Genomic DNA, 288,358 nt, shown 5'->3' on the forward strand with positions numbered 1-288,358 from the left:
GAGCAGAACAGGATATTATAAGTACTTTTCAATGTCAAAACTTATAGGAAGAACTGTACATATTAAAGGAAACTGCAAAACAGAAAAAGGTCCACAGAGTTTCGACTAACCCAGTCGGCTGAATTAATGTTTGCGCTATACATGCAAATTTCAGTAATTCTGTGTTTAACATGTGGCTAGTTTCAGCCACAAAGTCTACTTGGTTATGGTTAGGAAAGGATCATGCTTTGGCTTAAAACAATAGATCTTCGTGCCATAATCCAACTTGTAAATGCTGGAGTGTCTTGGTAAAAAATAATGGCTTTTGGTGATACAGTCTGCAGTCACTCACAAATGAGAAAAAAATGTGAAAAATGAGAAGGAATTATATTAAAAACCCTTTATTGTAGTGGCTAAGTGATAAAAAAAGCCAATATGTTTTTATAACTCTTATAAACTGCAACTTGGCAGTCTCCTCACCAAGGTGTCATGCCATCTACCATCCCCTCTGCTTCCTGATGACGAAGTCAGCTCATTAGCAATCAGAACCACATAACTTGAGAAATGTTATGATACGTATGAAATGTAAAAAATGTATCATATCTGTGGTTTTCAGAAATGTACAATGCCAACAAATCTTCTGGTGACTGGGCTGTCTACAGTGTATTATCATTAGTTCATTCATCCTCAGCTACTGCATCAATATTATAGACATATGTACCAGACTAGATTTAGCACACCTCCTTTAACAGACCAGTAAGTGCCCAGTCAAGTGCACACTCTTTAGACAGAACCGTAAAAGAACATGCCAACATTATCACAAGCTAAATTGGGTTCAGATATTGCAAGTCAGCACACCAGATGTCAAGTTTAATAAAAAAAAAAAAATTGTGACACCTGATGGTATGAGCCGAACTTGCAGACAAGAAAAGGGTGGAAGCCAGTATTCAAATGAAAGGAAGTGTTCACAGATGTGCATTTACTTTGTTTGCTAACTGCCAATTCGTGACTTACTCTGTTCTTAATTATTGTCTGTAACTGCCAAGCTGGGATACATTTTGGCTGTAATATTGATCCATGTTGAAGCTGGAACAGAGGCAGCATGAACTCCTCTATCAACTTTAATGACTAAAAAAAGATTTTTTAAAGCTGCATTTGGTCATTTCTGACCTTTAGATCACTAGACTCCAAAGCAAACTCTCAGGAACGCAGCTCGCTGTAACATTGGCTCATCAACTTGTTATAGCTGCGTATTGATCCGCAATAAGGCCGGAGAAGCACCACTGATGCAACATGAGCACATATGCAAGAGCCAGAGAGCAACATTGAGCCTCAAACATTTCTGGTCTCCAAACAAGTCTAAATTCACTCTCTTTTGGGGATTTTTCATAAAAGGTCTGATTTATTTGTACCATTCCTGAGACCCCAAAACAATTCCCCCCTCTCTCCACTCCCCTGCTGCTCAGCTTTCATATTACTAATGCTGTTCTTTGCCCAAGTAAACTTGCTTTATCATCTACGCGACATATTTTTGCTGTGCTACAGTGGCTGCAGATAGACCCGGAGTCCCAGATCTGGGACTGTCAACGGTGGGCTGCACAGCCCTCTGATATAGACGCATCAGTATTAAATTGAGACTGTGTCATTACCAGTTAAAAACTCCTTGTAGTCGAAATAACCCTTTGAAACCTGAGCAAACTAGCTTGATTTCTTTTCAAACATGGGAAGAAGGCAGTAAGTAACAAAAAAAGAAATTACCCAAAAATTAACACGTACACACACACACACGACAGCGACAGATAGCTTTTTGAAAACAATTTCCTAAATCTACTATTTTTTTGCAATTTGTGGAACATCTCTTAGCAAGTTGCTCTTTGCCTTTTTTCACGTTTTTGAAAGAAATCAAACCAATTTGCTCAGTGTTCAATGGGTTAAATACTTGTGAAAAGCATATGAAGGCAGCACAAACACAATGATGTCACTCCAGGTTTCAATGGGTTAAATATCAGTCCACTTCTCTGTTTTGGTGCAGTTGATGTCTACACCTGATGTGTACTGTACCAGTGTACACATTAACCATACTCAAATTTCCGACCCAAAAATTGAACAGTGTTTACACTCATCAAACGACCCGCACTTTGGGGTCAAGTGTAGTGAGATCCAGCCTCAGGTCCCTGAGTGAAAGCCCATTTAGTTCTTATCATCCAACATGTCCTGAAAGATCTGTGTCTATAGCTGCCATATCATCTATGACATAACCATTATTCACTTATTTGTAATTGTATTGGTAATTTATTATTGTTGCTTTTTTCTTTTTGCTTGACTATGTGTCTTGATGAATAAATTGTTTAAATGAATAAATAAAAGAAATAGAGAACAGTTAACAGTAATGCCTTAGTGAGCCTGCACAAGCTGACAGATCACATAACTGCACAAATAAAAAAGCTTCAAGAAAAGAATGTCTCTTGTATTATTTATTGAAACTTCAGTGTGTTTGTTTTTTTTTAATATAAGATGCTCCTGTTTGCATGTTTTTTAAATTTACAAGCATCATTGAGTCCTCCTGTGAGCTGCGGTGATGGAGTAACAGTGCAAATAGACCAATCAGTGTTGAAACAATTTCTTCGCAATTTATATGCATCCCGTAGTTTATGTATGCAACAATTAATGTGCTTCATAATTGACAACTAAGATCAGCTAGCCTCCTGCTGTGTTTGAGAAGTTCTGTTTTGAAGCCAGAGTGGATAAATGGTTTTGATACAAACATTTCTGATCTTTCTGATATAATTATCACAGAAAGCAAAGTGTTTACCAGTTTGTTAACATGTCACTCTGAGCACATTAATACTTGATATTTTATTACAAATGCAGTACTTTTTTTCTATGTCAGGCTTCTCAAGAGTCATGAGTTATTTTTTTCCAGGGAGTTCACAGTGCGTGAGCTAATCTGATCATTTGAACTGATCAGTTGAACTGAGCGTGTCCTGAAATGACTAAAATGACAAGTAAGGTCATGTTATTATGGAGCTTTTTACTGGAGACATGATGACAACAGTAAAAAAAAATTGCACCAGTGCAATGTGCAAAAAATTCATGGTGCAGTATGGATTAAGGTGAGCATTATTGTAGACTACCTCGACAGGTAAAAAAAAAGAAAAAAAAAAGCGAAAGCAGTTCTATCTACCTTACATGTTCAGTGTGTGCCATCTACAATGGAAACGTATTTAATAGTAATAATAATAATAATATCCATATCAATATCATCATCATCATTATTCTTATTATTTAGAACCAAGTAATGTAGGAGGGTGAATACATGGATGGACCTATCTAGAGCCACTTTCTTGTTTGTGTGTTCTGGGCTACTCTAGAAACATTGTCACTTCCCTATAATACATCCATGATATAACACTACACAACAAATGAATACAATAAATACGTGGATGTAAACTGGATGACTTTTAATGAGCCTTAAATCCATAGCTCACAGTAAAATGTACTAAAATTTACATCACAGAAAATATCAAGTGCAAACATTGTGAGAGTGTCAGTAAGTGACCGAGTGTGTTGAGGGGCCTTCATTGCCAGGGACACCTTCAACAGAAACAACAGGGAAAATACAATGACGCAGGACTGTAGTCTGCAGTCTACAGTCCACTTGGACGCAAGTAAGACAAGACAGGACAGCTAGCTGAGCGAATAGACGGTATATAAAGACATAATCCTTATTTACAGTCTATAGCTGAGCCTCGTGACTGCACTGGCGCCGCCTCGAACGTGAGCTTGAACGTGCGCAGTGACGAATGACGCACTGCACGTCAGGCGGGGTCGTTTGGGGTTGCCAGGTACCACGACACACATCCTACAGTCACAGCGTGGACATTTCACAGAAACTGTGATAAACGCTTTTACGTTATGTCACTGTGAAATCGGGAGACTAACGGGAGAAATGACCAACTGGGAGCAGGGCAGGAGAAAGGGTTAAAAAAGGGAGACTCCCGCGAAAATCGGGAGTGTTGGTAGGTATTATGATTCCTGCTAACAGATGCCCATAAATCTTACACACTGGACCTTAGTTGCGCCACCCGGCCAGCAAGCTGAGCCACAACAAATAACACCTGCGTTGTGGCCTGATGAACGTGTCCAGCGTAGCCTGAATGCTAAATGCTAAAATATTTTTCGGGTCCTTCAGGTGACTCTTGTGTTCACTCGGGAACTTTTACCTTGAGTTTGTGACAGTAAACTCGGTGACTGCAGAGCGTCTGAAACTTTGAGGAGACGGTGGGCCAGCCTCTCTATAGACTGACATTTTTATTTTGGCCGGCGAGGTGAGCAAACCTAGCAGCCTCTTGCATATTTTACCATGATGTGGCTCGTGGCTGGTGCTAATTTCCAACCCTGGTGGACTGGCCATACACCGAGGATGGAGGAGCAGAGGAGTTCAACCTGCAACAGATGGAGGACTTAACAGGGATTAGGCTGCAGACTACCTTCAGACAGGTAGGTCAAACTTTTCTTCAAAAAGCGTCCACGAACTTTGGCTATGTAGCTATGTGCTCCAAAACTGCGCAGTTTGCTTTAATGTGTGTGTTTGTGGTTGCGGCTGCTGTGGAGTATAATGTTTGAACATGTCCGCACGTTGTCTGCTTCGCTTTGCCGGTTTTATTCAGCTGTGTTTGGTCTCTGCACTCTGATAATGTTTTGCTTTCGTACTCTGCCGGCCATGTTTGTTTGGTTGTCTGAGGCCTGCTGTGAGGCCGCACTGGGACATGTTGCTGTTTTGATACTCAGGCTGTAAAGGGCTGTCTGTTGAAACGGACTCTGTCATTGTTTTGGACCGTAGACTGTTTCTGTAGTGTGATAACTCAACATGTTCATTATCTACTCTTTAGAAGCCTATTGTCCCCCTTCACCTTTTAAAAATATAACTGTATCTTTTACTCAGAGTACTTTTTAAGTGGGCTACTTTTGACTTTTATCTACATACAATGTAATTCTTTCATGGTGCTTGAGTAAAATTTCTTTGAAGTAACATTATTTATTCATGTGAATAACTACCCATCATCCTTAGGGCTGCACAACATGCATAAATAAATACATTTAAAAAATGAAAGAATAATAAATAACAATTTAAAAAAAATAATTGCATATAATATGACAGATATTGTGATTTTAATAGGAGTGGCAATTTTAGTAGAGGTGGCAATTTTTGCGTTTTAATTTTCAAAACGATGATGCTGTAATTTTTGCCAGGGTCTCTACCAAACAAGCTTGTTCCCATTCTTCTGGACTATGATTTTCTTGGACGGGGCTTCTCTCTTGCAACACAGTGCATTGTTTATAATGGTATGTTGTGACTATCTTAACTTTGTTAAACATTTGTTTTCTTTTTTTAAATAGCATGCCCCACAATTTGGATATTGCACTTGGCAGTACTGCATTTTCAATTATATTTTGCTTAATTGTTCCAAGTGCTAAATTGTAGGTGACTGGATTTGCTTGAGTTTTTTGAAGACATTTCACCTCTCATTCGAGCGGCTTCTTCAGTTCAAACACAGTTCAAGTTGCTCAGATGAGGGCTGAAACGTCTCCCAGAATCTCAGGAAAGTCATTTTGCCTACAATATAGCATTTACAATTACCATGACCTGGATGACTGAGATTCTTTACCAGCAGCTCGCTTAAATGTGCAGCTCCGGTTAAGTTAGTCATCTTTGTGAAAGCAATTATTTCATAATACCAGCTCCATGTCATACATAATTACAGGAGGAACAGTAACTGCAACTTTACATTATACGTTACTCTCTACTTGATGTGAATTTGAAAATTACAGGTAGTTAGTGCAGCGGAGAGGAAATGATTGCAGAGTTCTTCCTCAGCTCAGCCAGTAAAAGATTTTTTTGAGCTCAGCGAAAGAAAGAAATGCTGACACAAAGAGGACGTCATCACTTGTGGCTCCCTCACAGTCAGACGCTCTGTAACTTTATTTTTTGCTTGCTGAGCTCTGCTTCAAAACAATAACAATAAGAAATGCAGTTACTATTTACTCATTCTGGACTAGAGGGGCGCTTTAGTTAAAGAGGGCAGCTTGAGTCACAACAGCAACTATTGTCTGCACCTCCCTGCCTGACATCTACCCGTACACACTGGCATCCACCCACACACACACACACACACACACACACACACACACACACACACACACGCTGCTTTACAAACACATGCACAGCAGTCATTGCCCATGCAGCAGGACATACATCAAGACCACCGTGTGGACATCAAAGATCAAATTACACCTCCCAGTATGAGACACATTGATAACCCCGATGTCAGTAGGAATCCAATCAAAATCTAAATTGTGCCCCACTAAAACGGCCCCCTTGATTAGTTCTCCAATAAAATCCATTTCCTGCCCTCGTGCCTATTTTAGGCAGTTTATTTCCCCTGTGGTATCAAGCAATAGGCCCTACCCAGGACTCCCATCTCTGAAGGCCGGGTGTGATGTGTGTCTGTCTGGAGTGCTTTACAGGAGCTTGATGCTTCTGTCCGCCCCCCGACCATTCCCGATGATTATACAAGCCCTACCGTTCGCTCTTCCAATATTCACCGCTGGCTCAACCTTTTGTGTCCACCCTGGGCAGAACGAAATGGGCAGTGCTTTCAGAAAATTGTGCCACTTTTTTGTACCCCTTTTTTATATTACTGTCCTGAATTGTAGAGCTATCTTGCAGAGAGAAATGGCACAAATATCCATCGCGTCTCTCTATCACAGCGCCACGATTCATTCACCTACAAAAAAAGTCTTATCTCCCGATAAGAAGTTTTATATTTCAAACAAGAGCGCAGAAGTCATGTCTGGATCTGTATTACCATTATTACACGCTGCAAGTTTTATATAAATTCAACTGTGGCACTTAAAGTGATATTTCTCTTTTTGCGCGCTTTCATATTTATTACACTTAGCTCTTTGTTATTCCTCCGGTGCCCACATTATGTGTTCCCCAGAGTCTGTATTTGTCATTGATGCTTCTCTTTATTTCTGACTCTATAAACTGCTGTTAAGTACAAATTATGTCTTGAAATTGACCTCAGAGCGCACGATTGATCGTTGAATCAACCTTTCTCTCAAAGTAAAAAGGGAGTCTTTTGCAGTGCCTTTAAAAGAAATAATTAATTGCTGTTTGCAGTGACATGCAGTGTTGATACTTGATGGTATAAGGCAGTTTTCGTTGGCTACAGCATGGAATAAACAGTATACTGAAAGTTGTCAGTGCTACCAGTTACACAGCATCAACTATACTTTTACTTAAAGAAACTCTTTCACTAAAAATGTGTTTTTCTCATGTTTATGCCCCCTGAAATTTCTGACCTGGACTGTACTGACTTGACTGTAAAGTTTATTAGAGATGTGTTTTCACATTCATCTGTGTCTGTGCACTTCCCTGTATCAGAAATCCAAACATACCCTGGCAAATCAAATTAGGGCCATTACTTATATGAAAGCCAATCGCTGTCTAATACAGGAAAATGCATATTGACGGGGGAACAGACTTTGATGCGACACTCGCAAAAACACCTGAGTCCTCTAGCACAAAGGTGTTAACAGTAGAAGTAACAAATAGTTCTTAGTTTCCTGATTAGATTAGTTTTCTGCACCTTTTGAGATTTTTTTTCTTGCAGGAAAATCATGTTTAATAAAATATTTGTGTAATTGTAAGTGTTTTGACTTTAAAACTTGCCCAGAGGCGGACTTTAAAGTAGATTTGTGTGATGTGGAGTACAGTTTTAAGAACTATTTACCAAAGTTCCTGGTTATGGCTGCACACCTTTGCTGCATCACATACCTCTCTGCTCCCCGTCTTTTTTCCAGTTAAAAAAATGCAAATTGCAATAAAAAGGAAAAAGAAATCAAATCTTTAATTAGAGCTTGTGCCTTTTTTTAATAGCTCTGGAAATAGAATTAACGTCATGGTTTAATCGGTTTAATGACTTTTTATGATTTTATGACAATTGCTTATAAACATGATTTTGAACTCATAACATGCAGAAAATGACACATTCATTCTGTTTAAAAGTCTCAGAGTCCAAAGCTGTAAAACATGGTTAGATATGCTGAATTTTCATATGCTGTGTATCTGTATTTAGTGTATTTTTTTATGCCGTGCAACCCTCAAACCAGCTATCTGGGTTTTAAGTAGTGTCAGCAGTTTGAAGGATAACATACATACAAAATACTTTTCTTCATCCAAGTTTTTTTTTTTTTTTGGATGAAGGATTTTTTTTTGCAAAGAGAAAGAATACACACTGTGTTTGTTCATGCATAGACCTTATAACATATAACACATAAACACCTGTAAAGTTACAAACAATGGGAAAGTGAAATCAATATTTTTTTTTAAAAAATCACAGGGGTTATAAAATATGTGATGAAATCAAATTTTAATACCTACATATTATTTAAATCCTGTAAATCCAGTTAACTTTCCCTTGACTGCATAAATTTTACCAAAGAGAAGACATTCACAGTTTCTGCTGAGCGACACCAGATATAGTGTCCTATTGACCCTTACCTCTTTCGAGGAAAGGCAGCAAAGGGTTAAACGCCACTAATCCTCCATCTTCTATAGAGGAGTGATTTATCATTGGACTTGACAAAAGGTGATTTGTTTACTCATAGATCCGCCCCTTTAGATATACATCCTGCTGCCTGCTCCAGATTCAATCTCTCTCCGTCTGCTGAAAGTATGTGACAACTTGACATGTTGACGTGTGGATGTAATTGTGTGTCACGCATATAAAGTTTACTAAAATGGAAATTGACCATCCAGGGATGTTTTACAGCAGAATTACCTAATTTACTGTATTGACATTATTGACCCCTTTACAGGCCGGAGAAGGGATTCTGGTGACCTCAGCCAGTAAACACATTGGAGGAGATCAATACGACAAAGTCAGAGTTCACTCGGCTCCCCCGGCCAGGTTGATTGCAGAATGAACTCCATTAAAAGTTTCCAAGGCCCGAAAGTCAAACATCATTTGGCTCAGACGTCAGAAAGCGTCTGCAGGAAAACCAAAAGACACGCCGGTGCTAATGGAGTTTGTTTTGGGGGCTTTAATTGCAGGTGCAGCGTGCCAATAACTCAAAGAGCTGTGCACAGGGAGAATTTGTTAAAGGGAGCAACTGTGTCTGAGATTAAAGTCAAAGCACTGAACTTCACTAAGCCCTGTCCAAACCGCAGATTTCTGGCCCGGTGACATCTGCGTCACCATTGACAGCTGTCCTCTTAGATCTGTGGCCGTGTCACTGCGGCAGAGCACAAAGCTCCCAGCAAGTCAGCTCCCCACAACTCAGTGTTTAAGTTGTCATCGCCGTCGTGCTCACAGAGAAGTTTTTCGGTGACACCTCTTTATGCGAGGACACCTGCCACAGTCATTACTCTAATTGTCCGTTTTGTCTCGTGAATGAAGGGCACACAGAATGAAATTAGGCACTCGAGTTGCCACCACAGTGTTGATTCGATTCAGTAGTCAGACTTGGGAGGTCTACAGTAATTGCATTCACAAATTGCGCCCCCTCCTCACACCCTGCCATCGCCTCCTGATGAAGGCGGCATTTTCTGGAGCTGTTCCCCCCTCTGCTCTGCTGCCACTCTGTGTATTCTTCCCCCCTTTTTTCCCCACCAGCCACAGCTCCACACACTCCTCATCAGTCACCACTTCCTCCCCTTCTCTGCGACTCCTCCGTCATCCCTTCATCCCTCTGTCTGCAGCCAAGACTCACTTTCCCTGCTATTTACGAAGATAAAGCCATAATGGCTCCCTTTGTGCTACTGACGGCCACTCAGCCGTGGCAGCCCCAGTCAACAGATAAATATTTCTTTTCTCCCTTTTCCTTTATCACGAGCTAGCTTCAATTAGCACGAGTTACAGTTGTTAAATGAAATTCCTCTGTGACCTTTGCCTCCTTTTGACTAATTGAACTTTGTGTGAACGGTTTGTTCTGCGCTGCCAGAGGATGTGTGTGGCGTGAGCTGGTGGGATTCAGGATGGAGGACGTGACATGTTTTGTTTGCGGACTGATAAATGGATGTATAATGCAAGTAGATAAAGGTTTGCAAAGGGGATGGGGCTGGGGCTGGGATGGGTAGGAGTACATTTGAACCCCCTCCCCTGCTTCCCCCAAGCTGTCCAAAGCTTTGACATGTGGGCCGACACTCTGTCCCTCTCTTCGTTTCCCTCCCTCTGTCTCCTTTCTCCCTCCTTCCCTCCCCCTCGTCGGGTAGATAGATATTTTTATTCCTTGGCACCTCCGTGTAGATAGGCCATTGGGCTCCTGTCTGCTGGGGCAGCTGGCTGGGGGTTGGAAAGGGATGAAGGATAAGTAGATTCAATCGGGCGTTGCAAATCAACTTTTCCACCAGCATCCTGGGAAGACCTGATAATACAGGTTTCTAATATCTGACCTGTCTGGCAGAAAAGAGAGAGTGAGAGGCAGGCGGAGGGAGGGAGAGAGAAAAGAGGAGAGCAATGGAAGCAAGAGAGAGCAATGAACACATTGATTTGATGCGGCTAATAGTTCTGCAGTTGATAAGCACACTGGCGCCAGTCACAAAAATGAAAGGCTAGCAACAGAGTGAAATAAATTGGGTCTAGCTTTTTTTCTTTTTTTTTTTTGTCTCACTCCCGTCAGAGTTTTGGACATGTATCACAGGGGTTTGGCAGACAGGGCATCAGCAAGGTTTCCTGTTTGTGTCTCTCCACCTGTCAGCCTTCATCCACTCCCCCAATCTGAATACTGTTATCAGCGCTGTTTCAAAAACTCAAACACATTCGGGGCTGCTTATGCGAGTCAAACTCAGACCTGTGAAGGAGAGAAAACAAGACAGTGGGAGCACAGCAGTGTGAAACATGCAGTATGAGCTGCTGTTGACAATAAGGCAACACAGCGCTGAATGTACTAATGTGTGAGGGACACTCCTTCAAAGTGCGGCTTAATTTACATTAATGCCACATTTTACATCCCTGATTTTTAGGATGTACTACTATACAGCTATTGTATGGTTTTGTGAAATAAGGTTCAGTAAGATACTGAGCTTGTGAAATGATGTTCAAATATCATTTCAAAGGTTGTATGATTTGATATTTGAGATATGAAGTAATTTATTTGAGAATTCATGTTGAGAATATGAAATACATTCATTTTTAAGAAAGACTCTCATTATTTCCAGAGGGCTTCTAATATTTCAGAAACTGAGTCATTATTTTGCAAAATTGTTCTTATTTTCAGAGCCATTATTTTTGAAAAGGTTTCTCATTATTTTGAGTTTCTCATTATTTTACGAAAAGTCATTTTTGAGAAAGTTTCTCAATATTCTGAGATTTTTTTATTTTAAGATAATTCATTAATTTGATTTAGTTTATAATTATTTTGAGAAAATTTCTCATGTTATCAAGTCATTATTATTATTACTTTGAGAACTAATTTCTTTATTTCAGGGTATTAAGTCAATATCTGAAGTTTCTCATTTTTAAAAAAAAATGTTTGTCATTATTTGAGATACATAAATTATTTTATTGTGATAAGTAATAAGTAGTAATAAGTTATTCTTTTGAGATAAGCAAGTCAGTATTTTGAGAATTCCTCTTTGTTCCCAGAAATTTTCTTATTATTTTTCATAAAGTTACAAAGTTACTAAGTTACAAAGATACAAAGTTTTATTTTGAAATTATTCACTTTTTTTTGAGAATGCTTCTGATGAATTTGAAAAACTAGGTTATTATTTTGAGATAAATGCCTCATAATTAACTAACTCAATACCTTGAGAAATTCACTCATTATTTAAGAAAGTTTAAAATGACTTGCAGGATTTATTTTTTTTATTTTTTATTTATTTATTTTTTTTATTATTTTATTTATTTATTTATTTATTTTGTGTACATCCCTGCTGTAAACCTAGTCAAAAAAATTCAAGTTATGTAAATGGTCAAAATTTTATTGACACAAATTTTGGCTTATACATTTTTAACATGTTAAAAGGAATATTTTGTAACTTTATGTTCACAGCTGATAAGTTGTGACCAAACAGACCTGCTTCTCTCTGAGGTGTTTGAGTAAAAACCTGCACGGATCAACCCTGCTGAGACAGACAGGGCCGAGCCTGCTGTGTCTGTCCAGCCTGCGCTCTTTGTGACAGTGCACACACTGCCACTCTGACCTTTCCTGATGCTACCAGGTACGATGGAGCCAATACTGGCGCTAACGAGACAGTGACATAGCTTGACAGCCAAGTGTGCCGCGCAATTATTCCACCGAAGAAAACCGCTTGTCGGCTCGCGTGCGCGTAGGTGAGGCGTGCGCGTGTTTTTTTACAGCCAGGGAGAAAGACTCAGAGTGCATGCTTGTGTCACCAGCTCCTGCAGGTCCCTGTGTAGTCAGTCAACAAAGCTGCATTGTTCTTATTAATGATTGATGTGTCCAAATCTCGGTAGAACTGCCCTGTCAGATCCCACACAGGTGAGTTTCATCAGCATGAACTCGGTCACCTAGAATGCCTCCTGTTCGGGAAGGGGGTTCGCGCCGATCTCAGAATAGCCTGGCCTTGCCTCCTCCCAGGATCGCCTGACGTGACCCATTTATTGACATTGTTGTCAGCTATGCTGGTTGAGTCTTTAGGCCATAAGCAATTTACTTTTTCCCCTCCACTTTATTGAAAAAAAAATCCCCAACCTTGAGCAGAGTGATATGTGGGCTCACTGTATCCACACCTACGCTCAGATTTAGTAGGATGTGAATGGTTATGTCACATGTCAGTATCACTACACACAGAACGATGCAGGTCATCAGAATTCATGTTTTGTTGTGCCTTGCTTGCCATTTACAATTTTTTGTCGGAGGATTATCTCCTAAATAGACGATTAGATTCATCTTCATCTGATTAACAGCAGTTAATTAGCTGGATAAGCTACTGAAGCGCGGCACCGGTGTTGTTCTTCTGGAACATTTCAGATGAGGTGACTTTGAGAATAGTGTCAGTAAATCAATTAAGTCCTCAGTCAATAAATTAAACTGGCAGAAGATAATAAGAAGTACTGTATATATACAGTAGTAGCACCACCTACTCTTGAATTTGACTTTGACAAATTGATTGAATGATTAAATCCATACCTTTTAAACAGATGACAGAATACATACGAGGCCGTATTGTTTATTTGTATTGTTTGTTTCTAAGTTGCCTTTCACTCGATACATTCAAGGTTATTAACGACAGCAATGGATAATTTGTGGTATACATTACTCAACTCAATGTGATTACTGTGAAAGTTACTTGACATGCTGTAAGCAGGATGTCCTTTGTACAGTATCTTGTATCCATAAATTTGATAAGAGAAGAAAACAAAGTATTTTTCACAAATCCCTACAAAGAACGGATGTTCGGATGACAAATCCAAAACACAGATACATTTGACACAAGGCGCGCTTTCTGATCCGTCATGTCATTGCTCCATCAAATTTCACACTGGCTACAAGTTGCGCATAGTTATTACATCAAAGCAAGTGCATAGAGTATTAAAATAATCCAAGTGGGGGAGAGGCGGGCATCAAACATGGAGGAAACTGCAACAGGGAAGTGGGGTCAGGACCTCGTGCTGCTGCCTGGATAATAAAAGAAGGATTTGTGCTCAGAACAAAGGGAGAGAGGTGGAGGACTTGGAAGTGACTGCGACTGAACAACATCCAGCAGTCAGTCAAGCTGCAATGACTAAAATACAATATGTGGCAACACATGATTTTAGGAAAACAACAGTGTTAAATTCTTTATTTTTAACAATACATCTCACAGCACAATTTTGGGGCCCTCGCGAGCGCGGTCGCCACCCATCACCGCCTGCTAAGTGTTGAAAATTATTGTTATCAGTTTGAAGGAATTAAAATCAAATGCAAAATGATCTATTCACTGAAGCCCGTCTCGTCTACTTTGATCTGTATCTCTTTGTGAATTAAGGATAACAATTTTGCTTCACATCAAGCACTTCAATCAGATAGTTAGACACTCTTTGGTGGGAATATGTGCCAACTTCCAAGGGCATAAATCAAAGGAATAAGAGGGAGTTGCTATTCCTTTGTTGCAAAGGCCACTTGGCTCAGATACATCAGTGGCTGAGCTTACTGCAATGCCTCGGAGGACTCGGTGCTCGGCGTTGTTATTGATCTGTCTGTGTAAAGTTTCTGCAGAGTGATTCCGCGTCTAAAGCAGCTATGCATTTTTAAAGGCACGCCGGGTTGCAGACTGGACACGTAACATTTATCTATACCTTAAACCCTAATTATAGCAATTCCACTATTGACAAATTGTCGTTCTGTGAGCTCACCTTGCTCAGTGGCGCGCTCAGACGTCCATTTCTTGATGCTCTTAATTTGTAGTCATGTGTTTGTGATTGATGGAAATTTCAGCCTGTGGATTGGGAGAGTGTTGCAGGACTGATGGGAAGCAGCGGTCACTCTGCGAATTGTTATTTCAAATAGAGCACGCCATGCTCTTAACGTTCCTCCCTCTCCTCTCTCTATAAGGGCGGTATATTCTTAACAGTGATCCATTGTGGTGCCTATGACAAGAAAATAATGTATTTCTACCAGAGTCTATCAGAGAAATGACTTTGGAGGTAGAGGGAAGAGGAGTTAGATCAATATGTTTCAGGCAGCTGTGAGTGTTTTTGAAACTGAATTTCCACCTTCCTTTGAGTTGTTTTGACCTTGATCTCCAAGAAGATATGTCTCTGCTGCTCCCCAGCTTTCACCACTCCGTGATTATCCTGTACACCATGAAAGATAACCTGCGCAGTGAGCTCCACTTTTCCCCGGCCCCCCTCGCGGATGCCCTCGCCATTATCTTGCCAATCCGAAAACAGAACAAAAGATGTCACAGCGCGGCCATAGCACACCTTCATCCCTCGCACACCCCTCATTATTATTATTCCCTTGCTGTCTAACTGTTCTCGGTGATAATTGAATTTAAATGAAGAAAAGGCAAAGGAGAATGTTCTTTTTGTGCTACGTTAACATGCTGTCATTAAAAGTGCCGGTTGTTTTAATGGGCCAGGTCTTAAACGATCAAGACTGTAGAGAAACTGGGGAGAGAGGTGGAAAATAGCAAAGACAACGAGAGAGAGATTAGAAAATTGGATTATAATTAGTTTACTGCAAATTGCTCAGGTTCTGAAGCACTTTATGGCTCGTGGGGATCTTCAAATCTTCCTGTTTGTGCACGGCTCAGGCCCCCATATGTGCATATTCTGTTTTCAGATTAGTTTACAATGACACGCGGGGCCACTACTCGGACCAAAGGAAATGGGCATGAATGCATGATGGGATTTCTGCCAAAATAAACATCCAGCCTTGTCCCCCCAGATGATTGCTCAAAGAGAGGTGCTCGTTGAGGCGTCAGCCCGACAGAAACACATGTTGTGACAGCTCACACGGAGCGATTCGATGCATGCAAAAATCAAATGATATGCCACAGCCAGGGAGCCCTCCCAATGAAAACAAAATCAGGGCATTAGCATGTTTCAGCTGTGCCTCAATCAAGGTTGTCTGTGGTCTCTGGTTTTCATGTCCCTCAGTGGGATTGGAGACAGACAGAGCAACAAAGCAACACCCGTGTGGATATTAAATGGCTTTTTTGAAAGAATTCTCTCCCCGTGCTACAGTATGCGCTCCTTTCAACCTGACTGGTTAGCCAAGCAAAAGGAAACATCTACAGTTCCATATGGTCATGCTGTGCTAAGATACAGGAAAGAGCATTAGTCTGACATGGACTTTGATCGATGCATGTCTCATATTGGCCTCAAGGCTGATGGGCATTGGAATTTAGAGGGTACATCTAGTTTTTCAATTTCAGGAAAATCCGAACAACCAAGATGTACATGCAATAAAAATGTGCACTCGTGATGTAGCTAAGATTGAGCCAAGAAGCGCACAAAAAGGTTGAATTGATTTTTTTAAGACACCTGGAGAGTAAGTTCATACATACCGAATGTTGACATTTTCAGTTTTGTGTGGGCATCATTTCTGGGGACAAATTGGGCAAGTTATACGAGTAATATCAACAGTATCAGCTGTGTCTAGTGGGGTAGTGATGGCAGCTGGAACCCAAAATACATTACATTTTCATTATGACCAGAGCAATGCGGCACATAGTAAGGTGCACTCTTGGTGCACCCCATTTATTCTGAATGAAGAGGTGGCTGCTGCAGTTCAATGACCTCTTATCTGATGGTGTGCCGCTGTCATTGAAGCCATCAGAGTGAAAGGATTAAGCCTGGCTTATATCGATATAAGTCCTGAATGGAGCTAAACACACACACATACACATGCACTTCAGACAAACACACACACACACACACACACACACACACACACACATGCAATATAGCATGTCCTTCTGAAAAACATTAGAAAGGCATATTAGGTCAGAGCTTCTGGGTAGGAAGATATGTTTTCATCTTGCAAGCAGATGAGGAAAAAAGGCAAGTCAATAGAATTCTCTCAAGTAGATATTAAACAAATCAGCCTCGGCCACCGGTCCATCCCTGGATGTCAATAGTACAATGACATCACATTAAATGTGCACCACAGAGCATTTACATCATATGTTGGGAAAGAATTGAGGCGGCGGCTGCCTCGCCGCACTGATGGAGAGGTTAGAGGACTGCTAGTACGCATTGATCACTATTTGCAAGGATGCAAATAACTATTATCCTTCTACAAGTGTGGACACGCATACACATACGGTAGATGTGATGTGTATCGAAGCATCTTCACAGTTGTTTAAGAGACAAAGCGACTGCTCTGTCAATAAACATGTTGCCATGTTTGGACTCTATCGGTTTTTCTTTAGAATACTTGACCTAAATGTCCTTCTTTTGCTTTATTTCCTGTAAACATGAAAATTTGCTTACATCGGGCTTCCTATGAACCTTGTGGGGATTTGTTGCAGCAATCAAGACTTGGTCCATCTGACAATTAGATCTGATGACCTTCAGACTGCGTGCTTCTCAAGCACAATGTAGCCCCTATGCATCACTCCAGCAGCATATCAAACATTTATGTGCCCTGAAATCCTGAAGCTGTTTGAAAGCGGTTACTCAACTGATGATCGGTTTTAATATTCAGTTCAAAACCTGCTTTAATGTTTCACCATTGTCACCTTGTGGCCTGATAACACAAACAGTCCAATGATTAAAACCATATACTGTAATGCCATCTGAAGTAACAGCGATGCCTCTGTGTTGATCTGTTCTGTTTCAGCATGCGTGGTCATAGTTGCGTGAAGACCTGCCTTTGAACCTACCTGCTTTAATGTTCGCTAATGCAGAGTTTCATCAGATAGGACCAAATTACTTCTCTGACATGCATAATGTATTGTTATGTCTTGACACATCTAGCTCAAGATCAAGCAAAATGTAAGAAAAAGGGTCAGCCCTTCCTGCTGATTTCCCACTAACTGTAACCTATTGTGTTCCTATTCGTAAGGCTTCAGTATTTGCGATAGTTAAGTAATTTAAGGGCTTAAAATATTACAATAGGGGTAATCATGCAGCGTTTTGATTTTTAACTTTTACCACCTCCTCTTCACTGGTACTTTATCCTGATTTGCATACATAGGGTAAAAAGTGTGTTCCAGTTAGGGCTGAATGATATGGAGAAAAATCAAATATCACAATATTTTTGTCGAGATACCTCAGTATCGATACTGCAGTGATAATGTGGGGTTGACTGTTGGTGCTTTCATAAAATCTTAACACAATGAGATTTTTGATAAGCAATCATTTGTGATGTTGTTAAGAATGACTAAGGGAAGGTAATTTTTCAAAAAAGTTTCAGGATGTGAGAAAGCCTGAAGTCCACCGGTGTGTCTGTGGATAAACTGATGTGGCCTTCCTCAGGGCAAACGGAATCGCAGTGGTCTTTGTTAACTATAAATCCTATCACAAGGAATTTTTCTCTTCTGCTTTGTTGTGAAGTCAGTTTGTTATATCAATTCAGGCTGACATGGCTTGCTCAAACTTTCAAATGCTCATAAATTTGCAATTCTTCTGTTGGCTAAATCACAGATAGTGAGGTTAGCTCGAAATGCAAAAGTCTGTCAGTGAGCAAGTGATGAAGTTACACCATTGGTCAGTGTTGATCCAACATGGTGTTTCCCTGTTGGCTGTTGTTCTTTTGAATAGGCACGAACAGTCCTGAATTACGCCTTCGGGAGGCTTTTGTTTACAGCTGTTTGACTACTGTTTATTCATTCCAAATCTTTCACACACTACAATTATGGCCAATGGCTGTTCAGCCTCCAAAAGTCATGTGGGGACTGACATGGACCTCTCCAGAAATGTAACCGTGTCGCGATAATGCAGAGTATTAGGCCTACTTGATCATTTTCGGGGCTTTTTCCCTTTATTGACAGGACAGTTTTAAATAGACAGGAAAGATGGGAGAGAGAAGGGGGGATGACATGCAGCAAAGGGCCACGGGCCAGACTCAAACCCCGGCTGCTGCAGAGGCCTCAGCCATATGGGACGCACACTCTACCTGGTGAGCTAGAGGTCACCCCAGGTCTACTTTTTAATGTCTATTTTTGTAAACTGAACACCATTTCCTTGTGTGGAAACAAAACTTTTGTTTATTTTTATGTCAGACATAAGAAACAAATTGCGATGACAGTAAAGCCCCCACAAAACAGTATTTTAATGTTTTTTTAAAATATGTATTTTCATAATTTTTGGGGGGCTGGACTGCAGCAAAGTCCGTGACTTCCTGTTTCAAATGGTTTCATATGCGATTCAGCCATACACTACTTTTCGACCTATTTTTGTTGCAGTGCATTGTGGATCATGTTGCCTGTAGATTTGTGTGAAGTTGTGTAACTCAAATCAGGGTTGCTCATCAGCTCGCCAGTTCAACATTCCTCATTTAACTAATACCAGTCTCAACAAGAGACATATTGACTAAGACAGAACCTCATGGTGTCATAACTAATAACTCAGTGTCTTGATTTACCATCCATAATTCACTCCAGCAAGGCACTTACTGTCTTGGAATAAGTTGGAATATTTAAGCAAACAGATATACGCCTTGTGGCATTTAAATAAGTAATACATCTCCCTCCCAAGTGTTCTCAATTCTGAAAAAACGACTGCAATCCAGTATACAAGTTTGATGCACCGCTCACCAGAATGAGCGTTTTATTTTTCATGCTTTTGCCATCCATTAGCCGTGTTTTTAAACCAGGTTGACACACTTTGAAATACAGTTATTCAGAATGTTGGGAGTCAAATTGAACATTCATTTGCCATGCCGAGATACAGTACGCAACGATGCATATGGATGCAGTGCATCACTGGGTTTGAGTTTCTCTCTCTGCAGAGCAAGTCGGTTCATGGTTAGATGCTGGAAGCATGCAGTTGTGACAACTACTTAGAAAAAGCATATGATAGCATCACTCATGTGTGAAAAGCCTCGCTGCATATCGTGCTTTCTCTGAGAATGCTGTTTCTGAACCATTTACATCGTGGTATAAATTGTTCCATCAGTGTTTAATTCTTACATTTTTAGTCCTCTGACTTTAGCGTAATCATCCATAATCTTAAAGGGATGTTTGCCGATTTTCACCCAGCCTCGTATCGAAACAATGTGAGTAGTATGTGTATGTGTACTTTGGCGAAACTCCTTCAGGTGACATCATTTACATCATTTGAAGGACTTTTGGTGGCTCTCGGGCTGTTGCTCGAACTACTAGCTGTAGTTTCACATTTTTGTGTTGCCCACCACCCGTGCTGCTAAAAGTGCAGACAAAGAGTATGCATCTGAGAGTTACCTAAAATACTAGATCACTGTCTACCATTGTTTCACTCGGACTGGTCCATGTGCAACAACCAGTGGGAGCATCCGATAGGGTGCATGCATTCTGGTAGCTGTAGGTTTCCTACCTCTAGAGCAAAAATATCCTTTTTCCTCTATTTTCTGTGGTCACGTAGCACCAATTTGAAAAGTATGTGCGTTTTTCTGCTGCATAGACGGCCTAGTTTTATGTGAAAGCCTCCTTTATATCAGTGAAATACTTCTTTAAGCAGCGATATTATAGATATGACTCCACAACATGTTCCATTTCACAGACTTCGGCCTAAAAAGGTGCTTAAAGGCAAGGGGCTGGCTGGGTGGGGGCCTCCACCTCCTCGAAGCTCTTAAGTCACACTCCTGCTCCGACCCGCGAGTTACTCACTGAGCTAGCTCCTGCCTCACTTTTTCAAATGCTAATGACGAGCTGCGCTGAAAGCCCCAAATTGGGCCATGCAATTCAGCCTGTGGTGTTTGGTGAGGCCCTGCTCATGTTGGAGACCGTGGTCTTTTCCCCTGCCCCCCCTCCTGGTCTTTTGTGTGCTGCGGTAATAGGCACAGATGTTCCTCTTGCCTCACACAGGGCCACTTTCCCCTAATCGCCACCTTGTATGCGGACGGCTTTCACCTGCCCCAGCAGCTCTCTCCTTTTTTCTCGCTCTCTCTCTCCAATTCTCTTCCACTCAGCCCCTCCCTTTCTACCCTCAGTCTGTGTTTTATTTTCTTTCCCTCACTCCCCAGACCACTGTAGGAAGGCCTTCCTCGATGCCCCCCAAAATTTCAGACGCTACTTCTTGGGGCGTCTGATTGTTTAAACATCAAATTGTGGTGATGGAGAGGCAAGAACGGGGATGGATGGAGGGTGTAAAAAGAGGTTATTTTTTTGTGATTTGGGAACGGGTTAAAAAAGGAGATGGGCGAGCCTCTCCTCGCTCCAGCTGGAGAGAATTTGGAACATAATACCCTTGTAGCAGCTCAGCCAAACCTCAGTGCTGATGGTGCATTTAGGCTGCCTCCCTCTATTGGGCCAGTGGATTGAGGTGCAAGGAGGGAGTTTGGGGGGTGTAGCCAGGCTTAAAAATTGGACCGAAGTGCAGTTTGCTTCATGGCCCCCGTGGTGGAGTGTGATTTACCGTCCTGCTTTCAAACTGAGTGTGGAAATGTGTCAAAATTTGGTCTCTGTGGGGACCTTGCAGAAAAAAATCATATTCCTTTTACTGATGTTTTTCCAGCAAAATAAATGTGATAAGTATCTTAATCACCTTGAAATGAGACCGTGGCAGGTGCCAGTGAAGTGTAATGGCACATTTGCTATGAGTTATGTTCCGATTCAAAGGAGGGAAAAGACACCTTTTTCAGACGGTCGTATTACATCACATTTTCTTTCCACTTTCCGTCTGTCTCATTCTCACTCTTTGTGACAACTGTTGGAGGCCTCACAAATATCTAGGCTTCACTCTTCAAAGGTGTGGGCTTATTTTCACAGCTTAATAGTACTGCCTGTATTTATAGTACAGTATAATATGTGCCATATCATAGTGTCCATGATAATAGGGGTATCATTTTTAATACAGTATAAAAAATCATATCGTTATAATGGAATTATTTCGACAAGGGATGGACAGATTATCAGCCTTATCAAATTTGACTTTGTAAAACCTTAGAGAGCTATTTTTATTTATTTGTTTTTTATTTAAGTTTTCTTTGACTTTATTATTTATTATTATTACTAGGAACATGCTAAAGGCATTTAAACAAAGTTTTGTGTTGGAGTTTTTTGTTTGGCAACTGGCAACTGTAGATGTATTATTTTTGATTAGTTTTATTTTGTTGAAATAAATATATTTAATGTGGAATCTGAATCTTACTCTCACTGTTAACAAAGTGACGAACTGGGAGATGATTTTTGTTCAGTTTTTAGTGAATATTTGAAGGTGAACTACATTTATGTTGACATGTACAACTATAACACTTATTTTGTTGCAGGCGTATGCTCTTGAAATTAATAAAACATCTTTTTATTATTGTCATATTGTTGAGAATATTGTTATTGCAAAAATACACTGAAATATAGTGATATTATTTTATGGCCATATTGCCCACCTCTAGTACAGTATGTGCGCTACATTAAAAAACGGTTGTTATCCTCAGTCTTGAGAGAGAAGCCCGGTTTGGTAGATGATTGGAGCATTAATGCAGCTGAACAGCCGAGGATTAGATCAATGGATTCTCTTTGGTGGCTCAGTGAGTATCGTCTTCATACTGTATTGCTGTTAGGGAGAAAGGCTTCTAAGAAACGCCAGTCGGAGGCCAAATAATTGATCATTACTGTGCATGGCAATATAGCAGCAGAAGCAAGATATTTTAAGATCAGTTTCTGTCTTCCAACAGATATTCATTCAGTGCAATATTCAGCCTGTGTCAAGTTGAAGAAGTGATGATTGCTTAGAGAGGAGAGTGAGAGTCTTATTATTTTTGTTGTGATGTTGCGCGCGGTGCATCTGACACGTTTGTGATGTATCCTGACAGCTTTATGGTTCGGCAGAGACCTCTTTATTGCGTGTCTTCGCTGAGTGCATCATACAGTAATCATAACTTAACCACGACCTTGCCCCAGCTTGGGTGGGAAAAGGAAGCTGTAGCATCGCTTATGATGCAACACAAGAAGAGATAAGAGCTCGTGGAGGTCATTGATTCGCACAGACTCAGAGCCTCTTTGCTTTTCTCTCAACCAAAGCCCAAAACAAACATCAACTGAGGACTTTCAACTTGCTCGATTTAATCTGAAATCAGTGTTTATCACCAGACGTATTGAAACCAAGTTGCGCTGTTTAACCCAGTGCTACCGCACTCCCACCTAAAGGGCATCTGACAAACAATGTGAGCTTTACCTAAGTTGATGCACTTACAATATTCAGCAGCTCCCACACACACAAACACACACACATACACACATGTGCTATGCCCAGCACATTCAGCGCAGTGTGATTATTCAGCCTTTCGTCAGCTGTTTGATTGCCTCTCTCAAAGGGCAAAGCCCTGCAGTAGCTTGCATGCAGGATAATTAGTGTTGTGATTGTACTCAATAACCACGGGTGCCTGTCTGCAAGAACCCATAGGCCACTTTGGTCAGTTTTGACTTGATGCACACCAAAGGAACTTGCGCTCACTGAGCCAATCAAGCGAATTATTGCAGGTTACAAGGGTTTTGATGATATATTTATGCAGCATATGTAGGACAAGACTGCTGATTCTGTTACAGCAACAACAGCCGCACCTTCCATCTGCTGAATGGTCTGATTCATATTCTGCGGAGGCCTGAAAACTTCCAAAGGTTGTAATACAAAACGTTGTCATCTGATCACTTTTCACGCGTTCAGTTAATTAGATTTACCTCGCTCTCGTACAGCGTTTCCGTTTAATTGCAGCTCATTATTTCGGATTGGATTTCATAAACGGGATTGTTGATGTAATTTGTGAGTTTTTCAGAAAACGCTGCCTCCTGTGTGCATTTAAGCATCTCGTCTCTGCCTGTAGCTACTTTGACCAAACAGCTTCGCTGCACACAAGATGTGTGTCAATATTTGACCATGTTTCCCCAGAAGGGAAAAAAAATCTTTTCTTCTTCGTCTTCTTTTTTCTGCTCTTCTTTCATCTTTCCTTTTCCTTCTCTTCTTCTCCTTCCTTTTTTCTTTCTTCTAACTTCCCTTTGCTGCTCTCCTTTTTTGTTCCTTATTTTCTTCCTCCTCTTCTTCTCCTTCATCTTCTTTCTTTTACTTCACTGTCTTCATCCTCTATGTCTTTGTCTTCTTCTTTTTGTCCTTTGTCTTCTCCACTGTCCTCTTTCTTCTTTCTTTTTCTCTTTTGTCATCTTCGTCTTTCGTCTTTTTCTTCTTTTTCTTTTCCTTTGTCGTTGTCTTCTTTTCTTCTTCTTTGTCTTCTTTCTTCCATCTTTTTTCTTCCTTCTTTCTTTTTCTTCTGGCTTCTTCGCATTGTTCATCTTTTCTTTTGTCTTCATCTTCTACTCCTTTGTCCTCCCCTTTTTCTCCTCTGTCTTCTTCTTCTCCTTCTTTTTCACCTTCTTCTTTCGTCTATCTTTTTTCTTTATAATCCTCCTTTTCTTCTTTGTTGTATTTTTCTTCTTCATCTTATTCTTCTCATTTGTCATTGTCTTTATTCCTTTTTTCTTCCTTTAGTCTTTCTTTTTCTTCCTCTTTGCACTTTTCTTTCTTTTTCCTTCTTCTGCCTTTTTTCTATTTCAAAAAGATTGTTAAATAGTGATATATTTTTACTATGTTGAATCATGAATCATTTTAGTGATAGTTTTTAGTGATAGTTATTCATAAAAGTATTATCAATATTCAGGACATTTTAAAATGCTTATCAGCAGAAAAGGCAGAGAGCACTGGACTGAATCACTTATCTAAAACATAATACAATGCATCATCTTCTTGAAGTTTGTATGTTTTTTTGTCTCTCAGAAAGGAATGTGAAAACTGTGTGATGTGTCCACTCTGCTTCACAGGGACAAATTTGCATTGTGTGATTAGGTGATCGACATATTTCTCTGACATCCTTGTGTCAGACAGCACATTTGCAAAGTCTTTGCAGGCCGTAATGAATATTGAGTGTTCTATCTCTTTTGCCTTCCAATTAATGAATAGATGTTGGTAATTATTTGACCAATGCCTCTCTCTCATGACATGTCCCATATCCATCACTAAGTTAAAAATAAATTAAAATCAATACAGCCGGCAGACTCTTAGGACAGTGTCAGTGCTTCCTATGGAGGGACCCATGCAGGTCTGAATAACAACTATTGATCCTCCTTGAGGAATATTCTCTTTTATCACCTCCCCTCCTCTACATGCGCACACATGCACACGAGCACCCACACAAGATAAGTGTTTCTTTTCCCTTTTTTCTCATAGTTACGCACATTGGCAGCCACCGACAAAACCTCATCTTGTTTGTTCTTATCGCCCCGTCCTGCGATAAAGAAAGCAAAAAGATCGCAAAGTCGAAAACAAAAAAAAAGGCAGAGCAGTTGCCGATAAAACACCGGCAACGGTTGTGATTTATATTTCAAACGACTCCCTATCCCGTCCCTCTGCCTCCGTCCCCTGTGTGGTAGGTGGCCATTGTGTAAACAGCTTCTTGAAAAACAAATGGCTTCCTAAATCGTTGTAAAGAGCTGTGGCAGCTCGATGCGACGGGAGGCCCGGGGAGAGAGGGGACGGGAGATAACGTGTGTCAGCAAACATTGACTGGGCTTTATCACAATGAGGTTTCTGTGTTGGAGGAGCTAAGAGGCTGGCCAACTAATCGTCCTCAGCAGAGAGCGCACATTCCTACAGGTCAGGGCTCAGGGTTGGATGTGTTTGTGTGTATATGTGTGCTGAAGGACTTTTGGTATGTTTATGCTCGAGACGATTTGGCGACTCAGAGGAAAAAGCTGCAATTTTGTCAGTTTTTTTTCTCCTCCACTCCCCCCTCCTGTCTCTACACCGTCGGCTAACTTTGTACACTGTGACCTACGATAAGCCCGATGGAAAAGCGGTGTTTGCAGTTATGACTGCGATGACTATTTGTTTACCCTTATCTAAACTGTGTGATAAATCACACACGAGAAGTAACATCTGGTGCGTAAGGAGTTGAAGAGGAGAGGAGGGCTGTGTGTGTGTTTTTTTTCTCTTTTAGCGGAGGGGTCACTCTCAGCTGCCGGGTTGAGGGAGAGAGTTTACTGCTCAAGGACAGACCAGGGAATTAAGTTTCACACAAGCATGAAGGGGTTTACTCTCTTAACAAATGACATCCGAGGAGAAAGGCACACTAAAAGCACTCAGGGTGATTCCGCTTCAGCTGTGAGGTTAGCCTCGAGGCATCTTTTCATCTCGGTTCATGACTCGGGGAGTTTTGCCCCCTCGTGTCTCTTTAAGTGTTTTCTGCTCTGTTCTTCCAGGGCACCAGTTCTCAACTGTTTCATACCTCAGTGCAATAACACCGCCTCAGTCTCCCTGCTGGTCCACCAAGATCCACTCAGCTGCAGTTACCAATCCTCGCCAACAGATGTCAGCCTTTCCAGTTAATTTCCTCTAAAATGTTGCTTTGGGGAGAGAAAAAATTCAAATCAGCAGCCCTCAAACACTGCACTGAGATTTGGAATCAGGCGGATCCTTAAAAAGTCTTAAAAGGCTTTGAATCCAGTAATCCAAAAATAAGGCCTTAATTGGCATTGAAATGTCTGAAATCAATCTTTCAAAAGTCTTTAAAAAGCACAGACGTGGCTTGATGACTCTTTTCTTTCAGACATTGCATTTCAAAAGCTCAAAATAATGGGTAACTTAATTTTTTTTTTTAGAAATGTACTAATATTAATTATTTGCATAAACATCACCAAAGAGTCATCTTTTATGTTACAATAAATATTTTAATATTATTTTACTTTTCAAATATTAATTGTAACAAAAAACGTGACTCGTAAGTAACCTGTAGTAATTGATTTTGGTACATGGTTGTTTACTTTTTTGTTTTTTTTGTTAACTTTTTTTGTTTGTTCTTCCATCAGTATTGGCAATTGTAAAACTCAAGTGACACCAAAAGTCTTAAATCCCACTTGCCTTCAGTTGTAGGAACCCTGAATTAGCAATGCAGAAGACATGCTGGTCCAAGATTTACTTTGATATACATCATGTATGTTAATATAATTCTTTATTGATCCCCACAAGGGAAAGTCTCCTTTTGCCTCGCCCCTCTGGGGAGGTCAGAGTGCGGGGTCGGTTGCAGCGACCCCCCCACCCCCCACCCCCAGCCCTTCATGTCACCCGGAGCTGGTGGGGACCCAGTGTCTTGTTCAATGACACTTCATCAGGGTGAATTCATCCTGACATGGGGGTCTGAACTCTGGTCATGTGACTGAAAATAGCCCAGAGATTATGCCACCTTTCCATCCCAGATATTAGGAATTAAAAAAAGGGGGTCAACACCGTCCTATCCTTAAAAAAAATGTGCTATTGACTCTCTGTGTTGCATAAAGACAACCGTTTAATCCTGTTTAGCCGTCGGGCCTGTGATAACTTCTGGGGAATCGCTGCTACCCTTATCGTATTTATCCAGTGATGACAGATTAGTGGGCGTTAAATGCACTTCACATACAGTAGACATCGCCTCGGATTGGTACAGCTGAGTTTCAGGCGAGGGAGGGAGGGCCCCAGACGCAGAGTATCTTTTTTTTTTTTGTCAAAAAAAAAGATGAATGAAAATCCACTCTCCGAGCCGAGCTGCATACTGGAACAAGATAATTCCTGGCAATAAGTCTCAAAGTGAGCGCTGTAATAATTTACCAGCAATGCACACACAGATAGATGTGGTGTACTCTGTGAGTGCTGCATACAGTTTGTAATATTACCCTTTTTGATGGAGAAATACATCCTTTACCATGCGCATATTTCAGGGGGGTTTTGCATGGCAGCTGTTGGTTTTGCATGCTGCGGGGGTTTAAAAGGTTCCAGCACTGAGCTCTGTGCTTGCTGTTCAATTACTATGAAAAAAAGCTGTTAGGATAATGCTCATACACACACACACACACACACACACTAAGTAGCTGTGTGAGTGGGGTGAGTCTGTTCCTTCCAGGCAAGGGCTTGTCTGAGAATCTTGGAGGCAGGCAGGAAGGCACAAGGTGGAGACCTCTTCAGATCTGGCTGCTATTAACAGTCTTGTGATCTGCTCATGTTTACCTACTCTCACAACGCTGGTACTCGGGGCTGTGTGGAGCATGGGACGCGGGGCCCGGCCTCTTTGATGTGAAGTTGATCCCTCAGACTATGCTCTTGGTAATTGCACCTCTCTCTCTCCCCCTCTCTCTCTCTGTCTCTCTCTCTTTCTCTGACCCCCCCCTACCTTCTCTCTTTGCTTTTTTCCCCATTTTCTCTCTCACCGAGATGAGACTTGGAGGATGCAGATGGAGAGCTTTTAATGTGATTGTGCGCCTCTTTACATGTGTGCTCTGATCTGAACCAAAAGTAAAATTAATACAGCATTTCTAAGGTATTTTTTTGCAGTTTATTTAGAAAAAACTTCTAAGATGTAAATGCAGTCTGAGGGATTTTGACGCGAGAGGGCTTATTGCTACTCAGTCTCCCTCTCTTTTTACTCTCTGCCGTAGAGCTTTAAAAAAATCATGTCTTTCCTCCATAATTCACTCTACCAGATTTAGATTATCATAATTGAAAAGTGGAAGCAAAGCAACGTGAACAGACGGAGCATAAAATGTCCATGTTAAGCACCAGATGACAAAAAATGCCATTTGTTTGTGCACTCACTGTCTGTCGATAAAGTAGCCGTAATGACACTTGATTTGAATTAGTTTTTTTTTTTTTCCCAGGCGTGTTTACTCCATCCACTGTCACTGGCGTGTGCTGTGTTCAGTGGCGTGCGGTGTGGAACACCTGTGTGTTGTTGTAATTACTTTGATTATACCTACTATGGGGTATTACAGCAGTCTGGAGAGAGGGTCCAATTTAACCTGCAGTGAATTTCAATTCTAACTGGAAACGAGAGGAAAAAATTGCTTTCTGGAATACTTGATCAGTGGAGAGATATTCATATGGTAACATGCTGCGTTTGTGTGTGTGTGTGTGTGTGTGTGTTAATATAATAAGCAACAGGGATACATATTGGACTGTGAAGTTCAAGGTTTGTACTTTCCCTTTGCTTTTGATCAGTTCGCCGTGATGGGTATTGGTCTGCATCCAGACATATGACAGTCCGGGGGGCCTCATCGGTGAAGCCTGCTCTCCCAAAAGATGCCAGGTGCCTGATTCGGAACAAATGCTCACAAACAGAAACACAAACACACCAGAGGGACCCCTTGTGTGTGCTTGTGCGCGCACACATATGTGTGTATTCCTCCCTTTGACGAGGAGAAGGGCGAGGATGGCAGGTATCGAACTGCGTTGAAGTAGAACGAGCAGCCATGGGCATCTCCCGGTTCATGACGCTAGTCAGAAAACTGACAAACCAAAGCTGCTTTTTATTCTGCAGCTACAATGTAAATGGAGCTCCCTCCTGTCCCTCATGCAATCACCCCAGACCCACTAACTGTACAGACAGTGCTTTGGATCCCCTCTCTCTTTTCTGTCTGTCTACAGCAGTTTTTGTATACATGTCTTTCTCCCTGTCTCTCTCTCTCTGTCTCTGCTCTGCTCCCCCTTGTCTAGTTAGAGGGCAGATATACCTTTCTTGCCAGACAGGAGCAACCTATACTTTATCACTGCCACATATGGGGAAAGGTATTTTCTCCCAAAGGGAAAACTGGCATGCAATTATAATGTTCTAGCTGCCCCAAACATCCTTCAGAAAATATATAGCATCCTGTTTTTGACTTACATGAGTTTATGATCTCCTACATGGCACCGCAGTGTTGCACGTCTACTCTGGGTGTTTCCCTTTACGTCTCTTTATGGTTGATTTACTCAAGCGGGTGAAGCACTAAGGCTATTTGAATTGACCTGCATGTTTTTTTTTCCACCAGCTGTGAAAAGTTTTAGACAAAATCTGCTTCACAGTGACAGTCAGAATAAATTCCCATTTCACCCTAGCAGCCTGTTCAGTTCAGCTCAGAAAAGTTGTAGATGGTAACAATAGAAGCGCTCCTTAGCATACCCATTTTTCGTCACGCCTCTGTTGGGGTACCTAGCACACTGACCCGGTATGAAAAGGTGGAGCTAGAAACACAGTCCGTTGTGGCTGGTATTAGAGCTCATGTAACAGCTGTTCATATGATGACAAGTGTTTTAAACATTAGTAAACTGTAATTATAAAGTGAAAGTGTTTTGCAGCCTCTAGCAGCAGCTGTAGAGTAAAAAAAAAAGGAAGTAATTTTCTGTGCCAACTGCAAGCAACTTAAAAGGTGGAACATTTGCTTGTAGTTACTCAAGTCATGAGATGATGACATGAATCCATCAACACAGCTTAAATTTCAGTATGACAACTTTGACCATTGAATTTGTTTTTATTGTCTCTTGGATGAAATACACTTTAGTGTTGAGTGGATCTTAAAAAATATATTTAATTTCAACCAAATTATGGGAACTGCATTTATTCTTTTTCCTCACTTGGAGAAAAACGTGTCAGAGCGTCGTTCCTGTGCGCTCCAGCAGCGATAAACCCCTGCAGTTTCCTGAGAAGGACTCAAAGCACGAACCCGTTTTTTTTTTTTTTTTTTAAAGTCCATTAAGACAGACTCACTTGCGCCAGTTCTTTTTTGTTTTGAAAATGTCTGCATGCAATCCTGTTCTGTGGACAATAAATGAGGTACAGTGGTTTCTCTGTGTCACCAGTGAAGAGGAAGTACAGCGAGAGCTGGAAGGAGCAGTGGATAAAATAACCCCGTCTGCTGTTTAAGAGAACGGTGCGGTGGAAATGCTAATTTAAGGCCATTTCTAGAATTTCAAGACATTAGTAGCTTAGCTAGGACCTTTGTTGGGGAATCCTCTACTGACATTTTTTTGATAAATGAGCTTTATTTTGATGCTGTTTTATGCACTCTGACACCTTATATGTACTACAAGTACAAAAACAATTCCCAGTGTGAATCACTTATTTTTACCGTGAATTAGAAAATGATTAGGGGGGCCACCCGGCACCTCATCGGGGGCCAGATTTGGCCCACAGGCCGTAAGTTGAGTATCACTGCTGTAGGGATTACTTTTGGTTTGGTGAAAGTTTTTGGTGGAAACACAGCGTAAGTGCTTTTTTTTTAGGATAAGATGGATTGAAAACAGCTCTTGCACTACTTCTAAACAACATTGCCTTTACGTTTATGTGTGTTTTATCCATAAATATTCTTACAGAGATAGTGCAAACACACCTGTGATTAGTTTTAGTAAAGTGTGGACAAATAAATTGAACAAGTAAATGCACAAAATTGCAGATGACAGCACTTCGAGATGTCTGGAAGCAGTTTCTAAACACCGCACAGTGCTGCAGTGTTGCCCGTCATACTAACCGTCTCTCCGCCGTCAGAGTGGTAAAGTGGGACAGATGTTGAGGGTTAGAGAGGCCCCAGTGGGATATTGAGAATGATGGTTTGGCAGGGAGTGCGGGACAATAAAAAGTGGAGACGGGGAGGCCAGGGGTTCTCCTTTCACTACACCTGACCCGATCCTGCCCCAGGACCTGTTCAGCTTCATCTGGAATGAAAGAAAGGTGCCCATTGTCAACTAATTTGCATTTACATTCGGAACAAGGATTCCCCCAAATATGCCTCGTGAGAATGAAGAGAGACTGGTGTAGCCGAGGAGGAGAGTGGGTTTCAAACATTAAAGAGGTGCTCGCGTGGAATAACATCCCCTAGAAGGATGGGAGTGGAGAGCTTCAAAGTGCGAAGACATAAAAGTGCATTCTGAAGTGTCCACTTATCAATTCCCGATTCATTGAGGGATTGGATCAATAACTGTCCTCCTGAATTTCAGGACAAGCCTTTGAAGTGAGCAGTGGGGTTACAGTGGGCTGCTCAGACTTTATGAAGCGAGTATCAAACTTCACAGGTTTTTATATTCCCAGCAGTCCTCCTAACATATCTAATAAATGCAACATCAGTTACCTCGCTGTGGATGTCTCAGTTCGAGTTTCAAATTTCAATATATACATAGTAATAGAAATGTGCACTCTAGGTTTTACTGATGTATAACTTTTTCTTTTTGTGAATAAAAAAGTGTTTCTTTGGAGGAAAGGCACTGTTTTGTCAGATTGGTATTCAAGTTGTCGCCGGATGCTGCATAATTGTAGGCTGCAGCTGCCAGCGCACAGCAGACCTTCCATTGGTTTTACATTTTATGAGAGTTTACATACGCTATGTTTCTTCAAGTGGAAAATTGTTTTCTGCATGATGCCAACAGGTGGACTCATTAGAGAGTCAACATAATCATGGCAATCATTCCTCTCTGCAATTAGAAATATTGATCATTTACATATTATCCCAAGCCACAGTTGGGTTTATTGTTTCACTCAGTCAAGTTTCTAAAACCAAACATCCGTAGTACACAGCAATCAGGACTGGTGCTGTAGACATGGACTGTTGTTAGTCTTAGAATTAAGATTTGAACATAAAAAAGGATTTTATGTCTTTGAAAATATGTTTTAGGATTGTTTTCTCCCAAAGAAATAATCCAAATAAAAACTGTGTATCTTGTCTATGGATAGAGACAATGCAGCTGATTTTTTTTCATGATATTTTTCAATGGTTTGAGCATTATACAGTAGAGCCAGGTTGATTTCTGGTTTTGCCAGTCCAAACCAGTGTATGGCTTCATGCAAACCAGTTAAACCTGTTTTATTGGGGTAAGAGGTGGAAATCTCACTTTCACTACAGCTTAAAACCAAATCTATCTGAATGGCAAGAAACTGTACCATTAAATGTAAAAAAATCTTACGCAATACAAGTGGGAACATTCTAATGTCATAATTAAGTCAAGTTATTAATTAAGTTATTTCTGTTCTTGAGTTGATCAATTGGCTTTAAAAATCTTGATTTGAAAATGTTTTACATCCGTTCACCATGTTTCTAAGCAACAAAGAACCACATCACTGCAATATTTTATATAATATACTTTTAACTTCCCGTCTGCATCGCAAGTAGTAATATTTGTAACTATGTCGGGGACACTTTGCATTTTAGTAAAAATGTGACTTTCTTTTACAATAACAAACAAACAATTTTAAGCAATACTGGTCATAGCCAGGCTGATTACATCAGTGTGCCCAGATCGGCTATGTTTAAAGTACACAGTCAGTGCGAACGTAGCTATTGTCAGGAAAAGATCATATTTTGGCTTGAAAAACACAGTTTGGTGCCACAATTGCTGCTATGAATTTTGTTGTTTGTTGGTTTCGAGCAGTGGTCTGCTGCTTGGCAGCTGTCTTGCCTTGGTGTCACACCATCCAACACCCCCTCCACTTCTCAATGACAAAGTCAGCTCATAAACATGTCATCAGAACTCTAAATCATAAAATGTATTTAACGTGCAAATATCACGTATCTGTGGCTGAAACAAACAATGCCAACAGTTTCCTTGGCCACTGAGCTGACATCCAATAAGAAGGATAACCGCCTGTGAAATTCTTTTATCCTGTGCACACTTTTCAGTTGGTTGATTATAGTCTACATCGAGTACGAATACATTTTTCAGAAATTAGTCATTTACTAAAGAAAAAAAAGCTTTTAATGTGCATTCTTGATACTAGTGCATGTTCAGTAAAATGGTAGTTTGTATCTACAACATGGCTCAGTGTAAGATAACCAGGTCTAACGTGAACTGTTCTGTTAAGTGCAATTGTTGTGGTCTGGACAGCCAAGGGTCGATTTTCCATGTCTACTTCCACCGTTTCTGTATCCCAAACCCAAACAGCTTGCAGATGTTGACCAAGGCTAAAGGTTGGCTTGGGGCATTTTAGTTCACCGCACTTTGTTGTCTACCTCTCACTTTGTGAGCCAAACCTCTCCGGCCCGGCCTCCCAGGTCAACCACAACATCGACTTGCTCCCAGCTTGTCAACGTGTCAGGGTGCATGCAGGCGTGCTGGAAGAGGATGGAAGAGCCAAGGCGGGGGGAGAGAAAGACACATGAAAGGTTTGCATGTTGTGAAGATGGTGGTTGGAGATGGCCCTCTAAAACATTGTTCACATTATGCTCTGCCTAAAGAAAAAAAGGCAGTCCAGTGGAAATGAAATGACCCCTCTGGACCTGCTGTCATGTGACATCTCTGTTTTCCAAGCCTGCGATCCAAACAATATGTAGCTCAAACCTCTTCCTGCAGCATGAGTCACATTTCCCCCTTTAATTTATTTTTGTTTATTGCCCTGTATTCAAAACGAATTAATTACTGTGCTATACATACTTGACAGCTATGGATCATCTTGTAAATGCTCCCACAGCAGCTATGCGAAGCCTGCGTTTTACTGCAGCCCTTGTTTAATCTCTACATGTTTTAGCAGACACGTTAAAACTGTTCTCACAACAAGTGCTGTCATTCTGCCTCAACTGAAAAACATTTTCAGCGTCACATCACATTAGATCAGCCAGCCAAAAGAGACACCGCACATTAAAAACATTCCTTTTTTAACTCTTCTCTTCTCGTGGGCTGAAGCAGGGATTTGAATCATGTAGCATGTAAAGAGGATTTTCACCACAGGGAAACAAATCAGCCTGTCTTAAACAGGTATGTTTAAACTTGTGCTATAATGAGTCCCGGCCTCTCATTTACACTACAGTCACACGCAGCACTGACAGATGTTGCCCTGGCCAGTAGGGACAGATGCACTGGTGGACGTAACCAACGTGTCCCCTGTTTCCACACAGTTTAAGTCACTGTCCAAACAGGATTAGTGCCAGCTTCCAAGTGTCAAAGCAATTACAACAATGACATCAGCACGGTTTGGGGGTTATGGCTGATAGAGTGTAAATGTCTGCAGAGATGAACGCCTACCAGCGCTCAGTTGTCACCGCCTACTCTCCAGTTCCATCTGCTCCTATTTCTGATGCGTCACATTTTTTTCCCCCCTGACAAAAGATGCACTGGTCCATCAGAGTCATGGAGTTGGGGCTGCTGGGGTTGATTATAGATGACCGTTGGTCATCCACAACCCCTATTCAGTGCTTTATTTCCAGAATTGCAAATGTTTTTATATGCTGTGAACAGTGGTCTTATCTGATACAGGAGACAAATAGACACTTCAACAAATTATGTGCGATGCAATCAAACCTTTGCAGTATTTAGAGTATAGCTTAACAGTGATAAAATGGTCAAGAAATAATGAAAAAATAGCCTTGTTGCTTTTAATTTTTAATTCCGAGGAGGAATAAAATAACAATTATAAACTTAAACATGGTTTGGGCCTGTTTGATATGGAGAAAATCAGGTATCACAATATTTTTGACCAAATACCTTAATAACGATATTGTGACAATATTGTAGGGTTGACTATTGGTGCTTTCACAAAATATTTACACAGTTAGATATTTGATAAATAATAATCAGTTATGTGGATAAAATGACTAAGTGGGGAAGAAAAAACGGCCAAATATGGTCACCTCTGGCTCCAAAAAAACAGTATGATGATGGATGATATGCCAAACTTGAGGCCTCAAAATGAGAGTCCACAAACCAACAGATCAGGTTAAGGCAAATAAAAGAACAGCTAGAACAATAAGTTAAAAGGAAATTCATTACTTTACTGTAATGCAGCCTTAAGAACCATAGATGGTATAAATAATGGTTGAAGCTAGTGTGATATCAATCCACTGGTGTGTGGACTGCTGTTTTGAAGACTTGATTTCAGCATTTCAGCCTTCACCATCTTGGTTGTTTGGAGCCATATTTGGACTTTTGGAGCTGTGGAGGGTGGATCTGATTTATAGACTGTATCACAGACAGCCTGACACTTAACTTTAAATATACTTAATTTTAAGCCTTGGTGAAATGTAAACAGGTGACCAACACCCTTTTTTGCACCAGGCTGTAAACATGTTTATTTCTGCTGTAAAGTTGGGCATTTCAACATGGAGGTCAGTGAGGATGTACTCGCTTCTTGAGCCTGCCTCAAGTGGCCATTGAAGGAACTGCATTTTTTGGCACTTCTGCATTGGCTTCATTTTTCAGCCTTGGAGGTTGCTGCTTGTTTAAAAGCAGGAAAAGACAGCACTTGCTCTATAACAGTGTCCAAAATCTAAGATGATATCTAGTCTCATATCATGATATAATATCAATATATTCCCCAGTGCTGACATGGTGCATATCCAGCAATGATTTACACTCACATACTGCTATAGATCTACAGTATGTAATGCTACCAGGAACTGCAGAATATGCCTTTTTTCCCCCTATGTTAATCTAACATACTTGAACGTTCCTTGATATATTCTGTGGGGGAAGTAAGTTCATCACTCGATGAAAAATGAATAGATGAAAAAATTTACCTTGAGTGTCCTGGACAAATACATCCATAAGCCACTTACGTAGATAAGCTAAGTGGCAAACCGTACTCACTCCTTTTAATATGCCTCACTGGTGCTCAGAGAAAGAGGGAAAGCAGTACAGATATGACGTACCCTCTTGCTCCCCCTCATTAATCTTAATAAAACAATTGACCCCTGAATAGCTTATTCCTGCCCTGGACCATTAGGCTGCATGACCGAGGCTTTAAATATTAAGCAGGCTTTGAAAAATTTGATAAAATGTTTAGTAAATGGCATAAGGCACGGTGCACTCATGGGCTTTTTTTCTCTTACCCTTGTGTTGTAAATGATAGATATGTTTTTATTAGACAGAATGCTGTTTTAAGCAGCATTGTGGCATTGATATTTGCCTTCAGCTTGCATGATTTAAGACGACAGATACGTGCAAGCTCGTCCGGCTTTTACCTCCTCTGCCTTTCACTACTAACCACTCTGACATAATTTAGCAGTGGATTTTCATGATTTAAAAAGGCAGTGACCATGCGAGCTTCACTCAGTGGATACTATACGCCATTTCTCATGTGTGTAACACTGCACTATTTTTGCCCCTTTGCCCCCTCAGACTGCGGCGATGGAGCACAGTACACCACACAATATACAGTAATTTGTCTCTGATTAAAATTTCTGCTGAGCTTTGAAGCCCATACTGGTGTTCTGTGCTGAAGTGGTCTTCCTCGTCTGGTAAAAATTGAAAGCCTTTTCATCTCAGAGGGCTTAAGGGGTCAAAGGAACACCAAATAACCCTCCCTGGTGTGTTTCTTTCTTTTTTTTCCCCCTCGAAGCTCGTAACAAACTGCACCTTTGTCGGACGCGGCCTCTGTCAGGCCGGGGCTGGGGGGGACTGCCCTCGGGTTCAGGCTTTGGAGACCCTGTCAGCTTCAAAATGGGGCCTGCTTTATTTCACCCTCTGACCCTAGGTCCAAAAAGAGCCACGCAGGAAAAACAGAGAGATATATGATACATCAAGGCCTAGTGAAACTCCACGGCTGGGAAATGAGGAAGCTGCAAACTGCAGAGTGAGCAGAAAATGAAGGAGCTTATTGTAGGGGGGGCTTTAACACCACAATTCCTATTGCGGGTGAATCAAGGTTGCTACATTGTGAGATTGAAGCCCAGAAGTTTTGCCTTTTGATAAGTATTTTACTGCAGTGTTTTGATGCAACATATCTACTCTGTAAATAACCTGATGTGAGAGTGAGGTCTGTCACAGGCTTTGCATTTAATTCGCACCTTTCCTACTTTCAATCATTTACAAATAAATAAATAGATAACACTGAAACAGAAATGAGGTAAAGTCATTAAACACACTGTGGAACTGAGTGGGGTCCAATTTTCTTTAAGTGTAAATTTAAAGATAATGAAGTGCAACATTTGATCAGAGCTACAAAAAAAGAGAATACTTGTTTGCAGCTGAATTGAGATTGACAAAACCATTACATGTAAGATTTTCTATTGTGTGGGAGAAATAAAAATCCATAGATAAATTCTCAAGTTTGATGCATCTGCATTAAATGAATGAAATTGATTGACTTGGAGATGTTGCTGCATAGCCAATCAATCTAAAGAGGGACAACGCAGGGGGCGTCCATGGGGGTGCATAGAGGAAGGGCCTCCTATTGTTTTGGGGCCCGATGTCAGCCCAGTCCTTGACCTTGAGTTGGGGGGTCGGGGGGGTGTTCAGGCCTCTGCACTCAGGCCTGGGTGAGAATACTGGGACGAGGGCTCAGATGCTCAATATGGGAGAGCCGGGCTTTCAAGCCTCAGGGTCACGGGGTCAGCATCAATGCTCAGGAGTATTAATGAGTGACCTTCGGAAAATGGTGGAGGAGGATGGAGGGATGGAGGGAGTAGGTGAAAAAAAATGAAGGAAGGGGTGGGCGGGGTGAGTGGCAGAGAGAAAACTGTAAAGCCCTGAGAGAATGGAGGCTGAGACCTGTTTCTCCAAGATAACAGAGATTGGCCTATGAAAATGCATCCATCACAAGGCCACTAAGCCGGAGCCTTCTTTTGTGTGTCCATGTCGCCTGAGAGCGAGGGCGAGGGGGTGGGGTGGGGTGGGGGCAGGAGGATGGATTGGGGAGTGGGAGGGAGGGGGGTCAATCTGTGGAGATGGAAACAGGGGTAAGGGGAGGGGATGATGGGGGGAGAGAAAGGGTAAGGGAGGGAAGGGTCGCGCAGGCCAGCTTGGCGTGGACAAGTGAAGTGGGAACGCTCCATTGCTTATTCAACAGGGAGCAGATCTCTAAGACGATAGAGGCCCACCTATCTTTTATCTTTTGCGGGGGGTTCGTTGAGCAGCAGCCAACGCACAGGAGATTTCTAATTTTGGCAGCGTGCTCTTTGCGCATTCGGACCGCTCTGTCACAAACCGCTCAGCTGAGGCTGGAGCAAGGTAGTGAGGAAGAGCTATTGCTGTGATGCTCTTAAAGGTTAAAGGCGCGGGTACTTCTCTTTCAATAAGAGTGTGTTCTGAAGAAAATATTGACATCAAGTGCATGTAGCAATTAACCTGCTTTTATCCTTGCCTTTTAGTTAATTCTTTTTTATTTGAGGTAGGGATGTCGGGGGTTAACTGTTAATCGGTTAGCCACCAAGAATATTGGCTATGCATGACGATCTATAGGTTAATTTATCTAGGTTTCAGTTTACTGCACTGTGCACCACCCAGGTCTGGTGGGAGCTTGTTAACATTAGCTGCACCGCTTATTCTGTGATTTCTGATAGTAATGCCATCTGGACCCATCAGCATCACCATGGAAACAGTGTACCCACCCTCTGGTCTCCCCCCTGGTTACCCTGGTGAGTAAGCGGCTCAGTTTTGAGTTGCAATCCCCGTTTAGTATTGTTAACTATGTTTTCACTGTTAGCTCCGTTAGCACTATTAGCACTGTCTGCGCAGATAGTGGTGCTAACATAGTTTACATTGCTAATGGAGGTTTGGCAACTCAAAAGGAAGCTGCTTACGGTTGCAGTACCAGCAGTAATCACAAACAGCAGCGCCTCGAGCTAGCTTCCACCAAACCAGGGTGGCACGCACTTTTTGTTCAATCAATAAATTTCAAATTGCACCTGTTTGCCAGTGTTGTACAATTTATATTCCTACTCCTACTCTAACCTGAGATTTATTTTTTGGGAGAGTATATGAGTACTCTATAAAAATCTAATATCAGTACTCAAATATGAATATTACTGAAAATGCCAATCCGTAATGTTAATGTGGCTAGCTGTATGTCAGTCAGCAAAGCAAAAAAAAAAAAAAAAAAGAATAAAATCTCACCACATCAAGGCCTAAATGAATAGAGTTTTTAAATGCAGCACTAAAATTCACAGAGTTAGTGGAGCACGGGACTAAAAGATAAGGCCCCTTGTCTTTCATGTCATTTTGAGTTTTAAAACCCCCCAAAATTAAACAGTTAGTTACAGGTCTGCGATCTATCAAAAGCAGAATTTACCAAAACTGGCATCCTTATTAAAAGGCAACTCCTAAAGCAGTGGTTCTGACTTTATTTCAAATGATTTATTTTTCTGCCTCTATTATAGTAAACCTTGAACTACACACCTTCCTCTCCTCTTTTATGTTTTGTCTTTAAGGTGCACTGATTGCGTCTTTCACTTTACAGCGGTGAGCTCTCCATTCAGAGTACAGTGCATCTCCATCTCCTTTTTACATCACAGATCAATGCTATCTGCAGGAGTGCCGGAACAGGATTGCCTGCTTTATACCGACTCGTGTTTTCCTCCCGTCACCTGCTGCGCTCTCCCGAATTTCCAAGAAGACATTCTCCCTCCCCTCCATGTCACTGCGTATTCACTTCCTGATGTGAAGTGCAGGTTGACACAGATGAGCAACAGACGAGAGATAGATTGTGCAGAGGAGGGAGGGTGGGGCGGTGAGCTCTGTGCTGGCGCTGATGACTTCTATTTTGCATTAGAAGTGGCACATTGACGCATTCAAATTAATGTGACTGCCTACAACTTTTCGCTTTTTTCTATCTCTGTCTCTTCTTTACCCTGAGGCTTTTTAATTTTCACCGGTCCCTCCGTCCATCCTGGAGACAGATGCACCATAGGCATTTTAAAGCTCTGTAATGTATACATTATTCATATCACTCCACAAAAGGTGCTCATTAAACCATACATGGCCAATGGAGTAGGCAGCTATAGATTGAAAGTGTTGCCCGTATCACAAATGTCACAGTGGATTGACAGAGAAAGAGGAGAGCGTTGCTGGGGGTTTGATTTGAAGATGGCTTTGATTTAACTCCAAGGTTATTTGCATCCGTCTGTCTACATCCCCCATCTTTTCAGTTCACTTTCTAGTGTTTTATAGCACTATGGATACTAGGATGTACATTTTATTTGCAGAAATACATTTACTGAGGATTGTTAGATATAAATGTGTGTTTTTACAGAGCAATAAGATATTGCATGGAGGAGCAGATCCACACAGAGCAGGAGGTTGATGTATGTATGTATGCATGAACCCTATATGCAGTAATTCAACATCAAATGCATCTTTAAATCTGTGCAAACCCCAGCAGTGTTAGTCACAACACAAACAAGCTGCCACGGAGGGCCCTTTGGGTAAGACCTGCACGCTTTCCTTTTTCTAAGGCCGGGGTCTCAGCAGATCATTCATCCCTTAATAATACAACACTTAACCCTCCTGTATTGTCCATAAAAAGCCGGGCGGGCAGGTACAGTAAGCTGGTGGGACTAACAAAAGCTTGGCGGCGAGCTGAGAAAAACATCCACACAGGGAAATGAGCTGTCATTACAGTAGCAAGGCAACACTCAGGCACTTCTCTGTATGCGCTCATCTCTTCTGCTCGCTACCCCCAAGGTCCTCTTCCACTCATAAATACATAATTACGCCCACCGCCCGCCATGATGATTTCTGTTTTCATCAGCTGTCAGAAATGACCTGAATTACCCATCACTGTTTGACCCAAATGCAGCCGTCAGATATGTTAATCACAGCTTACATAACCACTCAGCCCTCTTTCCACCGACTTAAACTCTGTGTACGCGTGTGCCTGAAACCCCTTTAAATAGCACCTGTCACCAACAGAACAAAATACAGAAAATAAAAGAGATTTCAAAACTCTGAGATGAGGTGTTTTGCATCCATAAATTAACCTTGACTTTGACGTGTCTCGGCAGGAGGCGTGCTGAGCTGTACCTTTTTAATGTTTAACATGACAGAGAAGACAGGAAAACAGTAAAGGCTGATGTCCCTGAAAGCTATGACCTGAACTTATCCAATATGCAGAGTGAGGAGGAGGAAAACAAGATAAATGTTATGTTGACGACTTTTTTTATTCTTATCTGCCTTTCAAGAAATATTTTGACAGAGGTAATTAAATATGTATTTATGTAGAGATTGTCAAAGTGGTATTAAAAGGATGTAAACAATTCTGATTCAGTGAATTTCAACTTATTCTACCGAAGCTTTCCTAACACAAAGAGTTTGACAAAAACAATTCTGCCTTTGAAGACTCCTTTGGACGGCTGCAGCCTTACGTGAAAGACCCACTGAAGGATTTGTTCGCTTCCGTTGCTTCCATTTGTCTCCTGATGTTTCTTGTCGTGTCTCACACCCCACCATAACCTTACCCTGAGTGTTTTAAAGTCAAGTGTGTTTGACATTTTACTGTTTGAACTCATGTAGCCGGGCACAGGAAGGCTGCTGTCTTAAGACAAAACATGGCCGAGGTCACAGTGGGATTTGTAGGTACAACCCTACACACTGATGGCATTAATATTTCCTTGTAGCGCATTTATAGAACTAATCTTAACTCTAGCCATGAGAATTTACATCAATATATTATGACAAAATTATGTGCCTTTTTAAAGTCCACATGAATTCATAGCCGGCGGATATTTGCATTATGTGTAAGATGTTTGCATAGAGTAACTAACTAATCATTTTGTAAAAAAATATAGCACATAACATTATCTCACTCTTCTATCTGATGTATGCAGTTGTAATTAGACACAGAATTATATCAGCTAATTGCGAGTAATATACAAGTAAGAATATTTGCTGTCAGCGCAAAAGCGTCACAGCAACAAGTTGCAGAAAAGACCTCTTTTTTTTGCAATGTTATCTCATTAGCGGTAATTATAACAGATATCATCTTGTATTATTGTGTGAACCAAAATACCCCGAAGCTAAAGTCCTTCCCCCAGCCCAACGCCTGTTTCCACATAACGCTGGATAGGTTTCTCTCTGCCATCTTTTCTTTGCATAAACAGTGCCTGCAGTCAGAGTCTGCTCTGATCAAAGGGACAAATCTATCCAGGAGCAATCAGGTTGCTGCGCTAGCCGGGGCTGCTGACAACTCCAGGCTCTTTGATCAGAAATACATCATCTTCAGCAGGCTGCCTGCCTGGATGCCTTTGTCTGGGGCCAGGAAATAGGGGAAGTGATAGCTCCCTCTTGGTGCTCTTCTTCGCTGCTACGCCTTTTGGCAGGCAAGATGAAAGCTACCCCAATTATAAGTGAAAATACCCCCAATGAACTGAGCTGAGCTTCTGGGGTGCTGCTAGAGCCACCGCCCCCCACTATATCATCACTAAATCTCTATACAATGTCTATGCATGATGGTACAAAAAGATATTGTCAATTTCTCTTTTCTCTTCCCGTGCCTTTCTCTGTGAAATGAGACTTTGGTTGAGATAGTGTGCCAGTGCAATTGAGGTCACATCCAAAAGCATCGGTCTCCCTCCTCCCAATTTAGTAACTGCAGTTCTAATAACATGGTCTTGTCTGCAAGGAAAAAGAAAAGTGAATGTCTGGGCCTCTAAGCGCACCTCCTTCGCTCCCCTCCCCTGCTTTCAACCCCTTGACTGTGAGCTAAAACGATTTTTTTTTTCTTCCACCCGCCTTCAAGAGGTGGAACAGGAGATGTTGAATGATGGACAGGTGTGCAGGCATTGTGCCGTTCTGCTCTGCACTGAAGGAGATCATTGATTTGCATTACAGTCCCACACATAAAACACAACCTCTCGACACACACACACACACACACACACACACACACACACACAGACACAGACACACACACACACACACACACACACACATAAGCGCACCCCCATCCACGTCTTACTGTTCCACCCCTATGACTGCACCGCCTCCCACATGGCAGCCCACACCCAGGCTCCTAATCAAGAAGCGCATGTTTATCTCACTTCCTGTCTTTTATAGGGGTGGAGTGTTATCTCCGGCTTCTGCTACCACCTCACCTGGGCTGACCTGAGAGGGAAAGCTATCACACCTCAACACAGGCTTTACAAGCCCGCTCAGATGATGTCAAAACCATACGTTACCTTGCGGAGAACACACATCTGGATGTATTAAATGAGGGGTAATGCAGGAGACTTAACCTTTCTTGCTGTCACGCTTGGCTCATATCTTGGCTCAAACAAATCAAACCAATTTTACTTAGAATAGATTAACAGTTTTTTGTCCTGTTCTTGAAGTACACAGAAAAAAAAGCAACAACACCCAGGGAAGCCGGTGCTGCTTAAAAATGTAATCCCCTGCGTCAGCGGCCTCAGGAGCATATCAGGTGTCTTTAAGCTCATCCACCTGTCAGTGAGCTCTTCCAGCAATTACACATCTGTCAAGTGTCACCTATCTCAGCTCTTACTGACAAGGGTTATGTCAAGCAGTCAGCCATTACGGCGGCCCAAATGGAGTCTGCATTGTTTAGAGCCAGCAGGAAGTGACTGTGGCATGGAAGAGTGAACAGGGTCTCCATAGTGTGACTGGGAAGCCAAGCTAACAGTTAGTTTTGGAGATGGAGAGAAAGAAGGGGGGGCTGGTGTCCAGATCTCTTTTCTTGCGTCTGCTCATATTTCTCTGAGCTGGAATGGCAGCAAGAGTGTTTTTTGTTCGCTACAGCGAGCCTTGAGACTCATCCAGGCTGGTTAAATCTTTGCCCAGGGCAACGGCTTTTATATGCATGAGCTTGATTTGACCTGTCTCCAGGCTGTGATAAGGTTATGCAAAAGAGAAAATCAGGCAGAATATTAAATATGATATCAGGTTTACCCTTACCCTGTGCTTTAATAGTGTCTAACAGTTTTATTATTGGTTTGAAATTTTTACTGTGTGTTTTTTATAGTGTTAATTTTCATTTGTAGAGTTTATTTTGCCCTGTGGTGGAGGAAAGACACCTTTTAGTAAGAGGAAGATAGTTCATCATAGTTAGTTGTTAATGACAAACTTAAAACAGTAGTTAAAGGGCACCTGTTATGCTTATCCTTATATTCTGTGAGATACATAATGTTACAATTCAAATAAGTTTCAAAGTTTCAAATAAATCAGTAAATGTTTGTAAAAGTAAGCCCTGTGAGCAAAAATCTCAGGCCTCAGACTGTTCTCAACACTCTGTTTTCTGATGTCAGATTGTGATAGATTTTTTTATATGATCATCTGTTTCAAGCACACTGCTGCAGTGTTTACATGATGTAGCCTACTCTGCTACATGTAGCTACATGCTAACGTCAGGGTAACCTTTAATCTTGGTTGGCAATGTTGTTATTTTCTTCTCTATTTCAGAATAGATTTTTGCTGAAACATGTCCAGCTGTGAAGACTTTGGTTTAGAAGATATTATTGGTGATTGTTTTAGGTACAAATTGCTGCTATTCTCCGACAGTCATTCCCACAGCTACAGTGATGGTGCAGAGACACGGCAGACCCAGAAACGCAGACCAATCAGAGGCTTTTTCGAATAGGGAATACAGTTATATCAGCAAAACCCATATGAGAAAAAGAAGTGCAAGTTTGCAATGGGTGCAATCATGTATACACTTGCATCCAAATGTATCCCATTTTTGCCAGTTGGTATCAATAATTAATAAGCTTTCTTTTGGCTCATGATGAATCTTCCTGCCAAAATCTTCATTGCAACCTAAAAAATGTTTTTTGAACATTAAACCATGTTCACATGTTATTGGAAACCCAAGATACAAGTATGAGCTTGAAAATGAGCTTCATATAGGTCCCCTTTAAAGCAATAGTTTGACATTTTGGGAGATATGGTTTATTATTTACCCCCCAGAGGTAAATAATAAAATAAGCATCCAATATATTGCATTGGCTTGGGCTGAAGTCTGACCTGCCGCCCTTTGCTGCATGTCACTCCCCCTCTCTCCCACCTTTTCTGTCTTTCTTGAGCTGTGCTATAATTAAAGGCAAAAAATAAAAAATAATGATAATAAAAAATAATATCTTTCTTCCAGTACAAAAAAGCTCCCTTATCAATACATACTTTTCCTCTGATGTATGTTCAATCTGTACCAAAAAATACCACCATCAAAGTGTAAAAACAACAAGTTGCTTCTTCAGGGTGTTGCTCTATTTCTTGGCTGAGAACAGTAAGCTCCTTCTGCAGCAAGTAAGTGAATAAGCATCAAAAGCTGAACTATTCACTTGAGACTAGAATCACGCGTTCCTCTCCAAAATTACTTAAAATGAAGAACATCACTGATTGTAGTTTCAAAGCCCTAAAACACTGTTAAATGTTGGCAACATTGCATACTGTTGTGCATAAGATTGCCACACAGTTTTTTTTAAGGTCTTCAAAAACAACCTCTGGACACCTCTCAGCCCTGTTGAATATTTCAGTGCATATTACAGGCTGAGAGGATCATCAGATCGTGTCTCGCCGCTGTGGCCTGTTGTAATGGCTGTTAACACCCCCCGTTTTTCTTGCTTTCTCAACTGAATTTTGTATCACAGGTGCTATACTCAGTGTGAAAAGCTTGCAAAGTAAAAGAAAGAACGATTGAATCTGGGTCACTTTAATGCTCTCGTCCGTCACACCGCTACATCTCCTCAGGCCTGAGACGCAAGGCACATTGTCAAGTATTAATGAAGGAAACGTCCCTCTAGGGCTGGTGTTTGTCAAACCAAATTACATACATTCAGTTGGAAAGGTGAGGATTAATCTTTCAAATCCCTTCTGGATGTGTAGGATGCACACTGGAAATAACCCCCGTGACGCTGACGCGAATTGGCTGAGCAGAAGCATTGTGCTGTTATGGTATACACACTGCACACGGCGCGATGCCAGTAAACTAGTGAATATGCTGACAGCAATACAGTAACTTCCATAGCAGCTGGTAAACATGCACACACTTAAGCAAAAACTGGGACAGAATATATTCCAGCGGTATGCCAGCGACTGTTTGGTGTTTTCATGATTGTATTTTCTATCACCAGTCAGAATTATTCATTCGATGAAAAGCCAAAAATGGAAAACACAGAGAGACGAACATAACGGAGTAGCAATACTAAGTTTGAGGGAGGGTTTAAAAAAATGTCTAGGCTGTCTTGCCTAGGTGGTCATACAGCTGTGATCCGTTGTCAAAGCCTAAAAGACATGCAAATCTTTCTTTCATATTTATTATAATCATATGACAAAAAAATGCATGGAAAAATACTCATGTAAAACTACCAGACAAACAAATAAGCAAAAAAAAAAAAAAAACTCCTGCACAGCCAAGCGTATGTCAATAGCTGTATTTTTTTCTGGCACAAATGTCCTTTTTCTCAAACCGCTTTGCAGTGATGGTTGAAGCTTTTGTCCCACGTGGCGGTTTTATTTGGATGCGCAGAGAGAAAAAAATAATTCTCAGTCAATTAAATGCCATTGATAATACAGAGAAGGGCTGCTGTGAGAAACGAAAGCAATCCACATCCTCGCTCATTTATAGCGAGGATTTGGTCTACCATGGGAAAGAAGCACTGGAGGTGGATCTGCAGAATTCCCCCCTCCATCTCTCCTGCTAGTGTCTTGCTGAGATTTAAATAAGCCTAAAGATTACTTGAGGGCCTTTAAATGCAAATTTTGGTGAGTGTGCAAAGCCCCTCCTGTAAACCGCAGCCTTATCATTTGCCTCTCAGATTAGGGCCTGTCTGAGATGGGAAGCTGGCTCCAGGCCCCCCAATAAGCTGCAGGCCAGGGGCCACTCCAGAGAGAGATGGATGGAGAACGAAGGGGCTTGCTACGGATATGTGTGCCAAGGTCACTGGTGGCTGCACTCACAATAATCAGCAAGTATCAAGAGACTTGCATCTGGGGGGTTGCTTATCTCGCTGTGTGTCTCTGCATGCATGTGTTTGTGTGTTTGTACTTCAAACACAACTGCAGCTCAGTCACAAGGGCTCTGAGCCAGGATCTTTGACAGATTAGGCAATAATCAATTAACAAATTAAGAAAAAGTAAGCATAACTGCCTTGTATCCCATGCATTATAAAACACTTTGGTGCACAGCTAGAGCGATTGGCCCAGTGTCCCGTACTTTTTGTCGGGGAGGGGGATAACAGATGTTGGAAATGTCTTTGATAGGTATATTGGCTCTGAGGAAAATCCAAGAGTATTTATGGTTGGAAACATGAAAGGGTCCTGGCTTGTGGATGCATTTATATTTGAATGGCACCAACTTCATTACTTAATGATTTGAAAAGGCTGTTAGGGAGTTGAGCCGGAGCCAACGAACCCATGACCCTGCTGAGTCAATGTGCTAAACAGACACAGGCTCTGCTTCAGGCAGCTACACTTCTCACACCATAGAAATATGACATGCGAGTATGGAAAAAGGAGGATACATTAGACTAGACTAAAATACACCAGCTTGTGCAAGAATTAAATATAACCAGAGTTTGTTAAAGTGGCTATATCCAACATTTTTATTATAATGATTGATCAAAAGACAATTTGTAATGTGAGAGGGGTTGCTGGTAGTGACAAACTCACAGGGCATTATTACCAGCTCCACAGCTCCCCTCAGTTTTCCAGCACTTTTGGAATCTACCAGCTCTCTGTTTTTGTAACCCTACCGGCCCAGCATGAAACGGCACACACACGAAGTTAGGCACTGACTGAATGTGTTTGGCAGCCTGAGACAGCTTTTTGAAATTGTTTTTGGTGCGAGTGAAGCGTTTTGCTGGCTGTTTTTGTGTTGCTGAGTGCCTCTCATTTTTCCACTATATGCAACTTGTGTTTTTGCAGGAGTGCCCTGAATGTGAGCACTCAACGTCACTGCCGTTTTTCTTACTGTCCTATTGGACAAATTAAGAGGCGGGCCTTCTGTGGTAGTGATAACAACAAGTGGCAGTGAACATATCATGGTTTGTGTTAGGCTACCCTTAGCTCACTTTAAACTTTGTCCTGAGCAATCTGCAACACATATCTGTACTAATTGTAACCTGAAATACTTTGTACTGTTTTACCAACCATTAATAGACCTGACGATTGACAGCAGATTGTCAAACTGTCACAGACTCATCCCAAAATAAGCCTTGAATCAGTCATCATCCAAGAGAAGCTACTTGACCAGCTGGTGGTACTCTTCATGACTTCTCCTCTTCCTCAAGGTCTGGGTGCCAACAGGGATTTCTGTTTCCCCGTGTGCCTTAGAAACTAGCTCATGAACATTTGGCAAGAAAAGTGTCAGCAATTTCTCTCAGCAGTTAGTGGAGACAAAAAAACAGTGCTACAAGCAGACCAAATATTGTACTTTTTAGAGTTGGCAACAACCACAACTGTCTTGAGCCCCTTTCCCACTGCACAAAAAACCCACCAACACCCGCTAACATCCGGCCTTTGTATGTAACGGGAAGGGTTATAATCGGCCTTCACACCAGGGTTAAATGACGTGGTTATGGAAATGCAACACCTGGACGAATGCGCTTATTTTAGCCCCTGTACTGGCATGATGCACTAGCATGCTGATGCAAAGTTCTGTTAGTCGCTGTTCATGCAGGGCTTTAACATTGTTTTAGATAAGTCTAAAAGAGAGACTGAACAAGTAAGAGGTAACCTCCGTAAGAGTTTCACTGGCCTCCATGCTGCTTTACACTGTCCACTAAAACCTGTTCCGGCCCCCCGTTTGTGACTTTGAATGTGACAGACCAGTTGGACCCCCCCAAAAAAAAAACCCAAACAAGCATGCTTTGGGGCGTCCTCTAGCTCACCTGCTAGAGTGTGCGCCCCATGTGCTGAGGCCTTTGCAGCGGCCCAGGTTCGATTCCAACCTGTGGCCTTTTGCTGCGTGTCATTCCCCCTCTCTCTCCCACATTTCCTGTCATTCTACAGCTGTCCTATCAATAAAGGTAAAAATCCCCCCAAAAAATAATCTTAAAAAAAGAAAGGCATGCTCATCTGTTGCAGAGCTGAGTACACAGATCTAATCTTCAGGCAATGTGAAAGGAGCCTTTAGCCTTTTTTTTAGTGGCTTTTTACTGCATACATGCAATCATTTTGGTGGAAAGGGGGTATTGGAGAATTTACTTTAAAAATTCTCCCTAAAACACATTAGAAGAGAGGAAAATAACCTAATTTGAGACTATGATGTATTGACTTTATATTTTCAGGGAGTTTTCCTGTTCACTTCAGTATAGACTATGTAGTGCAGTTTTCTTGGAGCCAGAATCCACCAGTCATTACATGAACTGCAGCTCAAGGCAATTCTGCATTGGCTTCAGTGGTGAACCGTAATGGTTACTGCTTGCTGCTGAGCACTATGAGGCAAGCAGTTATGTTGCTCAAGGGCACTACCATAGTAGCTATTTGGGAGCATGCATTTACTCTCTCTGCTCTGATGTCTCTAGCTTGGCTCTTCAGTGCCTCCACTTTTCAAACCACTATAGCTACCACTAAAACTCTGCAAAGCTATCCATTTTGCTCCATATCAGACTATCTGAAGCACTGAGGTCACTGAACTGCACCACCATCCTTCAGCGTGTGCGTGTACGGTAAAGCACATTATGTCACTCCAGCGTTTGATTTTTCAGCCTCGCTGTAGCCTACATTCTATGCATCTGGCACAGTGTGTAGGCACAGCTGGTGTCAACAAGGACCTCTGCTGTCAAAAAGCACCGAACGCAGGTCAAGGTCATGGAGGGAAAAGTTAGTGATGTTGGGAGGACGGGTGGTGGCAGTCCTGACTGATGTTGTGGTTGACTGCTCGATCTCTCGTACCCACCTCCCCCTAACAAACACACACACACAAGAACCCCTTTCATCCCTTTTTTCTTTACTACGTCCCCTTGTCATACAGCGTCCCCTCCTCCCTTCCAGGTGCTCAGAAACGATGTGGATGAGGTCGAGGACATGAGGAGCCCACCGGAGAGAGAACAGATGTCACATGCCTCTTGCACCACACTCAGGGATGTGTGTGTGTGTGTGTGTGTGTGTGTGTGTGTGTGTGTGTTCTGTGCTGTGACAGGTAGCGTGTCGTGGTTGAAAGGTAAAGCCAGGCCCTACTCCCAGAAGGAAACGGAATGAAATGGGGGCGATAAGGGGGGAAGGGGCACCGGGATAAAAAGAAATGCATGAAAACATTTCCTGGATGTCGACATCTTGTTGTCTGGTGTTTGGTGTGAACTTTACAAAAGGCTGTCAGTTGAAACGGACACTCCTCGTATGTGGGATGTTTTCAAACTGAGCTCTGAAAATAAGTCCCCAATAATCAATAAATAAACTAGAAAATGTGCGTTTGATATAAATCACGTCCTAGAAAGAGCTGAAGTGAATTACAGAGACAACCATCTCAGGGTGGGAAGTCATTTACTGCTGTTACAGCTGACAAGACGGGGTCTTTTGTCATGGCAGCATGCATGCTTTCATTTATCATTCATGGGTCATATTGTTCTAGATTGGTGATTAGACTTTTAGCAGATTCAGAGCTACATTAATGGCCCAAACATATGCACGTACACAAGTATCCACACCGATTATAGGTTACCTTTTTAAAAAATTCAATGCGTGAGCCCTGCATTTGCCATCTTGCTGTATTAGTTAGTTCGTGATCAAGATAGCTTTACTTTTGTTGTAATTACACCCCCCCACACACACACACACACACATGTGGCTCGCTAAACGTAAACTCACCTGTGAATTAAGTCATTAGAAATCACACTGATAACAGACCTGCCATGTCCACCTACCACACGGAAAGTGATCGCTGCGTCCCCTGTGATACCTCCCTCTGTGATAATGTACGTATTCATTATTCAACATGGCCTGTCAGATTAACAGAATATTCGGCAGATTAGCTGGTTAGCCGTCTGGTGGTCTTGTCTTTTATCCGGCGACTAGAGTGCCCCTGACTAAGCACATCATAATGGCAGCAGCAGTCCCAGGTGGTGTGCAGTGCAGGAGGAGACCTACTTTTGATCTGATTTTGAGTTTCTGAAAGGTTTGGATGGATTAACGCTGTCTCTATATGTTTGCATTAGACATTGACTGATCGTAACTACACATGTATGTGTATGAATATTTACATGTCATGTTTGGCCACAAGGGAAAAGGGATTTATCCTTCAGTTGGAGTCAGAGGTATCTGTGAGCCAACATCTCCTATACCTTCCAGGTACTGACGCTTATGTATAAATCGGGAGAGCTTAAGCGTTCAAAGCCACCTTCATGCGCTGGCCGCTGAGTCCTGCATGATAAGCAGGCATCTTTCGCCTCTCTGTTGGATGATGAAGACATCACAACTGAACGGGGCTGTGTCCTAGAAATGCATGCTGTGTATGTGTTAAACGCATGCATGTGTGTTTGTGAATGTATTTATTCAAGTGTGTTTGTGTGTCCTAACCAAGCTGTTTAATCTGAGCCAGCCATTGAGGTTAGCATGGGTTTGGCAGCTTTTCATCTTTCGTTTGAAGGTGACATCACTCTGAGGATTCTCTTGAGTGTGCACGCTGTGTGTGTGTGTGTGTGTATATGTGTGTGTGTGTGTGTGTGTGTGCATTATGTGAGTGAAGCTATAGGATGTGTATATGTTGCACATGTGCTGACAATTATCAGTCAGTTTCCACAGGGAAACCAGTGGGCAGGATGGAAAGTGTATTTGAACCTACATTACATAAGTCTACAATCAGCGGGTATGGTAGTGATTCAAACTATGGTAAACATGTTGGCAAGAACTAATCAGGGGATCTTTCATCTTCTAGTGTTGCAGTTTATTCATCATTTTGGCACAGCATGTATGTTAAGATCTAGAGGGGCTGTGACGGGGTATAACGTGTGTGTGTGTGTGTGAGAGAGAGAGAGAGAGAAAGAGAGAGAGATTGAAGGTGCACAAACGTGTCTACTCCCATAAATAATTAACATCACCCATTTTACAGCAGCTTTACAGTCCACTTTTTTTTTTTTGTTTGTTTTTTTTTTTACCAGAGCAGATGAGGCGAGATCCTCACCAACCCACTTATTCCAACAATAAGGTTAGAATCATTCATTTGTGGAGCGGATTTCAACGGACAGCCCTTTATTAATGTTTAGCAAGTGAATTGCCTCAATCTTAAGTTACCATTCACACTGAATGGATCGCTGATTTGGCCTCTGGTCTGGGACCAGTGTAACCCTCCTCTCAGTTCCATTTGTCGGGCCCCATGAGTGTTTACAATTGCCTTCCGTTGTAAAAAAGGTCTGACTCTCCCCGCGGTTGACTTTTGTTAACTATGAGGTACCATGTCCCTGTTCTGTATATAAGAGCAAAGCAGCCAAAAAAGCACCGCGGGGGCATCGTAAAAGAGCCTCACAGGATATTGAAATAATGACCACTGTTTGCGAAAAAACAGGATAGCCCAGCTCAAATCATTTCCTCATGTATTTGTCCAGGGCGATCATAAAATCTTCCGAGAACACTCAAAGTTGTCTGCGGTCTGCTAATCCAATATGGAACGGGGCACATAGAAAAGAAACATTGCCTCTAACTACCTAGTTATCTGGCAGAGTCTGCCAAGCAGCTCGACTCTGTTCTGATTTTTGGCCTATCAGTCTGGAGAGTGAGGGAACAGGCAGTGAATTAATGGTCAGGAGATTTATTTGTTTGGTGTAATAAGGACTGTAAAACAGTAAGAGCTCTGTGCAGCCTTGCAGGCCCCCTGCCCCGTGGGTACAATCAAATGTTGCCAGTAAATCAATAGAGCTGGAAGAGGTTTTTATAACCCGAGTTTAACACCAGGCTCTAAGTGCTCCAGGTGGCAGGTCATTTGTTCATTATCCCAACTTATCACAATAAACAATGGCAACTCTGATTGGACTACTCTGCTACCACGAGAGGGAAAAATTGGAGAGGCAGAAGACAAAAATCTCAGGTGGGCAAGGGAGGGCTAATAAGGAAGGCAGAGAGTGGGCAGGAGACAGGGGAGAAGCACAAGATTAACCACCGTAATTACGTACAGGAGCACAGAGGAGGACTGGGACAGTACGAGTAACAGATAGCACGAGGGCTCTACAAGCTGTCAGCCTGTACCGATGGCTCCTCTGATGCCTGCGTTATAATCGTGCCTTACCTCTTGGTGCCACCAACAGGCCTTTTGATATTGTAAAAACAGGGCAGCCTGTCTTTCTTTGGGAGCGAGACTGAGGTGGTACATACATAGATAGATAAATATTTATTTATTTCGAATATGTAAAACAAACAAACATAAAAGATAAAAATTAAACAAAAATGCAATGACTAAAATGGGTGATAACCTCAATGAATAGATTCAAATAAGAAACAAGAAATTACTTCTCACATGTTAGAAAAGGAGGAGGAAGTCTAAACATATTATTTCCCACTGTCTCGCTGTAAAAAGAAAGAAAGGGGGTTGTGCAAAGAAACAATGTATTGGCATAGAGTGGTCGTGTAAGAAAATGCACACACAACAGCTCATAATGATATATATATTAGCGCCCCACAAATAACGTTACATTCTTCAGGTACAATTGCATAATTAATGTAACTTTACAGAAGTTAGATTTATGGTTAGGAAAAAAAATATGGTGAGGACGTACCCTAAAATGACTCAAAGTTCATGCGGTTCTGAACAAGCATCTCAAGGGGTAAATGTCCCATCTGATTTGTATATGAGATTGCTAGGGACTACTTCCTTGTTTACTCTCTTCAGCGCTTTGCTCACATGATCGCAGCATTTCAAAATATGTGAGATATGTGCGAATTTGGGTGCCTTACTTTTCGTGGAAAAATGTGCAGTTTTGTGAGAGCAGCCTGAAAGAAACCAAACCACCAGGAAAAGCGCCAGGCTTTAAAGCTAATTTTACGGAGTGACTAGAAGTGGAATTACATTGTCTGTGTCAGTCACATGATGCCATAGGGCCCAAAAAGACTTTTTCCCATCGACTTACAATTTGAAAGAGATATCTATGAATCCCTTTCAGCACTTTTCAGCTTTGAAACCCCATGAAATGACTTGCTTTACTATCTGTATTCAATCCATGTCGTCTGATAATATTTAAGAGCCACTAGAATAAATTATTTTTATCCCCATTCAAGTAGGCAGAACACGAAACTGTGACTTAGCCGTTTGGCCGTGCTTGGCCACCGTAAGCCTCTTCTGCGCTTCCTCTATGGGCTCTGTGGGCATCTGAGCTACTTTCATAGGAATGAATGGGGCCAAACCTTGAATGCTGTGTCCAGTTCTCTTAGTAGATCCATAACACAAACAAGATGAACTGCTTCAATCTTTTTGTGGCCTCTTTAAACGTGTCTCAAGCTGGTCCTGAATTATATTGCAAAAGTGAATGAGAAGTATCTAACAGTACCATATGACAGCAGATCATTAAAACCAGTAGTGTTTAAATCACCATCACCACAGAGATACAGTTCAGGTACATGCATCATTTGTGCTTAAATACTCATAAAAAAAGTGGGATTTAAACATGATGCTCGTGCAGGAGGTAGAGCAGTAAAATAGGCCTACATGCTGTTTGCAGATGGCTCTACCCGAAGGACCTTACAGTAATGCGAGTGCATTTTTGTGACCCCACTGGGAATTGAACTCCTAACCTATGACAACCACATGCTTTATCAACTAGACTACACATGGTTCTGCACCTTGTAAAGGTGGGCAGTTTGTTTGCAAAAGACACAGCATATAGGAACCACATGGATTATCATCGCCATACGGCACAGTGCAAAATTACTCCAATCTTAGTTATTCAAATTTTGTGTGCTTAATTTATGACTCCTGTACAGGAGCGTGGCAGCTGGAGTTTGTAATTATACAACACACTCTTTCTACTCCGCTGCCGACACACTACTGCATAATTTACATGTCTATTAGCTCATCAATTACAGTGTAATTACTCAGATGCACAACTAGCTTTTTACCATATTATGAAGCAAGTCATCAAATGGATAAGTGAACAAACAAACAAACAAGGCGAAGAAGATGGAGCAAACAAAGAGATGTAAATTGAAAGGCTGGATTTTCAGTATGTGACAAGAGGTCACCCCAGTTCGCCCAGCATTGTTTTCCTTCTTCCTCCTCTCTTTCAGTCTGAGAGGGCCTTATCCGCGGCTTATCATCTGCATTTGTTTACCCCTGATTCCACTGTTCTGCAAACCATCTCATGATTCATTACTGTGATTAATAAGCCTATCATGTGAAACAAAAATACTGTGGCGTTGCATCTCAAGACTCATTGTCTCTCCCATAAGCTTTTTTCAGGGATGCATAATCTAGCAGCATGAATCTGTCCCTGCTTCTCTCTCTCTTTCTCTCTCTTGATGCTCTCACTGTCCCTCTCTGTCACTTTTTGATGAATTAATGACAGAGTGATTTTAGAAATGCATTATGCAGGACTAGAATTGCTTTGTAATGGAAACAAACAGAGACAGTGGTGTAGGTCGGAGTGGCAAATCTATTGACCATCAGCAGCACCTCATCCAGTATGCATTACTTATAGGGAATAGATTTGTTTTTGTGCTTTGAATACTAAAACTGCAGCCAACACTTGATGCTTTAAGTGTTGATGAGCCCTTTGCATTTTGGCAGTATGGTTTGGATTAAGGATGTCAACAGTTATCTGTCAATTAGTTAACCGTTGGGAATATTTTTGACCGGTTATGCATGTAGGTCTATAGGTTAATTCTGCTACTGCTACATGTTCTCATTGTTAACTTGGCAACTTTCTTGCTAAATTTAGTGATTCTCTTGCTCCCCTCAGCATTTTTTATTTCTAAAAAGCGACAAAATTGTTGACAAATTCTGTGACTTATTCAGATCATCAGGGAAAAATGTAGAAATATATTTAAATGTAGCGGCAAGTCAAATTCAGTGAAGTTGTAAAATTCTTCCATTATCTCAAATGAATGCATGATCGTGTTACCAATATGGAAATGAGCTGAGTGACTTTAAGGAGCTAGTGCTAGCTACTTTCATTGGAAAAGAGTTTACTGGTGTTGACATAGTGGTAATTGTTAACGGTGGGCAGTGGGCTTTATGTTTCTGCGCGTTAACATGGCTGGCTTACAGTAGATAAAATAAAAGGCAAGACATTTAATTCACCATCTCAAAATGGATAGTGATTTGAAAGTGAGTGCTAAACTCAAACAGTGGAATGCATGAATAAATGGAAAGGCCTCTTAATGACATTTTGTGTTTTTTTTCTTTTTCCTCAAAATAAAGTGGTTAATCACCAGCTAATCACTACTGTTGGACTACTGAAAGCAAAATTAAATGAAACTGACCCTATATTGAATTTTTGTCGTAATAATGTTGAATGGATGAAACACAGGGCTCTCTGGGAGCTTCAAACTGGACTGGCGTGTGTTTGGGGTTATGCTGGGAACACATTTTCTTTGTATTTGTGATTGGTGTCAGTATCAAACAGTGTGGCTCTTAAATGTCAATGGAAATAACTTGGATGAACCATCAATAACTTGTGGAATAACAGTGGATGAAGTTAAAAGAAATGAATAGCAGTGATCCCATCATCCATTCACTCGGATCGCAGCCTCGATCAAAGACTGTTCTGCAGCTCTCCCTTGCTGCACAGTCATTCTTTATCAAATTGTCTGCCTCATACACAGACAAGACTGTCTAGACTCAGTTTGTACAGAAGGTATCTTTGAAATATGTACTTTTAATAAACAAAAGGCCTTATTTCTTTGCAACTTTGAACTTACATTGAGCCCAGAAGAGCACATTCAGCATTCAGTGCATGCTGTTGTTTTGGCTGCTGCAGGTCATAGCTGTGTTACATCTGGGGAAGTTAGCCTTGGTAATGGACTCCAGAAGGGGTCTGGGACTTAAACAGTGATGAGCAATGGAAACTGTGGTCAGCGAGAGAGCAGCTGTAACCCTCTAACAGGCGTGGACAAGATGGGAGGAAGGAAACAGCCAAACGTTCAGAGGCCCAGCAATGGGTCTATTTTAGGAGAAGGCTGGAGGGAGAGGTGGAGGAGGAGGAGGATGGGGTGGTGGGGGGGAATCCAGCAGAGCAGCAGTTGAGCAGCAGCACATGTGGGTATGCTGCGGGCTGACTGTTGAAGAAGCAGTGAGAGCTCAGCAGGAGAACAAGAGGGTTGGAGATGAATTGCTTGTACAGAGGCACTGTTAACTCCAAAAACTAGTTTTTAATGTTGGGTGTGCCCTGAGAGTTTGTGTAAAGGGTAAGCGGAGCTACACAAGTACAGCCCTGGAAAAAGATATGTGGCAAGCCACTGTTGCATAATCCTCCAGAGAGATATGGTTAGAAACTAGCAAAGGCAAGGAAGCTATAAAGAGGCAGAGAGAGAGTAGCCTGCTGCTTTTTTTGTCATTAAGGTCTGTCCTGAGTGCTCTCTCAGGTTCTCTCCTCTCCTTTTCACCTTTGACCCCAGAATGATCCTCGATTAATGCCATTTGTTAAGCACAACAGATTCTTTGTGAACATGCAGGAGAAATAGCTCAAGTATTGATATGTATATTAGCTCCCATGGGTCTCCGCAGTTGAACAATTCTTATTGACGAGTATTTGCTGCCATCAAAAGTTATTGCCTAAATAATTGATCTAGTTGATCAGGCTTAAAGGAAATCAACAAAACGACTGGTTTAATAGGTGAAGATGTTACTTGGGAATCAATACTGATTATAACTCAAAAAGGGGGCCGCACTGTTATTGCGAGGTCATCTTCTAGATGGCCTTAGCTATTTACATTTTAATCTGTCTTTTATTTGTGTTTAGAGTTCCAGAGATTCTTGCCATAAGGCTGAAATCCCCTCGTCTGGCTTATGTCTTCACAAAGTAAATAAATGATTCGGTCCCCTCGCCAGTCGGGTTAGAATGTCAAAGGTCACGGGGTCAGAGCTGCGAGCAGACAAATTAGGTTTGAGGACACCATACGCTCAGTTCCCCCTCTATTTGATTACCCATGTGCCCTACAACATGGACAAACAACACAAGCACAGCTCAGTGGTGAGTTGGAAATTTGAAGGTGAACATACAAGCATCGTAATTCAGTCACCTTCAACATCTAACAGTAAACTTTTCAGCAGAGCAGTCCTGCTTTGATTGAGACCTCATGCGGCTCAAACAAATGCTTGAAGAAAAGCAACCGTGTTTAGATGGTGAGGTAAAACACTTGGCAGCGCGCAGCGTCTCAATGGGAGAAAAGAGTTCTACGTGTCTGTTATTGTCGAAAACTTCGGACTTCTCCTGTGCAATCTGTCATTTGTTTTCAGGGCAGGAGACAACCCACCGGGAATGGATCTCCTTTCAAACATTAAAGCGTCCGAGGCAGTTGAAGTAAACAAATTAGACTTGGTGGTTCAGATGGCTCAAATGACAATATTTCTCAATAATTGGAAATGGTAAAGAACGCCTTTGATATGTTGGAGGCTTCACCATGTCTAGAAAGCAGTACGAAGGGAAGCCTGCGGTTTCGCTCCACAATCTCAGTCTCATTATAAACCTTCACAGCGATACACTTTTATAATGCTGCGTTTGGCTGAATAAACAGTTATGATTTGGCACAAAACAGACACTGTGGACGCCTGGCTTCAGCGAGCTGCCAGCCTCTCTGTGTACACGATGGAAAGCAGGGAGCCGAGGAGCCTCTCCGGTGGAAATTATGAATATAAAGTCATGCATTATAGATTTGCAGGTGAATTTATTTATTCTCCTGCAAAAGTCGGAAATGTAAGCCAGCCAAATCAATGTGGGAGAGTTCATCTCTGTCCACCTAATCATTTGCTAATGGCTACTATCAATTTGCTGCCCACGGCTCCTGCATCCAACACTGTTGCAATTAAAGTCAACAAGCACATACTGTACTGTCGACTAAAGGTGCTTTAGCGTGGGGATTCCAGGTTAATGTATTGATTATCTTCTGCATGGTAAATTGGATTTATTCCACATCATCAGTCTTGTTTATTTATTTATAATCACACTGCAATTTATCAAAAATGAAAGATTTCCTATCCTGCTGATGGCTGAGAGCGTTAGCTGTCAGAGTAATCAAATGTATTGTTTCATTTTGAAGTATAACACCCTTCTTTTGATTTATGCACCAAAGGCAGTTGAACAATAAAGCAAATCTCAGGAAATGGGACCCATAAAAAAAAGACAAAGTGAATCCTGAAAGAAAGAATAACAGACCTAAATGTGCAGTGCTGTGGGAATGCAACACTGGACATAGCTTGTATGTCACACAGACTTAACAACAGCTTGCACTTTTTGAACATGTTACTTATTTATTTATCTGCTCACCAGCCAGCCCTGCACCCACATTCTTGTGCTTCTGCCAGCATCGACAAATACTACACAATACAAAGGGAATGCTTGCTTTTGGAGAATTATTATTTATTCATGATGCCCTGGAGTCTTCCTGTCCATTCCAGACATTGTTTTAGTGTTCCTGTCACTGTTTCTCTCACTGTTTTTGTACAGACAGTGACACTGGTCTAACTACATCTCTAGATCACAAAAAAGAAGAGGTAGTGCTAGTTGTGTATGGTGTGTTTTTGCACCAGTGTGTGTGTGCATACATTACTGACACATACCGTATAGTGGTGTCTGCCTGCATTAGTGTATAGTCTTTTGTTTTGGCAATGAATTTCTCCAACAGGAATCCATATCATTAACATTCAAGAGAAAAAACCTGAACAGCCTTTTTGCATTTGTTATCCAGGTCAACTCTGAGAAATATCCATAATGCATAAGACAAACAGCTGCTTATTTTTTGATATTATTTATATTCTCAATGTATTATGGTTGTGTCTTTGATGCTGGAAGTGATCGCAGACTTCCTAAGTCCCAAGTTCAGGAGTCCTGTGAGCATAACACAGTGTGTGGAGGTCCACAAAGAAAGCTCTCCACCTTCGGCATTGATGTACACTAATGTACTCCACCTCCCCTTGGGTAGACCTGTCTGGATCATCTCATCAGAATCCCATACATCTATCTATTCTGTCCTTACGCCAGTGTGAGGCTGCATGGGTGTTATAAAATGGTCTTAGCGGAGAGAGGCTTTTTTGATTGCTGCTAGCCAGCAAGGCGGCTATTCACCATAATATAATATTCCCCCCGTAGTCGGCACTTTACAACCTGTCTTACACTGACAAGCGTGCATCACCCTGTGGGGTCAGTGGGGTCTCCCATCACTGTCCAACCACCTAGTCTGACTGACGCAAATCCTATAGAATTGCCCGCTTTGAACGCTAGCGTGCGTCCCCTCTTGACACTTCTAGCACGTCTGCAGATCTCTCGTAACAGTATCACCTATAGAATCAATCTCACTGCTATATTTGAGGCCTGTGGAAGCCATTGATCAGCGCTTTGATGTCACGGCCTTTCATAAATTGCGACCTTTTTAGTATTGGCATGCCCTGTCACTACCAGAGATGGTCTTGCTCACAAGTTCTCCAGTGGACACCATGAGAGAGTGGGAGTCTGAGGAAAAGTGGTGTCACAGGTGTCAATGCAGCTGCTCCCTATTGACATTTAGGCTCCTCTGGAGCTCTGAAATGAAATAGGAGATGACAAGACTCTGACTTTGATCCTGATCCTATATCTTATTCCAGAAATATGTAACTGGGGCCCTCTAGGAGAATTCAATTTCTTTATTAAGAAATAAAAAATGCAATCCTGCGGTGGATTTTTAAGTAAGGAAATACAATATTGAATTTTTGTCGTTATCTGTTATGCCAATATTCTCAGACTTAACTTGGCCTATTGCAGATGCCAATAGCAATATATGCACATATGTTTTTCCACCTAATTGCAGAGAGCATTGAGTGTCTCCTATAGTGGAAATGACATATTATGTCTGCTCTTATTGTGATGGCCCACTGGTGGCAGATGCAGACATAAAATACAGTGCTTTTCAAAATCTACATTCAATGGGCAAAATAAGAAAGCGACTTTAACTGCAGTTACATGTTAACTATGCCATAGTTATTCTTATGTAACAAATAATTTTAAAAAAATGCAAATTCATCACACTTAAACAGGCTTGGATGATGCTCTCCCTAAGACATATCTGACAATAGCCAAAACCAAGGCTAATTTGACCTACTTCAGCTAATGAAGCTGTATAATTAAAGCCTCTTCTTATTGGCCTGTCATATCAGCAGAAAGGTATATTTTGGGCTGATGCCAATATTTTAAAGCAGTTGCCTGCCGAAACTTGCTGATATTATAGTGCATCCCTATTTTGTAGGGAGCGTGACGATAAAAGATTGTGTTATTCAAAAATGATTGCCATATATTTAAAAAGAGATGTCCAACAGGCCGCATTATATGTTTTATGTGCTTGTGGGCCTTTTCCAGTGATACTAGGTCATCTTGTGCTATTCCTTCCTCTCCGAAGCTCTAAGCAGAATTGGTTTCCAGGAGAAGGCAGCAGTCAGAAGTGCTTTAGCTTGTTAAAATTGACCATAAACAGCTCATTGTTTTAAGAGGGCCAGACATGGTCATTTGATACCGGCACTAGACTGGCTTCTCGCCCCTTAGCTATCCTGTTATTTCACTCTAGTAGTACACATGGGGTTCTACAGATGAAATATTGCCAGTATAAGGCGAGTGCACACTGCTTGGGAAAGGATGTGTATAGAGTGTTCTTTTACACTAGGGGAAATTTTAACAGCTCAGACTCAAAACTCATAGTGGATGTTAGTGTTACAGTGCATTATAACAGCTTTATTTTGCTTTCATGTACAAGGATGTAAGGTGTGTCAAAAATATTTTTTCTCTATTTGCATTTTCTTTGAAATTGTGCTGGTTAAACAAATGAACTTAAAGCTGAATGTGGCAAAAACAGGAAAATGAAAACTAAAATGAACATTTATTATATAAAAAAAAAATGAGTTGTTTGTTTGGATGAATGCGAAAAAAAATATCTGTGAAGATAAAAGAGATGGTGCTCTCAGTACCTACCTGTCTCTTTCCACAGTGCTGTCCCTCCACAGCCCCCCTCTCTCTGTTTCTCTCTTTCATATTCAGCCCATCATCGGTGCGCCTGACGGCAGTCTGATGTGTTCTCAGCGTGCTCCTTTACATGCACATGTCAGCGCAGTTGAATGAGTCACCCGAACTGACAGCAGATGGTGCTCTTTGGGTACGAGAGGCCTGATCCAGCCGCTCAGCCCACTCTCCATGCAATCTATCATCATTCTCCTTCTCTGTCTTCTCCCCCAAGACCACTGAGGGGACTTTGGACCACCATCCTCTGTGCCATCATTTACCTTTGAGCAGGGGAATGTCAGCCCGCTCAGCCTTGGGCTTTTTATCCAGGGAGCTGGCGGCAGCTAGTCGACGTGCAGTTTAGACAGGGATCCATGGGGCACTTCTTAATGATGTGGTTCAGTGATAAACCTGGGAAGACTGACTGACTGAAAATTGTCTCGGTGTGGTAGGAGAAGCGAAAAAAGAGGCACATTGTAGAGACTGCTTGAGGAAAGCATAGTGTGAGGGTAACTGAAGTTCAATGCTTTAAACTTTCAAACTTGTCTCTGTCTCCAAATGTTTGTGTTATAAAGTGTATGAAGGATGGCTTTCCAGCAGCAGGGACATCATTTCAACAAACTCTAAAGTGCTGTAGGCTAACAACAAGAACATTGTGAAATAAGGAAGCTCTATCGATTAGCATACATTAAATGAAGACACATTTTACTCAGAGGGTGTCTGTGATGTTATATAAAAGCTATAATGAATTCATTTGGGAACCCGATACAGACGGTGTATAGGATTTAGTTGTTCACTAGCTCTCTGACCCATTTCTGCAATGCAAATGTTTTAATATGCCAGAGTGTTGCTAGGAGCCAATCAGGTATATTGCAGTGATTAGATTAAAATCCGATTTTTTCTGTCAACTCAGCAAAGCTGTATCGGTAGTCAATTAAGATCTGTCATAATGTGATGGAGGACAGTTTGAAATGATCCCCTGCTCTGCTAAATGTATGACAGACTAGTACTAAAAGGGTCACTCCCGTGACCTTGATTCACCAGAGGCTTTAAATACACAATCTGCTGGTTTCAGCATATGCAATATTTCTCGTAGTCTCCAAGTGAAACGTCAATGAAGTGTGTCTGCAGGCGCCTGTGCAGACAGTTCCTTATACATTTCCCATTTTCCCACACAATAGAAATCAATGCACAAGTAATTCACATATTCATTAAGAAAATCTGTCCACAGTTCTTAACCTATTTGTGAATTAGCTGACAAATTATTCCCTTTCACATTAGTGCTTTGACTGAGCGGCAGGCAGTGGGATTCAGACTTAGACACTTTTTTCTTCACTTGGTTAATAGTCCTACTTAATACTCATCAATCATAGCAGTCAAAAGATATTGATTGCCGGCTAGATTAAATCAGAGTTATTCCACTGCGATGGCTATTACAAAGTACAGCTATTACAGTGAAATAGTTCTTGATTTACTATGAGAGAGGATCTGCTGCCTTGTTGTAGTGTGTCGTATTGAGCTGTGTGGGTGTTTGTGTATGCGAGTGTGTGGTGAAGTGTGTGTATATGTGTGTAGTTCAATCTAGCTGATTCCATCTTTATGCAGTGTTTTGGAATACATTTTCTTTTACCACAGCATGTATCTGCATTTCCATTCGCCACCTGGAGCTTTATTACAAAGTAACTTTGCATAAGAATCAACTTTGACTACTTTGTTTTGTGAATGCAAGTTTATTATTCAGGGACCACATGAGGTGGATATTGCACTGTATGACTACATCTTTGCAGAATGCGGATGACCCATGAGTGTGTGTCAGAGTTGAGGTCATCAGAAATACGCATTGTTGCATTACTAAGAGAGCCCTAACACCTGTGATTCTTTGGTAATATCTGAACTGAACTGAACTGAACTAAATTTCAGGAATTCTGTTATGCTGTTAAATTATATAGGCTAGTTGAAATTTATGTCAGCATGAGAATTAAGGAATTGCTCACTGAGATCCTTTGTTTTTCTTATTTTACAGTTAATGTTACAGTAATTATCTGGTGTGCGTAGACTGATACCGGCACAGTGAACATGTTGAGTTACACAACAATCCTGTTTAATTTATTTATCTGTTCATGTGATCCATCAAATAGGTTTGTTATCCTTTAAAATACAAATAAACAGCTTCAAAAATTGAAGGAGTGCTTTGACGTTAAGAAACATTTACTCTGAACAGGATTTGTCAAGTTAAGGAAAGACTTAATTGTAAAGAACCTTTTCATTCAGATATCTTGAGGTGAGAGTTTAAGGGACTCCCTTAAAAATGGCCATGCCAGTTGTTCCCTCACCAAAATTTCACCTAAAATTGGAGCGGAATTTAAGCCCCTTCCCGACAAGCTTTGCCAAAATGTTTAGTACCAATGAATGCTTTAGCTTGTCAAATTTCAAAAGATAGTCTTACCTTTTTACCAGCTCGAATGAAATGAGCGCTTTAGCCTGTTAAAGTCAGTAGTGTCGGGGCAGCCTTTAGCTCATCTGGTAGAGTGTGTGACTCATATAGGCTGACACTTTATAATAGATGTTGCTGCTGTGACATCACCCATTGGTTTGTTGACAGCTGATCTAAAGCCTATAGTTTCCACACTATGAGTCGCATTCACACACACATTCATATACTTGTAGCCAAGGCTATCGTACAGTGTGCCACCTGCTACTCAGTCCAGCATTCATACACAGTCACATACTGGCGATGTAGCCATCAGGAGCAATTTGGGTTTCAGTATCTTGCCCAAGGATACTTCGACATGTTGGCTGGAGGAACTTGGGGATTGAACTGATTAGTTGACAACCCTCTCTACCTCCTGAGCCACAGCTCAGCTATAGTAGTATATACTATAGTAAACAAATAAATCGACACTTTGTGCTAGGAGACAATACTATTCTCCATCTGCTGTACTCTGCTCTTTGCCACAGTGGCAGTATGGACCCACGCTCTGTTGGACATGTACTGTCTGCCCCATTTGACCTCTGTTGGCTCCATCACCAGGGAGTTATGAAAGCCCTGTGAGTGGCGGGCCTGTTCTCCGCTGCAGTTGTGTGCGCTAAAACGCCTTCAGACAGGTGCTGCAGAGTGTGCCTCAGTGCACCGAAACAGCTGGGGCCGATGATCAGTGCTCACTGGAGATGACATCACCTGACAAGTGTTCATCTGACTCATCTCCCGCTCTCTGGCTTCATCTCAGGCCTCTGACACATGCTTCACCTCAGAGGCACTCGTACAGGAAAAAAGAAGGGCTGGACAGAGCAGGGGCTGGGCCGTGGCTGCAGGCGCTAAGTTCAGTCATGCTGTTGTACGATATGCCAAGAGCATGTAAAAAGGAGGTGAGGTAAGAGGGCAGAGGCAGGTGATGCAGTCTCACTCATCATCACACTTTGACAGGTGCGATGCTTTGCTTCAGTGCACCAATAGCCCTTTAATAACTCAAAGAAGAATGCTGCACTCAATGTATCATATATTAGGGCAGTTAGAAAAGAAATAAGCCGGACACAAAGGGCAATTAAACTAGAGGAGTCAAGAGTAGGAACAAGGCTATTCCACTTTAGTGTGTAGGGTTGTGAATCAGGGAAGGTCCATCCCTGCCTAGGACATAAAACAGTGATCTCTTTAATTACCCAGCATAAAATCCACAGTATAATATTCTCACCCCAGTATTATACAGGACTGGAGTCGTATGATTCTCTGGAGGTGACTGTCTCATGCTGTGGCAAGGGGAAAGATGAGGGTAATGTAAATGGATGGGCTCTTTTGTAGGTTGCTGTAAAAAGCAATCAATTAATTTGGTAATTTATACATTTCAGTAGAAGGTGAACTGGATGGAATATGTGAATTGCCATTAAAGTGTCCAGGACATCATTCTTAACTTTAGATGGCTTTGCATGCGCAGTGTCGGCTGAAGGTGCTCTGCATTTACACATTAGTAGCTGCACTACATCACTGTAGTACCTCTGTGTGATAAATAATGGCTTCCAAAGTGAAATGAAAGAATGCTACATTCAACTACTCTATAATTTCAACACACTCTGCCTATTTTGAAGAATAAATTGATCATTGCAGCTCCAGTTAAGTTAGGTATATTATTATATTTTCAGGGTGTCTGCAGGTGTTAAATTCATGAATTAAATTCATTTTTTTTATATAAATATAGGGCTTTAAAGGTCATTAAATTGTAGAGATTCTTCAATATATTGGCAGATATTCACCTTGTTTACTGCCTTCGGCCTATTGGCTAAGGAGATGATATTCACAGATGGCAGTGGCCGATGAGTATCTGTTGTGTGACATCAAGTTTTGGGCAGGCTAGAAAGCAGGGCTCGAAACTAACAGTGTCCCATTGTCCTGAGGACAATAGAAAATGTGTTTGGGACAAACAAAGATCTAGTTAACATTAGTTGTTAGCGCCCCATGGTTGTAACTAACAGTTAATGGAGCTTACATTGAGTTGCATTATGAGGTGTTCAAGGTCTAGGTTGTAAAAATGAGTATTGAGGGAGTAAATTATAAAATTCTGATGATGTGTTTAAATGCAATCTTGTAAAATTTAGTTTTGGCGAGAAGCTTAAATAAATAGAGCTGTTTGAAGGAGAAATTTTATTATGTTTTCACAACAACATAAAATAGATATTAGAGAGGGAATTATTATTATATATATATATATATATATATATATATATATATATATATATACACAGTAAAGGGGCTTTTTAATGCCATTTTAAATAAGTTTGTCATGTAAAAAGTTATAGTAAAGGTTATTTCATAAACTTGTAAGGTTAAATTTTCAAAGAGTGTAATGATGGGCTCTATGACTTGACAGCAGTTGAATTACTTACACCACAGTTGCAAGAAAGATTTGGTTTTTTGGGGGCACAAAAGGGAAAATAAATAACAACATAAACAAAAAAATAAAAATAAAACAACAGCAACTAAAAAACACCATTATTGACTATTTTCTATTTTCAGTTACCCTTTTTTCAATTAATTTCTGTCCAAATGAGTGAAGCACTTCTGCATTAATGTCCACATTGGTGATGGTAATTCTGTCTTTTTACTATACTTGCACTTACCTGTTGGCCGATTTACATTGCCTCACTGTAATAACCATATTTCTACAGCTTACCTCTGCACAGGACCACATGTGCACCACTTGCCTGCAATACTTGAATAAAATGTCCAAAATTATCTTGAAAAGGTCTTTAAAATCATTAAATGTGAGTGTCTGATAACCCAAAGACACCCTGTATATCCGGATATAAACTGTGCACAGGCAGTATGATGATTTTTACAGTAATCAGTAATCATCATCTCGATAAAGACGATCCCTCAGAAAGACATAGTGGAGGAGTTATTATTGCATTGCTTCCTCAGCCTCTCTGTTCCGTAGCGTATCTGATAAGTGCATGCTGGTGCCGCGCGAACAGCATTACATCATCCCGCTCCTTCCCGGCAAAGTGAGCCGTGGCACGATGAGATCAGAGCCCCCTTGTTATCCCAGTAGCAGAGCAGACTGCTGCAGGACCTAAAGGATCCTCTCCTTGCAGTCAGGGAAATATGTGAGACGTTGTTTGTCTGCAGCCCACACAACCCCAAAAAACAGAGCACGGCTCAGGTTCATCCACAGGTGAAGCCTCTATTTCAGGTGCAGAGCAGAGCAAATCTGTAGAGGGCTTTAAATACACGCGCATACAAACAGATAGGCGAGAATATACACAGACGCTTGGAAACTTGCAAATCCCCCCAAAAACACCCCATGGTGTTTGCTGTGTGATCACAGAGCATACAAATCATTTTCTACATCAAAGACTCCTTGTAACTTAGAGAGCTTATTCAGTTTAAATCTTTTTATATCTTTGTGAATTACTCCCAAACACAAATCCAGACAGAGCAGTTTATTTATGCTTAGATCCACTTTGTTGTCTAACACAAACAGATTTTAGCCTCATAGCTGGCTCCTAATGAAGATTTAGCTATATCAGATGTATGTTAGTCTGCGCTCTGGTCTGTGTCCTTCCCCTCTGGGTCACCAAGTGCTCAGCTGCCATTTGGGATTCAGGCATATGAAGATGAATGGACAGATGATGTGATTCTTGTGGACCTAGGTGACTCCTGCCCCGGCTACGGTTACACAGTCTCCACCCTCCGACTGTCCTCCCTACACCCCGTCTCCCATTCTGGTTATCCTGTCTGTGACACGGTAATGATGACAAAGACTAACCAGTAAACAGCAGCATCCAGCACCACAGAGGAGCCTTTTATGGTGCAATGAAAGTGAGGGATGAAGCATGGTTGTCATCCAGGGGAGCGCCAGCAAATCACAGCACAACAGTCAGGCGGTGGAGTGGAGATGACCGCGGCGGCGCTGGCATTGAGTTGAGCTGTTTGTCAACAATCAGTCTATCTGTCAGCGTAATGCAGCGCAACAAATTAGCTCTGCCACCAGGCTCTGTCCGTGGCCAAGTGCTGGGGGAAAAAAAAAACTGTGTCACGGCTGCTGGGAGCCGACAGCCTGCTCACATACCGTAATATGACTTGGTCTTACCAGTGAGGGACTGATTCTGCTTTTGAGTGGTGTCAGGTTTATAGTTTGAACAAGTTTTCCACTTAGAGGTGCGACATAATACCTCAATAAGGTAAACGTAATGTGCATAAATTTGTTTTGTCTGGCATTTTTTACCTTTATATCCATAAACTCAGTTAGTTGGGGGTTCACAAAAAAAGATGTCAAAAGGAAATGTACTGTGAGGCTTTGTTGACACCAACTTAATCATCAGGATACCGGCAGGTGCATTTTCATACCCTGACTAATATGCTTAATTAGTGATGGTTTATTGCTAAAATTACCACAGAAACAACATTTGCACAAACTGCAAAGCCCGCCAGTAAACCAGATACAGATATTAGCATTAGGGCTTGACGTTGACACTTCCTCCAGACACTGTAATCTGTGTCTGAGCAAGTGGAATACCTCATGTAGTTTTCCGATCATGCAGGTAAAAAAAAAAAAGTGCTGTCTAACTGTAATGTAACACATTATCTGAAAATAAACTACGTACTTTATCCCAAAGCTTTTCCAGCTTAGCTACATGCGTTTGTCTCAACACAAAGCGTTGATCAGGACTGACACGCTGAAAAATCTGACGTACTGGACTCTATAGTTTTCAACTCTGAGATGACAATGTTATACACAACAAAACAATACTAACACTAAATATCGCTGGAATACTGCATGCAAGGCTTCTGGTTATTTATTTTTTTTGCCCAGAAGCTAATGTTAGTCATTCCAACAAAAGCTCTGTTGCAATCATATCCCTTTTGGATCATTGTAATTGACCCTTGAATTGCTGTGTCTTTCTGGGAACTTTCTACTATATCAGACACTTAATGTCTTCTGTGATTATTTAATCATTTTCCTGTTTTTAAAACAGTTAATGTTGTTAGCCGCTTTTTCACTGTGTGTTCAAGGCAGGAACATCACGCAATTATGCCACCTCGCAGTTGTTGAAGGTACAAACACAGAATGGGGGGACGGTATAGTCTCACCTTAAGCTACCATTGAGACAGAAACAGTGCCGAAATGGTGTGCGTATAAACAAGACAGCCGGTAGGACAGGTGTGACATTTTGGTGATGTGTTTTGTGTGTGATCTGCCACTGGGATTTAAAAAGCAACTAACAGAGGTAAGCAGCCAAATCATAGAATAACAGCAGCCACAAACATCCGCTAATTGGGAGAACAATTTGCGGATGTTTCAGGAGCTCATTACCCTCTGAGCATATGACAAGATCAGCTGCCATATAATGGAGATGGTAAATGATTGTGATTGACATGTTATACCATTGTCGATGTCATAGGAGAGGCAGACACTGTTGTGTTAAAAGTCACGCCCGCCGCATCACACTGTCTAAAATCCCTCATTGAAGAAAGTTCATGCCACTGTCGTTTGGTTCTGTGTAAAAAAGCAACAGAGGAATGTAGAGGGGATTTAGTTGTGGCCCTATAATGTGATCTCTGTGTAAAAAGGGCTGTTGTTAGCTTTCTTACAGCCATCCATGATGCCTGTCATAGGTTGTGACTGATCTGATTGTCAGCCAATCACATGTTGTGTTTCAGACTGTGCAAGTGTTGCTCAAGTTAAAATTGTCCCAGCAATATAATTATTACCTGTCAATCTTATGTTTTCTATCTTATTTATTCTAAGTACCCACATCCCTTAATCCCTGCAAGGCATTTCAGTAAATTAATTGTTCTGTGTTACAAAACATATGTATGATATTGAAATCCCTACATGCACTTTTTGCTGTGGCCACCACATCTGACACTAAGCCCCCTGAACCAATGCAAACTGTGTCTCTGTTTATATGCTGATCATCTGATGCTTTAGACTTGTTGATCTTTTTAGAAACACTCTGCAAAGTGGATAAATTAAAAAATGCAGCCTGACAGCTTGCGGATAACCAAATGTTTTTTTTTTTTTTTTCTTTCACGCCACAGTTGCCCATGCACTGATGCCTACTTTTCCCTTTTGTCGCTCGTCCCATGCCAAGTTTCAGCAGCTGTGACAACACAGGGACCAGAGACTTAAAGAGATATATTGTTAAACACAAACCCGTCACGCATGCTGCCATTCAAACACTCCCTCTAACTTGATTAACATGTTGCCAGCACTCTGACGAGGACAACTTGCATACTTCTCTGTTGTGCACAGGGACCAAAGGGCAGTATAATGACCTCATGCAAACTGCCAGGCATGTGCACACTGTGCTTAACACTGTGCATGTATGCACACTTGAACACACACACACACACACACACACACACACACACACACACACACACACACACACACACACACACACACACACTGTTTTCTTCTTCATGTGCATGAAATCAGTGCTCAGACACTGTGGCCACGCTTGCAGTTGTCCCTTTTCACTGCTTTTACCATTGTTGAGTAAAGCGCCATTGTGAGCCCAAAAAGGATTAGAAAGCAGGGAATAAAGAGCAAGCTGCACACATTTTCAAACTCCTTTAAGAAGCTGCCCACAGTGATACAATACACTATTGCAAGTACACAATGTGAGCGGGAGCTTTAGGGGGGAGATGTAATCCCTCAGGTCACCAGTTACACATGGTAAGACATTCTTAAACACACACACACTCAACCCTGTGTTTTGTAGCGCGGATGTGTGTGATTAAATCTGTATTGTCAAGTGCGGGGTGGCACATAGTTATCAATATTAATCATCAGGAGAGCATATGGTCCTCAATCACTGCTTGATTAATCAATATATTGACATTATCACACCTGCGCAAGATAAATCACCCATGAACATGAGCTTGTTGTGCAGTTCATTCAATATACATGAGAGAATCATTCAAGAGGTAACATCCCCGCAGTACAGCTGAGGACGGCCTGAAGGTGATGCAGCATGCAGGAGGTGTGTGTGTGCATTTTACCGGCCAGCAGACGCATGCACTGGCGGAGACACACATGCTGCACAGGAGACGGCATGTGGAAACGCATGTTCCATTCTGATGACATCATCGTCTTGGCTAGGTAGCAGGGGCATTTTCCATAGGCTGTCCTCTGTTGCTGTGGAGAGACCTGCACCAATCCCCTCCCCTTTATCCTTAATGTATACAACACCGGCTCCATGAATGATCTGTGACATCACTTCACTGGGCCGATCCAAAGACAACATTATGCAACCTCCACCCCACCCCCCACCCTCTCACAAGCCCCCTCTTTCAACTTTCAGATCACCTGATGCGAGGTGTTTAGGGCTATTTGTCGCATCCTGTGTGAGCAGAATAGTGAGCGGGCCTCATGACGCTCTGATATGACATGTGACAGCCCCCCATCATCTGAGGGTGTTTATGTTAACTAAGCTTTTCCATTTAACTCAGTCTCTCAGTCCTGGCTTGCACATATAATAAAGGTGTTCCACATGTCAATTTGTTTGGGGATCTTAAGCATGATACAGTAAACATTGAATGCGGCGGCCCGGAGAGGAATTGACCAGCTTTGTATACAGTCTGTGATTTAACACTGAGCAGAGCTCAGAGGAAAAGCCGGGCAAAGAACTGCTGACAACACTGTCCATTACTCTCTGCAGTCCATGCACAGTACATGAAGTGTGCATGCTATAAATCCTTGGCTGTTTTGCTCGATACCCATACCTGACACCAGCTGAAGATCTATACCTGTCTTGAAATGTCTCTCTACCCCCCCCTTTGTCTCAATAGCCATGTCCCTTGGTAGACATTTAAAGAGGCGTGGGCAGCTAAAGCATTCTTTCTCCAGGGCTTTCGGAGAAGAAAGAGTTCAAGAGGTCAGAGATATGTGTTATTTTCCCACCGGTGCAACTCTCAGGATGTGTCAGAGCTGCGTGTCAGGGAATGACAGCGAAAAGAAAGACGGCAGGAGAGGTAGATCTGGCAGACAAAGGCCAGACTTCACAGAGAAAGCTTGAGATCAATGAATTGGCAGGGTAGGCACCCTGTGTTTGTGCGCACACACACACGTACACACTCCCAACAAACACACAGTGCTGCAGTTTGATGCTAAAATTGACCTATCTGGAGCCCGTCAGAAAAACTTGAGCAAGACGTACAGACAAACACATGAACAGACGGACGGAAATGAAACACTTCCACCTCTATACCTCGCTGTGTACATTCAGGGTGCAACTCAACAGTCCCCCTCCAAAAGCTTGTCATCTTGACGAATGGATCTGGCTAACTGTCAATTAAAATGAAATCCCATCTGTGGAGTGGAATGAGGAGGACACGTTCAGTGAAAAACACACAAGCACACACTACAGTTATGGAGACCAGTCGAAGCTCCTGCCCAGAGATAGGGGTTGATCCACACGCTGGGCTTCATATGGGCAATACATCAAACAGACAACATTATCACTGACTACACCTCTGAAAACTTCAACATGATTAATTATAATTAATTAGTGAAATGCAACGTGTTGGCTAATTTATCATATTTGCATTATTCAAAATCCATCATCAAAATGTAGCCAACAGCAGGCGCTTCTATGTTGTGTTTTGTTTTGGTTTTTTTTATTATTTTGCAACATAGTGCTAAATCAGCACATTGCAATTTGTGCATTTTCACTCGCTCCCAAGAGATGACTCCAGACAGTCGTTCGTAAACAATTTAGTTTCAGCCTTTGTGGAATTCCATCTTTGAACAAATGAATCTGTTTTTGGCGTGTGTGTGTGTGTGTGTGTGTGTGTGTGTGTGTGTGTGTGTGTGTGTGTGTGTGTGTGTGTGTGTGTGTGTGTGTGTGTGTGTGTGTGTCTGCTAATTCATTTTAAAGCACATTTGTCAGTATTGATCACTGATTGACATCTTGTAACCTTGCTGAATAAGGTGCTCTGTGCTGTTTGATAAAGTAAAGCATTTACATGTCTCAGACAGTATTTCTGATTAATTTGTTTTATAAAAAAAGGTGAACCAAACAAAAGGTGCTTAGTATTCTTAAAGCTTTCTGTCAGGTTCATAAAAACCTGCAGCCGGCTGCACTAAACACCAGGGTTTTCCTTGAAGTGCATGTTTAGGTTTCCTTAAATTGGAATGATTGAAAAAACACCCTTAAGTCTTATCTCTAAGTTTTCCTCAAAATGTTCTCTTAAGCGTTCTCTTAAGGTTTCTCTGTATCTTGGGCTTATGAATAAGGAAGTTAGTAAAATAGATCTTTGCGACCAAAGTAAGGAATATAACTTCAGGCACTTCTGACTCTAAATTAACTGCACAGTGGCCAAGTTTATGGCACTCAGCAATCTCAGAGGCCAAAAAAATGAAGCTAATTTTAACAGTCATCTCAACTGTATAGGGCGTGAATTTTTTTGTTATGCATATGATCACTTCAGGCTCACAATAACCAACAGTGATCGCCGAAATGCTCCAATGATCCAGTATTTAATCAGTCTATGGTTTATGGCGATAAATTAATAACACAAAATCATTCTGAGAAGAGTGTTTTGTGACTGGACAACCCAGTGGATACAGTTAAAGAGGAGAAATTGAATAGACACTCTATAGAGCTGACCCATAGACTCAGCAGTCCCCAGTGACAGTGATTTGTCCGACAGTCTAGAGCTGGATCGCTACTCTTTCTTCCAGCCTCTTTGCAGTTAATATCTGCTCTATGGTTTTATGCTATGGCATCTTTCCAGTTATATTTCCTTCCACATTCATTTGTTTCCTCTTTGCAGATCAGATTAACTTTTTAGTTTGTTTGTTTTATTCCTCCAGAAATATGATATAACCTCCTCTGAACAATTTGTATTGTACTATTTTCTTCTGCAATTTTTTTTTCTAACCATTTGTAGGCTAGCTTTGTGAGATGTTAACTGCTGTCACAAACACGAGTGCATGCATGCACATTCTGCGAAAACTAGCATTTTACCACAATAAAATCTCTTTCAATGCAGTAAATGCCTTCAGCAAAGAAACACTTGCGCAATTTTGTGAAATCGGCTTAGATTTTGGATATTGTATTATCATAGGTGTTGTCTTTCCCTGGCTTTAAAGGGTGTATTACCTTACTAGACTTTTCTTGCTGATCTTTTATTTGTCTTTTCCCCCTCATTATATACACATTAGGGATGATTATTTATTAAAATGTAATTCTGTAAATATTTGTGTTAAAGCACCAAAAGTCAACCCTACAATATCGGCGCAATATCGATATCAAAGTATTTGGTCCAAAAAAATTGTGATATTTGATTTTCTCCATATCACCCAGCCATACTTGTAAGCTGTTTTAATTGTTCTGTTTAAAATGGACCTAAATGACAATCATACATTACTAATGACTGCAGCTGGGATTCCAGCCAATCCCGTTTATGCAAAATCATCACTATATGATTGAGACCAAAAGTGGTGGTGAAAGTCAGTATGCAAGCCTCATTACCCCAATTAATGGCAATTCTTATTGCATAAGCAAAACTCATCTGAGGGTAGAAGTCAATACCTTTGTCATGGTTATGATAATGGCCTTAAATGCTCATCTGTAGTGATACGCACAGGGAGAACTTTGGAGCTTGACACTGAAGGACATCAATGCTGCAATATAGGTAATTAAAATGAGTGCATCTCGGCCATTGCAATTAAACAGGGAAAAGTGTGTCAGGGCCTGTGTATGATTTGTGTCATTAATTTTCATTACCAAGTGTTTATTAACCTTTTTATCTTGCGTAGTCCTGATGCTAGTCCGCTCTGTGTATATCACCTCTGCGGTTGTGTGTGTGTGTGTATGCGTTTGTGTGTCTCCTGGTATTTTTCACCGCCTACAGAATGTTTCGATCATGGGAAATTTCATGTGCGGTCCAGGGAACTGTAAATGTTCATGTTTTTAATACACAGAGCATTCATCAACGGCAGGAAACTGCGCAGCATTAGCAGGCGGTCCAATGAAGGAAATATTATGGCTCGTAATTAAATTTGAAATTAAGTGATATTTCATCTCTTCTCATTAATTAGAAAAGAGGTCTTCTGTGATATAATTATTTATTTCCAGCAGTAGGAGAGGACAATCATAATCCTCTCATGTCAGGTGTTATTGAACAGCAGGTGAGGTGGCGGTGTGGATACATCTGAGACCTATTTGTAGCTCTTTGCTGGTTTCTCCTCTTCTCCTGTCTTGTTCAAGTGATGTTCTTGAGCTCAAGGCCAGCTGTTTTGGGGTATTAGCAAATGTCAAGCGGATAACGTCAAAGGCGAGATCTTGATTCAGTCGACTACAGGACAAAAACACAATGGAAGGGGATCTGTATGATGGCATGTGCATTAATCAGGCTATAATGATATTACACCACTTCCTTTTTGTGCATTGGGGGGAAAAATGTTGCTTAACGGTGATCACTATCAAAGCTTAAAGCAGCAATCCCTTTTAAAGATGCATGGAGGTATGGATAGAGGCTGGTGAGGGATTAAGAACACAATCTCTCATTCCGGCTCCATACATTCTTGGTAATGTCAAGAGGGGATCTGGAGAATAAATACCTTTGCCCAGATACATGGATACCAATGCCACCCCAGTCACCTGGCCTTAACTTTGATCAGTAATTTTCAAGTAACGAGATTTCTCTGATTTCATTAAATAGTCATTTCGCACCTGGAAGCCCAAGGCTTTGCCGAGAGATCAATGATCTAATCACGTTACCGTTAAGCCAATTGGCTTGAAAGTCCTTTGTGATATCCCTTTACTGTTTTAATGACTTAGTTCAGATTAAACAGGTTTTAGGAGCCAGGGATTAAGGGACACATCCATTGAGGTGGAAAAAGCTTTTTCTGATGCATAATTTATTGCAAAGAAAGGGAAAGGATTAACAAGGGGCATGTGCCCGCCACTCAAAACCCACCGGTCAGTGATTAGAAGAGAGGCCTCGGGACAGCAGAGACATCACTAGCATTAAAAAAAAAAAGTTCTTCTTTTGTAGTTAAAATAAGATGCAACATTAAAGCTACAGTTTCTCTTTAAACATAACTTTGTGTTATATTAGCTGTGACTGTCATTATATCCTGATGGTAGTACATGAAATAGATGACATTTGAAAAAAATCACCTTCTTCCTCCTTTAAAGAAGAACGCCTAAACAAAAACAACCAATCAGAGCAGAGCAGTCTCTGTAAAGTACTGCTAGTCAGCTGCAGTCAAACTGTCAAGGCATAGTATAGTATAGTATAGTATAGTATAGTATAGTATAGTATAGTATAGTGTTAAGCTCTAAATCATGGGTAGTGATTGTTTTTGGCTCAGCTGTTGGCCAACTGGTGCTGGCGGGCTCACAAACGTCCTTATTTTAAAGCTACTGTATTTAAGTATACAGTTTGACGACAGTTCATGAGCTGCTTTAGAGACTCCTTGGCTCTGATTGGTTGTTTTTGTTCAGGTGTGTTGAAATTGTGCACATGCCATTAGGAGCACTACAAGGAGGCAGAGAAACATTTTTTTTTTTCACAAATTATCTGTTTCGTGTACTACAGTCAGGATATAGTAACTGTTTCATCAAATACGACAAAAGAAGCTATTTTTTATATAAGTTAACAGCTACAGCTTGAAGTGTTTCAGAGCTACTGTTAGCCACTGTTGGTTCATGACTCATCACTTCCTCTTCTCAAAGCAGCACGGGATCTCTTCAAACCCTTAATGAGTCAACATCATTAACCAGCAACCCCTAAACAATGATTTACTAACCAGACACAGTAGTGGGTGATGATTGCCTGACTCAGTGAGAGATCCACAACATCTAATTTGCACAATTAGTGTTTTATTAGTCACGTACCTAACTTACCTGACGGTTGCCTAAGGTGTAGCAATTAATATGGAAATAGCCTGCTTTATAACATCCTGCTTTTTTTTTAGTGCTGCGTTCAAGGCAAAAACTGAATAATCCAGACATTGTTACAGAAATAAACCACATGATTTTACTGTTCAAGAAAGCTGCAACTTATCTAGCGTCCGTTCAGTCATAGAAATGTCTCATATGTCATGATTGTTGCATTTCTCCTGCAGATAGTGTGTGCTTGTTGGCCTGCTTGCAACATGTGTTTCTTCAAACTACCTCATGTATGGTTGGCACTGAGAAAACATGTAAATAAACATAATAAAACGCTGCAGAGTCACATCTGCCAGTGAAAAGGAATAGCTCAGCTGGCACGAGCCCCACTCCCGTAGCTTTGCAAAGGTTCTAAAAAGTTAATTATGAATTGGAGACATGTGGTTGAACACTTTCCAAACATATTTTGTCTCTCGCTGCCACGCTCCTCTCCTCCCTGATTTTTCTGGCGGTTGCTTTATCCTCCTACCAAAAACTGTCTTTTTATTTTCTTCTTCCAGCCCTGTTTTATTTCTTTACTGCAGTAATCTTCCTCAGGCTCCTCAATTATGTGTCCATGGGCAGGAAGAGCCATTTGCTCTTGCTTGAATACCGTGAACGGCGCTTCAAAAACACATTACCAAACACAATTAGAGCAGACAATGCTTCTATAACATGCAAGGCCACTAACTCACAGCCCTGTAAACACATATTTACTTTTAAATGAAGTTTATTCTGTCTCCGCTGACTGGGATATGTTTTCTATCTCTGTCGTAAAATGCATTTGTTTTCCTCTTAAGCGTCATTTTTAATGTATGTTATTGGCTAGAGTGGGAGTGTTGGGGAATGGAGGTTTATGAAATAAGATGCAAAAAAAAGAAACTATAGCACCCCTCTGGTCTGATGTTTAACAGAGCGTTTTTCATACACTTGCTGTTTGTAGATGAACTGCCATTCTGTTGGCCTGAGGATACCAAAGCTGAGTTTTTTGTCTGTTTTTTTTATTGGTTCACCTGGTGCCTATAAAAGCCACTGGTAGGCTGTTACTGTGTCAGTGACAAACGGCTGATTCACCATGCACTGACTAATCCAATGCAACCGAGAGCGGGTGTGTGTGTGTGTGTGTGTGTGTGTGTGTGTGTGTGAGAGAGAGAGAGAGAGAGAGAGAGAGAGAGAGAGAGAGAGAGAGAGAGAGAGAGAGAGAGAGAGAGAGAGAGAGAGAGAGAGAGAGAGAGAGAGAGAGAAGGCCTGAGAGCTTCATCTCCTTCAGACACCCTTCTCCAGTAAAACACTCCAAACACAGCCCCGGGCTGTGCAGGAAGTGAGGATTATGAGTATACACACTGATATTCTTTTCGCTTTGTCTAGAAGTGTGGGAGAGCTGAAGCAAGGAGTGGAAGTGAGACATGATTATGAAAGGAGTGGCAGACTAATTGCACATGTTAAATCTTTAAGTCTTTTGTTATTTCTGACGGAGAGATGGCAGGTTCACATATCATGACAAAAAATACAGCTCATATAAAGGAGAGTACAATGTTAAGACAAAGATATTTGGGTTTGTTTGTTCGGGAAAAGACATTTTTCATACAAACTAGTTATTTTACTTATAGTTACTTTGCAGAAAAGAGTCAGCTGCTTGAGGGGATAAAACCAAAGGCTTGTTTAAGGTGCTATAACGACATTCAGAACATTAATATAGCAGCAAAACTATTTGCTATAGATTTAGTGGAGTATTGGCGAGCAGAAATTGAAGTCACGCTCCCTCTGTATATGTTTTAATCCAAGCTTCTCTCTTCTTCATAATAGACGGTCTGGCAGTGCAGACATGTTAGTGCATTTTAGTTGACGTGTATATCCTCCCTGCGTCTGCCACTGATAACAGGACGTCTTTACAGAAGTATAGCCTCCACCCCGAACATTTCACATGTTTCGCTCAGAACTGCCCATGGCACTGTTCACACAGTTAGGACTGTCTGTGAAGTTAGCATTGCTAGGCACCTTCTCAGCTGCCTCCGTGTTGAACCGTGTGCAGACGACCTGAATCAAACTCAACCCTTGATACACTCTGAATGTTGCACAGAGCTCTTTTAATGTTAACAGTATGAATTGGCCACTGTGGAGGTGAGAGAAATTATTCTGGTATAAACTAATGACTGTTTTGCACTGTACGAGAGCAACACCTGTATGCATGGTAGCTGCATATGCAAAATATAGCCTGCATATTAAAACACAGATTTATAATACCCAATTTAATAATGCAGCTGATTTTTTTTCTCAACAAAAAGTTCTAGGTTTTGCCAACTAAAACTCAAATTACTAAAATATGACTAAAGTAATTATGGCCAGTTATGGCAAATGGCGAAGTCTAAAAAGTCATCCACACTAAGAACCGTAACTATAACAATAACATGGCTATTTTTGCATAACTTATTACACACACACACACACACACACACACACACACATATTTATATATATATATAATTTTAGGCTACAAAAAACATATTGTTACCTGAAAACAGTCTTTGGTGCTGATTGGGTCTTTGAAGTTTGCATTGTCCTTAATGATGTCCTCTTTGACAATCACCCGGAAAGGTAACCATCAAATAGATGTTGATTCATTTCCTTTTTTATCCATGCAACATACAACAGTAACAGGCCATTAATATCTATTTTGCTATGCTGCCAACTCTGCTGGAGTGTGCAGCACATGCTCGGCGCCACTGTTTATAGAATGTTATTTTTCATCAGTGTAAGAAGCTGACACCATTGTCAGTATAACACTACTTATAGTTATCATTCTTGGTGTGGGCAGTCCTTAAGACTTCATTTGAAATAAAGTGCCAAAATTAACTCTAGTTTAGGAATGTAAACAACAAGCGAGTTATTTGAGAAAAAAGTGAATATTCCTGTTAAAACCTAATGAGTACTAAAAGGCATAACACATCAGATGCAGTATACTGGGTGTAAATGTAATTCAAGCTGCTTACTCTCTGCAAACCACGTCTGTTCCCAGTAAAAACATAATTAGTAAAGGCCGGGCTTAATCCACCTCAGGGAACATAGCCCAGGATGTACCATTAATGGAGGCATTTTTGCTGCAGAGCACACCTGCTAATTCCATGTTATATAGTATGAGCGATTGTCAAACTGCATTATCACACCTGTCTGAAGAGCAACGTACAATAGATGTGTAAGACGCCGCACATTGCCTTCTGTCTGAGCATGTGAGCGCTTCAGCTTATCATGATTAATTATCACATCCAAACGTCCAAATGTCAGTGTTGACTCTGAGAAACAAATATGAGTATGTCTTAGTAGTGCGACAGAGTTTGACTCACGCAGTGAAGTTATTAATCTGTTCTCCCCAACTCATCTCATTGTCCCCTGTATAATGACAGTCTGCGTTAATTGTGACTGTTTATAAAATGGAGCCCGACGCTGGAGCCAAGCTGCGCTAATCTCATCATCCTCGTTTTCTTTCTCTGCACCACTAGGTCTGAAAATCAACTATTGATGTTCCTTATTACATTAGGTGAGCTGCTTGATGGCAACACACAGCTGCAGGCCGTTTGTATGGATATCCTATTGATCTGATTTACATATATAGAGAGTTTGTTGTTTGTTGCTGAGCAGACACTGTGTGTTTGGATGTGAACTATTGAAAATGTGACATTCTCTGTCACTTTGAAGAGCTTTTTTTTTTCTTAATACAACCTGTGACAAAAGATTTATAATAAAAGTAAACTGAGTAAACTATAAATATCCAAACTGAATATACAAGAACTCTAAACATCCCTGCAGACTGATAGGCTCACATATTATTCTCAACATTTTCAGTGTTTGTGTGAACTTTTGTCGTTTCTTTTATTTTAATCTTTCAAAATTTTCCCTGTATGTTTTTTTTCTCTCTTTTTTATTTAGTGTAAAGACATAGAAGCAACATTTTCTGTATTGCATCTCAAATGTGTTGACAAGGCCAGTAAATCAAACATATCAAACATAAGCCGAGAAAGTGAGAAATAAAGAACGGTTTGCATGTGAAGTTCTCATTTACCACTTAAGCTGAAAAGCATTCAAGCGTTCAGCCTGTGCTGGTGCAACACTTAAGTCAGTAAAATACTGCAGAATATACTGTATAGACACTTTTAGGAGCATATTTAACTTTGCATTAGTTTGCTGCTGTGATCTGGTGCTAGTTGTAAACGATGCTGCCCTAATTTCATGGCTTTCCGGGGCGAGCGGAGGAATCCTGCCTCATTTGTCTCTAATTTGTTCCCAGTGCACATATGAGAAGGGTTATAAATACATTAGTCCTCTCCATAGCGCAGCGCGCTGGGGGGCCGCCGGGCAATCAAGCAGCTCGCTGTACGTATAGTGCTGCTTTTTACCCAGTCCAACAGTGGCAGCATGGAGATGGGACAGCATGTACCATCTACCTCATGCAGTGATTGTGAGCAGGTTGCGCCGTCCCAGAGGCGGCCTGCCTGCGCTGTGCATTAAAGCCTAGAGCGCTGGACAGATCGGATGCGAGCCGGTGCAATAAAGGGAACTGTGGGCCATGCAGATACAAAACTACTCATATCTCTCATTCCCCTGATGTAATCCACCGGTGGTTTGAGTCAGTGGTGCGGAAACATCAATTAAAACATGACGATTATCACTAAATTTGTCATTAGCCCTGAGGAGGAAGCAGCCACGGCCAGAATTTCTGTCTTTTCTCTTACAGACTCACACAGAGTATTGCCTGTGGGACTTTGCAGAGCGAGAGATAGGTCCTAACTTGTTCTCCACTTGGGAGAAAATCAAATCCTGGTGCATTTTCATCAGCTGTCAGTGTCAGACTGATATTTCTGCCGGGCTGGGCAGGAAATTAGGCTATTAAGCTTTTCACAAGGCCCTCATCATTTTGCCTGCTTTCCTACAGATGTTCTATCAAAGTAAGTCATTGTAACCATCTATCTTTCTCATGGCTAACTACCTTCTTTCAGTAGACCCAAAATGCTCGTCTTTTCTCCCCTGTCTCTTTTGTTTTTTCTTCTCTCACTCTCTTTCTCCCTGTCTCTCGCTTTCCTCTGATATCTCGGCTTAATTTGCGCCTGCTTTGAGTTCAAGCGCAAAATCAATTCCAGGGAGGTCAGCCGGGGTCAGTGGCCAGGCCAGAGCCAGAGCAAAGTGGATTACTGATTATCATGCAAGCAACATGGATTCCATATTGGGACATCCGCGACCTAGATATCACATCTGTATTATACACTGAGAACCAATCACAAGGTTTGAAATGTGGAAAAGAAGTGGGAGCTACTGTAGCATAGAAAACACATTCATTCACATGATTCAAACCTTATTTTCAGCCCAAGAAATGGGTGTTGCAGTAATGTTTTTCATTCCAATAAGAAGTAGGAGGTAGAGGTATGAATTCCCAGTGCTTGTTTCAGAAGAAGAATGATGATGGCTTTTTTTTTCTTTTTCATTTGGAGACAATGCTCAAAACAAAATGTGAGTCTATAAATTCACCGTGTTATCAAATATTATGGAATAATAGGTTCTGGGACTATGATTGTAACTCTCAGAGAATACTGTCACCACACTTTCACACACCCTGCCATTGAATGTGACACTGGAGACAAAGATTATCACACAGTCAACACATAGTTAATCACATAGAGTACTTAAATGTGCGAAGCTGTTGGACAGTGATGACAGGCTGTGTGGAAGCAGATGTCACTATTTGAATCAGTATAGCATTTTTGAAGAACATAATTTTTGATCATAGCCATTTGCAAAACTAAAAATCACTCAAAGAGATGTGCTGAGAATAATACTTTGACTTGTCGATGGAGGAAAAGAGACTACAAGTTATGTACACGTGCAGTTGTAAATCTTGCATACACATTCTTTCCAAAAGGCAGTGAACAAAGCGCTTTCTTCTCACTTTTAAAGCCATAGTTTAACATTTTGGAAAATGCACTAATCCACTTTCTGGCAGAGAGTTAAATGAGAAGATTGATACCACTCTCATCTGTAGGGTAGGGTTAGCTTAGAATAGGTGGATACTGTATGATTGTAGCCCAAGGGTTTCCCAAACATTTATTTATTCAAGGCAGCCTGCCGGGATCAAAGCATCTGCTGCTTCTAGTTGATTTTATATTTTTCTGTGCACCACACTAATGGAGCACAGAACATACTCCAGGCACAAACGGAGCAGCAGAACATCAGGCACACTGAAAGAGAAACTGAATTTATAAATGTGATGGATGTGAAACTTTGTAGCTGAGTAGCTGCCCATCTCATCCATCAATCTGATCCGATCAGCTCTGACCAGATCTCAAAGATCAGTTATCCACCCATGACTCAAACTTCTCAAACTGCTGCTGAGGAAAAAAATGAACTCATAAAGTTCTGAAAAAAATTTTAACTCAGAAAAGGGGAAGCTTGCTTAAATTAGGTGTGACCCTAAAATGAGTCTTGTGTTGCAAAAATTTAGTCACAAATGGGCTCCAATTTAGAGTGTATGCCCAGCTTTAGCTTAGCATGAAGACTAGAAACAAGTGGAAACAGCTAGCTTTGCTCTGTCCAAAAGAAAAGCCTACATTTCTAGTCGGAAGACAAATCACACTTAAGACATTAATAGGATTTTGGATATGTGCAAATATTGCAACACCCACCCTATTAACAAGGTGGTGGAAGGAATGAAAGAGCGAGACTGTGTCCTCATGGTCGAATAAGTTAAATACAAAATAAGATTGACAAAATAAATGACACATTAGGGCATGTTAGTCAGGGTATGCACAGCTGCATGTAGGTCAGAATATTAGTGGAATATTCATTTTTATTAGCTATGTAAACAGCTTAGTATGGATAGTCTTTTTTGGGATAAATGCAAAAAACTGAACTGTGAATGTCGTCATTAATTGTGCTGGAATGCTACTTTTTCAGTTCAGTTATCCTGGACACAGCACAGTTTTCCACGAAATATGAACCACTGAATATGAGACTTGCATTATTTAGACAGGTCCTCTCCATGGACAGTCTCTTTCCCCTCTAATGTCATCAGACATTGAAGAGATTTGATTGGGAGATACGTTTGACATCAAGCCACCCAAGCATCAACAGCGGACGTGTTTGTTTATGTAGATTATGACATTCTGTGGGCTGATTTATGAGTTTATGAGGGGAGAGAGCACACATGATGAAATGTCAATTGGAAGATTTACACACATTCACATGCCCATCATTTCTACTATTTCTCAGAAGCCCTGACACGCTGACTCCAGCGCTGTGTTGCTCGAGCTCCATGTGCTTTCATACAGTCTGTTTTGTAGGCCACACACTGGATAATTGATTTGCTCGCTTTTTATTTTTAGATTTGAATGACATTCCAGGGAATTTTTCCAATTGTCATGATCTCATTTGTACTTCCTCCTTTGCTTGCCGAGATGTCGATGGGGGATCTAGAGGTACCACAGCATTTCAAAAAGGGGGGCACATTACGCAGCACTTTTATCCAAGCTTGATGGAACAGCTGCTGCTCCTTGGTTTCTTTTTCTCTTTATCTCCTTCTACCCCCCTCCTGTCAGAAACCCTCTCAACTAATCTATCATCCTCTCTCTCTACTTAAACTTGACTTTACTGTTGGAAGGCAAAGGTAGAATGAAAGGGAAATAGGATCTCATTATTTCAGACCCACCGCTCACTCTGCTCATGATTGATCGTTATCAAAAAAAAGCCCATTTGGAAGCAAGTGATTTCTGCTTTAGAAGAGAAAGAATACATAGGTCTATTTAAAAAATCATATTCAAAGTCCTCACAGAATAAAGGAGGGCGTACTTTTGCTCTGTGCAGGTGGTGTGATGGAAATGATCAATCTTTCACTATGCACATAAAACAGGCTTTTGAATAAAGCTAGTTATTGTTTTTTATGAATGTTTAAAAAGTCACTGCAGTAGGAGCAATACTCAATTTAGAGTTAAACTGTGCGTCATCTGTGGGTAGTATATATTTCTTGCAGCACATGAAAACAATGTTATATAGACGAAAAAGGGCAGTCCTCTAAAATAATTTTATCTTTCTCATTATAGGAAGTCTAATTCTCGTAAACCAATACATTCTTTCAGAGTTCAGTACAATAATGCATTTTACAGAAAAATGGCTGTTGGTAAAAACTCAGTAATTTCTATTTCGATAACTTGCACAATCTGGAGGCAATGGGACAAGATTTTGGTATCGGAAGGTCCAGAGGAAGGTCCACTTTCATGAGCCGAGCAGTGTGCAGGATCTTCTTTCTTCTCAAGACTCATGTGAGATTTTACAACACATCTGCATCTGAGATAGTGAGACTTGCAAATGTTTGATTGTTTTCCCAAAATATTGGCCGTTGCCCCCAGAGACTTTATTGTCATGAGGCCGATAGCTGATGGATTCTGAGGAAGGGCAAACTCAGGGTTTTACCACAAAAGCCACTGTGTGCCACTGCTCACAACATCAAACCACGTTACAAAATGTTCAACTTAATTTGGACTATTTGTGTTACACTGACCACCAGCCCAATACCCGAGGGACTTAGGTTCATATTGGACTTCACCTCATCCCCTGGCCGTGGTGAATGGGCATGTAGAGTATCTTACAGACCTGTGATCAATGTTTTTACTAACTGTAACCACTCAGGCTGTTCTCCTGCACTGTTTGTACGTATATTTGCGAAAAGTAATAGACCACAATTTATATCCAACACATGTGATCATGAGCCAGTAATTCATGTACAGCCCACATAATCGTCAAGGCTGCAATGCAATGACAGGAGACAAGAAGGAAGTAGTATAAAGAGCAAAAGTACGCTTAAGGAGGCAGGCTGGGGTGGTGGATGGGTCAAGCAAACACAGGACTTTTCCCCAAGAGGCCAGTATTCAGAACCCTGTAAAACACATTGAACTTAAAGATATTTTAAGGTATATTTTAAGCATGTTTCTTCTAAACCAAACCTATTTGACTTTACTTTCCTAAACTTAAACACGTCCAACCATGTTTCTTTCCCTAAACCTAATATATGTTTTGGTGATATATTATAGGTATCGTTGTATGAGGATACGTTAAAACACTTTACCCCAATCAAGGGTTTTGATTGCTCACCCCTAACCCTTATATAACTTTAAAACAGTTAATTTGCCATTTTCATGCAATTTTTCCAATATTTACTATACAGCAGTTGCTAGTTGTTAGATAGAAAGAATGACTTTTAAACATTGGTATTGGGTCTGAAGAAATATAATGATTGAATCAGTAATCAGTCATTTTTCAGGATTGCTCAAAATCCATGCCCCTCTCTGGTAATATGGTTAGACCAACCAAGGAGCTGTAAAAACTGAGGTGAGCTTTATTTGATTCAGCATTTATCATGTCAAAAGATGTTAAATTGAGCTTTTTCACTTTTTGTTCTGTAATCTCAATGTGATATTACTCATACACGCCTCCGAGTACTAAAGTTGAAAGTACTTTCTTGTTTCTCAGTATATTATTGCCAATGTGGGTAGCACTCAAAATAAAATCTGCTCTTTCATCATTAGTTCCCGCAGCGATGGTGCCAAAAGATGCAAAGCAAGGCAGGGAAAAGTTGGCTGTTAAGAAGAAATGTCGTTTTTCCCAGACAGTCTGAACTGAACCGTGACCTCTGTTTCTCCCTTAAAGCAAGTACAGTGAATCCAGAACAATGTGTTCCCAAACTGTATAAAACATCAAAGCAGGGAAGACACTGATGACAACAAAAGACAAAAGGCCATGTGAAAGAGCGGTTTTATAAGCCACTCTGTGCTGTCTTACCTGTCAGATGGGGTTTGGGGGGTCCTGGCCTGTCTGCCAGTAGAAATGAAACGCCATTAGGGAGCATGCCTTTTGGGAACAGTTTCAAACTACACAATAGGAAGGTTAGACATACATTTTTACTCTGCGCTGAGTACCTATCTGTGTGCACTGACAAACAAGTTAGCAGTTTTGATGATAGTATGATTACACAGTAGTTGGGCAACTTTAATTGCCTAAATCCCAAGTTGTTTAAGGATCACTGCCAACTGCAGCTGCATGCCGCAACTTCCACTGATATATCCCCAAAAGTGGTTGAGGGAAATTATTAAATGATCCATGGAAATGGAGCCCATGAAATCCAGAACATAAGTAGCCTCCGGCACGCCACACACTTGCTGACCTCACACCCCGCACCGCACCCCAGACGCCGCACGCGTATGCTCATTCATGTACGACGTGTGCCTTTGCTGCAGCTTAATTTGAGTTCCCTCAGACTGAGCGCAACGGCAGACTGCTCCAGAGAGGGAGAGTGACGTACCCAGGTGACTGCTCGCCAGTTTAGGAGAAGTTCAAACCACTCTGGGAGGGCATTTACATGCGCTCAGCACATCTTTATCCCACAGGCCAGAATTTACAAATAGATTTCAAATTAGAGCCTCTGCTTTAATTTTCTAATGCAGTGACCCATTCTGCAGCAGTGTAATAGCAGGTCCCAGTGTGACAATTAAAATAAATCACGTCTGAACAGAATTCGCCATATGTATTCATGCCTCATCAGTAACTGAATTGACATAAATGATTTATCCCAGAGAACTTAAATACCAATGCCCATACCACGTAGGGCTACCGCCCTGCAAGCGCTCAAGTTCTACATGCTTGTCGACAGCCCCGCTGTGAATAATGAAATTGACTTGTGGAAGATGAATGAATGGATGTGGAAAGATAGACAATGGTGGTTTTCTGAGCAGTCTTAAACACATGAGACTTACCAAGAATAGAGAACCAGCAAAATGCTTGCAGATGCAGCCTGTTTTATTTTACCTAGATGTTTTGTTTATGTCCATATATATATATATATATATATATATATATATATATATATATATATATATATATATATATATATATATATAGTACACACATACATAGGGAATTTTCTTCAAATTTGGCACAAATGTTCACTTGGACTCAATGATGAGTTGATTAGATTTTGGTGTTTAAAGGTCAACATCACTATAACCTTCCATCCGTCTCATTTTGGCAGACATAATATCAGAAGATGGCCTTAAGTTCCCTCAAATTTGGCACAAACGTCCACTTGGAACCAAGAATGAATTGATCAGCATCTCGTGGTCAAAGGGCAAAGGTCAAGGTCACGGTGACCTGATAAGACATGTTTTTGGCCATAACTCAAGAACTCTGGGTTTTCACCTTGAAACTGTGCTGATTGTACAGATCTGTTTTTGAAGCATCCATTTTTTTTCTATGGATAAAAACATTAAGTACAACTTGACTGGTGCGCAGAGTCAAGTTTCTCCATATTTTGTAGAAAATATACCTTTCGTAGAAGTGGTTACTCAAACTGTAAGCTCGTTATCAAACTGAATATTACCAGTCAGACAAAGAACTTCTTATTCAATGGCTCTGAAAGGAGTAACAGTGAGCAGAGCAGCCTATCACCAATTAAGCACCGACATAATGAATAGCCCATATTTGAGCCTTACTAGGCTGTATAAAAAAAAAAGGTGCAATACCATGGGCTATCTTCACTTTTTATTAAAAATGACAGCAACAGTATGTAGAAACGTCCTTTGATTAAAGTGGGGGAGCGCACTTTGAGCTCTAAATATCATTATGCTCTCGGTTGAACCTACTTACACTGTTTTAGTCACAGGACCCCCACCAGCCATTAAAATAATGTGAATATGTTGCCCACTGTGTATAACCAGTCACCTTCCTCCTGATTTGGACATCCTCATCCTCACGTGCCGCTTCACCCTCATCAGCTTTACTTTCTCTGCTTTTGATTAATCCTGTCTCATTTGAGATTTTGAAACTATCAATGGGAATTATTCAAATCCCAGAGGTATGAAATAGCTATGAGGAGGCTGTGGAAGACACTCATTAACCCCAAATGGAGAGGAGCCCACAGTAAATCTCGATGAATTCTCTCCGTCATAGAAATCTGATTAGTTACGGTGGCTGTACTTAATCCCAGTTGAAGGTAGAAGTTAATTTTGTCCGGTGTATATGCAGTAATTCAAGATATGAAAAAAAGAATTATGTTGTGTGCAACTGCTTTTAAAGTGTATATTACTGGGAGTTTTGTAATAATGCGTGGTGCAGGGACTCTGGTATATATATTTATGAAAACAGAGGATTTAAAACCCTGGCAAAATAGAATTTATTGCAAGAAGGAGAAGAAATATTAAGTCATCAGCCAACTCTGTGACAGTTTGTTACGACTGAATGAATCCAATAGCCCGAGATTTGAACCAATAACAGGATGCACTTGTATGGATTTAATCACTGGATTGTAGTGGCTTGTTTTCAGAGGCCTCTGCAGATTGCATTGTTCTATTGATCATCCCATTGTAGTTAGTTCTGCACTTCCATCCTCAGAGGCATGTCTTTATCCTTTCCAAAGTAATGGAGGATTTTTGCATGAAGTCATGAAATGCACCACGGAGGCCAGCTGAAGAGATCAGAATTCCGCCTTATAAACCAAAACTAGACATTCTTCCCTGGAGGGACTTGTTTTAGCTGTAGCACCACATCCAAATTGGATCAACAGCTGCTGTATATGATTCCATAATTTGAGGCATAATATGTTCCATTAATGCCAGAGCACTCACAGGCATTAGAGAGACAGTTGATGCAAACCTCTCAGGATGTGCTCTGCTTATTCTCTGCCTTATTTCCCCGAAACATGGCACAGACTGGTGCCGCTGCCATTCTCCTACATGCAGATGTCAATTATGGAGAGGTGGCAGACAGTGGTGAGCTGTGCACATCTGCCGGTGGGTGATGTCTCCCCCAGCACCGTGCAAGCCAATGAAGCATAAATCTCAACCATCAGTTGGCAAGCTTCACCTTAACAATAATGTCTGCAAGACGCTGCCAGACCCAAAAGCCTATCTGCTATGCACCAGTTTTCACAATTAAGAGCAGCTGAGGAAAATATAATTAGCTGGATTAATTTTTCTTTCTAATTTCTTTTTTCCTTTCTTTCTAGCATTCTCACTTTCATTCCTTTCTTTGTTTCTTTTCTTTCATTCCTTCATTCATGATTTGTTCATTCTTTTTCATTAATTTTCTGTTTCTTTCTTCTTTTCTATTTCCTTTGCTTTCTTTCTTATTATTTTGTTTCATTCTTTTATTCATTAATTCTTTCATTTTTTCGTTCTTTCATTTATTATTTTTTGTTCGTTTGTTCTTTCTCTGTTTTTGTCTTTCATGATTTCTCTCTTTTTCTTTCATTCAATTCTTGCTTTCGTTCTTTTGTTTATCAGTTCTTTCCATTGTTCACTTTTTCTTTAATTCTTTAAATCTATTTCTTTATTTCTTTACTTCGTTTATTCTTTCCTTCATTCCTTCTTTTTTCTCTCAAGTCTTTCTTTAACTCTTTGTCTTTTTTCCTTCTTTCTTTCGTACTTTCTTTCTTTTCTTCTTACTATTTTTTTCCTTCTCTCCTCCTTCTTTCTTGGGAAAACACTATTATTTTTTTTCATCCTTTGTCCTTCATGGGTCACATGACCTGCAGGGTATATGGGGCATGTCTGTATGTCTTGCGTGTTTGTGAGGGGGGGGTTCTTCCTCATCACACCCAGACCTCTGCTGCCTGCTGCGTTATTAGGCAAATACAGTACATTAGGGACAGACCAGCTCCACCACTGTTGTCATCGAGAACATCTAGTTATCACATCTCCCGCTCAACCACCTGCTGAGTTCACAGAGCTATCAGCATCCCCCGTGACCCGCTTGTGTCTCTGTATGTCTCTGCTGGAGACCTTGGATATGTTAAACACCCCCATACGGCTGAGACCAAGTTTTCTACACGCAACATCTCCCTCAGAAAATAGTTTGCTCAGAACGCTCATTTGCACCAACACATGTACACACATACACACGCAAACAAACTTTAATTCGAACATTGTTGTGAACATGGCCTACCTCCAGTGCATGCACCAGAGTGACTCTATTTGTGCTATACTGTGTGAGAAGCTGTTTGTCACCGACAACATGGTTGTTTCCAAAAGCATCGGGCTTTAAGTGTGTGGATTACAGCGGTATACATTTGTATAATGCCTGTGATAATGGGATAAAGCAGCTTCCATGGGAGAAATCTGTATGGAGAATGGATTACTCCAAAGCTCTGCCTATGGGACGTTGAACCCAGGAGTTATCACAAGCAGTCAGCATCTCAAGTGGGTGCATCGCCTCAGAAAAGTGTTCTGATGCCGCATTTCATGTCCGCGTTCTATTCTCTGGAGAGAAAACACGAGATGGGGAGGCCGCGGTCGTGTATGTTTTAGTTGGTAATTACCATAGGAGCACTCGAAAGGATGAGATATACTAGTTCCATTTCAAATTTGCATTTGCTTTACATTAGGAGTGTGCACACGGCCTGCATTTATTTATTGTTCTCTCGCCCATGATACAGGAACTCACTGAACTAGTTTGTATGTTTCTCTTGATAGCCATTATGGAGGAAAATTAGCATTTCCATGCATACAAAAGCAATTACCGTCAATTTATACACATTTCATAGAAACATGTCCCCAATTAGAGGGCCATTTCAGGGGACTGATAAGACGAGCAGCTCTCACATTGAACATCTGAGGTCTGGACAGACGGTGCGTCCTGCTTTCCCCCTGATCCCTATCTCTGTCCACAACTCCGCCGTTATGAGGAGTTCAGTATGCAGCTCTCACCCGTTTCAAGCACAGCTAATTTCACCCTTAATAAGGCTGCGGCGGCGGTGGAAAACAAATGTTGCTCTGCTGATAGTGATGCTTTGATATTACAGCCACTGGATAGTCATGCAGGCCGGAAGTCTTTATTGTCTACATCAAAGACAGCTTTTTATGTGCCTCATGTGTTTGTAATAAAGTTCCTAGTGGATCTTAACAAGATTTAATATAACATGAAATGTAAAACTGCACATTCTCTAATTCCTTTATTGACTCTTAATGGTTTTATGCGGGTACGCTCGTGTGCCCTTCCCCAGTATGTCCTGTCGCCATTTACATGAGGCAGAGAAATCTCAGATGACATCTCCAAATCTGTCCATTCATTAGCCCAAACAGGCTTATCTGCTTAAAGACTTTGGCTAAGACCCCGTTCTCACTGAGGAATGACTCACCTCCATATTGCCTCACTAACAGCAACAATTACGTCACCCCCGTTATTGGCTGTTGGAGATTATGGAGTTATTTGTGCAAATCCTCTTTTTACATGATATCAAATGCTCTGGCAGAGGGCTGTGCACCAGCAAAGACGGAGACAATCAGCCTGCCGAGGCTCTTGAGGAACCTTGGTGATTCGAGGAGTTCACCTATTATTAATATGAGAGAGGGAGGAGGAGAAGGTGGTGGAAGGAGAGGATGACGATGAGATTGATACCGAGCATGCTGACATCAGCCGGGCTTAGGTCAACAGTGAAAGATTTGGAGGACAAACGAGCATAAAGGCAAACGATGACATCGAGGGCTGTAATTCACTTAGAATGATCAGTTGATTCAGATTTGGCTTTTCAATACAAATATTTGACCATTTGTTCCTTTTTTCCTCAAAGACCTTTGAAGTTTGAGCAGAGTTCAGTGGGACATTTGGGGTGACATTGACATTAATGTACTGTTGTAGACAACATTTTTTCCAGACACTAGATATCAAACAAAAACCAGAGACTGTAACTATTAAGCTGCTTTGAGCTGTAAATTCATCACTTCTAAGCAGAAGGCAGAAGATCGTGATATTACGAAGGCTGAGCGGACAAAGCCTCTTTTTCTCCGGTTAACTGCTCGACTTGTAGGAATCTCAGTGGACTGAAGGGTCTTTGACTGATGATTCAAACCTCTGACTTTCAAGGAGCAGCCTAAATGATATCTTTTAAGAGCAGGGACCGGTTTAAGTTTTTACATTCAGTGCAACAGATGAATGCTAAGGAATCATATAGTTCTCAATTTTGGGAAATATATTTGCCTTCTTGCTGAGAGCTATATGAACCACCCTCATATCTGTACAATAAATATGAAGCAACAGTCTGGAAATGTTTAGATTAGCTTAGCATAAAGCAGAGAGAAACAGCAAGCCCCGCTCTGGGGGGCTTGCTGTTGAAGTAAAATCTGAAGTAAAATCCCACCAGCACCTCTAAAGCTCAAACGCATTTAGTCGAGAGTTTAGTACTTGATGTTCTTGTGTGATTGATGTTACTTGAGTATTTCCATTTAATGCTGCTTTATATACTCCACTACATTTTGGAAGCAAACATTAAACTTTTTAGTTTCTAGTTACTTTGCAGATTCAGATTATCAATGCAACATATACGGCGACAAATTAATGATGATGTGTTGTTATGGATTACCTGTCGTCAGTATATAAAAGTCAGCAAAATTAGCTTCACCTTTATTAGCTGCAAAATTAAGCCCACAGCTCCACAGCTCAAAAAAACCTACTAGACTCACCAACATCTGGCTTTTGTATTTAATGAGAAATGTTACAATCTGCATTCACTTTTGGGACAAATAACTCTGAAGGAGTCTCCGGTATTTATACGCTCCAGCTCCTATCAGCTCCAGTGGGCAGATGATTACAGGATTTCCACTTCTACCAATAAAAACATTGTATTCTGCCTATTTATTCCATCTAAAATAATACATGTAACAACAACAAGTTGTGGTTTTACTGGTGGCACAGCAACTCTCTGGATGATGTTGTCACTGTGAGTTTGCCAGGCAACCTGCAGAAACTGTTTCCAAGGACATACTGTAACTCTCCACAACGTGTTGTTTTTACATTAAGTTTTTTCCAGAAATTAAAAATATAATGTATAATGTGCTGGTAGTACGATATCTTTCAGGCTTGCGTTTCGCTTTTTTTCAGTCTTTGTGCTCAGCTTAGCTAACCGGCTGCTCATCCACGTCACTGCTGATAATATCAAACTAACCCAGCCACATGTATAAGTATGCAGAAAGAAGCAGAATAAAATAGATAAAGAAAATACTATTACAGATAATCTTATCTGCTCCGTAGTGTATGTATCTTGGACTGTTACAGCTACTGTATTGCAGTTGGGATCTCCTGATTCTGCCATTTATTTATTTGGGAGCCATATATACTTGGGGAGGAATGGCACAGGATTGTGAACTCAATCACAGCGCGAGGGGATGTCAGTGCACAGGGCGCTCCCCGTGAATCACACACTGAAAGGCTATCACCCAAACCTCCAAGGTCCACTGCCAACTCATCAGTCATCGCCGACCAGACCAGGCCACAGACTGATCAGCCATGCACACGCTCTGGTCACTGGGGACACTCACAAACTCAGCCCCTCCCTCCCTCTCCCCTATATCCATACCAATATCCATACTCTCCACTGAAACCATAGCATAACATATTCCAAGGTCTGAGTGTGACTTTGCCTCTCAAAATACTGTCACTCTGCCTAGATTGTGTGTGAACCTGAAGGCCACGGAGGCTTGTTCTGTCACACCGGCTGCTCTTTCTAGATGAATTTTCATACTTTTATTTATAGCTGTAATGTTTTTAGGTAGCGGTTATAGAGTACTTCTCTGTTAGTCATACATAGAGCCTTAAATTATACAGTCAAATATGAATTTCATGAGAACGTACGTTGCACAGTCGTAGTATTTTTATTTTGGTGTTGATTTTATGTTTTTATTTACTTTTACATAGTTTGATTCACTTTCGAGTGCGACACTTACTCGTCTTAACATAATTTTTGAACTAATGTTGTAATCTAACTGTTAATTCATACTTGCCAAGCTTCACTGGGATGAACGCCCACAAAATACTGAAATAATAGAATAAATACTTGTTACTACCCTTTGCTTTTATTTTGAATAATGATAGGTATTGTGTATACCATGCTAGCACTCATTACACACCGGATGGAAGAGAAATGTTCCCATTCTTTCCTTTAACATCTTATGAGTAGGGCTCCAGGATATATCTTTTCAGCATCAACATTGTGAAATGGGCATGTGCAGTAGTGACATTGTAGGATGTGTGAAATCAAGTAAGGCACATGAACACAAATATTTTATGTTGCAACTTTTTGCAATTTTTGATACGAAAGAAAAACAATGTTCTTATTTCCCATGATGTTATTGGAAGTGAGACTCTCTTGCATGTGTGTTGCATGTATGTGTTGCTTGTGTGTGTGTGTGTGTGTGTGTGTGTGTGTGTGTGTGTGTGTGTGTGTGTGTGTGTGTGTGTGTGTGTGTTGAAAAGTACCACCAGTGCCACAGACACAGTGAAGCTCATGCTTTTCTGGTGCTACAGTATTCAGCAGAAAGTGTAGATAGGCTCATATTCCACAATAACTGTAAAAAAGGACATGTTTTGTCTTAGCTTCAGAGGAGAATTAAGCATCCATTTAATGCAAAGTAATCGCAACGTCTCTATAACACTCTTCACCGCATAGTTGCCAAACTGTGAAAGCTAGTTAGCCACGAGCCAGGCTTAGGCTATTTGAGTTAGCTTAAGGAAACCAGGTGTCTCCCAACTACGTTTCTCAGGCACCGGGCTGAAAAGGTAATGTTAACGCTCAAGTTATTTTGAGATATTTTTATTGGCTGATAAACAGGCAAAGCAAACGCCACTTTTAGCCGACCACAACCTGAAAATGAGTGAGGAAGAGTAACGGGGTAAAACACTAGGGAGCACCCTTATTTTTGGATAATCAACATGCATTATTAATATGACATGTTTAATCATTGACTTTAGCTGGGATTAGAGGAGTGTTATATGAGTACAATGGTGTCATCGTGAGTCAACTAGTATATTAATTTACTTAATTTCACCTTCCAAAATCAATTCAGAAGATGGTTCACACTAAAAAAAGGTCTTAATTATTTCCTAATAGTGTGATTCAAGTCATCTGGTTAAAATTCCTGAATTTTTTTCATATCACAGGAAAAAAATGAAGCGCAATGTCGTTTTTTTACTATATCGTGCAGCCCTATTTATGTAAGTGCTTATCCTAAAGTACTGCAAAGGTTGAGTGAAGTTATGTCATTAATTTAAGTAATATGACATGAACTGCAGTACTGGACAAGTGAAAATATTGTCCTGTGGGTTGCGCAAGACAAAAAGTCACAAGATCACCAAAGTCATTATGATTCATCCTCTGGGGATTCTGAATGTCTGCACCAACTTTCATGGCAATCCATCCAGTTGTCCAGATCTTAGAGCTGCAGACTGATATTCCCCAGATACTGTAGCAAGAAAAAAACACACTGTGTGTTTTAAACAGCGTTTGTACGACATGATGTGGGCGACGAGGTACGAAGAAAACATGCATAAATGAGGGACAAGAGCTGCGCGGGACATGAGGGATAATACAAATTTGCATGATTACATGGACAGATGAGTGATTTACCTGCGCTTATGTCTGACAGCCATTTTAGATGAAGGGGGTTTGAGTGGCATCTGATCCTGTATTCTTTAACTGTAGCTCCTGAACGAAGCACGCATCAAATGCTGTAATTGATGCATGACCGTGAGGAGGTGCGAGATACAGGGAGTGATGTTTATCTAGCAAATTTTTACCACTGGGACACAGATGCATTACCGGATGTGCAACTAGGTTGAACCAAGAAAACTTGGCGATTCAAAATACTTTGCTTTTAAAGTCCTATCTCCCTAGTTCACTTGCTCTCTGGCTTTTTCAAGCTGGCTGCACATGTGCACGTTATACTCTTCTGCCGTGCACATCTCTCATACTTGGCACACTCATGCCTACCCCGAGCCACATTAGAAAACAGATATGACAATTTCACACATATAGCGTTATCCTTTGCCTCACTCCGATTCACCTGTGGCCAGGCAATCTTCCTCAAGTAAGCACAATAATAAGTAATTACCATAATGTTTGAATAAAAAAAAGAGAAGAAAAAAAACTTTGAATGGAAGCAGGAGTTGGTAGGAGAGGGGTGGGTGCGTTGTGGCGGGGAGGAGAAATATTTGATTAATCTTCTTAACACGTTTCATGTGCAGATTCTTTGAGTTAATTTCAAGGACCATGCCTAAAGGAGATTACCTCCCCATGCTCCTGCACATTTGCTCATGAGTGATTTTGTTTATTCATGTTTTATATTATAATGCTCCTCCTGCCGTCTGCAGCCACAGAACCAACGGCAAAAATGCAATTTATTTCCCGCTCTGCACACGATGGAGACAGCTGATAATGTCACCAGGAAATATGAAGACTGCTGGGACGGGACCAAACAGCCTACTATTTATGTATGGAATATAAATAAAATATTTTGTGTGGGTTCTCTTAACCCCCACACACACACGCTCTCTCTGCCAAAAAAAAGTTGCTCCGCTTAGTGTCATTGAATTTTTTTTTTTTAACACTTAAGGCAATGTGTGTGTTTGTGTGTGTGTGTGTGTGTGTGTATTTCTGTATATTGTGATTTCAAATTGCATATTAGTCATCTGTCAGTAGATCAGCGTGCATCTACAATAACATGGATCATTACGGAGAGTCGTATAAAAGGTCAAAGATGCGTTCAAGTTCTCCGAGGTTGCAGATTATGCTTCTGCTCAGTCGCCAATCACACTTATCATCAACAGCTTATGGTAAGCTCATCCCAGCCTGGGGTGTGTGCCTCCCTCATATGAAAACCCATCTACAGTATGTTGTCATGACATATATGACACGGCCCACTCATATTTCATCGGTGCGACTCAGTTATGAACATGCATCAAAGTCTCCTTCATCACTCCCGCTAATATGGATTTATCTGCTCCGCTGGCAGTGATGGGACGGCTGACGTAACTGTTTACAGTGACTCCTTTACTCCCTCCCGATGAGGAGGACGATGATGACGACCGACGCTCTCTGCCCGGCAGACGGCCGGGGTGGCAGGATTTATGGCCCGCTGTGCCCATCCTCGGAACAAAACGCATTGTCTCCGGGTAGATCGTTCAGCCTGTCCTTGCTTTATTGATCTCGCTCCTCACAAGTTCACAACTTCCGCGTTCCTCGTGCATCGCCTGACAGAAGAGAGATTTAGTGGAGGGATGAGGTCAGATAGAGGAAGAGAGATGGAGAGAAAGGAGGGAGGGCGAAGTGAAGGAGAGTCAGAGGAAATGGGAGAAGGAGGGGAAATAAAGAGGGGCTGCGAGAGGAAGGGATCAGGAAAGGAGTTGGAAATAGAGGGAGGAAGAAGGAGAGAGTTACTTCCTCTGGGAGGACGCAGCTCTAGGCCAGGTCAGGGAAGATTGATACTTGTGAGTGTGTAGAGGCCTGCAGAATTAGCCCCTGGTACAGTGGAAATCCACTGGTAAACACAGCCAGCAGCTCTCAAAGGTGTTCCCATCAATCTCAGTGTACGACATACACACGCACACACACACACGCACACGCGTCTCTAAGTGTTTGACTCACTGAAGTGGTCAGCGAACAGCCGTTCTGCTGTGCTGTACAGTAAAGACAAACACTCACTGACTTCAACACTTGTTCCATCATCTTTTCACCTACTGATTTTGCTTTTAGCGCTTTTTGAACCAACAGAGACGCCACCCTAAAGCTTCTGTGCCATGTACAAGATGTGTGTGAACGTGTTGACAGGCTGAGGTATAGTGCGCCCCAACCATTCGTCTCTTTGTGATCCTTTGCAGTCTTTCAAATCCCCTTGCAGACATGACTTTGAATGACCTCCTCCCCCGTCTCTTCTCTTTTTTGAGTGCTTTGGCCTTTTTTCCCCAGAGTCCATGAGATTACATTAGAGACAGCGACTCTGTACTGTTCACAAAGCCCACAGGGAGTGTGAAGAAGGCAAGGGAGGGAACTTGCATAAGGCTGAGCCAAACTCGCAACCCAGCAGCCCAGAGGGAGGACAGAGCCAAGGCTCTATAATGTTTATGTCAACCCTTGTACAGCCTAATTGGCTCGGCAATCATGGAACATGAACTGTTTGTGTGTGCGTGTCATGTGGGTCGGTGGGTGGGTCTCCATGAGAGTATGCTCTGTGTATTTATATAATGTACTGTACATTTGTTCTCTGTATGTATACACTACTCATTGTTAATGACTTGTCTGGTGCTTCATTCACCAATACGCTGTCGGAACATTCATTAGCAGCGCATAAGGAGCCGCTCGGCAGCGTAGCCCCTTATCTTTTGAACTCAGACGCTGTGATAAGGATTTCAGAATGACTAAAGATCAGAGTGCAACTCCATTCAATTACTTCTCTGCCATTTGAAAAAGCAGACAGACTTCCAAGTGGAGCCAGAGAGCCTGAAATGTGAATCGGCATGCCATCCTTTTCAAAAGGAGAGAGAGAAAGGAGGAAAAAAAGTTAGGGATATCTTATTGAAGTAGCGAACAGGAAAATAAAATGAAATGCCGCTGTGTGCTGTGCCGTCAGCATACAGAGCCTTTGATAATCAGACTTTTTATTCTTTTACTGAAGTTTGTGAATGCAGAGTACACACAGAGCAGCACACATGGGAGAGGAGCAGCGAGATTTTAGGCTGCGTGATCCAAAAATGAAATGGGTCATCAAATTACCCCTGTGATTGTGTGTACCTGCCCAATTATGATTGATCTTTGCAAGAGAAAACAAAGTGGTGTATTTTATTTGCATGTTAAAAGATGCTCTCCCTCTCTCTCTCTTTCCCTCTCTCTCAGCACCATAATTATCTCAAATGTGAAATGCTATTTAGGTATTCATAATTTATTTCTGTGTGGGGAGGACACAATAGACAAGCGTGCAACGCTCTGCCAAGCCCCAGATTTTTTTTTTTTTTTTTTTAGTTAATTGAAAATCTCATTTGCATGAGGAGAAAATCAAACACTCATTTCCATACATGAGATTATAAAAAGATAACTGCTAGTGTTTGTTGTTCCATATTTGATCTGAGCATTTCCACCTAATTGCTAAATGCTGCAAATAGGGCTAGAGTGTAACCTCCAAACTAATGTTCACAAGGCGACTGGATGTTATGTTTCGGTTCAGATGCCTCACTTGTGTTTTCTATCTGTTTTCCAAACTTTGTATGTGCAATGAGGCGGACGTATGGTTTTTTTGTTTTGTTTTGTTTGTTTGTTAGAGGCCCCCGTGATTCCATATCAGAAACACAGAGAATGCATAGCTGCGTAGCTGGGTATCCGCCAACTTCATAAACAGCAATGCCAGCCCAGCTGGATGTTGCGCATGCATAGAGCGGACTGTAGCAGTCAGAGCCAGTGATCCTCTATGATTTGTGTGTGAGAGATCAGAGGTGTCCTGTTTCACCCCTAACAAACAACCCCATGTATTCTAACTCTCTCTCCCTCTCTCACTAACACACACACACACACACACACATACACAAACACAACTCTGTCTATTCCACCCGGACTCCATTACAGACCCGGCCTCAGCCTCTGTTCCCTACTTGAAGCTCATTAATGCAGCCTCCGACTTGGGCGGACACCAGGAGATTTCCAACCCCTCCTCCTCCTTCCCTTCCTTCTTTTTCTTCCTTTTCCCCCAAAAAAAACATGATTACTAGGATTTATTTTGAACCCAACGTCAAAACCAGCCTGAGCACTGCTGGGCACGACTTAGTGCAACTCTGACGCATTCCAGTCTTACACATTATGAATCAGCAGGGGTTAATTTTGGATGAAACCATAAACAGTAGTCCAATGAGGGTTTTTTTTTACTAAATATGACCTGTGGGGATTTGCTGTTGCTCCAGCATGTTGCCCAATTACTCTGTAGAAAAAATGGTCGTCTTATTTTCTATCTGATTCATTTTGTTTGTCTCTGCGTGTTAATTGCTCTCCATCTCCTCCCCACAATGAATCTGTGTTGAATGTTTACAGTTTTGAATTTATCCACACCCGGTATGCTAGTTGGCGCCTCTGGAGTGCCTCAAAAGTCGTGTCACCTATTAAGTGCATTCAACTCCTCTGTGTGCGGCGTGTCATCTGCGTGCTGACAGGGTTAGGAAGTTGTAAACATTCATGTCTTTGCTGCTAATGATTATGTTACGATCTTCATGGGTTACTTGTTGAGGATACGGAAACGTAAACCCTGTGGTTTTCTCGCACAGGTGATGATGAGGTGATAAGGGTTGTGTTGTGTTTTTTCCCTGCTGAGGTGAATAATGTAGCTGTGGCGTTGTGTATGAATTCATACTGTTTTTTTACTTCATTATTATTTTTTTCTTTTCCAGAGCTAAATCCCAGCATGAATGGCCTTGATTTGTAAACACATCTGCATCCATGCACGCTTTGTACACAGCCACACCGCCACAGCTGCACATGTGACGACCTCTATTCAATAGCTGGGAAAGGACAACTGTCAAATTAAATGACATAAGGTATATTTTATTTCTCAGCGCGTCTGACCTAAGCATTTTGCCTCAGAAATATGTGCTATGTATTTTCATCTAGGGCTCTGGCGCAGGTAATTGAAAAGCATTGCTCAGTGTAGCGTATGCACTCAGACATGCGATGAGGCCACCATTACGGTTCAGCATGGCCTGGAGGGATGAGGGGATGGAGGGATGGAAGGGCCGCGTGCCATGATAGAAATTTTAGATTAACTGGGACCCTCACACTACTCTCAATGTCAATGGGTAAACTGGAACTAACTGTGTATGAGGCATCTGGAATCTCAAAAACACAAATACGCTAGGTTTTGATGGCAAAATGCAGTGATTTTAATTATTACTATTATGTATTATTGTTGTTGTTATTATTATTTAAAGTTAAGGGTGGATGATAAATCGAATATACTCAATGAATCGCAGCTTGTTCCATGTGGGATATATAAAATTACTATATCGCAAACATCTGGTATAGAGTGTAAGGTGATTTTTAAGGTGTACACACACACACACACTCTTCTGCCCATCCAGAACAGTACTTTATTTAACTTTATTATAGCAGTGCTTTTTCAACTGTATTATGACAGTACTTTTTAACTTTATTAAAATAATTTAACTTTTTTAACTGTAGTTCATGTAATCGTTTTGTCTACAGTAGTTTAGAGGAGTTTTAAAATATGGAGTTATGCATAGTATATCGCGATGTAGCCTAAAAGTATCCAACATGTTCTCATCCCAAGTCGTCTCATGTTGCCACTTTGCATTGGACCTCTGTGTCTACATATTGCGCTCATGGTATCCTTCTGCGTCGTCTGTTGACTTTTCAGGATGGCATTTCTGTGATGTCAACAAACTCACATGGTGGGATGATGCTGCATGTGTTTATGTTTATACAACACAAGCATGTGGCAACCAACGCATGCAAAAGCATGTTCTGACACAGATGGTTAGGATTAGGCAACAAGTGCATTGATGGTTAGGGTTAAGCAATAGCGCAGTTGGTTCAGGGAAGCTTGTAGCTCAGTGAGTAGAGCGTCCGCCCCATGTAGGAGTCCTTTGCAGCTGCCCGGGTTAGACTCGGGCCTGCTCTTTGCTGCATGTCATCCCCATTCTCTCTCCCCCTTTCCTGTCACTCTCTGACTTTACTGTAATAAAGGCAAGAAATGCCAAAACAAATTATCTTGAAAAGAAAAGGGCAGGTGGTCAGGTGTAGAAAAACAAACAAAACATTACATTCACATGGGAAGCGAACACCAGACTCCCGCATGAAAGTCTGGGGTTTATGTACGTGCAGTGGCCGGTGCCTTTTGGCCGTGTGGCGGCATATAACAACACTACGAATTAATCTGCTGGGCTGCGTTCTCAGCTGACGCCATCCAGATTCATATCATGAGGACGTGAAAAGTGGCTTTCGGTGTCAGGATCTTACTTCAAAAGCACTGTAGAAGCAGCGGCATTTGACATCTTCGTAATGAGAAAGAGCTGAAATATCACGATTTTTGTTTTTACGCCATATCGTGCAGCTCTATTTGAGGTTAACAATTTAACCTTTGTGAAATGGAAATGGAAGTGTATACATGCACCACTTAAGACCTTCAATCTTAAATCACAAATTTTTACCTGTTTTTTCCTCCTTTTTATGGCCTTTACAGGGAGTGCGCAGTAAATGGGGAGGGAGCGTGAATACTCAGTGCCTCATGTAATAAGCATATAATTAAACTCCTCTGACAATTACATCATGCATTATCAGCCTAAGCCAGATCCATTACTCCTCTCGATCAATGGCTCGGCCACAATAGGCCTCCTACTCTGACCACACCAGGGACTGGCGGCCAGGCAGCTGCAGGCTTCTTCGCTGTATTGCAGGACCAGTAAGTGCTGTTAGTGACATCCAACACCAAGGGTTTGAATGCGTAGAGGGAGGAGGGCCGGCTACTTAACGCAAGGTAAAGGAAAAAAGGAAATGGGAATTAGTCGTGATGAGGACAGCGAGGAAGGAGGTGGTGCAGCTACTTGCTGAGGCTCTGGAGTGTACTGATGAGTCATGGTAGAGTGAATTAAGAGCGTGGTCCTTTTTTCTTCTGCAGCATCAGAGATTGCTATCTTTAATAATGAAATCCTCAAAGATTACCGAGGTCGAGCAAAGGCTAGTCCAGTGTGCTGAGTTGCATAATGATTATGAATTAAACATCACAGGAAGTTCTAGCCAAGCATGCAAGCTCACAGAGATACATTTAAACTCAGGGTACATCAACAATTCAGATATAGAATATTTTAAAGTTGGCTCTTTCATACTGTAAAGACTGCGTGAGTAATGGATTCAGGGTGAGAGAAAGGGAATAAAGTTGCACCTCAAAGTCAGGCAGAGTCGAGCACTTTCCTTCAACAGATCATCAGCTATTATCACGTATTCAATGGCATCATTGGCAGGAAGAACTGAGGAGAGCGACCACATGCATGCCATCTGCCAATGTGATGTGAGAAGGGTAGGAGATTATAATTTTGATCAGTCTGCCAAATCCCTTCTGCCTGTCAGAGTGGTCTGAGAGGAGCAACCACAGGCCCTGCGAATAGATTAAATCAGCCCAACCTCTTTCTGGCTCCATCTGCTTTCCCCTTCTTTCACTTGCTTTCTCTCACCCTTACCCTGTATTCATCTATTCCCCCACTCATCCATCCATTTCATCTTTTTTTTCCCCTCCTTCCTCCTATACTCTCCTGCTCCTTTTCACCAAAAAAATTATTATATTACACATCCAGGGAACATCCATTAGCTCGGAACATGCTCTTTCTTCTCCTCCGTCTCTTCTTCCTCTCCTTCCAGGAATTGGCTAAGGCAATGTTATTTCAGATTATACAGTTGTTAAAGCTCATTTTAAGCTAACAACGGGACATCAAAAGCGGTGAACCCTGCACAGAGGGAGAGGAGGAGGTGTTGATGGAGTTTCTGGGCAGGTGAGAAATGGAGAGGGGCTGTGAAGAAAAGACCTGATCAGATGGAAGGGGGAGATTAGAGAGGGAATTATTAATGGGGCCAGGGCCCTTTGGAGCAGGAGATTTGTTTGGAGGAGGATGCAAAACTGCATGCGAGATAATCGAGAAGGGGAAAAAAAAGATTTTCTCTTCTTTAGCACAATGTGTAATGGGAAGATATGCGGATCTGGACACAAAGTATTGATGTTACTCTTTCCTTGGAATCATTTTAATCAAAGAATACAATATGAGGGAGCCATGAGATTATAAAAGTACTAAACTGATAAATGTAATGCTGTGATAAGTTGCATTGTGCAGCCTATGCTAGAAATGGGCCGGAACAAAAGCACTGCCCTTCTCTGGAATATATGTTGCTTTTTTTTTTTTTTACTCTGTATGCTTTCCAGGAGCAAGCAGGTCACCCCAAAGGGAGCTTGAGTGATTGATGCCCTGGTGTCGTGCTGATTGACTTCATGGTTGCATACCCTGGAAGAAGGGATGATGTACAGATGAGGTGCACTCTGGCGGGGCAATCACAGCCGCCCAGGACATACTTCATTTCTAGGGCTCCCCCCTCTCTCCCCACGGATCGGCCCTTCATCCACCCACACACCTTGCAGGTTGAGAGGGCTAAAGGCAGGGCGGGTTCTCAGCGTAAACTGTGACCCCTGCGTGAACACACTTGTTTTGCTTTTGTGTTTGATGGGGAATTTAGGGGTCAGTTGGTCTTGAACCGTTCTCTCCCTGGAGGTCAATGTGACCATTGTGTTCTGACATGGAAAGGGTTGCAGACTGGGGAGTTACCTGTGGTGTCTGTCTGTCATTCAGTTCTAATGTGGGTGTAAGGGTCGTATATATTGTATGAACTGAAATGCACCTCTGCTGTGATTCCAGAACATTGGCTTTCCCATTTTTATGCCTCAAAACCATTGCCAGAGGCATTATGTTTTTGGGGATGTCCCTCCTATTCTTGTGAACGTGATATCTCATGATCACCACAAAGGATTTTCTTCAGATTTGGCACAAACGTCTATTTGGACTGAATGATGAACTGATTAGGTTTTGGTGATCATAGGTCAAAAGTCCCTGTGACCTTGTCTTTATTATTCTTGTGAATGTAATATCTTAAGGACATCTTTAGGCCTTTTTTTCAAAGTTGGCACAAACGTCACTTGGTGTCAACTATGAACTGATTAGATTTAGGTGGTCAAAGGTAAAGGTCACTTTGACCTTGCGTCAGTCTCATTCTTGTGAACAGGATATCGCTTGAATACCCTAAGGGAATTTCTACAAATTTGGCACAAATGCCCACCTGGACTTAACAATTAGTCCAGAGATGCCTTTAGGGACTTTCCTTAAAGTTGGCACAAACATCCACTTAGACTCAATGAACTGATTAAAATTTGGCAGTCAATGTCAGTGTGACTTCACAAAACATGTTTGGCTGTAAGTCAATTTATCTGGTTATTATGACAACATTTCATAAAAAAGGCTAATAGGATATGATAAAAAGTGAAGACATTTGCAAAAGGCCAAAGGTCAACTTTACTTATACATCATAATGTTCTACAAAAACACTTTTCTGGCCTTACTCAGCATATCTCAGGAATAGAAGGGGAGACATATATTGAATGGATGACATTAATCTTGAAACTGTGCTGATTGTATAGATCTTATGTGCTGCCGGGGGGAAAGATGTGTGGGAAGCATCCATGTTTTCACAGACATGGATGTAAACTATAAGTGCGACTTGACTGGTGTGTAAAGGCATGCAACTGCAAGGTGGTTAATTCTAGTTCTTCATTTGTGCTGTAATCTTTGGAGACTATTTGCTTTATAATGCACTTTGAGAGTAAAATCCTTTAAAGAATACATTATTAGATGTACACTTTAGAAATAACAAGCACTCTGGCTGTATCTTAAACATAAAGTACCCTGTGCACTACGCAGGCCTGGTACTGTATTTATATTGGGGTTTCACATGATGAGAACCAGATGGAGTGTGTCAAAGATAAAAGGGAAGGAAGTATGAAGTATGACTAAGGTTATAATGATGGGGAGCCAAGACCCAGGAGACCAAATACACATTTCTCTCTCTCTCCCTCCTGTGCTCTGTTTTGCATTTGCTCTTTTTTTTTTTTTTTTTACTGACTGGTCTCTGGATGTTTGCTTATTTAGCCTCAGACCAGATTCACACCAGATCAATCTGTGGTACCGCAGAAGAATAACTCCCCTCCAGCAATTATTGGTGCGTGTGGCGGAGATGGGAAAAAGCTGTAGGAAGGGAAATCTTAAGTGGCCGAGTGGCGGCTGGTAGTGAAACCAGACTAATATCAGGCTTGGTGTTCACTTCTTCAGCCAGTATCGATCTACCATAATGTATGTTTAGCTGATCCTGTTCTGAACTCCTCTCAGTAAACAGGCCGCAGTCAATACTGTCACACCACGTTTGACTAACACCTCTGTGCCAAGCCAACAACCAGCACCTCACTGCCTTGCACTGCATGTCAAATGAAGCGAGGTGGAGCAAGACTTGCCTCGAAAAAACAGCCAATATCTACTTAAAACCATCCGGCATTAAAGTACACCAGTGTGGCGAAGGCTGCGGCAGCGGTGCTAATGGGCAACAGAGTCCCAAACTGTCATGTAGCTGTGTTGTTTGTGTCATCTCCGAGAGCCAGCCCCCCATGTGCACCTGCTGCTGGTGGGGTTCATTATGGATTTCTCTAATGGCTTTTAGAGTTTTAATAGCAGGGCCTTGCATGGAGCGGGTAATGAATAACTAGATGTCGTCCCTGTGCCTAATGAGAGTGCCCACTGTTTCTTCGAGACACAAGGAAGAGTTAAGCATGGCAGGCAGCTCCCTGAATCTGTCTTTATTTATTCATTTGTACGTATTTGTTTGTGTGATGGATTATTTGTGTGACTGTCTCATTTTGGGAGGAAACACACACAAAACTTATCATCTTGTTGACTTGGTAAATCCTTTTTTTTTTTTTTGAGATTTTCAGTGTATTTGGGTTTGCATTGTTTTCTATTGTAAGCAGAAGATTCGTAGCTCCCTGTAACAGCCAATATTCATCCCTCACAATAGAAAATAAGCCAGGAAACATTAGGGGGAGGTGGGGGAGACAACAGGGGAGGGTGATGGGATTGCACACCTGTGGTCCTAATGAGGACAGCTGCTCTATCATCAGTCATATCCACTAACTTAGTTTTCAGCTTCCCATTTCTTTTGCTCTAACTTTTCGGAAATGAAGTAGAGAAAAATACAATAATCAGTGAATTTGAATTAATAACTATGAAGTGGCCGTCCAACCTGTAATCTAACTTGTCAAAGGAATGCAGAGCTGTGTCTAAATAGTCATATGCTGCACTGATGTTCAAATATTTTTTAAAAAACTTCCTTTGCATTGTCTGTCATTTTATACTGATTGCAATCTCGGAGCCCATCGGCTTTCGTCTGATGACGATAAAGCCTCTTTGGGTGAGGGTCAATATTTTGGGCTGGTGTAACCAGCAGATATCCAAGACTTATTTTGTGCAAGGGTTATTTCTAATCTCTATTAACAGATACCTGCTTATACATGTGTTAAACAGCCTAATATTAAGTTAAATCTCATCAGGCGATAGCCAATGGTTTCCAATATTGCAATTCAGCATATTCGTTTCGCCTTACCAAACGGACCGTTAACCTGCCATTCAAATGTCGCTTGTCAATACCACTCAGACCACAGAGAGACACAAAATATACCAAAATCTTGTGGGGGACATGTTATGGACTTATGTAATTAAATTAGAAAAAATAAATGTAGTTGTTATATGTGTAATTCAGTTACATTTACAAAAGTAATTGATTATAAAGGAGTTACATCTGAATAATATTATTTTCAGTAAAAAGCATGTGTGTACAATATGGCATTAATTCAGTTGCTTTGCATGTTTTCCTTTGGCATATATTTGGACAGTGTGGGTCATACAAAGCTGTTGGGACAAATGTGAGTGCAGCACCAGCATTAAGGTAGGATGGCTTATGACGAGCTGTCTTTACGTCCAGACAAGCTCCATTAATTTGGCAGTGCGCAGTCAAATTTATGAGCATCGTTCTTATTGGTCTTCTTTTCGAATTTGTCTTTCTTCTGCCAAACAAATCAATGCACTTTGCTTGGGTCCAAGGTATGGGATTTAGGGGAGATATATTGGTGGATTTTGTATTTAATATTTATAACTATGTTTTCTTTGTTATATAGTTCCCTAAAAATAACAATCATGTTGCACTGTGTTTCTACAGAATAGATAAACCAAACACTAGCTCTAGATAGGGCTGTTCACGTCTTTTTGTCATCCACTGTAGCAAGCAGCCCCTCCGTGATGAGAGTATCAGAAAAAACAGACTATTTAATGTGAAACTGCTTTATTCAGTGTCTTCCCCTTAAATCTTAGACACTATTCCTTTAAGCCTGAGACTCCCATGTCTGCAACAGGCCGACCACACCAAGGCCATGTTGTCAAACAAGAAAACCATTCAGCGCTAGAAATTCAACAATATTTTCCTTCTAAAACCAGAAAATGCCCCAGACATCACTGTACAGTGTAAAGCTTGTTTACCAGCAGTGAAAATGCAGTCATTGAAATGCTTGATGTCAAACACCTACAGGCTAAGTTACGAAACTGCACTAAGTCACATAAGAAAAAAGTGAAAAAAAAGTAATCAAATGTAACAAGTTGAACTACTTTGGTTGAAGTGATTAAAATAGTTACAATACTTGTTACGGTTTTAACAGAGTAACTAGTAATCTGTAACCTTTTACTTTTTAAAAGTAACCTCCCCAACACTGTTCATACATCCCATAGGTATGTATGCCGTTGTGTCGGTTGAGTGTCTGTTTGGTCAGATAGTAAAAATAGGAGTTTACCTTTTACAACCCCAATCAATATGACCTCTAGAAAACACATTGGCATAATCAATCACTCGGTCACATGTTTTAAAATTCCGTCTTTCAGCAGCAGGTGACAGCATAGATTACCATTAACACCATTCATTCAGATACCTGTGCACCTCCGCTTCGTACGGGGCATTACTTTTTGAAATGTTTGATGGAAAAAAAAAGAGAGCGGAGCGACGACTCTGCTCGTCAAGCACTTTTTTTGATGAATCACTGTTATGTCTGTGGTGTTGTCTCTGTGCGGAATGAGCCGGTTCGATATTCTCGCTCTGTCTCCTCTGAAGCAATAGACAGCTGTCTGTTCTCACAAATTGACTGCAGGTGCTGATGTAATGAAAGCACAGTCGCTCTGGCTTCTGAGGAGAACAGGAGCAGAATTACGCCGAAGCAAAGGTCATATGCAGAAGTGATATAATGTGCACAGCTCAGATGAATACTGCATGCCAAATGCATAAAATTATAAGAGGTTTTACTCCTCTCAGGAAGAATGCTGTTGGGGGAAATTTAAAGTAAGTGAGTTAACGCCATTTTCCCTTATTGATTGCCTTTACCGAATCTGCACCAATCACAGCAGAAGAGATGGAAAGAGAGGAAAGGCACTTACAGAGGAGTTTATGGCTAAAATTGAGTTGTTGCAAAATACCTAAAATCCATCTGTATGCACTTTAATGATGGGAAATACAGAAGTCAGGCCGTTATGTCCAAGGTGAAACGCCTACTCCTGCATAATGCATCGGCTCTGCTCTTGGTTTGGCAACAATCGCTCCTATAAATATCGACCCCATACTATTCTAATACACTGTAATGAATGAGAATAAGGCGTCCTTCGAAGTGCCTACTCTGAGACGGACCCTCCACATTAACTAACATGTGACATATAGTGGTATGGGCATGTTGTCCCCTGTACAGCATGTGCACTTTGTCACAAGAGTTTTGAAATCAATCAGCCCGTGTGAGTTATTCACAGTCCAACATCAAAAAGGCATTACTTATCTAAGGCTTTTAATTTCCAATCCATCTGTCAAGCCGGTTGAAATATGGAATCTCATTACTTTGAACAAGTGGGGAGGGGGACAACATAAATCATTTTATTTTCATCTTACCCTGACAGAGTCTGTTTAGAACTGGACCCAGGGAGAAATGGCAGAGAAAGTGAGGAGTTGGAGAGTGAAAGTGACAATCAGAAAAAGAGAGAGAGAGATCTAAAGTGACACCTGGGGGGACACAGAGAGAGGGAGAAGAAATTACAGCATTTTTTATATCTGTCTTCTCCAACCCCTGCAAAAGTATGATGAGATGATTCAAGAAATATCTAGTTCAACCTGCAAATAGCAAGTTATTTTTTTGAAAATGTATTGAAGAATATGAATCCAATAAGTGGGGTGTTTGACATAATTGAGCCACTTTTCAATTCTCATTATTATCCTCTGTATTCTTTGAATTCAAGGAAACAGAGTCCAGGGAATAAGCAAACATGTCTTAAAGATATTGTCAGACTTCGGCAGATTTAGTGGCATCCAGCGGTGAGCATTGCAGATTGCAACCAGTGTAAACTTCTCCCAGTTAGTAATTCCCACAGTGTTCATTCTTCAGGACGTTTTTACCAGGAGCTATATAATCTGTAGAGGTCTCTCCCTCTCCTAAACAAAGGGACCAGGAGATTTAAACTGATAGAAACTCTGAATTAAGCAGTGTCATTTTACATGTCAGTATTGCTTCACTCTTTGGCATGTCGGAGAGGGGCCACTTGCCCAGCACCTGCTAATATGTGCTCACCTTTTTTCTCCGATAAGTTAGCGTGTGCTCACCTCAGCTGTGATCCATATGCTCAGGAGATTTTAACCATTAACCAAATTATCTGCAGAGGTGACTTCAAACAATCAGACCTGGTGACTAAAACTGGTAAAAAAAAGAAAAAAGAAATTCTAAGGTAAGAAAATCACAAGGATTCTTATTTCCAGGTGATTATACACTAAAGAAAACAGACTTTTGTATTATATATTACATTTCTGCCAATATATCCCTCTAAATTCTATGCATTGGATATTTAAAGAACATAAAGATAAAGGGAGAATAATGTGAACGGGCCAGTATTTATCAAGACATGTAGTCATTTATATACCCTATATGGATTTTGTTCTTTTCGTTTATTCATTATTATTATTATTATTTTGAAAACATTCCTTTTTTCTTTTCTTTTGTGTGTCTTTTTTCCCTGATGAATTCTTTACAATCTGTGTTTTTTTTTGTTAACTATGTCAAACAATAAAAACGCTGTTAATAAAAAACACATATTTTGTCATACAGCACAGCAATATTCCTGCTCTGAGAGGCTCAGAGGGCCACTTTTTGACTAATTATTCACGTCACCCTGGGAGGGATTGAGACACAAATTGAGTGTAGTGCCCCTTTAAATCCATCACTGTACCATAGTCTAATAATTCATGTCTATTATAGACCCTCTAAATTATTAATTGGCCAAGATAATGAAAATATGCTAATTAGAGAATTGCTATCGAAAAAGAATGCATAACACTCCTCAGCCATCATAATTAGGATAAGTAATTATTTAAGCATTACTTTGTGAAGTTGAGTTATTAGGGCCTGTCAGGTTTTTGTAAAAGATCAGAACACCAAACTGTGTTTGATTGAAGGCGGCATTTTTGATGGCTCATTTTAAGGAAATACAGTCCCGACAGGTTTCTGAATGTTTGACTGAACCTTGTAAAAAAATATTGCCTACGAGGAAAATCCATAATGCTGTCACAGGCAAGAATGCAGAGACGTTATGTCTATGTGGGCAAACAGAATTGAGCCCTGTCGTCCTGTACAGGCTCTGGTAGTATAGATTTTTTTTAAGATTATTTGAAACACAGCCCAAAGAGTGAAACAGCACTTGTTCCCAAACTGTCGCCCTTCACTCAGCTGCTTCTGATTAAGCAAAGGAAACCCTTCAATCCCTCTCCCTCAGTTCGCTCTTTTTTCTTCTTTCTTTTTCTTCGTGTTTCTTTCACGATGGGGCCACTGAGCCATTTCCAACAGAGAACTATTCTGAAAGTTTATCAACAGCTCCTAGTCAATCCGTTCCTCCTTCTTTGTGCTCTCTTCTCCGGGGTCCCTTTCCTTCTTCCTCCCCCTCGGGGCCCGCTAGAAAGGAGAGCTCTGTCATGGCCCTGTGGAGAGAAAATGGCGGAATTCATCCCATGCTGTGTCAGTGATAACACTCCCGAGCGTGACACATCCCGCCTCAGATTACAAGCAGAGGATTCATTCCTTACATTCTCCTTGTCACCTCGCCTTCAATGCCGGCATTAAGCAATTTGCCATAGAATAATGGGCTCTATCAAGGAAGAGGCCCTGCCTGGAAAAGACTGGCTGTTTGTGCAGCCATCATGTTACAGGAATGACATTCAATGTTGCTAGCATGCATAGGGTTTGTAAACAGAAATGTATACGCCAATGCACGCACCAGGGCCGATAAAACAAAGCATGTCACATTGAACATACATCCACACACAGCCCTGCTATTGTAATCACTTCCTAGAGTGAGAAACAGAGCATGGACTCTATATCCAAAATCGGCAATAGATAACATGGCAGCCTTGGCCTCAAATGCGATTCTATAAGTGACCCAGATTACAATAAATGACACTAACTATGAGTTATCAGCTGATCTGTGAACCCCCCGCCGGATGCACTGCAGTAGCTGTAGCCAGAGAGAGAATAGTGCTGACTAATGTCTCTCTCTGTGTGCCTGGCTGGTGCCAGAGCTGATGTAACTCTGCCAGGAAGCAGTCTGTTAACAGATATTGGAGTCGCAGCAATTGCCAGCCAAGACTGAGTCACTCGATTCTTCAATGGGCTTTTTTTTTTTTTTTTTTTACATTCAAGATCCACTGTATGAAGATAAAATTTCCAGTCACCATCTAATGAATGATGTCATTTGTAAGATAGCATGTGGTATGTCATATATCTCAATGAAGGCGGCATATACGTAACATGAGTCTTACATGATGGGTTCGCCGATTCAGTGAGAGATCAACAGAGCTGCTGCTTCTTTTAACAAGATAGACTTTGAAAGACCTTTATAAGAAAAGACAAAAACATGCTGCATTCAACAACAGCTTCCAGTAATATGGCGGCACTGTTTGGAAGGTCTGCAAAGAAGTCACTTGACTGACAGACTTTCTATATATTTTTTATTGTTTGTCGTTGGCATGGTTGCAAGGTTGGCAATGATTGTTAGTAAACATCATACTTGCTGTACACCAACATGTTATAGCATTGTCACTCTGAGCATTTATCTAAATGCAGCCTCACAGAGCCACTAGCATGACTGTAAACTCTTACGCACATTTAGAAGAAAACAGCCCTACTTAAATCTGATCCTTGTGTACAGGGATCCTCAAAATCAACTGAAAACGCTGTAGTATGGATGTCAGTCCAGTAGTTGGCGGTGTAACTTTGTGATTACACACCAAAGAACACCAAGCGCATGCGAGTATTGCGGCCATGATGGCACCGTTCCCACAGGATCTGCACATTGCCAGTTTACATGGCGACAGAAGAGGTTGTGTTTTTAAAAGATCACACTCTGGAAACCGGTTTCAAAAGTTTGCGTTTTCAGTCCCCCAAAACATAGTTGTCATGCGAACAAAAGGCCAACAAAAGTTTAACGTTCCATTGCTCTGTAAGTGGCTTCTCAATCTGATTAATTTGTCCACCCAGGACTCCAATATTGACAATGAGCAAATTATGCTGATGAAATAAAGTAAATTGAATGTTCAGGAAGTGCTACCTGTTGGTAAGACTAAACCAAACCATGCCATATTGTATCCTAGCTCGATACTTATAGCTACTACATCATTCAGCCTCCTCTCATCCTTCCAGACAACCAGTTCAAGCTTCATAATGAAGCAATTCACACTTTTATTTCTTGTTCCATTCCTTTCATTTTAATACCAGCACCACTTGCCACCTTCCTTTCCTGCTACAGCACTCTGCTTAACAACGATGACCCTCGCTGACCTCGACACAACCTCACCGTCTTTCTCTGAGTAGCTAATGGCCAGCAGGCCTCATCTCTCTATTGACCCTTTGCCCATACTGAGGTGAATTATGGCACCTGAGCGGTGGTCTAATGCGGCGGGTCCTGACACGGAGACATCAGTCCAGAAGGGCCGGCCCAGGCAGACTAATGATGCGGACATTGGTAAATGACTGGCAATGGTGGAGAGACGGAGACAGACAGGGAGAGAGAGAGAGCAAGAGGGGTTATTAGGGCTGATTGCCTCATCATCGTGTAGGGAAAACAGGCAGAGAGGAGTTCATTTCTCCAGGGTTACTTTGTTTCTGCCTGACTTCATCCCAGGCACTGATCAATGAATTGATTATGGACTTGATATGAGAGCTGATTGCGATTCTGGCAGATACCAATACTGCTGCTGACTAGCTGATGTAAGTCTTTTTGAAGTAATGTCTCACCTTATCCATTATTCTCATTTTGTTTGCACTGCGCAGATAAAGTGTCGCCCGAGAAAGGTCTTTGAAGGACAGTTTTAACAGGTCCGGTCGTGTTTTTAATTTGAAAGAAATTAGATTTTGCATCACGCTCTCTGAAGGCAAATAGTGTTTGTTTGTGTGTGTTTATTGGCTGCACAGGTCCCTCTGTCTCAATCACAGGCTGGTGTAGATTCCCTGCAGGGTAGACTGCATACACAACATGCTTTCCCTCTGGAGTCTGGACACATTCTGCCTCCTGCTGTCAGGTTGAGCAGACCCACCTCCCTTCACCTTCACCCCCCCATCCCTCTCCTCTTTCCTCCTTCTCCCTTCACCCCCTCTTTTCCCTGGCCTGAGACACAGAGGACGTGCGATGACAGAGGTGTCAGCACGGGTCACGGTGATCCTCTCCTGCCGTTTTGTTCCCACTGGTCCGGGAGTCGATACATTCCTCCCCGTTCTTGGTCCCCATCAATCTGCTCTCTGTGTTCTCAGGATCCACATTCCTGCCCATCAAGAGCTCCCACTGTCCGGCCGTACAGGAGTCTGGTTACACCGGGCTACTATCGGAGAGAAGCCTGTGTGAATGTTTCGCGCGCTAATCCTTCATCTATTCTTCCAGTCATCCAGATTAGTCATTGTGTGTGTAACTGTCTCTCTTTTTCTCTCCCTACTTATCTGTTGCCCCTTTCTGGTTAGTGTGTGTCTCGCTGTCTCATGCCCTTCCTCACAGTCTCTATACCTACCAGGCCGAGCTTAATCTTCAACATATATGTACTCCATAGGTGTCGTGTAGTCAAGGTTCAAAATGACTACTTGCCAGGGGCTAAATCGCAGTAATATTTGTCTTCTGAGGATAAATCAATAAAGGTCACTTAACACGCTCCTCTGTAACTTTTTCCACACAACACTGCCGATCTTCCAAATCTATTGCAGCATTATCGTTTTTATAATTTAAAACACTGCTTTCATCACAAGACTTTAGCAGCAAAACAAGGGTACACATGTTGTTACCTGAAAGCTGTAAAAGATTGCAGTATAGGATAAAACGTGTACAAGACATCTACCCATCTATGACCTCAGATTCTGTTCAGGGTCACAGCTGCTTCATTGAGCTTATCCCAGCATGCATTAGAGCAGATGTACTAAAGTTGCCAATCTCTCACAGGATTCACATATAGACAGACAAACAAATTCGCACTTATATTCACACCTACGGGCAATTTAGAGTTTCCACTTCACCTAACCTGGATGTCTTTGGACAGGCTGTTTGCACAGCTTCCACTGTGAAACCCTGAGAGGAGCTAACTCGACGAGGGTGGTCGACAGAAGGACACTGTGCTCTCTGTTTGATATGTTCTCTGTATCAAATAGGCTGTTGATTAGCTTCCTGCTTTGCTGGATCCATAGATGAACAGAGCTTCTGCGTGTGAACCCTTATGTTTCCTCCACTGTATGGATGTTAAATAATTTAATATAACTTACAAATCAACATCACATGACTAAGTAAATATTTATTGTAAGTAAATGACTCAACTTGTTGAGCCAATTCTTTTATAAATATACATTTATCAGTGTTTTTTTATTTATTTATTTTTTTTAATAGCAGTGGGCAGGCTTTGAGTTTGCATGCCATTGACTCACTCTGCAATGCTTAATGAAATGCACGGTTTAGATTCGTTGAGTGGCATCATGTGTGATGATGTAACACATGCAGTTGTGTTGTCCTCAATGCTATGCAGGTTAAAGTAGAAATGCTTTGTCAAAAGTAATAATTCCCAATTATTGATATGGGTATAAATCACAAGTTTCATCATGATAGGATATTATATTAATTCTTTTTACAACAATATATTTGCTGATATCACAAAGTATGCTACAATATTATTTCAGTTTGATTCGATTCAGGGGCTTGTGAACCATATGAGACAATATCAGTAAATATTCTCATTGTCTTTTTCTTCACTGCTTACGGTTATCTGCCTGGCGCTAGGCTGCTAGCATTATTTAAATGTTAGGGAAAGATGTGAGCTTGGACGGAAGTGGTTACATCGACGTGCCATGGGGATTTTAACTTTAAAGGTGTGTTTGAAAGTTGTCAATATATATCACTTTGCATCATTAATATTAGATTGTTAATCATTCAACCAATACATAGATCCAGCTGGATGGGTTGTTACAACCATAATCATTTATAGGTTAGAGGTCTTTGTTAGCAAATAGTCTCTTATAATAGGGACTTTGCAAAAACTAATTCAGTGTTGTCTCTTTATTTCTGTATGTTATTATATGGAGATTGTATTTGCTACCGTCAGTCTTGCCAGACATGGAGAGGGATGGCAAATCAATAAGAGGTTATGTTAAAGATGTTGTTTATAGTAACAGACACACAGAGAATAATCACTATATACATCAATCATACAATTCCCTTCTCCTTTATGAGGTGTAACAAGTTTGGCAACTTAATTGATTCGGTTCGGTCTTATCAAAACTTTGGTTCGAGCCATGGAGTGCAGCCGTTTTGAGCTTAAATGCTCTGATAAATCCACTTTGCACTACCTTTTCAGCACCATACTGCCTAGAGACAAAGTTAGCAACTAGCAGGTGGATATAGTGCAGCGTTTAGCAGTTAACGGGCTAAATATTTTCCAGAAAAGTTGGTGGAGACCAAAAACAGAGGTAAAAGGAGAGTAGATATTTGACTTCCATTCATCTGGTGGCCAGAAACACGTATCCAAATGAAAGTTAAATATGACCACATTATCTACAATAACAATATAAGTTGAACTGTCAGAGGAAGTTGTTGAACTTGTCGCCCTCAGCACTAACTTTTCATACTTCACAAAGTTATTGTTGGGAAAACACTGTACTCTGCATTACTATATAAGTGCAGTTACACCTAATGTGACAGCGTTGTATTTTCAGCATAACAATATTTTTCCAAGTTCAGTGATTTTGAACCGCCTAGTTTCAGCAGGAGGCAGTGAACATGTTTTATGCATAGATAGAGTCTACATGTCTGCAGCTGTCCTAAAGTTTTATTTAACTTCCATTCTTTTTTGCTCCGAGTCTTTCCAATATTACAGCCTTGCACAGTATCTCCTCGCTCCGGGCAATATTAGCGACAGTCTGACAGACGGTATTAAACAAGAAAGCTAAAATCCGATTCTTTCCTCCCCATGAGTGTTCACTTTGCTAAAGTTCTCATTACCTGAGGGAGACAAGGGGCGAGAGAAGTCTCATTTTAGCAAGATTTCAGAAGCCAGGTACCCAGACCTTATATCTTTATATTCAATGCTTCAGATGCAATCTCCTCCACACCCTCTTCTCTTGGTTATGAAGTAACCCCTGCCAAACACATTGGCTTTTCTCCCTTGGCTAATCTCACATCATCACATCAGGCCTGTTGTATTGATTTCTGGGGAAAGTAGTCCTAAATTGCTCTTCCTTTGTCAATCTGAGGCTTGTTACCAGGCAACAGGATGACCCCCGTCCTTCCCTTCTGCACTCCCCTAAAAACACACACACACACACACATGCTCAATTACACTCTTGACACAGTGCCAAAAATGCAATTGGAGAGTATGTGCCCCTTCTTATGTGAGATATGAAACTGTGCTGGTGACAAATATGTTTCAGCACATGCAAACACCAAATTAATGTTTTTTATTAAAGGTATAAAATTACTAAAAAAAAAACTCTTGCGTAAAACCCTTTTCCTTCTGATTTGTGTTTAATCCCGTGAAGCCTGAACCATGAAATATGAGAATTCACATTTTTTTAAACTGATGTGTTTATGGTGTAAAACATATTTTGAATTTTTTTTTTACATATGTGCAAATCATTTTGTGTCATATTTGATACATCAGGCTTTATGGTGATTAATTGATCACAAAACATGTCTTTAAAAAAATCAAACAAAAAAAAAAAACCCCAAACAAATATATCAGTTTTTTTTTTCAATTGGATCACTTATAGGAACCTTTTTGCCACGTTTACAGTACATTGTGTTTGGCAAAAAAACCCAAGTTTTTGTCCGTATTTAGACAAAGAGAGACTTTATATTTCCCTCAGCAGACATTATCAGAAAAACCATCCACCCTCTGAATAGCCAAGGCTTTACTTTGGAACTGTAAAGTTTCATTAGGTTGTGATTAACTCAGAGGTTACAATAGTTCATTTTCTACAGTGTGGTCAAGATTGAATACAACAAGTTTTTCAGGGAAGTATTTTTAATATGGATGACATGGAGGTCACAGAAAGTTGTGTATCAAATATGATACAAATTGTGTTATAGAGTTTAAGAGACATTTCACTAGAAAACATCAGCAGTAACATCAGCTAAAGCAGTGCGATTAGAATACCCAAAACATGCATGGCCTCCTAATTTTGATTTAGAACGTGTTGCAGCGACTTTGTGGCATTTTGATGAATGATGAGAATAATGTGGGATTTTCACTTAGAAACAGTGTAGTGTGTGTAATGATTTAATAGCGCGAATGCTGCGCTGGAGGCCATTTGGTTAAATATTGTGTTTCACATTAAAAGCGACGACTGTCAAGCCAAATTCCTGACAAGAATTTCAGCAAAGATAAATTGTCGCCGGCTTCTTGATAGATTGGCCAAATATTCAGATACAATTATTCAAATACAATTCTTCATATTAATCACATTTGGACAACGCTCCTCTACTCTCAGCGCTCATTTTTCATTTGTAACTGCTCAAACCCCTTCAATCAAAGTGGGAATAATTTCTCTCCAATTCGAATATTCAATCTGGAATACACCACATAGATGCGCACACTGGAGCAGACATACATTCACAATCTCAAAGGGGTGGAACAGCATCGGTAGCTCAGGGGGGGGATTAAATTGTGGACCACCTGCTTCTGTCACCTGGGACATATTTTACATGATTGAGCCAAATGCTTGAGATTGGACACACATGACAACATTCAGGGAGCCGAGCCGGATAAGACTGCGCATTTTTTGGCAAAAAATGTGTGCAATATTTGTGTCTTCTTTATGCCTTTTACGCCAATAAGTTATTCCAAACAAACAGACAAGTGATGGATAGGGATTGAGGTTTTAATGAGAAAAAGACAGACAGAAGCGGAAATGAAACACTGGTTGCCCATACAAATTACTGTAATAACCATATCTACATTAAAGCTTTGTAATAACTTATACAGCATTGCTTTATTGAGGTGGGGAGGGGGAGAAAAAAAGAAAATAAATGCCTATCTGCAGTGTTTCTGAATTAATATCTCATTATGGTTCCGCATCATCATTTTTTGGTCTCATTTTAAAAAGGCAGGGGATTACACACTAATTACATATTGCATGGTGGGGAATGTCTTCACTGGTGATGAATAAAAGTCCAACTGCTCATGGGGAAGCGTTCTATCCCACCGAAGGGGGAAATGCCGCTTCTTATCAATCAAGTTTGCTTCACAGTAAAGAGGATAATGAATCGGAGTAAGACCTCTTGATCCCCGTCATCTCTGTTTATTTGTCACTATCTCAAGCTTCTTGTTAGTCATTTTATGTTAAAAAAACATCCCTTAGGAGCTAAGATATACCAGTGTGAATGATATTCCCATATCACGGGTTTCCATCATAATTTGGTCAAACTTGAAACAAATTTCCTCCCTGTGTTCATTAAAAGATTTCTGTATTCATACACATTCACTCACTCCTTCATGTCACAAGGGTTTTATCTCCCTTCCCCTGCACGAATAAAAAAAAAAGAAATCCCTCGCCATCACATCCTTCCACTGATGAAATTGGCTCCTTTTAGAAATGAATCCAAATGTGACTGTGTGTGTGTGTGCGCGCATGTGTGTGTGTGTGCCTGCATCGCAGGGAGGCTGCAGTGATCGCCTCGGGCTGCACTCCTCTGTATGTATCTGATCCAGGCCTAATGAAGCTGAAAGCCTGGCAGTTGTGAGGAGCATCTGCAGAGCCACAGAGTGATGGGCATCTCATTCTGCCGCCGTGTCCCAGGGGGGCCACACACATCTGAGGACCCTGCCTGCTGTTTGCACGGTGACTCGGTGCCCCTGTGTACCCGCGCTGCAGAAGGTCATGCCACATATGCTGTGGATGCCATCTGGAAGGTGTGCTTGACTGCTACAGAGGCCTCTTGTGCTACCCTGGACTGGTGATATAACAGGCTCAGAGGCTGACCAAATACATGTTTTTGGAAAATTAAACCAAGTTTTTTTTTTTTAAACGTTATTTGTTTACACAGATTCCTCCACATGTGATCCAACGTGAATAATCACATTGATCCTAGTGGCTATCTGTATTCACTGTCTTATCGCAGACAGATATCACTATAGAAACAGGGACACCTTAAGAGGAGAAAGTAATCTTATTTACATTACAGTTGATGTAATGTTAACTAGAGCTGTACCAGACTCAGAATTATGCCAGTCAAATCAGATGTGGCTGTGCCATACGAATATTTGATAATTTGTTTTGTTTTTTTTGTGTAAAGTTTGAATGGGCTCCGTGGGACATTCACTGTGACAGTGGCATTCAGGTCACATAGTAAACAAGCTAACAACGGGTCATAAATGTGCATCTTTTTCCATCACTAGATATCAATCAAAAGCCAGAGCCTGTATCATAGTTAGTTGCTGCAAACTGTAAATTCACCACTTCTAAGCAGAATGGCATTCCTCTCCCCTCCTCTGTGCTGCTGCCTGCATGTCTGCAACTCCCTGTACCAAAGAGTAGCATGAAAGTCAGAGTGGCAAGTGACCATGTTTGGATGAGAGGCTGACGCTGTGGACGAGGGAGTGGTGGATCTGACTCACAGCCTGTGGTGATGCCTTGCACACAGTGTGTCATTCAAGCGCCTCTGTGTAACTTTAAGCTTTAATCAAAAGTAAATGGGTGAGTGATTAAAAAGAATCCACCCCTTGTACAGTTGTCTTGAACACTGAAATTAGATACAGAGATCAAAACTGTTTTTAGGCTGTAAACACTTTTATTTCTGCTGTAAAGTTGGACATGTTAACGTAGGGAACTGTGGGGATTGACATTCTTTTGGAGTCAGCCTCAAGTGGCCATTCAGTGAACTGCAGTTTCTGGCACTTCTGCAGTGGCTTCATTTTTCAGCCTCAGTGGTTGCTGCTTGTTTTTGATCCTCTTTTGTGGCACAACAGCAACGTCAGTTGTGGTCTCTCTCTGTTGGTTTTTTTTCTCCCTTTTCTCCTCTTTTTTTTAATAGGCTTATTCATTACACAATATTGCAGTTTTTGCTCTTATTCTAAATATGACGGTATTCCTACTAAGCTGTTTACATGGCTAATGAAAATGAATATTCCACTAATACATCTAGTTACGTGCAACCATGCATACTCCGATTAAACTGCCTTAACATGTGATTTATCACGTCAGAGTATGGAAAAGTTTGTTGCTTGTACAGTTTGCCTGCTTTGCATTAAAACATGACTTTTCTCAATGTTATCCACCAGCAGTGGACCTCCCTCTTTTATTCCTTTTTTACCAAATTCTGGAAAGGTCAGATTTTTGATATTTGTGCTTTTCCAAAAACCTGTTGATATCCAAGTCTTTCATAAAGTTCAAAAGTTGGCATGTTTGTCCTTACAACCAGAAATGTGGGCTTTTCCTTTGAACATGTATCTCTCCCCCATTTCTGCAAAATGTTGGCTAGTTTGCGTACAATGTATCCATGACAAAGCTAACTGTAAACAGAGAAGAGGCCATGTGTTGCAAACTGTGGTTAAAACAAGAACAATTGAGACAATTGATCTGAATGTGCTGCAAAAATGTCCCAAGACTGCTACTAAACCCAAAAATACTGACATATTCCATGTCTTATTTGTAAAATGCTTTGTTTGAAAAAATAATGCCATATTCAGAAAAATAGAGGAATATTACCATGCATGTAAACGTAGCCACAGACACTTTCCAATTTCCACAATCTGGAGGTGATTAAATTACAAGCATTAATATGGCAAGTGAGTCCAATGCAACAGGGTCTGAACCGCTTTACCCCCATACATCTAAATATAGATTTAATACCAGTGGCTGTTTTTTTCATCAGTGGCCAGAAATGCTTACAGTGCAATCTGCAGCTCCCTCTCGTTCTCTTGCTGTGCATATAAACATCAAAATACTTGTCTCCTCTTTCTCTGTCTCTCTCTGTAATGAGTAGAGCGGGGAAGAATGAATGTCTGACCATTTGCTTTTCGAGCTACATTAACCACAGAGCCAAGAAGAGATGCTCCTTGGCAGATTTCATAACAGTGGTGTAATAAAAAAGGGACCTCTAACCAGTAGTGTACTGCAGCGGAGGCATTTAGGCAAAATGACTAACTGATAGGCCTCTCCTTTCTTGGCTTTTCTCACTACTCTACCTCGACTAAAGCTTCATTTTCTGGCAACTCTACAGTGGTCCTTTGTTGCTCATCTGTATCGCCGTAATAATGAGCACTCGTGTTTCCAGATAGGTGAGAGAGAGGACAGATGTATCAAGAAACGGGAGAGATCTTTATAGTCAGATGTTGGCATGTTATTGGATGAGAGAGGGAAGGCTGCCTCGACTAAACCGACAGGCGTCACCCGGGACAAGCGGTGATGTGTTCGCTCCATCCTGACACGCTGCAAACATCTTGCTGTGAATGCTGTGCCAGGAAGCTTTAACATCAGTGTGTTGCTCACTCAATTCTCGTGTCAATTAGTTTAGATTACCTCATAGGAAATCAAATTACCGCCCTGATGTGAAGGTATTATTTATCAAAATTTGCACACTTGCAACACAGTGAATTCATAATAGATCTGGTGAAAACTGCCTCGTGTCTCCTTTCAAACCGCCGTATTCCTGTGGTCTCTCTGCTTAGTCTGCAGACAGCCGGTGGTTCTGTTTGTCTCTGTGCAGCTTCCATAGGGTATATTGAGTGTGTCTGACCCACTGTCTTTTATGGAACGTCTTCCAGTGGTTCCTAATTACCTTTGGTTTTATGGTCAGACCTGTGTCAGTCCCCCGCTCAATTTGTTTCTGTGAAATATGGCTTGGCCTTGGGTTCAAGTAGGGGAGAAAACACAGCGCATTGATTAATCAAGGCACGCAGGTTCAACCTCTGTTCTCCGAGAAGTCAATTCAATGACATGTTTTCACCTGGGGCACATTCCAGAAGTCTGAAGTTGCTTCCTCCCCTTAATTAATTTCCTTATATCTTTCCTTCATCTCTCTACCTCTCTTCTCCCCTTTCCTTGAAGTACCTCATTATACTGAAGAATCTTTATTCAAAAAAAATTAAAAAAGTAAATTATGCAAGCGGACAAATTGTGAATGCTTTGCTTGTCCTTGCAGTGGCAGTGTATGCAGTGTGAGCAAGAGAGGACACAAGGAAAGAGATTTGAGACTCGCCCCAGAACTGCAGGACAGATGATGTTTCAGTGCAGTCTGGAAGTGGTGCCCTGAGAGGACGGCAGAGCATTGTTATATGCGGTAAGCAGACAGTAAACACAATATGTTTTGCTATAGATGTGGAAATTACAGGCCTGGTTGACTTTTACTGTCTTATGCTAACCACTTAACTGCTTTGCATTGTTGTTGCACACAAAAATGGTATTGCTTTACAACCTAAAGTGTCACACACTTTACTGTTATTCTGAAAAACAAAAGAAACAGGCTGCAGGAAGGACATTTTACTTTGTAACTTTCTGTGTGTGATTTGAGAGCACAGAGTATAATGATCAAATGAAAATAAAACTGATACGCTCCATGCATTGGTAACAACAACCAAATGATATGGAGAGAGTTCATAGAATTTAAAAGTGAAAACATTTGGGGGAGCAATTTTACCCTGCAAGGTTATCTAAATGCCTTCGATGTCTCCTCAGTTTGGTTTATTAGGGAAGTATCTAGCTTACCATGAGCAGTGAGACAATTACAAAGACAATTTCACGGGGAGGGTTTCTATAATCATCAATGCATGCTGGGAGCCCATATCAGAGTAAGTTTCATTTGGACTGAAGAGAATTCGTTTCGTAGCTTATAACTCACAATGCAGCCATTAAGCAACTGCACTCAATCAGAGATTTTGAAAAGAGAGAAATAAAGTGAGAATGAAAATGTGAAAACAACATGCAAATTAAAGCTTTTGAGCTCAAGTAAATGAGCGACTTAAATGATTTATCCAGTGCATATTAAGTGCTGCCTTTTAAGTATGCATTTTTGAGTCTCCGGACCTAATACAAAAACCAAATCCGTAATACTTATTAAATATTTCTTCCAGAACAACCACAGAGCAATATACCGTAATCCATGCAAAAGAGAATGTCACAAATGTTTGTTAAAGGAATACTTCAACCCCTAAAATGAAATTTTTTATATCAATTACTCACTCTGTTACCTTACATTTGTAAGGAAGAAAGTAGAAACAAGAAAGACAGAAAACATTGTTTTTCTCACCTGCCACGACGATGAATGAAGTATCCAAAAACAGAAAAAATGCACAATGAATTTAAGTCATAGGGGTCCATGTTTAACATTAGTATAACTTTATCAAAACATCTATGAAAAACTCTCGCTCTGCAAAATCCCTGCTTTTGTGTGTGTGTGTGTGTTTGTGTGTGTGTGTGTGTGTGTGTATGTTAGAGACAGACACATACACAAACAAACAAAATGCTGAAGCGAGTCTCATGTCTCATATATTCGATTTATTGCCCACCCCTAGCAGTTTTCTTCACAAATTCAACATACATGGGGTGAATAATTGATACACAAATCATAATTTCTTGGGTTAAATATTCCTTTAACTCCACGTTCTAAACTTTACTTAAAGTGAGCACAGTTCTGCATCAAGAGAGGCTAAGCAGGTTTTTTTTGAGTGACGGTTCAGAGAGAAACTGGAGTTGGCCGACACCGGGCCAGTTACAGTAATCCCCATTATGCATGCTTACATCAGGCTGCAGTGTTGTTTTGATGAAAACATAACAAGTCATAATGAATGGAAATGAATGTATGTTTGTGGGATCAAAATAGCACATAATTACACTATTACCCCTGACGATACAGGTATGCCCCCCATCTAACACCACAAACATCAAGGTCTCTCCAGCAAATATTTCCTTGAGGTTAGTTTGTAAACAAATTAAATTCATTAAAGGGGGATGACTGGAGGTAAACACCAACATGCTTGCGTGTTGCTTGTAGTCCACATAGGCCATGAATTTTCCCTGCTGCGGTAAATATAATGCAATTCAAGACAACACCAATGGACTTAACGCGTAGCAGGTGATCTTACATTAAAGCTAGATGATGCATAGTACTGATTATCATCGGTTTAAATGAGGATGCATTTCCCCTAAGCTTAGAGTTTATTGTGTTTAGAATATCACTGCGTTAATGATGGTTTATGATGAATGAGTTTGTGCCATGCCTTGATGGACATGGCTATTAGGGCTAAAAGGAGATGGGACCCACACCCACAGGAGCCACAGCAATTAGTTTCAGCCAGATCAGAGGGTGCTGGCATAATGACCTGTTTCTGGCAGCTTATTCTATTCCTGATCTCTAATCATGGACGCCAATGGCATCTTTCTCTGTCTCTCTCTATTTCTCTCTGCCTCTCCCTCCTGGTCTGAGGATAGGAATTAATGAAATAATAAAGACTAATGCGAATGTCGCGGGCCGAGTGACCACTCACACGTGGCTCTCTTGCTTTAGCGAGTACAATTACACAGTAAGTTTGATCGGTGGTGATAGACAAAACAGCAGGGGCTCATAAATATGGATGGAGAGTCTGAGAAAATAAATTAACAGGGCCTGGCCTCTCGGCTGCCCCACTTAGACTGTCAATTACGGACCTGACAGGAGCCTTGTGAAAGAGCCACACAAGGATGACACACACACACACACGCACGCACGCACGCACGCACGCACACACACACACACACACACACACACACACACACACACACACACACACACACACACAGAGTCATTAAACTGTGCATTTGAGACCATTCTGAAGCCATACAGCAGTCACCTGCTTCATTATCAGCAGACAGAGTTCATGCTTTATGACATGTATCAAGAGCTTACAGTTATTGAGTAGTGTCAGCCGCTGCACCAAATCCAATGCTGGGGTTGATTCAGGAAAAAAAGTGACAGAAATACTCATTTTCCCATAATGTAAGATTTTTATATATTTTTTTTAAACTTAAAGCATATTTCTCGCTTGTTTCGATGAGCCAGGGGCAAAAATAAAACCTGCATTTTTAAACAGGTACAGTGAGGAGCGTTGCACCTTTTTTGAACAGGGTCACTGTTTTTACATGTTTTATTTTGCCTCTATTTAAATGTGACAGTGAATTAAATTATGTATGCTGAGAAGATGAACACATTACAAGAGGGCAAAGAGTGGAAGGACAAACAGGCAGGAATTCAAGTCCCATTTGGACCACGCCTGTGCGCGTGTCTTCTGTATTCATGTTCTGTGTGAAAGGGTCAGCCCTGCAGTTTTGATACTAGCAATAAGTCACCCTCTGACCTAAAAAGGCTGGCCTAAAGCCAATTTACGGGGACTTGCAGAAAGAACAAGCATACATTGGTCAATATATCAATATAATTTGATGTGTTAATGCAGTTTAGTTGCTCATGTTTATTTAAATGATGTGGGTTGTTATTTGCGACTGCTTTATATCATTAAGTCTATGATATACGTTTATTTACTGCGTCTATGGAGCCATGCATTTTGTGTGTGCATGTTTCTCCATATTAAAATGGTTAGACAGAAGTGGCAGGGGTCACGGTTGGGGGTGTAAAGAAGCAGGCTAGGAGGAGTGATATAGATATTGATTTTTTCTTAAAGACCCTGATGTTCCACAAATATCAGCTGCCATAATAATCTAAAAGCAATAACATTTCTCTTGCCAACATTCCTTTTTTTATAAGGAGCCAGAATGTCTGCGTGGATTATCCTCGACCTGCACTGATAGGAGAGGTTTGGGGTTACAGGGTGCAGCCCGTCTCAAAACATAGTTCCACTTTTGATGGAATATCCAAGCTCTCATTTACCTCAGGGGTCGAAGTCGGATTCTGTTGACAATGTCCAAGGAAAGAAAACACAGCCGTTAGCTACTACAAGTAAGAAAATAATTTGCTTCTAAGCGTTTGAATAATGAATCTCACGTTACCTGTGAGGATTTTGGGCTCTGAATAAGCAGTCAGGTGCGTGAACAAACCAGCCACCAGAGCATTACACAGCACGCAAAGCAAATGCATATCGACTCTTGGCATCGAACAGATGGTAACTTTTAATTTTCTTCAGAATACCTAGGTGGCCGTGTAAGTTAAGGAAGAAAAAGATTTTTTTTTTTTAAATCTATTAATAGTATGCACATTTAAAAGATGATTTGTTTTAACAACAGTGTGTAAAGAAAGTATAAGAGGAGAGATTTGGCCTGACAAAAGTAGAAGAGAGGTGAGTTTTTACTTCTTATGGAGAAAGAAAATGTTCTGTTTTCTTTGCTACTTGGAATGTCAGTTGCAGTTAGTTTTGGTTTCCCTGACAGACATTAACTACCAACTAACTGGTCAGTTTTTAAGAAAAAAAAAAAAGCGAAATGACAGGATATACAAAAAGCACTTTTCCTTCAGCTTGGCACTCCATTGACTCACTGAGCTTTAGCGCCGCATTTCAAAGCACTATCCATTCCGAGGTGGTGAAATTTGAAGTTTTGCGATGTAAATGTCTGAAGTTTTATTTTCTGTTGGCTTTGCTGACACATGCAGAAACATAGTGCCCGATGCCCACCCTCCAGGTTACCTGTTAGCATTAGTCTTGGCCACTCTGCACTGTGCACCAAGCTGACGGTTGGCTCTCAATTGGGCCAACGGTGAGTGTCTGTTGCCCTAGTCTCTGTGGTGCGTCCCATGTTGTTGGCCCTGGTTGGCTTCCTTTCACCGATTCAGCATGAATCATGAATCAGCATAAGTCAGTGTCGGAGACAGTGGAGCCCATTGGTGAATGAAATCAGTCTGATTAGTGTTTCTGCTCAGCATACAAGAAGAGAAACAAAAGTGTGTAAAGTAAAAAAAGAGGAGTGAGATTGAAATACTCTGGTTTATGAGGTTTTTCTTTTTTTTCTTTGGCCATTGAGCTCCTCAGCAGAAACGTTCCTGATGGTTTGTGGTACTGGTTGATGGTGTGTGGTGAATATACTTTGTTTCTGCAATACTGGATTTCGTTCTTTATGTGCTACCTGGTTAACTAGTGCCGTGACAGTCTTCAGGTTTGCCCTTTTGAATGATGAGGACACTCTGCAGCCGTCTGCTCGTATGGAGAGTTATTTCCTCCCATGCACGCGCAGAACATTCCTGCTAGTTGATTGTCAGTTGTAGCCATTGCAATGTGTTCATGTGAAACTTTTTGGCTGAGACACAGGCAACGTGAGACAACAACACATTATTCGGCTTCATCGCCGCTAGTTCTTTGAAGTCGGTTTGGTGTGTCTGGGCCTTAAGTCTTACTTAGCAAGACCTATATCCACAGCACTAGAGAAGTGTCTGGAAGCAAGCTTTATAGTTCTTCTACTGTGGGAAAATGTTCTTGTTTGTTTGTATTTATTAAAACCAGTCGCAGTTGTCTTGGGTGGGGCCAAGCCCAGGATGCAGCAACTCGCCCATGCAACAGTCGCCATGGCTGTTACCTTCCTTTATCAATGAGATGATCAGACAAAAATTTGAAAAATTTGATCTCACCTTCAAATGGCATTTTCTGTGCAAATATTGAATTATTCTCTTGCCTTTCTTCTTCTTCTCTGCACTGTAAAATGTATGTCATTAGTTATTCACTAATATTAATTAATAATACAATAATTAAATCAAGAATTTCCACTCATAGACAAACATGCTCCTGTATTTGTTCCAGCAGAGGGTCACACAGTAGAACCAATGCTTAGTATTGCTGTTGTGACAAACTGGAATCAATTGAAAAGCCCCAAACATAAACTTCAACCCGAAATGGTGTTGGAGGCAGATTCAGACATGTGCCTCACAGCAAGTGAAGTGATTTCAGTTTAGTCTGGGTGCATTCTGTGATCAGCAGACAGTTTCTGTGTTGGTCTTTGTTGTCACCGAGGGGAGAGAGATCAGCGCCTGCCAATAGAAATGAAAGCATTAGAGATGGATTGAAAAGCTGCGACGCTCTGCCAATTCTCCATGATCATTAACTCATTGACAATTTTGTCAGCAAATTATGCGTAGTCTGCGTCAGGTTTCCAGGCAATTTCCTTGTGAGCCATCAACTTGTTTACCCACCAGTTAAAGCAGTTCAAACACACTGTGAGGGGAAATCTTTATGCTTTGGTTGCTACATTACTGAGAACTGTCCATACCTTTACACGCATTTACACTTTTATCTTGTATTGTGAGTCCACTAAAGGTCTTGGAAAAAAGATTGCTGAAGTCCATATTGGATACTGAGGACTATTAGTCTGGAAGACAGCGATGTTGACGATGCGCCGTATTGATTGTGCCACCTAGAATAAGTTGCCATAACAGGATCATATTGATCAGAATCATTGATGGTATACAGTATGTTTCACTGCCCTGTGGACAAATTCAATTATATTGATGAAAGCACATTGAGAGGATCAAGTGTATACCTATACCATACTGCATGAAGGAGGGATGGAAGAATGCAATACAGCCGATTAATTAAGTTAAGTTACACACATACACACACACACCAGTGTAGATTGCCTGCACACAAGTGGTGGCTTACAGCAGTGTTTACCAAGATTTTTTTTTTTTTAAGGAACCCCTTTTCTCTCATTGAGTAAACTGACGACCCCCCTGACTCACCTATGAACTGGATCTCTTTTTCTCTTGTGGGAACATTTTGTACAATTATCTGTGTAGATACTTATGTATGTATGTATGTATATATATGAACAATTGTCATTCCTGACCATTGGCCATTTTTCTACAGGCTTGTCAGTTTTTATCTGCGTATTTTTCTCATGCAGGATTAGGCTGTTTAGTAGAGAGTGAAGGCTATAGGTCAGTAGTTTCCTGTCAGGTCTTCACCATGCCCTTAACCTGTAAGATTTTTTTAAATGTAATATATTCAATAATAATCTAACCCAGGGGTCTTCAACATTTTTCTGGCCAAGCACCCTTTAGTTAAAAGAGAGACAGAGCGGGGACTTCCTACTATATATATTCTTTAAAATTAAGTTGTATATTAAACTGGGCCAACAATACCATGTAGGTTGGCCTTAAGTGTTTTATATAAACATACTTTTTTATGTTGCATACATCGTACATGGTGCTAATGAAATAATAATTTTAGATAAATTTGTATATTTATATATTTTATGGTTAAACGTACATGTGGAGGGCACCGAGAAATCTTACGCTTATCTATATGAGTAGATGGCTACCTAATATATCTAAAATCCACTTTTACAACGAAAAGTTGTTGCAAAATCAAAATATGTTAGAATAGGTCAATGTGTATTTTCAGACAGATTTTAATTTATGAAAAAAAAGAACTTGAACAAAAAATAATGCCAAGCAATAATTTGGTGGTCCCCCTGCAGTAACTCTTATGACCCTCTCGGGGCCATGTACCATTGTTAAACAGGATCAAAACTTTAATACTTATTAATTTAATTATCTTCTCCAATATGAATCAAAAGCTGAGATGTAGTCTCTCTGCATATATGTATATATATATATATATATATCCAAAAAGGTTTTTGTACTCCCCTTAAAATTAAAAAGGCCTTGTGAAAATTTGGCGACCCCAAATTGTGGTCGAGGTTGGGAACCTGTGGCTTAGAAGACTAACATTTTAAAAAAAAAAAATTTTAAAGAGATGCAAACCACATGAATGTACTATAAATCTGCTGCATGTTCTTAATGTCCCCTTATGACTTCTACATATATTTGAGGAATTATTTCTGTGTCTGCAAAAGAAACAGAGAGCATGCAAATTTAAATAACTACAAAAGCTCCAGCGTGTGTTTGAATGGATGGGCAGATGGACAGATTTTAGTAGCTGTAACTAAAGGATAGATTAGTGCTTAATCTTGTTGTAGGGTTTCTTCTTTCACTCAGAATCATTCCAGGAAACAAGAGCAGATTTGAAATCCATCCAAATCTAATTAAAACACTCGGTACAAAGGACTGTGCTTTTTTGACAGTTTGATTGGAGGGATGAGAGGCATGGTGAGGGAGGGCCTATACTGTAACCATTTCACAGGAGGCTCCATGCCGTGTTGTTCTTTGGAGGGGGTGCCTTTTGTTGTTACTGGAGACAGATAGGCATTCCTGATAAATGTGAAAATGTGTCAAAACTCAGGAGGGAAGCCGGGAAAGTACCAGAGGTAAATTTGGCCTACTTGGGCATCATTACAGCTATTGTGTGACTGTCAGTAAGTTCACCCACATTGTACTGTAGTTTTTGCTGATGCAGTACCTGCTCAGTAAATTACATTTTCTTTAGTGTTGCTATGCAGTCTACTTTTGTCTATTTTTTTTAAATCAAGTGAAAAAAAAATCTCTTTTATGTTCTTTTTTTTTTTTAAAGGTCCAGTGTGTAAGATTTAGGGGGATTTAGTGGCATATAGCAGAGAGGATTGCAGATTTCAACCAGCTAATTTTAAAATTAACTTCTCCCAGTTAGAATACCTTTAGTGTTCTTTGTTCAGGAAGTTTTTAGAACTTAATTATTCGCAGAGGTCTATTCCTTTCAGTTTCATGTTGTTTTTTTAAAAAAAAATCTGTGTTTTCCTGACACTGAATGCCACAGACGGGCTTCTGACAACAGTGATGGCCCTGTCTTGAGCTAGTGTCTGGTTTGTCCATTCTGGGCTACTGTAGAAACATGGCGTTAAACCATGGCGATCTCCATAAATGAGGACTGCTCCCTTTGTAGATATAAATGTCTCATTCTGAGCTTACAAAAACACAACAATTATTATTTTCAGGTGATTATACGCTAAAGAAAATATTCTCATATTCGATTTCTGCTAATATATCCCCCTAAGTCCTACACACCGGACAGTTTTCTTTGTTTGTTTGTTTGTTTGTTTCACTTTTTAAGAATCTTTTAAAAAATAAAACCTTAGCACAGCATCTGACGCAACCACTGTTGAACTGCAGACTCCTAAATAACTGGGCATGAAGCCACAAGGCAATATGAGAGAGCGGCTAGCTTCACATGGACAGGACTTCACATGCTGTCTGACCACAGGCAAATCAATATTTCTTTACAGGCCTGGGAGACTCTGAGGGCTTGCTTAACGCCCTAACAACATGCTTTAGAGCGCTGTCTGTCCCGTAAACCTATCGGATCTCTGCAATCTCCAACTCTGCCTGGCGACAGGCCCTCCCAGGCCCCCGCTCATACTTCACTGTCTGGCCCCTGCAGTCCCAGCCCTTGCAACCCCCTGTCCCAGTCCCAGCAACCTCTCGCTCCCTAGCCTCTACAGCAGCAACAGCAGTGCTGTTAGCATTGTTAATGGCTATTGTTATGAATGAGGACCTCTGCTCCTCTCTCTTCATTGGCAGGCCCCGGGCACGCAGATGGATAGGCTGCTACTTCTTCTCTGCTATCAGGACAGCCCAGACGCTGGGCCCGGGACTGGCGGAACAAAGTAGGAGGAATGATGCCCCAGTGGGGAGAAAAGGGCGAGAGGGACCAGAAAGGCGGAGGGGAAAGGGATGAGGGAGGACAGTCAAGGGAAGAGGGCGACAGGGAGGGAAAAAAAGCAGAATAGGAGGGGGCAAGAGACAAGGGTGAGGGAGCAAGGGAGCAATAGAAGGGAGCAGGTCTCTCCTCCCCTGAATAAATTTGGAGCCCCATTGTAAGGCGTGTAAGAGAGGAGTGTGTCTGCTGTCTGTGGCAGAGGCCTATATTCTTAGCAGCCTGTGGAGAAGAAAAGAGGAGGGGTGAGGGGCACACACTGCCCCGTTACTGGCCCCCTGCCGTACCCCCTCCTAACCCCCCCTCCAGCACCCCTGCCTGGTGATGAATGGTGGTACTTGCTGAAAGTGAAGCCTGCTGGTGAGCCTTGGCTCAGGCTGGGCGGCTGGGGGAGACTGCTTGGAAGATCATGGGGACAAACTCAGCAAAAGGCTGCCCTTCAGGCCCAAATACTTCACCAAGATGGCAAGGCCCACTGTTGGCACACAACCACAGAAACGGGTAACAGAATGAAAAAAAACAAAACAAAAAAAAGAGCTGGAACCTAAACTCAAGCCCAAAGAGAGTCTCTTGCTTCCACCATAAAGGGAATCATAATCATAATCAAATCCACGAAGGCACATTTTGGTTTTGTTCGTTCTCCAACACTGTTTGAGTGCAGAATCCTGGCAGTGAAAATGCACTTGCAATAAACAGCAACTGTAACCATATGCATGTATGTGGTGAATTAGTGCTCCAGTTGACAAAGCTTGTATATCAGCGATACTCAATTTACAGCCCGCGGGCGAAATCTGGTCCCCATAACGATGCCGGATTACTCCCCAACCATTTTTTAATCCACAATAAAAATGAAGTGATTCAGACTGGGAATCAGTTTTGTGCTTTCAGTATACAGAAGGTGCCAGAGTTATCAAAAAAGTGCCACGCACCCCCTGACAGAGGTCCTAGCTAAGCCCCTAATGTCCTAAAATCTTAGAAACATCCTGAAATCCTGGAAATGCCCTAAATTCCTGTAAACTTCCTAAAGTCCTAGAAATGTCCGAAAATCAGAGAAACCTCCCAAAATCCTAGAATTTTCTAAAATCCTTGAAACAACCTAAAATCCTAGAAATGTCCTAAAGTCCGAGAAACATCTTAAAATCCTAGAAATGTGTATGGGCCTGCTGCGACTGGCCCCAGACCTCCTGTTTTACAGAAGGGGCCACCAGGCAAAGCAAGTTAAGTATCTCTGCTGTATATTCTTCTAATGCTGTAGTGGGACAACTCCTCTTCTCTATTGATTCTGAGCTCACCTCCATAAATTAGTTATTGTGGTCAAGAATGTTAGCTGAGACATTTACTATAACCGCAAAAAAATGGAAAATACTAATTGCTCTCTCATATAATAAATGCTGCTATTTGCTGACGACATCACAAAAGATGCTGTTCTCTAGATATGAGATTAGATTTTTTTTTCAGTCGCTGTACACACAAAAAAAAATCCATGTCAGACAACACTGTTTTCCTGCAATCTCTCTAATGAGTGGTGTGTTTGGTCCTTGCTGCACACTTCCTCCTCACTCTGCCTCATTTTCTCTCTCTGTCACACACCAAATAAAAAAGTAGATCCTCCTCTAAAGCTTGCTGTATTAGAGAAAGAGAAGGAGCGATGGAGAGAAAAGAAGGAGGAGAGATGGAGGGAGCCTGGGGGCTGGCCTCTGTCCCGGTTCCCCCAGCCTCTCTGGATCCAAGCCATCTGCCACAGCTGCTGCCTGGCTTTAACTGCCACTCTAATTGACAATGAACCCAGAGCCCTGTGATAATTGTGGCTGCTTGGTGACTTGGGCAGGTAATGCCTCCCTTTCAGGATTTATCAGGCCCCATCTGTTCCTCATAGTGCTATATGTGGCAGAAAAGGCCCCCTGCCCAACCATCAGCACTCACCACTACTTCATCCCCTTCCTCCTCCTCCTTTAGTGCACCATCCCCTTTTCTCCCCCCCTTTTCTCTCTGTCGCTCCATCCATCCATCCCCCCCCAGCCCTGCTTTTTCTTCATGTGCGTTGTCATAGCCAACCAATATCCTGCTCCCTAACGGCTCTTCCGTCTCCTCCTCCAGTTGCTGAGCAAATATTGGGCTTTTTTTGTGTGTGAAAGGATGCTTATTAGAGAGCAGCTCCCCGGCCTCAGGGGTGGCCACACCCACCAGAGGGCACAGCTCTGAGGCTACGATTGTTTGTTCAATCATTAACTAAAAATAAAAGACTCCTTGCGGTTGCCTGAAACTCCCCCTTTTCCTCTGTTGTGTGGTGTGAGATGAGTGTGTCAGGAACAACTGGTGTGGGCGGCGAAGGGGGGGTGGGCATAACCTCCCACCCCTACCACACCACCCCTGCTCTGCTGATCACGTAGTGCCCATCTTTCTCACATGTGGGAACGATTGAAATCTCTGCAGTGTTAGCAGGTGTTGTGTCCAATGGTGTTTGATTATTGCAATGCTCAATCTTGATCAAGTCTGCTTTACCAGCCGACCCCCACGTTCTGGACTGTCACTGTCAACAACGTTGCACATTTAGCATGTCAGAAATTGTAATGCTGATAAATTGATATATAATTCTTGTATCATTCTTTATGTAAATAATTGACAAATCCAGTATGGGGTGCTCAGTGCAAACAAGGACCGCAGAACTTCCAAGCATTCAAGTTTGGCATTTTTCTTTAGCCTGTTGACAGCTGTCAGTGTAGATCACAGAACAACAACGTTTTTTTAAACTTGTGTGCCTGCGTGCTTTATTAAACTTTACCTACTTTTATATTTCTACCTCTCTATATTCGGATGTTTTTGAGGGTCCGTGAATAGAGCACAGACGGAACTGGTCATGAGTTCTTTTTTTTCTCAGCAGCAGTTTTAGGAGTTCGAGTTGTGGGGTGAATAATTGCTGCATAGAGCTGATCAAATCGATGGATGAGAGGAGCAGCTAGTGCTGTGGAATAGTTCATTTTTATTTTCACTGCGCCAGGCATTCTACTTGCTCCGTCTGTGCCCAGAGTATGGTCTGCGCTCAGAGTGTGGTGCAAAGAACAACAGTGTATTCTTTGTTTATATAATCTTTGAATATATGCTAGGGATGGGAATCACCAGAGGCTCAACGATACGATATTATCACGATACATAAGCCAAAATACAATATCATTAGAATTTTAAATGTGTTCCGATATGCTGAGTATTGCGCTAAACTTTTTTTGCAATATATTGCAATTTATTGTTACCTTTTAGATAACTTATTATGTAATAAGATAACATTTCAGTTTGTTCATCTCAAACCGTCCTTTTATTGCAGCAAAATGTATCTAGTGGATCGATTTTATTATTCTAAATTTAGTTCAAATTGAATTTTAGTTTAATTTAAAAAATCAGTGATATTAATAATTTATATAATAAAAAAGTGATTCTTGGTGTCCTTGTGATGACGCGATAACCACACAAAAATAACGCATGAATATCAACACCCTCACCCACACTCCTAGTATATGAACTGTCCACCTCTAAAAATATAAAATCAGTGCACGTTCCTGCAGATGTTTCAATCGTGGCAGGCTGCCACAAATGCATGTGTGGGAAACCTTGGCTGTTCTTCAGATGCTTTGGGGAATGATTTTGACAACAGGTTGTCCTCACATTGACATCAAAGTTTTGATTGTCTCTCTGACTCCAAAATAAGCGAAAAGATATGGTCCCAGATATAGTATCATCCGTTGATGCAGACAGGAAGCACGCACCACTATGGGCACAGGAGGCCGTGCCAAATGCTTTTTTCTATTGCCAGATTAATGTCAGATACTGGCAGATAACTGGAAAATATGTCAGCTTTACTTTCCAGAAATGGACAGATCTTGGCCATGTGCTGCCTAATTGTGGGCAGTGTTTTCCCATCTGTTAGGAGTAGATATAATTTTGAGACAGAGTGATCAGATATGGTACGCATTTACCATCGTCATTCTAAATGGACAATATGTATTTATTTATTTATAGCTATGGTTGGGAGCTGTTCATAGGTTGTGCACTACTACAGCTCATTTGGGTGAGAGCCACGGTGTGTTTTGTTGCCAGAAAAAGACAGAATGCTTCAGTGGTTTCTGATCAGCACAGAAATCAAGTCTTAGCTGTTCATGGAATTATTTTCCCAATTCGCAGCAGGAGAATTTTTTTTTTCTTCACTTAATTGTTGTATGTTGCTTAAATTAACGGTAATTGTGTTTCATGGAATAACACAGATTCAAGCATCCTTCCCTGTTTGTAAACTATGCATAGAAAACATGTTTTACAAACCATTAAGCTCACAAATTTATTCACACAAATAAAACCAGCCATCTGTAATTTAGCATTATTTCAGTGCATTAGGAACAGAACATTTAACTCAGCCATAATTTTGGGCTTTGAATTAGAGCTTGGATGAGAAGGCACTCTAAACAGGAGTGCCGTGTGGACACAGGATATCACACAAGAGTGGGAAAATGTCATGTGGAGAGTTTATGAATATGAAACAGGGTTACAATTGAGACACCGAAAAGCATCCTCTGTAGCTGACATTCTATCATTTAACTCGTTGGTTGGAGAGGAATTGATATTTGAATATGGATGTGATATAAAAGCTGCTGTAATAGTGTGAGCATCCTAGAAGCTGCACATGCGAATGGGAATAATGGAATCCACTTTTTTTGCCAAGATTATGACACGAAATTGCTTCATTCGCTGACATTTATTTGAGACCTCGGACCTGATTTACCTGTGCATCCCTTTCTAATACCTCATCACTTCCAGAGCAGATTTCAGGATTTCAAGTGCAAGGACATCTGTGGGCCTTAAAAGCCTCCACCCACCAGATTCAGCAAGCATGTGATAGCGAAACAGCTTGATTTCTCTCTCTACACACTCACAAACATACACACGGACACACGCTCACTCACAAATGCATCCTGCTGACAACCCACCACTCCTAATCCCTCCTCATCATGGCTGCCTGAGCCCTCAGGGTTCCAGTCATTTGGTGCGAATCTACCACAGGATACTGATGCTGCTGTGTTGCCTGCTCAGGTGCAGGTGTGTTAGTGTGCAATCGTGTGTGTGTGTGTCAGTTCAGGTTGTATTTGCATGATTTGAAACAGGAATAAGCTGGCTAAATAGCGTACTAACCTTCAGAGTTCTCACCTGCAACCTAATCTTAATGGTCAACAAAATGGAATAATTGCCTCCGATGGTTCATTGATTTTTTTAGAATCATCAACGACTGAGCGGTTCATAAATATTGGGTAAGGAACATGCAGAAAGCAGGGCTGTACCTTCGAGACGTCTGTTCATTCTGACACAGCATTTATGCAGCATTTATGGTGGAAGAAGTATAAGTTCTACTACTTAAGTAGAAGTACTAGTGCTACACAGTGAAAATACTCTGTTACATTGCATTTAAAATGTTACTCAAGTAAAAGTAGGAATAGCCAATGTACTTAAAGTATTAAAAGTGAAAGTAATCTATGCAGGAAAATCTCAAAAATTAAATAAAGTCGAATAGAAATAGAAATAAACACAAAAGAAGAAAATGATTTAAATGTTTATCAAGATAGTTAGCAATTAATTTTCTTTCAGTTGGCTAATTTATTGATCAAGGAATCAATTTAGAGTAAAAATGAATTACCTGACAGACTGATGAATGCAACGCAGCTCTATTTATGTTTTTCTTTCTATGTAAAAGGTCTGACGGCATGTTTAGCCAGCAAACACTTTACATTACTTATTCGTCTCCATGTATTACCCTGTTTTCATCGCGGTAATGCTTCATGAGTATATTACACAAGATCGGATGGTGAAAAAACACTCAAAATCATCTTTGCTGCCACTTCTGCTGTGGGGAATTCATCTATCCATGAAGAGATGCATTTCCTTGCATTGAACACAAGGGGCTTGCTCCATATAGCCTATATGCCAATGGAAATAAAGATACAAAACAAAACTGTGGAAATGAGCTTTTAGCACATATGTGAGGCTAAAATTATTTTTGGATCAGCTTTTACCATCCATTCAGCTGCTGCTTTAATATTAAGCTCTAGTTGTAAACTGCATAGCTCATAACCTACTGTATATCCTCACAACATTATGTTGTTAATCCATTATGACTGTAATAAACACCATGCGAGTTGGAGTGCCGCTTCATATACTTTAAAACCGAGGCTTGTGTAGCTGCGGTAAGGTCGGGTTTACCCACACTTTATTTTACCACCACAGCCCTGGTCATAGACACAGTTTCACACACACATATTTAATGGATATGTATATATTTTTAAATCCCATAAAGCACTTATGCTCTGTACGGCAAGAATCTGTATGATGGCTTTGAATAAAGCATATTATGTGTTGGGTAAGCCTAATTAAACACACACACACACACATAAAAGAAAACTAGCTCTCCAAGCTCTCTGACTCACATTATAAGCGAGGACAAAGGCAATGACATGATCTTAATCAAAATGACAAGAACATTAAAAATGTAGCATTGCTCAACACAGGCAAAGATAAGAATCGATTTGGGCTGCTGATGATGGTTATCACCATTAATTATTGAATTAGTTCTCCATTATCATATAAGTGCACTGCTGCATCCTTCAGGGAAGGGACAGGAACATGCATCTCTCTGCTAATGTACAATTTGAGTTCTCCTTTAATATTCTGCATATTGCCCTCAAGCTGAATTCACACTTACAAGTTCGACATGTAAACAGAACATACTCTTTGTATGTTTATGTCTTGGAGTATCTATCTGGCTGTGTTGTTCTCCCTCTTCCCATTTGTCTTTATCTCTCTGAGAAACGTGCCGGTGGATTGGACGCGAGCAGTGTGATAGCACACATCTCTAGCTCTCCCCTGTAATAACTACTCAAGTCCCGTGTGTTGTGAGCCTGTGATCCTGCGAGCCCACGGCCCATCAGAAACACCATGTCCCTCTAGGTGCATTAATCCGACAGGCAGGGCTCGGCGCTGAGGGCTGAGGCCTAGCTATCTGCCGTCTTGGCCTCCCAGGATGGCCCTGCTTAGGCAGAGGAGCTCCCCACTGACCCTCAGGCTACAGGGGCGCTGAGATTAGCAGCTTTGTAACTTTGTATCTGTCACAGGCCAGTGCTGTGGGGATGGACGGGCCTGGATTAGCGCAGGGGAGAGGAGGGCTATTCTACATTTCACACACAGCTAAGAGGGGATTCAGGATTCTGGTCACTGCCTACTGGGAGATGGGGTGTAGATGAGAGTTTTGGGAGGTATTGCATGCATGTGTATGTGTGTGGGTCTGTTTTAGGATGTTTGAAGTAGAATTAAAATGAAGATTAAAAAGTTAATCCCAAAGCTTGGGAGATATACTGTATGGGCATGATGATCTTAATTCACCAGGGGAGATGTCCTCTCATATGAAACCCAGGTGCACAGCATAATATTCAAGCTTTTTTGTGGTTACAGAAACTCCTCATTGATTTTACACAAAAGATACATAAGTAATACATGCAAGACTTTGTAAACTCTTGGTAAACATCTGGGTCAAAGTCATAAACTGTATAGAAAGATAACTGATCCATCTCCACCTCCTCCCATTGTACAAAAATTGTAAAAAAAAAGTGTCCTGCAGGTGTTGTCATTTGAAGCAAGAGTCTTCGCAGTAGTGACAGTGGCGCCCCCAGAATTTTTTTGTAGGAGTGGCCAGATGGGGCCACTAAAAATGTTGGGGTGGCACACCAAAACTCAAAGCCATAACTGATTTCAGGGATTCAGTTATGCTGTTGAAGTATATAGGCCAGTTGAAAGTATGGAGAGTTAAGAAATAACATAATGATATGCGTCAGTTTCTTATTTTACAGCTAACATTACTAATTACATGATATGTGTAGACTAATAATGGTACAATTAACACTGTGAGTTGCACAGCAATCCTGTTTTCTTTAAATAACTAATGTACAGCTTCAGATTGAAAGATTACATTGATTTTAAGAAACAAAATATTCAATAGGTTATGGGTGTCTTGTGGGAACCCATAGAACCCATTGTCATTCAGATATTTTGAGTTGAGAGTTCAAGAGAAAACAAAGTGGTAGTTGTTCCCTTGCCAAAATTTAGCCTAAAGTTTGAGCATTATTTGACCTCAATTCCAACTAGCTATGTCCACATGGATGGAAACAATGGATGTCTTAGCTTGTCCAATATACCACCATCAGGCTAGTTTAAAAAAAGGATAGCTCTACAGCCTCTAACAGAAAGTAATATTGTTCTCCAATTATTTTTTTCCAGGTGGGAGCAAGTGGGGCACCAGCAGCTGTATCATATCCCCCCTGAGACCACCTTGAGGACGCCACCGCCAGCACCTGTCCAACCCAACTGCAAGCAACACATCTGATTGCGAGGACACCTCTTGACACCCACTGCTGTAAGTCATTACATCACACTCCCTCTTTAAAGCATCAAATAAGTAATTAACACCAAATTCATTGGAAAAATGAGTACTTAAACACATATCAGCGCCGTAAACCATCTTTGGGTAAAATTTATTTGACATGTACTTTGTTTTTATTAGTTTGGCCCATGTCCCATCTGCTAACATAGAGTGGGCGTGGTTTTTGACCTTCACTGCAGCCAGCAGATTGAGATAGTTTTGCTTCCCTTTTGATGATCTGTATTGTCGAACATCTATAGTCATTGGCCAAATCCATGTTCATCACATCGTTGTAATAGCTTTAACTAAATGCTGTAAAGATCCAAAGCTAATACAGAAGGTCCTCACAGAATTACCTCACACTAGTTTTTGTGTATGGAAATGTTCTCATTCAGTGAGTTACAATGGGCCAGCAGCAAATAAAATGGTAATCAGATACTCAATCATCCTAAACAATACACAGTCGACACTAAATATGAAGATGGCTGTATAGTTCACATGAATAGCAGCCCTGCAGGTTCTAGGTGTCACTGATAGTAGAGCATTGTGAAGGTCCATTACCATATGTTGTGGCTATTGTCATTAGCCTGCTATTTGTCGGTCAGGGGACCCTGACACAGAGAGAAGGAGCGCTCATTTATCATAAACATACAACGGAGATGCAGGGCGTTCACAAAGAAACCTCGCGTCTCTGCATTAATATTCATTGCTTCATTGGAATTTTGTTGATATCAACAATACTTTTCTCTTCCTTCCTGTTTCTCTCAGTTTCACTCAAAGAACTCTTACCTGCTCAGGGCTTTCCCTGTAATTTTTCTATTAGGGTAAGTCTTTTTTTCTATTTAGTGTCATTCTTCTCCACTTTGCATAATGGTGTCAAGGTTAATAGCTTTAGTAGCAGTGCTTACATTGCATATTCCCAAATTCCCATGCTCTACCAGCGCAAGACGATCACTCATTCTTCAAAAGGCAGCGTCTGAGCAAACATGCTACATTTAAGCTTGACTGTTACACATTATTAAGTTTAAACACAGTCCTTCACATTTCCAGTTATGTCATTCATGCAGATTCTTAAAAGTATCTGTCTGAGTCAGTGTGAGCAACTGTCACAGATGGGAGGACGGGCAGATAAAACCACCTTTCAGGCGACTTGGCTTAGCCTCGCTAAATGGCTTCCGACAGCCAAATTCATCAGTGGCTCATCTGTGATGTTTACACTGTTTAATTGTTTGACAGTTCCTGTTTATGCTGTGTCACTTCCAATCCTCTCTGCCTCCATTAAACGAGCAAAGCTTTCCTTCGATAAATGAACAACGTTTGGAATTTGCCATCAGCCGCGTGGCTGGATGTGATCAAACAAAATGTGGCTGTCCAGCTTCCTGCAGGCGTCACTCTCATATCCTGGAACTGAGACGAGGTCAATCAACACTTAAGGCAGTATTTGTGCGGAAGGGTGTGCACGTGCGTGTATGTGTGTGCATGTATATTCATGTGTGTGTGTGTGTGTGTGTGTGTGTGAGTCAATTCCCCTGCAGCCGCTTGGTCTTTTTTACCAGACACCTCAAAGTGGGAGGCCTGATCGAGAATCAGTTGAGCCTTTGAAGTGTGTTATAAATAAGATGGTTAAGGGGACCTGCATGGGCAGTGATCCTGGATCGCTACTCTAAGAAGCTTGATATGTACGGGTCATTGACTTAAGATGACTTATTAGCACACACACGCTGCAGGTAATGGAGGCGTAGTTATACAAGCTTGCACTTTGCATGCCATGACTATTCAACCTTCAACAACTCCTATATAACCAAGAACGGTGGGCTCAGGGGAAAGAACGAGTGAGCGAGACGGAGAGAGCAAAAACAGACTGCCAGGGGGTAGAAAGAGAGTTGGTGGAGAGAGTCAGAGAGACGGAGAGAGAGAGCACGGCTGCAAAGATGAAAGACAATGCAATCAATAAGATATATAAGATAACAAATAATGCCCTGGGTATCTCATTAATCGTAACATAGGCTTATTATGCTGAGCACAGGTTTATAAAGCTGGGTCACTTTGGCTCTCTTTATTGAAATATCAGCAAAGGTGAGAGGAGGTAAAACACTACTGAGACTAAAACTTGCTGGAGCTTCAGCAGAATATGTGACAGAAGGTCACCCACTCACCAGCAGAGCGAGGGGCCTGTTGTTTGCTGTTGCTCCCTCACACACACAGGGCCATTTTTCAGCCTCCGCAGTGGCGACAGCCGTTGCCGAAGGCGTTATGTTTTTTGGTTGTCCGTCTATCCCGTTCTTGTGAACTCAATATCTTAAAAACGCCTTGGGAGATTTTCTTCAAATTTGGCACAAATGTCCACTTGCACTCAACGCTAAACTGAGTCAATTTTGGCGGTCATAGGTTAAGGTTCAAGGTCATTGTGACCTCATCTGTTTTATTCTTGTGAACTCAATATCTTAAGAACGCCTTGAGAGAATGTCTTCAAATTTGGTACGAACATCAACTTGGATTCAATGATGAACTGATTGAATTTTGGTGGTCATAGGTTAAAGTTCAAGGTGACTGTGATCTCAGCTGTTTCATTCCTGTAAACAAAACAAACAAAACCTTCACTTACACTTGACGATGAAATAATTAGAATTTGGTGGTCAAAGGTCACTGTGACCTTGTGTCTGTCTCGTTTTCGTGAACGTAATATCTCAAGATGGCTTTGGGGGACTTTCGTCTTATTTGACACCAATGTCCACCCGGACTCCACAATGAACTAATTAAATTTGGATGGTCAATTCAAAAGTCACTGTGACCTCACAAAACATGTGTTTTGCCATAACTCATGAAATCACATTCTTATTATCGCAAAGTTCATACCATTGTCTAAAACAATATGATGATGAAGTGACGATATTTTATATGCATAAAGTCAAATTACTGTCAACAGCATATCTCAAGAACAGAGAGGAAAACGTTTGGTCAGATACTTAATTGGTGACAATAATCTTGGGTGCCCACCTTGAAACTGTGCTAATTGTATACATTTTGTGTGCTGCTGGGTTGAAGGTGTGTGTGAAACATTAATGTTTTCACAGACATGGATGTAAACTGTAAGTGCAACTTGACTGGTCTGTTGAGTCACACAACCCTGAAGCAGTAATTCTAGTTTTCCAAGGCGAGAATTTAAGATGCCGTTTCATTTCAGAACATGTTTAAATGCTAATACCACATTTTAAAAATACGCAAACCATCCAGAACAATGTGGCCTGTGAAAACAATTTGTTGTTGCATATCATGTTGTGTGTGCTTGTGTGAGTTGCGGTGTGTTATTGTAGACACTGTGATGACATTGGACCCTCCGTCATTCTTCCCTTCATGCGTACAAGGAAGAAAATGATAGCTTATCCCTCGATGCCCTTGAAGGCAAGGTGTCTCTGCATAGTGTATCCATCACAATCAACACCAGATCATTTATATTAAATGCTGCCTTCTTTTTTTTTTCTTTTTAAAGCTACACCCCGTAATATGTCGCTCCGAATGGAGGGTGAATTTAAACAGAGCAATAAACAGTGATCGTCGCTCACAACTTGTCCTTCTAATTTACAGCCGGGAGCTGGGCATTGGGCTAAGGAGAGAGGAAGGTTGGGCGTCCAGATGCATAATGACCTGCACATTTCCACCTGATCTCTATTCTCTAGGTGCCAAGGCTTCCTACCATAAAGGTGCATAAAATCCATTAGCAGGGACCACAGTTTACAAAGAGTAATATTGTAATTTCCATAAATGCAATGTCTATTGGTCTTTCCATTAATCTTGATGACATTTTAGCATGATAATTTATTTATATATATGTATACACATCACCACTTTTAATAGCAAAATTAATAAAATGAGCTGTTATTAGCATAAAGTATGGGCTGTAGTTGTGATTGGGATTACAGTCCCTTGGTAGCTGGGTCAACACCTAGCTTAATCCTCATTTTAAATTGGCTAAGTATGCTGTCAACTCGGAAACCCTGTGGCTGGAACGCACTCTGCTCATCACAACTTGCATTTCTTCCTGATTTGAGTTCAGTTTTTTTCTAACTTATTACTGTGCTAGGGTTTATTATTTGATTGTTTTTGTATATTTTCTTCCTTTCATCTTATCTAAATGTTTGCAAGTGGGTATAAATAACTCAAGCACATGTACGATAATGAATCACCAAGATGACAACAGGGTCCCAAATTCAGAGAAAGCCCTGTCTCAAACAAGGAGGGAAAAAAGTGTGCTCGTGATGTATCTGCATTGCAAAGCATTTTGGATTAAATGCATTCCACACTATTACCAAGCACATTTATGCATGTGAGCCCAGGAGCAGCTTAGCGGCTGCAAGCATGACATCACCTTGTAGAGCAATGCTGATTCACACACATTCTATTGCAGTTGTCTCCCTCCACAAATCGCTAAATCTTCACAAATGTCACCAGTGCAGAGTGCCAAATGGCTTTCCCCTTTACATTAGTCTAACTGCAGACAGAGAGAAATGTTACCTTCATCAGACACTGATCAGTGAGTTCCACAACATTGCCCCTAAACGTATCCGTGCATGTATATATGGAACCCTTTTTGTTTTCAAGAATTGGAAATTTTCCATCCCTGAATTTTCATATGACTAATGGCATATTGTTTTCGGACTTACAAAGACGGATATGGTGCGAGCAATGCCAGCGCATAAATAGGTGAGCGGGACGTGGTTCATTAATAAACTAACCCTCGCATTTTTCTTTGTGCATGTGATAGGTTGCTGTTGGTTTTATCATGGGATTTGCTGCTTGAACTAGCAAATAGCAAATGCTGTTATAGCTTCAGACTGCTGTATAATTGATTGAGACCTGGGCCCTGTCGTTTCTGGATGGCAGCAGACATGAGCTGTATGCAGGATAATGCAAAGGGGCTGCTGGCTTTGACCCGTGGCCCCTGGCAAGGCGCAGCTCACCTATAAAAATTTCCATGGATGATTAATAAAGGAATCATGTCAGCTTATTAGGGCTCAATTCAGCAGCCAGTGGAGGGGTGTGAGCACGCATGTTAAGAGCTATCCAAAATAGGAGCCCCTGGAATAGCGTAGTGACTTGGATATGACTTATGTGTACACACACACACAGACACACACAAACGCGTATAACCAATCTGAATCTGGTCCAGCCTCCCATACCATTTCACTGAGCACTGAAATGCTTGAATGAAGATGGATAGGATTTCCTGGAATGTAATCCGGAGGAGGCTGCTGGTCTTTGCCGGACCTCATCTTGGTTTCTGTGTATGCTGCTGTCACTTACTCACCCAGCCAGCTAGTGGTGGATCTAAATGTGATGGGCTTTACGTGCCCTTGATCCACCTACAAAGGGAAATAACCATGGATGCTGAATATGAGACGGACAATTCATGGTCATGCCTTTGGGATGTCCAAAGTCAAGGTCTTGGTCACTTTGGCCCGCCTTGCTGGTCCCCTACCCAACTCAGCTGATCAATATGTCATAGAGCATGGCCCAATCAAAGTGAAATACTCTGGACACGCCTCCTAATAACATATTTGCAGCCATAAATGTAAAGATTAACGATAACAAATGACCAAGCCAGCCTTATGTATGCCCTGACACTCTCTCAATGCATGAAATTTCAGGCTAGCCGCTGCTTGTCTTCAGGTTCATTACCTCCACACAGAGGCATGGGGGGGTTTCAATCATACCACCCCAAAATATAACCCCCATCGAGCACCAAAATACACTCACGCACACACACACACACATACACACACACAACCTCCTCCTCTTATAATGAAAACATAGGTTAGGCACACATTAATCAATGCAGACACCAAGTTCTATGAAATCTAAATGGGGTAAACATCCCCTGAGCATTCATTACCATTTTGTGTCAGGCTACAGAAATAAGATAAAAAATAGAAGAAGAAATACATTAGTATATTGATTTCAGTACTGTTTTTTATAGGTGTCAGCCCATACAAGAAATGTGCTGTACGCAAAACCTTGTGATCCCATGCATTATAAAAATACTCCTGACTTTGGAGTTACCATTATAAGAGTATATAGGAGTAAAACAGGCCATTTAGTGTAAGTCCATAAATGCAAATTGTGACAAGGCGTAGATATAATGTGAATGTAGGTTACAAGCAGATCGTAAATATTGACACAGTAAAGTGTAATACGTGTGAAAATAGAGCCTTGTAAAAGCAGGGGTTGTGACCCTGATTGTAAAAGGAAAATAGGACTACAAAAGTGCAAATTCTGTCCCATAATAAATGGTACAACCCTTGTCCTTTAGAATATTTTATTGTAGAATCGCTCATTTTCACACTTGGTTGTATTGACAAATAGAAATATTAGTGGCTAATTGTCAAAGTAGCAATTGCCCATTTTCTCAGCATCTACCTCTATATTAATATGGAAGTAGTTTACTCCATCTCTTGTCTCTTTTTAAGATATTCCCCACTCTTGACTGTTGCTGTAGGGCAGTGGTAAGTCATAGCAAGACATGCAGATATTAGAATTGCAACAGTCTCAGAACAGGGGCTGACTCGGGGGGGGGGAAGACAAAGGGGGATGGATTGACATGCACAGGCTCTCAGTGCTGTTGGCCTACAACTGAAGAGCCCTTAACCGAATGAGAGGGCTGGTCTGGATGGCATCCACGGGCCTCTGTGGGCCTCAGCAGGCCAGGAGCTGGATGAAAGCATGCTATGATGTATCCACAGGCTCACAGGGTTGAGAACATCTGGGGTCTAAAACAGGATCCCATCCTGACTCATCTTGTCTTAAAGGAGAAAAAAAACTATTGTAGATTTAAAAGGGTATTGTGTGTGTGTGTGTGTGTGTGTGTGTGTGTGTGTGTGTGTCTGTATGTGTGTATGTCTGTATGTGTGTATTTGAGTGTGTCAGACATAGATAAAGGACATAGCAACTGTAATGTCACCCACTGGTTTGTGGACTCATGGTTTTAAACCTGGAATTTGGCATTTTGCCGTTGCTATCTTATATTTTTGGAGCTAGAAGTGACAATATTTGGGCAGTAGGGTGGAGCTGTAGATCTGGAGCTGAGATGCTTCATTATGCCAGCTTTGCTTTTTTATACAGAACCAAACAGTGCCAGCACAATGCTGCTCCAGCGTGTGATTTAAGATAGCATGCTGGAGTTCTGGAAACAGAAGAGGCATGATGGGCCTGATGTGTCTGCCTAGTGTGACATATGACGTGTGTCGGCCAGTACTGTCAGTAACAAGGGCATAAACATGGAAATAACAATCATTTAAGGTCCCTGTTGTATGGCAGTTGATTTCAACCTCTGCTTGGAGGGTAAGGAGCTGCAGGATTTTATTGTCTCCCTAATTTGTTTTCGGTCACTGTTCTTCTTCGAGTTAGTCATTAACTGCCAGCAGCTTCTTTTTAAATCTCCCAGTGGTGGGTTGCACATATAACACGTCGTTAAAACATCACACCTGACCCGTCCCACCACGTTAGTTACATAAAAAATCACCTCTGTACAGTGATCGAGAATGTTGATATTAGCTATAGAGACCAAAACTCTTGTACCAGGTTGTAAGCATGTTTATTTCTGCTGTGAAGTTGGGCATTTTAATATGGAGGTCTATGGAGATTGACTTTAAAGGCCAGCCTCCAGTTACAATTAGAGGAACTGCAGTTTTCTCCACTTCATTTTTTAGTCCTTGCGCACTGGTAAAGGAACCAGTATACTGGGAGAACACATGCATGTACAGTATTTGGTACCTGTCAATTGTTGCTGATCTTAATGTAGCCATGAATCCAATGCAAATCTTGTATTTTCCTGCATAACAAAGTTAATCCTGCTCTGTTGACATTATCAGTGATATGGCCACGTCTCAGAAGAGAGATTCAGACCAATAAATAAACATCAGCTGAGACACAGATAAAGTGGTTATCACCGCCGCCTGCAGCCATGATGAGCCTACGTGAGAGACAGTACCAGTTGCCCTTTACTGTGGTGCAAATTACATGCAGAAGTGGCATGTCAGACATGTGTGACTGTTGGCCTATGAATACATAGGCAGTAATCAACATTGTTTAAAATGCTCATTTGCATATGCATGCATCATTAATTCTATGCAAATGAGGCAGTGGGGACTGCACTAGTGTGACTCTCCTTGTAACCCAATAGTATAGCTGTCAGAGGAAGGTTACAAAGGGAGGCAAAGTCATTAGTTTGTAACAGTCCTTCCATATAGATTCAGTCCTCCTCTTGATGATTAATGAAGAAGATGAGCCAAAGTAACTTTTCAGTGATGCATGCTCCTTTCTCTGCTTTGCTGTGTCGCAATGTTGCACGTACATTGATACGCACAACAAGGATCCTCTGGAGGATTAACAATGAGAGGCTGTCTGTGGGCATTTGTGCCATAAATGCATCCCACCGTTATGGAAGACCTGGGTTCAATCCATGGTAATGTTTCCTTTTTTTCAATTATGCATGCACTACTTAAGGAGCATAATTTATAAGTGATTATTTATTTTCCTTGCGTGATCCAGAGCGAACTTCTTGAGTTGACCTGATTTGCTTTAGACTGTGATTTATATGCAACACATAGAGTGGACGCAGCATCTTAAATATTCCATCTCATTTTTTTGTTGCCACGATCATGAAAGAAGCAGTGCAAGCATTCACAATGGATGGAAATGCCACCGAGACACTGGAACACTTTCAATAAAAAATCTGAAGAACCTCCTAAGTGTTCGGTTCAAGTTGAGGCCAAAATGTTCTCATACTTCACCAGGGTTGGTAAAAGATGGTACTCTCCCTGAACTTGGTATGCATAATGCAGGAGAGATGTTCTAATAACAAAAATACAGCATCAATAATGTATCGTGAGAATGGTCTCAAACAAACTGCTCTCACACCTACTACTTCGCCACTGTCTCCTTTCTGCTCCGTAATGAGTCAGTCTGGCAGTAGGAGGAAAAAAAGGTGGCTTCAGCAAATATAGATGAGAATGACACCTTCTGGAGTTTGAGAAGTTGAAGAGGCATCTAATAACCCCCCTCCCCTCCGCCATGTATCCCTTTAGCTGATGCGATGCTTCCGGAGGGGCCTAAGAAGACACACGATGACAGCCATGCTCAGAGGAAGATGGTAACAAGATGTGATGCATAACACATGAGAGAGGCTGGGGTGTCATTACAGAGGGATGAGCAGGCTTCATCAAGCACATCACAAATACATTTTAGATGACACCTCCACTTGTGATGCGCTTACTTCAGAGAAAATAACATTTATTACCCTGTTATGTTTATTGGAAATATGCAGATGTATATAGAAGACAGCTGCAGAGGACCCGGGGTGTAGATGAATTACTGAATTCCCATTTGTTTTACATAAACTTTTTCTATTACTTCAAAAATACTTTTCTCTTTGTTTCATTTTTCCTTCCACCGAATATTGGATATTAGTATTCTGATGCTGATAGACTGTCCCTTTTCACTGCTGTGCTCAGAATAAATTTGATATGCCTGAGTGCCTGCAGTAGACTTTGTTTGGCTTCCAAAAAGCGGTTGTTATAGACTCAATAAACATCCAAGCCTCGCATTCTCCCCCCTTTTTTTCTCCAGTGAGAGGGCATCCCAAAAACTGTCATGATTGCTTTGGAAAAGAGCCTATGAAAAGTTATGCAAATTAACCGTTTAGTCGGATGCTCCTCCCAGTGACATAAGGCTTCGGCCAAAACATGAAATCCTTGCTAAGTCAATGGGAATCATGTGTTTTCAATTTTGAAGCTGAGGAGTTTTTTTCTTTTTTAATTCCTGGCAGACCCAATTATATCGGGGCATTTCTGGGAAGGTTCACAGAACAATATTGGTGGTTAGATACATTAGGGTCAACCATGAAGATGGTTCATTATGGTACAAAATGTGCTGAGTTTACCATCTAATACATTTACATAAGACCAGTGAGTTACAGCTGGGTCAGAACATATTTTAACACGGGTTTTGAAACATTATTGGGCCATGTTTGTGTTTGTCAGAGGTGGGAACAACTTGTTACTTGTTTTGCAAGTCAAAAGTCTAAAATCTTTGCACTGAAGTCCCAAGTCAAAATTAGCAAGTCCCAAGTCAAGTTCCTGGTTAAGACTGACAAGTCTCAAGTTAAGTTCCAAGTCAACATTGACAAGTCCCAAGTTTGGACCCAAGTCAACATTGACAAGTCCCAAGTTTAGACCCAAGTCAACATTGACAAGTCTCAAGTCATGTCCCAAGTTAAACCGATAAATCCAAGTTAAGTCCTAAGTCAAGATTGACAAGTCCCAGTCACATCCCAAGTGAAGATTGACAAGGATCAAATTAATTACCAAATCAAGTCTCCAGTCATCATTGACAAGTTGCAAGTCAAGTCCCAAGTCTGGATTGACAAGTCCCAAGTCAAGTCTTAAGTCAAGATTGATAAGTCCCAAGTTCTGTCCCAAGTCCTAAACTTTGAGATTTGAGTCCAAAACAAGTGCGCGCTTCACCTAATATTTTATCATTTTAACATCACAGTCATAATATACTAGATATACAAACAAATCGCATGTGTGTGTTAAGACGAGTTTGTTGGAAGATGTTGTATCCCCATCTGTATTTTTTGGAAACTGCTATTTGTTTTTTGTTGACCACTGCATAGTTTTTGTATGCAAAGAAATTATCTTTGGCATTATTTTTTCCAACCAGCATTTACTAGTGTCATGGTAGCTCTTCATAGTTCTCTCCTGAAATTTGATTGGATGCTGTTGGATTGTTTTTTTAAAAAAGTGTATCTGGGGAATTAAATCATCGACTTGCTGGGAATGAATAGCATTAATGTTGGTTGACTCAGGAAATGAGGGGAAATGGAGTGATTCTTGGCAAACTTTAAATGACACACTTTAATCTTTGGGCTTGAGTCTAAAGTAATTACATTTTTTGACTCCAATCCAAGTCATGTGACCTGAGTCCTGATGAATGTACATCTGTAGTACATCTTTAAACAGCTTTTGAAACAATGACTGAACATGTTTGTGTTTGTCCAACTCAGTGTCTAGAATTTGCTGTTAATTATTCAGATGCAACTTTACTAAAGCCATGCTTCCCACAAAAGAAGTTTTTATTTTAGAATCTCACAGACCTGTGCGTCTACAATTTCTTAAGCATTGCTTGAGAGTAGCCTATTTTTGTATTTCCTGTATTCCAGTTCCAGTATTCCCCTGGTGAAATCTCCATGGCTTCCCAGTAGTGTGCAGGGATGATGCAGGGAAACAAAATCTGCTGAGCTATTAAAAGTTTTTATATAAAGTGAGAGAAGGGGGGGCAATTCTGGTTTCCTCTACTCGCCTGTTAGCTAATAAAAATGCTTACATACAATGAGAGAAATACACAAGAGCAATCAATATTTTATGTAACAACTCAGGCTGGGCCTGCAGGAGTGAAAGGGGAGGAGATGAAAAATAGATTGCATTAATCCAGTGTGGTGATTTACAACAATTATGTCATCCATCTGAAAGGCAGAGAGAGACAAAGAGGGAGAGAAGGAATAAATAATTTGGGGCTTCCACCTCTGTTTATGTGGTCATGAGTAAGAACGGCAGTGCCACCCAGATCCTACATCCTCGGGCTAAAAAAAAAAAAAAACAAGAGGCGGGGTTTAGAGAGAAGAGACAGAATGAGAAAGTGCCACCTAATATGAATTCAGCAAGCCCTGCCTCGACTCAGACCCCTTCCCCTGTCCCAACCCGACGCTCTGTGGTGCTCCACCACACTCCGCACCATGTCACCATCCACATTCTCCTTCTCTGCTCAATGTTCCATGACAACAAGGTGAGACGGACAGCAGAGGTTAGGCTGAACAGCTGCTTCCTGGGTTGGAAATTCCAGGCATTGAGGGCCATCTGTCTATATGTTCACTGATGTATATGGGAGCCATCTATCAGGCTGCGAGCCCTGCAGCTGCTGGGGCCGTCACAGCCCAGTCTGCCATCCGCCCGCACGCCTGCCTGCCTGCCTGCCTGCCTGCTTGCCTGCCTGCTTGCTTGGCTGGCTTCTCCCAGCCTCAGCCCCAATACAATGAGAGCTCCTTCTTCACTTTGTGTCACACAGAATGGGCTGATTTGATTAAGTCCTGGGCTCTCATTATGTTAGGTAGGGGTGTAGAATTTCAATGATAATCCATAATGCATGACCGGGGGTTTTGTTGCCATGGCGACATAAATTCAAGGTTACCAGCTCAGACGCATAATTGGGTGCGCATTGAGCGCTGAAGAGGTGCTGTTAAAATTCCCCTCATGAAAGTGGAGCATCAATCATGCTGTCGCAGATTGCAAAGTACTCATAATCAGATGAAATGCTTGGCAGAGAGAAAACGTCACAACAGGACAGGGCTTCCTGCTCTTTGAAAACTAATCTTGCATTTGAGAATGGACTGTGAAACAACTTAACATATTTTTGTTTTTGTTTTTTTCCTAAGAGCCTCCTCTTTGGCTTTTTTCAGGCTGTTTTTTTTTGTACAGTAAGTTGGTCTCAGTTCATTTGGCCCTTATCTTGCTCTCCCAGGCAGGAATATACCCTCAGTCTGAACAGCTCCCCCCAAATGATGGAAATCAATTCTCACAAGAGATCAGGACCTCTATGACATGCAGAGCCTCCAGCTCGAGGCTCATCAGACCCATTTGAACGGCAGACAAAAGCAAAAGATTTCTGCCCCTTGTGCCTTCTCCTGAAATCCCATTGAAAATCTGCTCATGCCTTCTCCAATCTGCGCCACAGTTCTTTTATTGATGCCCTTTTTGTGGGGGTGGAGGGGATCGACAGGGGGATGTGCTCGCTTGGAGGCGTGTGCGGGACGGGAATGGTGTCGGTCCCCTGGATAAAACCATCTCTTTTTTCCTCTCCCTCCTCCCCTTTTACTTCTACTTCTGGCATCAGTTACAAGAAAAAAAAATCGAAGAACTGATGAGTGGCTTGAGGCTACTTGTTAGTTGGAGGAAAGTTTCTTTTTTTAACCATTGGAAAGATTGTTAGGAATAGAAGTAAAAGTTTTGTAAGGCCAGGTTGTCAATACAATGCGATGTGCACTAACTGCAGTGCTGTAAGAAGTATTCAGAAAAAGTACGAATACCGTCCTGTAAAAATACTCTGTTACAAATAAAAGTTCCGCATTGAAAATGTTACTTCAGTAAAAGTAAGTAGGTATAATCAGGAAATATGTAAGTAAAGTATTAAAAGTAAGAGAACCCAATGCTGACAAATCTAAATAAAAAAAGAATGAAAAGAAAAACACCCAACAACCTCAAAATTATTTACGAGGAGATTTGATTATTATTTTTTGTAGAAAATACCACAAAAGGAAATAACTTAAATGTTATTAATTAATTGGCAATTAGTTCTGTGATCAACTGACTGATCAAACAACGAATCATTGCAGCTGTACTTATATAAAGTGCTTGATAATTTAAGTTACAAAACATCATATTTTCTAAGCTCCTCTTACCTTTTTTTAATGCAAAAAAATCTTAATTTGTAAAGTAACTAAAGCTTTCAGATAAATGTAATAAAATAAAAAGTACAATATTTCCCTCTAGAATGTAGTGGATTGAAATATAAGTGGCATGAAAAGAAAATACTCAAGTAAAGAACCAGTACCTAAAATTCACAGTTAAGTGCAGTACTTGAGTAAATATGTTACATTGTTACATTGCACCACTGACTAACTGCCTGTCTGTAAGCTGGCAGGTCATCCCATTTCAATCTCTATCCTGAAATACCCCCCGTCCATCAATACAGCCCCACTATAATTCTCCGATGGTTAATAACCATAAATCAAATGAGATTCATAAACCATTAAGATGGTGCTTATTATCTCTTACACTAGGTAGTTCAGATATTCATAGCCTGGAGGTACGCGCCTTCAAACCAATAATCTGCTCCATCTATGCAATATTTCCCTCTTTTTATCACATGAATTATGCTTTGTGTCATAATTTACCTGAACATTTCTCATCACAAGAGTCATAAGCTCTGCAGAATTCATTTTCACTGCTTGTACACCACGCCGCCATACACTACCTCAACCCCTTTTTTTCTGGAGTCACTTCCTCCTCGTTGATAGGCAGAGTTACAAGGTCAGACATCAGTCGCAGAATCCAGTTCATAGGATATGTCCCCCGATTCATCCTTTTTGGATTCGGAAAGTACGGTGCCTATCTTTAGGACAGGTACATGAAAAATTGATGTGGTTTACTTTAACTCAAGTGAAAGTCTATTCTTTTCAAAAGGAGACAACAAACACATAAGGGAGTTTCAGCAGTGCTCAAGCGTCAAATTAAGGCCCTACAAGAAGACATCCGTGTATGCCAGTCACGGCTCACCTTCAAAGGCCCCGTGTACAACTATAGAAGCCATTTTGTTTGAGAGTACAAAGGAAAACAGGTTATTAAGAGGAAGGCTTTAAAAAATGGAGAGACAGACATTCCTTTTCAAGTCCAATTTCCCCCTGCTACTGTATTTGCCACCTATCATCCCGATGAGCGCGTTGCTTTAAAGCGACTCAACAGGGTTCCTGCTGAAGATCTGAATCAAGTTTTTAATGAGCCTCCGTCATTCTCGCGCTGCTGTCACAGGTGTAGATCTGCTGATGCTGAAGCTCTGTGGGACTTAACATGGGGCCTTACCCAGTCAATTAAGGAGTATAAGCTATTCACACAAGAACACGCACCGTAACTATGCACTATGTAGCTTTGTTTTCCCCGTGTCACTCCCTTCTCTCTTGAAATCAGCGGCTTGTAGATGACAACACCAGGGCCTCTCACCGAGGGGATTGCACTCGAATTTTAATCAGACAGATATAACTTTCTCTAATTTATTAGTCAGAACCATGACCTTAGGCTACATCCACACGAATATGTTTTCATTTTAAAACCATGGTTGTCAGCATTAACGCGTGGATCCCATTGCGATTAAAGACCGTACATAATGCATTTTTTTGCTGGCTGACATTACTGTTTTTAAGAGGCTGTGCTGGGCTGGGTTTTAAAGCAAGAGTGATTATACAGGAATCGTATAAAACTCAAAGACGTAAGGAGTCCAGTAGTACCAACCATGTCATGCTAGCTTCTCAGGAAGTGGGATAAATAACACTCCAAACACTCCAAACAACAACTCATTTGTGTGATGGAAAATTGGCATAGACACATTCCTGTAACCTCTGACCTCAAGTGGGTACCCATGAGTCTCCCTTTACAGACATGCCCACTTTAGTCCCATGTAGTTTTTTTTGCTGTCATATGATTCCTAATCAAAATAATCTGGTAAGAATTGATTTATTGATTTGATTTTCTCTTGTCAATATGGACTTCCTAACTGTTTTGCAATGCAGAATCATGGAATTGAAAACTTGTGATTTAATTAATTATTGCAATTCTGCAATTCATTGCCATTAAAAAAAATATATATATATTTGACAGCCCTATTCAAAACGCATATCTTTTGCTATATTTACACATATCATCCACCTTAATATGATGTGAACCCTTAAAAAGGAGACTTTTGAATATGCTACTGTCTAGGCTTTGGCAGTATATACATTTTCATACCTTTATGCCTTCCTGAAATTTCACGGAACCCAAAAAATGTAAGAAAAGTAATATTCTCCCACCAGATTTCCTTTTTAAACGGAGAAATACAACTGTATCCCTTTTAAATTAAGCTCTCACTCCATCATTAAAGAGAGACAAGGCTTAACTGCCTTGTTAACTTATCCTAAAACACACTTTGTCCAAACTTGACAGAAACAAAATAAAATTCACCCAAACTATCTTGGTTAGTCTGGTTAGGAATCTAGTTAGTAAGTCCACTGTCCCAACAATCACCAGCTTAGATAAAAAACATGCCCTTATTCCCCACAGTTGCTTTCTGCCGTTGCTGGCCGCCGGCTGTTAACAGTCCTGTAACTTTTCCCTCCACCACTAGGTGTCACAGTGTCTTTCAGCTCAGCTGCCTGTTCCACTAGTAGAGACCGGAGACTGAGCTCAGATGGTGCGTGCTGTAAACTACATAGACTGAGTTTAATCGAAAGAGGAACGCCTGCATTTATGACAGGTTTTTTTTTAAATGTAACCAATGGCAATGAGCAACTTAAAGGAAAGAAATTAACCAAAAGCCAAAAATTATAAAATGTATGAAAAATGTACCTAACAATTAAGAGAAGAAAAAAAAAGTTTAAAAAATAAAATAAAATAAAAGCAAATAAACAAACAAGGAAACTGCCTGGAATAGGGTGCTTACAAAATAGTTATAATTCTTTGAAATATTTTCAAATATATGATTATGATGCTTTATAAATAGTTTTTGTACATATTTCCCTAGTTTTTTAAAAAATGATTTTCCAACCCCAGTAATTTCTTGCAATTTGCAAAACAGTTTTTGCCAAGGTACCCAGGTTTCAAAGGTTTAATATGTTGCCATATTTGCTTTGCAACACCACCCAGTTTATGTTGTTATGTTATGTTATGTTAGTGTATGATCTGATGCTTTTTGGATGCTTCTGACTGCCTTATACTCATATTACTTTCAGTAACAGTTCCACCTTGCCGTCAGCCCAAGCAAAGAAATATCTGGTCCTACTTTCCACCATTGCATTTCTTCATCCATTTTATTTTCTGTAATTATTCAGTCAACAGCAGAGTCAATCTGCTTCTGGTTCACAGCAATACAAGCTCGCCCAGTGTACGTGAGGAGTAAGGTGATGACAAAGATTAATTCTAAAGCCATACGAAAAGGCTTGTGTGTATGGAGATTGTTTATATTTTGATATGTCATTTTTAAATAAAAACATATTAGTGTGGATGCTCGTGTTACGAAAGTTGTCAATTATCATACGGTGTACATTTGCTTATTTATGATTTTGGGGGGAAAAAATCAACTAAACAGAGAAACTCACCTTTATGTTAGAAAGAAAAATGGTTTCAAGTCTTAATTATAGTGATAAAACATTTGTTCAGCCGAAAGTAATCCTTCTGTTTTAATTCCTTTAAGTGTCATTCTGACTGATAATAATATTAATTCCATAATACCATGATACCGCAATATTTTCTAGGACCGTTATTGTACCTTGAAAATCTCACACAGTTGCAACCCTCCTGGATGTAGTCAAAAGGCACAATTCACCTGATTTCCAGCTGTTCTGTGGCCCTTGCTTCACGTCTCCCTGTTGATTCTAGAATTAATTCCTTATGCGTACAGTGCAACTGCCCAACTTTATCATAACTTTGTATTTAATCAGGGATTGACCTTTTGCATTAGATTGTTGGTCTTTGGGATTTGGGGATTTTTTTTAGCAGTCCAGGGATCTCTCCTCCGTGTGTGTGCATGTGTGTGTTTATGAGCTAGACGGAGAGAGAGGGTGTGTGAGAGAGAAAAGGAAGCCTGTAATTCCCTGTCCTCCACATGAACCCTTGATACTGTCCCATATGTTAAATTCACCCATTTCACTTGTCAGAGGGCTGATGTGTGGCTTGTATGGAGAACAAACATGTGTTCCAAATGTGTGTCAGCGATGCTATGGAGTGACCTGACCCCAGCATATATTTATGTGCATGCGCTGTACCATGTTTTATTCTGAATCTAAGCAATATGTAACCAGACTGACAACACAGAGTGGACTCGAGGCTACCCACGCAGAAACAAAATAAAAAAAACAACAGAGGTGCGGGTGCAGAATTAGAAGCAAAGGAGGAAGGAAGCAGAAAGAGGGTGAGAGGAGGGAGGGTGAGGGCCAGAACAGAAGAAATGTATTGGTCAAGCACACAGAGTGTCAACAAAGCGGTGTAAAGACTTGTCACTCTTGGTCACTGCGCTCACTGCTCGGCGACTGGAGAGGAATGCGCTGGTCATTCATGCCCCCAGAATAGGCAGTGCTCCTTTGCCCCTTCCTCCCTGTGCACCACCATTGTATCAGCGAGAACATTGTTCAGGAGATTCCTTTGTCCCTTTAGATTTTTGGAGGTCCCTTTTCAGGACATCCACCGAGACCCCCTGCGCAGTCAGGCCAGAGCTGCTCCCTAAACAGCTGTCTGGGATCAAGTTGAAGTCACTATAAGCTGGCTCCCATTTGAGCCAATGCATTACAGATGTTTATCCTTCAGAATTAGACTGCTGGCTAGCTAGCTGCAGAGAGGATGATAATGCAGACTTCTATGGTCAAGTTATATGTATTTCCGTATTGGGGTCTTAAACCAGGCTGACCCCTGGTAAAGATTTCTCTGTTCAGCCCCTTTCCAATGTGATTGAATTCAGCCCCAGCTTAGGGGCCTTAATAAGCCCTTCCCAATGCTCCACCGAGCAGATCTCCAATGCACAAACTGTGGCCTCCCCCCATTGTAATGTTTACAAGGTCAAGGTTGCAGGGTCAGTGTTTCTGGCTTAGTTAAATTGGCATGCTCTTTTTTTGGTAATGGATTACCGACTTGGTGATGGCTTGATGCTTAGTGTCACTTTTATCAAGGGCAGGAGAATAATATGGGGACAAGCTAAGGATTTAGGGCCAAATGCAGACAATTGAAGCATCTCAATAGATATCGAACGCACTGTGGTGGGGATTTGCATAACCTGGTCGGAGGCAGATAGGATAGAAAACACTCTCTTGGACCTGACAGTCTGAAGGATCATTTGAGTGATTTATGCAGGAAATTGTATTTGCGAAGCAAGGGAGATAATTTAATAAAGCAAGGCCTGGCCTAGTCCTCAAGAACAGGGGGCTCTTTGCTGAAAAATGATATAGCCTCCTGTCTGAGGGGATGGCAGATAACGAAGGCCAATATTTACTGTGGATTTGTGCTCCTTCTATTTCCTGTCTTAGTCTTACTATTATCTTGCCTAGTTTCCTGAAATGAGCAAACATATTATATGCATACACATAAATGTTTAATATATGCAAATGTAACCTGTTTCATTTCCTTTATGCAAATGGTGTATCATTATTATTAGCAAAAATGACGAGAATATCAGTGAATCACAAGGCGGCTTTAACTACAGTGGTGAGTAATCACGCTATTACAGAAAGGAAAGAAAGCACCAAGAATCCAGATAAGTTCATGTACGTTGGGCTCATAACATCAATCCTTGACGGATAATTAGGTCCTTTATTTAAAACGTTTCTTTTTTTAAAAGCAGGGTGGCAAGGGACATGTCCTGCAAACACAATCCAGTAACAAGACAGTCCCATCAAGGGAGATGAGCTGAATTGTGTTGAGGGTGCTGACCTTTGTTCATATGGCAGCATAAAAATAAATGAAATGGACAGAGCCTTGACTGGACTCCTAAGTGGAGTGCCCCGAGACCTTGCCTTTATTGCATGTAAACAAGTGTGAAGAGCCACATAAATACATGTCCTCAGTCCTATTACTGATATATTTGCACTAAGTACACTGCTGCACTTCATTTGTGTGCGTCTGAGCAGCAACCTTGCCCCTGCATCAGCCCACCACATGCATGCATCCGTACATATAGGGCCCTTCCTGATATTGTAAGTATGGAGAGAGAGTTGGCCCCGCTTAATGTTGCATGTCAGCAGAGTAAGGGTCTCTCGCGCTCCTTCTGCAGTGGGTCTGTTAATGTTTAGAGTCAGGAGGCCCAGGGGACTCTAAATCCCTCGGACACAAAGAGCCTCTGTGTGCCGGCGAGGTCACATCTGCCCAATGACTCTGTGTGCATATAGGGAGCACTCTATGGGCCATCAGAGGGGCCTGCTGCAACTGCCCCACTTCCATAATACTACTCTGTGTGCACAGCGCTGGCCAGTGGGCTTGATAGAGCTTGACATTTCACCACACGCACATTAAACTCTGTCACGTCATCCCGTTCTCTCCTACATGCTAGGAGAAATGTAGGAGAAATGTAGCATCATAAAAAGCCAAATGGTGGCGAGGCGCTGGGGCAGAAACATAAAATTAGTGTTTTGGTCATAATGTTGCATTGATATGAGTGACAGTAAAGGATCACACCATTACAGTGTCATTGGTAGCATTAAACAAGTGTCCACAGACGATTATCTTAATGAAAGAATTTCATTTCAACCCACTCTATTGGTCTTATCGTTTCCTGAAAGGCACCCCACCTCTTTAGCTGACATACAGAGTCATGGAGAATGGAGAACAAGGAGAATGGTGCACATTTGGTTTGACATTATGTCTTTCAATAACAGATGTTTACTCAATAGCTCACATTCAGGGCTCCTTCCCTTAATGAAGGTCCTTAAAGGTGAAAGGGAAGCTTTAGAAGTAACGCTCGACTCAACGTCATTTTTTATTAAGATTAAAAAAGAAGAAAAAAACGCACCAAAAGGACTCGTTGTTGTTTATCAGGTCTCCTCACCCAGCACTGGTATAATAACACACCTTTGAAGTGATTAGCATTGCTATTGACATGGTAAACAGTGATTAAAAATATATGCCTTTTAATGGGCCCCAGCCTTGCCAATCAGATAGTGTGCAGGCCAGTCAGCGGTGCAATAAATCATTAGGTCTGGCCAGTGGAAACCAGGGCTATCCACTGAATCCAGGGTAGACTCGATATGGAGATATCAATGAAAGCCTTTGTTTTGTCCACCGCAGCAAATTAGACACGCCAGTGTGCTCAGTTAATGTACACACTGCAATCTTCCCTGACCTATACAGGCTGAATTTAGCACTTGGGATTTCTCATAAAGCAGAAGTTTCATTCCAGTTGGCTACACAGAGTGAATGTGGCCCAGATGATAGGATGGCTCGAAAGGCCATCAGCTGGAATGAGAATAATCTGTTCAATGAGACAGCAGTGTTGTCACACAGCAACTGAAATAACACCGAGTTCAGCACATTTAGAGTGAGCTAGCTTGTATTTAACCAGCTGTAAACATTGCTCAAAAACATTAAAAAGGAAAAACTTTCAGTCTGGTTGACCTTTGACCGTGTTTATATTGCTCTGGATAAAACTCTGAAACAGGGATGGCCTGTAAAATGTAATCCGCCTGCGCCAATGAGCACTCTGGGGACAAAGTGTAGGGGACCTTTTAGGAGGTGACAATGACAGGAGAGGTTGGATGGGGTCAGGCTGGTTTGATACCATCCTATTGAGGCCTTAATTGCTCATAGAGAGGCTATAGGGGCCTTCTGTGCATCCACTGTGAAAGGACTGAGCCAGGCAAGGTAATTTATGACTGGCAGGGTGAAGTTACAGGGGGAGCGTCCCCTTAAAAGCGAGGTATGCATGCCTGGTCCCTCTCCTGAGCTCGAGTGGCTCAATAGATGGCAATTGAGCTACTTGGGAGGTGGACTTTGTGGTCTCTTTCTCTCTCTCGCTCTCTCATTCTTTCTGTCTTTTCTCTAAGTCTCTCTCTAACTCTGCTCTCCCATGTCCTAGATCAGCCCATCTGGGTGTGCTGCAGCAGGATATCAATCTTAATGAAGCTGCCAGGCCAGTGTCGTATCAACTTTAGACTACAGGCCTTGATAAGCATACCAATTCTCTGTAACAATACCCAGGGTAATAACCAGGACAATAAGGTCTCACAAAGGATGGAGTGTGGAGACATCTGAATTTTATGGGTGCCGTGTGTGTGAGAGAGAGAGAAAGAGTGTGTGTGTGTGTGTGTGTGTGTGTGTGTGTGTGTGTGTGTGTGTGTGTGTGTGCGCGTGTGTGTGCATGTGTGTGTAAGAAAGAGAGAGACAGAGAGAGAGAGAGAGTGGCCTTATAAATTGTCTGTCAATGTATGTGTGTGTGCAGCAGAAGCATGTGTTTCAACTGAACATGAACATACATGGTTCATGTGGATAATACAAAGTGTGAAAAGGTCTGACTCATTCAAATCATATGTCAGATTCACACTTAAGCAAGACCACATATGAAGAGCAGAGTCATTCAGTACAGTTTGGTATCAAGAGAGTTTTAGCCATGCCTCACTCAGATTTTAAAGCCGTTTAAACTTTGTTGCATAAGCCACAGGTCACTCCCAGAATATCCTCCAGTGCACTAAAGCTATTAGGCTTCCCTCATCATTCAGCTTCCCAGTCATGTCTCTGAGATGAGTCAAATGTTGTGTTTACAGTACAGTTTTATCTCCACAGCCAGATAGGTCTGGAGTGGGGAACGTGGGCGCCTGCCTGCTGGCTGCTTCTGGTTTGGAGGGCGTTGGAGGACAATGTGTGACTGTATGTCTGTTTGTATCTGGGGGGTTTGGTCACATGAGGCCAAGATGAACGCCTGTGGTCTTTAATTTATTGTGGTGGGTTTATGTGGCTGTGACTATCGCACACATTAGCAACATTACTCTGCTTTCATCTGCAGCATTTCTCGTGGATTAAAATGAGAAGGGGAAAGAAAGATGCTAACCACAAACTTATTTAGGAGGGACAGAGGGAGGGGGGGGATTTCCACTTCCTCGCAAGGGCAGGCAGACATGTGGTTGGACGTTTGATGTCAGCCTCAAGGAATTTGTTTGCACAAATAGCTCAGACTCTATTGATGTAACTCAGCTTTGCTGACTTGTCTTTCATCACCTTATTGGTATCATCAGATCATTGTTTGAATTCAGAGAAAAAAAAAAGGTGCTAAAAAAGTAGTTCAGTTTTGGTAAATTTTGCTTTTCAGAGCCTGGCATCCATTAGCCAGCAAGTAACCAGTTATTTTTTTAAATGAAAATGCAAAATGACATGAAATATGAGAGGCCTGTCCTTTTGGTTAGTCATTTTATTGACTCAGCTTGAGCTTTAGCACTGCATTTCAAAGCGCTATCCATTGAGAGGTTGTGAATTTTTAATGGTTTGTGAAGTAAATGTCTTGCCCATTATTTTATTTTCTGTTTACTTTGTTGACAGACCGCCAGCTAGGTGTCAACATGATGAAATTATAGTGCCCACTGCCCACCCTCTGATCTCCACTGGTTAGCTCATGTTAGCCTTTACTGCACACCAGTCAGGTCAGGTGGGAGCTAAGTTACTTAGCTGTGCTACTCATTCGTAATTGTGGTGGCGGAGCAACATTGATACCAAATGGTGGCCACCCTCCGGTCTCCTCTGAGGTAACCCCATTGAGAAAGCGGCTTCATTTTAAGACACACGTACCCCTTTAGCATTGTTAACTATGTTAGTATTACAAGCTGTGCTGACACAGCTAACAGTGCCAACAGATTGATGCTAAAGGAAGTTTTGAGCCAATTACTCACCAAAGGGTGAGAACAGTGTCTTCACAGCAACGCTGTTGGATCAGGATGCTTTTACTAGTGATAATAACCAAATGAGCGGTGCCACTAGCGAGCTCCAACCCAACCTAGCGGGTGTGCAATGCTGAGCGACCAAGGCTAGACAGCGAGTGGAGGGTGGAGGGTGGGCAGTGGGAACTATAAGTTTACGCATGTTAAGGTGGCTCGCCGGCTCTCTGTCTCCCGCCAGATACAGGTGGTGTGCAGTGCAGTAAACTTAAGAGAAGCAGAATTAACTTATAGATTGATATGCATAACTGTTCAAAAATATTTTTGGTGATTACCTGGATATCCGTTGTCATCCCTTGTGCTAAATCTGATTGTGACCATGTTTTCCTCTTCCATTTATATTAGCATCGAGAAATGTGCCTGCAAATAATCCACATTGCATTAGAGGTGAACACGAAGACAGTCCTTTTGGTTTATTGTGGATAGATTAAAAAGATAAATCCTACAGAGAGGAGACAGAGGGGGGTCATCCAGGAGCTTTAACAGACCAAGAAATGTGATGATGCCTCTTGATTCATCCCTTAGATAAGAGCTATAGAACCGACAGACGAAGCTCGGTTGTCACAGGTGGAGTTTTGAATGGCAGGTCCATTCTCTGCTGTGAAGGCTTTTCTGTTCAAGTTCAAAAAAGCTAATTAAAGGAGACTATGGACTAGGCAGCAGGATGTTTCTCATTACAGTCACATACTACAGAATAGGCCCTAACCTGAACTTCTACAGGTTAAACATACGCTGGTAACAAATCACTAGCACAACCTTGGAGACTCATGGATCTTCTTCCTCATCTGTTTGACACTGATAAAGAAACAATAAACACATCCATTCGATACGCTTACAGAAGCAATTCACACATTTATATGATCAATTGGAAGATGAGTAACACGGGGAGAGCATTTCATTCGGCGCGTACTGAATCTGTGAGATCAGCTGTTGCAATCCACAGTGCGGACAGTCTGGCTCAGCTGGACATATGAGATATTTATAGATCCAGGTTCCCTGTGGATTGGTTGTCTGGTTGGTTGTTTCTTATTGATCGGATTTTCAGGAAACAAACACACCACAGGTCAGACGTCCAAGCACACCTTGGGAATGTGGGATGTGGGGTGGCGGAGATGGCCTTAAAACACAATCACAATATTTCAGGGTGTTTTGCAATAACAATATTCTTGACAATATCACCGCTGTCAGAGGAGCCACTGACTCCATTTACTCTGAATGGTGGTTCGCTTAAAGACATTTTAGCGAACCACCAAAAACATTCAGGACACTCAGGCTGAGCGATGCCAATGATTCTACTCCAGTGAAGTTGCTCGAAACTTAACCCCCCCATCATGGAGCCAGTATTAGTTTCACTTTAAGCCATGGTTGTGTTGCCGTGTGTATCGGTATAATGTTAGTACATCAGCAAGCAGGACTATTGCCAATATCACAATATGAATATCATATTAAGAATTATATCATAACGAATGATAAGATATGGCACACCCCTAGTATGCAGGTAGGGCAAGTGGCAGAGGGGAAATAGCAGCAGCACATGGTTACATTATATTTGATTTAGATTCAGTGTTCGGTGCTCCGGGGGCCAGAGGGCTGACATTCAAATTAGGGTTTGGAAGCAGAGATTTAATACTAGATAAATTACAGCCCTCTGAGCAGCTGAATGTCCTGCACATTGCTCTTCTTGTTTCTCTCTTTTGTTCCCACTCATCTCTGGGGGCACATCTTCCAATGTGGGTGTAAGGTGGCACCATGTTGCATTTTAATTTCTCTTGTTTTTAGGCAGCAGACCCCATCACAGTCAATGCCCCAAATAATAACGCTTTATTGGTGCACACGGCGTGGCTTGCTGATGCTACTCAGCCATTAAGATGAGGTAGAGACAGAGAAAGAGAGAAAGAAAGGCCCCGGTGCCCCCGCTGCTATAATTTAGGGCACTCTTATCCATGCCATCAGCTCGGATTGTAATTCAAGAAGCAACAGTGTGGAGGGCCTGGTCCTTTTTTATGCACAGCCATTATTGGGGTGGTGAGATACAGTAGTGGCTTTTAGCACAGGAGAGGCCAGACATAGATGGGTCGTCCAAGTGTTTTACAATTGAATGTGCTAAACCGCTGCCACCATGCAGCCACACAGGCAGCCAAGGATGGGCCCCGATTCAGGTCTTTCTCTCCCCCTCCTGCTGTCCTCTGCTCTGGGCCTCAGTGATGGGCAGAGAGGACCGGGCTGTTATCCCCTCTGGTAATTACCACCATTAAAGCTAATCCTGGTCCAATTCAGGCTGCTTTTGTTTTGAGCTTTATCTCTTCAGCGCTGGAGAGTTTCTCCTTTCAGAGGAGCACACAAAGACACAGTTTTTAGAGTTGGTAATTATCTGTTTTATCCCCTCTGCTGGGAATAGGATGAAAAATACTCGAGATGGACAGGAGCATATCTGCTCTCTCTTTCCCTCACACCGCCTCTATCCATCTCCTACACTCTCTCAATCTCACCTCTTTCGTCCCTTTTTTTTTCATTTAGGATGACAAAAAATATAATTGTTAAATTCTGCGCTGGATGTTATTGAGAGATTAACGAGGTTGAGCGTGAATTTATCAATCTCTGTGACAACACTGCGATAAATGTAATTATATTCGGTACTTATTAGCACGATGGTAATGCTGGCCCCTAATTTTCCGCTGTAATTGCGGCTCTATTTTTACGAGGTGTTAACTGCTATTAATCACATTGATGATTCAGTAAATGTAGCGCAAAGATTTCCATTCAATTCCATTTCCTCTGACCTATCTCTCGGCAGATCTGTCTCTTATCAAAGGAATAAAAGATCATTGTTACATAAAAGAGGAGAGAGAGAAAGAGGGAGCTCTTTCCATGCAGAACCCGTTTTAATGGATTTCTTTTTCATCCCCTCCTCCCCAAATCAAACTCAATGTCATAATTTTCAATTTGCCAGTTTTCACTGCCACTGATTTTTTCCCCTTTTTTATTTTATGAGCTGGCAAATTGTCAACTGTCAAAGTTAAAGTGGCATCCTGCAGTTAGAAATAGACTGGTTCTGGGTGAAGAATAATATCTGACTGATGAATGTTCTGTATGTGTGTGTGTATGATGGACGGGCTGTTACGCTAATCAGTGTGAGTATTGTGATACCATGTCTTGTGCGCCGTGTTAATGCCGGTAACAGTATTCCACCCATCATACTAGTTGGCTATCACACATACACACACACACACACACACTGGCCTCCTACCCCTATATGAGAGGACTGGCTGCCTGTGCACATCTTTAATAAGCACCATCTGACTACTAGAATCAACAACAGAGTCGGTGTGATAGGCAGCATGAATCCAAATGCCCTTGTTATATCCAGCAGCACACTCCGCCAGCTTTCCTCCAGCATGTCACCACTTTGTTTCAGTTGCCCACTCACAGCTCGTCTTCACTCCAGATGGCGCTTCACTTCCTGGTCCCGGGCCTGCTGTGCTGGGACCTTCTCTGATTGGCCGGCACACCTGCTCCCCCGCTGGCCGAGAGCTGATTGACAGGTGCCTTCCCCAAACAGAGGCCCTGCTGCTGCTGACATTCTGTCGTTGAGTGACAGCCCCCACGGAGTCGGGCTCCCCGCAGATGATTCTGGGCATGACATCATTAGTTTCTCTCTATCAAACAGCTGTTCCTGATTCCTGGTGTTCATAAAATCAGGCATCTGATTCTACAGAGTGTAAATAACATAAATAAGGCTTTGCATGTGGCGCACAAGTCAGAACTAGTTGAATGCGTTGCATGATTTTTGAAATGGTAAATTAAGTCTCAAGACATAACCTTATCCATTTGAAATAAATTAAAAGAACGAAGCAACACATTTATTTCCATCTATTTTCATTGTAGTGCTAACATGGGAAATCCTCCACATAATGCTTTAGTCAAAGGTTAAACTAAACTAAATGACCAGAACAATTCAGTATTACATGCTGTTGATATTTTTCCACCTTACTTGAAGAGTAAGTAATAAAACAACCTAAGTCTTAACGCCCATACATACTCAGATGTTGCAAGCCGACTTTTGCGTCATCTCTCGATGTCTATGTCGTGGCCAGAAAGTTGCATATGAACACACTGCAAAGACTACAGCCAACAGCTTACTAGCACATACATCCTGCATGTGCTTGTTGTGACTTTTGTGCAGCGACCTCTCGAAAGTGACTCACGAACATGCCAAGTTTCTTAAAAAACACATTTTATTTTGAAGTAGCATGAATTTTCTGCACACAGCTTTTATTTTGAAGTGCTGTTTCTGTTTATTCTTGCAATATGTTATATTTCTTTGTGTTTTAAGCCAACATTTTGTTTACATTTTGTGAAATTAATCCGAATATATGGTAATATGGTTTATCCATAGTGTGGCCCTTGAAAGAATGACTAAGGAGAAATCTGGGCCCTGTGGCTGGGAAATGTGTCTGCTGAAGAGCTCAGTGGTTGAAAAAACAGACTATCTACCTAATATGAAAAAGTTTTTTTCGATCTCATGCGCTCTTGACTTTAGTTGTTTGTTTTCATTTCTCTTCTTGTGCGCTGACAAAAATTACACCACAAAAATTAGTGAAGCTGACTCTCAGTGATGGGCCGACATTAAACGGCAGCCGATCGACAGCTTGGTGTGTCAGGGCTCTTGCATAGATGAGAAGTTCTTTAATTGTTCAGGAAAAAAAGCCATCTGCTATTCCAAGATAAGTGGGCAAACTCAAAGTCTTATGTAGCCTATGTTTTTTGCATTTCAAGAACATCCCAAAAAACAACCCCCAAACTAACTGTGGTCTGAGCACCTATTTATTGCAGAGCTACTGTAATATGTTACATGGCATTACGTTGTACAGGGCCTTCTGTTTTCCTGGTCACTGTGCGTATATATAGCTCAAAGCTTCTGTCAGGTTGTTCTTTCCCCTGTAGAGAAGGAATAAGGGAATGCCACCTGTGCTGACAGCGTCGGCTGACAAGGCTGAGTGACAGGAAGAGGGCTAAGTGGTCAGACCATTGGAGGGCTGTGGCAGCACGGACCTAAAGCCTCGGCCAGATGGTAGGCTTCAGGTGTGTGTGTGTGTGTGTGTGTGTGTGTGTGTGTGTGTGTGTGTGTGTGTGTGTGTGTGTGTGTGTGGCACAGGGATCTCTAGAAAGGAAGGAAAGCAGACATCAGTGTCGGTGTATCTCGGAGGAGCAGTCTACACAGGTAGCTAATGGATACGCTGCCTCAGACACCCGAGGGCATCCTCGGGCAATGCACTGGCACAGCGCCAGCAGGAATCAAACTTGTCATCATTCAGGCCACAGGCAGAGGTAGGCATAAGGAGAGTGTTTAGTTTTTTATCTTATTTTATTATTTTGGGATTTTTTTCAAGGTCTGGTCGGAAGCAGAGATGGTGTGGGTGCTGTCCCTTTCCTGGACGGAGAGAAATAGATAATAGATAAATAAATAAATTTGGGATTTTTTTTCAGGCATCATCCACTTCAGGCAATCCCTACAACAGCCCTGAAAACACAAATTATTCCAATTTACAGGGCCAGCCTCGAGCACTGGTGTCTGTTTTGCAAGCAAACCGAGGCCAATCCGGTGTGTCTAATTATTGAATCCATTTTGACAAGAGGACACTTTATTTTATGTTGTTGTCACCTCATTGCAGACAACTTGTGACCACAAGGCATTTGAATTGTTATGGTGTTAGTGTATTTTTTTCCCGCACTTCTCTAAACCTGATTATAAAGTATGTTTCTTATTCTGCCGAGATTAGCCATCTGGCTGTGGGATGCACGGAGGGAATCTCTCTTGCTTGTTAGTGACTGGCTTTCACAGCTCTCCCTCTGCTGAGTTTAAAGCTTGCTGAGTGACACCGCTGCCCACTCACACAGACAAAAATACCCCGCTAACTGGATGGCATATGTGAGACATTCACCACAGGGTACAGCTCTGTGTGTGCCTGTGTGAGTACAACAGAAAGACAGACTATGGGTGAATGAAAAAGAGAGACAGAGAAAACAGAAAAGTGTCTTTTTTTTTTTTTTTAACTTTCCGTAGACTAATACCTTGTCAATTTGAGAGTGGGAATTAACTTACATGTGAAGGAAACTTGGCTGATGGCGTTGTTAGATAAACTGAACCCCCAAGTGAAAGTCCAGGACATCTTTCCCTCAGAGGGCTATGTGGGAAAGTGTGAATATTTGTCCAAAACGTGGCGCTGAAAGCTGTGAGTTGCGAGCACATGTGGGAAAGGTGGGCTGAAATATGTTGGACAAATTGGACTTTGTCAGCTGTGCCTGCTAAGTCCTTCAGATGGATCTAATTGAACCTGACGTGGCTTTACTTCTGTGGCTTCCTCTCTGGCTCGGCCTCTATTTGTCTTCTCACTCATGTTATAGTCGTTAGCCATGTTCGTCTCATTGTCCTGCTGTGCTGCTAAAACATGCCGCCGCTTAATAAAGCCTTCATTGTGAGTGATACAGTAGCACCTCTATGATCGAAAATAAATTGTCTTTTTTGCTGGAAAGTGTGAAGCTCCGCTGGAAAGTGTGAAATCTCCACAAATACTTGTGGAATTAGCTAAGCCAATTTAATGCCACAATGAAGAATTCATTTGGCTGTCATCATATTTTGAGTCTTTTTTGTGCTATGTTCCTGGAGCAGGGAAATTTCATTTTTTTTCCTCTTGCCAATCAGAAATCCAAACACAGACTTGTTCTTTCTCAGGAGTGTGCAAAAACCTAAATTCATACAGATTCAGAATTCACACACAGAAAAACTTATGAAAAAAACTCCTCAGCTGCCTCACCTTATATCAAAAAAAGGCATTATTTAAAAGGGGACATCACCAGAATTAAGAATTCCAATATGTCATTTCCGTGGTCTTGGAAAGTTCAATCAATATTTGTGAACATGAGCTAGTCTTTTTCAAAGCCAGAAACTAGAGAAGTAAGTCTAAAATTAGTGATGTTATAGGGTATAAAGTCTAGAGCTGCTAAATTTGTGGACCAAAAGAATGTTTTCTTGTTAGACCCAGATGAACTTTATTCTATTTTAGTGTACTTAGTTCTGAATTAAAAATGTACCGAAATAATACCAAACAACAATCTCTCCCAGGTAGATAACTGACGGTTGAGGGGATATGTGAAATCCTGTACTGTAACATTCAAAGATATTCGGTTAAACATGGTGGTCCAACCTCTCTGATGTTTTTACTGTGCTTATGTTATGTATTGTGTGGCTTTAGCGTCTTTGATTAACCAAATCTACCAGCAAGGAAGCCAAGAAATATGCTGCTGTGGATTGGGGCTGCAGCAAAATAGATTTTCGCCACCTAAAAAAGTCGGTGTCAGTGTACACTATATTTGGAATATTCTCTTTGTGTTATCTTACACACTAACCAATTGAGGTAGCAGCTCCCATATTCTGTGAAGTAAAATTACTGTTTTTGTCAGTTGACTCTGGTAGCTTTGAGATAATGACTTAAGTCTTAAGTTAAGCAGTAAAAATATTCTAGTGTTTTCTCAACGCAGTTTCATTTTATGTACATAACGCTGTGGTTTTCTACCCGGATGTAATTATAAACAAACATTGTGATTCAGTCTATTCGGTGCTATGTGTCATCTGTAACATCTTTCCCAAGTCTTGCCAGTGTAGCGTCTGTAGACTTTTTACCCAATCACATCACAGATTTGAGTTTTAGCACTGTAATTTTTGAATTTGGGAGAGAGTTGTTTATGTATACATATATTTTCAGACTGTTTTAGACCCAGGGTTTCTATGGTAATGGTGTTACACAATCAGAGTTTCCAAGTCTGGAAAAGTCAGTCAATAATCAGTAAACATCATTGAACGTTTTGGAAAAGACACAGGATTTTGTTGTGTAATGAAATTCTCAGTTATTTCTTATGGATAACCTTCCATATAATGTAAAAATAATAAAGTTATTTTCTGTAGCGCTTGATATCCCATAGCTTACACTTACACTTGTATGTTTTGATGTAAATGTTACAGTTCTCTGTTTTATCTTTTCCTTTGTGTTCACTAGCAAGTTAAAATTATATTTGAATAGAGCTTGAATCTGATATGTTTTTAAAAAAAAAACACTGGGCAAGTGAGGCAAGAAAATAATTTGTCATTATGAATCCTGGAAAAGTCATGGAAAAGTTTTGAAATTTTGTCCAGGAAAAGGTTTGGGAACCCTGTAGACCATAGGAATAACATGTATGAATTTTTGAAAATGGGTGTAGTTCCCCTCAAAAGATATTTTCGAGTAAATCATAATGATAGCAAACTTGTAGAGGGGAAACAGCTTTCAACAGGGGGCGCCACACAGTAAATCCAGAGTGAAGCTCCTGTCCAGCACAGTTAAGGGAGGAAATGCTCACAGGAGGCAGCTGGTTTATTCAAACACACACACTCAGACCCCCGCACACACCAGCCATTCAGTGCCCGCTAAGAGTTAAAAACAAGTCACCTCTCTGACATTTACGCAGGGCTGCTGCTTCTTTTCAGATGCACTGTGGGATATGACAATACCCGCGGCAGGGGAGGTATTGAAAGGACTTCTGGGGAGACAGGAAGCCTCCACTAGCATGGTGCACCTGGACTACCTAAACAACCAGCACAAAAAGACCCACTTGATTGAGTGAATGTGGGAGGACAATGAGCACAATAAAATAAATGGAGTGGTGAAACAATGCCAAATGATGTCACCTGGCAGTCAACTGGACCCCTGCCACAGCGCTGGTTTGCTTGGCCCATGCTGCCTGTTACAAGTCACTTACTCTGTACCTTGTTTATGCTCCAATTTCCCCCCACTACAGTGTACCATTTTCCAAATCTAGATTTTCGCTCTTTTTTTTCTCCCCCCGGCTGAAAAGGCACAGTGAGTGAATAGGCTTTAATTCTTGCTGTTTGGATGGCTTACCAATGCAATTTTTTAAAACACACTTCACAGATACTACTGGTGCCATCAAAGACCCCCAGAGGAACATTAGCATAGAGGAGTGTTTATACTTTGCATTGATAGTCCATTTACTCTGGCAAACATCAAAGAGCAGAATATCAGCTTTGTTGAATGCCATTTACTCTGGCATGAGATGTTTTGATGAAACAAGCTGGATTTCTATGCCTCTTGTCTGCTGACAGAGAACTGTGGCAAAATTAGAAGGGCAATGGCTACAAAACAACATAATCAAATAAATAAAAAGGAAGTTGACGTCCTTGGCTGATAAGGATTCAATTTTTCCATTAGAAAGAAAATAATCCATGTTGGAGAAAGAGCTTAAAGGTCCTGTATTTTCAAAAGTCAGATTTCCATGTCTTTTTTTTAGGTTTGACTTAGACAAATTACATTTTAGTATCAAATTGCTCAATCCATTACGAAATTCAAATGGTCTGTTGACTTTGTTGTGGCCGTATAGAATGATCTCTGCGAAAAAGGGGCTACTGTTTCATAGGGTTGTAAAGATCCATCAATCTGGATCAAAATATCGATTAAATGAGCAACAATCACATGTCATCGATGCAAAGTGTAAACGTCAATCCACATAATCCTCTTAGATGCGCTTTTATTTTGAAATCCTGCGTCACCGTCACACAGCCTCAGGCAGATGATGGCGAACAGCCGAGAGAAAGACGATGAGGAGAACACTATTTTCTCGGGAATAAATCATTGTGGAAATGTTGGGTTTTTTTGAGAAACTCAGGGTCAACAGAAAGAGTATATGTCATATGTAAATAATAGCCGTACTCAGGAAACACGATGTATATGCCGGGCATCTCACTTCGCTAACTTATTGCTAACATTACATTAGCTGCTCAGTTTCAACAGTGTTTGGAAATTCATCCACGCTGTTCTGGAGATGCAGTGAATATAATACATGTAAATTGGTTAAGTTATGAGCTAAGCTCATTTATGCAATGTAAAATTCCATAGGCTTATGCTAACAACTTTTGTTAAAAGATCTTGTTAATTCACATTTTTAGGATGTTGGGAGTTTGTCCTCAAGTCAGACAGCTCTAAAGTTTTAGGAAAGAGATCATGCTCTGAGGTAAATTGAAATCCTTTTTTTGTTTTTTGGAAAGCATTCCCTAACAAAATGAACCAGTTTTAATTATTTCCAGTTATTTAGATGTTGCTTTTGTCTTTTCTGGCCAAAAGCAAAAACAGGGGATGGCAGCTTCCTCTGTTACAGACTATAATATTGACTCATATGAATTGCAGGCCCCTAAATCGAATCGTAATCGTATCTTGGCAGAGTTTGTGATATCAGCAAATATCCTATCATTGTCCAAAGTATGAATGAAACCATTTATTTGCACCACCCCAAATGCTGTTACTACCTCCTCCGCCGGCTTAAAGGGAGCACCATTCTGTCCCCCTATTCTACGATTGTAGGGAGTTTGCTCGCTCTCTTTTTCATCTCTAGCTGGACAGAAACATGGTGATGACAAGTATGATTTAGATTTTTGCTATGTTATATTTCAGTGTTGTGGTGGGAGCAGAAGTCCTGTTTTTGTGGCTTTATTTCTGTTAGGTTCACTTGTTTCAGTGTTTTAGGTTAGAGGGAAGAGCCCAGATCCCATGACCCTTTGTGGGTTGGTCTGGGTGTCTTCTTTTCTTTTTGATCATTTTGGCCGGACCAACAGTCTTTTATAATAAAACGTTAATTTCCCTTTATCCTGACCCTGTGGTTATGTTGGACCTCTTTGTCTAGGGTTTGTAACACCTTATACACAGAACAGCAAGGCACCATAAGGATTCAATACTCCTGTTTTGAACAGGCAACTTAAAAAAAACTACTGACCAAACAGAGCATACTGGACCTAATGGGGAGGGGGGCTTAAAGAGATGGGTGCTAAAATAGAGCATTTTAGACAGAAGGGGAATATATTCAGTCAGACAGTATGAGAAAAATAATGTGTTTTTATACATTAAAGCAAGTAAACATGTTCTGGTAGAAATACAAAATACAAATATGAACCTGAAAATTAGTATAATATGAGACCATTAAAATAAACCATATAATAAAGAACATTATTCTTAGCCAACACTGACTAACATATGCCAACACCATACTAACACACTAATCCTCATGCAGCTGCTAATCACTGCAGCCACATTCTCAGCACTTAGCTGTTCTCCGTCCAGGTTGGCTGATTTGATGAGTATCAGATAGCCCAGACCTAAGCTTCCTGTGTTGCCTCTCCATTTGGTTCCCATTTAACCTGTCTCACAGCCAATAAAAGACCTAGTCAATTACAACAAACCGGGAACTTCATATGCAGGAAATAGGCCAATTACATTAAACCCAGAGAGCTCCTGCAGCCGGTGAGCGAGGGGTTAAAAGGAAAAAAAAGAAAAAACGATATATGTAAAGAGGCAGGGAGTCAAGCGGGAACGGCAGCAGTTTTGGGTTTCAATCTGCCAGTTAATCTTCAAACAGCAAGCTGGCAGTGTGCTGGTCACTGATAAAGGCCCTGGTCTGTCATCACACAGCCTCACCTCCAGTCACTCAGCCCTCCTGTCAGGACGTCATCTGGAATCTGGGAAACAGCTAAGGGCAAGGAGAGAAAGGCCACAGAGAGACGGCGGGTGGAGGGGGAAGATCTGGTGTTTGTGTGTTTGCATGCATGCGTCCGCTCAGCTCTCTCTCTGTCTGTGCTGTTTGTGTCTACGCCAGCCTGCCTGTCTGTATATAAATGCACTGTTTTTGCTCGCACATGTCTGTGGCACGACCCCTGTCCAGAGACCCCCTCCCTCCTGCCTCCCCCCCTCGCCTTCCCCCCCGGCACGCACACACTCACACATATACATACCCACGGCTCGGGACTGAGTCGTAAAATCAAACGCTGATTGTGTGATCATGGGTAATTGTGTGAGGAGAGCCCATAAAATCTAAAAAGAGGGTGTATTAGTGTTTTGTGGCTGTGTTTTATGGGAAGGTGCGCTTTTACGTCTGGGGATGGCTGTGCTGAAAGGTGAGAAGGGGAGGTATCAAAGAGCTGACTTTGTTGTTTAAAGGCAGTCCCCCTGAGGTAGACTGCTGCTGAAAGACAATGTTTACTGCCTGCTGATTGACACTGTAAAGGCACCCAGACGGCACTGAAGAACTAATTGGATATGGCAGAAAGAGTCACCCGTCTTGATGTCTGTAGAACTTCATTATTAAATTTGACACCAGATGATTTAAGGTTCACACATCTGATTTGGAGAACTTAATTCATTCGGCAAACATTATTCAAAACATGAATTGCTGCGATAATTGTACTGACTGACACCTTTAAAGATGCTTAATTTCTCCTTAATAGTGCTGTTAAATGAAAAAAAAGCTGTTTTTCTACACTTTGCCTCTCTAGCAATGGACTAATATTGCTTTATTTCTCACAGTTGTACTGTCATATTGAAGTCACATGATCTTTATAAATCAGGACAGTGGCGGTCCAAGTACATTCAGTGCCTTGGGCAAGCTTCACATGTCCCCCCATCACCGCCACCCAAAAAATATTATCATCTTATATCTTTATTTTATCTATAATGAAGAAGAGCCACAGTTAATGAGGATAAATACAAATAAACAATGTTGCAAACAATCAATAATACATAACAAACAATAAAAGACTATGGTACAGTCAAATTAGCTTTTTTCTACTTTGCCCTGGGTAACTTTTGCCCTTTTATTTTCTCTCACTGCGATGCTCTCCTCATAAACTTTACTTCTTCATACCTATCTGTTGCTCTTGCATGTTCTGACTGTAAAGATCACTCACAAATAAAGACATTAAGTTGAACTGCATTGCTAGAATTAGAGGTGGTACCCCTATTACAGACCGATCATAAGCATTACATCTTTGGGTATTTTTTGCCCCGTGTTTGTTTACCTCATGTTTTGGTACTGATACCCTTTTCCTTCAAAATTGGCAAGTGTTAAGTGCATTTTTAACCACGGGAAAAAACTATGTGTGAGCTGTCTACACAACTTTGCACCAGAGGTGTTATCTTTTTGCTTTTTTTAAACGGTGTGTCATGTTTGATGACACAAATGTGGTGGAAAACAGCTCAGTAAACAGTTGAAAGCACCATGAAGGCTAGTGGAAATGTTACGATGGTTACTCGTTCAGTCTTACTCAGTCTCTCTTTCCAACTCAGCGCCCAAATGTTTGAAACGATGTGTGGCCACTGCTTTAGCAGAGATGGATGGTATATTCTAGTGGCCTGTGATTGCATCATACTGGCAAAGGCACTCAAATTAGTATATCTACCTGGGTGCTGTACTTCCATCACTGCTCATGAAAGCAAATCAGAGCTGGATCTGATAAATAACCATGACTACTGCAGAGTCATTTGACCTGAGAGTGATTGCTGATTGTAACTTTTCCCAGTAAATACAAAATCCAGATGTTACCGAGTGTTAGTTGTTTTTTTTTTTGTAAAGGGGCTCTATAGGGAGATTCACCATGGTATGATGAATCAATAGATTATCTATCACAGTTCTTGGTATTCCGCAGCATTTAATGTATTTTTTGTAAATAAGAGCTACAAAACCAAAGACTCTATGTCAGAGGTGAAAAGCACTAAATACTTATTTATAGCTTCTGTGTGTGTGAATAATAATACAAAATGATTACTTCTTCTTCTAATTATTACACCTAATAATTATGTTTTTGTATCTTTCTCCCTGTAATTTTCCTTTCATAAGTACCTGAATGGATGCTTTTATGTCGGTAGCTTGCTGCTTATACATGTAGCCCATTTGCATTCAGTCAAGATTAGTTGCTTATCCTTGCTCTGTGACCTCCAGTGTAAACATTAATTGTGTGATACTTTTAGTACCGATCAGGTATGAGCTCTTCAAAACATGGTACAGCATGTAGAAATGATTTATTTACTCAAACCAAGGTTGCTCAGTGTGTGTTCTCTTTGTAATCTCTTGCTGTACATATACAAATGGACCATTGGCAGGGGGTGGGATAAAGGCTGATTTACTGTATAAGGTCTTGATGTGAAGCCATGCTACCATCAGAAAGAATGACTGACCTAGGACTTTGAATATTGAGAGCTGTTCGAGTGTTCACAGAGTCTGTATGCATGTGTACATCTGAGTAAAGATTTATATTCATGCTCTGCTCTAGCTTTTAAGGTCATACATTGAGACACTAAATGTGTTTTTTTAAAGAGGAAAAATGCTTTGATTGTGCATCCAGTGATTCTGGATCTTGCACACAATAACTTGTAATATATTTTTGTTTTTTGTGTGTGTGTGTGTGTGTGTGTGTGTGTGTGTGTGTGTGTGTGTGTGTGTGTATGGGTGTGTAATTCTTTAGACAGATTCTATTTCCCTCATAAGGCCATGATCAGACAGAGCGCGTTTTGCAGCATGCTGCTTTTTTTTATAACAATTGCTCAGCAAACACCAAATCACTGGTCTTTAGCTTAACTGTTACTTTGCTGTAAAGTAAACTCAAATATCTGTGCCTTATAATCTTTATAAAAATGGACAGGTGGAGGGCAGTAAAAAAATCTTCATTTACAGTAGGTAGCTGTGTTCAGTCTCTTAAGCTCATTTCCCACTGCTCAAAAAGCCACTAACATTTGCTAACATCTGGCTTTTGTATACAATGGGAAAGGCAACAATCTGCTTCCACAAATGACTCTGGGGGAGTCACAGGTATTTATCACCTCCAGCGATGATCGGCAGTGATGGAAATAGAACACCCAGTTTAATGTGCAAATTTTAGCCCCTTTACCGGTGAGATGCAATGATGTGTCACCAAAAAACAGCATCTCTCTCCGTGTAAGCAGCACTCAAACATCGTTCCAAATTATTTTGCATCGTTTTGAGTTTAACTGAAAGAAGAAAGAGATATAAAAAAAAATTAGTAACTACGTAAACTTTTCACTGGCCTCCATGCTGCCTACAACTCTTTACTAACCTGTTTTTTGGCTTGTCTGTGACATTGACTGTGAAACAATAGCAATAGCATGTGTTCTATAGTGGACCACCTGCAAAAACCAAAAAACCAAATAGGCATGTCTGTCTGCTGCAGATCCGTGTACACTGCTCTGGTCTACTGACAATGGGGAAGGACTCTATAGCCCGTTTTTAACAGCTCTTCCTGTGTTTACAATGCCCGTGTACACATACTAATTTTGGTAGAAAAGGAGTATTACTCTTGTTATGAATAAAATCTAAGGCCCACTCCTGAGATTATTTAGCAACTCCAGATCAATCCATATCAATTTCAGGCATACAATAACAATTTCTGTTTATGCCCCACCCACTCCCCCGTCAGGCCACATCCAAGTCTCATTAAACCCCGCCCACTTTGAGTGATGGATACGATGTAGATATTTTAGTTTGTTGAGCAGATACAGATAATAGTGTACTCCAGTGATACTCAATTTACAGCCCGCGGGCCAAATCTGGCCCCTGATAGGAGCCAGGTGCTCCCTATCCATTTTCTAATGTACTATATAAATTAAGTGTTTTACACAAAGAATGGTCCCAGTGTCCCAAAATCCTAGAAATGTCCTAAAACCCTGCAAATGTCTTAAAATCCTTCAGACATTTATGGGGCTGCTGCAACTGGCCCCTGGCCTCTTGCCACTTTACAAAAGTAAGTAAGTGAGTATCCCTGGTGTCCTCACTGATCCCTTCAAACCATGTACACCACTACTTCCTTCCATCGCCACCACAGAGGGCCCGCCTCTCAGTTATTCTGATTGTACAATGAGAAAAAATTGTCATAATGATGCTTTTACCACCCAGAGTAGGTTTTTTTTTTTAACTCGAGGTGATTAGAGAGATACTGCAAAAACATGAGGCGCACAGCAATGCAAAAAGCAACAAGCAAAATGCTTCACTGTCATTGCAAACCATTACAAAAAGCCACCCCAGGCTGCTAAAACACACTTTGTATGATCCAGGCCTTAATATACAGAAATACTCTTCTATGTGCCCATGTGTACCTTGTCTGCCTTCCTAAATCACAGACTGTGATCTGAAATAAGCTCCAAGATTACCCTGAAACCTTGAGTCCAGGCCCATGTCAAATCATTGGCATAACTAGACACAAACAAATCTCTTGTCATTTCCCTGTGCTGTTCTGCCTGCAGCGCAGACCTGCGGTTCACTTTCTGATTAGTTCACTTTATGGCAGTGCATTCAGACAACGTCCTGTGATGTCCTTTTTTTTCTCCCTTCCTCTGTAAGCTCCTAGATCATTTCCAGGCTCCGCATCCAATAATATTTGGTCGAGCATGCATACAGGCTGGCATAGTGAGGTGAGTCAGTCAGTCAATCTTTCATTAGGCTTCAGGTGAACAAGGTCACACGCCACTCCTTCACAGCCCAAGACAAGAAGCACATCTGCAATAAGGCTATAGGGTTGATGCTTGGAATGATAATGCCTTCTTCTTCTCTTATTTCTAGTCTCTCTTTTCCTTCTCCCTCCCCTGCTTTCTATCTGTCCGTCTCTTCCTCCGTCGATCTATCTCCTCTCATCAGGAGGCTACCGTGGAATAGGGCAGCAGCATTGTGTGGGAGGTGATTACGTGTGATCTGCCGACTCAGTCTTGACCTTTTCCATGTTATCCCTCAGATTGAAACCAACACTCGTGGACTTGCCTCCTCCCATGCTTCTGCTCTGTTCATGTTACTTTTTTTTGCTGTTTGCTTTAATGTTTCACACATATATCGCAGAGAAGGGACTTCTGATCACATGCTTGCAGTAATTGCTCTGCTCCAGTAAAATTCCATAGCAGGTTTTCTGTTTTCTCTGTGTGTGAATGCAAGTGTCTGTATGCGTGATTTTAGCCACTTAAGACTAAAATTACAGGTGTGACCATTTTGAGTGGACTATACAATAAATATATGATCTTAAATTGTAGGCTTATGCTATGGGGGGCCCAATTGGTTTTAAGTGTAATCAACACATAATGTTCAAATTATATACAGCAACACCAGCTACTAGAACAGACCTATGGATTTACTTTTAGTGTGAAAACAGCAAAGCAGCATTTATAGAACAAGAGCGAAGACAGAGTCATTCTGAATTTGAGGTTGTTAGCATAATTTGGATGGTTTGTTCAATTTTAACTGCAAAGTCCATTGTTCTTTGTGCCGCTCCACCATCCGAAGCAAATGAGCCCAACTTGTGTGCAATTTACTCTGTTGTCACGTAGAGATGGCGAACATACCTCTCTCTCTCCCTCTCTCTCTCTCTCTTTCTGTGAGCTTTGCTGTCGCAGCAGTTGCTGTCAGTTTGAGCGGTGCCTGCCCCCAAATATAATAGGGTTTTCTTGACTGCCTCCCCAGGGATTGACTGGCGGTGAAGAATTCACCATGGCTCATTTGGAGCATTGCAGGGACGGGCTTCATAAAAACTAGCTCCTCCATGTCTCCAGGCGGTTCTGTGGCATTCCAAAGAAGGTGTTAGTTTCACTGATAATGCTTTCATGGATAGACAGCACTTGGGTTTACCATGTTGTCCAATGTCTCAGGCTCTGTCTGTGGCGCATGATGTCACACAGCTCAAAAATAAGTCGGTGGCGTCTTGGTGTATGCTGGCTCAAAAAACTGTACGTCATGTAAATGAGGTGTCTACTGAAACCGCTGTACATCTCAAGCATTGATGAATGACTGCCTCTGCTGTCATGCTTTCCACTAATGCAACAAAAGTGATGATCAATTTGAAAACAATACTTACATGCCCATATGTAGATTGAAATAGTCAACTCTTATACATACTGGGTATCATAAAATCCATTCTTGTTTTGATTTCAGTGCAAGTGATGGAGGGGTGCAATCCAAGTCCTTAAGATCAGCTGAAGATGATATGACATTTAAGCAGTCTGCATTAGATGGAAGAAGTGGGTATCTTTCAAAGTTATGGCCTTTTTGTTGCCTAAAACCCATGTCATGTGTCCTAGACATTGTTTCCTTGTTGACCTGCAGTGGATTTTAAAAGACTGTAACTTTGGCTTCAGCTCAACTTAAGCATGCACTTTTACACGTTTCTTTATTTTCTGTCATATATAGGCTATATATAATGTTACAATGTCAGATGGTCGTATTAAATTTAAGATTTAAAGATTTAAATAATGAGGAAAACAGATGTAGATGTAACAGTAATCCTTGTGAGTAAAAACCTCAGATTTCAGACCGTTCTCACTCTGTTTCCAGCATTTTTTTTCTTTGGAGATGAGCTGACGTCAGCTCATGATAGATTTCTTTTTTGTGGTCATCTGCTCCAAGAGTGTCACTGCAAGTGTTAACATTACATAAACATGTAACCACATGCTAACATCAGGGAAACCTGTAATCTTGGTTGCTGATGTTGTTAATTTCCCCCAAATTTCGGATCAAATTCCTGCTGGAACATTCTAGAGTTCAGAAGTTTGTCTAATATACTCACAGCTGGTTATCCACTATTTTCTGTTGCAGTCATTCTCCGGCTGCAGTGACGCTGCAGAGACACTGGGATGTTGAAGACCCAGAAACACTGACCAATCAGAGCTGACTGGGCCTTTTCAGGAGGTGGCCTTAAAGTGACAGGCACTAAAACAGAGCCTTCTCAGACAGAGGGTGAGTACAGATGTTTCAGCGCTGACAAAATGACCAAAAGTGGTTTTTTTTAACCCTAGAAGCTTATGAACATGTCCCTGTAGAAACCAAAATGCAAGTACGAACCTGAAAATGTACATAATAGGTCCCATTTAAGGAAATATTTCATGATGGCCTTTGTGTACAGTAGAATAAATTACAATGACCAAAAACAGTTTAAATGTACCTAAAAAGACGGGCTTGAAAAAATGCTAACCTAACCTTTATGTGTTCTTTTTTGCAAATAAATGTTATGATAAACTGTTAAATCACTTCAAATATACTGCACAGTGTATTTGTATTGGGTTTATCAGCGCTCCACATACCTCGTGTCTCACCTGGTGCAATATTCATCAACGGCCCACTTTCACAATTTCAAACCCACATGTTCAGGCACACAATATGAACCACACACACACTCACACACACACCCCTTAACCACAGGCCAGTATCTGTGGTATGAGGGGTTCTTGTTGCTAGACAGCTGCATGCCTTGGCCTCTTCACAGCGGTCGACTGAGCTCCGAGGAGCTTGACAAAGAGGCTTAAAGTCCTCCCTAAGTCTCCAGCCCCTAGGTCGTCTGCATACCCCGAGCCCAGCTCTGGAAAAGGCCTGAATGCGAGTTTAGCAGCTATGGTTACACCCCGGCAGACCCCTGCCGCCGCTCTCGCTTGCATTACCATTTTTTCCCTGGGCTGCTTCAGTCTTATAGCCCAGCAACAGGTTCCTCCGGTGCTCTCCTCTTATTTCATAACATGATGAAAGAACTGACAGACATACTGCTGCTACTGAGGGACTCTAGCTTTCCTCCTGCGTGTATGTGTGAGTGTGTATGAGCATGTACATCTGTATTTTGTTCTCGTACAGACAGTGGCACAGTCATGTTCTTTGACAGCGATTTGAATCTGCATTTTTTTGTTTGTTTTGTTTTGCTCTGCTGGAGTTTTCTTTGGTGCAAAGGAAGAGCAGCTTGCTGCGAGGTGTGTCTCTCAGCCCACTTACCTGCTATACTGCGAGTGCTTGTGCTGTGCCACAGCCTCGGTGAGGAGGCTCGAGAGTCTATTGTGATATGGACAATAAATCAACACCCATATCCACCTTGTGTGGGGGCATAGACACAGCAGGGTGGATGAGGGTGCAGACTTGTAGACCCACACTATAAATGTACCACATATAAAGGCAGGAGGACAAATGCAGAGGCAATGAGAAACTACTGCAGGCATTCAGTTAATGAGGGAGGTATGTGTATATGTGCATGTGTGCATGTGTGTGTGTGTGTGTGTGTGTGTGTGTGTGTGTGTGTGTGTGTGTGTGTGTGTGTGTGTGTGCGCGTGTGTGTGTGTGTGTGTGTGTGTGTGTGTGTGTGTGTGCATGTGTTCTATAGTGGACCAGTTTATACCTGTGAGTGTGTGCGTGTGTGGGAGGCGGTATTCAATGTCGGCAGCTGGAAGTACTCAAGCTGCTGTTGCTGCAGAGAGAGAGAGAGAGAGGGAAAGAGAGAGAGAGAGAGGGAAAGAGAGAGAGAGAGAGAGAGAGAGGGAAAGGGAAAGACAGAGAGAGAATGAAAGAGAAGAGACGCCTGCACAAGAAAGAGAGGCTAAGAGAGGTACCAGCACAGGCTCCCTCTTTACAGGGGCTGAGCTCTTGCAGAGTGAAAGCCCCTATAGAAAGAAAGCAGGGTCATCTCAACAGTGCAGCAGCCTCGCACACACAAACACACACTTGCTTGCACACACACACACACACACGCTGGAGCAGAACAACACCAGGGCCAGTGTGAGTGCAGCGAGTGCACAGCAGTCCTCCTCAGGAAGCGGGCCTTGTTTAGACTTACAGCTATGTGCAAAGAATAATAAGGACCAGGACAATGTTGGTACAGACATGCAACACTCCCCCGTCAGCCTTTTATGTCTGCAGAATCTCCCTCTTCACTCGGACAGATACTCCCTTTGTGCGATATTGTAGATGAAAGAGGATTAGGCATACCTATGTTATGGTCAGTGCCGAGGCTCCCACCCGGCGATGCCAAAACAGTCAGATGAAAGATCTCATGGTTTTTTTAAACTCACTGCAGGTATTTTGCCATGCTCCTTCTGGAAGTTATTCAAGTCTATATCCTTTCTTCCTCCCTCTTTTCAGACCTTGTCGTCTTTTTTTCCCCTTTCCTTTTTTTTTCTCTAGAAAGGTAATGAAGGGGAACCGAGTTTCTCGGCTTAGGAGTGCCAAGGCTGTGATTTTCACTGTGAAGTGTTAAAAGTTACAGTGCACAGCTGAACTTGTATATTCAAGCATTTGGCAGAGTTACAGCTTCCCAGCTAAGCCACATGTTTCAAAGTTTCAAAGTTAACAGCAAAATGAACAGGTGTCTCAGACAAGGTTTCTGTTCTTGGAAATATCTGTTTGCGTATGCGCTTTTGTGCTGATTCTCTTCTCTCCGTCACATTAAAACAGGTCAGTCAGGCTCAGGTCCCCCACTTTTTTTCTTCTTCTTTTTAACACAGATCTTCACTGTAATGGACACCTCTAGTTTTGTGGGGGGGAAATACAGTCCTGTACTTTGTGCTTCACTCTGACAGGAAAATCAGTGAATCAACCCGGCGATTTCAGTGGGTCATTCTGCAAGATTCTGTTACCTTTCAACAAGCAGAGCGGGCCCCCAGGCAGAGGCCTGGGAGAGGTCGGGGAAATATAGGGAGACAGAGAGAAAAGAGTGTAGAAAGAAGACCAAAAAAGAGATGGGTAGTTTTTGATCAAGTTTGAAAAAGGAAGTAACAAGGCAGGCTAGCGCTTTGAAAAGAGAAACTCAGAATGCGGTGGCGCGAGAGGAAAGATCTTGAGAGAGTGAGGGTGTGAGAGTACTCAACTCAGTGGAAATCCTCAATTCATACCGTGTTCCAATCAAAGTCCATTGACCTGGCAGGCCTGTGACAAATTATCTCAGCAGCTCTACATATGACTCAATCAGCGTGGCGGATAGCTTTCTGATGAGCAATAGGTCTCCTCGTATATCAGCCAAATCACCCCCTGATGACTGCATCAACACGCAGCCTACACAGCTCTGAGTGGAGCGGAGAGCTTGAAATCAACTCTTACAAAGGTTACCTGTTGTCTAAAGAGCACCTTTAGACTTGCGACGCACTTCATTCTTTTGCCACATCTCAACAACAGGTACTTAGGCGCGCAGTGTTCAAAACGTGAACTTGACAATGTGACGTCTTTCAAGATGAGCAATGCACCTTCGAACTGATTAGCAAGGATAGTCAAAGCCTGTGGTTTATCTAAACAAGAAGGTGTATAATCGAGACAATTAGAATTAGAATGTATACATCACAGAAAAAAATTAAATGGCGGCTAAAGCATAACCAAGAATTTCTTTCTTAACACATTAGAAAATACTTGTTGAAGATGTGAAATGACTGGAAACTGTGCAGCACTGCATTGTGAAGTTAGATCAAATCAAGTAACTGCAAGCGAGCTAGGCAGCTGATTTGGGCTAAAACGACTGAAAGGTGCGTCACTAATGGTTATTCTGCTTGGACTTTAATTGTCGCATTTAACAATCTTGTGAATTCATGTATTTATCAGACTGAAAGAGCTAGCAGGACTTGTAAAACATAGCAAACTCGCATTTCACACATACAGGGGGCGAACTGAACGACACTAAGATATGATACAATAATGATACAAGCTCAATGTTAGCAGTAACCGTAACGTAGGTCCAGGTCCTTTAGCAGACACGACCCCAGCTTTTAGTGCAGAACTTACTGCTCATTTTTTCAAAATTTTGAAACCTAATTTTATATAGCCTACATGGTGATTTAAATATGGCTGGGTGGTTATTATCACATTTTTCCACGATGTGGCAGACTCATTACACTTTTTTTTTTTTTTACCTGGACTTTAAGCTGTAGAAAGAATTATTATCTGCAAAAAACAGAAAACAATTCACCTCCTCCTCTATAAGCACAGCGACCACATACTGGCTGGTAAGACATAGTGGCTGCGAGGTTTAGTTTGAGCCTCTGTTAGCTGTCCATTACATAATGTCTAGATTGAATGGATATTGGATGCCACCACATCAAGCAGAGTCCCATCTGCTGCTGCAGGGTAGGTGCACAGCAATCACACATGAGAGACAAGACAGAGGACACCTGATATGCCGCCATAGCCAAGTGGATGGATTTACTCTCTAGAAGCCAACAGACCTAGCAGAGCTCTGAGCCATGAGTAGTGAACATCTAAAGGCACACCTCTCCTCTTGTAATTGAAAGTGCACTCACTAGCAGAGCAGCAAGAATGTGTATATATATATATATATATATATATATATATATATATATATATATATATATATCTTGCTTGAGAGATTCTCCCGGGAGGGTGTCTACGGGGCGTTTCATTTTAAGTTGCTATCTGTCACATGAGCAAACTAATCAGAGAGACAGATGAAAGGTGGGGGGGCAGAGGCGGGGTCAGCTACTCAGTGATGGCTTCCTCTGATGGCTGGGTGACCCCTCACCTCTGCCAGAGGATCCTGGGTAAGGGATTAGCCATGGGCGATGACTCAACCCAAGCTGCACATTGGGTCTGCATGCTTTAAATTTTATACAAATGATCTTTTTGTTTGCTTCATAAAATTGTTTAAGGGTAACCTCAGTATTGTTCAACCTGGACCCTATTTCCCCATGTTTTTGTGTGTAAGTGACTACAGGAAACATTTGCCCGCTTCATTGCCTTTTTGGAGGAAGTCAACACCAAACTTGACTCTAACATCTGACATCCACGGAAGAATTGGACTAAAGTGGCATAAATGTTTTTCATTTAATCCAATAATTTTATAATCATATAACATACTTCATTGAAAGTTGACAAAAACAAAATACAATGCATGAAAAAAATGCCTCTGTTTGTCTTTACACTGTTTCAGCAATCACCAACTCTGGTTTGGTTGACGTAAACCCTGAATTCAGCCACTTAGAAATGAAAAAACATTCTGGCTCAATACACGCTAAAATTACTGTTTATATAAATGGAGTCTGGTGGCATTGGCAATAGCAATTTCAGGGTGGTTTCTGGTCAAACAAAAAGGATCTTACTCTGAAACAAAAAGGTCTGTCTCAGTAGGGATCCTTTCCATAATATTGTCACACTCATAACAACAACCTGAGCTTGGCAGGGGCAAACAAACACTTTTAGTGGATGTTGTGGAGGGTGCATTATTGCCCTTAGTAGATACATTGCAGCCTGTTTTTGCAGCTGCTGCCTGCAGCTCTCTTGCTCAATACTGGACTTATTTCAAAACATTTTGTTTCCATTAGTCACATAGACACAAAAATGTGAGAAAATAAGTTCCTGTTGAAAATTTCCAAGCTTACCCTTTAAAATTGTGCCCTTACAAGCAATTACACGTTTGGTCTTTTACTTTTAGTGCAGTTGAAGATCAAGACAGTGGATTTTGTGTTTTTAAAAAAGGGGGAAAAGAGTCTCCAGACATTTTCTTGTTTCCCAACTTGTTTGGTGTTATGACTATTCCATCTGCCTTCAAAGCTGGGATCTAGTCATCCATTTATTATATTTATAATTGGACGTGTTGCATAAACCAGATTCCTGTGCTCAATGGTGCCTTTCATGAAACACTAATCAGACCAGACGCCACCAGACAACAGCTATATTTACTTGTATCATGTTAGAACAAGCCCCACTTGAAACAAACTACTCTTACATTTTGGATTAGATGTCTGCGTACGGCAGCAAACAACAACAGCCCAGGTCAGGAGGTTCAGCACCACGATCAGTTTACTGTCACAGCAGCCGTCTCCGCATTACTGGTCAAATGAACCACCTTATTTATACAGCTACAGCTCTGCGGCAGAGGAGTTGTAAAAAGTTAAAAGAAACCCCCCCACTGAACCAAAAGCGAGTTTTCACTGCCTTTTTTCTCTGCGTGTAAGCAGTATGAACCTAATGCTCAGCGGAGAGGACATTAGACTGTTTATGGTTTATTAATTGTTTCTGAGGGAGTGGCAGTCCAAGCGTGACCTGCTGTTAACTACCATATAAAACATCCACATGTTCACAACATCTGGGGGCTTCTAAGTAAACAATACAGTGAAATATACTTTCAACATATAACAGTGTTTTGGCTCAAGCAGAAGGCACGTCTGCCTCTGCAGCTGCTCGGCCTTTTTAACTCCCTTAGTCGTGTCGGCACATGTCCACTGTCAGGGAGCAGTGCCAAAACCGACCACTGTGTTCAATTATATTTCAGTAATTGTGTATGATACACATTAATCAAATCTAATAATCAGTTTTCAGCGGCATATGGTTAGCAGGGCTGCGCTGTCAAGTGGAGAATATGTGCAAAATACCGCAGTGTGCGAGTAAGTGTTCTGAAGTTAAAAAATGCATTAAGTTAAAATGTCATAATCAAGTTCATAATTACCATAAATATAATTTCAATGCCAGCTGAGATGCAAACCAGCGTCATAAATAGTTGGATGAGATGTGTGTGTGTGTGTGGCATAAAACACAGAGGAGGAATTAAAATCTGATGTCATTAAAGTCTGGCAGAGTATCACATTATTTACATGATGTAACCTTCCTCTGCCAGGACGTGTCACTCAGGGCTCCATCTGCTGTGAGTGCAGCATAGAGCGTTGCTGTGTGTGTGTGGACACCAAGGTACTGCAGCAGGGCTCTAATACATGACCTAAGTGATGGCCTAAAGCTGTCAGCCCCTTCCTGTGGGAAGAGGAGGACAGATAAACAACTGATTATCTGTTCCAGTCACCCACAAATACTACTGACAATACCTCGCTGCCAAAAGAAGCTGGTCCAAGTGTGACAGGAGGAACATGTGAGTCAGGGGAGGGCTGCGATGCTATACATCTTATTCTTTGTAAAAGCAAAGCAGAGCGGGTTTTGTTAACAATAGATTTCAACATGGTAAATATATTAAAGCAGTCGGCACAGGTTGTATGAATTTAACCCCCCCTTAACATTTCCATTAAACTGATTTATAATTTCAAAGGATGGAGGTCCTTTTTTTTTCTTGCAACCAGGAACAAGTTAAGTCCAGAGGCATTTATGAATTGATTGAGACTTCATCTGTCGGGGCTTTGATGTTTTCCTCATTCTTTTGCATTATTCTTTCATCCCGCTTTCCTTTTTTTAGACCGTCAGCATTAAAGTAATACTTTGCCGATTTTCAACCAGCTTTGTGTCAAGGTAATGTGGGTAGTGTGTGTACATGAACTGTGGTGAACTTCCCTCCATCTAACTGGTGCCTAGAGTTTCGCTGGCTCTCGGGCTTTTGCTTGAACTACTGATTGTACTTCCACATTTTCGTGTGGCCCGCCACCCATGATGCCAACATGTACACAAAGAGTAGAGAAGTGAATCAAGTGACGCCCCCAACTCTACCACTTTCATCAGTCAAATTAAACAGTACTGCCTATTTCTAGCCTAAAATGTTTTCGGACACATATTTTAGTGCCCTGATTAGCTGTAAAAGGGAGAGTTTGTGAACAGGAAGTGGTTGCCATACTATTTCCTGAATTATAACAACAAAATTATAAACAAAAGCTGAAAAAAAACTGAGATCAAAAAGTAAAATTAAGCAGTGCTTATCACATATAAACCAACAGTCTGTAACTGCATTGCCATTGCCTATTTCTTGTCTCAAGTGTAGTGGTGTAATGTAGCCAAGTAATAACACTTCATTATAGTACTTAAGTATTTTTTTGGGGGGGGTATCTGTACTTAACTTGACTTTTTATATTTCTTTAACTTATACTCCACTATATTTCCTGAATTAAATATATACTTTACTACTGCATAACATTTCTCCAAAGCATTTTAGTTACTACAAAATAGAGAAGTAAGGGAAGGGGACGGACGTTTTTCTTCATGTGTATTATACACTTCATTTTTAAGGTGGTGTATGTTATGAATGTACATCAAAATTACGACCACCTGCTTTTTTTAAAATCGGATGTACTTGTACTTTTACTTTCAATAGTTACTTTTAATATGATAAAATTATTTTTGGTACTTAAGTTCAGTAAATATCAGATACTTTAAGACTTTCAAGTAAAGTAATATTCTAATATGAATTTAGCTCATACCAAAGTCATTTTCTGGTAAGAAATCTGTACTTTTAATGATGAGATAAGAATGTTACCAGCCGGCTGCCATTGTGTCAAACGCACGAGTTTCCATTACTTCACATGCAAGCAGGAGCGTTTATGGTGTGGTGTGGTGTGGCGCAGTGCATTCTGGTCATTGTAGGTTTTCTAACTGTTGTGCAAAAGCAAATGCCCCAGCCCTTTTCTTGTTTTCACTAGTCATGTAGCACCAATTTCAAAACTATTTGTGACTTTAAGCTGCATAGACAGCCTAGTTTTATGAAAAGACCATCTTTCTTGCAGAGACATACTTCTTGAAGTGGGTTCATGAATGGGCTTCTTTATTGAGAACACCTGTGCAGCAGTTAAAATAAGCAGACCTATCTAATCCTTCTACCATCCCGTGTCTATCTTTGAGCTTCTTGTGTTCCAATATAATCAAACAGGAAGGCGCACGTTTCCTGTCTTTGACCCATATGGACTGGAAGGTAACCATCAATATCCACACACACAATTGAAACTTTTGCTTTTCATCTTCCCCTTGCTGTCTCCTGCTTACTCACACTCTCTCATTTCTCTCTGTCTTTGTGAGGTATGTAACTGTGTGCTCACTTTCAAGAAAAAAAAAGGTAACAAAGTTTGCTTGAGCTTTGAGCTTTCCCTTGATCTGAATACAAAGCTCCAAGGTTCATGTTGGTTCAAGTTTGGTTTCTACTGCTGCTCAAAGAGCTAATTGTGTTCAGTAACATCACAGTGTGACATGATGACTGACTAATGCATTAGCCATAGTCGTGTTTGATAGAGACGCAAACACGCGCACAGAATGCCCAGCGACGCTCATAAAACACACCTCACCGCCTTGTGATGTAGCTATGGGAGCCTTGTCATGGCTGCTCACTTGTTATGATGGTGGTCGGTGTCACGGCTGGTTCACATGTTGTTTTGATCCCTGCTGTCAGAGCCCAGTGAGCTCACGCAGACACAGCTGGCTTGGGTGGAGCCGCGAGGGGTACACAAGGAGTTGAAGGACATGGATCCTTGCCAACGCATTTCATACATAGCGCATATCTTCCAAGTGCAGCTGAGAATTAGAGGCAGGGGACCCTCGCCCCTCGCTGCCCACCCTACCATCTGCCCGCCTGGGGCTGGGGGCTCTGTGGCTTAGCTTGTATATTACCAGGCATGACAGCCCTGCCCTCAATCAACCTCTTATACACACACATACACCTTCTCTTCTCTTCCTCCTCGCAATTTTAATGACAGGAGTATGTTAGTGTGAAACTTGCTTCTCCTTAATGTCAGTGTAAATGAGAGATTACTGGCCTTTAACATCAGTAAGACGGGGGACATTATTTTCCTCCCACCGTCTAATTTGGTTCTTGCTCGGAGGGGACTGCAAGGCCAGCAAAGGTTAGGTCTCTGCAACAGTGTGTGTGTGTGTGTGTCGAATGTGTGTCAGTGTGTGGCTGAGCATCTCAGCGGAGGTTACAGGTCTCTGAGTGGATATAATTAGAAACTTCCGTGCAGCTTTTTTAGAAAAATAGTCCGCTTCCCCTTGCTTGTTTTCCTTTCACCATTTATCTCTCTTCTCTGGTGACACGATCCGGGAGTTAACCGCCTTGTCCATCTCTGTCTCAACCTGCCCCCGTTTTTCTCCGCTGGTGTAAATCTCACATCCTGTTCCCCATCAGCCAAATAAAACAGCAGGACTGGATAAAACACATGGAGGGGAATCCCTAGAATCAGCACGCATGAAGCTTCACAGAGCCGCTTTGGACTGACGGCTGGTTAGAGGAGAGAAATGTTTGGACGATTGATACAAGAAATAGATGAAACAGGCGTCTGGTGGTTTTCTGGTAGTGATTTAATTACTTAAACTAATCATCAAAGAACGTCAAACAGCATAGAACAGATTGTAGGAAATAATTTGGCACTACTTTTTGCTTAAATTAGCCATTTCCTCAGGTCATGCGTCTGAAGTTGAGTAGTATTTTGGGAGTAGTCAATTCTGTATATCATCACTCCAATCTCTGAGATGTAAAGATACTGTATTTCGGGTCACTCCTGCCGACATGAAAGCACCCATACATTTAGAAATGACAGTTATTAGTAGAAAGCTGTTGGCAGATAACTAAGAGAGAATTCTCTGGTGCCTTTCATCCTCCTACCGTCTGCTATAAATAATGGCAGGTTTCTAAGGATAGGCTGAGTGACTCATACACCTTCTCCTTGCTGCCACTGGCCTGTTTCTTCTCCAATAGCTGTCATAGAGGGCTTAAGGGGCCAGTATACTTAGTCAGTGCTGCTTGTCTGATGGTCGAATAGCTTTGGAAAGCCCCTTTCCCCACAGCTTTCTGACGCCAGATTAGGAAGGTCTGTGTCCGAATGTTTCTGTACCTTTTCTGAATCTGACATTCACACCCACTTCATACCGTGATTAGCCAGCTGTGTGGAGGTGGGAAAGGAATGAGGGATTGAACTTCTCTCTCTATTTTTTGTTTTTCTTTTTTAGTTCTTGCAAAAAATGTATATATAGCTTCATATCGGGCCTCATGCAGGAAGCAATATACAAACACATTTTCTGTTAATTTTATAGATTTTTTTCACAATTTGTTATAATTTTGTCAATACCAATTGATTTCTGGGTTTCACCACATTTTTTTGTATTTAGTTTTACTCTTTTCTTAGGCATGAGAAAATTTTACAAGTGGTCAAATCGCTACCAGATAAGACAAATACATATGATGGTCCCAGTCCAAAAATTGGTTTCCAACCAAGGAAACACAAGTTTGTTATTAATATGAATGAATGTCATGCAATCATATTTATATCATTTTGTTTTAGAGTAATTATAATACTTGTATTTTTTTGTTTTTTTGTGGATTATTATTATAATTATTATTTGTGGATCACCAATATGCTACTATACTTTGTCCACCGACCCCAATTACTGTATTTTCTGTTACGGTGCATCCCTCTGCAGACTAGTGATTCAATGGAACTAAGTTCATTTACTCAAGAGCTAAACTACAAATTTAACTGCCTACTTTAACTTTACTTAAGTATTTTGCTCTCATGCTTCTTTCTACTTTTTCTCTGTGACACTTGTAACACAATGTGGAATATTGTACTTTTTACTTCACTATGTTGATTTAATAACTTAAGTTACTAGTTACTTTACAAATGACGATTTACACACAAACCATATAAATATACAAAAGCAGCTAAAATGATTAGTTGATTATTGAGAAAATTGACAACCACTTTGATAACCATTTAAGTCACTTTTCATGCAAAAAATGTTTGATGATTCCAGCTTTTTAAAATGTGAAGACTTCCAGCATTTCCTTTTATTTTATTTTATTTGGGTTAATTAGAATGATTTTTTTTTTTTTTTGGGGGGGGGGGGTACTTTTAGTCATGATACTTAAATACATTTTCCTGCTTACATACCTTTACTTGAGTAACATTTTCAATGTTGGGCTTTTACTTGTGTCAGAGTATTTTACAGGTACTTTTGCAGTAGTAAAGTATCTAAATAATTCCTGTACCACTACTGCAAATAGGGCATTTACAACAAATGTTTTGCCATTGTTGGATTTTTTTCCTGTAATGCCAGCACTGGCAGTCACAAATCATGTTTACTTTAAGTTTATTTAACAGTATGTCGATTTTACGACTGCAGAACGTCTTGTGTCAGCCTTTTTTTTTCGTGGGACTTCTCTAATTCTTGGGCACATGGAAAGTGTTTGCACATGGAAAAACACCTGCCCTTATAGTGTTTAGAGGGCGTTACCTATGCTAACAGGTGATTCATGGTGAAGTGGGATTCATCTATCAGCACACCTGGGTATGAGCAGATTTGGACGATTAAGAAAGTTTGGTGTATCTGGAGCTGGCTTTTTAGGTCCATTGTTTCATATAGCCCGAGCCTGCAGTAGCAGGCTGCAGTAACTACAGAGCAACAGTTAGCTCATGACACTGGCTGGTGTTAAAGATCCCAGCTGATCCATATACAGAGGAGACAGGATGTCTTCTCTCCTCTCCCCTCACTTTGTATTGCACTTTAATACAGCTAATTAAACATTTTAATCAAGGATAGCACTGTATTGATCTCAATCCGTGCTAAGGGGGTTTTAGTGTTAACTATACCACTCTGATTATTCCTGCACCACTAGAGCTGTCACTCACCCTCCCAATGATCCCATCAACTCTCCCTCCTGCCACTGTCAAGACAGAGGACCAGTAAAAACAATGAATTGAAGTCATCCCCGACTTATAATTAATCTCTTGTCGACTTCTATTGACTCCTCCACTCTTTGATTAAATAATTACCTAAGTGCCATAAGCCTCCATGATTGAGTCATAATCCTGAATAAGCTGTAACCAACTATGGTCACCTCCTTCGCTACGATTAGCTCATCATTTGCTTGGCTGCCAGAGCAATCCCCCCCCCCCCATCTGCTGTGCTCCGGTTCTGGGACAACAGTTTTGGGTTTCAATGTTTACGAAGCCTGGTTACAGCTCTTCATTTTACTTCTGGTACAGTTAAACTCATGAAGTGTGTGCAGGTACTACACACACGTGTGCACACATATGCCCCTGTATGCAAATGCATTCACACGCATGTCTGCACATTCTGACAAGTGCAGTTTCTCACATTATACTACTGCTCAAACGGCACACACACTTCCCTTCACACAAGCACTGTAAGCACATGCGTGTCTACCCACCTGCCCACCCAGCACTCCCACATCTCACACATAAACAGCCTGGCATCTGTCACAGGGGGGTCACACGTACACACACACACGCACAGGCGCAAATACAAACACACCCAGACACACACAGTCCTGTTGTCTGCACCGAGCATACCCTTTTGACCCTTTGACAGGTACACGGAGGATCTCAAAGTGAGAGGAGAAGCCTCAGAGCAGGACTACAAGTCAGAGACGTGCCCTCTCCATAGGTAGCTGTCGAACTCCTCAGGGCTCCAGGGGATGGCGGTGCCTCTCCCAGGAAGCTATAACTCTCCTCTCAGGAAGTGAGGTGTGTCTAGAGCGTTATCTACATCTGTCTGGGAGAGGAGCATGAGGACAAGAGGTCAGACAAGAATGGGACCACTTATATCATGTTTTATGTATGACGTGTGGCATGTGTTTGAATATTTACATGTGTCTGAAGGTGATGCAAATATAGAGAAAAAAAGGGAGGAAGTTCAGAGAAGTGTGCTTCCTTTGTCAACAAAGACTTTCTGTAAACACTTGAGCATGATGCAATTCCAGTGCCAAACCAGTAACAGCCACAAGTGCATATCATCTATTGATCAGAGCTCCACCTGCATATATATTACGGCTTTAAAAATCACTGATCAAGTCCCCATAGTCTGTTTAAACACGATCCAAAAAGTGATTTCTTACTCGGTCTGACTTGATAAACAGATTTTATGGAATATTTGTTGTCCTATTCCATCTGATCACAGCTGTGACCTTCAAATGTGATTTCAACACTTTCCTCCTTTCCCATTCCTGATGGTTTCTCAAATTCCCTCCGGTCCTAGGTATGTTGAACGACCCCTGAAATAACACGTTTGAAGAATATAAATGATCAGCCCCCACAAAGTCGAGTTGAAAGCTTTGGGGGTGATCCTTGTGAACTCTTCGAACACTCCCAGGCATATAATTAAAAGGTAGTTTCTAATTTCTATGAGAGTAAATTAGCGCCTCAGCTTCATTGTTAAATCATGGCTGGTGGCACGTAGCCTGGGGAGATGGATTGAATGGATCAGAGAGGGTTGGACAGTCACTGGATAATTTTGACAATGGGGTTCTGGGGTATCATCCATCACTCAAGAGCTTACATGAAAGTTTTGACAGGTAGAGGTCATGGCAATGTGGCAGGAGCCAACAGAGATGGATGCCTTTAATTTGGGTAATGAAGAGTTAACCATCTTGGGAGAGCAAGAGGAGCGTTAAATGGGAGAGCCATCCGCCATTAAAAGAAAGTCTTATTTAATTCCTCCAACCCTAATGAAAGACATCGGAACACAATCCTTGATTGACAATGAGGCCCCGGCTGTAATTCCCTGCAGACAGTTCACTTAAGTTCCCTCCCTTGTTAATCTCAAATATAATGAATTGCAAAACTAAGGTTAAATGTGGCAGCGTGAATTCATTATCACTAATACATTAGACCATAAGATGATTTACAGTGCGGTCTCTCTCTTATTTTCATTAACGGTGAATAGCTTTGATTTAGCCGAGATTACGCTGGCCTGTTCGTCCTCACCATCAATCTCAACAGCTTGGTCATTGTCCTCCTTCATATCTGACCTCTTCACTCGAGAATGGAGCAAAGAATAAAAATATGTAGGAGCAGACAGCCCGGTGAAAAAAATTATTATTCTGCTTTTTAGTGAGTACAAGACCTCACTTTATCGCTTCCTCGGAAATTATATTCATCCTGAGCTGTCATTCAACTTCATCCTTGACCCTGGTCTTATTGTTGAAGGCTTAATGGTAGTGCTTTCGCCCAAGATAACAGTTAATGCTCCACTGTCTACCAGCAAAGGCCTGCAAAGACTATCTTACACTAAAACACCAGGGACCCTATCTGCATACTGAGCTGATAGCTATATGGACATTCCAAATGCATGTTCCCCCTATCATTCATTAACCAAAAGAAAGGTATCTGAAATGCATGTTTCTTTGCAAATACGTCAGTTGCAGTGTGTGTTGAGCATGGCATAACAGTGCGGGCAGTCTGTGACATCATGTCAATTCACATTAATGCTCAGAGGAATGTCATACATAAATCAGCCTATTAAGTTTATGCACCCGCTAGCAACATGGCGTCTGCCCAATTTGTCTCACTGAAGATTGTGTATTTGCTTTCACTTCCTGTATCACCATTTAAATCCTTGTGGTATGTGTGCATGTGTCTGATGTGTGAATGCTGCCATGTACTCAAATCCACACGACTGTTACGCATGAACGGGACAAATTGTAACAGTGCACTCTAAGTAGAAGCTGCAGCAGCCACGGTGAGTGACAGGAAGGTTATGGGCGCCTAATGACAGGGTTTTAAAGCTATAGCTACTGCTAATTGGGGTGATGTGTCCATCCCGTGTCCCCCCAAGACATGTCTCGCTAACAGGGATTAGCCATGATTAAGGTACTGGTCTTCCTAGTGCTTTAAGACCTTTCACAGTATTTATCCGCAATGGTCAGATTACTCCAGTGATGGACAGATAGGGATCATCAGGGTCGTGATATATCTAGACAGTTAGTTTGAAGGGTATTATAGCCACCTTCGATGGTGTGGCTTTGAACGTTAACATACCACCAGACGTGATGTGAGGTGCTGCACTATAGGCTGCAGACAGAGAGCCGATGTAATATTTATGCAATCAGCTTGTTATATAAAAGTAGTTCAAAAATAATGCCTCAGGATATTTTTCACATTCCTTGTTGAAAGAAAACGGGGAGGCAGTTCTTACACAAAGCACATTTACAGCGTGTAAAAATCATTATGCTCTGTTGGCAAACAATTTAGTCTAGTATCACACTAAGTACGCTATAATAGCTCTCCACAATTAACAAGACACTAATTATGTGTTGCTTCCTCTACAGGTTTATCTGGAACACAATGCTCTATGAGCTGGACCTTTACTTTTCAAATACTTTCATGGTAGAACTGCAGTATGTCTTAATGCTGATATGACAACACAAAAGCAACTCTATGACAATTGTTGCACTGATTTTAGGGGAATTAAAACCTGTGATTTAGAAAATACTGTAGAAATTACTTCATTGTGGAGTTACACTTAAGTGCTTTTCAGATGCTAGAGGGTTTTTTTGCATTGGGAATAAGGTTTAACTAGTAACATTAGAGCTTGTACCATGACATACATGTTAAAATTTTAATATTCACATACTACTGCTAGTTGTCTATTAGTGTATTTCTTTACATTTATATTTTTACACACTTTACATACTCAGCACATTATACATTGGCCTATTGACATACCAGTACTAATTGTTTACTATTACTGTATTTTTAATCTAGTTGTTGTATTTTTACATACCTTGTGCTGGTACTTATTTCTATTTGTTGTAATTCTTTATGCTGGCATCGGAGCGACTATAACAAACCACATTTTTCCCCCGGGGATCTGATTCTGACCGGTCCTTTCGTTCACTCCCTTGGTGTGAGCCATGAGTTTGCTACAGTCACAACAATATGTGAGATATTTTGGCTTCGTTTGTGTACAGTGGAAGTAAGGATGTGTTATTCATCTTTATATAGTCATTGAGAGATTCAGAGAGTTTGTGCTGTGTTACCATAGAGTATGTGTGTGTGCTACTGAGTTAGCTGCTAACGAGAGTCTGTCACTGTGCAGCAGCTCATTCTTTGACTCCAGGGGTGTGTATGTTGCTGTGCTGGTGAGCCACTAATGAGAGTCTGTTGCTGCACTGGCAGCTTGTTTCATTCAGCTCAGGGTTTGTGTGTGCTTTGTACTACCGAGTTAACTGCTAACGAGAGACTGTCGTTTCTCAGCAGCTTGATCTTTGTTGAGCAGACAAAGCTCCAGCATCTCAGAACAGACAATACTGCTCTTTTTGTTTTTTTCCATTTTAAAACCTAATTTTATATTCTTGGCATATTTTTAAAAATTCAAATTTGGCAGGTTGGTTAATTACACAGAATTCTGTGGTGTGACAAATCCACTTATTTATTTGGCTGTACCTGGACTTTAAAAAGTAAGTTTCCACCTATAAGTCACAGACCTGAACTCACAGCACCGAATCACTATAAAAGGACATACAGTGAACCATATAAAGAAATAAAAAGGAATATTTATTGAATGTAGATTTTTATGGGTACTTTTAAGCAGGAGAGCTGCACGGCACCAACAGTGAGTCTCTTAGGTCATTACAGTATTAAAGACTGCCATGACCACAGTGAACACATTTCCAACAAAAACACATTCACTTTTAAACTATTTCTGTTAGTTAGGGTTTGAAATGATCAAAACTGCTGAGCCTTATTCCCTTTTCCTTGTTAGCCCGTTCCAGAGGAACCTCTCATGTGTTTTCATTTGTGAAGGCAGCTGTGAATTTAAAGGGAGCAGGAAACTCTACCTTGTTAAAATGAATTGTCATGTATGCTTGACAGACACTTATAATGAGATTAGTGTGGGGAGGTATCAAAGAGGAAATGTTGGAAATAAGAGAAGAGCTAATCCGCTCACACTTTTATGACTAAATTTGTTCTTTCCGTGGCTTCTCGAAACTTTGCTTTCCTGTTCATTATCCGAATTGTCTTACAGCTCACATCTTGTAATCCTGAGCTCCTCTATTCACACTGGAACTCAGTTTAAAAAGACCTCACGGGACCTGAATAATAAATAGGAGATTTTGTGTTGACGATACCAGATTTGTATTAATGTCTTATAAAGCCTGTTAGATTTTTTTTTCAAAGAGGTAGATTAATTCCGCACATTAACATAATCAGTAAAGAAAATCATACACACATATTTACATAATCAGTGTCTAATCACAGCGCTATATCTAACTAAAGCTATGAGGCTGTAACACATAGAACAATAATACTTGACTTGAAGCGCTGAATATTTTTACAATAATCTACAACTTCCGAAATCCAGATGTTAAAAAACACCTAATGCCTACCATACACTGATAGACTCTTGGGACTTCTTAAAGACTAAAGGCTTTTTACACACAATATGTTTCAAATGAAAAGTGTACATGATGTATATAGACTTAAATATTCCAGATTTATTTTTTCTAATTTGTATTTTTGTAATATTTTCAGCCTTTTTTTGCACTCAGTCATTTTTTTTCTCTCTTACTTCTGATTCTTGAGCTGCTGTAATGTGTGAATTTCCCTGGTGTGATATTAAAAATAAAGTCTTATCTTATGTAAAGTCTGACACCCTCTCACATCTAAAGACAATGTGCCTTTTTTTAGTGGAGATCTAGACTAGATTCCTTTGGAGGTTATTTCCCATCCTGCTTACTCGCTGGAGTGTTTTTGGAAAAGGGTATTTTTCAGCTGGCAAATATTCGCTCCTGACAGCTGTCCTAACAGTTGTGCTAACTGGGGAAATCAGCAAAGGAGTAACTTAGTAGCAATGATAGCTGAAATAAAGTGATGTGAACACAGTAAACACGGAGGCTCCGTGCTCAGGATGAACTAAGACAGCAGCACTTTATTATTTTACAAACTATCAGGGCAGCACATTACCGCTTCTCGCTTTCCATTGTTCACTTTCACAATAAAAGACTGAAATTATTCAGAGCATTTTGCTGAGAAGCAACTCAACAAAATACATTATAGAAGTCAGAAATATGTATGTTCAGAACTTAACATGTAGTCCTTTGGCCTCGTTTTCTAATTTTCTTCTTTTTTGACTGGAAGAGCTCCACATGCTCACAGACCAGCCACAATACTTGCCCTCCATTCCTGGTTCAATGCTGATAAGTTTTTGTGACACAGCATCATTTCTTGCTCAAATTAAAAAAAATCAACTGATGTAAACATGCAAATAGCAAGAAGTTTTGCATCTTTGCATTGACTTAGTATGTAATAGTAGTAATAAACACTAACATCACATTCAGTGTAAACACATCATTACGTGCAAAAACACAAAACTGCAGAAACAGAAGATTAGAGACAGCATGTGGTGACTGTATTCTTATCAGTTCGGCATCAACATCCATAAAAATAAAATGCACTTACAAACAAATTTTACATTTTAGATTTTGTCGCCTTAACTTGCTACCAGCCTTCGTCTGTCAGCCGAGCTACTTTAGAAGAAGACTTTTTCTCACTAGAATAGGTGCCAACTTATACGCCAAACTGACCAAACTCTTGTTCACTTTTGTTTGTTTGTTGCTTCTTGTTTGGTGCTCGAGAAAGCTCACATATTCTTCACTATTTGCACGAGCCAAGACAAAACTGACTGAGACATGTTTTTGTTTTGTTTTTTCATTTCAGAAGAGCAAGATGTGAAAAAGACTGAGCTGTTTGACCATCTTACACCAAACGATCAAGATCCTGGGATTATGCACCAACTGAGGTAAAACTCTCGTGATTTTTTTTTTCTCATATTGGAAATTTGTCTGAGACAGTAAAATCACTTGAAAAGTTGTTTGGTGTTTGGCTGGCATAAGAGATCAGAGTCTGATGAAAGCATCGAGCTTCGCCACACCTGAGTTAGTCTGTGACTGTGATTTGACACACTCATTACCAAACCTTCTATTATTGATTTCTAGATAGTTGTTAAACACTCTCCCATGCACACAGCTTAGCCTTTCCATATCCCTGAGTCTCCTCCAATGACCTTTACTGTTAAGATAGAGATAGCTCTCAGCGCATACAGAGGGTTGTGGAGGATTTGCAAAGGAGGACATTTATGAAAATCTTTCTTGAAGCCTGTCTAAGAAATCCTTAAGAGACATGAAGGAAAGGGCAGTGAGTCAGTGTATGGAGAGGACATACTGAGGCTCTGATATGGATGGGATGCTGGGGAAAATACCAGTCTATATGTGCATATGTAATGCAAAGTAAAAAGGAAGTCACCAGAGTCTATTGAAGTTTTTTCCTTTTCTGTGGCGCCATTGGTCTCTCCAGACATACACTCGCAACATAAATACCTTTGAGGGAAAAACTTTACTTGCAATTCAGCTGGCATATAAAGGTTGATATTGAAATGACCTTCTCTGTAGACTGTTGTTGGTATTTAAAGGAGTTCAAATGTACATACAAGACAATACTTTCTCTAATATTAGCCAGTTCTGTTTTTTATGTCAAAATGAATGAATGGATGTGATGAATGAGTGTGGAAAATTGGCAAAAGGCTGCTTTGAGAATGGTGTGATCACCAGAGTTGGCCCCAGAACTGGAAAAAAACTGTTTTCATTCTTGCCCACATGATTATGATTGTGTTTACAAAGTTGCACAGTGTTTACTTGTTGTTTTTTATCATCGTGCAGGGATAGCAGTCCTTTACATCTTTTTACACTCACTGGTTTTTGACTGAGGAAAGCTGTTGAGGGTAGATTCTAATTTTGCTTCAGTTTTAGGTGGTTATTTGTCACTCTATGTGGTTTGAGGGATTGATTTTCTCCCTCCCGCTACATTGATGAAAGCCCTCCTCGGGGTTCCTCTGGGAATTCATCTTGTGCTGATAACTTTGAGCTATCTTATCTGGTCACTGTTCAAACAAGAGTGAATGCTCAGATTTGCTTCAGGTGTTTGTCTCCGCATGGGTTCCATTTCTTCTTGTTTTTGTTTTCAAGGTTAAAGACTGATTGATAGTGGCTGATTATTTTCGCAATGCTGTTTTTGCCTGACCATGTCAGAGCTTGTGACTAAATCCCTTTCATTCAACTGCAGAAAAAGTAATACACAAGGGATGACTGACAAGCATGCCATAGTATTCTTCCATTCATTTGTATAATATAGACTCTTGGTGTTACATTTAGTTTCAGTTAAAGGATAAAACCTGCTCTTAGGGAAAATTGCATGCCTCTGGTTTTTCTGTAACATAATAACATGTCATATGTTAATGGCAATAAAATAAGTGTGATCATGCCAAGAGCTTAATGTGTGATGGGCACACTAGATCCTGAGTTAGGTCGCACAATCATTATTTTACTTTAAGACAGTTTACAGTAATTAATTAACCTGAAATATCAATAAAACAAGAATAAGGAGGCCATTAAGAGTAAAATAAAACTAACAATCCCTGACGTTAAGTCTTGGTTACCCTACCTGCTAATTAAAAAAACTTAAAGACCTAGCACAATGCTTCCTGGTATCTGTCCACAGGGCATGGGCTCTCAATTTGACATGCTGCTTTGAACTGTCACATTCAGCTGGTGTTGCAAAGATCATAAACTAGTAAAACTTCACAGCACAGGATGTGACTAAGGGTGACTTAAGGGCCAGTTAAAGTAGAAAAGAAGGGGTTTGCAGGCAGGCTGTTCTCGTGCACTGTTCTTATGTATACATAGGAAAAGTAATGCACCACAATTCATACACAAAGCATGTAATCATAAACCAGTAAGTCCTCTAAATACCATATAATCAGCAAGACTGTTGGTAGAGTTAGAATGAAGTAGCAGGAAGACCAAAAGTCTGTGTAAGGATGAAGGTTGCGGTCATGGATGGGTCAAACCAGCATAGGACTTTCCCCAGGAGACTGGTGTTGTTGTCCTGTTTGAAACCAACTGAACAGCTATTTTAAGGTACGTTGCTGCCATGTTTCTTTTCCTTAATTTAAGCCACATAACTCTACATTAAGTACGTAACATCATTTGTCAGATGCTAATTCGTTAGGTATCATATGAAACAATATATGAGAACACATTGTTGCAGGACGTGTTGACCGACCATGTTTAAATTTACGCTTTTTTTACTCTGATCCAAATGGCCACACTTGTGAAATGGAAGCTATCATAAAGAGGGGGGAGACACAGTATTGTTTAAATATGGGGATAACTATACAGATTTTAAGATCAGGTCTCTTGGGAGACATTCATTGTGTTGTTCTAGGCACAATAAAACTGACAGAAATAGTTGCACCAAGAAAGAAAAATAAGTCAGATTGTGGGTTGTGAACATGAAACTGATAATTAAAACTATTACAAAAGGTATGTTTCATTTTTGTTAAAGAGATGGGACTCAAATGTTAGTGCTGGGCTATTGGACATTCAAAATGAGACAAGAGAAGAGCTGATTAATAACTAATTTCATTAAGCTAGGATGGCAAGAATAGCTGTGTTTGTGTTTTGATTTTTTTTCTAATGCCATGTGAGTGGTATGAGATTGGAGCACTAATGGTGAACGCCGGTAAACCGTCAGCACCACAATTCTTTGCTAACTTGCAAAACACTCACACTGAAGCAGGATTAGCTGCTAGCATGATTTTTGAGCTGTAATTTGGCAGTAAATTAGCAGCTGTTTGTGTCAGACTGTGGATATTGGAGCTGTGGCCAACCGGACTTTACATCTGTTGATCCCCACAGGACTCCACTCAGATCCGCACTGTCTAGTGAAGGTTTATGTTTTGATTGCTGATTGACAGGCAGGTACGAGACTTGAGATTTGTACTGTATGTAAACAATTCAGCTGAGTTTTCTCTGACTGAGCTGACAGTCCAGTTTCAGTCACAGACTCTATGACAGGACATAAATTTAAACCTCCCAACTAATGTTGCAGATTTAAAAAGATTTGAGGATGGAGAGGTTAAAAGATAAAGTTTACAGTTAACCTGGGTGCAAATCGTACTGATCTCAAATGTGGCGTTTATGGTCTCAAGACTAAAATCATTAAGGATAAAAAACTAATAAGCATTTTAATTTAAAGACAGACTAAATCTAAAAGAACTGCCAAAAGTAATAACAGTGGGAGAAGAGAGTTTCTGAAGCTATTTGACCATCTGACAAGCAGTTTTAATGGAGTATTCTTGCCCTTTAAGCACAGCAGAGGCCCCTCACTGGTCTGTGCACAGAGTGGCCTGTAGTCAACACTATCTTATCTCTTTAGTGGGCAAGTCTGAGCTGGTCGACAGGAAGGCAGAGCCTCATGGCTTCAGTGGGAACCGTCCCGGACTTCTTAGAAATCTGCTGAGTGAAACATGATAAACAGATCTATTTCTATAAGATAGATAGTGTTTCTGGCTATATCTCTGATTACAACAACTACATTTTATTGATGTATATACACACTCCACCACCAAAAAGTACTGCAACTGTAAACAATGTCCTCATTTTGTATTTAGGCTGTAATGATGTATAGTTTTTATCTGGCTTGTATGACCACGGTAGTGATAACTTTACGTTGGACTGACACACATTATGTTTTATAATATTATGGATGTAACTTTCCCTTGCCCTCTCCACAGTCTCTCCACCCGTGTGTGTGTGAGTGCAAGACCTGACCTGCAGCCATACAATCCATCAGCATTAGTCCTACACAGTCTCCAGACTAAACACACTCTCATTACAGTGGCTGTGAGCGCCTGGAGGGTTCTTCCTCCACACAAGTTTATTAACACAAGCTACAGTGTACAATAGAAAACTAGGTACACTGGACTCTTACAGTAAACACCGCTTCACTGCTGTTGGTATATAATTAAAGGATTTAAATGGCCAGAGCTTATGGGGAATGACATGGCAATATGATTACTGTAGAACATACTGTACTGTGAAAGCCTGAGTTGCTCTAGGATGATGTCATCTCCTTCAGGCCATTGTGGATTCCCATTACTTTGTGGGGCAGCATCTGCACAGTTTAGAGAGAGAGAGAGAGAAGTAAGACAGGAAACTCTTCACGCTTTTGTATAAAATTCAAACAGTTGTCACCTGTGTAAAGACTGTTTATGTGTAGCCAGCTAATAAAATGTCTCATTGTCATATCTCACGATCCTCAGTGCAATAATTGCCCAAGTGACAAAGTATTCAGTTACAAACTTACTTGAGTCCTGCACCCACGCTGGTCCTCTTGTCTCACATAGGCTACACTCTAAGTTTATAGTCCCCCTCGGGGTTTAATGCATGCTGGAGTTGGGGGGGGGTAATTCATTGGAGAAGTTGTTAAAGTTGGTTGTATTGTCAGTGGTGGAAGACGTGTTCAGAGAAAGTAGTATTATCAGGTAAATGTACTTTAAGGCATATTTTGAAGTGGGGTTGTATGGGGTACTTATCCACAATTGGTGTATAACATGCAATAGATCATTTGGAGACATGGGTAGGGGTGTTGACACAAAATCAAAGCAATGTACTGCTGTGGATGGCAGGTAGCAGCAAAACTTATTTTGGCCACCTTAAAAAAGTCCCACCTCAAAAAAGATCTCAAACAATTTAAGTGTGCACTACATTGAGAGTATTTTCACAGCTTTCTATCAGACAACCCCAACAGTCAGAGCCACCAGACTCCATTACCAAAAACAGTATTTTTTCTAGCTGAACACGGGAGCTTCTGGTCTATCCCTGTTTATATCATTTCGGTATTTTGTGTGATTGTGTGACTTTGGCTTATCAGAACTAATCAAAGTCAATCAATAACACAAACAAAATACCTGTTTAAGGCAGCAGTAGACAAGCAACACTTGTGTTCAGTGATGTTAAATCACTGTTTTTCTCAAAGTAGTCAGGCTTCGAGGGGAGTGATATAAAGGCTTCATTTCACGTTGGACATCACTGTTTGACATTAAGATAAGATAAGATAAGATAAAACTTTATTGATCCTACACTGGGGAAATTCACTTGTCACAGCAGCTCAAGCAGTACAGATAGGAAGGAGCAAGTGACAGTAGGATACTTATAAAATTAAGCTAAGAAATAGAAAATGTGTATGTACCTATCAGAATTTATAAATATACAAATATACCAACTATAAAATATAAAGTACTAAATGGGCAGGGCTATACACAAAAGACTATTTACAGAATATACACCTTCCACTTGTACATATATATGAGAGAGATATAGATATATGGGCATATACGAGGGGCGGCGCTCCTGCAACCAGCTGCCACTCTTGCGGCACCATCAAGGTGAAGCAGAGAAAATATTCTGAATATAGTGTACACTTGTTTTTTTCAGGTAAGACTATTTTATGTGGCTAAAATACATTTAGTTGTTGTCCACAGCAGTACATAGTTTAGCTCCTGTGTTGGACTCCGGCCTGCTTCTCCAAACTGGGAGAGTTCTGACTGACATTTTTTTATTGGATTATTATTATTACAACATTCTAAAGCAGCATGTAATGTTGCTTAATACTTAATACAGTGCTTGAATGGACTAAACTCCCAGTTGTGTTTTTGTAAGTTGAGGACTGTTGCAAGTACAGGAGTACACTGGGCACCAGCTTCACGCCTCTGATTGTATTTGTGTGTCTGCATGACAAACATTCCAGCATAGTACTCAAGCATCAGCTGTTTACATTCGCGACAAGATACTCCAGTCTCAAGTATCCGCTAAGCATCAGACCTTGAGAGACAGAGGCCACATCAAGGAGGTCAACAAACAACCTGACACCCTGGAGATACATTTGCATTGAGTCGAGAATGTAAAGCAACAACGGGGGCATAAAAAAAGGCCTCGCAGGCAACAAACACTTAAGTGGCAAAACAACAACCTCCAAACTGCTGTGAAATCCTCCTTATTGTCAAAGCTCTTCTTATCTCGGGAGAGAGAGGAAGAGAGCGTGATCTCTGTGGAATGAGGCTGGAGCGACAGGCGGGCCAGCGAAACAAATTCTGGGCCAGCTGACATGGCTCATTTTAGTATCAACTCAGGAGTCAAGACAACGAAGGGTTGCAAAATAGAGCTTACAGAGTATAAATCTTCAGATTCATGAGCTGATATTGGGTTTCAGAGGACTTAGTCTGTATGTTGAAGACGTAACACTGTAAAATCTGACAAGTTGATCTTGAAAATCAATTGCCTTGGAAAAGAAAAGTAAATATAACCATTAATCCTACAGTAATTTATGGTTACTTTATATGTAAATGTTAAGCTAACTTAAAATTTAGCTGGATGTATTTCATTTTGTGAAGTTGTCAAAACTTAAAAACAACAATTAAAATGACCTTGTTCTTTTTAAGTATTAGCATCTTCATTAAAACAAGTTAGTCTGGCTTAACTTGATCATGACAAAGAGGATTTTGCCAATGATGAAGTTAGGAGATCTGTGAGTTCTGTTTTGTGAACATGTTTAAGAAAATACAAATATGTTTAACTAGTTTGCAACCAGCAGAATACAGATACTATATAGCGCAATAAACTTGGTTTACTGAATTTGCTAAAACTTGGAAAGATTGATTTATTTATAATTGTCAGAGTTAAGTTGCAACAACGTTGCAAAATTAAGTAGATATGACCACATTTTAATCAAACTTAGCAATTAAGTTAACATAAATTAAGACTAATAGCTATATCTACTTACATTTTTCAAGGCAATCAGTTTCTTAGATTTTTTTAAAGTTAAATCAACACGTCAGCTTTTACAGTAAGTGGTGCTTTACCTTATACTACAAGCAAACTGCTGGGACTCGTCAAATAAATTCAGTGCGAGGCACTAGATTACCATGAAGTGACTCCACTATATGGGCAAGAAAAACACCCAATTCACTGCAATAAACACTCTGACCTGAGGACACAGGATACTCAAGATTGTGTCTATCAAGTGAAAAGTTCATTTGCCTTTTTTTATGCGCAACCAAAACAACCCCCTTTTCCTCACCACCCACTTTTAGCCCCCGCACCCCCTCCCACCCCACTTCAGCCATTGTGAAGCCATCAGATAGTGGCTTCCAGAAGTCCACACCTGTCTCGGGGCTATGCAGAGGAGATGGATCCATGCATTTTGAGCATCAGATAGCCTCTAGCCAGGGTTAGTATTGATCTAACGCTTCACTGGCCCTTTGTGAGAGCAGCAGCTGCTTTGGGGGGCTTTTAGATAAGCAATGCAAAGGGAATTGTTTCTCCTGAAACCCTCTTTCAGTGTTCGTACATGAAAACCACCGCTTAATTCAACACTCCATCGCTCTGGAGTAAAATGTCCTCTCCCCTGACACGAAAAAAGCAGCAAATAAGCATTAAAACATCTGCCTTTGGGGTATTGGAAAGTGTTTGGTATTAGAAATCACACAGTAATAATGCAGCTCTCTGGATTTTCACTGTTTAATCATATGTAATCTCTAGAGTAAGACTGAAAATGACAAAACAACATGTTTCAGTATCCTGCAACTCTCTCTCTCTCGCCTCGACTCTGATCAGTGAATGAGGCAGTTGGGGTTGTGTGGGAGGGGAGAGGGAGGGGAGAGGGGGAATATTACTGCTGCATCTGTGTGAGGCAGACATGGTGATGAGACCCTCCCTGAGATGACTCATAGGCTGTATGGGCTGACACCAGCACCTCATTCACAGCCAATAATGAGCCATGCTAATGAGCAGGACAGCCACCCTGCATGCTCATCATTAAGCGGTCTTGTGATTCATGTCCAGTATGAAACCATCAAATGAAGAGATAAGGCTGGAGCAGGCTAGATATGTATAAACAAGGGGCGAATTGCAAAAGAAGTATCATAATGCAGGTAACTATCATTTTGATACACCTGATCGATATATTTTGTGTTATTTTATGAAGGAATAAGCCTCCTTTCCCTTCTTATTTGGCTCTCATTTTCCATGGTGGAATATCAGACTTTCATGTGCTGTATACATTGACAATTTCCTAGAATTCAAGACATATACAGAGCAAATAAGTGCTTGCAAAATCTTAATATATATGGCACCATCTTATCAGTTCATTTGAAATAACCTCTCTCCACATCTGCACTGATCAGAAGATCAAATACCACTCAAATGAATCCATCAGGGAAAAAACCCCAGCCTGACAGTAAAACATGCATGTGCATGCGCCAACCTCCTGAGACTGCTGCTCCGACACATATATCTGATAAGGCTTAATCAGCACAGGGTGGTCATGATAAAGCATTTCAGCCCTATCTCTGTCTGAGAGAGAGAGAGAGACAGGCAGGGGGTTGCCTCTCTGCTCCGAGAGGTTGGAAAAGGCAAGAGCCCCTCTGTCGCTCAGCGTCTCTCTCCCTCAAACCGCCTTCAGTCTCCTTAGCCTTCGTCTTTTCCCCCGTGTGCCCCTTTTTCTCTTTCTTTTCTCCCTGCTATCCTCTCTCTGCCTTTCCAGCCGCTTCTCTCTCTGTATCAGTAGAGACACTTCTTAAGCCCCAGCTGGGGAAAATACGGTGTCTTGGTGGGGGGAGGGTTTCAAAAGGGTAAGTGATTGCCCTCTAGGGGACGAAGCAGAGAGAAAAAAGCAGGATGCCTTATCGCCCCAGCCTCCAATAGCGCTGCTGGCTACCACCCAGAGCCAGGGGGAGGAAGGAGGGTGGAGGGGGTTGCAGGAGACGCCAGCTATAGATGCTGCACTGCCTCTTGACACAGCAAACTCAGCAGGGAGCCTTCTATCCATGCCTGGCTGTATGGGGCTGCACTGCCAAATGTTGCCATCTGAATGAGTGTTATTGCTTTGCTTGCATGCTTTAGACTGTGCTACATGAGCATTAATCCAGATGGATAAGAAATCATAGCATGTGTTTCTGCTTTGGGATCCTGGGTTTTTATTGTTGCTTTTTATAGGGATCTGTTATTACAATTATATACACTGATATAAATTCTTATCAGTACGGGGCTATGTGATGCTGCAGATGTGTTTTGGGTGCTCAAACACCACAAACAAGATCTCTAGAGCAGAGTGTGCTACTGACCTATTTCCTTCATTCAAATGCAGACATGGAAACTAACAGGGGGAAAAAAAGCGAAAAAAGCAAAAGAAAAAAATGTGATATCACTTTTCCACTTTGAGAAATCTCTGAAATACACGAGGTTGTACTAAAAGTCAATGATCGAGTCTTCCTCTAAAGCCATTACCAGCTGCTGTGATGCATCCTTCTACAGCAGGCAGCGACGCATCCACGCGCCTGCAACAGTGTCCAAGCGCCACCTTCAGTATCCAACCTGAGGGAGGAAAAAAGCAAATAATCGCATAGCCTGAATCTTTTCCTCCAGACACATCTGTAAAGAGTGGCTGTCTGTCTGGAGAATAACCTCTTCTTTGACACATTTTCTCTCTTTAGTTTTAAAATAAGGGACCTCATGTGCGCTTTGGAGCGTGGATGCGCGTCTCAGGAGCGCAGAGTGCTAACTGTGTGTTTAATATGCCTGTCTCGCCCGGCGTGTTGCCCCAGACACTGTGTACCACAAATCCCCACCTCCACTCCAATGAGAGCTCGGGAGGGAGGAATAAAAAGGGTTAAGGGGAGTCTTGGATGGAGTCTGCGGGGCGGAGTGGAAGGGACCTGATTGGATGGTTGCGCGTGACGCAGGGGACATGAAAAAGCTGATAACTAGTTAAGAAGGCAGTTTGTAACTCTGGAAAAAGAGTGCAGAGCTTGAGACTTACGCAGTGGACGTGGACGCAAAACACAAGAGCCGAGGCGTCTTGGGGCACAGAGAGGAGGGCTGATAGACACTGTGCGTCCGGACACAAAGTGACTTGTTGGAAAAACGGAGGACAATGGTGCAGCACACAGACAACAGCGAGACGGACGGGAGCATGTCCAGGGAGGCTACGGATTCTGAGGAGAGTGAATTTATGGCATGCAGCCCCGTGCCGATAAACCCGGACTGGTGCAAGACGGCCACCGGTCACATCAAGAGACCCATGAATGCCTTTATGGTGTGGTCCAAAATCGAGAGGAGAAAGATCATGGAGCAGTCACCGGACATGCACAACGCGGAGATTTCAAAGCGCCTGGGGAAGAGGTGGAAGATGCTCAAGGACAGCGAAAAGATCCCGTTCATCCGAGAAGCCGAGAGGCTGCGGCTAAAACACATGGCCGACTACCCCGACTACAAGTACAGACCGAAGAAAAAACCAAAGCTCGACAGTTCAAAATCATCAGCACCGTCTCCGGAGAAGTGCGCTAAAATTGCAAAGACTCCCAGCAAGAAGTGTTCAAAGATAAAGACTAAGAGCGCATCCAAGTCCTCGCACGGTTACAACGAGGACTGTGTGTTTCCCAGCTTAAAAGTTACAAAGACTGTGAAAAGTGAGCTCACCGACGAGGACGACGACGACGAGTACGAAGAGGACTACCGGATGGGGATTAAGGCGGCGGGGGACGAGGAGCGCCTGAGGCCGTACAATGTAGCCAAAGTTCCCGCGAGCCCAACTTTGAGCTCCTCGGCCGAGTCCGAGGGCACGAGCATGTACGAAGAAGTGCGGAGCAACAACAGACTGTTTTACAATATCAAAAACATTACCAAGCAGAGCACATTGCACGCTGCTTCTGTCTCACCAGCATCCTCCAGGTCGGTCTCCACATCCTCCTCCTCCTCCAGCAGCAGCAGCTCCTCTTCCGGCGAGGACGCGGACGATTTGCTGTTTGACTTTAGTTTAAATTTCGCCCCCAGCGCTCCAGGCTCGGAGCTGGGCAACCCCAATTCAGGAAACCTCTCCCTGTCTCTTGTGGATAAGGACCTGGACTCGTTCAGTGAGGGCAGCCTGGGCTCTCACTTTGAATTCCCAGACTATTGCACGCCAGAACTCAGTGAGATGATTGCCGGGGACTGGCTGGAGGCGAACTTTTCCGACCTGGTCTTCACATACTGAGAATTGAGAAAAAAAGTTCCTCTAGTAATAACAGAGAAGGGAGAAAGTAAATTATATATGTGTCCTGGTCAAGTTGTCCCTAGCCCTGCCTCCTGTGGGTTTTCTGAAGGGTCCTCGTGGAGGGAGGTGGAGGACCAGGAGGTGAGGTTTGAGGAATGAGATGCTTATGAAGCTGGTAGCAAAAAAAAAAAAAAAGTCTGCAGACGTTTTTTTTCTGGCAGCATGACAGGGTTTTATGGATTTTTTCCCCCCAAGTAGGTCTGCATTTACTTTTCAGCTTAAACGGACCACAAAAGGGAAAAATAACGTGAACTTCTATGCATCTTATCCTCTTAAAAACATTAAAAAACTGCAGGGAGCTGATACGGACTGTGGACTGACTCAAAGCAAATCTGTGAACTGACAATTGTTCAGGATGTTACTTTACAACGGTTTATGTAATTTCTAAATGCCGCAAATGTTTGTTTCTTTTGTAACTGATTCAGTTTACCTCCTGGTTTTGGTAAATTAAGCAGCCTAAACCTCTGCAGAATACAGGTGTGGAGGAAAACATTTTGATACATAACAGACCTCATCTTTTTAAAAGAAAAGTAAGATATTTTCAGGCATATTTTTGTACAGTTAAAAGGGAATGTTCTTACTGTGCTTTCAGTGAGTTTCAGGCACTTCTTCCCTTTATCATTTGTTTTTAGCATGCAAGGGAGTCCTGGTTTTAAGGATTAAGTTAAATTAAAACTTGCATCAAAAATGCCTTGTGATTTCAAACTAGGTTTTGTACAGTTGTAGAGCAGATTTGTTGAGTATTTGTAGACGATACAATGGCATCATGGGGAACACATACCTCAGAGCTGGAACTAGTTTCAAGATTGTATATGTACTGTAATATAGTAAAGTTAGGAGTTTATGTATATCATACTCGTGATATGTGGATGGGTCCCAATCGCAGGTGTGAAACTGGATTTTGGTATTTTTTATGGCACATACTGTTTTTCCCCCCTCTCATTTTTTTGTGCAATATATACTCTTAAGATTCAGACCATCAACAATTGTAGCAAGTGATGGAAAAACAGACTTGTGCACTGTCAACATCATTTCATGTTATGATGCTGAAGCCTGTCCGGGCAGAAAAATAAACAAATCAGCTGGAACTGATACAAAACAATATAATATGGCCTCATGGTGTGATGCATACTATATCAACACAATTTGAATGTAATTTGACACATAACAGGCATATCTGACACAAAATCTGAATCTGAAAAATTAGGGAAAGTACGAGTTCTGCAGAAGGGCATAGTCTGATACAAGTACGTGGTGGTCTGGCATTAGTTTAACAAGCAAGCAAAAAAGAACATTCCATAGTCCTGTTTCATGAAATGAAACTTTATTTTAAAACTGAAGACTGCCTTCTTTTTTTAAAACATTAACCATAAACCTGTATTTTTTATTTCTTGCACTTAAAAAAAAGCAGATATTGTTTATTTTTATGTGGGTCTTACATATGAAGTCTGTTTGATAAAAAGGTTTTGGAATATGACCTAATTATATGCCAAGACGTTTTGTTGGAAGTTCTAGGCAGTAGTTACTTCACATTCCAAGTGTGAATCTGTCTTTGACTCATCTTTTAATAAATAAGTACCTACCACCTTCGACTGTCCTTTCAGTTTGTGAATATATGTACACAGATGTGTTATTTGTTGCGTTTGCAAAAAAAAAAGGATGTGATAACAGAATGATGCCTATTTTGTATGTAGGCGGATACTCTGAAATGGATGGGCTCAAACTAACATGTGAATTCACATTTAATAAAAAGGAAAAAAAAGGAAACTTTTAAACTGCAGTGTCGGGGTGCTTTACTGTCGCTTTCTTTCACAACACCTCCCCCCTTTTAAAACGGACACTGCGGCTTTAAGAAATTGAATTGCCCGCTGGCTTGCACGGAGCGACGTGATTGGTGGTTCTCGGTGGTCCCCTTGGAGACGGAGCTGGAAACAGGAGCCGCTCTGCACAGTGTGTGGGAGCTCTCAGTCTGTCTGGCTTCCATTCAGAAAAGTAGCACTCTGCTGCCCGGCACAGAACGGCATGAGAGCTGTGCGAACAGAGGGCTGAAAAAATGTCTTAATGGGACATATGCTCACTCTGGGATAAACAATGGCACTTTTTCCAGACAGATACTGTTTAATCTCTGAAAAAAATGCTCAGAGTCTAACTCAAATGTGAAACTCTAAAGGTCTGTCTTGAAGTCCACTAATCCTTCATGTCAGTAGTGAAATGTGTTTTGGGAACAGGGGTAGTAGGTCAGTAGGAACAGCAGAGAAGGCGTAATATGGTTCTTCGTCAGTTCTTGAGTACAACAGCTTCTCTCTTTTATCGCTCAGTGCCTCATTTCCACCAGGGAGTTCGGATAAATAAAAGTAAATAGCTGGTAGGACACAGAACGAGCAGGGATGCGGCACTGGATGATAAGAGAACCCCTGAAGTAATAAAAAGACAAACATAAACACTAGTGGGTGAAATATTCTGTGAAAACAGAATGTATAGTGCACCTTGCATACATTAATTTAACCGTGATACAATGTTATTGTGCAGAGCTGATTATGTTATGACTCAGTCTGAGTCACAAGGATCTTGTCATCTGTAGCTACTGTATGCAAGCTCTCTCATATAAAGGTTGTTTATTAGAAGCGATGAGCAATAGTGTAATGCGTCTCAACCATATATGATGTCATGTAAAATGCAATTAGCATAACAAACCATTAATTTAAAGCGATAACATCTTCACAGTGTCGCCAGAGGACCGCAGATGGAGCCTTTTGTCTCCTCCGTGGGGCCCCGTTCAGAGAGACCCACCTTTAACAGATCACATATAAAGAACCAGAGGCCTCGGCCACTGAGAGATTTGTGTTCATTACAGCAATAGAATCTAATGATGAATATTTGCCATGCATGGCTGCACAGGTACTAGCCCCCACATTAAGTCAGTTTGCAAATCTGTAATAAAACATTTATCTAGCTATTACTTTACCTGACCTATTGGTCAAAGTTGCTAATGGGTTCCAGGGCTATTCCCAATAGAATCTCAACATTGATTTTGTGTTCCTCTGAAATATCTGCTCAGGGCTAATGCCACCGGTACACGTTGAAATGAAATTAGTGACCCGTTGAAATTTCCTTCTATTTCCTCCTTAAATAAATAAATGGAAATCTAGAATGCTCCGGAGACGCTGAGTGAGATACCGTCCTCCCCAGGATCCAGCGGAGGGGGGATATTGTGGCGACAAAAGAAAGTAATTTCCAATCCCTTGAGCGTTTAAATCATTCATATAACCTAGGATGTCACAGTCAAATGCTGCGTGTGACACCTTTACAAAGACCCTGAAGGCTGGAGGTTGATCTCCCAGTTGCAAGTTGCTTAAATTGGACATCTAAAATATGTCAATGCTATCTCAGTGCACAGAGATTAAATTCCTTTGTGACCGGTCTCTGTCTAAGTCCACTGATGTTAAATCCAGTAATAATGCAACCAGTTATGTTTTTTCACCGCACTGACTCTCACCCAGTGAGCTCAGTTGCATTACATCACTGCTTAGCTTATGCTGCTGCGCAGTACGATTCCATGTTGTGTCATCGTTGATCCACATGTGCTCCTCTTCTCCCAGTGGGAGGCTGTCTAATATTGCTATGGGAATACAGATATATGCTTCTCCATGCTGGAGGTTTCATAACAACAATAACAGCACCTCTCGCCTAAATTTAAACCTGTTTACTGTCTGTTAATTGACAAGCGGGCGCGATTTATGGTATCTGCTCCAGAATCTGCTGTCTGACATCGGGACGGCGTTGACACCCCTTGTGTCCGAGCAAAGCCCCTCTCCTGCTCTGTTACACAAGCATGTCATGCTGTTAGGCACCGCTAGTGCTTTACAGCTCCTGCAAGCAGTGTGACAGTATTGAAATGACACACCAGCAGTAGGTCCTGTGTGCAACAGTGAGTCCTGCGCTGTGATCCAAACAGATATTTGGACCATAGATATCAATTATTATCTAGTGAATCCAGGTGAGAAAACATTATTTTTTTTTACAGGATGCCTGTTTATTATGAAATTTTCAATATAATGACCTTATAAGTGCTTATTCCTAATGCTGTTCACTAGCTGATAGTCAGGGAGAATTTGAATGGAAAATTGCCTGCCTGAGCAACAGTCCGGTCCCTGTGTCCTCTACTCCAGTCTTGGCCTGGGGCGACTCCTGCTGCTGTTGATGGCTATCCATTTGCTCTGCCCTCCCAGTGTATGGGAGGGAGGCAGAGAGGGAGCATCGGCCCCATCTGCTGCACTGATATTTACTATCCCTTCACATTTGTGAGAAGGAGGGGGTGGCAAAGACCCAATTCCCTCATGGTGTTTTAGCACTCTTGCACATACACACATGTGCACACACATTTGAAGGGAGTGAATGAGAGAGAGAGATAAGAGGCGAATGGATAGAGTGGAAAAAGTGCTGTACGTATGAACCAGAGTTAAACTCAGATTTAACTTGATGTGGCTCGGATACAAAACAGGCGGTGTAACAGATAATAAGTGTGTAGCTGGGAGCAAGTAACCCGCATGGTCTGCTGCTGCCTAATTTTCCATTCACAACTTCATTGCAGTTTTTCATTATTTAGCAAAGGCAATGAGACATTGAAAAGAAGTTTTTTTTCGGGGGGAAGCTGCTGTTCTGAAAGCAGACACAGCAGGTTGTCGAGAGCAGTTTAAGCTTGCGGTGCTATTGTCTCTTTGACACAGAAACAAACAGTTCAATCACTCCTCCAAGAATATGTTCTGACACGTGGTAAGATCTCATTGGGAGAAGGTCACTTTTTAGGTTGTGGGGAGCTGCTGGAGGTCGCGCATCCGTCATGTGAATTATCTGTTGAGAGGGCAGGAACCCGGTCGCACACCTGCTTCTCTTTTCAAACCCAATTCTGGAGTTTTCTATTAATCGAATTGATCAAATGGAGTGTCCTGGGTGACATTTTACAGATTCGGGTGTTCAATATGAGCTGTGCGTGCCACTCAATGTGAGAGAGAAAATGCATTGAGCCTTTTGGGTTTCAAAAATGCCACAATAATAGTCTTAGTTTAATTAGAGCTGACTTGCAATGACATATTTGTTTAGAGAGCAAACCCCCAAGTTGGTTGGCCTGATGGAGGTCAGTTAAGGATTTACATAACCTTGTTTGGAATTAAGTGTGACTGTATGCTTGATATTTATTTTAGAGCTTTACAGCAGCTGCGGGAGCCCATTGCACTTTCCAATAAGAAAAAAAGGGCATAAGCCCTCTATGTCAGGGTCACGATGGGTCATAATGTATGCAGCAAAATCACATTTTAATCCACATTAGCGCATAAGCGAGTGTGTTTTTATCAAGTTACATTCATTTGGTTTAGTTTTTATAGCTTTATATAATCCAGGAGTCCATATGTGTTTATATGTGCTTGTTGACCAGATAATGTTGTTGCCCTCTAATCAAATGGAGTGTATTATAGTGTATTATTAGAGCTCACTGCTCTCTTATTGCGTGTGTGGATCTGCTGAGGAGATTGTGTTTGGCTTTTTGCCCAGATGCATGGATTTAAGACCACAGTGTAACCCCCCTCCCCCGTTTTTGGTGTGAGTGTGTGCATGTGGCTGTTTGTTTGTGAGGTTTTTTTTGGTTTGTTTTTTGTTCCTTGTCATGCGAAATGCAGAAACTTAGCTGGTACTGGAGCATGGACCGGTCTTGAAGCAAGTTCTCAACCAAGGATATCAAGGTTTTATCCCATTCATAGGAATCTGGGACTGTGGGGATCCTCTTCCAGATAATTTTGAGCATCAAAGACTAACAACTCTGACTCATCAAGCCAATGGTCGACCGTCGGTCAGTGTTGGGCCGTCGGTGAGCTTCTGCTTCTGTCACCCTCGTCACGAACTGAAGTGTGGGATGTAAACAAAGAACCAAAGTCAAGAGAGAGTAAGCTTGATCGGTCTTTGGGTTTCTCTTTTTGAATGATGATCACTGCCGCCTGCTGGTATGGAGAGTTATATCCCTTGCCGTGAGTGCAGAAGAATATGTGTGCAGACTGGCCTTCAGTTGAAGTCCTCTTGTGAATTCATGTGCAACTTTTTGGCTGAGACACAGGCAACATGAGGGGATGTGAGGCAAAGTCAGGGACATGAAGTGACGTAAGGCGACATGAGGCGACATGAGGCAACACGAGGTGATGTGAGGCAACATGAGGCGACGTGAGGTGCCATCAGGGACGTTATATGACGTCAGAGACGTGAGGTGATGTGAGGCGACGAGTGTTAACTCAACAGTCGGCTGGATCACTACTAGTTCTTTGATGTTGGTTTGATGTGTCTGGGCCTTTAAAGTGAGTGTGCAAGATTTAGGGGGATTTATTTGGCATCGAGTGGTGAGAGTTGCAGATTGCAATCAACTTCTCCTGGTTAGAATTCTGTCAGTGTTCTATGTTCAGGTTTTCATCAGGAACCAAATTATCAGCAGAGGTCTTTTACTCTCCAAAACAAACAGACCAGGTGATTTAAACCGGTAAAACACAAAATAAATCAGTTTTATGGTACAAATCAGTGTTTTTCCAAAGCTGTTTCGCTGTTAGATACTTCACAGAGCTCAGCACCTGCATAAACAAACAGGCTGTGTGCTCACCTATTTTCTCAGATAACTTAATGTGGACACAACTTATTTTGGATCCAGACTTTCTAAAGGTTTTTACAGGGAGATGAATTATCTTCCTCTCAAAGCAAACAGGCCAGGTGATTTAAACGGGTAAAAACACTAAATAAGGAAGTTTCAAGTTTTAAAACATTTTTTCCAAAGCTATGGTCACAGAGATCCTTCTAACAGCGGTGGCCAACACAAAACCGTGAATGGCATGGTAGAAACACAGCAATGCAACATGGTGATTTCTGCAAACAAAGACCCATTCCCTATGTACTGTATATATAAACAGCTTACTTTTAGGTGCAGAAGACACAATAATTCTTATTTTCTGGTAATTGTACACTAAAGAAAATATACTTATTCTATTCCTGCTGATATATATTCTTTTAAATACTTCACACTGGACCTTTAATTTCCTGCAATCTGGTGAGTTTTTATCCAAAAGCCTTTTCCGCAGCAATTTATGGTATGAATATCTTCAATTTGTCAAAACATGTTTTGACAACAAGTTTTTACACTTTCTAAAAATTGAGTGGGACATGTTCCCTGCATTCCCCACATTTCTACATGTATAGTTCTGGACATTGAGTATGCTTGTTCTTGATCATGGAGCACCCAGCATAGTCTTGTAGTTATACTAAAACTCAGTTAAGGGGAATCTTCTGCAAGTCTTCAATTTAATGATAGCAGCAACAGACATTCATGACCCCCTACCTACCCACCCCAGGATTAAGTCAGGCTGTAATCTAGATCCAAAACTGCAGCTCAGGGGGACTCCATGCAATTTCCCCCTAAAGCTAGAGCAGAGCCAGCAGTTGGTCATTCATATGCATCTGAAATCTAATACTCTGCTGCTGTGCCCCTCTGTGGCCCCACCTTTCCTGACTCACCAGTGAACCTCAACTCCTCCAGTGCACTCTGACCATTATACACTGTGTTTCCTCCCTCTCTCTCTCTCTCTGTCTGTCTGTCTGTCTTGCCCTCCCCCTCTCTCCCTCTATTTGCATGTTACCCAGGTTACACTGTCAGGGTACCCCCCTCACAGTTAGACTCGACGCAGGGTCTCATTTGATAGTCTTTGCTGCTTCAGTAAATAATTAGCACACTGAATCCTCTGGGGCCCTATACAGGAAGCATGGCTTGCTTACCAGGGGGGCTAAGGTTCTAATGATTGCTATCCTGCAAGGTTTTTGATAGCGGGCCCCCTGCCTCCAACTCAACACAGCCTACGTGAAAAACATAACACATAGCCCTCTCGAATTAATTATGAATGTGAATGTGGATGATGCTAGACAGACTCGATTTACATTCTCAGACTTTTGAAGCATTAGTCTGTTATAAAATGCTTTGTAAGTTTGTGCTTGCAAGGAAGCCGATGAGAGGAATATTCTTGAAAACAGATGTTTTTAAGGTGCTTTGCTGAGCTAAATGCGATTATGTTCTGCAATCAGTCAAGTTGAAATGTTGATATAAAGTTCTAGACTTTGAGACAATGAAAAATCTTGCAGCAAATTACACCAACATGCTGCGTAATGAGTTATATGTTCAGCAGATGCATAAAACATTTATTCCAAATCACAGCAGCAGCTCCATTCTCCTGAATAATCTTGTACTTCTGGTAAAGCAATCCATATTTTACCAAACCAGAAACATCAAACAGTTGCCAGTTGGATGTTTGACCTCGCTGATTAGCAAAGGAGACACTCAGACGAAGTAATGCTCTCTCAGGATTGCATCTATAAAATGACAACTCCTGCCAAAAAGTCCATTAACTGCATGTAGATTTTAATGGCTCTGTCCAACTATATATTCAGAGACAACTTCAGATGTTATTGTAAGAGATGGAGAGACTAAATGAAAATGTGCCAGCAGCTGAGTGGGACTTAAAAAAAACTTCCCTCCCCCTATGCCCTCCAGTGCATGTTGAACCCAAAAAAAGGGCAAAACGAATCATGCTGTTGAATTATTCATATGTATGCAGAATGAACAATTCATATGCATCATGCTGAATCTATATCCATTATGGAGAAATGTTATGTTCATGAAAAATACAGCACATCAGAAACTTCATCTTAAAGAGTGTCGGGGCGCGAGCAAGTAATTCTGTATTTCTGGGAGTTAAGCACAGAGTTGGCAGTTTCTATCTCCTCCCAATGGGATTCCTAGGTTGATTTTATTGTCTCCCCAGTGTTCCCATCATGACACAGACTTTGAGGCCTAAACCAGAGGAACATGTGGCCTGGTCAAGGCGACAAACAAGACAGTGTAGAGACACATATTACGTGCTACTGCCACATATGCGGCGTGCACAGCCTCTGTGGGAGGTTCTGGGTGGTTGTAGATTGTTTGTAGCCGGTGGGGACTGGAGCTATAGTGTCTGAGGAGATGTGACATGTAGCCCCACTCTTCACTGCTGATACACACAAACACTGCTCACACAGACAGACACACACACACACACACACACACACACACACACACACACACACACACACACACACACATTCGCCTTCTCTCCCTGCTTCTCTCCTGGCTGGTCAGAGTTATTCATTTCGTCGAGCACCTCAGCCGCCAGCAGAGAAATGCTGTCACTGGGTCATTACAAATACCCACGGGCGGTTGAGAATGTCCTCACAGATACAGGAGACAAACGTGGGCCTGCATGCTGCTGCCTGAGTGTGGCTGTTTGATGGTGTTCTGAATGACCTACATTTCCCTCCTTCAGATATTTCATATTGGACCTGATGAAATCACGGATCGCTAATCCGAGACCCTACAGAATGGAGTTATTTTCTCTCCCACATTATACAACTGAAACACACAGGCATACCATAGCCAAGTTCATTTCACATGTAAAACATATTTCTGATTTATTCTAAGACACTATATACCGTTTCTTGTTAAATCATATCACTTGTTAGATTATACATAGCGATTCAAGGCATCAGACTTACCGTTATGCGCTGATTTGAATGCTGTTGTGATCATGAATGCTGGTGAACCCACAAGAGGATTGTGCAGCTTTTGCTGCCACTAAATCTGCACAAATAAGACAAAAGAAAATTCGCTTCTTAAAGCACACACAAATGGTGAAATGCACCCATTTCTGCGCTGCCAAGCAAATTGCGCCTAGATTCTCCTGTGCTATATGCATGTATTTGAATTAGTTAATAAGCAAACATTTCTATGCAAATAAGTCTCATTGCAAAAACCATCCAGCTCATAAAGATCAATGCTAAAAGCCACACGCAGTTACAGTAAAATTATTGTTGTCTACTGCAAGTTGGTGGTAACTGATGCATACCCAAATACGCTTTCTCTCCTTCATGTTTAAATTCCTTACCTGAAGTTTTGAGGAATATCTCTGCGTTATCCCCACATTGGTCAGGACCTGTGGCTACCTTTCATACCTCTCACCTACTCTAGCTACAGCCATACTGTTCAAATGGCTACATCTACATATGGTATTATTTCTAGTATACTCAGATGTGTTTTCTATTAAAAAAACTGACACATGTACATGTCTTTATACATCTGGGTAAAACCTTCTGGTGCACTTTCTCTACATGTACGGTTTAAAACAGTTAAAACATGTATTTGTGATATTGTATATATATAAATATATTGTGATGAATTTTAGGGGACTTTGTTTTTTTGTTTTTTTCACCTGTAACACCATGTGACTCACTTGTGGCTGTGCAGCTTGTTCTCAGTCCATTTCCTTTTTTCTCTTTGCCATTGTTCTGCCTACTGTGTTCTTGGTGCAAAGGCAACATTCATACATTGCCACATGGATAATGTAATCAGATGTAAAACATGGCAAATTGCACCCAGCTGCAAAGTTTTTTAGGTTTGTTTGTACTGTTATATCATTAGTGCAATAACCTTTTGAATCTGACTTTAAGACAGGGCACATAACAGTTGCAAGTGATGTGCATTCATGGTGCTATAAGCGACTGCATCTGTTTGTGAATTTGCCCCTGAGTGAAAGTTTTTTTTTTTCTAGGTGTTTTATGCTGCCTGCCAGTTACCTTGGAATTCAAAGGTCGGAGTTGGGGAGGATGTCACACCTGAGTTAATCGTGTTCCAGTAAATCACATTGGAAAACCAAGATGTTGTCAGCAGTACCAGTTCTGGCCAGGTTAGTCATTACACTGCATTACACTGTATTTTGCGCATGCAAACACTCTAGCAACCTGTTTGCAGCTTAAAGTTGTTTTAATGTCACACAAATAAGACAGAAGTGCCAGAAAATGTTATACTACTACAGCTTTCACTACAGCTGCTGCGTAGGGCAGCCATCCTGGAGTTGAGGTTGATGAGGGCCTTTATGTGTCAGAAATTTGACTTCGGGATATGTTCTAGTTGAAATTTCCAGCTGGGGACTCAGACAGTGCGAATGGAGCATACCATTTAACTTGTTTAGATGTGGGTGTGTTTTGGTTGTATTATGTGCTGCCTTTGTTTCTTTAATTTTAATTAAATTGAAGATTTAAGGACAACTAATTTAATGTTCCCAATTTCATCTTAAATGTAAGCCTAAAAAATACATTTGCACATCAGTAATTACTCCTTTGTGTAGTAATGTCAACAGAAGGTCCTAGTTACACAGGGCATTTTTAGGGGCTGCATGTGTGCTGCTGATTTCACTTTCAAACACACCACATGTATGGCATATATTGACCACAGCTTCAATCTATATTTAATCATTCACACCAGACTCTTGGTCAAAATACCAGGTCACCGCTGTTCACACGAGACCCAGGCTTGCAGCTGCACTTCCGTACATGTTGAGTCTGTAAGCGGCTCACCTCTGCGGCAGGATGGTCATTCGCTATTTTTCCGGAGTGGTGAGATGAGGGACACAACTGTGATCAAAAGAGGACTCCTCATTGATTTTCAAAACCACACATTATGCTGCAAATATATATCAAAGGGAACAGCCTGCATGGCCTCTGTGATATGCTCAGCATGATTTAAACATGCTAAGGCCATGTTTAAGCCTCAAGCTAACACATTTTAACTCTGGGTAACGAGGTGTTGCTGCCTCCATGTCTGCATGTGGGAGCCACTGAGGTAAAAAAAAAAAAATGAAAAAAGGGGGGATATAAAGGGAAGAATCGAGAGTAATACAAGGAATTGTACCACTGTGATTTGATGAATTATTAAACTCCTCTTTACAGATTTCTTAATTAGAAAGGGTAATCCAGTAATTAACATGAAGACCAGCTGGCTGGTACAGTATATCATTGAAACATATAATCCCACTTCCAATATGAGCTGCAAGTTCCCCTCTCATAAAAACTCACTAATAATCCCATTAGGTCTTACTACAGAAACTATACTCATCTTTTAAGCGCCAGCCTCAACCGTGTAATTGCCGTGCATTTAAAGCAATTTGGTCAGTGGTGACAGAAACCTGCTTACTGCTGAAAAGTTAATGACACTGAAAGCCAATACTGTACCCCGACCACTTAGTCCCTACTGTTTGACAGAATTTGTCATTACACAGTTCCTTACTCAAAAACTGGATTTTACATTTCCCACATTTGCTCTTAACTCTACCGAGGCAAGTGTGCAATGAAAAGAAAAGCCGTCTATGTCAGATCTGGCAGACATGGATTATTACGCTTCAAGAGCCAAAACGTGGATTGCGTGGACTTGTTGTCCATAAAGGTAATACTACAGAGGAGTCGACAGCGAGTGGCAACAAAGATGTGTTCAAATAGTGTTTAAAGAGAGATACAAGGCATCAAAGTGATTGAATGGTCGCAATATCAGATTTAGTTGTTTTTGTCCAATTTCAATCAGGCAGCCGGCTTGTTCCTGTCATGACAGAGTCCCCTAGCACATTGGAATTGCGTGACTGATATCTCATACACTAGATTTCTCACTTCAGTGCACCCTAGAATCCAACCTGCCCAACCCTTACCACCCACACACACACTTTGACACCCCCAACCCCCCACCTCATCCATCCAAACTAAACCACCTTTATGGCCATATTTCTGTAAAGTCCACTGCCTTGATTTGCTTTGGCATTCCTGTCCTTATTCATCCAGTGGGGCTGTGAGCTGGAATAATTAGGAGAACGCCATAAGGCCCCTGCCTCCTGACAAGTGATCAACAAACAATGATTTATGAGGCCATCTTGTATCAGGGGATGACCATTGATTTAAACACACAAAGAAAACACACACATGTATGGACACACACACATGCACAGAACTTCTTGACACAGATGACCATACGCATAAATCAGATTCAATGTCTCCCCACTTTCAGGTGGCGTCGTTTTATGCTGACCTATTGTATTTATCATTCACTTTAATAAACACCAAAACTCATAAGCTTGAAACTTGATATGGATTTGACGAGTGATCTGACTGGGAATATTGTGCACTGTTTAAAATCCCTTGAATGCTCGAACGAACCACTGTGCAAATCAATTTTGTCGCTCTTTTACTTCATAGATGCTGATTCCGCATATTTTCTCGCTGTTGTTTTAAGTATTGATTGTCACAGAGGCCTGGAAGAAACACCACAACGATGCAACGTTGAATGAGTCTAGTATATCACTTCGGCCTGTCTTTTGTTTTGGTATGCCTAGGTAAGTTTTCTTGACAGACGACATGCATGCTGTGTTTTATTACCCCCGCCAGCTGCGGGGTCATTACACATAGCTCTTCCTGTGAAATCGTAGGATCATATTTCCATGTGTACTGGAAAGCGGCGGCTCCAGATACTGATTAATGAGTAATGAAATGGCTTTTAGTTATTACAGGATGAAAATATTAATATGAGAGATGCTGAGTGAGAAGAAGGGTGCCTTTATTATGTTACCAGTCCGTTTCATCATCTCATAGATCTGTCATAGGTTCATGGCGTCGGAGAGATTAAGAAGCCATATTAGTCATCAAACACTAAGTGATCCTGTTCCTATTAGAATGAGCGCAGGCTGTCATCATCATATAAGGCTCCTTTTAGCGCTCAATAAATCTAAGTCTGCATTCATTTCGTACTTATGGTACGCCGCCCTTGGCAAAAAAAAAATGTCCCAAATAGTTTATAGTTGATAACGAATGCATTTAATTGATATTAATTCAATCATGCAGTGTTGTGGAGCACAGCAGTGGGAAATGATTATTGTTTTCTACATATAGAAGACACATGTTAAGTGCCTTAGAGACATAAGACAATGTGGGGATGAACTCGGCATTATTGTCTTTCCGTACCACAGATTGATTGCCACTGCAGTCACGTCGATACGTGTCTAAACATGACGTTAATAAGGTGACTGGACTGACTGTGTATACCACAATACCGCAGAGCATGATGATGCAGAAGTGTGTATACTGTATGTGTGAGAGAGTTCAAGAGAGAGAGGTAGCTTGTGGGCTGAATGCCATCTCTCATCCTTCCTCCTCCTCCTTCTCCGGTGTGCGATGATATGAATGGGCACCATTATGGTCATTGCAATTACACTGCTGTTAGTGATTGTTGTTGGTCAGAGGCAGCAGATCAAAAGGAGTGGATCCATATTGATTAACTGCCATTGTAGGGGAATGACCAAGTCGAGCTCTCACACAGTGGCCGAACCGACTGCTCTGTACAGGGTGATTGACTCCTCCTTTGCTTTAACTTGCGCCTTGGCGGTGGAATAATTGAGCATGCAGCATGAATCCAGTATTAGAGATTCATGTGCTTCACCCCACCTCTTACTCTCAACTCTCACTTCAGCCGGCGGATGATTGAAAGGCCTCTGGTGTCTCCCTGCTCCACGTGGATAAGCAGTTGTCATAGGAAACATCAATACATGAATGGATAGACAGTTTTATCCATTGATTAAACACTGAGCGAATGCACGAGTACTCACCCCTCGTGAAGACCGACATCCGTGCTACCCCCTCCTCCATTTTTGTGATTTAGGGCACATTTGCACAATGATCTCTAAGTGCAGTGTCATTGCTTTACCTTGCCATATTTGTGAGAGCATAATCGATAACTTCATTTGAGCTCGGCTAGCATGTGGATGGAGAATCATGGCGGTGGGGAAAGCAATGTTTTATATTGTTGCGTAAGGTCAAGCCCATGTTTCTCCCGCTCAGAGAATTGGTTCGGAAATAGCCCCATCAACATTGATGAAGCAATGACGAATGAGAATTATGGTTTGACAGGTCAAAAATTGCCACTTGGAAAATTCTAATCAATCACAATTTTTGTCATTTTACAGTGTAAAGTCAGTGTTATTGTTAGACTTTTCAGCAGCCTTAACATACAAATTCAGCATGGTTTTTCATTTAATATATTTAATTTGAATCTTATTATACTCCAATACTCCAATTCAAACACCAGAGATGATCTTATGATTGTGTTGCCTATATTCATGCGACATTTAAAATTCTAATAATGCAAAGGCAGAAGGACGGCGCCTGACTGACACGTGGGTCTCCTGCAGCGCCTGGTCAAATAGGACTCTTATTATGGTAGGGATCTCATTCAGATGATCATTAGACAATCAAATGAGAATAATCTGCCCGGATCTCAATTAGGAGGAAGCCAATTCTCCTGGTACGCCGATGGCCTTTCAGAGAAGTACTGAGCCTTACCAGGTGTGTTGCTCTTACACTGATTGCTCATTTGTGCCCAGGAGATCTCACTATGTGTGAATGCCCTTTATGATGGCAGAGGAAAATGCCAGTAGGGAAAAGTATTGTGCATAAATATGGAGCAGAAAGGGGTAAAACAAGCACAATTGTTTTCGTAATTTAATTTACTGAGTTTCTCAGTACTTCACCGTTCAGAATCTATATTTTACAAAAACAGTCATATGTTCTTTTGTGTTTTCTTAGCTGTTTACATTATTTTATTTTAATCATATTGTCACATGCTTTTCATAAAAGGAACAGTAAGACTGAAGAATTGTGAGGGATTTTGTGGCATCTAGTGGTGAGGATTGGTAATTGCAACCAGCTGAAACTTCTCCCAGTTAGAATTCTTTTAGGGTTCTTTGTCCAGAAGGTTTAGCCGAATTATCTGGCGAGCTCTTCATCTCCAAGACTAATGGACTAGGTGATTGAACTAGTAAATACACTAAATAATGCAATTTTACGCTATAAATTTGTCCAACGCTGTTCAGCATGTTGGTGTTTGGGTTATAGCCCAGTGCCTGCTAATGTGTGCTCACCTTCTCTCTCTGATAACTTAACATCCAAGGTTTTTACTATGAGCTGATTTTCTGCAGCGGTCTCTTCCTCACCCAAACAAATGGACGCAGTTATTCAAACCCTGAATAAAGCAGTTTTACATTAAGAAATCAGTGTCCCACACTTTTGTAACTGAGGGGCTGCTAGTATTGGTAGCTGATGCAAAAGTGCGAATGGCCCTACCCAGAGCCAGTATTTGGTTAGTCCCTTCAGGGCTGCTATAGAAACATGGCAGTGCAACATGGTGATCTCCATAGAGGAGGACCCGCGCCTTATGTAGATACAAATGGCTCTTTCTTAAGTAACTAAAACACGACTAATTTTGTTTTCATGTCTTTATGCCCCAAAGAAAGCATACTTATTATATTATATTCTTTTTCTGCCAGTATATCCGTCTAAATCCCATCCACTGGTCCTTAAGGTTTTTTTTATTGATATATTATATATACAACAGCTACTGTAAGCCAAAAGTAACTCAAATGTCCTCCAACAGTCTGAAGCATGTTGTTTTCAAGGGCGTCCATTTGCTCAGTCCTAGGCCAAAACAGCAGTGGCCGTTGCCCTCAGCATTAACCCCTGCTGGCTCCTAGAGGTTAAAACCCCTCTCCTGATTTACAACATCTAGTGGACACAGCGGCCATTAAAAAGATGTAAATTTGGGCTGTTTGTAGAGAGAGAGGTGCATGAACCCGGTGACGGACCACCCACTCTCTCCCTCAAACAACACTCTCCATGGCTGTGGCTCACAAATCAGGGGGGAGCTTTCATTTGGGGAAGGTCACAGACCTTTTTATCACCTCCTTAAGACACCCTTTGGAGCCATCTCTTATGTTGCACAACTGGATGCTGCACATCCCTTTCCTTGCGCTGCTATTGGACTTCAAACCCAAGGAGAAATTGCTTTTGTTAAATGAAAAGGTGCCAGAGAAACCTTTTTTTAAATTCGGTCAAACTACCCCTTTATGTTGAAAATTACATTTGGTAGTGTCCTTTTTCTTATATTGAAATTCTTTCATGTCACTAATCAACTCAGTGTTTACATTTACCCCCCAAACAGTGCACACACAAGGTTTGAGCATCCTTGACATCTGCCTTTTGGCTCAAATGTGATGGATGGATTAAATGTCACCTATGCCCTGGGTGTTTCCGTCAGTTTCTGCATGGGCGTTGTTGTGTACGTGCTTGCGTTGTTTGTTTCCGTCAGATGTTGGTGTTGTGTCTGTCAGTCTTTGCCTGTGCTTCTGCCTCTCTTGTCCCGACGTGCTCTGCTGCATCCTGCGGCATTTGGCACCCAGTCAAGTCCCCTCCTCCTTTGCAGCACACACACTGACACACAAACACATCCACAATTAGCCAAGATAAGCTGGGATTCTGTGACTTCCTGCAGATTCCTCTTCAGATAAGGAAGAACAATTTAAAAGCCCTGCACAGACAGAGGCATGGGTATAAACGAGCCTCTCTGGAAGCCTCAGGAAAAGAAATACACTCACAAAAGCCAGAGCTGCCAGGCTCCTGTCTGTCGACGCGATGATTGGCCTCAGCATCATCCTGTCATACTATATTACTTTTGGTTTTTTCGCACACCTCAATAGCACTCTTTTCTGAAACTCATTTATCACATAGCAGGAGATGGACACCATCATATCACAGGGGATGTTTCTGAAAGTGTGACAACCTACTGTTTTGGAAAGGAGGAGACAGTGCTTATTTGAGTCTCTGCAGCAGAAATGATCTCTGTAGGGCATACAGCAGAAGCCTGTTGGAGGGTTTGACATGCATTCAGTCCTCAAAAAACTCACTATATGTGATATAAAATAACTTGAAATTTGATCGCACTGTTTGTCTCATCTAAACATTCTCTTCTTTGATCATTCCTTTTTGACAACTCATCTTAGATATACATAGTTATGAGAAAGTCCCATTATGTTATATTGAGAGTTGCTGAGACCAGCCTTTAAGCCAGCCTTATACTTTCTGTGTCCTTTATTTCTGCAAGGGTCTGCTTTGGTCCGCATAATGTGAAAGTCGTCGTCGGCCCATATCTGTGTGGCCAACTAAATGTGAATATCCCTGTGCAACCCATTTTTTTGTAACTGTACGCATAGCAAGGACTCTGAGGTGTCATGTGGGCCTTTAGCAGGTTTGCCAAGAAGAAAATAAATGCTTGTTTTGACTAACTCATCAAATACAGAGTCTTGGTCAGTGGGTTTAGGTTCCCCTCCAGCATCAGTTTTGGATGCTTAGGGACAGCATGTCAATTTACGCTTGTTACATAAGTTGTATCATATCAAAATAAACATCTACTATTAAGGGAAATGTACAGTTTACATTTGCTAAATACAGTGTCTTTTCAAAATAAAATCCTTTGTTTTTAGGTTTACTTCCTTTACGTCTACGTAACAAAAGCATGTGGTTAGCATGCATGCCCATGTAACTAGTACAAGTCTGCAGCCGTCCACAGAAGTTTAATGCAGCAAGTAGGCTTTGTCTGAGCCTTTATGATGTAAGTATCTGCTATCAGTGGAAATGGTACTTAAGTGGACATTTACTTCTAAGTTGTCTCTCAAATCAGAACAGTAATTGCTGATATAAAACAGGCATACAAAGCCTGGAAAATGTAGATGCTTGTTCGGATTAAGGTTTGGTTTAAAGCAGCTATAGAGTGGTGAATTAATGAGTCCTAAAACGCGGAAGTCCGTAGCCTTTTAGCACTTATGGTTACCTCTTCTGAAAGTCTCTGGGTTTTTTGAATGGGTTTTTGGTAAAATGCCCTAAATAAGGTCTGTGGTTAACACAGGCTTAGCATATTTAGACGTTTTGTTCTGCAACATGAAATACATCCGCTTAAACACAATTTTTAACTTTCAAGGTTTTATTCGTCTTAAAAAAAGGCAGTTGCGAACAAGTGGCTAAATAAGACTACAGTGTTTGTTGGGGACGTTAGACATCATCACACCACCGAACACAGAAACTCATTAAACCCACTTGTCCACCTTTAGAGCTTTACAGAGTCGCACTCAAACTTGTAGATTTATCTGTGTATGATATTTTTTGATTGTGTTTTAATGTATTTTTACAGTGTTTATAGTGGTGAAGTTTAATACATGCGACCACGTTGTAGTTCGTGTATAGCCTAACAATAGCTTTTTGCTTCTGGTGATTTAATTTACACTTCATAACACGCAAAAGTTATGTTCAACTGTGAAGTTTATCAGACTGAACAAAATGTGTAAGTCTCATAAACTTTCGAAAATCCAATTCGAAAATCAAAAAAAGGTTTTTGACGAGGGAACCAGTGCGATGCTTCCTTCCTGGTTGGCCTACAAAAATACGTCATCCCTTCACCACTCTATAATCAACATTGCAATAACACCTCATTAAACAGTTTGTATTATATCTTAAGAAAAGGCGCATGCAATGGTTTTGTAAGATATCAAACAAATTAGCATCCCACGAATGGCTTCATCACATTACATACTAAACGCAAAGTTACCTACTAAACGCAAAGTTACGTACTTAATATGAAATCATATAGGTTTAGACAAGTAAGGTTAAATCATTTAAGAACTTTATTGTTATTATGCAGTCATAACAAAAAGTTATGTAGGTTAGGTTAAGGAAAAGAGACATGGTAACAATGTACCTTTAAAATAACTCAAAGTTCACTCTGTTTCAAATAGGACATGCTTGCTAGTTTCCGGGGGGGGAAGTCCTGTGTTTGTTTGACCCATCTACCACCCCAACCTGCCTTCTTACCTGGAGTTTTGCTCCTTTATATTACTTCCTTCATTTCTCCCGTCCGCACATTAATGACTTGACCATAGCCTTCAGGATTATGTGTGCTATATACAAATTACCACTTGTGGGTGCATGGGTCATATATGAATTCTGGTCCTTTTTTTCTCATAGGTATACTTAAGAACAGTGCATGAGAACAACCTGAATATTGTGATATTAACAATGACTGATGGTGACACTTATTGATGAATCCAAAGAAAATTATCACCCAACTCTGGTTCCCCTCGTCTCTGCTGAGCTTTATGGGTTCAGTGGTTTGCCTCAAAGAAGCTCTAAAAACCCACTGCATGCTACCCACCCAGGTACATCCACTTAACATAGTGGAGCATTTAGCTGCTAAAGAGCTGGTTATTTTCCCAGGAGCTAAAAGGAGAGTGAAGTGAATGAAATGATGACTTTACATGGGTGGTTAGGACTATATTCCTCTTTTTTTGGCAACTTCAGCATATTGCATGTTGTGTGTGGGTGCATGTAGAAGACCATACCTGAGATAATGGCTGGATAAGATAAAGCAATCAGCTCATCTTTACAAAAAAAAAAAGATTTCAGTTAAGTACCTCTCTCTCTCTCGGAAGAACTTAAAGTAGCTCTGATTCCAGTGAAGAGGAGTCTGTCCCTGTAGTGTGCATATTACTGCATCTCATCTTGCTTATTGCTGCCTAGAGTGCTATGACAACAGAAGTGAGAATAGATTTAATCTCTGCAGCCCTGCTAATAATACTATGTTACTGGCTGAGCGCCGAAACATGCACAAAGGGCTAATCATCTCTAGTACTAAGCGTTTTCTTACACATACACATTTTCCCTGTAGTTCTCAGAACTGTCAGGAGTAAAGAGATAAAGAATGGGCATGGAGGAAAAAGAAGTCAGCTGTGGTGTGAGAAGTGTCTGCCACCACGGCGTCATTAACACCCAGTGGTGCTGGAGTAAGGGAGGGAGAGCAGACGGGGCCTCCAAGCACTAGGAGCGAAATTGCAAACCCAAGGTTCCTGATACAACCTGTTATTATTTTTGACACAAGCCATTTACAATAGCTATGAAGGTGGCAATGGAAAATGTAATATTGATTGTATGCCCTCAAGGCTTTGCTCCCCTGACTTCTAAACGTCACGCGTCTCACATATGTTGGATGTGATGATATGTTTCTCTTTTTTTAAATTTTGTTTTGTTTTCCCCACTTTCACAAATCCTATTCCGGGGGCTTTGTTGATAGTTTATTTGATGAGGTAATTACATTGGTAGATTGAGAGGGTAAGGTGATGTTTTGGGAGTCGAGAAAATAATAGAAAGCTGCATAACTACGGCAATGCAATATGATATTGGCCTGATGTGACAGGTGTTAATATACCCAATGGCAATCTGTATTTCATCTCTTTTTCATGAGGGTGCTTACTGAATTACTTCCAAATGACGTTTATGAAACATTAAGTGACTGTTGCACCATGGGATAGCAGTGGCTCATTCCAGAATTATTAAGATGTGCTCTAATGTAAAGTACACAGTGTTTACCTCAGAATGAGTGTTTTGTATGTGGGGCAGTAGCTGACAGTGGGACAACTGCAAACTTTTTTTAATAGTGTATACCTTTGTATCATTCTGTCGCCTCTCTAAATTCTGAGGTTTTTGCGGGTCTGTGAATGCAGCACAGGTGGAGCACTCCAAGAGTTCTGTTTTCCTCAGCAGCAGTTTGTGACTAATTGTTTGCTGGTCTTTTCAGAGCTGATCTGATCAGATCAGATCAATGGATGACAGGAGTAGCTGTTGCAAGGGTTTGCAAACTTTTAGACCCCGCAGAATTTTACCAACATAAAGAAGGTCCTCAAATGAAACTAGGCCGTGAGTCCGTGGTGGTGGCAGCAGGGTTGGCAGGCAATACTAAACTGCAAAAGTAGAGCCTGTAGTTTGAGCAACAGCCCTAAGAGCCAGCAGAACACCGCCAAATGACATAAATTACGTCATTTGGCTGTGTTTTGGTTGGGGGGAGGAGGGATATCTAGGCACTGGTTCGGTGGAGGAAAGTTTACAGCAATTCATATACACATACCCACATTGTTTTGACACAAAACTCGTTTGAAATCGGCAAAGTATCCTTTGAAGTTTCACTTTCAATGGCCATGACATTGTGCTGCTCCATCGGTGCCCAGAGTACGCTCTGCGCTCCAAGAGTGTGAGTGTGTGCAATGAATAACCAAAAAGTATATGTATTTATTTCAGCAATGCTCATAATGAACATCAGCTCCAAAAATAGAAAATGTATTTGTGGTAGCAGATGTTTTAATCATGGTGGGCTGACACAAATAGAGGAAAGTATGAGAAACCTTGGTGCAAAAAGGGCACATGGGGAGAGAAACTTAGTTTTTCTTGAACACAGATGTGTTATGTCCTTGGACTCATCAAGCTGTTTGTACAGACTCTGAGCTTCAAATGTAGGCATAAGAAAGTACAGGAAGCTATTAAGCTCGTGAAACACAGAGACTAACTAAACAAACTGTGGAACAACTGGGAAGATAGTTGGCCTTTCGAGTACCCCCATCTCTGTCTGTCTGTGACAGAAACCTGTCAAAACCAAAACAAACATGTTTAACAAGGCCCTCAAAGGAGTGGAGACAATTGTGTGAGCCTGTGTGAGGAGAAGCGGAAGTCTCAGTATCTGGGGAGATTGCAGGGGTTATCTGCCAATGTGTTAATTACGCTAGGGCTTCTCTCTCTGGTAAGTGTGACAACTTTCCGCTTGTTTCTAAAATGAATGCATGACCTACGCAGCACCCCTCCATGTAGCAAACCACTGATTGCTGTGTTAAAAGCTATCTTTGTGAAAAGTGCTGTCTAAGAGCCCTTTTTCTCTGGTGGTAGGCGCTTTGGAACACATCGTTATGGACTTACGCGATGATTTAAATGACCCCATAAAATTTCCCTAAAAAGAAAATATAGCAAGGGCGAAACCTTTGTGTTGTGAAGTATTCTTCACATTTGATTTTCTACTTAACTGTTTTAAATTCAGCTTTTTTAAAAGCATTACAAATTGTCAGTTAAACCTTTGATGGCGGAGTTTAGAAACAATATTATCCCCATTAATACATCACACATGTTAGAGAGAGACTAACTGTTGCTCTCAGTGTCGCCACATTAGAACATACAATGTTGAGTCAGTCCATGTTAGCACTGTCATTATTTGTCTGGCTAACAGCGCCTCTCATTCTCCCGTGTACAGTTAGACCCACATGGTTTTATCTCTGTCATCACATTAGGTTGAGTGGAGGAAAATCACTCTTAATGACACAGAGATTATTGGCTTTGTGTTTTGGTTTACCAGTAAATGCCAGCCATGCCAATGGGATTTCCCCGCATAAGCCTTCACTATCAGTTTACAATAACTGTTGCATTCTGCTGTTATCACCAAGGATATCAAAGCACAATACAACAAGTCTGTGCTGCCTCACTCAGTGACATTGTCGAGGACCAAGTCCTGAAAAAGATACATATCCTGTAAAAGTGCACTGAGCAGTGTTTTTACACTCATAGAGCAATGTATGTGGAAAAGTTGTTGACTAATTAGGCAACAATTACTTCTTGGCTTTTACTTCCTGTCCTACTCTGTAAGAATGCCTCCCCACCTCCACTATGCCAAATTTCATTTGCAAAAGTGCCCCAAGCAGACAGGTGTTGTAAGCAGCTTTGTTTCCATAAACAAACACTTCCCTTTGTGTAGTGACTGCTGATATATCCTAAATAAGTTAATTACCATACTTATAGATTATTCATTTTCCAAAACATTCCTTAGCGAAATTGGGATATGAGTCCACCAATACATTTAATTCCTGAAAAAGACACTTTAAGTTTTAGCTTGGAAACAAGGCTTTTAACGTGTGGTTTGAATGTCAAGTTCTGGTCAATAGTAATGCCTAGATACTGATGTTAATATGACATAATAAACTGTGTTCGACATGCTGCATTATTATTTAAAGGTCTTTTAACTATTCAGTAGCTAAATTAAACTACCGCAAGAAAGTTGCGCTCTTACTTCGACACTCTCAACACTGATAATTAGAGGCCAGCGTATACGATTCCTTGGATCTGTCATTCTTTGGATGCTTAAAATGGATCGATTAAATCCATAGATTATTTAATGATTCATGCTGCTCACTAAAATGAGGATGACTGTCTGTGGGGACGAAATGGCTTTTAAATATTAGAAGAAGTGTTTGAAGCATCGCTGAATATTTAGAGTTCCACCACTTTCATGTGGCTGGGTTGATGTGAAGTTCAGCCCCTATTCTCTCTAGTATCTCTGTCCTCATCAGTGTCTCCACTGTCACAGATGATGTCTGTTTCACGGACACAGAGAATCACATTTGCGCCAAGGCTTCCCATGGCGAGTGGGCCAAGAAGTTTTGATGAAAACTTGAGAAAGGCTGTGAAAGAAGAGAAGATCAAATCAGCAGCTCTATCGGCCCTCGTAAGTGCTGATCCCCCCTGAGAGAGCTTGTGGGATCACAATACTTCCCATAAAACAGCAGGAGCCCGGCAAACCGTCTGAAAAGGACCTGCCTCTCACTGGAGTGAGGGAGTGCTGAACTGGAGAAGGAAAAGAGTGGAGGGAAAAGAAAGGTTTCTCGTATACACAGGTTGAATGAGGGTTTTAGTGGTCAAGCCTATAGAAATGGAGCACGAATGGTGGAGTGGGAGGTGGTATGTGGGGATAGAAGGGGGGGCTTGTTGGTCATTATATGAAGCCTAAGTACAACACCAGCCCCTCATTCTCCCACTCCTGAAGGTTCATGTCCCTGCTGTGTTTACCACAGGCCCCCTATGGATTCTCTTAAATCAGACAGGAATAAGAGGCAGGACTGTGTACTCCCACTGCCTTGCATTTACCTGAGGCTTACCCTTCTGAACTCAACTCTGCATGTCTCTCAAAGGAACAAATTATATTCCTGATTAATTTTGTATGTCTTTATCATAAAACTGTTATATAAAATGTTGACTAATTTTGAAAAAAAAAAAGAAAAGCTGTTTATATGCTTCTTTTTTCATCGTATTACAGGGTTTCGTAAATTGCCCTACCAGAGGTGGGATATTTACCAGGCCATTTCACTGCACATTTTTACTGCCTTTTTCTAAGCAGTGTGTGTTTGGTTTTTTAAAGAACATAGTTATGGGCAAGAGGTAATTCCCTGCTCGCTCCCTGCAGTGAGATAAAAACATCAGGTAAAAACATTGTCGCATAATGCAGTATTCTGCAACTTGCACTTAAAATCCACAGCTAAGTAGGGAAAATGACTGAGCAAATGAATCATTTCAAGTTGTCAAGCCGTTACCTGGTTGAAAGGACATACGACTATGAATGCATGGAATAAATATGTCGCTGCTTTATGAAGTGTGAAATGGACCGATGCAAAGGCTCCCCCCGTGTTGCTCTGTCTGTTGCTCATTGTGGAGGTGACTCCACATTTATGGGCATTTACAACCCTGAATCTCACAGCTTGGAAACCCAAATTTATGGGTCCACTGGCACTTAAGTTTTTACTAGTAAAAAATATTTCAGTAGTTGGTTCATTCTGATAAATTGTTATTTAGCTAGCTCCTTAGGGTTAAAGCAATACCAGAACGCTATTTCCATCCAGATGATGGAATGGGATAATGATGAACGCATTAACAAAGTGGCTGGGTTATTTACGGAGTTTATGCCTGTGACCACAGGTTGCAATTAAAATGGTTCACTCACACAACCCCGAGTCCTAATGACCTAACAATTCCCGACACTTACCAAAAAATTGCTCATTATCTGTGTAGTTGACTGGGTATGTTTGTCATCAGCCTGCTCTGAGTAATGCCTCCTTTGGAAGAAATACAGTTAATACTAATTAATGAGAAACAGAAAATGTTCAATGTAATGTGCTACAATACTAATTAATGAGCACTCTAAGTCCTGCATTTGTTGTTTCCTCTATGAAGACTGTCAAACACCCATTCAGGTCTATGTGTGTGTGCTTTCTTATTCCCCTGCTAAAATTAGCATTTTTTGTACTTTAATTTGAATTTTCTTTCACCCAGTTGCCAGAATAGGTGTTGACATTGCATGTTTTTGCAAACCACCATTATGTATCATTTGTATGCAATGCAGATGTTGAAACTTTACATTTCAACAACAATGTGGTTAAATTTGGTAATGTTTAGGCACAAAAAACACTTGGATATGGTAAGGAAAAGATCATGTTTGGTTTAAAGGGATACTTTGTCAATTTTCATCGAATTGTATCAAAACAGTGTGGGTAGTATTTGTAGATGAACTGTGGTAAACTTTCCTCCATCTAACCAGTGCCTCGATAACCCTCCTCCCCCTATGGTAAAACTCCTCCAAATGGTAATTTACATAATTTGGAGGAGTTTTATTGGCTCTTTGGGCTGTTGCTTGAACTAAAGGCTGTTATTCCACATTTTCTTATTGCCTGCCACCAGCTGTGGTCTCAAAGAGTCCACTGCTGCTTGAGAGACTTACCTGCCTCTCTCTTTGTCCCGCAAACTCGGACCAAAATCATATCAAATGGTATAACTAGGCATTGCTGATCAAATTTCAATCAAAATTATTTTACTGCACTGCCTATTTCTTAATTCAGATTTTTTCAAAAATGTGTTTTAGCTTACCGTTTAACTGTTAAAAGAGATCCGGCCAACGTCGTTTCACACAGCGGGCACAGAGCGATCTGGTAGTTGTAGGTTTTCTACCTCTTGAGTAAAAGCTTCCTTTTTCACTGTTTTCTCTGGTCATGTTGCACTAATTTTAAAGTATTTGTGTCTTTCTACTGCAAAGAAGGCATAGTTTTATATGAGGGTCTTCTTTATATCGGTGAAATACTTTTTTAATTGTTCATTCTACTGGGTCTAACACAATTGCCATTGGAAATGCTGCCATGTTTGCAAAAAACACCTAGGTTTAGGATAAAAGTGGCTTAAAAATGCCATAATATGTCTCAAAAAAATCACCTGGTTGAGGTGGCTCAAGTGCCGCAGGAAATTCCACAATGACTTGTTAAGAAATAGCCAGTTTTGTTGTTTGTTGTTGTTGGTTTTGAACAGTTGTCTGCAGGGATTTGTATCTTGGCAGCCGTCTTGCCTAGGTGTCACGTCATCAACCATCCCCTCCACCTCCTGGTGATGTAATCAGAACTACCTCTTTTTGGAAATGTTGATATCATACAGATGAAATGTACAAGTGTAACATATTCCCTTTTTTTCAGAATTACGCAGTGCCAATATTTGCTTCTGGCAGCTTGGCTGACACTTTTGATCTTACTCATGTTATACTTTAAGTTTGTTGTTCTAGTGCTGTCATTCCTCGCCTGATTCTTTTTCTGTACCATTTGTCCAGTTGCTCTACCCCATTAAGAGCATGCTTGCCAAAGGCCAGGACCCTGTATCCATTGATTGTGCAGGATCAAATCACATCATGAGTGACCTTTGATCTCAGGGTCCACTGGCTCTTGGCCTTAGTATGCAGCTGTGGTGAGAGTTGGCATTCCTCCCCTGTAGGTCAGGACACCATTAGCCTTCACTGTAAAGAATGCGACACCATTTGTAATGACCCAAGAACTGACAACAACAATCTACATGAGAAACAAGTGACCTCTATCTGTTTTTTTACTAAGTGGCAAAGCTTCAGTGGTCTGGAAAAATGTCATTTTCCTTCATTCCCCACCACTTAAATCTTCCCTTATTAATCATTAAAGTTGTGTTATGCATTTTATATCTCAATTTATGAAACTGATAAATTACAGCAGAACCATTAAATGTCAAACAACGTGCATCTTTATGCATGTAAATACATCATTCATGGTAAATTTACATGATAAATGATTGTTAAAGTCTCAGTAAGACTAAGAATCTCAGTTGTTGCACTATGTAATGGGATTTTAATGGCTCTGATAGCCAAAACACATGTCCCAACTAAGCTGCTGCATGTAGGTTCAAGCCTGGTCAGTGTGACCAACGCACATATGGCACCCTTCCTCCACATCATCTAAATCTCAGGAGTTGGGCTGCAGTCCAAACTGTTTTTTATCTAGGCTCTCATCTTTCTCTGTCTTTCCTCCAGTAGTTTTTTTGCTCTGTTTACTTCTAACTTCCTCAGTCTGCCTTGCGTTGGATGCACAGATCTAGATGGATATACTGCTGTTTTCAGCGAGTTCTTACGAGTGGTGGTGAAAAGACAAGAGACATCTTTAAGCCTTTGGGGACCCCACAGCCACAAGTGTCTGCAGGGCTGTCTATGTTTTGTTAAAGTCTGGGAAAGAGAAAGACCTCATGGTTCCTCAGACCCTTTGAAATGCTGTTTTTGTGATCGATTTACAGACCAATTGCATAAACCCAAAGGAGCAAACCCCTGCTCATATGCTCCAGGGAAGCTGGTAGTTTTTTGAAGCTGATAGTATTTGCGTTTTATGCAGGCAAACTGTGAAACATGTTGATTTGTCCTGGGCATCCATTGCTCCACAGGCTTTGAGATGAAGACGTTTGCTTGCTCTGAACTCCTTGCCAATTTGTCTCACTGAGGGACAGGCAGTCTTACTGTTTTTCCCTGTTGTCTTCCTCACCAATCCTCTATCTAAACTCGCCCACTAGCCCTCCACTCCTCTTAGCTCCCTCCTCCATTTTTCCCTTCATCTTCTTATAAACTTTCAACTACCTTCACTTTTTCTTCCCTCCCTTTCAAACCCTTTCTGCATACACTTCTTCCCTCCAAGTAAAGTGTTGCACAAATTTATCAGACCTGACATCGAAACTTGGACCCCTTCTTTGCTATCAATGTCTAATGCTTGTTCCCGTCTTAGCAGTGCAGATGGCTGTCAGACGCTGCAATCCCAAACACTGTGTTCAGCCGGAGTATGTCTTTGATCTCTTTTGACTAATAGTAATGGCTTGTTTTTGTCTGGGGGGGATCTTGGCGAGCTATGTCAAACAGGGATTTCATCAGGGCAGGCGATGTGTCTTTTTCTCGTATTGTTTTACATACAGAAACTGGCTTAGCTGAGTGCTGAGAGGAAGAACACTGCAGAGACAGTGACAAGATGCATGGCCACTTTTTGGAGCTTATCAGTGATCAATGTTTGAACTGCTAATCCCTTGTGCACTTACAACAGTCATATCTCAGTGGCTGACTTCATGCATACACAGAAGCCTGAGAACACACATTGGAGTCACAGAAGGAGGGAGTGTGTAGATAGAGTGCATACACACTCTTCTAGAGCAAAACTTTTTGGCTTAGGCGCAGATGGTTCTAGTCACCTCAGCTCAGATAAAGTTGTGCTAAATTTAGGCTATTTTTTTCTTTTTTCTTGGTGATGCTGTTTGTGGTTGGCGTCTGACGTTGGTGGTATTTGACTGCGAGTCACTCATCACAACAAGGAAATCAACTCATCAGTTTGTGAACCCAGTTTGTGACTTCTAGCTAGCTAGCTAGCTGCTAGCTAGCCAGGTTGATGTTTTCAAATGTAAACATTAGTAAACATCAAGGGAAAGATTGGGAATAGTGAGCACAGCTGAACTAGTATCCTGCTAGCCATCGTACAGGTGTAAGAAATAAACTGGATGATCTCTGTACTGCATAAGTGTCTAGCGGGATGTCAGAAACTGTAATATACTTTGATGAACCAAAACTAAATCAGTGCTATTCAACCAGGAGGCTCTTTTTCCATATGCCAATCCAACGAAACAAGAATTTGTTGAGAGGGAGAGGAACTTAATGTTGAATAAGGACTGGTGTGACGGTGGGATTATGAGGTGCTGTCCTCTTCCGGTTGCTGATCGGCAACACATTCTCATCCCAAATCGTCATATATTTTCGCTGTGCTGTGGACTTCTAAGTCTACATATTACACTCTAGATATCCTTCTTTATATTGTGGGATGTCGCCACCATGATGTTAGCACAAGCACATGTTGGGATTATGCTGGAAGTGGTTGTGTTTAGGCAACAAAAGCACATGGCAACCATGCAAGGACGTCAACAAACGCATATGCTGGCACAGATGGATAGGATTAAGGGAAGGAGCACATGGTAAGGTGTAGAACACTGGATGCCCACATGGAAGTCCGGGGCATCGTGCAGACGGGGCCGCAATCTTACCTGACGCTGTCCAGCAGCATATCATGTGGACGTGAAAAGTGGCTTTTGGCGTTAGGATCTTCTTCAAAAGCACTGTGAAGGTGACAGTAGTTGACGACTTCAGAATGAGAGCTGGCTGGGATCATTGCTATATGCTGAGCAGAAAGCAGCTGCAGAGCAGAGTCGCTGCTCATGTTGCAGGAGGAGCAAACATGCTGCTGCGTTATTGGGGTCGGGATGTGTTGATGTTTAAATCGTTTCACAACCAAAACCATCAAGGAAACTTGTACAGTTATGAAGCAGCAGTCAACAATGTAAGAAGACGCAAAAAAGGACTAAAAAGTTTAAGGTGATGGGATGACCTTTAATTGGAGTAGTACATTGGATAATTCCATGTGACGCATAAATAAATGACTGATTGAACATTAAAAACAAAAAAACTGTTAAAATGTTTTATGCATTTTTCAGTTTTTTTGACAGTTGATCACACGTTTACCTGCTTTTGGAGAGTTGCACGCTACTCTGACTTTGCCGTCGGCTCTTCCGAGCCATGAAAGCGAATGCACCTGTGATAAATACTGCCTGCTATTATCACTCATTGAATCAATTAATTAAATCTTCCTAAAACATTTATGCCACTCGTTACCGCACCGATCCCAGAACGGGGAGATGGATTACAGGTGCTTCCTGTAGGCAGAAGGAAAAAAAAAAAGACTGATTAAAGAGGGATGTGAGGTGTTTTCTTCCAGCCCTCCACCCCTCATCTCTCTTTACTTAGGCTCCCACACCAGTTTGTTCATACACTTGACAGACACTTTTCCAGCCTAAAGAGGCCACAGAGGGGCATTCCCATGTAAAACCCTTGCAGCAAGCCAATGTGAGATGATAGTGTGGGGTGCGGTGAAAAAAATAAATAACTCATGCTAAGTTATTTCTCCATGAAGGGAGTGGAGAGACAGCTGACGGGGACATGTTTAGACAGTTGCGCTCGGGCAGGGCATTCCTCACCCTCTAACACACACACTCATACACACACACATGTCCTGTAGTCCTCTTGGATACCATCACACATTTAAACAAATATACAGACACAAAATATTGGGCAGGGCTCTTGACTCATCCATTACCCCCCCCACAAACATGTGCGCACACACATACTGAGTGACATTCCATTTCCTCTGCCAACATGCCAAGGCTCTCAGCTTTACACACACACACACACATTAAGACTAACATACAAACACATGTGAGCTTGATTAGAAAGCCGTGGTTGGTTGACAAATGGCACGGTGTTCATATTTTGCCTCTGGCATAGCGGTGGTAATGATTCCATAATTGTCCTGAGCGCTCAACACTCACTTCCAATCAGCATCCAGAACAGCTCTGCAGCTGGCTACCCACGCCTTTGGAACCTGTAAAAACACACAGTTTACACACACACACACACACACACACACACACACAAACTCACATAAACAAAAAGATTCAGTTGCAACTGTGGTTAATACAAGTCACAAGAAGAATGCTACGTTCCTAGCTCTCATCTTTTCCTCAGGCATTTGCTATGTGATCCTATCTGTTATTACACCTAGAAAAATGTTGCTGAGGGTGAGATGGGTCTGATACACTGAACAAGGCAGCTGTGTGCCATTGCAGTCATGCCTGTAGACCAGGTTTGAATAGCTGGAAAAGATAGGTGATGTTTGCTGGTAACATGTGATTCCCACTTTGGCACATTTGAGCACACAATCAATGAAATTACGTTATCTTTGGAATAGACTTGGACTTTCAGGCTGCTGCGAGCCTGAATGTGGGCTGTGTGACTCTTTCTTTAGCTGTTGCATGTGCTGAACAACCATAACTCATATGTTACATGTACGATCCGTTCCACGTGTATGGCAAGGACCTTATCTGGGTCACAGTGTGGAGACATGGTGCAGAATCTCTCTCTCTGTCTCACTCTGCACTTACAGGGAAGAAAAAAAATTCAAACAAGCAATCCATTTGCCATGATATCACCCGGCGCTTGCTAGGGCAAAACATCTTGTCCAAATCATAGGGCTGTTACTTTGTATAGTGAGGTTAGAGATTCTCTGAGTGAGATTCATCCCTGTACCCCATGCAGACTTTAATTAGTGATGAATTAAGCCTCTGGTCTCGGCTTGCTGGAACATGGTCCCTCTTGAAGGTTAGCTCTGCTCGAATACTTTAGGACTGACCTCTCTGAAAGGCTGCCAAGAATGTCAGAAATCCTAGTTGCGTGGGAGCGCCTTGCCGAGTTCCTCCTGGGTTGGTTGGTTGCCTCCTCCGCTCTGTGTTTCTGCTATTAGCAGTGCCCTCTGCAGGATGCCTGGACCGCATGTGATGATGTAAGCATATTTCTCCTGTGCTGTGCAACTGCCTGTGGCTATGAAGCGATGCAGGGCAGACGATCTTTTAACTCTCTCTCTCTTTTTCTCTCTTTCTCTTTTTCTCTCTCTCTCTCTCTAACCCTCTCACTGCAAATATAGAACGGCTGATTGCTTGGATCTTTATAAGGTTTAGAGACATAAAAGCTACATCAGGTGTTGTGGCTGGGAAAGCCGATACATCTATTAAACACTGCTAACTTAAGGGGGGGAATTTACACCATCGGATGCACAAGAAATGTGCATAACCACTTGTCATTTGTTGTGGGGGAGGATATGACATCATTGCGAGCTAAAAATGGTGTGTCACAGAAAGACCAGTCCAACCAGCCTGGATCCATGTGTTATTGTGGCTTCAGGAGCAGAAAGCCAGCCCACAGTGAGCCAACTGACAGCACATGTCACAGTGATACTGAACGTACAGATTCTCTGCCTGTGTGTGAATACAAAATATGTCACTGACACTGAATGCAAAACAGATATGTGGAGGGTAATCCAGAATTTTCCTCCTGTGTTTGTGTTTGTGTGTGTTTGTGTGTGTTTGTGTTTGTGTGTGTCTGTGTGTGTGTGTGTGTGTGTGTGTGTGTGTGTCTGTGTGTTTGTGTGCGTGTGCGTGCGTGCGTGCGTGTGTGTGTGTGTGTGTGTGTGTGTGTGTGTGACAGATGATGGCGTGGGCTGGTTAGCTGGTCTATCTGCACTGCACTGCTTAGTAAAGCCTTCAAGGTCTGGTTGGTTCGGAGGAGGTCTATATAAGGCCGCTTAGGAAGGCCTTCAGGGTCCTCTATGTTAATTTACTAATTACTTTGCTAATTGGACACATTCGATGTGCCCCCACCACCACGTCCCCCTTCCCACAGCCAACCTCTTCTATCTGTTCTGAAGCCTGGTAGCAGCATATGACAAGTCAACGCACTGAGTTTCCCTTTAAGCCAGTCGAAAATGGAGTTATTTTAAAATTCAGCATATTGATGGAAAATCATGGCTTCAAAATTTCAGTCCTTGATTTGAGTTGCAGTATCAGCTATAACTAAAAGTGGGGCAACACAAACGCCTTTTTTATTCAGAGATCACGCGGTAGGTCTGTAAAAAAGTCCCTTCTTCAATCAGATTTTGCACTTTTACAGCAAAGCAGAGGTGAGACCAAGTCATTGTTTCACACACCACAAGTAAGTCTCAAATCTTTGCATTTAAGTCCCATGTTAAGTCCTAAGTCAGGACAAGCAAGTCCCGAGTCAAGACTCAAGTCTAGATTGATAAGTCAAGTCCCAAGTACTTAACTTAAAGTTTTGAGTCATGCGCAAGTTGACTGTTCTGTTATGCTGGTTCTTCCTTTTACACAGACATTGATTCAGCGCTTTTACTACCTCACTGCTGGCCTAAAGGCACAGTGTGTAGGAAATTTTATATAATATAATAAGTACATTTTCTTTTGCGTATTATGATTTGAACCCAAGAGTCTCTGTGTTTTCCTTACCTTCGAATGACACATTTATATCTACAAACGGAGCAGGTCCTTGTTTATGTTTCTACAGTAGCCCAGAATGGACAAATCAAACGCTGACTCTAGACAGGGCCATTCATGTTTTTGCGTCGGCCATTGTAGTTAGAAGTCCATCTACAACAAGCAGCAAGCAGACAATTTGACTCCAGCTAAAAACTTCTTAAACAATGATCACTGAGGAAATTCTAACCGGGAGAAGTTTCAGCTGTTTGCAATCTGCAAAGCTCACCACTAGATGCCACATAATCCCCCTAAATCTTACACACTTAACCTTTAAAGGTGAGACAGCTCTGTCCTCCCATTCCACAATTGTACCTTTTGTAAAGAACGTCACCTTTTGTCAAGAACGTCACGGCATACTAACAGTACGATAAGGATTGGTAGTCAACTACCAATCCTTTCACTTTACTCCCACAGTAGGTAGGGGGTTATTTCCCAGACACAGATTAAGCTTAGTTCAAGAGTAATATGTTATCTTAAATGGAGGCTCTCCATCACAGAGAATATAGGCCAGGATTTAGTTTAATCTGTGCTTAACCTGTGGTAAATGTTATGGTCATTATGCTATGTAGTTCTACATGTTGTATTTGTGTTTGACTTCAAAACTAAGTTCAGGGGACTTTTCTCACCAAAAATCAAAATCAAACTTAAATCAAACAATCAAAGGGCCACTGACGCACCATGGGCCTGTGAAGTACGCACAAAGGAATCATGGCTCCCACTGCCGCCCTTGCACTAGTAAAAAAAAAATAATAATTTTGCCCACCCAGGTGCATGCTGGTCCTACCTGCCTACCTATCTGTATAACCATGGGTACCCTGTATTGCCCATTTCACATGCAAAACATATACAATACGAATAAACAATATTAATTATGCAGAAAACTAAATAAGCTAAACAAGTGATAATGAACTTAAACTTGAAAAATAACTAGCTAAAGGAAACTTGGACTTTTGTTAAACTGCTTACTAGGTGATTGTTTTGATTGTTAAATAGATTGATGGCAATCCTTTAGTTACAGGTGGACTGTGGGCTAGTGATGGAGGTGGCAGTGGGTTTTTTTTTCCACCTGTTAATAGGTGACAGGCTCTTGGTGTGTCTGTGTGTGTGTGTGTGTGTGTGTGTGTGTGTGTGTGTGTGTGTGTGTGTGTCTGTCTGTGTGTGTGTGTGTGTGTGTGTGTGTGTGTGTGTGTGTGTGTGTGAGTGTCTCAGATATGTTCTCTCTCCTTGCTTTTTTTCTCTCTTTGCTCTTTTCTTCCCCTCTCACTTCCATTACATTCCCCCTTCCCATTTCTCACCTCTTCCTCATATCTTTCCAATTTATTTTGTCAGCTCTCTCTCCTTTCCCATTTCTACTACTCTTCCCACTTTTCCTTCTCTTCTGCTTCTCCCTCCCACTCTCCTTTTTCTTTTCTTCCAACGACCCCCCCCACACCCCCCACCCTCCACCTCCCCCGTTCCCCTTTCACCCTCCTTTGGAACAGGGAGTTCTGGGTTGGGCGACAGCAGCAGCTGCAGAAGGAGCAGCTGCTCTGTGTGTGTGTGTGTGTGTGTGTGTGTGTGTGTGTGTGTGTGTGTGTGTGTGTGTGTGTGTGTGTGTGCGCGTGTGCATGTGTGTGTGTGTGTGTGTGTGTGTGTGTGTGTGTGTATGTGTGTGTGTGTGTGTACATGCCACAGCTTGTCCCCTCCACCAGGCTGCTTGGGCAGGGTTGGTCCCAGCAGGGTACCACAACCCTGCCAACACCCCACCAACCAAGCAAGCGCATGTGTGCTGATACTCATAAATAACACGCACGTGCACGAGCACCACTTACAGACATAAGAACCATACGCACAGCCGTATACAAGACAATTTCACACACACATTCATATTCAAATACACTCCCATTCAATGAGAAAACCAGTGAATCATTCAGTTATGAGCCTCAAATGTATGGAAATATACGCTCACAACTTCTGTGAGTCATCCATCCCCTTATGGAGTTTGTGACAGACAGAACGCAATTTAGAAATATTCTGTGTACGATGTAAAAGGGATGAAGAATGAGGCAGGTGTTTTTCATGAAAAAATCGGCAGTTTATAACCACACGCTCTGGAGTCTTTTCACACTGTGGGCTCCAAGGTTTAGTGCCCAGGGCAATGTTAAGCTGAACTCTCTGTGTCTGAAGGTGAAGGGGGATCATCAAATTTCATAGTCAATGGATAGTCCTCAGAGGCTTTCATCCTGTACAGAGGCGATTTCCACTCGCCCTCCCTGCACGTTTCACCCCTTCATCCCCTCACACACACACCAAATCATCATATTATGGGCATTTTAAAGCATTCTCAAGTTGCTGTTGTCTTTGTTTGGCTCCTCTAATGAGAGATAGGCCTGAGGCTATGATTTTTCACAGGTAAACAAATAAAGCTATAGGCTAATGTTTGCTTTAGATGGCCGCTATGCTGGCTGCATAAGGGGGCCTGCTTGGATATCAACGGGGGAGAAGGAAGGTATGGAAAGTGGAGAAAAATAAAGCAAGGAAGAGAAAAATTAATGACAGCGAGAGACAGAGACAGACAGGGAGAAGGGTAGCGAGAAGAGAGAGATTGGTGCTATCATCCAGTTAGCGGCTGCTGCTGAGGGAATACTGTCCTGTCATCGGAGCCAGCCAAGCAGAAGGGGAAGCAAGCTCTTCTATTGCACCTTGGCGTCTGTCTGCGTCTGTGCAGCACTGTCTTATTGCCTTGTCGCCGCTTACTTCGTCTGACCACGCTTCCCCACACTCCAGGCAACCTATTTTTTCACTCTCTTCTCACTCTTTTCATTTATCCCTCATATATCTGTTCTCTTTTCCGATTTCCTACCCTATGCGAGGAACATCCATCTCCCACTCCTCCACTTCATTTATTTTTCCCCCCTTTTCTTCACTTCGAAACACCCCAGTTAATTTCCCCGACTTTCTCTCTCCCTCTCGTCATGCTCTAACGCTCATGTGGGAACTCTGGTATTATGCCTGTGGTGTTGTGGCCTTGGTCCGGGGGTCACTTCTTAGGCCCAGAGGGGTGCTGCTCCTGTTGCCTCCTAAAACTGGGGGTACTGGGCAGTGTGCTGGGCTGGAAGGATGAACAGCTGGAAGGTTGGAGGCCAGTGGGGGCCGGCAGAGGCCACAGAGGTCACAGCCATTGAAAACCTTGGCTCCGGGCTCAAAGGTACGGGGTGAAAGAGGATCATGCTTCTGGAGCAGAAAAAGAGCTCTTGTTTCCCTGTGGCTCACAAAGGACACAGCCATGCAGCCAGCCAAGCGGGCTTGCTCCCAAACAACAAGCCCATCGTTCTCTTGTCATGTGATTACATTTTCCGTGTTTCTATGCACGGCAACAGGAATTATTACATTTGCGCTGCGGCATAGCAATAATATATGGTGTTTATTTTTAATAAACCAAGCTGTGTCTGTACACATCTCGGAAGCCGTTGCCGGTGATATATAATACTTGGCTGCCGAGTGTTCATCTTTCACGTTTATGATGCTCATATAGGTAGGGGAAGAAGTCAATAACTTCCAGGGTCTAGTGCAGAGCCACTAAGCCATTCCCTGGTCTCGCAGTATCGAAAAAGCAACTTTTTTTGATTAGTAAACAGTGGAGCATGCCCTTCAGGGTACTTCCCAGGACTGGGAGGGACGTAAAGGTTAATCTTCAGTTTATTGCCACCAGCAGTCAGACTGATAGTATCTTTTAAAATTCCTCGTCAGCCACTATTGATCCACTGACGTCAGAAGCCCCCAGACATGACATTTCTTGTTTCCCATGCTGCCTGGACCATTACATGACTATCTATGTTCAAGAGGCCCCTCACACTCATTTCGTGGCTAAATACTCCGCAACATCGCTAATAAACTAGCTGCTTTTGAATATGCTAGCTTAAATCTTCTGTTTACATTTAATTCCAACTCTCATAATTCACCTTCCTAGAAAACAAAAGTCCGTGATCGGAGTGATATCTTCCCAATCTCAATGAGCCGTCGCTCCACGTTATTGGGCCTATTAATCTGAGTATATATTTTATTTGAGGAAGACAATAGGGTCAGCGATCAGCCTGGCGAATGCTCTCCTCTTCCCCTCGCTCTCCACTCTGTATCTTCTTTAGATGCCGGCCTGTGATGGGAAATCTATATGGTGCGAGAGGCCAATTTAGGTGGCTCCAACAGTGTTTGTTTGAAGAGTGAGCAGCCAGGGTAAACACAGCGAATAACGCCTCCACTCTCTAAATGATTTCAGAGTGAGGAGATGTGAGGGGATGGTATTTTTCATCAGCTTTTTTCCCCGAGACGTGTGTGATGTAGGGGAGAGAGGAGCTTGAGGAAGTTTTCCTCGCTTGCCTGCTGCTTGAGGCTTGTGTTGTTTACTAAAGCCATTCAGTTATCCGTGTACCTGCGTGTCTGTGAGTGTCAAAGCCCGTGTGTACGACCTTGTGAACTACCACAATGGTTGCTTTTTTTAGGGCCTGTCAGATGAGCAGAAACATTCCCAGAGTGTTTTTGTTTACTGTGCACAATTTGAACCAAAATTCCCCTTTTAGGCCTTTTCTAGTTCAGGCTACGGCACTTCTGAGCCTGCGACTCATTCCTATTTAAGATATGGTGTATCAGGCTTAGTGGGCTGCAATTAATTCACTGCCTCCAGGGCCTCTCTGGCTTTGTACGAGGGGTCAGACTGGGTCAGGCCAGATTTTTTTTCTGAGAGTAAGCAGCACTAGGTTTGTGTTGGATCAGATGAGACTGGGCTAATTCTCTCCAGCAGCTGGTCCTTTTCACTCACTGTTTACCCTCCAATGCAAAATCGTCTGCTTTGCCCTGCCTGCCTATAAAGAAATCTCTTTACACTTCAGCTGACCAAATTTAACAATCCTCTTAATTAAAAGCAGAACTGATGCTTTCTTTTTTTTCAGGGTGTATTGATTCAGTTGGGGGCGTTTGGTCTGAAGTAAGCAAAAGCTCTAGATTGGACCGGGTTGAATCTAAATTGAGTTGTGTCATGTATCCTCAAGCCAAGCCACCTCTTTGGTTTCTAAGCCCCGTCATTATCTCTGGTGTCCCTTGTTTTGCCTCCCTCCTCCTTGGCTGATTTCTCTGAAGCCAGAGCAGCTTCTCTGGTCATTTGGTTACTCGCTCGGTGGGTCAGCCAGTTCTCTGCGCTCCCTGTGGCCACCACTTCTGCATCTGGGAGTTGTTTGCCGAATGCTGTGTCATCAGAGCTTTGCTGTCTTGCCCCAGAGCAGGCTAAGTCTAAACACAGCACTTTGTGGCTGAAAGGCCATCTGTCACGGGGAGGGAATCCGGCTTCTCCTCCAAAAAGCATAAACAGGGGCGGGCTGTTAAGCCATGGTGCAGCTCACTGTCATGGAAATGCCCCATCTGAGTAAGGCTCAGGCACTAATCCTGCACCCTCCCATCTTCGCAGCTGCTTTTTAGGGCTTCGTGGCTGCCTGCGCATACTCGCTGCCTGTTTAGTCGAGGGAGAGAGCGGGGGCCTTATGAATAACATTCAATCAGAGATGGCTAGTCGGCTTGTTAGCGGGTGGTTTACAATCATGCATGCTAAGCTTATCATCACACATACCCTGCCCTGACTTAATGGGTTTACCCGCAGATAGATAAGTGATGTATCTAAATGTACACACGGAGATTTATCTGGTGATATTCCCCGACAGGATCAACTTTTGAATTATTACACGCACAGGTGCAAATTCAGAAGACAAGACCAGTTTGCACTCGCTGAAGCCTGGTGTCAGCATCTGTGTGTGCTGAACGCACTTAGTCAAATGTATTATTTGGTTTGTGCGATATAGGTGTATTTTATCATTGCCTTATTTTAAAATTTTCCTGTAAAGAAAATCTATAGTCCAGGTCTGGCGTGTTTATGATAACTCACCTTTTTTTCAACCCAATCCTCCCCTCATAAACCAAAAACAAAAACAAGTGTCGTCTAAACCTTAAAAACAGCCGGCGACGAGCAGCTGAGAGAGTCAGAGCAGAAGATCCTGACATTTCATATGTGATTGCAGAGATTTACGTGAGGTAATTATTCGGGCTGTGTCTGCCAACCCAGAGAAGATCAATTCTTTCAATCAATTCCACTTTTAAGAGGATAGGCCAGATTACCAGGGCTGAGGGCCGCTGTGGACGAGGGGCCCATAATGCTCTTAATAGGTCACTAAAATGTGTGTTAGAACCTCTGGTAGTAGCCAATGTAGGATTCCTCTGAGATCAGCCATTCTCGCCTGCTTTCCTTTCTCTCTCCCTCTCCTCTTCTTCTCTTCCTGCCCTTTAGCTCCCAAATAAATTATTTGTTAAGACAAACTCCCCGTTACTGAAAACATTTCAGGCTTATATTTGTCTTTAGTAACTTTATTGGCATGTTTGCAAACAATCAATATTTTATTTTACAACTCATTTTAAATCAATAACCACACAGATCCAATTTTCTGTTGTTTTGGTCAAGGTCAGATAATGGACTTGTATATGATATGAAACAATTTGCAATGTCCAGTTATCCTTAGTGTATGTAATTTGCTGAACCTTTTTTTTTTATTGAATAACAGAATTACCCTGAATAGTCCTCTGAGAGAAATATCTGTTTTCCATTAGTCCTCACTGTCTGGGGGATTAAAAGTCAAAGTGCAGAGGTTATTGCAAAAAACTTACTTTAAGTATTTTTCAAAATGTCCCTTGAATATCCATCTGAAAATGGCAAAACCATTTTAGAAAATTAATTGTTGAGAGCTGTGTGCATTGACGTAAAGGGGGGAGGAGTGTGTATTTACCACATAGTCCAGTCTCTGTGGCTTGAATCAGATAAGGGTGAGGAGTAGTGACAGGATAGATGGGAGAGCTAGCCTAAACCCAGCCACTGTTTATTTAGACATAGCAGCAGGCTGGAAAGTCAACAGTGGGAGGGACAGCGAATGCACACCAGCGCCAGAGAAACCTGAGACCAGAGACCAAATCTGGTGTCGAGCATCTCAGAAAGGGATTTCTGGTCTTAGATCAGTTTTGTGTGTCACCTCATTGGGAATGAAACTGCAGGGAATTGGACCTGACTGCTGATCCCAGATCTGCAGCCCCACTCTGAAAGACTTAGTAAACACAGGCCCCGACCATGGTAGTCTGTCCAGTGTTTCTAGCACTCACTGGGGAGGAAGGTCACTGGGGGCTCTGTCAACAGTGGGAGCTACAATTCAACCTCAGGCCTTGTGTGAGTAACAAAAGAAGGAAAGAAAACACAGCTAAAGGGGTGAGCACATGAGGCAACCCCCCCTTAGCAAATAGTCCAAAACGATTCTACACCTACAACCCAATTGCCAGAATAAATGTTGGCACTCTGTGTTTCTGAAAACCACAAATACTATGTCCTACATTAATATATAGCAGAAATTTTACATTTATTTTCATTTCAGCAGCACTGTGGTTATTGTGTGATTATGTTTAGGCACAAAAAACAACTTGGTTGCAGCCGTGAAAAGATAACGTTTAACCCCCGCTCCCTCGATGATAAAATCAACTCATGTACATGTTATCAGAACTGTACATCCGTGTAGAGATGTTGATGTATGGAACATACAAATGTAACATGTCTGTGATCTGCAGAAACATTCAACAGCAACATTTTCTTCTGTTGTCTGGGCTGACACCCGCGAGCATGACCCTGGTCAGTGCTGTGTTAATGTAGAGAATATATACATATATATATATATATATATATATAAGTGTGCTGGCATTTAAGTTCAACTATATTTATGATCGATGCTATAAATGTTATACATCTGCCATTGTCTAGTATGTTTTTTTTTTAATCCAGTATTAGTGTCTGACCTCATTAACCACATCTGCTTTGGATGCAGAAAACAGTGAAACATAATTATGTGTGGGGGACTTTCTGTAAAATGCTAAATGAGCATTTCATTCATCTCAGTAGCGTATAGCCTTTACCGTACCACCATACAATTAACTGGATTAGGATTTAGTGCCTGGCCCGAATGCTGCCGAGAGCACTTCCTTTAGCAGTGGTTATACTTTCAGACATGTTAATCACAGATCCTGATGACTCTGCCATACATTTGGTATAGGACTTCTGTCTGGATACAGCTCTCTGTAGCTGTAAATAACTTCTGAGGCTTTCTGGTGATTTTCTGGAAAGTTCCAGTGATCATGGAGCTGGCTGCCTGCGGTGCCGAGCTGGAACCACGTTTAGGAAGGTCCCCTCTCCTCTTTTCCCTCGCCACATGAAGGTGAATTATTTCTGAACAGGTTTTTTTTTCCTCTAATGGCTGATTATATGAGTGATGGCAGTCAGGATGCTGATGGTTTCTCTATGCATTTGATTCCTTTTTTTATTCCTTTTTTTTTTTTTTACCCTCTCTCTGCCACTCTACAGTCACCGGCACATACCTCTGAGACATCTGCAGAAAGGTTGGCATTAGCATGTGAAAGGGTTCATGCAGACAATGCTATGCATTATGTATTCACAGCATTTGTATGAAATGCAGCCGCTGTCATTCTTGCTAGCCTGTAATCTATGGGCAATATTTCAGGCAGAGTGGGGAGAACAATCTAAACATAGGCTACTAGTACACCTACTATACCGTTACGCTGCGCACATGAAAAGCTCCCCGTGTCCTCCTTCCCAAGAAACATCAAATGCAAGAAAGTGTCGGATCTGTCAGAACTGGCTGAGCCAACTGTCGGGTATAAGGCTCACTACCAAGTGGCCTGTGTTAATGAGAAGGAGGTTGTTTTTCTTCTTACCCAGAGGCAACACTGGCAAGCCGTAAACAGAGCATTTGATCCCTGAGACTTGTTGTGTCGTTGTCACTTTTAAATATCAGTCACACATTTTCCAGCACAGTCCCCTATATGAGTATCTAAATCCTGGATTGTTAGGAGATCTGTGGTGAATGTGAAGGATAAAGACTCTCTTTGTGGGACAAACAGAGGATATTATTGGAAAAGTCTCAAAAATTTAAAGGGATACTTCGTTGATTTTAAAACAGCTGTATCAAAAAAATGTGGGTAGTATGTGCAGATGAACTACGTTAGACTTACCTTCATCTAACCAGTGCCTATTTACCTCTCCTCTCCCCCAGATGACGTAAATTAGGTAATTTGGCGGGGTTTTGTGAGCTCTTGAGGCTGTTGCTTGAAATACAAGCTGTACTTTTGCATTTTTGTATTGCTCTCCCACCATGCAGCTGCCAGCCCCACCATACAAAGAGTATAGAAGCAGATCAAGAGAAAGACCTGGCCGTCTCTTAAAATCATACTGAAATCCAATTAAATGGTAAAACTAGGCAGCGCTGATCGAATATAAATCAGGATTATATTGCTGAACTTCTTATTTCTTGCCTAAAATGTTTTTGAAACGTATTTTAGTGCCCTGTTTTGCTGTAATGGCAAGAGTTTCTGAACAGGAAGTAACGCCATATTGCTTCTGGCACAATATAAAACGTAGATTAAACAGTAAAAGCAAGCCACGGTGATCAAATATGAACCGAGATTATTTTCCTAAATTGCATATTTCTCACCTCAAATGAATTTTGAAACATGGTTTAGCTTACGGTTAAACTGTAACACGAGATCTGGCCGGCCGCCATTGTGTCGAACAATCATCCCATCTCATCACTGGTTGCCGCTTTGGAAGTGGACATCCACGTCTACATATTGCAAGTTAGGCATCTTTCTGCGTCAGATATTAAGGTTTGCAGGATGCCGCCACTGGCATGTCAACAAATGCACATGGTGGGATGATGCAACATTCCTATGTTTCAGTGACAACAGCACATGGCAACCCATGTCAGAACGTCAACGAATGCACATGCAGCACAGGCTGGTCGAATGGACGAGGTTGCATTACGGCACACACCAGCAGCAGAGTCTATTGGTCTTCTGTAGTCACAAAGTACCAGTTTCAAAAGTGTTTGTGTTTTTCTACTGCATAGATGGATAGATGGCTCTTTATATCAGTGAGATGCTTAAAAAGATACGTCATCTCCTCATGATATCACTGAATTAAGACTTTATAAATGCTCTCCTTTTAGCAAACATCTGACATAACTGCAGGCACAGCACAGTTTGTTACGGCACATGAAAATATCATTCTATTAGGATATTTATTGCTTTTGGATTGCCTTAACATTGGCACCAGCTTGTTTTCTGAAGTGACTCACTGTAAAGCATATGATTAATGAGCTGTTTATATGCTCTCACTGGGCTCACTTGTACAGTTTACACTTTCCACATGGTATCTCATATAAAATACTTGGCAATAACTGACAACATATCCTTCGTAGTCACAGCTGAACATTTTGCCTGAATCATCCAGAGAATCGCATTGAATCAATACAGTTTTGTTACACAGTCCTAAAGTCCCTGAGTTTGTCTGTGTGCTCTGGCTGCCTGTCATCAACCCATCACACGTCACAGTAAACTTAGCTTTGCAGTGGCGGTAGTGGCCATGGGCTGCCACAGCTGCTGCTGTTACCGCCGCTTGAGCCGAGCAACGGCCGTGTTTACCCAGACAGAGACAGGGTGGGCCGAAGTGAAACACACAACCCCAAATTGCCATCTCATCTTGCGCTCTTATCCCATTCTGTGACGCTCGCTCAGTTCATCTGTTGCACCAGCTATGGACTCCAAATAGATCAGTCAGCCCTCGCTCCACTTCTTTTATTGTGTCTCTCTTTCTCTTGGCCCTTTCAATTTGAGGCTTTTTCTTCTCAGACGCAATGATGGACGGTTTTGCGTCCTTGGATTTTAGTGTCACAGTTAAATGTGTGTTTGCATGGCTATTAGTGAGGCCCAGTGAGGGATGAGTTGCACACCCTCCTGACCCCTCCACACAGTGACAGAGCACTCTCTCTCTCTCTCACTCTCTCTCTCACTCTGTCACCCTCTCTTATGCGGTTTAAATTGTTCCAAACTAACCAACATGTTATTGACAGCTTTCCATTTTTGCGCACAGTTTGTGTGGAATGCATCATCAAGTCAGAACTATAATTACAAGCTGCATGTTGATTATAATCTAAAAAGTGAGAAACTTTACAAAGTGCCAAACAGGAAGAGTGGCAGTTTTATCGTGGGTGCTTAGTGGACTGAACATGCATGCGAGACACATGGCGTGCAGGTCTAATGTCTCTCCCAGGACCCCCTTCCCCACCCTCATTACCGGAGAGCTGCTTAATGACAACGTCAATATTGATCACAGCTCAGCAAAGCACTGGAGGACTGTGTAGTTAGTGGGCCAAGCAGGGGAGGACATCCAACGATTTTCTTCTTCTTTTTTTTTGAAACTTCCCTCATCCCTCATTCATCCCATTTTGCATCCTGCAGAAAAGCTCAGACTCAGCAGTATTCACTTCCATCTCCCTTACATCTCTCTCAATTTCTCTCAAACCGCTTCTCTCCTGTCGTGCACGCACTAGTTTTTGCCATCTTTACTGGCTAGGATGGTTCAGCACGGGTGTGAACGTGCCCCTGTTTTGTCAGCCGGGTGCTTATGCAGTCTTAAGTCAGCAGATAATTGCACAGTAGTGTGGAGTAAACATGGGTTAGAGAAGCGAAGAGAGAGTTCAATATATAATCTGTTTGGAGGAAAGCGTCCCATATAGAAGGAAGCTGAACTGATTACATTACCTCGCATGTAGCTCTGCAGCAAAGAGGCTTTCCTCTGCACATGCACATAAGTCTACAAATGTGCTACCACTCGCACCAAAGTTAATGCACCTGCATGTTGATCAACAAGTATTGATTATCTCTCTTGCTAATTGGGCCCCAGTTAATTACTAGCAATTAAAATCATGAATGATACATTAGCACAGATGCAGGAGACATTGCGGTGGGGCAGGCGCACACACTTATAAATGTAAACAGGCATGCATTCCAATAACACCAACACTACTCAAGCCGATAAAACCTCACTCACACATGCAGAAATAATTACATTTTAAGTCCCTGGCTCTGTAACATCAAACTGTGTAAACTCCCAGGGCCAGTCGGATAATTTGATTTACATCACTTGAGGTTAAAGGAATACTTCACACCACAAATGAATGAGTTTACGCCCTATCCAACGGGAAACTGAACTAAAAGTGTCTGTGCTCTCTCCACTGACGAAAACAGTAATTTTACCTTTTTATACACAGTAACTGCTGGTCTACTGCTGCCCCGATCAGTTAGATAGTTTGTGTCATTGTGTGACTATTTTTGTTGTGAAGGATGAGTTCAGATTCACCAGAGTCACACAGTAACATAAACAGACTACTGATCCAGCAGCTCCCTTTTCAGTGAGGTAAAATTACAGCTTTTATGTCGGGTGATGCATGTTGCAATGTTTAGGCAATTTTTGGAGGGAAACTGGAAGATCAAGTGAAAATGTCAAAAGTATTTAAATGTAAATAAAATGAATTAATTAAAAGGTAGGCAACTTGTCAGAGAGAGAATAAAGCCACACTGTTTTGACTGTTCTAAGTAACCTCATCAAAAAGGCTGAATAAAGTTTTCACCCACATTTAAACATTTTATATGTTAAGTTTATTCCTAAAATATGTTCTTTATCACACAAACACTGTTTCTCATGCAAACAGGCAAGCGTGTGGTATAAATCACTTTAACGTTACCACTAAGCATGCATATTTAATCTAACACCTTGATTGTTTAGGCACTTGCAATAGAGTGGGTGTCTTTGTGCTAGAAAAGTGTTTGCCAGTCAGTGACTTTTGTTCATCTTCTACCACAACGTTGCATGCAGTGCAAAACAGTTTACCCCTGTTTTTGTGCAGAACATTGGGGAGTTGCCTTGCACGGTCTTAAGCAGTCATTTTTGTTGTTAAATATGTGATGTTTGTGTCACACATGTCTGCATTTTCAGAAACAGAAAGTGAGTACGGTGACTTGCGGGGAAAACGTTTGGTCAAATTTGCAAAAAAGTTGCGGTGATTGGAAAAAATTACATGGTTGCGCAGAGTTCACAGGGATTGGTTGAAGCTGAGTTTATTGTTCATCTGGACATTGTAACATCCTGGAAAGGCTGACTTTTGATTCAGTTCTCCGTCAGTAAGGGTTATGACTGGATAAATAAGACTTGAATTAAGACTTGAATGTACTTTCTGTGGTGTGCGTCCCGTCCAGCTGCAGTCACACGAATGCGCACACAGTTCCATTCATAGTACAATTGACGGTCCGTGTCAGCCCCCGGCATTAAAGAGGACGGCTGGGAGGTGATTACCGCTCATTGTCCTCCTCCTGCCAAAGTTGGGTGAAACTGAAACTAAGAAGACACTGCTGGGTCTGCAGTGAGTGTCTGTCAAATATCCAACTTAAAACTAACTTCACCGCAGTGCAAGGGCTGCAGCTGGCTTGACGACAGTGTTTTGGACTGAACCACAGTGTGGAACTGGAGATTGGAGCAAGCGCAGTCGGCGGCCTTGCTATGCATACAATCCTCATTGTCACAAAATATGGGCTGTACGTGGATGTGCGCATAGGGTCCTTGAAGATTATTGCGGACATGGGTGGGTGACAACATTTAGATCACAGTGACAGTGATGTAGACATACGTACATGGAAACTGTGAATTGGCCTTTAAACTGCAGTTGTGTGAGTGTTTGTAAGCAAATATTTCATGTTGTTTTTAAACCTGCTTCCCGATGGCTTCATTCATCAAAAAATTTCTCAGTTTTTGGATTCTTCATCCACTGGAGGCATGCCAAAAAAACAATTTTCTGTACAAATTCATAATATTGGGTGTGTAGTTGACATTAACCGCTTTTAAACAGAGATCGCGCTATAGGGCTGCAGTGAAGTCCCCTCTCTTTACTGCCCCTGTATTTTTACACAGAACAAAACGATGACTGTGTCATTTAGCTCCATTGTGTGATCATACGCTGCATCGTGGTGTCCCACGACCAAAAGAGACATAACGGGGGTGACGTTAAACACATGAGCGTGCACCTCTAGTGTGACATATAATATACACGTCGGCAGTGCTTACTTAACAATAAAAAAAGGCATAATATGTCATTCCCAATCATTTACCATCTGTGCTATATGGCGACTGATCTCTGTCCTCTGCTCAGAGGGTAAGGAGCTCCCGAATCTCATTGTTTTACCAGTTTGCAGACATTTATGGCTGCTTTTCTTTTTCTTCAAATTAGCCGCTATGCTAACAGCTGCTTATTAAATCTCCTATGGTGGATTGCACACATAAACATGTCGTCAAAACGTCACACCTGTGTCCCCAATGCCCATGGTCACATCATTCCGGCTTTACGTTTTACACAGACCTTATTACGGCACTGTTAGTACCTCCATTCCAGGCTCAGAGGCAAGACCGCTCTGTCCCCCCTTTCTGCGATCGGACGTTATATTCAGAACAACGAGGTGGCATAACGGCTGGATATTCCCGCCCTGAACAGGCAGTGTAAATCTGGCTATACAATTGGTCACTTTGGGGCTGAAGTAGCCCTTTAAGAGACAATGACGAACAGAGACAGCATAAAAAAACTGGTGACTTTACTTAATTCCTGGGAAAGTCTGGTTTTACCCGAAGCTATCTGGTGCCTCGGATCTTCTTCTCCAAAGCCTCGCTGCAGGCCCGATAAGCTCCGCTGCCTCCCCAAGCCCAGGTCGCATTCCTTTTGATCAAGCCTGAGGTTCAGTCGAACGTGGCTTTCACCTTTTAGCCCCGCTGTCCTTAAGCTGCTTGGTGGCTGCCTCTGCTCCCAAACTGCAACAACAAGAGGAAATGAAGGAAGTTTCGTCGACTGGCACCTTATCTGGTCAGGGTCAGTGCAGTGATCCCCGCAAATTAGCCCCGGACCTGACTGAATGTGTGTGTGTGTGTGTCTGCTTCCCTGCTGCTCCACAGCCTCCGACAGTTGACAAAACGGTCAGGATTTTGTGGCCAAACATCAAAGCCATCTGATGAAGAGTGAGGATGTTTTTTTCTTCTCTTTTTGTGGCATATGTTTGCACTTGGTTAGACAATTAAAATGTTTGGGGCAGGAATGCAGTAAACCATTAAAGTTCATGAACCCAAGGATCTGTGGATTGTGTGGTTTTAAATGGTCTTTTTCCTTAAATAAAACTTGTGATTCACCATCTTAAGTGCTGCATAGCACTACTGTGCATAGGAAATGGCTTCATGTCTGAGGTTTCCAGCATTGCGTCATTTGTCACTTTGCCTCGCAGTTAACAATAAAGTCAAAAGTCTGTGTCCAGACAGGATTCAGGGCTTCAAAAATGTACTTATTTCTTGCACAGCAGCAGACCAAGGAAATTCAATATAGGCTGTGACAATATAAATGTCTGTCCTAGAACGTCTTTTGATGTGTCTATAGGTTCAAAAAGCTTGTAAGTGCCGTGCCCATGAATCTGCATTCCACAGCTTCTAAATGACGCTGCTGCTGCTTGGGAAATTGGATTCATTACTCCGGCCACTGATACAACGATTACCCCATGACTGATACTCGTCCCAACTCCTTCATTCCTTTTCCCTTTGATGCCCAACATTTCTCTTTGTTCTCTCTGCAACTTACTCCACTCCCTTAATGTGATTCTGTCCCGAAACACAAGTGATAAACATATAGATTTCACGTAAACTAATGATTGCTTTTACAGATCCCTGCCTTTTCCTGTTTTTCCTTTTTTCGCTGTTTTCTTCTCTCTGCAGACTTGATGATATATTCAGAGCGGGAGAGCACTGTTTTTATTTTGCTGTTGATCAGCAACTGTGCTGAGATGACACGGAAGACGAAGTGCTATGAAAAGAAGCGCGCCGGTCCCCTCTTCACAGGGCTTTTCTTGGCTAATTAAAGATTCATGCAAAGCAATGTGGCAACTTTGACAGATCAGTTGCAGACGGTCTGAGTAATGCTGTAATGTCTTTTTAAAGCTCCTCTCACTGGTGGATTTTCTTGCAAGCGAGGGCCTTTTAAAAAGGGCAGCTCCAACCCCGACAAATAGAACTGAGTTAAAGATGATTGATGTGTCTCTGAAAAATCCATCCCATAATTTCACCTCTGCACCTTGGAGACGCTTCCTCCTAAGACCCATATTAAAGCTTAATTCTACCAACAAGAAGCAGCCGGTGTTTTAAAGAGGAGAACACATGTCTGTGAGGCCTGTTCCTCCTTATCTAGCAGCTTCAGCCTCAGCCAAAGATAGATGTCTGCCATGCCGGCATGTTTATTTTCCTTGCCGATTAGCTTCGATTAAAAGCAGACCATGTTGTCTCTCTCCTCCTATTTGTGCATTTGTGTGTCTGCCTCTGTGTGTGTGTAAGGAGTCCTCCGATCCTCCCTGTGCGGGTGTGTGGGTGTTCGTGTGAGAGTCTCCGTTATTTCATCTCCACTAGGCTGCACATGATAATTAAGCCATGGGGGGCTGGGAGAGGGAAGGTGGGTTACAGCTTACAGCTTTGAGTAATTCTGTGCCCCCCCCACTCCCCAACCCTTCCACTGTCACCTTACAGCCTACCTTAACCCTCCCTCCCGTCCCACAGCCCCCTCCACCTCATCTCCGATCCCACCTCAGGCTGTGGGAATTTTCTTTAGTCACACTCGGCTTACCAGGTAAACAAGCCTGAATGGGGAGACGCGAGCGGAGTCCATGGGAGCAAATAAAACAGGGGAGGATGTAAATGGATTTATCATTGAGCCCCCTCACCCGCCTGGAACACCCTCACCCCCCACATCCTCCACCCGCCGTCTTTCTCCCGAGCGAGGTGGCACTCTGCTAACTTGGCAGTCTCTTTAACGAGTCAATTGCCGACCTCTGGAACTCAGGTGCCTGGAGAGCACTGAATCGGCGAAGTGGGGACTTTTTCTTTAAATATATTTTCCTTTCACACTTGTCTGCAATGGATTTTCTTTCTCTCTCTCTCTCTCTCTCTCTCCCTCTCAGTGAGTACGTTTACGTGCAAAAAATACGCCAGGTTTTTGCCTTTATTATGAAAAGGACAATATTCCTACCTGTGGTGGGAAAATGATGCAGTTCATTTACTTAAGTAAAAGTACTAATACCGCCCTGTAAAAATACTCTGTTAAAAGTAAAAGTCCTGCATTGAAAATGTTACTTTAGTGAAAGTGAGTAAGTATAATCAGGAGAATATAGTAAAGTAAAAGTACCCAATGCAGACAAATCTAAAAAAAAAAAAGAAAAACATCCAAAACCTTGAATTATTTAAAAAAAAAAAAAATACATATATGTGTGTGTGTGTGTGTGTGTGTGTGTAGAAAGAAACATCCCAAAGTACACAATTATTTTTAATTGAAAAAAACACCCCAAAACTCAAATTATTAAAAAAGAAATTAATATGAAAACATCAAAATTTATAAAAAATAGAACCTCCCCAACTCAAAATTATTAAAAAAGAGAAAAGATAAAAAAAAACCTTAAATGTTTATTCAAAAAACAGCCAGTTAATTTTCTGTGAATCAACTGACTGATCAAACAATGAGTCATTGAAGCTGTACTTTTATATACTATTTGATGATTTAATTAACAAAACTTCATATTTTTAAGCTCCCCTTATGTTTTAATGAAAAAATCTTAATGTGTAAAGTAACTAAAGCTTTCAGATAAATGTAGTGAAGTAAAAAAAAAATACAAAATTCCCGCAAAAATGTAGTATAGTGGTCTGAAAAGAAAATACTCAAGTAAAGAACAAGTACTTCAACTTCATACTTACGTACATTACTTGAGTAAATATATTTTGTTACATTCCACTGATTTCTACTAAACTGTTTACATTCCACTAACACTATCATTTACGTACAGCTCTGCATACTTTGATTAACCTGCCCTAACATGTCGTTTATCACCTTAAAATATGAAGAAGTAGAACAGCTGGAGTTGCTTGTCATTTTGCTTCTTTGCATCAAAATGGGATCACAAACCAACAAACTGTTGGCAAGTTGGTTTGTTGACAGTGTATCTATGACAACACACAGTACTGACCATAAACAGACACAAGTGTGTCACAAACTGTGGTGAAAACCCCAGTTGAGATGAATATTCCAAATTGGCTGTATACATGCTCAAGTAATGCCCCTAAAACCCAATAATACCGGCATATTCCACAGGTCTTTTTCGGAAAGTGCTAAATTCGTAAAACGGCCTAATTTAGAATATTTAAACAGAATATGTTTTTTTCATGCCCTGGATTAAATTCAGAATATTGTCATATTCGGAATAATAGGAAACAAACTGATGTGCATGTAAGCCATTGCCTCTCTCTGTCCATCTCCATCACTCTCTTTGCCATAGAAACAGCGTCGGTAATTCTCTGAGGCAGCTGTGTCAACTCTGTCTTCAGTCGGACTGTGAACGATAACAGTGCTCTACCTGTAAGCCCTTCAGCTCAAGCAGACACACATTCCCCACTCCTCTCCTCCCTAAATTATCTGCCACTAATCCAGATCAGAAAGTTAAAAAGCAGGTCAAGCGTGAAAGCCTTATGCTGAGTAATGAGAGAGGGACCCATGTGAACTCATGAGTGTGTGTGAGTGCAGGGGCAGAATCCTACCAAGGCCTGCTTTTCAAAGGAGTCTTTCAATCTGAGGGCAGGAAGAGCAGACTTAAACCAAGACCACCATAAACAGACTCTTCTGTTTTATAACAAGCCCGGCCTGCCAAAAACAGCTCCCGAGGTTTCCATGCACTGTGAAGGGGAAATATGGATTCAATAGGAATACAGTATAAGGGGTCAGGAAAGGGGGGGAGAAAAAAAAAGGAAGAGACAGAGAACCAAATTTACGTCCCCCTGTTGACAGCATTCAGGTGTGTGCAAAAGCAGAAAATCTATTCTGATCGATCCGGAAGAGCAAGGCTGAGGCAGAGAGATTGGGTTGTACACTGCTCCTGCTCCTCAAGGGAGCCTTGATCACGGTTATAGCCCCCTGTGTTAATTAAGGTGCTTTGACATTTCAGCATTAGCCCGGTCTCTCATGTTGGCACTCTGGCAAATCTTTTTTTTTCAGGTTCCCGAGAGCTTGTGTTGGGAGGGATGAAAGGGTGTTATGGTACAGTTGTTAGGAAGGGGATAGGGTGGCTGTATGGGCCTTGATGGTGCACTACCCACTGGGAGTGTGTCTCCGGCTGATCCTGCATGTGTGCACCTCTGCAGTGCATTGCGACGGGGGTTTCTGCTGCTAGTGCTAATCGATTGATCTTCCGAGGCAGCATTATCCGTCCTAATCCCAGGTTGTCATTAACACCTACAGTGTCATTTGTTATGTATTGATCTATTGACCCATTGATTGGATGGTATACAAATGATAACAAACACATTGAAAAGTAGAGAATGAAAGTCAAGGAGAGCGACAGGAATTAATGAGGTTTGACTTTTCCTTCCTAAGTACTTTCTTACTGCAAGGTGGAAAGAGATATACACAATGCTGCTCTGTATCAGCTTGGTATCAAAGATTCTGGTTGGGTCCAGAAAATATTCACCGCCCATGATTTGCAGGCACCAAAAAGCCGCTGTCACACATTCGTCTTCATCACCTGCGTAATATTAGAGGTGGGTATTAAAGTGTCTGCCAGTACTTTGAGTGATAGTGCTTTTTCTGTGTGCACGTCTCTTGACTCTGTGAGTCCATTCCTTTGTGGAGAGCTGGTGTTTGCTGTGCTAAAGCTGCAGCAACATGCTGTTCAGAGTGCCAGATGCATTAAGGCTCAGTGCAGGGAGAGTGGAAAACAGACACCATTTCAGACATCGCCGCAAGCTTTGGATTTGCCAGCTATGCCTGTTTCCTCTCTCTAAACAACCACTGACATGCAGGGTGGAGGAAAATACACTTCCCTCCCAGATGTTAAGTGCTGTATGCATTTAATTGAATGTAATGGCCAACACGCATATTCTTGAAAATCAGGCATTGTAAAGCTTTAAATAGTTGCAGCACATTTTAAGACTCAAGAAAACCTTTTAGGGTAGAATAGAGGTACAACAGTGGGACTCTGACTTGCCCATAAGGGATTTATCAGGAAACATTGCTGCAGTTATTGGTTCTATTTAGAATTCACAATGTGTTGGTACATGTGGAGCTCAATAAGAAGGGTTCAGCAAAGATTGTTTATGTTCTTAACAGACTGAAAGAGTATATTGTGATTCTTAAAAGCATTTTATAAGGTTTTACTTAGAACCTATCCAAGAAGTTCAGCATCAGTTTTGGGGAGTAATTCAGTAATCTGACTATTTTTTTCAGTACTGAGTAGTGTAAAGGATTGTAGTTACATTTTTTTTGCATGCATTGTTACTCTAACATGTTGACTTTGTGTGTTTTGGGTTGCCTTTTTTACTGTCTTAACAGGATTTGGATGGAAGGATTGGTGTACTTGTTGTGTTAGCAGGCTAGCTAGCCACAGCTAAGCCTATGCTCAGGAATGTTCAGAGGATGTTGTGTGAACCCAGAAGCTTTACTGTGAGATTGACTGGCATGCTCTGCAGTAGGCTTTGGCGATAATTGTTTTTTTTATACCTTCATACATTCTTGACATTTCACCAAGGTATACTGTATATGACAGTATTTTTTATCTAATAAACTCACAAAATGTCAAGAACGAGAATATTATCACACCCTTTCCCTATCAAACGGAAAAAACAGCCATACACCGTCTGAATTCAAGTTTCTCTCTTATACCAGGTTAGACTAGCTTAATTGCCTTGTTAGCTCTTTAAAAACTCACAAACATATAAAACTCACCAAAACCACCCTGGTTAGTCTTTCTACTGTTCTAGCAATTACTGCCTCTGGTTTGGTTGGAATAACCCCTGAATTCACCAAGTTAGATGTCAAAATATTCTGGCTCAAATGCTGTTTTCCCTCTCTGTCTCTATCTGTTGATGCTGGTCGGTTGTTTAAAGTCCTGCAACGTTATCCCTACCACTTGCAGTCACCACTTTTTTCAGCTCAGTTGTTTGTTCTACCAGTAGAGACGGACCTCTTTTGGTGCATGCTGTGTACTGCAATAAATTGGGGCAATACAGCATTGTTGTATAAGTTAAATGGAAAGTGGAGGTTCTGTATTTTTGACAGTATTGAAAATCATAAAATTTCTTTATTTTTCATGGATTCACCTTGGAAGCTAGCTGTCTATGAAGATAACGTTTCCGCTCTGAGTCCGCCTCATGCTTTCATTGGTCAGTCATTTCTCAAGCTGGGGGAAATAACCACCAGCAATCACAACCAGATATTTTGAAGTCTGGAAATGAACTAAATGCAGTATTCTGCTTCAGTGTGACAGAATATAATCATGCCTTTACAAACATGGCCAAGCAAAAAATCACTGTGGATTTTTTTGGCGGTGATTGTTTTTAAGAATGGAACTTTATCTGTTAGCCAAAAGTGTGTGGAAAGATTCTGTTTAACAGATAGACCATTAAACTGTTTCAAAAAAAGGTTACTCAAATACAAAAGGTTTTTCAATATAACCTGAATAGAACCTATTTGGAACCTAGTATCCTTAGAGCGCATTTAACTGCAGCGCAGTTGAACAATTAAAGTTAAATAAAGGCAGGGAGGTAAATAGAAAGCCGCAGGTTTCAACACCTTAAAGTGGTGTTAAATTGTTAAAACCTTAATGTGTTTCTGAGTGTGTTTCCTCCCCTTCCTGAGTACATTTACCGAATTCTGATCGTCCAACTCTGAAAGCACTTTGGCCTGATTGCTGCTCCATGCCGCATGCGAGCAATACCCAACACTGAATGGGAGGTCAGGGTGCTGTGATGGCGGTCTCCGTCCAGACTAACAGCCCCTCGATGGGTTACTTTGTGCTCACATTCATCACCGATGAAGTCTCAACATAAGGCCCTTTCACACTTCCGCACTGCACAGCACTATGTCGTGCCAGCATGGATAGACTAGCCTTTCCATCATACTACAAAATCTCTGAATGTGAGCCATGCTTGCTCCACAGAATATCTGAAGCTATGTGGCTCAAAAGTGATCTCAGGAGTGAGCCAGGTCGAATAATTTATGGGGTTACAAAACAGTCAAGGCCCTAATCAAGGCTCACACAGTAGGAGTCCTGATTTAGGATCACCAACCACCAGCTCAGTGCTCTTTTTCTTGACTCTTAGAATTCAGAGCTCGCAAAACATATAATACAAGATATACATATAGTCTAAAGATCCACACTGAGCATAATATAGAGTCATTTAAGTGTATAAGTCACCAGTGGTGAATGTATTTTGTTCTATTTTATGCTTGAGATCCTTACTGACCAGCTGTCTTTCGGATTGTAGTATTACATCTACCCTCTAATAAATAGTTTAAATGTATTCCCTTAAGAGTCTCGTGTAATCTTTTGCAATGAAAGACCACCAGAAGATTATTCACCCCAGCAGAATGATGACCGGCTGTTGGATATCAGCTGTAGAGAAGACTGGAAACACAGTTAAGTATTTATTCCTGAGAGTCAGCGGAGAGTGTGGAGAGGCGTATATGGAACATTGGGCAGTGCACCGCAGTTTAAGACAAACCCCCTGTGCAGAGTGGTTTTGCAAACTCACTGAGAGCTGCTCTCTTCTTTCCTGTCCACGACTGCACTGCTTCCCCGTATCCTCAGCTGAACGTTTTTCATTCAACCCCAATTGCTCGGCCCTGAGGCAAACCCAGCAATGGCATGATGAGAAAACACGGATCTTCCCCGCACTGTAAATCTAACATCTGCTCTTGCTACCAGTGCAGAGGCCTGGATGTCAGCCGACATCCCCACATGGCCCGAGACTCTCCCATGACTTCCCACAACCGGGAAAAAGAGCAGAAACACCATTCCACAGCCCCGAGGTTTTAGAACGAGCTTTATGAGTTTACACAGGTGGAGGTCCTGGACTCCAGTGCAGTTTGTGTGCACAGGGTATTAAATATTTACAGCAGTTTAGATACCCTGGCGTTGGAAAAAACAGTTCAGAGTAGGACTGCCCCTTGAAAGTCGCAGATTCGAATCATCAGTCAGAGACCCCTCAGTCAACTGAGATTGCATGTCATGTCATTTTTTCTTTTGTTTTTTCAAGTACTTTTGGGGACATTTTGGTCCCCAAATTTTGCTGTGGAGTAAATGTCTGTCTGATGGTGTGACGTTGCTGTTTCTCCACTTGCCATTGTTCTTTCAAAATAAATAGGCCCGAACACGGTGGACAGGCTGACAGACGCTGACAGTCCAGTACTGTATTCCTCATTCTCTGTAACCAGCGTAACATGGTAGCATTGTGGAAATAGCAAACTAAACAGTTAACTAGCCATCTGCAGTCGTTATGTCAGTTTTGGACGGAGGAGAGAGAGGATCACTACATCAGTTTGTTTGAGGAACAGCCGGATCTGTAAGACACAAGCTTTACATTCATTTAAACATTATTAACTAGTATGTGTTACAAAGTAAGAATGGGTGTCGCTGTTGTTATAAAGAGAAGAAGAAAATCAGACACTGAATGAAACTGAAGTGAATATTGCATGTTACAGTGTTGGACCAGGTGCCACTGCAATGACAGAATTCTCCATTTGTTTATCAGTGGCGCCGGAGATAGGATGATTCATAAACTATCAGTATCAGCGGAGCTTAATAGTGGCCAAAGGCAGCGCAGCCCCCTCCGGTCACACAGGGACGTTCATCCCCATGTATGACCGGAGCTGAAGAGGAAGAATGTGTAAAATAATCAGCAGGTACGGCTCCAGAGAAATCACATCACCTTCACTGTGTGACAGTGTCTAACATTAGATGTATTGTTCTGCATTTAACCAAGTATTTAGGCTACATGAACTTTGGGCAGGACTGCAACAACGTGTTTCATACACCTCTGGTTCCCAACCTGGGGGTCCCAACCCCACTATCGGTTGCCAAAGGGTTGTGAGGCCTTCTTGATTTTAAACTCAAACGTCCTGCAGTTAGGCATTTGGCTTAATAGTACAGTTTATCAGTTGTTCTTCTCTACTGATATTGTTATGAATTTAATATAATAGGAAATATCCCAACATATGTCTGCTCAGTTTTACTCAATGATAGTAAAGAAGTCCCTGAAGGAAAAATGTTGGAAACCACTGTACACAATACAGCTATATACTAGGTTTTAACGTAGTCTTGTTTGATACTCTTTGATATAAGCTGCAGCAGATGTGATGCAGTGGCACAGAGAAAGAAAGACTCTGAGTCAACATTATCTTCTCTCTTCTGCTTAGAAATGGTAAATATACAAGGCACAGCAACTTAATACGCTGCAGTCTCTGGCTTTTATGTAATATCTATGTTGTTGCGCACTTACGATTAGTCATTAGTGCCATTACCTTGTTTACTATAGTAAGTGAATACGCTGTCACACTGATTGTACCTCTGAGCCCTGTTCAAACTTAAAAACTATATATGGAAGAAAAAATCATTAAATATTCGTATTGAACAGCCAAATCGGATTCGATTGGCAAAATTCTGAGTACAGCCCTAGTTCAGGGAGACTTTAGGGAGAAAGAAGATAGTAATAACTGTCATTAGTCAGTTATTCTGCTTCCAGTTTGGAGGCGGTGAGTGGAAAGAGAGCTCTGCCTAGGTATATGATCTGTTAAATTAGCAGAGAATGCTGACTGTCTTTCCATACCATAATGTCGACTGAATACACCGAGTACCCTTCTGCATTGAAATTAAAACCACATCAAAATTGCTTTGACATGCATTCTTATGGTAATGACAGTTTTCCCCCCTTCCTTTCATTTAGATGGCCGTCTTAATGACTGTCAGCCCTGTAAGTGCAGCAGCAGCATCCAATAAGGCCTCATTTAGAGCCCACCGCCATTCAGAGTGAATGAGGGGGAACAAGGGGCCCTAGATGAGAAGTGGAGTGGCTGGTCTGGTTCTTCATCAGCTCCGCGTGGCTGTTGGGCTGGTAATTACACACATTATCAGTCATTACCGCAGTCTGCCACAGCGCCTGAGACAGGCAGGGAGGTAGGCCTCAGACGGTGCAGGGGGTGACAGTTGATGGGGGTAGTGGGGGTGTATGCATTGGGGACGTAGGGACTTATAGACAGGCTGTGTGCTTAACATACAGGCGATGATGTTGGAGACACTCGCAATCCAGCATATTGTAAAAAATAATTGAGTAGAAGGTCTGCGTTTGTATCTATTATGAAACCTCTCTCTTTTTTTGTTCCCCCCTCTTTTCTAATCTCTATTTTGCCCTATCTTTTTGTTTTTCCTTTCCTATCTTGCACCTTTATCTCTCCTGAGCTCACCCGATCTGTCATGTGGGTTCCCCTATGACAGTGTGTTTGCCTCCCTTTCCTCTTCTATTCCTCAGCCCTTCCCCTCTCTCTTTCTACATCAGACCCCATAGTCTCTCTATCTCTTTCTCTTTTTCCCCTTTCTCTCCGTCTCCGTCGCTCGCTCTTTGTGTATATCTTCTGGGCTCGCCCGAGATGCAAATGACACAAGAAAGTGATAAAAGTTGCATGTTGGCACCACCATAATTAAATATTAAAGACTCTCATTTTTCCCCCCTCTTTTTTTTTCCAAGAGAAGGGATGCCTGTGGATATTGCTTTCACATTACAGCAGCGAGAGAGAGAGAGAGAGAGAGAGAGGGAGAGAGAGAGAGAGAGAGGGAAAGAGAGAGAGGGAGAGGGAGAGAGAGGGAGAGAGAGAGAGAGGGAGAGGGAGAGAGAGAGAGAGAGAAATTTATGAGGAGTTTGATTTAGACTCTTAAGCTTTGATAATGCCTTTTTACTCGTAGATTATATCATAACAGATGATTAAAAAAAACAGTTTAGGAAGAAGTCATGTTAATTGTAAAGAGCCGACAAACTGTTTTGACGGGGGCAACGTCATTATTCCTCTGCTGTAACTTTCTGGAGCAGAGCCATTTACTCTACAAACCACAGTAGGTGAGCAAGTGAGAAGTGACACACACCACAGGACTTCTGTCTCTTTTAAGTATTCTGTATCTAACCAAGTTAGATACAGTTTAAAAGTCTTGTCATCAGACTCATTTAATATATAAACCCATTTTTTCAGTTGTTGTTGGGTTGTTACATCATCGTTACATACGTTATTCTAATGCAAAGTGTGACCCACTTTCCTTAGTTGTATTGTTCCTGGGCTTAGTCCCACCAACCCTGTTTTCCATTCACTGCGTCAAAATGAGGATAAAAAAAATCATTGTGTGCGTGAGTGTGTTCATCTCCTTGTGTCCCTCTCCTTCGCTCTTTCGCACACACTCTGTGTATTTATGTGTCAGTGTGTGTTTGCGTCATCTGCGGGCTTGGTAAGTGTGTGTCATGACTGCACCCCGACATGGGGTATAGGCCTCTCTGCTGTGCTCATCCAGGCACAGCTAAAAAAAAAAAAAGGAGGAGGAGGAAGAGGAGAGGGAGGAGGAGGAAGGGGCTTGTTGCTTTTAATTGAATTGTAAATGCGAGTGGAGGGGGAACGGGGCTGCTCCTAGCTGGGACAGACAGCAGATGGAAGGCAGGGCCTGCCCTGCAGGGCGAGAGGGGTGAGAGGGGAGATGAGTGGGTGGAGGGCAGATAGATGGATGGATGGGGGAAGGGAGAGGCAAAAAGGAGGCCTGGTGCATGAAAATGACCAGGGTCTGTGGCCTCTGTGGGGTCTATGATTTCTCTCCCGGTGCCTCTCTTTCTCACACTCAATCTGTCTTTTTATCTTTATTGCTTCCCCTGCTATCTCTTTGCCTCTTGGAAAAACAGAGTTTGGCTTGCAAAATGTAAGACCTGATATCAGGCTACTAATCAATAGCGGCAACAGCACTGCAGTCAGTTGAGTTAAATGAGCTCCCTCTGCTATATGCTTGGCAAACACATGGCTTATACTCTTAATACTCTGAATCAGATGTATATAAATAATACATTATAAAAGTTTAAAAAAATAAATCGATAAAATAAATCATTATAAAAGTCATTTCACACGAAGCACAGATTTTCATTTGAAAAAGTCATGTGGAAATTTAGAAGAACAGATTGAAATGTATCCTTTACTAGTTGAAACCTGTTCCAACTGTAGACTGTAAATAATGGATGTAGCTAATGCAATGTCATTTGCTGGTTTATGATCTGCCATTTTGAAGCCTTGAGATCAGCATTTTGGTCATCACCATGTTGTTGTTTTTTGGGAGCCAGAAATGACCATATTTGGACGAGAGATTGGAGATGTGGATGAGTGAGAAGTGGATCTGACTGACAGACTTCACAGACAGCATGTCAGTCAGGCCTTAATAAAGTAAATTTTTTTTTTTTTTTTAAATCACCCCCATACAGTTGTCTGTAATTTTGAAATAAGCTAAAGAGACCAAGGCTGTAAACATTTTTATTTCTGCTATAAAGTTGGGCATTTTAACATGGGGGTCTATGGGGATTGACTCCTTTTTGGAGCCAGCCTCAAGTGGTAATTAGAGGTACTGCAGTTTTTGGTACTTCCTCCTTGGCTTCATTGTTAAGCCTCGGAGGTTGCCACCTGGTTCCAGCTGATGTCATACCTCCAGGTCATAGCTAGCTTGCTGCCACGGTGGGAAGTGTCTTATCAATTTGGCTTCAGCTGGGATACATACGTATCAGAGGCACATGGCAAATTATTATATAGACTGTTGGACCTTGATCAAATAAAGTCCCTGGTTGGCGTTATTTAGCTTTCCATGCAGCAGTAATTTTTACGATGGTGGTGAGGGCTGAATCTCTTAAGAGCATCAAACTACTCACGTTTCTTCATGGTGATCGTCTGTCAGATCGAAGGTCTGATGTTTGGCGGTGTAGTTCATGAGTTATAGAGTGGTGTCATCGCAGGCCATGAATCTTTATAACTCAAGGGAGAGGATATTTTTGGAGAATCAGGACTTCAGAGACACAACAACATTCTAGACATTCATTTGTGACTGCATACAGACGCTGTTTAGGAGGAAACTGTTGTGTTTTCTTGACAAAACTGGAATAGGGGAATTCTGATCAATTCGAACCGGATGTTGTGTGCATGCGGAAAATTTACATGCAGATTATCAGTATTTCCGCACTGCATTTTTTGCATTACACTGATGAGAAACATCTTAAACACTAAATGATGTTCTAGTGTGCTTATATGGTTGTTGGGTGGTGTACGGAAGCATTAACAAAGAGTGTGTCTGTTTTATCTAAATAAGAAATCTCACCAGTCACATGAACACAAATGGGCAATAACAAGGCTTGCTCTGTGATATAAATGGATCCATAGGAAATCCACTTCTCTTGCCCTCTCTGTCCCCCTCTTTCTCTTCAGAGGAAAATTACCCCAGTCTGCCCTCCTCAGGTGAACAGGGTTTAGGGATTCTGTCACTGCACCAGGCAGACTAGGTCAGTCACTGAGACACACACACGCACACACACACAACACCACTAGGTCAATACAGGCTTTACCCCTTGACCAGATTAAGGGTATTTGGGTTGTTTGTGCATTTGTGATGATAATAACTCCACATGGGGTTGCTTCTCATTTTATTGAACTGATCAACACCCCTGCTGTATTTGCCAGGTCTTACCACTGCAAAATTTACTTTGGTTTATATATATATATATATATATAAGTAACATTGCAATCACACACTCAGCTGGAAATCTTGATTTGCATGCAACAGTGGCCAAAGAATACATTCTGAATGACGGAAAAGAAGTGTACACCCACAATTATAACACTGAGATGAACAAGTACCTCCCATTCAAATGTACACTCCCCCATATTCCCTTGCATATTTTATTTTTTTATACATCATTTTGAGATATAATTCTGTTTTTATACTCTTCTTCCATTTCTCGTAGACGATGCCTGTGATGGATACTCCTCATAACTGTCTCTGCAGGCATGATGTCACCGAGCTGCCTTAGTTAATCTCTTTCCTCCCAGACAGCATATTCACAGCCTTGGGGCTAGACCCAGCTCCTACATCTATCTGAAGCCAGCACATGCACTGTTGCTCTCCAATAACTCCGCTCAATTGCCCATCATTCCTCCTCCTCCTCCGCCAACCCCAACCCCCCTCCTCACACCTCTCAAAGCACCTCCGTCCAGCGCTGCATTTTTATTCTGTTATTAATCTGCGGACGCGTCTGCCAAATAATTAACCTGGCCGAGTTATTTATTCCCTGGGTGATATTTCCCTACCTGTGTTTGGGAGGCAGAAGGGAGGACAATGCCATTGAAATGTCCTCTTGCAGCTAAAGGAGACCGAGGAGGGTGTGTGTATCTGGGGGGTGGATTGTAGGAAAGGTTTTGGGCCTTGCCTCAACCGTGGGCAGGAGGGGTTTCAGGCGATTCATGTGGGGTATTACAAATGCACCAGTAACCTTTTCAGTTAATGAAAAAAGGGGACGTGCTAATAAAAGAGAAGACGCTGGAGAGGGACTCTTATGAGGGGACACGTGGGCCAGGGTGTAACTCCCAGTGCATTTCCATTGGCAATTGCACACAGAAAAAATACACCCACACACACCAACTGCTCACATGCCTCCCATACATACATGCAGACATGCTCACACACACTACACATAAATAGAAACACACCCTGACTCGCTCATACACAACGCAGCCAAACCTGGCTCCTCGCTGGGTGTGATTATATCCAGGAGAGAGGTAATGTGTTGCACCTGAGGTGGGAGGTGGTAGATGGAGGAGACATGAGTGCTTCGGCCTTGAATTTCACCCAGGACTGCCTCCCATCTCCCCATGCCCATTTCTCACTCTTAGGGGAGAGTTCACTGTGGGCTGCTGGAAGTGTGGGGCCACAGCACAGTGTGCCGAGCGTTTAGAGACCACTTTTTTGCACCTCTGTTGATTGTCCCACTTCGTGACTAATATCCAAGATGGAGGTAGTCTCTCTCTCTTGCTCTCTTACATGTCAGCAGCAAGCCTTTTGTGTCAGAGAGTTTGGCTTGATGAATGAAAGTATGTAGATGGTGAAAATATGTCTGGTGAAAGCTTGAGTATTGTTAAATGAACACCAGCTTGTGGTTATACCCTTGACAGTGTGACTGGAACACAATATAACATATTCCAGTTTTTTTTTTTGTTTTGTTTTGTTTTTATTTTTGTTTTTTCAAAATATTGCAAAACTTCAAAGCAAATTTCTGATATTTTCTGGATAAAAGCTAAATTTTCACAAGGCACACACATTCAAGAGAATCTGACAAGATTACATAATTATTTGAGCACCAAGAACTTTAAATTGGCATTTGGTGTCTGTTTTTTCAGTAGATCAAGTTATTTCTTTTAGGGCTGTGCATTGGATCGATAATTTTAAAGGGATATGATTTTTTTTTAAGTGGGCGGTATGAAGTACTTATCCATAGTCAATGTACCATATACAGTACATGTCGGTTGGCACAGTTCCAGTTTGGAGAAGCAGACTGGAGTATTGCCACAGATGCTCAGTAGTGCATTGGTATGGACAGGGGCTAGCTGTAAAATGCATTTTAGTCATAAGCACTTTTTTCTAACTATCCATTTAAGGTATCAACTGAAATACCCGTGTACCAAAAAGTATAGGAACATTTTTAGTCAAACAATACCTGCATTTATCCCTCTCACGCTGAGGGTCTGATTCCAGACCTTCCTAACTCCCAATCATCCTAACTTCACTCCGGATCAGCAAACTTTCTGTTGCTGCTGTGTCAGCAAATAATTTAACGCATGCCATGTTAGCACAAGCTAAGAAAGCAGCAGCGGTTAACATCAAACACTGAGTCTTAAATGGTCCCCACAAACTCACCATCATCAAATGCCCCGATTCTATTATTAACAATCATTAGGTAACGTTAGCTGTGTGATGCTAACAGTTAGCACTGTCACAGCGTGTGCATGATCAGGCGGACTCTCCTGACGAAGATCCGAGTAGGATCGAAATGTTGTCTCCAATCTGTTGTATGGTGAAGTCACGTGTGGTGTATTTGACAGAGTTAGAAGTTCAGTGTGCAGAAATGCCACCAGTACATTCAGAAGTATGCACGCCACTCAACTCACAGTATGGGTATCTAATGAAGTACTCTATTGGTATGGGTATCACTTTAATGGTACAGATACTGGTATCGCAGTATTTTAAACAATGGCCAGTTCTAATTTCTTCAGCTCCACATGTAGCCTTTAGTTTTTTTTATCTTCTATAATGTTAAAAAAGGGGGGGCAACATACAAAATGGTCCCCACTTGGACTTTATCTGTTTATATGATTACATACACTCCTTAGACACTTCTCTTTTTATTCTCTGGTTTTCCAGAGGAGTAAAGGCATGGATGTGGATTGAAAAATTTGTATTCAACAGCCTTCAGCATCTTATCTCAATCAATATGCAAACTCTGCCACAGCACTTAAAAACTTTTCGTCTTTTATAAAGATCTCCAAGAGCAAATTTAAAATATAACTTCAACAGATGGTTGCAAACATATGCAGTCCAGCAATTAATTTCCTGCTTTGATTACTACTTTCCTATCTCTAACAAAAAATGGGGGCCTCACTTGCCAAAGAGTGTGCAACTGCTTTGGAGTTTCTTGATACTGAATGAGGCCTTCATGTGCTATCATATGACAACATGAAAAACACTCTGTGTGATGTGTTTTTTTATACTCAGCCAAGTCCAGACAGGAGAAGGAAAAATAGTCAGCAACGATTGGGCAGCTGTTGGAGCCTGTCGACCTTGGGTGTCAGCCTAACTGTAATTATTTTTCGCGCATGCCATGTTGACCAGATATACACTGCTTGTGTTCTATTTATCAGGCCTCCCCGTGTGAGGTGAAGGCAGGACGTGCATGCACGTTCACACACACAGACACATACTTACTTACATGTATCAACATTGACCTGATTCCTCTGGGTTAGTGTGGGCAGTAGATAAATAAAGAAAATCATTGCCCTCAGTGAGAACCTGCTGGGACATAAATTTCAGTCCAGATCTGATTTGGGTTTGAATGAGGTTGGCATTGATTAATTTGAATTTGCGGCACAGGGAATAGCTCCCATAATTCACAGTAGCAGTTGGTTCACTGTGTGCCAACTTTTTTTTTTTAACTCATCATGTAATTTTATATTTTCAGTAAAAAAAAAATATGTGAACAGGTGTATCATCCAGTGGTACATCAGAATAACAAATAATCTATCTATAATGATAAAAATAGATAATGGCAGTGGTTACAGTGCAGGTTTATTCTTTTAAGTGTTTCTTTTAGTATATCTAATCCCATTTTATAATTTAAATTCTGCATGCTTTTTCATAACTCCATACATTTTTCCTCTGTCATAACTTTAACATCCCTGTACAGCAACAATGGGCTAAGAAAAACTAACAAACAGCAGCAACAAATAAATAAATAAAAATGACAAAATACAATGTAAGGAGTAACATATGGTAATACAGAAGTATATGTATAAATATGTGCATGTAGACTTAAGATTTACATACACACATACACACGAAAAGAAAAGCAATACAACTAAAAAAAAAAAAAAGTGCAAATACAAATAGGAGTGAAAAAATTAGTGCTCCCCTAGATGACTGTCAGACCTAATATAGAGAACCAGATTACAATAGCTCCTAATTGGCATTCTTTTACCATATAGTCATAACTTGACCACTTCATCATCTTTTCTCAAATAGTTTTGTTTCGCTTTGTGTCAACTTGATCATCTCCTGCACCTCCACCTTTAGTCGCAGGCTGTTTGGCGACACTGTCAGTCTGTGCACTTGTCACCCGCTCTGTCTGTCTGTCTGTCTGTGTCACAATGTCTGAGCCTCAGACGTCTACTGTCTTCACGCCTGTCAAACACCATGATACAGCGCGGTATCTTATCAAATGTCTCTAAATGCCAGTCGAAGAGACGGGAGTAATATTAAAAAGAGCGTAATTAAAATGGAAAGGAGCAGGTCATGTTGGGTAAGACCTTCAGATAAAGAAGGCCTCTGAGCAAGCCAAGCAGTTTTCACCCCCCACCCCCCACCTCAACCTCCCTCCCTCTCTCCCCCTGTGTGCCTGCCCTCGCTCTCTCTCCTCCCTCGTTCACTCTGCTGTCACCCTGAACAGAGGATTGACATTCAGTCGAGGACATCCCTGGCTGGCAGTTAAAAGAAGTGGAATTAATGTGCGAGTTGAAGAGAGAGTGGAGCGGGGGGCACAGGGTAGGTGGGGCGGGGTTGGTTGGTGGTAGTGAATGACTGACACAGTTTTTGATGGAGTGCAGACATGGCTGACTCACCCTCTCTCTTCCCTCTGCCTCCTCTTCTCCTCCTCATTCTATTCCTCTCCGTCCATCTCTCTATCTCTACATTCTGCTTGCTTGCCGGGGTCGTCACCCCCCTTCCTCCTGCCTCCTCCACCCTCCACCCTCCTTTCCTCCCATCCTCTCTGGCCTTATTGTTTTACATCTCTTCATTCAGGCTTTTATGGCTGCTTCGTCCTCGCGCAGACCCATCTCACCACCGGATGATGGGTTCCTCCCCCAGTTATCGCGGCTATTTATTATCAGCGTCGATCCACATCACATTTCTCTGACTTTGGGAAGATGGTTTTCACATTGGACCGCTTTACCGACTCGCCATATAACAAATCCGCCGCACAAATACACGCACGCTCGCACGCACAAAGTGACACAGCCAGAGAGGAAGCCTCACATCACTATATTACACTGCAGATTTACTAGGCGCTAAAATGCTACGTAGCGTTTTAATGCTTCATAGTGCTTCATACTTTGACAGCTTTCCCAGATACTTCTTCAAAAAAAAGTCTGTTTCATGCTGTATTTGAGAGTTGGTGTTAGTATCTCAATGACTTTTACTGCTGGGTCAGTGATTATTTTAATGTGACTGAGGATAAGCCATTCCAAACTGCTGACACATATCTGTCTGCATGCTTGAATCATATTTTTGGGAGAATGAGTCAGTCGGTGTTGATGACATCACATGAATTCCTGGAGATAGAGGGAGTTTGAGGTGACTGAGGCGTTATCAGGTCATGCTGTTTGAAGTCAGCAGCAGAGATACTTCAATCCAGTGAGGATTTACTGTGAAACCGTTTTTTTAATGCAAATGAAATTGGTTAAATCTACTAGCGTTAGATGTTCCATTCCTCCCACATTTTCCCCCTGGTTAAAAAAAAAAAAGTTGTTCATGAAATATGTTATCAGATCATCACCTCTTTCAGCTTTCCCTTTTAGTTGCCCCCTGACAAACGCAGAGCACTGTAAGGTAACTAGAAATCCATTGGCGCTATACCTCTGTGAGTCATGTAGTAGGGGGGAACATGTTTTAGCACTTAACCTCCATAGTAGGAGCAGCTGTGGGGCCCAGAGGGACTGTGTATTCAATAGAGGAAGGCCGGCTGGCTGCCTAATTAACTAGGCTGGCTTGATGATACAATGGCATCTTTTGAAATGGCCAATACATTTCTGGAACAGTGGCTCTGGCTGCAGCGGTAAGGAGGGCAACGATAGGGGGTCAGCTCCGGTCTGTAAACCTAATTTGAACCAAATTACTTAAAGGTCCAGTGTGTAGGATTTAAGGGATACATGGCAGAAATGTAATGTTATGTAATATGTTTTCTTTGGTATATACTCAATCAAAAATAAGAATCGTTTTATTTTTCTTTATCTTAAATTGAGTCATTTATATCTACATAAGGGGCATGTCCTCATCCCATGAGTCCACCATGTTCACCGCCATGTTTCCACAGTAGTCCAGAACAGACAAACTTAACACTGGCTCCAGATGGGGCCATTCACATTTTTGCGTCGGCCACCGTAGTAAGCAGCCCCCTGCGACAAGAAAAACAGTCTCGGAAAAACACAGATTCTTAACGTGAAACAACATTATTAAGTGTTTTTACTATTTTAAATCACAAGGTCTGGTTATTTTGGAGAGGAAGAGACCTCCGCAGCTCCCGATAAAAACTTCCTGAAAGTCTGGGTCCATCAGAGAAAAAAGTGGGAACACATTAACAGGTGCTGGTCTAGCAGCCCATCGCAGAAAACTAAACAGCATTGGATAAACACAGATTTTTAGCTTGAAACTTATCAACACAGTGTTTTTACCGGTTTTAATAACTGCGGCTGTTTGTTCAACACATTCTCATACCGACTCGTCACATGATGCTGCTCTGTCAGTGACATTCTGCATATACTTATGACGTTGTAGGTACCCTTCTGCAGCTGTTCATGCTCCAGGATGCCGTTACCATGATGTCAACAAATGAACATGGTGGGATGACGTCATGGTGGGGTGACGTCATGGTGGGATGACGTCATGGTGGGATGACGTCATGGTTGGACGACGTCATGGTGGGTGCACGTTGTATGTGGATGAGGATGTGCCCGGTGCCATCTGGCCGTCCAACAGCATATATTAACAACACCAGTGGTTCTGTATGATCACATTCTCATTTGACACCGTACAGTCATGTTCCGGTTGGACACAGAACGTGGCTTTTGTTGTCGACATAAAAGACATAGATGGTGAGTTCGGAGTGAAAACGGGCTGGTTTGGTGTGGAGAGAGAGAGGTCTCTGCAGATACTCTGGAAACCTCCTGAAAAACCTCCCAAACAGCATAACCCAGCAATAACACCATTTGGTTTAGAGAGGAAGAGACCTTTGGGGACACTTAAGCTCCCAGTATAAACCTCCTGGACAATGAACACTGAATCGTAACCAGGAGTTCATGCTTCGTGCTTCTTAAGTGAGACTTTCAGCTAGTTGCAGTCTGCAGTCCTCACCACTAGATGCCGCTATATCCTAAACACTGCTCCTTTAAGATGCCACTTTAGACCGTGCAAAAACATCTTTATAGTTAATTTGTGTCAGTTATTTTCAAAGCATTTCAGAACTTGACACAGTCCTTGCCACTTTAACAATAATAGCAGGAGCAAAACTCACTTCTCCTGATCTGTATTGATCAATGTTTATCACCGTTATTCAGTTACCATATAGTCTGTTCAGTCTCGGACTGCACTTTCAATAAATTGCAAATAAATCACTGTACTCTGAAAGCAAAATTCTTTTCAACAAAGGACAAAATCAGCTTGAACAACATCTCTACGGGGAGGTTTTTTCCCCCTCTGAACAAAATATACTTTAGCAAGTTGACGTAATCAGCGAATGTAGTGCGGATGGTGGATTTGCTGGATTTGAGGTAGCTGAGAAGAGACGAGCCTTGAGTGGTACCCCAGGTAGGGCTCCACTTATTATGGATCGATCCCCCCGTCTCCTGTGTCAGGTCCTCTGCAGGCCTGATTGAAGTGTTTTCACCCAGGCTTCACGAAACTGTAAAAAAAAAAACAAAAAACATCTCTCTGCCTCCTATTGATTTCAAAATGTCAAAACCTAAACCTTAAGAGGAGCAGAACACACTCCAAAAGGCTTCAAGACGGGCTTAATGGCTGCTGAAGAAAAGCTGTTGGGAAAGTTTTTACCCAGTTTATTCTTTCTGTAATGGGTTCCCCTTTTGTCTCGCTCATCAGAATGGATTTTCCGAGGGAAGAGGTAGGTGAAGCATATCACCCTGCCATAACGAGGCAGAAACTGTCAGTTAGGATACCATCCCGTCTGGTTCGTTAAGGATTAGGCTGGTTGGGGAATGTTGTGAATTAATCCAGAGCGTCAGACATCACACCGAAGCCTCGCGCTGGATTAGTATTAGCTTTTGTTTGATTCATTGTGAATTAACCAACATAATCCACCTGGTGTCAGACACAATAAAAACATAGCAGCTGACACAGAAACAGGATTAGGTTTACAGAGAACAGCAGGCTTGACTGCCATCACTCAGTAACCTGGAATGCTGTTCAATCAGATTAAATAAACGTCTTTATCCTCATCATAAATGGCATTTTGCCATCTAATGAATTTTGAAACCTTTTTTCTCAGTTGTGTAGTGCCGATTAGAATGGAGTTACAGAAAGATGAAGAGGCAAATTTGGATGTGGCCGATGCATTTTCATCCCAAGTTGGACTTCTGCGTCTACATATTATGTTCCGTCTGCATCTGTTTTAAATTTAAATTCTGGGATGCTGCTACTGTCAACAAATACATATGGTGGAATGATATTGCATGTGGTTATGTTTAGGCAACACAAGCACAGCCGCCAGTGCCCAGATGTCAACAAAGCACATGCTGGGACTGATGGTTAGGTTAAGGCAAAAGGGCACATGGTTAGGAGTAGAAAAAAAACCCACATCACATTCAGACAGGAGGCGAACAACGGACTGCCGCAGAAAAGTTCACAGTTTGTTAGATCCATCCACTGCACCTCCTGCACACCCAATAAGTATCCTTGCACTTCTCTTACTACATTGTTACTGGCAGCATTTCAACCTGACGCCGAACAGCAGCGTAACATGTGGATACGACAGGTACTATCTGGCTGCATTATCAACTGACGCCGACCGTCTGCATGTCATGCTGATGCACCAGGTGCTGTACGGCCATCCACCAATGTATAATAACACCCAGACCGATTCTGTCCAGCTGCATTCTCAGCTTTACGCTGTCCAGATGAAAGGTGGCTTTTGCCGTCAGGATCTTACGCCAAATGTACTACAAAAGCGGTGGTATTTGCTCACTTTGGAATAAGAACGGGCTGATGTGGCTCAGGCGACTCCTGTTCGGCCCTGCGGTAACAGATTGGTTACTGGGTCTTTCAGTCATCCGGCCTGCACTGCAGCAGCTGTGGCGTCATTCCCCCGGCTGAGGCCGACTACCTGCAGCGGAGGCATGCTGGGAACACCTGCTGGGTTCCCTGCCTCTCTTTCTCTGCTTGCTTCCATCTCTCTACACCTCCCTCACCACTCTCCTGAATCTGTCACTGCCTTTTCTTTCATCTACCTCCTCCTCCCTTCAGCTTCACTCCTCCGTCTCTCCATCCCTGCTTTCTTGCATGCTCTGCCCAATCACAGGCGTGACAGCACCAGAGCTCAGCAAACTCTCCCCCAGGTGTTGGTCTACCTTACGTACAGCAATGTGTCATCTCTGTATTACACAGGATGTGGTAAGAATGACACTGCTGGGCTGGCATGTATCACCAGAAGACATTGTGTTTACACTCTTTGTTTTTACTGGAAATAGACATCTCCACCATACCTGAACAACAAAATGCTGGGGGTCGTTTGTCATTGCTTTAAAAAAAGAGATTAGCTGTTATTGCTCAAATTAAGTTTTTTTTCTTTGTCATCCACAATCTCTATTTTTAAGATGTTGGGCTCAGGTTTTGACAAGGAAGAAAACATTGTGGGTTAAAAAGACAATGTCTCTGATTAGGCTGCAAAAGTTTTGTCAGATTTTACCCCAAATGTTCATTATTAGTCTACTCTTTTCAGGGAACTATACCACAGTTACTTGCGGTTGGATGACAATGTCAATACCACTCTGATGTTTGTAAGGTAAAAATAATGTGACGGCCAGCAGTCAGTTATTCTAGCTTAGCATTAAGAATGGAAACTGTAAAAACAGCTAGACTGACTCAGTTAGACTAGCACATCCAGCATCTAACAGTGTTGGGTGTGTTTTTGGGAAATGTAATGAAAGACTATTACATACAAAAAAATAAATACATTGTTTTTCTGATTACTCAACAGAGAAAGTAATTAATCACTGGTTAATTTTACCTTACCACCCATTATATGTGCTTTTAAAGAACTCCCACAAGCCAAATGTTCTGTATTTAACACATGCAGATAATGAAAACAAGCCATTGTTATTCAAATCCTAATGAAGCTCATTGTTGCCAGTGTGATTAAAAAAAGATCCTGTAAAAAATTATTTATCTCATTGGAATGAGAAACTTTCCCAAAATAATGACCTCATATCTTTCCTCATCATTTTGAGATACTATATCAAGTTTTAAGAAAGTTTTTCATGATTTTGCAATATTTTGAGAGACTAAGTCATGACTTTTTGATACCAAGTCATTATTTTGAGAAGGTTTCTCATTATTTTGAGGGACCAAGTCATTATTGGAGATACAAAGTCTTTATTTTAAGATACAAAATCATGATTTTTAGGCACCAAATTATTATCTTGAGCAAGGTTGTTATTATTTTTGAGATGCCAAGTATTAGTGTATTAGTATCGTATTTGAGATCCAAAGTCATTTTTTAGATGCTTAAAAAAAGTCATTGTTTTGAGAAAGTTTGTCATTATTTTGCGATGAATCACTTTTGATAAAGGTTGTCATAATTTTGGAGTCATTTGTTTGCAATTCCCAGTCATTTTGTGATATGCTCAGTCATAATTTTGAGATTTTTTAAAATTTTTATGATTCCAAGTCAGTGTTTTTAAGATACTAAGCAAGTCAAAATCTTGTGAAAGTTTCTCAGTTTTTATTTTTGGGATTCCAAACCAGTATTTTAAAGATATAGCAAGTCATGATTTTGAGAATATTTCTCATTATAATGACTTACAGGATCCCTTTTTTTGGTCACATTGGCAGAGATGGCCTTTAAGAATGCTAAGTGGTGTTTATTTCAGAGTACATCTTTAACTTTTGGCAGGTAAACGACTTGGTTAAGGCAAAAGAACGATTTTGAGAAAACAATGTTGACTACTGATAGGAAATGGGTGCAAATAGTCTTGAGTGTCCAAGTCAGAAACATTAAAAGAGGACAGTCATTACTTGCACGACCACCAGAGGTCGCTTGTCAGAAAAACGCCTGAAAAAAAAAAAAGCTAAGAAAAAAATATATGTATTTTTCAAATGCTTTTAGCAGTCAAACACAACAGTGTGCAGAATAGCTGAGTGAGGTCACTTCTGTTTGTGGGGTCAAAGCCTGCAGATGCATTCACAGTCGAGACTCTGAGCACTCAGACTCTCAAAGCCCAATCACTCACAACGGAAGCTCGTAGTCGCGGCAGGATGACTGATACTTATTGCTGGTTTCACCATCATCATGTTTAGACAACCTCAATACATAATGCAGGACCCAATGTTGTGTGTGCGTGCAATATGGTCATACATGTTGTCGATGGGAAGT

The 288,358-nt window shown here is 41.5% G+C and overlaps 1 protein-coding gene and 1 long non-coding RNA gene across 2 annotated transcripts; both read left to right on the plus strand.

The window, feature by feature from the left end:
* Window positions 1–3,878: 3,878 nt before the first annotated feature.
* LOC148187448 (uncharacterized) lies at window positions 3,879–203,754 on the plus strand. The gene is made up of 5 exons (XR_015778798.1): window positions 3,879–4,479; window positions 124,616–124,753; window positions 142,272–142,407; window positions 184,127–184,267; window positions 203,434–203,754. It is a non-coding gene; the product is annotated as an uncharacterized LOC148187448 (long non-coding RNA).
* A 9,625-nt stretch (window positions 203,755–213,379) lies between these two features.
* Window positions 213,380–216,293, plus strand: sox11a (SRY-box transcription factor 11a). The gene has a single exon (XM_042501394.2). It carries the CDS (start codon window positions 213,544–213,546, stop codon window positions 214,639–214,641), a length of 1,098 nt encoding a protein of 365 aa, XP_042357328.1. The 5' UTR covers window positions 213,380–213,543; the 3' UTR covers window positions 214,642–216,293.
* The last annotated feature ends 72,065 nt before the right edge of the window (window positions 216,294–288,358 follow it).

Source organism: Plectropomus leopardus, chromosome 14 (assembly GCF_026936395.1).
Source record: "Plectropomus leopardus strain MGB_pleo_1.0 chromosome 14, ASM2693639v1, whole genome shotgun sequence".
NCBI lineage: Eukaryota > Metazoa > Chordata > Actinopteri > Perciformes > Serranidae > Plectropomus > Plectropomus leopardus.

What these genes read in the sequence shown, in the direction of transcription:
- sox11a (XM_042501394.2), top strand. Translation starts at nt 213,544, where the DNA reads ATGGTGCAGCACACAGACAACAGCGAGACGGACGGGAGCATGTCCAGG.